This window comes from Galleria mellonella, unplaced genomic scaffold, assembly GCF_026898425.1.
Source record: "Galleria mellonella isolate WM207_F2 unplaced genomic scaffold, CSIRO_AGI_GalMel_v1 utg65, whole genome shotgun sequence".
NCBI lineage: Eukaryota > Metazoa > Arthropoda > Insecta > Lepidoptera > Pyralidae > Galleria > Galleria mellonella.
The window spans coordinates 2,311,911-2,571,025 of NW_026442138.1; the positions used below are offsets into that span (position 1 = coordinate 2,311,911).

The 259,115-nt window shown below is 34.5% G+C and overlaps 1 protein-coding gene across 4 annotated transcripts; it reads left to right on the plus strand.

Moving 5' to 3' along the window:
- Positions 1-48,846: 48,846 nt before the first annotated feature.
- LOC113513503 (sodium/calcium exchanger 3) lies at positions 48,847-210,196 on the plus strand. 4 transcript variants are annotated; one of them, XM_052900549.1, is made up of 9 exons: positions 48,847-50,699; positions 170,505-170,596; positions 173,432-173,491; positions 194,004-194,155; positions 195,593-195,692; positions 197,029-197,127; positions 198,122-198,280; positions 201,486-201,657; positions 202,328-210,196. In XM_052900549.1, the coding sequence occupies exons 1-9, from the start codon at positions 49,036-49,038 to the stop codon at positions 202,530-202,532; spliced, it is 2,703 nt and encodes a 900-aa protein (XP_052756509.1). In that variant the 5' UTR covers positions 48,847-49,035; the 3' UTR covers positions 202,533-210,196. The 4 variants fall into 4 exon arrangements, with proteins under 4 accessions (XP_052756509.1, XP_052756510.1, XP_052756511.1 ...); XM_052900550.1 differs by having other exon boundaries at positions 194,040-194,155; XM_052900551.1 differs by lacking the exon at positions 173,432-173,491.
- The last annotated feature ends 48,919 nt before the right edge of the window (positions 210,197-259,115 follow it).

The window sequence follows — 259,115 nt, forward strand, 5'->3', positions numbered from 1 at the left end:
GATGTTTCGTGTATATATTTGAATTTAAAACGTGAAATCGAGTATTTGATCAGCAAAAAACTGAATTTTGACTCAGCAAATAAAATTTGTGGCTTTAAGCGCCATAAAATTAAAATGGGACTAACATGTCACATAATATGTAACATAACTACAAAAAATATAGACGAATTAAACATCTCATCCATTTGGAAGTGGCATAGTAATATACGCGTCGTGGGACCCGGCATAAAATGGGCTACCCCTTCCTTTCCCGTGGGTATCGTAAGAGGCGCCTAAAGGTATAGAATGGTTGCGGAATAGGCAGCGATATCCCTTTTAAAACATTACCAAAGCCTAACTAGCGGCTGCCAATTCGCCCAACAAGCATGGAAGTTACTGACAAAACCCCACTTATGGGAGAGGGCCGTGTTCAGCAGTGGACAGAAAACGGTTGATATGATAATAATATATTGTTTATTTATATATTTTAAAAATAATATCCATTTTTTTATATTACAACGAAACCCTTAACATTAAATAATGGGCTTTAAAACTAGCGCTACAGTATTTACTATCGTTTTATGTAAGTTTTTCAATCGATTTTAAAAACGAGAAGGTTCTTAACTGTGTTTACTTTTTTTATATTGAAGTCCCTTTTTGAAGTCGGTTAAAACCGATTTAAAAAAGGAGGAGATTCTCAATTCGGTTGTAATTTTTTTCACTTCATAACTCCATCAGTTCTAAATCGATATGGAAAATTCATTTTTATCTGATTCAGAAGGGATATCCGTTTCCTTCTTAATCGCGTCTACGTGTTGTTTTTAAGAACCCTGACCAATCATCTTACGCGCAAACTCGACGACTTCCAGCTATCCGAACAAGCTGGCTCTCGAAAGGGCTTTAGCATCACAGACCACATACATACGCTACGGCAGATTATACAGAAGACCGAAAAGTATAATCTGCCACTGTGTCTGGTGTTTGTGGACTATAAGATAGTCTCTGATTCGGTCGGGACATTGACGGTACTACAGTCTTTCCAGCGGTGCTGATGATGATGATGACATTGGAAAAAATCATTCCTATTTTTTTGTTAGGGGATCAAAAGGGATACTCAAAATTTAAAAATTCTCCCTTTTATTATTGGTTGCTCGAACTATATGGCTGGCATTCCTGCTTGTACATACTCCGGCCAATATAAGTCACTTTACTTCTTTTGTGGATTTTCACGTTCCACATTCTATCTTGCAGTGACAATCCGAGTATATCTCGCTACATCTATCGCTGAACTCTTTACATATCTAGCTAAGCAATTTGGAGTATCTTCGATAACATATCTGTAGACATTATGTCGCATCCTTCTTTGTAAACTGTAATAAAGTCTCCCAATTTTAGTTATGCGTTCTCAGAACGTTAATTCAACTCCCCAGTTGTAATGGAAACATTTGTTTAAAGGATTCCAGTCACGTTAAAAGCGTTGGAAGAACTAGGTACAGGGAATCTCGTTTGTAACAAGACGTAATCAAAATGCACCCGCAGGATTCGACTCGATTAAGTTGTTCGTATTTTCGAGAGTTCGAGAATAAATAGATTGGGTGGAAGTGACACTCATAGACTTTCCTCTGGCGAAATAAGGCAATGCTGTAAATGCGCCTTTTTTTCTCTTTGGACCTTGTGTTGGTCTCCCCAGGGTTGTTACAAAATTATTCGCATTTAGCGAAGACGCGCGGAAACAGCCTAAGAACAAAACCGAAATCTTTGGTGACAGTTTTGTTAGATAACGCTTCTCTGCGGTCCGGGAATATCATAGACTTAGTATTATGTACTACTAAGAGATTACCAAGATTAAATCCTTGCCTGAATTTCTAAAGTTTCTAATTCAGGCTGAATTAAAAAAAAAAGATTGTCATGCGCTCTCTACTTTGGTGGGCACGTAAAGCCATCGCCCCGTAAGCTACGTCAGAGGCCTTAGTGCAGTGGTTTCTAAGATTTTTAATTGTTATCCCTATGACCTATTAAGTAAACTGTTTTCATAGAGGTAAATAAAAATATCTTTCATCATATTGTCATCATATCAGTCGTTAACTATCCACTACTGGATATAGGTTTTCCCCATAAGGGAAGATTTGTTAGTATTTGCCAAGCTTGGCAAGCGGATTAGCAATCGCAGTTAGGTTTTGGTGATGTTTGAAGAGAGACGCTGCTGTTTATTTCTCGACTATTGCGTTTCCTTTTCGTGGGTGTCGCAAGAGGCGACAGATAGCTTTGTTATTCACAAATTGGACGTTAGCCTTGCGATATTTTAGTGTTTTATTTTTAGCTAGACATTTAATTAGATTAGGTATTAATTATTAAGTTCTTTGTTACCCTCACAGAATAGCTGATTTATCCCCATAAGTGTAATCACCCCAGATTCTGAATCCAGGCCTTAGTGTATTACGAAGACAGTTTAAAAATTCTTGCCACCAGATGTCAATACCCTCACACGTGTAGGAGTACTGAGATATTTGTTACATGTAAGCTCTGATTGATTTAGTTTTCAAAAAATTGAGGGTCGTGCACGCCATTTTTTTTATGATACTTGATATGTCAAACAAGTTGACACCGAACTTGATACATAATGGTAACCATCACCTATAGACATGAACCACGGAAGTATCGCTTCCACCTAGATATTTATTGATATGGCTTTACACTTTGTTTGGTACATTATTGCTGAGTAATAGTCTCTGGAGTGTTTAGTAAACATAGTAGAGTAGTTATTTTCAACAGACAGTACAACGATTTTATATAGAGGATCTTCTTTTCTTAAATTGTCCCCTTCTGTCCCTATCCCAATTATGTGGGGGTAGCGTATTATATCTTTATCCAGGTTTTGGCTTTTGGTTTTATGATCGTACTCCTGCCTGATGTCTACACTCCTTAAAAATGCATTGTTGATATCTGTCTCCCTCCCTTCCCGTGTGATCCCGCCATATGTTCTATGGCCACCCCAATAAATAAATAAACAAACTCACTTTGACCTTGATATTATTAGTACGGATTTAGTTAATGGAACACCATCATCATTCCTGCCATTATCTTTCCACTGCCAGACATCGACTTCCCCCATAGACTGCCATAAGGAACGATCCTGAGCTGACTGAATTTGAGGTGGGGGGAAAGGGATTGTTAGTAATGGAGACTGAGAATCCCATTGCTAGCAATATACCCAACCAGGTTGATCTCCTCGCGGTTTTCCCTGGAAACTATCATGGTTAATTCCTTGTGAATTCATCATGATGGGCTAACTGGCCTGTTTCATTCTCATCGATCACTCTTCACTGGTGCTCCGCAAGCGTATTCCGTTAGCGCAGGCGGGGTTACTATACCATTTTCACCCATCAAAAAAAAATACATTTGAAATCATCATTCACACTCACACACTATTTAGTGGGGGTTATCGTACACTGCGTTTGCCCGTATGTGGTGGCTACTCAAGAATCTTTCTTCTTCATCGGTTATTGGTTCTCCGAGCTATGTGACCAGCCCATTGACACTTCAGCTTGCTTATCCTTCGGGCTATGTCGTTTACTTTGGTTCTTTAATGGAACATTTTTTTTTTTATACAACTTAGAATGGCAAACAAGCTGACGGCCCACCTGATGGAAAGTGGTAACCATCGCCTATAGACATGAGCAGTACCATGGACATAACAGAGTATACTGTTTCGCCCATGATATCCCCCATGCGTTGCTATTCCTGAGGACTCAGTTGTTATTCTTCCGTACCCAGTAGATTCACGCCATATCCCAGCCTTCAAACCGAAACACAGCCATGCAAACACAACTGCTTCACGGTTGAAACACGAATGGGACAGAGGTACCCAAGCAATCGACTCTTGTACAGTCTCCCTCTGTTTTGAATCAATCTATTAACATAAATATATATATTTTGTTCAATACTTAACTTTTATAAGTATTGTACAATAAAATATGTGATGTTCAGATATATAAGAAACGAAGTCAGAGTATAAATCTGTAGACTGGTATTTCCTTGTTATATCACGGCTCATTGACTATAGACTGTTGTCATCATTCACTATCAACTAATGTCCATTCCCAAATAATCACAGCAAAAGAGACTCTTGTGCTTTGTAATAAAGAATACCGTAAGTACAGTATATTACATACGAGGGCAGTTGCAGCCTTGCCATGTATGTGTAATCTAGATTTTGGACTCTCGCCAGTAGTTGCCGGATGAGAAATTCCCTTGTTTGTAAGTTCGCAAACTGTAATGCTATTTTGGTATAGAAATTGTGATGGATCGCTGAAACATAGCTTGTTAAAGTTTTGGTCCAAATTTAGTCTATTTTATATCATATAATAAAATCGTAACTGGTCGATGTCTGCAATCGGTTCGTAAAAAAAAAAAGTTTTATCAATCTAAAGAGTCGCATATGAAATGTTATTAAATAACCTATCGGTCGAATCGGCTGAAAATTCTATGCCGGGACCATATGGTGGAAATGAATATTGCAAGCGATTATAGGACCCCTGGTATTGCAGGCGTTCGTAGGCTGCGGTAACCGCTTACCATCAGGTGGGCCGTATGCTTGTTTGCCACTTTGGTGGTATTAAAAAATGTTGTATTCTAGTTTGAATAAACAATTATGATACTAAAAAAACTCACAGTTTTGAATCAATATCTTCACATTATCTATTTAAAAAGAATAACAAAGAATGAGTGGTGCTTCTAATGTGGCAAGCATATACCATCAGGCGGGCCGTATGCTATGTACTTAAGTACGTAACATGGTACGTCCAGTTAGTTGCCAATTTTATCGGTAGCTCAAAAATTTTCATCTACTCTTATATTATAAATGTAAAAGTAAATTTGTTTATTTGTTTGTTACATTTTAGCTTCTTAACTAAACTCTATACGTATTTAAGAAAACGAACAGAGTTTCGTGTCTCCAGTCAAACTGTTTATAATTACTCCTCTCCATCCGAAGGTCGTAGAGATCGCTCTTAGCGATAAGGTCGCCCATTGTTTTCTCATTGTGATTATTTCTTGTAAGTGTTTGTATTTATAATAAGTTTACTATTGTAACCTTATGGAGGAAAAAATAAAGACTGTCTATCTATCTATGAAATTTGGCATAAGTACATGCACTATGGGATGGGGATGAACATAAACCATTTTTTATATCCCAATCAGTAAAAATATGACGGTCACGTGGACAAAGTCGCGGGTATAAGATAGTGTTATATAAAAATAAATTGGTCCTATAAGTATTAATATATAAAATGGGAATAATTGTATTGAGCGCAACGGCTGACGTCATTTTCTTCATATTAAATATAGTATGTCTACCATAAAAACTTTAAACTTGTCATAGACAGTTCAATGCATATTTAGATGTCTCATTACACAAAAGCTTGTTTAACATTTGTTTAAGTCTAAATAAAAGAATTCTATGTTATTAAAAAATAAAGGTGTTTAAAGTGATAAATTAAATAAATAAAAAATAAATAAAGTAATAAATAAATAAATATATATTAAATAACTATATAATACTAATTACAATTATAATATGAATACCTAAGGGGGGAGGAGGGATTGTTAGTAATGGGGATTAGTTGCTATATATTATATCAGGTCGATCTCTTCGTGGTTTCCCCTGGAAAATATCGTGATTGATTTATTGTTAGATTCGTCACGGCGGACTAACCGACCTGCTTCATCCTCACTATCATCCCTCACTGGTGCCCCGCCAGCGTATACCGATAGCGCGGGCGGGGTTACCATTCCATTATCACCCATTAAAATGGTATAATGGGTATCATAGGCGGAAAAGTACACTCTCTTACGTTTATGGTACTGTTCACGTCTATAGGGGACGATTGTCACTTTCCATCAGGTGGACCGTCAGCTTGTTTGCCATTCTAAGTTGCATAAAAAAACGACGGAGGGAGGTAGGTCTAAGCCTTGAAAATAAAAGCATATTATATATACTCTCAGATATATCTTTGCTGGAGGGTAATGGGGTGGGCATCACACAATTTTGGGGTGGGCACGTCCCACCTGACCCCTCTAATTATGCCTGTAATAATTGTCAATTTGGCATATAAAATTACAAACAAACACTGACACAGCTATGAATATTAAAATATTGTTGTTCAAATATGATACTGACAAAACAATATTTAGTCACCTAAAAGTTTTGTTAAACACTGTTTAGATAAACAGTGTTTTATATTATTTTCATGGTAAAACTCTGGGTGTTTACATTCAACCATAATTCAGTATGGGTAAAAGCTATGAATATTAAAATATTGTTGTTCAAATAAAGCCACCGGTTAAACGATCCGACGCGTATCACGTGGCCGATCATGGAGCTAAGCTGAATTTGAAGGGCCTTGAAGGGTCACGACTCGAAATCGATTTATTTTCTTGCCAGGTGCCTTTACGGGATAAAGAACAAACAATGATGTATTACTTAAGGATTGTCTTTCACAAAAAAAAAGCGATAAAGCAATTGTGATAAATCCAGACCAGAGGGAGACTTTGTACAAAAGTCGATTGCTTGGGTACCTCTGTCCCATTCGTGTTTCTACCGTGAAGCAGATGTGTTTGCATGGCTGTGTTTCGGTTTGAAGGGTGGGATATGGCGTGAATTTACTGGGTACAGAGGAATAACACCTGAGTCCTCAGGAATGTCAACGCATGGGAGGCATCATGGGCGAAACAGTATACTCTGTTATGTCCATGGTACTGCTCATGTCTATAGGCGACGGTTACAACTTTCAATCACGTGGGCCGTTAGCTTCTTTGCCATTCTAAGTTGTATAAAAAAAAAAACCAGTTATTTTGATATAAGAACTATTGAATCATATATGAAAAAAATAATGTTTATATTATATATATCAAGAGTCCCAGTATTGCAAATGTGCGATAAAAAAGGAAATTGTCTAAGGCTAAATCTAGGTCACTTTCAGAACAACATGGTGCCATTTTTTACACATTACAGAGAATTAACATGGTTACATCAATTTATACAGTACAATAATGTTTTGTTCAAGCTAATCCTCCAAAAATGTGCGTACACAGCTTGATCAAAACATAAACACACGGCTAAACAAGTCTGTAAACACAATATAATTTATACAACAAAAAAATATTTAACTTATACATTAACAATTATAAAGGTAAATATATATATATATATATATATATATATATATATATATATATATATAATATATCATTATCATCTTCCTACCCTTATCCCAATCATTTGGGGTCGGCGTAATATGATTTTATGCATATTACAAAAAGATTTGGTTTTTAGTTTACGACCGGCCGCCAGCCTGACGTCAACCGTCTTTGGGAAATAATATATATATATATATATATATATATATATATATAATATTATGTATTTACGGTTGTTCATAATATTACGTTTTATGTCTTTGTATATTGAGCTGTCAGACGCGTTTCCATGTGTACATAACTACATGTTTTAATGGAGGTAAATTTTGGCGCGAATTTTATTGAACAACCATGTTTGGTTAACCTTTTAAATCAAACTTTTATATCGTTCGAGTTTAATATTTTGTTTCATTAGATATTTATATTTATTTCAAAAAGTTTCATGCTTATAAATAGCAGAGATTAGAGTTTAGAAGTTCAAGAGAGGATGGATAAAAGAAGAATTAAGTAAAAGATTTACCGAGCACGAATGAGCGGAGTAGCCGTGTGGTTCCGGCATCAAATAAATCACTTCTTCCTTTCCCGTAGGTGTTGTAAGAGGCAACTAAAGGAGGGCGAGGGATGGGCTGCACTATTCTTCTTAAAACATCTCTAAAGCCTAATTGCGGTTGTCAATCCGCCTGCCAAGCGTGGCAACTATTAACAAAACCTCCCAAGGGGAAAGTTTATGTTCAGCAGTGGACAGTTAAAGGCTGATATGATGATGATGAATGAGTGGAGACTTTTTTTTTATACAACTTATAATAGCAATCATGCTGACGGCCCACTTGATGGAAAGTGGTAACCGTCGCTTATAGACATGAGCAGTACCATGGACATAACAGAGAGTACTGTTTCGCCCATGATACCCCCCATGCGTTGCCATTCCTGAGGACTCAGGTGTTATTCCTCTGTATCCAATAAATTCACGCCATATTCCACCCTTCAAACCGAAACACAGCCATGTAAACACAACTGCTTCACGGTAGAAACACGAATGGGACAGAGGTACAAAAGCAATCGACTTTTGTACAAAGTCTCCCTCTAGATGGATGTAAGTCTACCAATTCGGCGTCATACTGAAGAAGGGTCAAATTATAATTAAAGATTCCGCAAAAAATTTACTTCAATTATGGCAAACGCTGTTATTTAGACCTCACGGCAGTTAACATAAAATTAAATATTGAACATTCGGGACATCTGTCAAGAATCCGCTGTCATGTAGAGCGATATGTGGGCAAATTGAATGGATACAATAACCAGAAAAAAAAACAGCCGCTGAATATTCCATCTGGAAAATGTTGCACATTTTCTATGAAGTATTTTTAATAAACACATTGAATGTTTTACTAAACATACACAAGACACCATTTCCAATGTAAGCTGACGTCACCATCGTCACTCATAGAATTCCCGCTGTCCGAGGAATTAGAGCATGAGTAAGGTTAATTCACTTATCTATCGTCTCTTATTGAGTAGGTATTGCTCCAGTAAATGTGCACTCCTTCATTGCGACACTTATTTATTTGATTACACTTTATTGCACTAAGTAAAAAGAGAAATAACAAATACAGTAAATATTAATGAGAAGTGATACAAAAGGCGGCCTTATCGCTAAGAAATCTCTTCCAGACAACCTTTGGGTAGAGGACATTGAGAAAAAGACAAAGGGTAGGTGGCGCACTATTATATAAATATTATTATGTACAAACATATATACATACATACATACACATATATAATAATTAAATATATACACATACTTAACAGCACACTTATATAAAATTTCTTTAGTAAAGATGTGGCTTAAAATATTTCTGTGAACTCAATTAGGTTTTGAGGCTATAAAAAATGATAAAGTTTAAAAGTTTACAGTTTTTTTTACAAGTAGGTAGGACTTAGAATGGTAATCGTATTTTATTTATTTACTTTTGTATTTATTTATTTTTTATTGATCACGTTACAAAAATAAATGTTTGGTGCAAAAAGTGGACTGCATTATATAGCATTCTCACTCGGTCAACCTTTCACAGTTTTTCCATAAGAGATTAGTAGACTTTTTTAATGTAAATTTGTTTGACACTTCTCATATTGTTTTCTAATTTATTTTTTAATGGGTGTAAATGGAATAATAAACCCATCTGTGCTATCGGTATCTATTGACTTTATTTTAATATATAGTATGTTATTAAAGGTTCCTTAGGGTTAAGGAAAAGAGACAAATTATAAGAACTGTTGAGGACAGAAAAGGAAAAATGTTGGGACACTTGATACGACACGACGAACTTATGAACATTATAATAGAAGGTAAGATAGAAGGAAGGAGGGGAAGAGGGAGACCGAGACATAGTTACATCAGGCAGATCAAGGAAGGAGTTGGTGTCGTGTCGTATCAAGAGGTGAAGAGACTCGCTGAAAATCGTAGTGAGTGGCAAGAGCTCTACCGACAAGAGTGAAGTGGTATATGACGATATTTAGAAGAAGTCCAGAAAAGGCTTTGGCGAAGACCTATGTTCAACAGTGGATAGATCTAGGCTGGAATGACGATGATGATGATATGTCCCAAATTACTTTAAAAATAAACTTAAAAAAGACTTATTGGAGAAACAAATTCAAAACAGTTGAGAAACTGACGCTTCACGTTCTTTTATTTAATTTTTTTTTATAATGCTGTCATTGTAAAGTGCGATAATTTGTTCAGAGTTTGTTCTTTTCAGTTTTAGTTGTAAGATTTTTTGTATTTGTTGTTAAGCGTGTTGAGTCTCCCATCCGAGAAATAGGTATTGGCGACCTGCACGCATGCTAAAGGTAAAAGAGTTAAGGGGCCGCCTGAAAATCAGCGCTATATAAGTACTTCTCGCTAGAGCTGTACATATCAACAGCTGAGGCGGCTCCTATTACCAGCAAAATTGTTTTCTTTTTCTTTTTATTGTTTTAATTTTTTATTTTCTTAATACTGGTAACAAAGGTAAAATCTATCTATCTATCTATATATAATAGTATTATCTCTGAATGCAGCAGTAATCAGTTTCTATCAGATGGTTTAACATTTTAACATTCTAAATTGCATTAAAAGAACATGCATTATCACAGTAAGTGGTTACCGTTGTGTACAAATATGAACAGTATCACGTATATGTTTGTTGTAGGATTGTTAGTAATGGGGTCTAATAGGCCCATTGCTAGCAATATACCCTAACAGGTTGACGTCCACGCGGTTCCCCCTTGAAACCATTGTAGTTAATTATTATTGAATTCGTCATGATGGGCCAACTGACCTATTATTTCTCATTGGTGTTTAGCCAGCGTATACTGACAGCGCATGCTTGGTAACCATTTCATCTGAATAAATGATTCATCTGAATAATGATTTCATTGAAAAAAAAAATTACGTATATCAGAAAATACAGGTAGCCTTCAGATGTTGCCATTTCCGAAAACTACAGTGAAAATCCTCCGACCATCTCTCGATTCCCTTTCATTGAGTTTGTTATGCGTACAAAACTTTTAGTTAATTCCGCGAACTGATTTCAAGTTATTCATGTTACAAGGTTTGGCTTCAATATAATAACAGACATGTGTAGTTAAAACGTTCTAGTAAATGATTACATAACGATTTCCGTGTAGTTGTGTACTAGCTACCCTTATTAATATTAGAAATGTCAAAGTTTATTTGTTTGTTATCACATATCTCCTTAACGTAATCACAGATAATATAATTGACGTAATCAATCACTATAAAACTGATGGCCCACCTCATGAGCAGTACCATGGACATAACAGAGTAATACTGCTGTTAATACTGTTTCGTCCATGATACCTTCCATGCGTTGCCATTCCTGAGGACTCAGATGTTATTCCTCTGTACCCTGTGATTTTACGCCATATCCCACCCTTCAAACCGAAACACAGCCATGCAAACAAAACTGCTTCACTATTGAAACACGAATAGGACAGAGGTACTCATGCAATCGACTTTTGTACAAAGTCTCTCCCTAGTATATACGTACTATATGGGATCATCATCATTATCATCATATCAGCCTTTAACTGTCCACTGCTGAACATAAGCCTCCCCCTTGGAGGATTTGCCAGTAGTAGATTGGTAACCGCAGTTAGGCTTTGGAGATGTTTTAGTAGGGACGCTGCTGTCCATCCCTTGCCCTCACTTAGTCGCCTCTTACGAAACCCACGGGAAAGGAAGGGGTTGCCTATTCTATGCCGGAACTACATGGGATGGAGAAGGTAATAGGCTATTTTTTATCCCGTTCCATAAATATATTCCAGTTATGCAGACGAAGTCGTGAGCAAAAGCCAGTACAAAATAATTAGAACAACGCAATGCAATAGAACATATCTAATGAATATTAGAATTAGTTCCGATCCATGCCTCTGGCATTACCTCTGTGCCATAGTACATGTGTCATAGATAATATAATACCATAATCTAAGCACTATACTGGCTTGTACTAAATTAATCTGTGTTACATCTATGGACTGGAGTGAATTGTGTAATCTATGATTTTAGATTATATACTTAGATATAGTATACATACAAATGCTTAGAGAAAAGCGGGTCAACTTTTTCATAGAATTTTGCGTGATAAATAGTTATGATTTTTTTTTTATATAACTTAGAATGGCAAACAAGCTGACGGCCCACCTGATGGAAAGTGGTAACTGTCGCCTATAGACATGAGCAGTAGCATGGACATAACAAAGTATACTGTTTCGCCCATGATACCTTCCATGCGTTGCCATTCCTGGGGACTCAGGTGTTATTCCTCTGTACCCTGTAATTTCACGCCATATCCCACCCTTCAAACCGAAACACAGTCATGCAAACACAACTGCTTCACGGTTGAAACACGAATGGGACAGAGGTACTCAAGCAAACGACTTTTGTACAAAGTCTCCCTCTGGTAAAATGAATGATTCCTTCATTATTTCTATATTTATTTTGTCTTATAATTTCTGCATCTTTTTAACAGGTAAATACTTGTTTTATTTATTGAATAATTAAATATATATACATCAAGATAGATTGTGTGCGTAAGTATTAAGAACATTAATAAAAAAAACGAGTCGGCTAATTGATAGAAAAGTTGACTCGTTTTTGAGGCTCGATGCTTTGTCTGGTATAATGTATATTTATTATATATATTACACGATGTACCTTCATAATTTCTAAATGGATCGTTATACAAGTTTCTCGTAAAACGCATTGTCCAATTAGACATGTTTTCCCAGTTTATAAAGAAATTTCGAGAATAATCGATATCAAATTACATAGTTCTTGAAAGACGCTTTGACCTTGAGGCGCGGACATAAGTTCCTACTATCTACATACATATATGTAGCTATAAATGAACGTTTATATGTATCTAAACTGAATGAATGAACTGTGAAAACTCTATAGCAAGGGTGGCCAACTTGGCTAGACCCAAAATCTACTGTTTACTTAAGAAACCCTGTGCGATCCACCAATTACATACTTTTTGAAATCTGAAATGGAACAACATAGTTCAATACACAATTATGTAGTATTGTAGTATTTTTTATTTTACAAAGAGGGAAAATACTGTACATTATTTTTAGTAACTACTTATTTATATTAGGTCATCTTCCGCTAGATTAGTAAAATATTATATTTTTTGCCTTGCCACGATCGACTAGACTAATAGCCGCGATCGACCGGTTAGCCACCCCTGCTCTATAGCGATTCGGCTTGTTACTTTGGGACCTCTGTGTCTAATCGTTGGTGCTTGGTAAATAAACGTATTTTCATTTTCACAACTCACCATTAGGGATTGATGGATGATAATGGAATCGTAACCCCGCCTGCGCTAACGGTATACGCTGGCGGGGCACCAGTGAGGGATGATAGAAGAGAATGAAAAGGCAGGTCAAATATCTCATCGTGATGAATATACCTGAAATTTAGTACGATGGTTCCCAGGAGGGACCACGTGGTGGTCGACCTGACTGAGTATTTGTTTTATGGGTGAAAATGGTATGGTAACGGTAACTCCGCCTGCGCTAATGGGATACGCTGGCGGAGCACCAGTGAAGGGTGATAGGTGAGAATGAAAACAGGCCAGTTAGCTTATCACGATAAATTCATCAGGAATTAACCATGATAGTTTCCAGGGGAACCGCGAGTAGGTCGACCTGGTTGGATATATTGTTAGCAATGGGATTCTCAGTCTCCATTACTAACAATCCCTTTTCCCTCGACCTGACAGGGTATAGTGCTAGCAATGGGACTAGTATTCCGCATTACTAACAATCCTTTCCTCCTATCATTAGAGGTGAGTAATATATAGCAATATTTATATATTTTAGTTACAATATCTATATATTCGTCCAATACCGAATATGTTAAAAGTCTGTTATCCAAAAAATAATATTGGATAACAGATATATTCGAAAATAAATATCCTACCGATATATATTAAAAATGGGTGATGATCATTTAGTTCTCTTAGTCGTCTCTTACGACACGCACGAGAAAGAAAGAGGTAGCACTTACAGATAAGTTCTATAGAAATTTTATCAAAATCCGTTCAGAAATTTAGTTTTTTATATATTTTTTTAGTTTATTTAGTTTTGATATCAAAATATCGCAACAATTGAGTCGGCTTATTTTGTGGAATACCATCTTAAATTATTGTCAATATCGACACACGAGTCCAAAAATTATATAAAAACATTTATAAATCTATACTGTCTACACATATATGAATCTAAACAGTTAAATTCACTCGGTTTCTAGTCTAAGATTCATAACATCATTATTCGACGGACGGGATGACAGAATGACTGCATTAGTGATTGTGTAATGTAAGAAAATGGGCGGACATTTTTATTACTCTGTGGAATGTTTGTCTCTTTCATAGATAGAGAATTAGAGTTAGTGTATCGCCTTTTTACGATAGAATTTATTTACGACGATTCAGAATAGCTATTTATGATTAAGAGCTTGGATTTAAAAAAAGAATGTAAGTACCTTGTGTTTGTTTGTACTGTTAATGCGTACAATAAATAAATAAATTAAAAATAATACATCGATAATGTAAAAAAGAAAAAAAAAACTTTGTAATATCAATGATCTTATAAATGTGAAAATTTGTGAAATTTTTTGGTATTTTGTTATTTATTCCCGTTTAAACTAATGAACGCGCTGAAAGTGAAATCTGTTAAATACTAGTCACCTTATTTATTATTATCTTTTCTGATTTAGATGATTAGCAGGTAGCGAATAATTTTCATTCTTATTGCATTGGGTTTGCTGGACACACGCACGTATGCACGCACGCACGCACACACACTCTCACTCATACACAAACACACACACACACACACACACACACACACACACACAGAGAGAGAGAGAGAGAGAGAGAGAGAGAGAGAGAGAGAGAGAGAGAGTCACACACACACACACACACACACACACACACACACACACACACACACACACATACACCCTCGCACTATATAATACTTACACTTCCTACAACATGCACAAATCTTTATGAATTAATTAGTGGGGTGAAATCTTAATTAAAATAACTGCTTTTATATATAAATTAGTCCTGCTACGAGTAGAAAGCCTATATTAGTTTCTGTAAGCATATATATGGTAATACGAATCCTGTTTACTACAGGACAGCCTCAGTTTAGTGTACAACATACTTTTTTTTATATATCACTGAGGTGGCAAACAAGCATACGGTCCACCTGATGGTAAGCGGTTACCGTAACCTATGAACGCCTGCAATATCAGGGGTATTACGCGCGCATTGCCGCTCCTGAAGAAACGTCTTTACCCCTCTTTTAAAGAACCCCATGCTGTAGTCTCTTGGGAAAACCTCGGCAGGGAGCTCATTCCATAACCTGAGTGTTCGTGGGAGGAAACATCTCTGAAACCGCGCAGTACGCGCCCATTTAGGCTGTAGGACATGAGGATGAACTCCCTGTCGATGGCGAGCCGTACGATGGTAGAAAGTGGCCGTGGGCATCATATTGAACGATTCCTCTGAGCACAATTCGTTGTACAATAAGTTATACTTTAATAATAAATACATTTTGCTTAAATACTTATAATAATAATAATAAAGCCTTTTATTTATTTCCATATTCCTAATATATTTACAGTGGGGGGAAAAGGATTGTTAGCAACGGAGTTTGACAGCCCCATTGCTAGCAATATACCTTATTAGGTCGACCTCCACGTGGTTCCCCCTGGAAACCATCGTGAACCATTCTTGTTGAATTCGTCACGATGGACTAACTGATCTGCTTCGTCCTCACCTATCATCCTTCACTGGTGCCCCGCCGGTGTACTGATAGCGTGGGTGGGGTTACCATTCCATTATCATCCATTTAAAAAAAATATATTTACAGTATTGTTAGTATTTAATCTATTTATAATTTTTATTAATAACTAATTGTTAGTGTAATTCTTTCTTTGATTACTTTACTTAATTAAAGATAATTCTATTTAATTAATCTGTAAATAATTAAACGTATATTAATTGGTTGACAATTTAATTGAACATATTGTCTACAATCACAATAATGTGTGTACTAATAATTAAGAAGATTCAGTTAAGAGATTTGGCTGTTCGCAGTACAAATACGATGTCCCCGGGCGCATTAACTAAATGTGCTGGCACATTACCGCGAAATGGGTGCGTTTTTATTGTCACAGAACTGTGACAGACATTCTGTATTTCTTTTAAGTAAGCAGTGATGTGACTAAGGCGCGTGACAGTTTTTTTTTATCGATTAAGTATCTTTATTTTTTTACAACTTAGAATGGCAAACAAGCTGACGGCCCACCTGATGGAAAGTGGTAACCGTCGCCTATAGACATGAGCAGTAACATGGACATAATAGAGTATACTGTTTCGCCCATGATACCCCCCATGCGTTGCCATTCCTGAGGACTCAGGTATTATTCCTCTGTACCCTGTAAATTCACTGTCGTATCCCACCCTTCAAACCGAAACACAGCCATGCAAACACAACTGATTCACGACTTTTGTACAAAGTTTCCCTCTGGTATTATATATCTGTTATTTATGGTTATTGAAAACGCTCCCCTAGTTTAAATGTTAAAACAATACATTTAATCGTTTTTACTTAAGAATATAAATATATAAGTATGAAGTAGGACAGAGCTTTGACAACTAACTTTCCGTAAATGGTAAATAGCGTTAGTATGAACTGAACAGTGTTGTTAGTATCATAGAATATACTGGGACGTTCAGGTACTTACTATTCGTGCAATGCTATTACTGAGAAGTTAGTTATGGAAGCTAGTAAATTCGCCTCCTTACGAGTATGTAGGATAAGCCTTCAAATTGATAAACAAACATGCATGAAGTAAGCATGCAGCTCAGACATAGAATATTGTATCGCTATTTTCATACAGAAGATACTGTAGAAGTTTCTCTCTGAAAACTCTGAATAAGAAAATACATTTTTTTTATGCAACTTACAATGATAAACAAGCTGACGGCCTACTTGATGAAAAGTGGTAACCGTCACCTATAGACATGAGCAGTAACATGGGCATAACAGAGTATAATGTTTCGCCCATGATACCCCCTATGCGTTGTCATTCCTGAGGACTGAGGTGTTATTCCTCTGTATCCGGTACATTCACTGCCATATCCCACTATTCAAATTGAAACACAGCCATGCAAACACAACTGCTTCACGGTAGAAACATGAACGGGACAGGGGTGTCCAAGCAAACGACTTTTGTACAAAGTCTCCCTCTGGTATCGATATGGTAGATATTATTTAGTGATTTTTTTATATTAGTAAGATGAAGATGATGATGGAGAATTGAAAAAAGTTGACTGGAAGAGAATGCTATATAGCATTATGTCCGCCTTTTGTACCAAAAATTGTTTGTAATGTAGTCAACAAAGAATAAATAAATTAATAAAAAAAATATAGGCTAAATTTTATACAGCTAAATAAGTAGCTAATCACACGAATGAGATTAGTTGCATAGCTAGTTATTACTGTTAAGGATTTCTATTCATAAGTTTACGACTTTGTATCAAATTTTTAATGAGTGTTAATTCCGTTAATCTGAAACCTTTTGTTTGTTCACACAGTTGAAAACAAAAGGGCTCGGAGCCTATTAACTAAATGTCTGGTATTACCGCGGAATGGGTGCGTTTTATTGTGCTAGAGTGGTGACAACACTATTCAGTATACGTTTTTATTGCATAGTGTTGTGATTTAAACACGCAATGCTCGGATGACGTTATTTTCGGATCGCTGTGAATGATTTATGGAAATTAAATGCGTTAATTTGATTGTAAAAACATTTACACGGCTTGATTTCTGTTTAGTTTTGGTGATCCTTTATTGGTTTCGAGTTTGCAGAAAAGTTATTGTCCTAAGAAAGTATTTTATAAAATGATTCCTTCTATATTTTGTGGACATCATATTTTTTGGTGACTCGAAGTTGACAACATAGTTGAATGGTCCACAGAAGTAGTGTCCTACTTTTGAAAATGGCAACACACGTGCTAAAAATCGCTAGATAAGAAAAAAAGGCATCCTTAGTAAGTAATTGATGAACTAAAATAATAGATATATTGGACTTAATTTATAATTTTTTTCTCGATCTAGCAGACAACGCCCAATCGTTATTTGAGAACATAATTTTAAACGGTGGCTAAATATAGAAAACAAAGTTTATATATAAACTATACTACAAAAACTTATATATTTATTTATTATTATAGACAAATAGGAGATAGAATATAAAATGCAGAGTAAACAAATTGAAATTAAAATTATTGATAATGCCTGTGGGATATTATAATCGCATTCCGCTGTAGCTATTATATTGTTTTCAAAGTCAGACGAATTTGTACATAAACTTATTTTGTAGTCTAACTATCATGTATCTCGCATCATTTACAACGCCATCTATTAAAAGTAAACCAAAATAGAGATTTTCATACAAAATTACCTATTTTTTTTTATTTGCAGCTGAACTGCAGGTTTATTCAGGCTTTTTTTTTCTTTTAAACCAAACCTATGTCTATCACTAGCAAAACAAAAAAGAAATAATCCAATCAGTGAAGTTATATTTAAGTCTTAGAGAGACTGACCAATAGCAATTGATTTATATATATATATATATATATATATATAGACCTGAAGTTAGTTAGTTTTTCGTTAACTATATTTATCGATGTTTCTTGTTACTATGTAGTCACATCACTATAGATATAATGTCGCGTTGATAGTAGCATAGACAAGAGTTTGTAGATCGAGGTACCTGCGGAATGGCCCGGCATATGACTTGAAAAATGGCGGTCAGGGGATTTGTCGTCTTATAATTTGTTTTGGGTCGCACTTACCATTTTTATGAACTCGTAAGCGGTGACGGCATTCGTTTTTCTCTACCGAACATTTAGTTATCTGACTATTTATGCGCTTGAGTTTTTTCACCACGCTTTATGACAGTGACAGTTTTTATACGAGAAGGAATATTGTATGTGGACGATATTGTCATTATGACCTTGCCCTTATACTATTGGGGTCAGCGCAATTTGTTTTTCTCGTATATTTTTGCATAATAAAACTTATTTTTAATACTTTTGGCGCTTTAGCAACCTCAAGAAACTTTTTGTAAACTATGTTTACTTGGTTTTTGGAGGTTTTTAATGGTATATTATACGCGTAAGAGGGGGGGGGGGGAAGGGTTTGTCAGTAATGTGGACTACCAGGCCCATTGTTAGCAATATACCGGGTCAGGTCGACCTCCTCGTGGTCCCCCCCTGGAAACCATCGTGATGAGTTCCTAGTTTATTTATTCATCACGATGAGCTAACTGATTTGTTAGTAATAAGGAGACCCCATTGCTAACAATAACTAGGTATATGCTATCAGGTCGATTTCCACGCGGATTTCTTTGATAATCATGGTGGTTCATTCTTGTAAAATTTGTTACAATGGACTAACGGAGCTGCTTTAACCTTCACCTATAATCTCTCACTGGTGGCCTTCCAGCGAATACGTATACCGTGCGAAACCGAACCGGATCACTAGGACTCGTAAATTTTTTTTAACAGAAGATAATGCAATGGTAACCCCGCCTGCGCTAACGGTATACGCTGGCGGGGCACTAGTGAGGGATGATAGGTGAGGATGAAAAACGCAGGTCAGTTGTCATGATGAATACACTTGGAAATAAGCATGATGGTTTGTAGGTGAGACCATGGGAAGGTCGATCTGATTGGGTGTATTACTAGCAATATAAGCATAATATAAATAAGGGCCTTTAGTTCCCATTACTAACAATCTCTTCCCCCCAGGAGGCTTATGTTTAGCGGTAGACAGTTAAATGATGATGACGGTGATGATTGACAGCCACATCACAGTTATAATCTTAGCACTGTGTAAGGAGTTTCTTTATACTGTGATTAACAGTATTGTCACATTTTAAAAATACCACAAAGAAGATTGCTTTTCTATGGACGTTTTTTTTAATTGGTGATAATGAAATAGTAACCCCACCCGTGCTATCGGTATACACCGGCGGGGCACCAGTAAAGGATGATAGATGAGGATGAAACAGGTCAGTTAGCCCATCGTGACGAATTCAACGAGAATTGTTCACGATGGTTTCCAGGGGGACCACGTGGAGGTCGACCTAATAGGGCGTATTGCTAGCAATGGGGCTGTCAAACTACATTGTTAACAATCCCTTTATCCCCCTCTCATTTGGAGGTTGGATAAAAAATATTAATATTTGGTTTCCAGGTTTTACATTTTGAGATTCAATAAGTATATTTGATAAAATTGCATATGCTATAAAAACGAATGTTCTGGTAGTTACCGGCAGGTGTCGCGGCCAGATAAATGCCAGCAATTAAAACTTTTAATAGGTATGGCTGCGAGAGTTTATTTAACTGAAATTAAAAATTTTACAATCCCTTTTTAGGATTACGTACCAAGAAATGTTTGTCCGTTAGTCACAGCACTGTAAGTTCGGGGGAAAAGGGATTGTTAGTAATGGAGTCTAATCGACCCATTGCTAGCAATACACTCTGTCAGGTAGACCTCCACGCGGTTCCGCCTGGAAACCATCGTGAACAATTCTCGTTGAATTCGTCACGATGGGTTGACTGACCTTCTTCATCCTCATCTATCATCCATCACTAGTGCCCCGCCGGTGTATACCGATAGCGCAGGCGGGGTTACCATTTCATTATCACCCAATACAAAAAATAGCACTGTAAGTTTTTTTTTTACAACACAGGGGGCAAACGAGCATACGGCTCACCTGATGGTAAGTGACTACCGCCGCCCATGATCACCCACAACACCAGCGGCATTGCAGGTGTGCTGCCGGCCTTTTAAAAAGGAATATACTCTTTTCTTGAAGGTTATGTTGTTCAGTAAATACTAATGCTAACGAAGGAATAATATAAAAAAATAATCTTATTTACTTTGTTAGTTTTGCAAAAAATTCAAAATTTCAAAATGGGCCTACATTTACTTTACATTAGTTTATTAGTTAGTTTAACCGCTTACCATCAGGTGGACCGTATGCTCGTTTTGCCACCTCAATGGTATAAAAAAATAAGGTATGGGATTTATGAAAGAGATCATGGGCGGCGGTAGTCACTTACCATCAGGTGAGTCGCATGCTCGTTTGCCCGCTGTGTTGTAAAAAAAAGCTTCATTTGTATATTCTAAAATCAGTTTTTTTATAGCTCGTAATTTTAGATTTATATCAGAAAAAATGAAAAATATACCTCTCTTCCTCTTTATTAGAGAAATTTGCGAAGCAAAAAATTCTGATCCGCTTTAGATAATTCTTTTTACAATATAGATTGCGTTTACTTTTTGTATTTGTTTCGTATTAATTTCTTTAAGGTGGAAGTCGCTGTTTCTTGAGCAGTAAAGTATTAAGCTGCCAATATTAAAATATTAGTAGAATTTAATATTGGATATCTATCCATGTAGATACATATCTATGTAGATACTCTTTATTGTTTTCTCCATAAGATTACAATAGTAAACTCATTATAAATAAATATTAATGACTTGATTGGAATACGTGATAATGTTAAGTGTAAAGGGCAGTGTAATAGGACAAAATAGAAGTTATTTATACATACATTTTAATAGATGCTATTTTAAATGATCACCTTTTTATGATTTTATTACCGAGTTTTTCCCAAAGAGGGTTGACGTCAGGCAAGTGGCCGGTCGTAAAACTAAAAACCAAATCTTTTTGTAATATGGATAAAATCATATTACGCCGACCCCAAATGATTGGGTAGGAAGATGATGATGATGATAACCGAGTTTTAAGAAGAAATTAATTAAATGAAATTTGTTTTTTTTTTATGCAACATAATAGCAAACAAGCTGACGGCCCACCTGATGGAAAGTGGTAACCGTCGCCTATAGACATGAGCAGGGACTAATAGGGACATAATAGAGTATACTGTTTCGCCCATGATACCTCCCATGCGTTGTCATTCCTGAAGATTTAGGTGTTATTCCTCAGTACCCTGTAAATTCACTGACATACCCTTCAAACCGAAATACAACCACAATTTTCTTCACGGTAGAAACACGAATGGGATAGCGGTGCCCAAGCAAACGACTTTTGTACAAAATCTCCCTCTGGTAAGTGATTGATACACAGATAACCATATTTTAAATAGGCCATATTTATCTATACATATGTATATCTTTTTTTGTTTATATCACAAAGGTTGCAAACAAGCATACAACTTGTCTGATGGTAAAGGATCACTACAGTCTATGGATGCCTGTAACACTAGGGTTGTCACGTGTGCGTTACCGACCCTGAAGAAATCTTATAATACCCTTTTTGAAGAACCAAATTCAAATTTAAGTGGGCAAAGATGTCAAACACAGGGCTGTATTTGTATAGACGAGAGAAACCCTACAATCCTATACATTTTATGACGTCGCTACGAACTACAATCTCAGGTAGCAACCGATGCAAACAAATCAACGGGTTTGCCGGAACCTAACAAAAAACCCGTCAGCCAAAACTTCCTGCAGCCCGTACTGACAAGCGGGCGTTTGCCAACGGGAATGTTTCCGGAACTACGCTCCATTTAACTCGCGACAAGCGATTTAGACGGTAAATGTAAATATTTCTCAAAGTTAAGCAAGAATACAAAAATTACAAAAATACAGTAGTTCGTAAATTTTATCTTTGACTGTTAAATTGGTTACACAGGTTACACTCTCAGTTTGTTGTACGCGTTCATGTCGCCTAACTTCAAGCTGCAGCTGAAAATTAGTGTTTTGCTTTTAAACAAAACTATCACTGAGCTGTAGCCTATTTGGGTCACTGCGACACACATGGCGAAAACATATTTTCATACTTTATCTTTTGGTTTATATTTAATAAAAAAGTGTAAATAATTTGATTGTATAAACTCATTTGTTAATTTACGTATGTCATAAATGGCTCAAATAAATTGTTTATCTATCTATCTATCTATTTTATTAGTGGCAAGCAAGATTTTGTTACGCCAAAAAACGACAACTTCAACTTCGGTTCGTAATGCAATCATAGAGAAAGTAATTACTACGTTGTAGATGCAGTCACTGCACGATAGCTAGACCCAAGTTTAAGGTACGATCAAAAGAAGTTTTTGATAGTACAGAAGCCATAATTAAGTAACTTCGAAAAAGCGTCCCTCTTAAAACATCTCTAAAGCCTAATTGCGGTTAACAATCTAGCTGCCTAAGCGTGGCAACCACTGGCAAAACCCTCCAAGGGAGAGGCTCATGTTCAGCAGTGGACAGTTAAAGGCTGATATGGTGATGATGATGATTTTGTTATTAATGAAGATTAAGCCATGTCATTGCCATGTAGTTTCGGATTTTTTTATATCACCTCAAAACACTGTGCTCAAATCTTTAAATTTTTAACTGGTAGCTTGTAACAAATGCAAACAACATCCAGTTCCGAGATAACAAAGTGCAAAAACCTTTAAAAATAACTCTCTAGATATATTTTCCATAAATTTTTATCCGTCTATTATTTTTAAGTGGCGTAGCAGCGTATTTTATGTAAAAACTTTGTACTTTTTAACCGTTTTCGAAAAAGGAGGAGATTTTCAAATCTCTTTAATTGTTATGTTTGTTACATCATAACTCCGTTAGTTATAAACTGATTTGGAAAATTATTTTTTAATTTTTTTTTACAACACAGGGGGCATACGAGCTTGCGGCTCCCCTGATTGTAAGTGACTACCGCCGCCCATGATCACCCGCAACACCAGAGGCATTGCAGGTGTGCTGCCGGCTTTTTACCTGATAGGATATACTTTAAGATTGTTTCTTTAGAAATTTTATCAAAATCCATTTAATAGTTTAAATCTAAATAATGAGTTTTGTAACAATTAAAATCGGTTTTTATTTTATGGAACACTATCTTAAATTGTTAATTTTATTGTCAAAAAATTACCTCTTGATTTATAAAAACATCAAATTTTCATAAACCTACTTTAGTTATTGAACTGATTTGTCTCTTTCCTTTTATTTTATTTTATACAAAAATGCACAGTTCTTAAAAACAACTTACATGCTAAGTCTCTTATGAATACAGCCAATAACGGATTTTATTTATACACACAAAAATTATAATTCCAAAGCGAGGTGGGCAGAGTAGGAGTAGAGAGTTAGAGTAGGTGTATGCAAGTAATATAAGTACATGTATAAAAGAAACCATGTATAATAATAAGTGACCATAAAGTTAGATTAATTGATATATAAAATAATTAAATTAACCTAATTTTATGGACACACATTATTGTATTTTATTTTGAGTTTGAATGAATCTGACAAAACAATGTAATACGAGTAGTTAAAACAGGTTTGTAGAAGATATTTATTTATTTATTTTTTACTAATCATATTACATAAAAATGTCTGGTACAAAAGGCGGACTTAATACTATATAGCATTCTCTCCCAGTCAACCTTTGGCAAAACAGAGACGTAATTATGCGGTGAAAAAATTGAAAATTGTTGCACAATACAATAACAATTATACGATATAAATTTTTTTGAATAAATAAATTAAATATGTAATCTAACTTACATTCAATTGATATTTATTTCGTAACAGAATAATTTACATCCGCAAATCTGTTATCCCATTTCCCCGTGCCAAGGTTTTTGGTGCGCGGTTCCGGTCACTATTTGCGTCTAATTTCCTTATCCGCTCCCAGGAAGTCTGCCTAACGAGCTTTTTGTGTAATTGGATTGTCTTAAGAGATGATATTTGCGAAGACAATGAAGCACAGTGAATAAGTATGTATGTAAGTACCTGGAAAAATACAATTTAGTTTTTGTACGTTAAATTTTTCGTCTGGTTTGGATCGAGTAATTTGGTTTTCAACCACACGGGAATACGTTTTCGGGATAAGAAATATTCTTTTATTTTTTTAATAACCTAATGATAAAAATATTTGTATAAAACGGGTGTCGTGCGTTTATCTAGACAGTAACAATTTATGTTTGCGGATATAGAATTTTTTAAACAAGTTTATTTCTTAATTTATTCGAGTGTATTAGCGAGAGAAAAATAAAAAAAAAATCCAGCCTGTACCTTCTGTCTACTGGCTGGAAAGATAATAAGATTCTTTTTTATATTCGTGAAAAGAATAATCGAATAAAAATATTACTTACAAACTATAATTTAATAAAACAAATGATTCTTAATCTACCTTCTTCGCATATCGTATATTTTTTTTTTAATTAATTGGATTTCGCCTAGGAGCTTGACACAGAACAAAAAATAGTGCATGAAATTCATGTAATCAGTTCAGACGGTTAGAGAGTTACATAGATTATTTTTTTAGTTTCGTTAATATAAATGCACTGTCGACTCTTAATTATTAAAGTAGTGATTAATTGCTCTGTAGCTGTGGGCTGTATGTACATACATAAATTATTTTGCAGTAGTCAAATAAGTAAATAAGGCATTCGAAATGTGGACATGGAGGAAAATGAAAAGGATAAGCTAGACAGAAAAATTAACGAACGAGGAAGTCCTAAAAAGAGTGAATGAGAAGAGAACATTGGTTGAAATAATAAAGAATAGAAGAGGCAAAATGCTGGGCCACCTTATACGACATGACGATTTTTTTAAGAGCATAGTAGAAGGAAAGATAGAGGGCAAAAGAGGAAGAGGAAGACCGAGGAATAACTACATGAGACAGATAAAGGAAACACTAGGCGTCATGTCTTATAGGGAGATAAAGGATATGGCCTGGGATAGAGCTGGCTGAAGGAAGATGCATGAATTAGTTGCACCGACAAGAGGAAACTATTAAATGAAAAGAGAGTCAAATAAGTAATTTTACAACTGAAAATCGAGAGATATAAAAGGAAAATCTGGAACTCTGTACCCTGTAAATTCATTGCCATATCCCACCCTTTAAACCGAAATACAGTCATGCAAACAACTGCTTCACGGTAGAAACACGAATAGGACAGAGGTGCCCAAACAACCGACTTTTGTACAGTCTCCCTCTAGTACTCCCTACCATTACCTATATTACAAATATTATACTTAAGTATAACAGTAACAATTTTAAAATATTTTTTTTCTTTTTAATTACGCGGAATTTGCGCAAAGTTCCTCTCTCGCTAGTTTTTTATATAAGTTTTTTTTGTATAAAGTCTCCCTCTGGTTCAGATCTTCAATGGAATATATCCAAAGAGAGGAACCGCTGATTATAATCCTTACGGACTCTTAGAAGAGAAGTATTACTCATGTAATTCGTATGTGAAAAAGGTATAAAACTAAATAGCTTATTATTTCTAAAATTTACCCTGGGACACCTTACGTTAACATTACTCAACAGAAAAGGTGATTCAATAAAATTATTCACAATTTTGTATAAAAATATTAGATCTCTCTCAGAACGTCGTTTACATAAAGACATACTTAGAAGTTTTCCTTTAATGGATCTATAATGTGGACATTTAAAACAGAGATATTTAATTAATTTAACCTGAATTTCCTCTATCATATTTATATATACTCGTATTTTATATTGAGGAAAGGCGAGCTTATCTCCAAAAGAGATTTCTTCCAGCTAACAATATGAGAAAAACTGACAGTTTATTAGTAGTTACAGCCATACATATGTACCAATCGACTTAAATGTTTAATTTAATGGTTTTAATGGCTTAACATAGATATAAATTTGATTATGTATTGACTGTAATTCAGCTGTACGTTTTCCAAAATAAATAAATAAAAGTGTTCTTACAAAACTATTAACTAATAAACTAAGCGTGAAACAATGTTTAAAATCTCTACCGATGCGGAGCACAGAACCCGACGTTCGATATGCTCTGCGTGATTATGTCATTAATATGATTTGCATATGTCGTCTTGGAATCAAGAACAACACCCAAGTCCTTGACTTCCATAACACGACCCAATTGTTTACAATTGGGGGGAAGGGATTATTAGTAATGGGGAGGTTGGTCCCTATTGCTATCATTGTACCCTATCAGCTCGCCCTCCCTTAGTCGCCTCCTATGACACCTATGGGAAAGGAAGGGGTGGCCTATTCTATACCAAGACCACGCGGCAAATATGTACATAGATATAGGTATATAATTTTACAATTATTGTATAAATAGTTATGTATTATATTTACTTATGTGTATAATATGGGGGGGGGGGGGGAGATTATTAATAATGCGGATTACCAGTCCCATTGCTAGCAATATACCCTGAAGTTTAACTTCATGTAGTTCCTACTGGAAACCATCGTACTGAATCCCAGGTGTATTCATCATGATGGACTAACTCACCTGCCTTTTCATTCTCACCTATCGTCCCTCACTGGTGCACCGCCAGCCTGTATCTCAGGTGGGGTTACCATTCCATTATCATCCAAAAAAAATAGATATATAAACATATATAAAAAGACAGAATACTTAAGAGAAATCCAATATATAGGTATCGGATTGATATCCATATTACCTATATCTACTTACAATGTTATTATACCACAGATAAGATTTTATATAGCCCGTCTGCTCAGGTACCGTCGCCTGACCTATATTTGGCGTGAAATTGCATTACGTGCATTGTATTGCTACCGACAAGCAATGCTTGTAATCCAGTAAAGGAATGCTAAATGGTATAACACCAATACGTAGTGGAATTAAGAGATAAGGCTGTTGTCATCAAGAAGAGCAATAATTGGGGAAAGATGTAACTGTATTGTAAATTTTTTTTATACAACTTAGAATGGCAAACAAGCTGACGGCTCATCTGATAGAAAGTGGTAACCGTCGCCTATAGACATGAGCAGTACCATGGACATAACAGAGTATACTGTTTCGCCCATGATACCCCCCATGCGTTGCCATTCCTGAGGACTCAGGTATTATTCCTCTGTACCCTGTAAATTCACGCCATATCCCACCCTTCCAACCGAAACACAGCCGTGCATAGTGTGACCTTTTTCAAGTGAAATCTTTTGTAAAACTATATGTAGGTTTCTCAGCATTTATCATAATCATATCAGCCATTAACTGTCCACTGCTGGACATAAGCTTTCCCCATAAGGGGGGTTTTGCCAGTAGTTGCCACGCTTGGCAGACGGGTAGACAATCGCAGTTAATTAGCCTTTGGTAATGTTTTAAGAGGGTCGCTGCAGCCCATTTCTCGACCATTAAGTTCTTATATTGTATTATTTTATATTCCTATATTGTATAATGCAAATAAAGTATACTCATTCATTCATTCATTCATTTTATAGTCGCCTCTTACGGTACCTACGGGAAAGGAGTGTCCCATTCTATGCTGGGGCTACACGGCCAATTTGTTTTTTCCCGCATAATCATACTCCTTATACAAGTTTATATGAATGTGCATAGACTTGTACAATCAATCAGAACTTTTATATTTCAAGTGTAGTTCTCAACCCCTTCTACTAACTCGGCGACTAGGTAGCAAGCAGTTAGCAAAAACAAGAGAATAACTCTATTGGGGACGGAGCCTCACTTCGAGCGGTTATGAGATGAGGGAACTGGTGAATATTAAAAGGTATATGGTAATAAAATAAAACTGCACCATATGAAACTATATAGATACGTCATTTGTACAGACACCTGAACCTTCTAGAACTAATATAAATAGATAAAATATAATACGGGTTATTTGATTAGAATTATTTTGTTTAATTCCGATACCATTAATAAGTGTGCTACTGCCAACATTCCAAGATTGACTATATATATATATATATATATATATATATATATATATATATATCTTTATTGCACTAAAATATACAGTAACAACAATAAGTTAATAACAATGTTAGCAAATGCGAACTTATCTCTAAAAGAGATTTCTTCCAGTCAACCTAACACATTATTATTACCAGAAGTTCTACAACCTTCCATGTATGTATCAGCCCTATTTCCCTAATAATAGGGAAGGCAAAAGGAAAAACCTTTAATTAATGATTTTAAATTTCTTTTTTCCGTTTTAATAGTTCATTTATTCGTTCATTTCAGAGGTTAACTGTCCACTGCTGAAAAGCCTTCTTTATAAGAAGAGTTTTGCCAGTAGTCGCCATGCTTGGCAGGCGAATTAGCAACCGTAGTTAGGCCTTGGAAATGTTTTAAGAGAGATGTTGCTGCTCATCCCTTGCCCTCTCTTAGTCGCCTCTTACGACACCCACGGGAAAGGAAGAGGTGGCCTATTCTATGCCAGGGCACACATGGCTACGGCACCATAATAATAGAAATTAAAGATTTCAGATAAGGTATAACATATTTATTATCTCTTTATGTCGACCTACATTGAACAATAAAGAGATTTGATGTTTTTTAAAACCTCCGCTATAGTTGAGGCTACACCTTTAGCAATAAAACCTGAACCATCCGTGGCTCGGCGGGCGTCTGGTGCCGACATAAAATTTATCTTCTCATAGCCGCCCCGCACGGGCTGTGTATTGACTGGCGTCCACAGACCTTGGTAACTTTGGCCACATCACTTTGTCTTTACCGACTTCCTATTATTTACTTATACCTCTTCATATCTATCTTTTAAGTAGACACTGACTGGCAGATGTCTTTTAACTACACAACCCTAAACTGGTAAGTCTAGAACGTATGAAAATTGTACAGAATTTGTAAAATCTAAATTGATTATGTTGTATTGTAAAATCTTTGTTGTACATATTTTACATAATTTATATTGGATACATTAAAAAATTTATTATAAAATGACGGACTTATCCCATAAAGGGATCCCTTACAGTCAACCTTTGAGAAGCTGAAAGGAAACTGTAAAATGTACAAGGGCAAAAATAAAGGGAAATTGAATATATAAATACAATAAAAAACAATATTATTTAACTGTATATTTGTTTATGTATTAATAGTTATAGCACTCCAGCTGCCCGCTAACGAAATGCTTTCTCACTGTACTGGGTTGACTGGAAGAGATCTCTGTCAGAGATAAGTCCACCCTTGCTCACAACATTTATAAATACATTATTTTATATGTAACCTTACAAGTGCAATAAAGAATATATAATATAAAAATACTACTAAATACACATGTAAATGTAAATAAAAAAAGTACATAAATAATAATATAACATATACGATATATATATATTTATTTATATATATTTATATAGAAAATATTTGAAAATAATTAAATTAAAAAAATAAATAAATTCAAAGCCAAATATTATCGGTCCAATGAAGAACAATGAATATTTGTCATGTAATCCTCTGTCAAAAGACATTTCGTTATGAATGTAGATATGGAAGCGATATCCTGTTGTTTGACGAACCACAGTCCGACACCGTACTGAAACAATGAACCCCTTTTGTCATTTTAAATTTGGTGCGGGCTATGAATATGTTAATTAATATGAATGGATGATAAATGACATTTTATTTCTCTCACAATTAACGCTGTATTGAAAAAATAATAAATATCTGTGTCTTTTAAAATAAAATATTGGAAATTATACGGTTGAAGTAATTGTTTCAAAATTCGAATACACAAATATATTGGAATGTGTAATTTTTGTTTTATACAACTTAGAATGGCAAACTAGCTGACGGCCCACCTGATGGAAAGTGGTAACCGTCGCCTATAGACATGAGCAGTACCGTGGACATAACAGAGTATATTGTTTCGCCCATGATACCCCCCATGCTTTAACATTTCTGAGGACTTAGATGTTATTCCTCTGTACCCTGTAAATTCACGCCATATCCCACCCTTCAAATCGAAACACAGCCATGCAAACACAACTGCTTTACGGTTGAAACACGAATGGGACAGAGGTACCCAAACAAACGACTTTTGTTCAAAGTAGACACAAAGAAGAATACAGTTCCACCCATGATACTCCCCACGCGACGGTTACCATTTTCGATCAGGTGGGCGGTCAGCTTTTTTGCCATTCTAAGTTGTATAAAAAAAATTTAAAAAAAGAATGGGTTATTGATGTATTTAATATTTATGTGTTTTTAGGTATTGTATGTTTCTCAATTAAATGAATATAATTAAAAAAATAAAATAAATACCACGCGAGCTGAGTCGGGGGCAGAGACTAGCTAGTTATCAGTAAGATTTAATAAGATACTCGCCTATTCACTTGGTCTTAATTACGTCAGGAGTTTATGTCGATTACGTATATTAAGCATTTGTCCCTACCTTTCAGGACTACCAATTTCGGTAAATTAACTGAGGGATCGTAAGATATAAGCTTGGGGATTAAGAATGTAAATGAAGTCCATTAATTATACTTTTCAATTATTGTAATATAAATGTATTTAACTGAAATTGTTTATTGTAACTGAAACCTTTATCAGCGGTGCTGTCATAGTATAAGGAGACTTTATTTATTTATAGGATCACTGACATAAGATACAGCGAAGCATTTCAATACAATACACTGGTGGATTAGATCTAACTGTTCTTATATTTAGAGGCAACTACAGCATGATTTGTGTTTGAGAAACATTAAAACGGAGCAAAATTATCAAACGTTATTAAATAAATAAATATATTAACATGTAAATGATGGAAATTGTGGTTAAATTATTTTAAATTATAAATAAATAAAATATTATATAATATAATGGCGAGGTACATCAACTTTTTAAATTAGCTATGAACATAGAATGACTATCGTTGTGAATATCAAGTTCAGGCTTGGTTTTTACAATATCGTTATGCGGACGATAGGTGATTCGCAGCCCAAGTTTGTCCAAGCAAGCTGCATTTTTAAACAGATTGCAAGGATGCCGTAATATAATGCCTGCCTAAAGCAATAAATATACGGCAAGTCTACATATTTCGTCATAATTAGGCAGAAAATGATTTAAAATTTGTGTAAGGCATTAAAACAATTAGTAATATTAACAATTTTTATATATATATATATTTTTATATATATATATATATATATATATATATATATATATATATATCAAATATACTTTTATGTCAAGTTGTTGTCTATAACCCCTGTTACATTGGACACATTAAGAAAATATACAACTGTGAATTTATCCTATAGAGGGAACCTTTGAGAAGCCGAAACAAAATTATAGAACGTTCGAGAATAAAAATTTAAATTTAAACTATTTTATGTATTCGAAAGTTATTCACATAGCAAACCTTACCGTCAAACTTCTGTTTGTGTCCGGTTGTTGACAACAGATAACAACAGGATAGGGTGGTAACCCTCTAACTTTCTTGATGCTAAATAATTTTGTCTATGGTTATAGATACTGGCCATAATTTATCAATTTGCATCTTACCTAATTTATTGTTTTAAGCCTGTCGCCCTTTCAAAGATAAGAGAGTGCAACTATAATGTATGGCACGTTATATAAAGATATATAGAGGAACAGATGTTGTGAAGTGTCAAACGAAAACTCATATATCTGATATATAATACGAATGGTTTTCATCACCATCATCGTCATACTAGTATTTAACCCTTCATTGCATGATTTTTTGTATTGGTGAAATAAATCAAGGTGATATAATTCATGTTTAAAATTAAAGGAAAAATGGTTATAAAAATAAATTTGACAGCTATGTTTTTTTTCTGTAATGAACATTAAAAAGGTATCCAGACACGATCAACTTAAAGTGAAATTGTTCTTTTATATAATTTGTGGGCATTCAATGTTATGATGGAAATTTCCACCATTACGTAAAGGAGGGTTAACCGTCCACCGTTGAACATAAGCCTCCTCTTTGGGGGGTTTTGCCAGTAGTTACCACGCTTGGTAACCGGATTGGCAACCGCAGTTAGGCTTTAGAGATGTTTTAAGAGGAACGCTGCCCATCCTTCGCCGTCCCTTAGTCGTCTTTTACGACATCTACGGGAAAGGAAGAGGTGGCATAGAATAGGCCGGGATCACACGGCCACGACTGGTATAATTGTCCAAAATTAGATCAGATGTTTGGATATAATTAGCATCTCCAGTATGAATCTTTTATACTTGACATTGGCTGAAATGGCCGTAAAAATAACGAGCGATTGCTATTGAAAAAAGACGAAAGTTATTTTATTAGATACTAGCTTTTACACGCGACATCATCTACCAGAGGGTGACTTTGTACAAAAGTCGTTTGCTTGAGCACCTCTATCTCATTCGTGTTTCTACCGTGAAGCAGTTGTATTTGCATGGCTGTGTTTCGGTTTGAAGGGTAGGATATGGTATGGTGGGAAGTGCTCTGAAGAATTGTTCGGAGTGATATCTGCTGCTCGCCACCGTACAACCCGCCATAAATTAAAGTTTCATCCCAACTATTTGGACGAGTGGCGGTCTTCCATCGTGCGTTTTTCAAGATACTTTCTTCCACGCATAACCACTCTTTACAATCAATTTCCAGCAGCAGTAATTTCGAACGGATACGACATCATAGCCTTCAAGAGCATATTCCTTTTTAAAAGGCCGGTAGCACACCCGCAATGCCTTTGGTATTGTAAGTGATCATGGGCGGCGGTAGTCACTTATCATCAAGTGAGCCGCATGCTCATTTGCCCCGTGTTGTAAAAAAAAAGTGAATTTACTGGGTACAGAGGAATAATTGAGCCCTCAGGAACGGCAACGCATGGGGGGTACCATGCGCGAAACAGTATACTCGGTTATATCCATGGTACTGCTCATGTTTATAGGTGATGGTTACCACTTTCCATCAGGTGGGCCGTCAGCTTGTTTGCCATTCTAAGTAGCATAAAAAAAAGTTCCTCTGCATGACCGGGATATGTTTATTGACCGGGATAAAAAGTACTAGTGATTACCTTAGCCCTTAAGGTGCTGTAAGGTAAAAAACAAACAAACTCACTACCACGTTTATGGGATTAGTAAGTACAAACAACACAAATTTTGTGCAATCAAAATATTTTTTATTTTGCCAAATACATTCCAAGCTCTCAATAAATAGGTACTTGGCAGACTTCCAAGCCCGTGCTCTAGCTACTATCGCGGAAACTACAATGTCCAAATTCTGGGATAAATTATTAGTTTTCTAAAAAATATTTTTACCATGTCGTATATCGAAAGATAAAAATATAGTGTATTGTCTATTTAGATATATAGATAGTTACTTTTTATTGTTTCCTCCAAAAGATTACAATAGTAAACTTATTATAGATATAAACAATTACAAAAAATAATCACAGTGAGAAAACAATGGGCGGCCTTATCGCTAAAAGCGATCTCTTCCTTTCGATATAGATATTCGATAGCATGATGATTTCCAGGGGAGACCACGTAGATGTCGACCTGACAGGGTATATTGCTAGCAATGGGACTGGTAGTCCGTAATACTAACAATCCCTTCTTTCCACGCGTTGTATTAGAAGCAGGTACACAACATAGTCATATTTATTGTTTGTTAAATGCATCTGTTTATTTTCGCATCGCGTACTATAATGTAGCATCGTACTAAGGGTTGTTGTAAAGGACCGCACCGGCTTACACAGCCCGTCAGGACACCGATAGTACGGGCGGCCGGAACAAGTCCCTGATAAGTGATCCCACCCAGTTGTCCGGTCCCACTTAACCCAATTCGGATAGTGCTTGCGTAAATATAAAATACTCAAGTTGGTTTCATTGTTAGTAGATACATATTTAGAGTTATCATTAACATTTCAGCCATTATCCGTCCACTGTGGGATATAGGTCTCTCCCATAGATTGCCATAAGGAACGGTTCTAAGCCACCTGCGACCACTGAGTCGTCGTCGTTACTCCATTTAGTGGTGGGTCGTCCTGCTCTACGTTTGTCGAACGGGATTGTCACGCAAGAACCTTCTTTGTGCGCGAACAAAATGGCAGTCGGAAGTTGTGGCTAATAAGAAAGATTGTGGAACTTCTGGTGATCATAGTAGATTTTTTTTAATAGATGATAATGTATTGTAATAAACGGTATACGCTGGCGGGGCTCCAGTGAACGATGATAGGTGGGGATGAAAAGATAGGTCAGTTAGCTCATAATGACGAATTCAACGATAAATTAGTCACGATGGTTTCCAGGAGGAATCGCGTGGAGGTCGACCTGATAGCAATGGGATATAACCTCCGCACTATTAACAATCCCGTCCCCCCAGTAATAGTGCCAGTAAATCTTCGAATATTGGCAATCACGCATATACTGATGGTAGCGGAATTAAACAAAATATTTCTTATCAAATAATCAATAGTTTTGTTTTCTGCTATTATTTAAAGTGGGGTCAATTATTTATTTCTTTATATTTTTGTTAAGTTACATTGAAACGCACTATACGATTAGTTTACAGTGATTTCCTTAACCTTCCTGACGTCTAGATAGAGATAATAAAGTACGTAAGCAGTTTTCATTTTGTACTTTTTGAAATTATGTTTAACTACTATTCTACCGTCACTTGTAAAACTTTATATTTTCTCGTATAAATAAATTGTGTTTCTATCAGAAAATAATATCTTAAACCATTAAAGTAAAAGATAAGATAGAGAACTGAGGGCCTACCATGAAATGTTTTTCGAAATTTCGGAGCTAAACGAAACAGAAATTTGATGTTAAAATTACATAATACATACCGTTTGGAAATATTAAAATATTGTTCCTTTGGACTTTTATGATAGGATGTATGACGAACGAAATGTTAAACTCCATTTATTGGTCCGATTTTGGTATAAACCAAAACATGAAATTGAGTCCGAAATTTCGGAATTTCATTTCATGGTAGATCCGCAGAATTCGAAGAGAACAGAAATTGCTTGAATTTGAATTTTACACCAGTCATAATGGTTTTTTATTGATTTTTCACTCGACTCGTGCCGTTTCGAGTGGCGTCGCTTACACGTCGTTATTAGTATAAATTTATCTTTTCAATAGGTATATTAAAATAGAAAATGATGTACAAGTATTTTTTAAAGTACCAATTAAGCTTCTTAACTTGAAACGACTTTCTCAGTCGACTCTTAGAAGGTTTAAGTATCAACAACAATGCTCTTATAATATTTTATTGTTTAGCAATTTAATTTGTATGCATAAATTCACATTTATTTTTATAATGTTATAAATATAATTTTATTTTTCTTCCTTCGTTATCTGCAATCGACTCTTCTATAACTACTATAATTAGATAGGATCTTGTGTGAAAATTAGTGTTTTGAGGCACAGTCTATTGACAGCTTGTAAATCTCTTCAAGCTCTAGCACCAAGGTTCAATACAAACCATCGTCTCAGTCTTGTAGATCAATAGAGATAGGGTTCTTATACTTTTACGATAACGGAAACGATACGGTACGCCTACTAAATACCATTTATTTTATAGAATCCCATATCAGATAATTACAAATCAAAACACTGTACATTTAAACAAAAACAAAAGCAACATATAAAAAAATATTTTAAAAGTAGAACACTTTATAGTTTTCATTAATTTTTAATGTGAAGAATGAAATTGTTTTACTGTACTTACTAATTTCGCAAACCCTGGTAATTTTTTAAGGAACCCCTAGGTTGCGGAACCCATTTTAGGAATCGCTATTGTAGATTGTTGTGCTGTGAGTGTTATCCAGCCAGCGGGTCTACCATGAAATGAAATTCCGAAATTTCGGACTCAATTTCGTGTTTTTGTTTATACCAAAATCGGACCAATAAATGGAGTTTAACATTTCGTTCGTCATGCATCCTATCATAAAAGTCCAAAGGAACAATATTTTAATATTTTTAATATTTCTAAACGGCATGTATTATGTAATTTTAGCATCAAATTTGTGTTTCGTTTGGCTCAGAAATTTCGAAAAACATTTCATGGTAGGCCCTCAGGTCATTTGTATGATTTATAATGTTCATATTTTTTTGCAGTTAAATCTTCTATTTTCTTTAATAGTATTTATTTCTTAGAATTATAAGTGTTTTATTATAAACACTTATATACTTATAATATTTTATAAAAATCGTTTCATTATTTGGAGAGAATGGATGTAAGAGGGATTACTTAAAAGGTTTATTGAGCACGAATGAATAGAGATGTCAATAGGGACTGCTTTAGTCGAACGTACGACGACCAAATAGGCGAAGAAGGGTCAAATTAAAAGTACCCGTAACCGGCGAGCGTGCATGAAAAGATTGATGAATCTAGAGGAGACGAAAGAGGTTTGTTTGAATCGAAGCGTTTGGCGTTCTATAATTTCTGCTTAACTTGATGGGATATTTATTACTTTATTCTTTATTGTATAGTAAAATTTGTATAAATAGCGAGCTTATTGGTTTATTATTTATATGTATGTAGTTTTTGAAAGGTAAATAGGTACACGTATATATATATATATATATATATATATATATATATATATATATATATATATATATATATATATATATATAGAGGTTTTTTTTTATCCCAGTTTATCAAAACATTTATTTTTTTTGTCTTTCGTAGGTTAAATTTAATTTAAAACAGTTACTACAATGTTATTTGCTCTGGTCCTGGCACAGAATTGACCATCCCTTTCTTTTCTAGGGGGGGGGGGGGAGGGAGCCTAAGAGACGACTAAGGGAAGTTAATGGTCGAGAAACGGTTAGCAGCGTCCTTATTAAAACACAACCAAAGCTTAATTGCGGTTACCAACCCGTCTGTCAAGCGTGGCAACTGTTGGTAAAACCTCCTTTTATGGGGAGGCCGTACTGATATGGAAAATATAAGAGAATTTCCAAAAGTAATTGAAAAAATTAAAATTTCTTATCGATTAAAAGTACTTTCAGAGTACTTTCTGTGGGAAATTTATCTACACTAATATTATGAAGAAGAGATATTTGATTGATTGTATGTTTGTTTGCAATGGATGACCTTAAAAACTATTCAACCTATTTTAAAACTTTCACCTATAGACAGCTACATTATCAGTAAACTAGGCTATATGTTATTTTAGATAATTCTATTTACTCGGACGAGATCGGGTTGGATCATTAGTATATAGTAATATTATAGATTTATTATTTGTATACGGATCTCTAAAAAAAAGAAATCAAGAGTAACCAAACGTTCTTCGCCGATTCGGACGTGTATTTTCATTCAAGTGTAACTGAATAGCGTGATATCGAATGGGCGCCTACTCTATTGGACATAATATGTACTTATATTAGAGGAGCGGTGACCTAAATAATGCCAATGATGTTGACTTCGGCTAGTGGTGACGGCAAATCGAAGAAAAAATATTATATTTTATATGAAAATAAGACTTGCACAATATATATTATTTTCACCAGAGTGAAAGACTTGGTATAAACGTCGTTTTTATTAACGTTATTATCTCAGCCGTTAACTGTCCACTGTTGGACATAAATCTTCTCCAAAACTTTTGCCAATAGTTGCCATGCTTGGCAGGGGGATTGGCAACCACAGTTAGACTTTTAGAGATGTTTTAATGCGACGCTGGTGCCCATCCCTCGCTTTCTTTTAGTCGCCTCTAACGACACCCACAAGAAAGGAAATGATGGCACATTCTATACTGGGGCATGCACCTCGTTTGCTTGTGATCATCTTACAGTCTGTAGAAATTATTTTATGTTCATACAATAGAACTAAAAATATGGTCTATTGATAAGCTTCGTGTATTTATTTGTGCTATTAATAGGTATATATGTATACCATAAGTAATTACTAACATAATTTTAAGTCTATTATTAACAAAATATATCATGTTGTCTGAAAATAAATAAATTTTAAAATTAGAATTGCATAACGTTTACCTGCTTTTTTTTTTTTTTATACAACTTAGAATGGCAAACAAGCTGACGGCCCACCTGATGGAAAGTAGTAACCGTCGCCTATAGACATGAGCAGTACCATGGACATAACAGAGTATACTGTTTCGCCCATGATACTCCCCATGCGTTGCCATTCCTAAAGACTCCTAAAGAACCTAAGGTGTTATTCCTCTGTACCAAGTAAATTCACGCCATATCCCACCCTTCCAAACGAAACAGCCATGCAAACACAACTGCTTCACGGTAGAATCACAAATAGGACAGAGGTACCCAATCGACTTTTGTACAAAGTCTCACTCTAGTACCACTTATACGACATGATGATTTTTTAAAGAGCATACTAGAAAGGAGAAAGAGGAAGGGGAAAACTGAGAAATAAGTATCTGGGACAGATAATGGAAACGCTAGGTATCATATCGTATAGGGAGGTCAAAGATATGACATGGAATAGAGCTGGCTGGAACAATGTACATGAATTAGTTGCACCGACAAGAGGAAACTCTTAAGGGAAAAGAGAAAACGTATACCAGTGTATAGGAACTTCATTTTATGTGGACAAAAGTCACTCATCTGCTGATTCAGGTGACCCTTTGCATGATAGGTATCCTATTTATCCATGGAGACTCGGCTTTAAACTAATAGTAATAAATATATTGTTACCATATGCACAAAAAAAAAAAAACTTATTTTTTATGTTCAAATAATGTTATGAACTAGCGGAGTGCAATATTAAACTATTATTCAATTATATTTCAAATCAACGTTCATAAAATTATAATCGGAATTCACTTACGTAAGTTCGTCTCACAAAATTTTAATTGGACTTTACTTAGCTAAGTTCGTCCAATTTTTCAATTTAGTGCTAAGCTTAGGGAATGGTAGCGTCGAATAGATACCATTGTCTTACAGCCGAAAACAATCTTTGTAACACAACTCTCCTTTTATGTCATTTCAAAATTAAAAAGTGTTTCGTTTGTATATTTGTATATCATTATTTTACATTTCTTTTTATTTTTTTTTGATGGGTGAAAATGGTATGGTAATCCCGCCTGCGCTAACGGAATACACTGGCGGAGCACCAGTGAAGGGTGATAGATGAGAATGGAAACAGGCCAGTTAGCCCATCATGATGAATTCATTAACCATGATAGTTTCCAGGGAGAACCGCGAGGAGGTCGACCTGGTTGGGTATATTGCTAGCAATGGGATTCTTAGTCTCCATTACTAACAATTCCTTCCCCCCCCAACATTATTTCACATTATTAGATTATTAGCAATACAGTTATATTGTGTGATATCTAATAAGCCTTTTTTAATATATATTATGTACAAAATGACTAGGTTATAGTCTTAAATAATATAGATAGAGCATCCAGTATCAAAAACGGGTCAATTTTTGTCAAGTTAGCTGACTCGTTTTTTTTTTCATCAGTGTTCTATATACTTACGCACACAATGTATCTTGACGTATCTGTATTTAATTATTTAATAAATAAAATGAGTTTTATGCATTAAAAAGATGCAAGAAATATAAAATGAAATAAATGTAGAAGTTATAAAGGAAACACTCATAACTATTTATCATGCAAAATTGTATAAAAAGTTGACCCGTTTTTCTCGAAGCATTTGTGTGGACACATAGTATTTTAATAAATTTTGCATACCAATACTGAACTGAATGTTTAATGAAAATAAAGAATCAGAATCTGAATTATTAAATGTCAAAAAATAGATTTGTAAAAACAAATCTATTTTACTATTACACTGTTGTTGTCACTTTTATTAAAACTGAGGATTTAGCACAAAAGAAAGAGACAAAATAGTTGGATAGTTATAAGAGATTTATGAGAGGTTTAACGTCCTTATCAATCTATATTTTCTAATATATATTTTGCAAAAATAATCAGAAAAATCGGTTAGGAATTGGCGACGATATTGCATAACAAATATACACACTTTTCCGAAGTAATTTAATTATAATGGATGCCATATCTTGTTAGTTACTAGTGATTTATTGTGACAAGCTGACGTACCGGGGTGCCAACACAATAGTTTGTGATCTATTGTCAAAGATTATTAGCGCCCTGGGGTCGAATACTGTTTATCTATATGTGTATTTTACTTCAAATCTCTAACGGGATAAGCAGAGAGAAGAAAGTACCTCTGGCCCAATCATACATCTTTTTGTTTAATCTAGTTTTATAATTTATTATTTTTTATGTCAGTCTTAGAAGTCTTGACCTCCCCCTAAAAAGTAAGGTTAGATTATAGTTGTTATAATTCTAAATTTAAAAATTTAATATTCTATTTTCTTTCTCTAAAAATAGGAAGATTAATCGTAAGTTAATTTAAGAATGTAATCAGCCAGTACCATTTCAAAATAGGTTTTCTTTTGGCAAAACAGTAAAACTTATTTGGTTTATTATTAAAACAAGATAGAAATTTAAATTTAATTGATTTGTATTATTTATAGATGTTCGATATTCGAGATATTATTAAGATTTACATGGTAACCAAACATAGATTAAGCATAGTACTTAAAAGTTCCATATGTTTGTATTTAAAATTTGTCTCTGTTAATTTTTTATTATTAAAAAAGCCTAAGATCTCGCTGCGGTACAGGTATAATACTTTTTAACGAAGCTTGATTTACTTAAATGAAAAACGAATTAAAATGTAATACAATGCATGCTGGTTGCCTGTTCTCAGTATGCCGCAACCTAGGGTTGTCAGGTGAAAATTATATTATTATTTATAATAATAATAAATGAGCAGATGTATATGTCTTTCCCTTTCTTATAAAAAATAATGAATTAATTTAATTGAAATTTGATACATAGGTTGAGTATATACTATTTTAGCACGTAGGATATTTTATGTACTGATACACATGGCTAAAGTTATGGGATAGAGTTAGTAGGTAATACTCGTAGTTTTGGTAAATTGAGCCGTAGAATATGGGAAGGGACATGACTAACTCTATTTAATTTTCTGTTGGGTTCTACATTGTTTGTGCTTCCATTAGCCACATTACGCTTAAAGTAAATCCTTAGTAATACCGTATATGTGTATGTTAGTTTGTTTGTTGCCTCTTGGCGTCTTCGGTTCAACCGATCGTCATTTGTTACACATATATAGTTGGATAGAAAAAGATATAGGTTACTTTATATCCCGGTGAATAAATTTATTTATTGGGTATACGGACGAAGTTGTGGATAAAACTAGTATTATTATCGCTTTCTCTCTCTCTCTTTTATGATGATAGTGGTTCGTCGATGAGGCCCTCTTTCACGACAGGTCCTCGTAATGCGTCTCCATCTACTTCTGCTCACAGCCGGGCGAAAATATTCCCCAATAGACTGCTGTGTGGCTGTTTTCATGATTATCGCTATATATATATATATATATATATATATATATATATATATATATATATATATATATATATATATATATATATATATATATATATATATATATATATATATATATATATATATATATATATATATAAGTTTAGAGAAATGGTGCTTTAGAATCGACCCTATTATCTACATAGGTACATTATAATCTAAGTATGCAATACACTCTTCTTAGAAGTCGGTTAAATACTGATGAAGCGATAGGCAACACACCTAATTAGCTTGTTGTTTCTACCACCATAATGGATGGCAAACAAAGCGTCTCGAGCCTTAAAACAGTCTCCGCTCCGTAAATAGATGTTTACGCTCTCAGTTGCTTTAGGAAAACATTTTTTATAACAGATCCCTTATCTTAATTAATTATGTTATCACAGAACGATCATTAGGGATTACTCTTTAGGGGAACGAGTGAATTAAGGTTATTTCAAGACGCTACAAGTCAACGATCAGTATGAAAATATATTTATAAGCGACATTAAGCAAAATAAATTTAATTATATATCAAAAAATTCTTTTTAAATTTTAAATTTATTCTAATGGTTGTTTTTTAAATAAAACTTATTTGCGTGATTATGTTTTTTATATAAATATATATAAGTAAGCTTGCCATGTACTCACAGCATATACTGAGCCATCCTTTCATTCCCCATAAATGTCGTAAAAGGTGATAAAGGGAACTTAGTGGTCGGGGGATGGGCAGCAGCGTCCCTCTTAAAATATCATCAAATGCCAAACTACGGTTGCCAATCCGTCATGTTTCAGGTAAAGAGAATTTAACAAATGTATTTACAAATAACGCTGTTATAACGCTGAGGTAATAAACATAAAAAATCCACCGATTTAAGAATCTCCTTCTTTTTGAAGTCGATTGAAAAAAGAAATCACAGCGCCATCTATGCACTTGAGCAGAGCTTGTACTACGTAAAAATTATTTCGGATTCAATCTCTCCCGAAACGGCAATAGAGCTTCCCTCGGGACTGTCCCCGTTTCACTGCTTATCACGTTTTGTTACTGCCTAAAATGCAGGAAAGCACTATATTGGGAATTACGCAGGATTTTTTCAATCGAATCACCCATTTACAAGTATTTATTGCCAATAATTTATCAACGATGTTTAGTCTGATAATTCTTGTATACATTTGTAACATATTTTTTTTTATGTTCACATTGTTAACAATGATTTTTTTATAAAATATATGTTCCAGATTTAAAAAATTAAAAAACAATAATCTTAACATAGATAGATAGATACTCTTTATTGTTTCCTCCAAAAGATTACAATAGTAAACTTATTATAAACATAAATAATTATAAGAAATAATCACAATGAGACAACAATGGGCGAACTTTTTGCTAAGAGTGATCTCTTCCAGGCAACCTCAACCAGGCAACGCAATACATAATACAGATGCTGGACATAGGCCTTCCCCCTATTGAGGAGTTTTGCCAGTAGTTGTTACGTTTAGCAAGCGGGTTGGTAACAGCAGTTAGGCTTTGGTGATGTTTTAAGAGGGACGCTGCTGCCCATCCCTCGACCGTTAAGTTCCCTTAGACGCCTCTTATGACACCCATGGGAAAGGAAGCGTACAACCCGCCATAAACTAAAATTTTATCTTAACCATTTGGACGAGTGGCGGTGCGTTTTTTAACGCACTTTCTCCCACGCACAACCAATCTTTGGAATCGACTTCCAGCAACAGTATTTCCGAACCAATACGACAACATAACCTTCAAGAAAAGAGCATATTCCTTTTTAAGAGGCCGGCAGCACACCTGCAATGCCGTAAGTGTTGTGGATGATCATGGACGGCGGTGTAGTCACTTACCACCAGGTGAGCCGCATGCTCGTTTGCCATCTGTGTTGTAAAACAAAAAAAAAAAAGAAGGGATAGCCCATTCTATGCCGGGACTACACACAATACCATGAAAATTTATTTTGTTCATAAACTTTACTTGAATAGTTAAAATAAATGCTACTATCTAGTTAAAATTAGTAATTAGTGTTCTTTATGTGTCTAGTCGTTGTTTTAATAGTCTTGATTACGTTACGTATCCATTTAACCTTTGAATGAAGTACAATACGAGTATTACAAACATTGCACTGTAATTTAGACTTATTAAATGAAGTGTTCTCGTCTGAGAATTTGCAATTTAATGTATGCAGTCTACAATGAATCCTCCTTAATTAATATTATTCATTTAGGGAACGTATATTTTCATTTATATTACTTAAGTAAGTTTTATTTTTTAACTTTTTTTTTATGTAACTTTGAATGGCAAACAAGCTGACGGGATGTGGAGTGATGGGAAGTGGAAACCCTCGCCTATAGACGTGAGCAGTACCATGGACATCACAGAGTATACTGTTTCGCCCATGATACCCCCCATGCGTTGCCATTCCTGAGGACTCAGGTGTTATTCCTCTGTACCCTGTAAATTCACTATATATATATATATATATATATATATATATATATATATATATATATATATATATATATATATATATATATATATGGCAGTGAATTTATGTAATATTTTATTATGTATCTTAATATATCTTAATATATATTTTTATTTAACTGTATATTTGTTTATGTACACTAAATATTAATAGTTGTAGCACTTCAGCTGCCCGCTAACAACATGTTTTCTAACTGCATTGGGTAGACTGGAAAAGATCTCTGTCAGAGATAAGTCCACCCTTGCTCGCAATATTTATAAATGCATTAACAATATAATTTACAAGTGCAATAAAGAATATATATATATATATATATATATATATATATATATATATATATATATATATATATATATATATATATATATAACTAATGATGTACATTTCACCGAGCGTTGTACGCTAATAATTTTGATATACATATACTGATGTTACTGTCACGTCATCCTTGTAATGAACCCTGAGATTGCTTGTCGGGCCGGGTGAGCTATTACAATGAGTTATTGTATTTGTGCGAATCAGTCAAGGGGAACTAATTATGGCGTATTTTGATGGGACTGTTTGATCAATATTTTATGGATTTATGCGAAAGGGGGGGGGGGAGTTTGCTAGCAGTTACCACGCTTGGCAGGCGAATTGGCAACCGCAATTAGGCTTTGGTGTTGTTTTAAGAGGGACGCTGCTGTCTATATGTCGCCCTCCCTTAATCGTCCCTTATAACACCCGCGGATAAGGAAGTGGCGATTCCACTTTAACACACTGAAAGTTACAATATCAAAGTGCATTTTATTTTTACACTTTATTGAATAGTTGAAACAAAATTACAGAGACACGCTCGCTTTATCAGGCGCGAGCAGAAAAGAGTAAATCATTGACAATTCTAGATACATATTTTACTAGATCATAGACTATAAGAGACCGAATTCCTGTTTGTAATTTTATTATCACATACCCTTTAAACTCAAATACAACCATTCAACACAGCTACGTGGAAGAAAGAGATTGTTAGTGATGAAGACTAAGAATCTCATTGCTAGCAATATACCCAACCAGGTCGACCTTCTCGCGGTTCCCCCTGGGCTAACTGACCTGTTTTCATTCTCATCTATCACCCTTCACTGGTGCTCCGCCAGCGTATCCCATTAGCGCAGGTGGGGCTACCATTTCATTTTCACCCATCAAAAAAAAAAAAACAAAACACAGCTACGTACTGTAGATATACGATTCTGTTTTTTACGAAACGAAATGTGTTCGTTTGCAATCGACTTCAAAAAAGTAGGACGTTTTCAATTCGCTTTTATTTGTTTTTGTTTGTTACCTCACAATTCTGTCATTTATAAACCAATTTGGAAAATTATTACGTAACTAAAAGAATAAACTTCCAGATTGGTCGTGTAGAAATATTATCAAAAATAAATTCTGTAGTTTAGTTTTTGACTAAAAACTGGTTTCGATTTAGTCAGTTTGTTTTTTGTAAAATTCAATCTTAAATAAATGTCCATTATACTGCTGTATATTAAAATGCACTCAATAATTTCTCGTTAAGAAATGTGTATACATTTCTCGATAATTGTTTCCCTGTCAATTACAGATACTAGAAAAATATTATTACCGATACGTTTTTGTGACACAGTGGCCGTAATTAGGGTTAGATTGATCGTATTTCTCTATATTACTTAATGTAATGAACCCGTGGCGTTCAATCTGAGACCGTAAATGTGTAATAGAAATATTATTGTAATAAAGACTTCGTATGCGATTGTGAGACGATCTTAACCGGTTCCACAAAGACTAAGGTTTTGTTTTTTTTTTACATCGCTGAGGGCAAACGAGCATGCGGCTCACCTGATGGTAAGTGACTACCGCCGCCCATGATCACCCACAACACCAGCGGCATTGCAGGTGTGCTGCCGGCCTTTTAAAAAGGAATATATTCTTTTCTTGAAGGTTATGTTGTCGTATCGGTTCGGAAATACTGCTGCTGGAAGTTGATTCCAAAGAATGGTTGTGCGTGGAAGAAAGTGCCTTGAAAAACGCACGGTGGAAGACCGCCACTCGTCCAGATGATTGGGATGAAACTTTAGTTTGTGGCGGGTTGTACAGTTTACTAGCGGCTATTGCCCAGCAAACAAGCTTGAAGAACTGGCAACCGATGGGGAAGAAAGGTTCTTGAGTGGCGACTGTGTACGGGTAAATGCAATGTCGGACGACTCTCCATTAGAGGGAGTGATGACCTCAAATACATTGTAGGGAGTCAGTGGATGCAAGTGGCTCAGGACCGTTCTTTATGATAGTCTAAGGCTTATGTCCAGCAGTGGACGCATGATGACTGAAATTATGATTGCCCAGCAATGGAATACGATTGATTGATTTCATAGGTAGGTTATACGGGTAAAGTCGAAATTAATGGCGTTCTTTTAAGGGAACATTCTATCAATGAAATTAACATTTTTCTTAAAGAAAAATGAGCCGGTAAAGACATAAAGTTTTGTGTCTTCCACATTCGATGAATGACAGACTAGACCGTTCGTTTTGACTGTTTGTGGAGAGATACGCATTTAGCAGTGAACATGAAATTTGTAAATATAGTAAATAATAAATAAGAATCCCCTATTATGATGTTAGTTTACGTTCTTCTTTTCATTTAAGAGTTTCCTCTTGTCGGTGCAACTAATTCATGCATCTTCCTCCAGCCAGCTCTATCCCAGGCCATATCCTTTATCTCCCTATACGACATAACGCCTAGTGTTTCCTTTATCTGTCCCATGTAGTTAATCCTCGGTCTTCCACTTCCTCTTTTGCCCTCTATTTTTCTATAAGGTGGCCCAGCATTTTGCCTCTTCTATTCTTTATTATTTCAATCAATGTTCTCTTCTCGTTCACTCTTTTTAGGACTTTACGTTACGTTAGGACCTTACGTTTTAGAAGTTTACGTTAATCTCTGAAAATTATCGAACAATTTTAATAAAATGTTGTATTCGTAAATGTGCAATATTTGTTTCAATTTAAGAGATATTATAGTTTTTATTGCGATAAGTGGCGCTGTTGTCGAGATCTTGCACTGGTGCGAAATTGGGGTGAGTCGCCACATACACAGTGGCATTCAAATCATAAAATTAATGAAGGTACAAAAAAGACTAGTATATAAAAAAAACATACCCATGAGCCAAGAACTCTGTCATTATTTGGGCTTAACACCTAAAAAATATCATACAAAACAAGATGTTATATTTATTTATTTATTTATTTAAAGGAACACTAACAGCATATTGCATTATAACACATATAACAAACATTAAATACAATACAATATTAATGCACATGCCTATAAAAGGTATTCACAGCATTTACTTTAACATATTTATACAGTATGAAATGAAGTAAACAATTCATATAGAATCAATCCCGAGAATTAGATTTATTGATAGTATCTGGCAGCGAGCCATTGAGACTAGGTTTAGTTTTGTGGCCTAAATACTAATATTACCTCCACAATTTGTCCCCTATCAGATTCTAAGCTCACTAAAAGAAATAGTTATACTACATACTTTTAGCGTAAAGTTATTGAACTTTAAGCTATATGAATAACTTGTATTTTTAATCGATGATTTAATCATATTTTCCCTGAGAGATGATAAAAATGTAAATGGCCAAGAATCGATAAGTGGTTACCTTGTTGTTCGGGTATTATGTAATATTGTTGTAAGTCGAGTGTATTTATTTATATATTAAAACTATGGACTTCTCAAGTATATGATACAAAAGGTGGATCTAATACTAAGAAAATAGCATTTTTTCCCAATCAACTTCAGGGGAAAACGGAAAATTTACTTAATTTTGAGTTACTTAATTGTTGAACATCGACTTTTCTTTTAAAGGAGTTACAGTAGTCGTATTGGGTTCTTCATTGATTAATACATTTAATACATTATGGACTTTATAGGTCTTATTATTGGTGAACGTAGCATTTGAAAAATGTCTAAGAAGAAATGGCCTTTAGCTTATTATGTAATGGATTAAGCAATCAAAGCAAAGCGAAATATTGTATGATATTAAGCTTCTTACAAGTTGCCTCTACACCGCGGCTTAGGATCTAAATACGTCTCTTTCTTTCCTAATGTTGCCATGCTAAATAATTAAGCTGACGCTTGCGTGTTTGAGTTCGCGTGTGCTCAAAATACAAAGTAATAATGACTCGAAGAGCTTTCTTAACTGTAGTTACTCGCTTCTAACATTCAGAGATCGTTAGTAAACAATTCACTGTAAAACCACAAATAGCAAGAAGACCCCTGCCAGGAAATCCCATATCCGTTCCCGAATTCAAAACTAAGTTTAATAAGTTTCTCGCGTCGAGCTAATAACCTTTTTTCCTCTAACACTTGCCAACTTTACGGCCCGCTACGGCAATAAAACTCCATCAGTGAGCAGGCGAGGTACGTGCGAGACGGTTCACTCGCGGCTTTAAAGCCTTCACGCTACGCGAAAATTGCGGGCGTCGCGGGGAGCGAAGCGTCGCGACGCTCCGTCCGTTAGTCGGGCGCCGGCCTCGTGCAGCGCCGGTCGCCGCCCATGGCCCGCGCCAGCTAACGCGGCATGCGGCACGCGCTCGCCGCGCTCGCGGCCTGCTGCGTGGTGGCGCGCGCCGAGCTCCCATCTGCGCGCCTCGCCCCGCGCAACTACACCCCCCAGCATGTGCTCCAGTGCAGCGACGGCCTCGTCCTGCCCGCGTGGCGCCCTCGCGAGGATGTCCCCACCATGGATATCGCCCTGCGGGGCATGGTTTACTTCTTTGCTCTCTTGTATCTATTTATTGGGGTCTCGATCGTTTCTGATCGATTTATGGCTGCTATCGAAGTCATTACCTCGAGGGAGAAAGAGGTGCGCGTGCGACGTAACGGCAGCGAGCAAATCGTTGTCGTTAGAGTATGGAATGAAACTGTCGCCAATTTGACCCTTATGGCTTTAGGATCTAGCGCACCCGAGATCCTACTTTCAGTTATAGAAATTGCCGGGAAGAACTTTGAAGCTGGTGAATTAGGACCAGGAACTATCGTTGGTTCTGCTGCTTACAATTTGTTTGTAATAATAGCTATATGTGTAATAGTTATACCTGACGGGGAAGTGCGAAAAATAAAACATCTAAGAGTATTTCTCGTAACAGCTACATGGTCAGTTTTTGCTTATGTATGGCTCTATCTTATCCTGGCTGTTATATCACCTAGTGAAGTTGAGGTTTGGGAGGGAGCTGTGACCTTTTTGTTCTTCCCGGCGACGGTAATAACAGCATATATCGCAGACCGACGCCTTCTAGTCTATAAATATTTGAAGAAAGGATATAGAGTCAACGAAAGAGGAGTTATAGTTGAAACAGAAGGTGATGGATCAGTTGAAATGGCTTTAAAACCAAGCGGCGATGAGTTTGCTATAGATGATGAAGAAGGAAGGGAATTAGAAAAGTCAAGGAAAGAATATGTGTCAGTTCTTCGAGATTTAAGAAGACAACACCCAGAAGAAGATTTAGAGACGGTAGAACGCATGGCTTTAGAGACTTTGATGTCCCGAGGCCCGAAATCACGCGCATTTTACAGAGTTGCCGCAACTAGAAAAATGACTGGTGGCGGAGATTTCTCCCGAAAGATATCGGAACGAGCTCAAAGTGATCTAAGCGAAGTAAAAGCTGAGCTACAGCGGCGAGAATCAAGTTCACCATCAATTGAGCCTAGAGGGCCGAATGTTCGTTTTGATCCTGACCACTATACGGTAATGGAGAACTGTGGCTCTTTTGAAGTCAGGGTGATACGAGCTGGGGATCTTAACGGAGAAATCACTGTGCAATATACTACAGAAGATGGAACTGCTGAAGCTGGTTCAGACTACGTTGCCACGAATGGTTCGTTAGTTTTTAGACATGGAGAAACGGAAAAGACTTTTTCCGTTCAAGTAATAGACGACGATGTCTTTGAAGAAGACGAGCATTTCTATGTGAGATTGAGTTCCCCAAAAGGAGCATCGTTGGCTTCCCCGTCAACTGCTACTGTGGTGATATTGGATGATGATCATTCCGGTGTATTCTCGTTTGCCCAAAGGGATTACGAGTTGACTGAGTCAGTTGGCACTTTTGATCTGCGCGTTGTGAGAACAGCTGGCGCAAGAGGAAAGGTGCGGGTGCCATATTGGACGGAAGATGGGACTGCTAAAAGTGGCTCACAGTACGAGATTGCGGATGGCCATATTATCTTCGAGAACAACGAAACTGAGTGAGTACTTTTTATTTTAATTTATATTGTGGTTTGACTATTCTACCTATTTCAATTAGGAAGTTTTATATTGTCTATTTTGTGATATAAAAATATATGTGACTCTAAGATTCTTTATTCTTATTTGACAAATAGTTACGAAACTTTACTAAAAGGGTCGGAGGGACAAATATTTTGAAAAATTAACTAAAAAGAAGAATTTTAGTGGGGATGAATTCTGAAATTATAAGCATTTTTAAAATAGGATTCTATCAGTAAAACACAAAATTCTCTTTTTTTTTTCAAAAATAATATTATCTATTAGACTTCCAATTGGACGAATCGTGTGTTGTTTTTGGGAAAACTATTCAGTTCGAACATACCTCTTATTTAGAAAACTTTTACTAAAATTGTGGATCCTGAATTAATTTTATACTTGTTCTTAAATATATCGTTATGATATCAAGTTCAAACACTAATTTTAGAAACTTTTATATATATATATATATATATATATATATATATGGAGTGGCGTCGAACCCAGCGTCTCTTGTCTCAGTGTCTCTTATCTCAATGTCTGTAGATATGTAGGTATTGTCTGTAAGTTGTTTTCCATGCATTAATTTTATTTCGGCCATGGATAAAATGAAATCTCTTTTAAACGGCAATCATCCGTGAAGTTTTTTCCAGTCATAAATTTATTATGCTCTGTATAATAAATTTACTTTCCTTACTAATATTGTATTTATTAACTAGCCACAAGACCCGGTTTCATACCCGGATTGATATAACTTTTTTATTTATGACCTGTTTGAAATTAAACAAACTAAATGTTAAGGGGAGTAAACTGCAACGCATTAATGAAAATCATAATAAAATCGATTATGCCGTTTCTGAGATTAGCATGCATAAACGTACAGACAAACAGATAAAAATTCCAAAAATCATTGTTTTGGATTCTATTGGTTTCATAAAGCCCCCCTATAACAGTTTTTCTTATATATCTTCCATGTAAAGACAGCGACCAGTTACGATTTTATTATATGATAAATAAAGTAGAAAAAAAGAGATATATTTATAAGATCACAACAGTAAATATTATATGAATGAATGAATGAATGGATGAATGAATGAATGAATGAATATTTATTTGCAATTAATTATAATAAAACTAAATTGTATCTAAACTATGACTGTCCATGGGAAATATTTGGCAAAAATTTATATTTATTGGTTTATTAAGAACAATAGAAACTAAAAGAATGTTTCTTTTAGAATTTTTGTTCTATATGTTAGGTCCCGGCTTCGCGCAAAACGCAATATGCTTCCATTGTGTTTTGAAATATATGCGAAATAATAATTTCTGAATGTTGTCGGTCTGTCTTTTTCTACAGAGAATTTATTAGTGTATTACTATAACAAGCATACTACATAACAACATAGTAATGCGCGAAAAATCGAAAGCTGTTTACACAGTTATATTCTTTAAGGTTTAAACTTGTTAAGCATATCACGAATAAATTTTTCTGTACCTGCTTAGTTTTGAGAAGAAAGATTGGCAGCCAACATGTTTTGTAATACATTTAATTTTAGTTTATTGTAATGTCTTTTTGGCCACAAAAATGCAAAATTCTCACTATTGTTAATAATAAAAAAAGTGACTTTTTTCATTACTTATTTTTTTTTTTTTATTTAATTTTACCTACCCTCTAAAAATAAGTATAATATTGTCTGGTATACAAATTGAGAATCTGTAATTGATTAATGTATGGTGTAAATATAATATTTAATGAATAAATAAATGAATAAAAAAAAATAATAATAATTATTCTAGATATAAGCTGTTGATTCCAGATGTAATATTAAAATAAAAAAATATCTCTTAGCCTCATGACGGTTTAACCAATAAGTATGCAATTTATTATACATAATTATATTATATGGAATGGGGAAGGACATAGGTTATTTTTTATACAAACGAAGTCAGGGGTAAAAGCTAGTGTCTAATAAAACCTTTTAGCTATAGAACTACATTGTTGTTTCCTTTGTGCTTTTTTATTTAATATATCTATTTATTTAAAATAAAACATTAATAGTTAAAATAAGTTTTATTTTAGTATATTTTTTGTTTTACGAGTCTAATAAAATTATCCCAGAAAAAGACGAGGCTCTTTAACCAGTGCGTGTTGCCAGTGATGACTTATGGAACCGAAACATGGTCCTACACGATTGCCCGTATGCAAAAGCTTCAAATTACTCAGCGAGATATGGAAAGGGCTATGCTCGGAGTCTCTTTGCGTGATACAATCCGAAACGAGGATATCCGCGAAAGAACTAACGTAAAAGATATCGACTCGAAGGATAAGCAAGCTGGTGGCAATGGGCTGGTCACATAGCTCGAAGGACCAATGGGGAAGAAAGGTTCTTGAGTTGCGACTCCGTAAGGGCAAACGCAGTGTAGGACGACTACCCTACTAGATGGAGTGACGACCTGAAATGCATTGCAGGGAGTCAGTGGATGCAGGTGGTGCAGGACGGTTCTTTATGGCAATCTATGGGGAAGGCTTATGTCCAGGGGTGGACGAATATTGGCTGAAATGATGAAAAGTATCCCAACTTGTTTTATTAAGTTTATACATGTGGACTTTTATATATGTATATACATATATATTTATTTATTTAAACTTTAATGCACAGTAAAATACTATGTGCATTTGGTGGACTTAACACCGGACGGTGTTAAGTCCACCAAATGTACGTGACGTGACGTGACGTGACAAAAGACGTGTTCTCTACCAGTCAACCATTGGGCAAACCGAGAAATACGTAGGCAGTGCGATTTTGAATGCAGAAAAAATAAAGCAATATTTGAAAAATTCATATAATATAAACATATACATAATATATTAAGTGAATAAATATACATATACATACTATAAATACATACATAAATAAATACATAAAATATTACGAGTACTACATATATAAAATATATAAATTACATACATTATGAAATGTAAAATAATGTTCTTATAGTAGGTACTTAATTTATTGACCATTTTAATATAAATAATGGCGATAAAGTAGCCACTCCGTCTAATACACAATGAAGGGAATTTCTGTTTTACCTAGTAACACATGATAAATTGTTTTCCTTGTACCTTGGTAACTACCAATGACTCTAAAATTGTAATTGTGAACTTTATAATTTACAAAATAAGTTCCTATTTTGTATAAATGCAGAATAATGGGCCACCCCTTCCTTTTCCGTAGGTGTCCTAAGAGGCGACTAAGGGAACTTAATAGTTGAGGGGTGGGTAACGTCACTAAAGAGGGGGGAGAAGGGATTGGTAATAATGGGGATTAGTATCACCATTGCTAGCAATACATTTTCAATTCCAAGTGAATTCATCATGATGGACTGACTTGCCTTTTCATTCTCACCTATCATCTCTGACTGGTGCCCCGCCAGCGTATATCGTTAGCGCAGGTGAGGTTACCGTTACATTATTATCCATTAAAAAAAATCACTAAAGCCTAACTGCGGGTGCCAACCCGCCTGTCAAGCGTAGCAACTACTGGCAAAACTCCTTAATAGAGAGAAGCCTATGTATATATATATATATATATATATATATATATATATATATATATATATATATATATGCCATTCCTGAGGACTCAGGTGTTATTCCTCTGTACCCTGTAAATTCAATTTATTATTATTTATTACCTATAAATATCGTATATAATGATAAAAAATTAAATATTTCGATCGTAGTCACAGTGTTTACATACATTTTCCTTTGCCAATAAAAGAAAAAAAAAACACGTATGCCTGGATAAAAAAAACATTAAAAAAAATTATAATCAATAGCATTTAGGATGATATAAGAATTTGAATTAAGAACAAGGAATTACAGAAAATCTTTGAATTGTAATTTTACCCCTAACAGATTTGTAATCTATTCGAGCATTTCGAAGTTATGGTGTAATAAAAAAAACTCATTCGTACATGAACACTGAAAAATATTACACTACTTTTCTGGACAATCAAGTAAATACAAAATTCATACCTACTTAATGGAGTATGTATAAAAATTGTATCTAAATATACCAATTATTTTTAGAGGCATTGAGTGTTCAATATGTCAAACTTTATCTATGTTCTATATATTGGCAACACTGTAGCATAGTAATACTTTATCTGTGGTTGAGCAAATTAGAATGCTGGCTAGATTGATTTAATATTTTATAAAAAAATGATTTGATCTTTTTATCACAGTTGTCGAGTTAACTGTTCCATATCTCATTATTATGCATATATTAATTGAACATTGACAGCCTTGTCACAGATAATACAATACTAACCTCTTTTTTTTCGACACGTTTCTAACATTTTATTTATTATTATTTTATAGTTGAGATTATAATATTATATGTAGATAGAGTGTCTCCATAGAAATGTTTCGAGAAAAACGGGTCAACTTTTTCATATAATTTTACGTGATAAACAGTTATCAGTGATTCCTTTATAACTTGTACATTTATTTGTCTTATAACTTTTACATCTCTTTAATGCGTAAATACTTATTTTATTTATTAAATAATACGACAAGATACATTTTATGTGTCTTGTTGTATTATTTAATATTATATAGATAATTGATAAAAAAACGAGTCAGCTAATTTGACAATTTGTCAGCTAAAGTTGACCCCATTTTTAAGACTATATAATCTATCGTAGATACGAAAAAGTCTCTATTACTTTTTACCTAGAAATTTCGCTACTGGCTTTTAGTTTATGGCTGTGTAATCAGTATTTTTCTTTTTTGAGGACAAACCAGTAAACTGAGCGCCGACCATTTTGTGTTACTGCGGCGCGCACATGATTTCTGTTTCGTTGCTCAACTTTGTTATTTCTTTTTTTTTATGGCTGTTTATTTTATTTTTATTGTTATGTGTGTACTACAGATACAAATAAATAATCTATTTGTCTATTCTATCCTATACGTTGTAATATATGTATATAATAAGTATATGTAGCAACTGCTTTATGTATAATGTAGTGTGTAGGTTATAAATGTGTAGGTTAGTGCTAAATTTTGTGTCTAATGTTGGCAACACTGTTAATGTGCCATTAGGTTGTTTTTTTTTTATACCTCGAAGGATTTTGTTTACTTTTGAGTCCCTGTAATGTAACGGTTTTTTTAATGGATGATAATGAAATCTCAACTTTGCCTGCACTACCAGTAGGTAGAGATGATAGGCGAGGATGAAAAAACAGGTCAGTTAGCCTAACTAGAACTAAACATGATAGGGGGAAATACAGGGAGGGGTATTGCTAGTAACAGGGATACTAATCTCTATTAATAATAATTCCTTCTCGTTCCGTAATATAACAGTTTCAGCCTCATTAAATTGTATTTTTATTTAAAAGGTGTTTTTTTATTATTTATATTTGAAACATGCAGACTTATTGAAGCATCTAGAGCACATTCAATTAGGTATGTGAAAACTTTTAAATACATGAAAATAAGATGGTAACTTCTCTTCGTCTGTTGGGTTATACTGGTGGGGTACTTGTAAAACTTTTGTTGAAGCTAATTTGAAGTTTAACATTTCAACGTCTCAATTCATTTTTAGTTTTGTTTAGGGGAACTAGAGATATGGAAAAATTTTCCCACGGGAACGGGATATAACGTGTTTATTTAAGACTATAAATCAGCTCTAGATTCGCACGGTTTTTTTTTTCAAATAGGTCACAGCTAATGTAAAAAATATCTGATAATGTTTAAGATTTCTATAGGTGAAAGAATTTTTAAAAACTATTTAAAAATATTTTCCAAGTTTTTACATAACAAATAAACGTACTGAGGAATTGTTTGAAATGATGCCTATAGCCATCTTTTATCATCGCACCGCTTACCGTCGACAGGGAACGACGATTACAGTATGAGATTCTTCAAAAAGGGTAAATTAAGGTGTCTTCAGGGTCGACAACGCGCACGTGACACCCCTAGTATTGCAAGTGTCCATAGACTACAGTAATCATTTACAATCAGACGGGCTGTATGCTTGCTTGCCAAATTCGTGGTATGAAAAAAAATAACGATTTTGGATATTCACACTGTAACTATAGGTACAGTTTATGAGTACTAAAGGTTTGTCGTAATTGTTGCTACTGCGTTATATTTCAATAACCCTGCAAACAACGGAAGTTGTTTCTAAGATTAACGGAAACATGTTCCGTTGTACGGTTTCGCGAAGCCGCAAAACGTTGCAATGAAGTACGAATTGGCCTACAGAATTACTTACGGGCCGGTGCCTGATCCCCGTAATGGCCACGACGGAGAGTAATTCCTTTGATAATCCTGGGGTTTTACCACCTTCAATGTTCTGCGATGCCAGTACTATTTGACCCAGTTTTAATACTGTTTTTTTTTTTTAATTAGTAAAATTGCAGGTATTTTTTTTATATGGTTGATAATGGTATAGTAAGTTCGTCTGCGCTGACGGTATACGCTGGCGGGGCATTGGTGAAGGTATAATAGGTGAGAATGAAAAGGCAAGTCAGTTAGCTCACCGCGATGAATACACCTGGAGGATTCAGCATGATGGTTTCCGGGGGAACCATGAGGAGCTCGATCTGACAGGATATATTGCTAGCAATAGGGCTGATCACAATGGTTAATAGCAATAATCCAGACTAACAAGTCTAGATTACTAATAATCTCCTCCCCCAGTGAGTAATGGTAGATGAAGATGAGAGTAGTAGTTCACCAGAGGGAGACTTTGTACAAAAGTCGATTGCTTGGGTATCTCTGTCCCATTCGTGTTTCAACCGTGAAGCAGCTGTGTTTCGGTTTGAAGGGTGGGATATGGCGTTAATTTACATGGTATAGAGGAATAACACCTGAGTCCTCAGGAATGGCAATGCATGGGGGGTATCATGGGCGAAACAGTATACTTTGTTATGTCCATGGTACTGCTCATGTCTATAGGCGACGGTTACCAATTTCCATCAGGTGGGCTGTCAGCTTGTTTGCCATTCTAAGTTGTATAAAAGAAAAAGTAGTTTAGTTGCCCCATTGTGGCGAATTCAGCAGGACAATAGTTTCCAGACGGAACACGTAATGATCAACCTGATAGGGTAAATTGCTTATTATAGGGCTATTAGACCATCTCATTATCCAAAATTCTTTTCCCCGCGTATTGGGAGAGAGATTGTCGGTAACGGAGACTAGTTATCACATTGTATGTGTGTTCGTACACCTGGGGAGGAGGGGAGGCGTTATTAATAATGGGTACAAGTTGATAAAACTACATCTTACACGAATTGTAATAAAATTTGCTCAGTATAATCCGACAAGTTAAAGAAATCTCTCGCGCTGTGGACGTAATATTAAGTGGACTAGTACATTTAAATCGGAAGATTATTAAGTGCATGTACATAGTATTTAATTTCTCATTTAATTTAATCAAATTTTATTTGATTTATGTACAAATTTTTAGAGAAATAAATATCTTAAACCGTATATTATATATTTATTTGATCAAGAGGGTGAGCTTTACTGTCTCCCAATACACTCATCCAAGAAAGCATCAGTACTATAACAATTATTATTTATATAACTACATATTTAACAATAATAGAAATAAAATTTTATATTTTAATTATGTAAAACACTCAATAGCCATCTGATAAAACGTCAGCATGTTAGTTAATACCAGAGACTTTGTACAAAAGTCGTTTGCTTGCGTACCTCTGTCTCATTCGTGTTTCTACCGTGAAGCAGTTGTGTTTGCATGGCTGTGTTTCGGTTTGAAGGGTGGGATATGGCGTGAATTTACAGGGTACAGAGGAATAACATCTGAGTCCTCAGGAATGGCAACGCATGGGGGAACGCGAAACAGTGTACTCTGTTATGTCCATGGTACTGCTCATGTTTCTAGGCGACGGTTACCACTTTCCATCAGGTGGGCCGTCAGCTTGTTTGCCATTCTAAGTTGTATAAAAAAAAGGCGATTAGGTTTAGTTGAGGATATTGGCTCGAAACCTCATTGCGTAGTCTCAACGCGTGAGAGAGGGAAGCTTGCTTGGCCAACTCATACAAAGCAATTCCTACTATGGTGGATTAATGTGAAATTTCACCACCAAGGTCAGTAATCTATTTTTGAATCTAGTCTCAATATCGATTTCAATCCAATATATTGCCAATGACAATATTGTACAGCTCACTTAAAAAGAAAAAATTACGAATTGGGCTAGAATTTTGATCGTTCTCCCATTGGCAAATTACATACACTAATACGTATGGATCTATCATGAGGTCAGTTAAAAATAGAGCCAAGAATACCGCATAAAATGAGTACAATATCATTTTACCACTTTATACATACAAACTAAAATGCTTTACAAACCCAATTCAATTGGGGGGAAAGGGATTGTTAGTAATGGAGTCTAATAGCCCTATTGCTAGCAATATACCCTTTCAGGTTGACCTCCAAACGGTTCCCCCTGGAAACCATCATGTTTAATTCTTGTCGAATTCATCATCATCATCTTTCACTAGTGCCTCGTCGGTGTATACCGATAGCGCGGGGGGCGTTACCATTCCATTTTTAGCCATTAAAAAAAACCAATTCAACTATATCAGTGTTTTGTCACTGTCTGTCAAATTGAGAAAATAGCACAAAAGTAAAGGAACGAAAAAAAAAACTGTCTTTATTGAATAGTTCAAGAAGAAAATTAATTTATCTCAAGCTGGTATTTAAGTGGATAATTTTAACTCGGAATCTTTTAAAAAATTAAAACTACGTATTACTTCATTCTTTCTCTGTGGAGAATTTTATCTTTTTATTTAGTATATAACACATAAAAAATATGGCAGAGATAAGCAAATGTACAAAGGCGAGCTTAACTTTAAAAGAGTTCTATTCCAGACTCCTCAGAGCTCGTTTTTTTTTTGTAATATCTTTTAATATTTATTTTACAATATTAATTTAAAAGAATTACATTTATATTTCAGATCGAAACAGTAATTTTGCCTGCCTATTCTAATAGCGAAAACAGCGTTACAATTTCTATTAAAAACTAGATAGTTAAGGTAAATTTCTCTATGGGAAGTTATTTATAACTACTATATCAAGGACAATCAAGGCTTGCCGACACCATAAATATGTTATTGAATAGATTAAATTTATAGTAAGCGACTCGTCGATTCGGTCACAGCGTTGTCAATGAAGTATTGATACTTTCATTCAATAATTATACATTTAAATGTTGTAATTATGGTGGGTAGCTACTTCTATTTATAGTGTAGTGTAATAAATACTATTGCTGGAATTATTTAGTCCATTTCCATTATTTATTTCATGTTTTTATTTAATTATTTATTCATTAGTACAAATATGTGTACATGGCGGACTTAATGCTAAAAGCATTCTCTCCCAGTCAACCATAGGCAAGTGTCAGAATACTCGAATGCGGTACTACTAATTATTGATATACATACATACTAAAATTACATATATAGACGAATAAATATATATGAATAATAAATATATTTACACATATATGATATATACTATATTATACACGAAATTGAGAATAATATAAAGCACTTACTGCTCGGATAAAGTAAAAAAGTAAGCGTGAACGCTTTTTTGAAAGTTTTGTTTTAGACGATTTAAATTTTTTCATTCTAATTGTAAATTTTTAATCAAGGACAGTTTTTATCGTATAATATATTTACTAGCTTTTACTCTCGACTTCGTTCGTACAACTAGAGTATATTCACTGATCTAAAAAAGTAGACTATCTCCTTCTCTATCTCTTGAATTATGTGTATTTCCCATTGCCAGCAATATACCCAACCAGGTCGACCTCCTCGCGGTTCCCCTTGGAAACTATCATGGTAAATTTCTGATGAATTCATTATGATGGGCTAACTGACCTGTTTTCATTCTCATCTATCACCCTTCACTGGTGCTCCGCCAGCGTATCCCATTAGCGCAGGCGGGGTTACTATACCATTTTCACCCATCAAAAAAAAAATTATGTGTATTTCACCAAATTTCACAGCGATTTATTAAGCCGTTACGATAGAAAAAAGCTATGTTTCAGGTTTATAATATTAGTGTTTCAGGTTTATAACCTTTGTAACATTACTTACATTGTGACATTAGTATGAATTAGTTGGCTATTAGAATACTTTTTAGCTAAATTAATTTAGAAATATTGAAAATTATTCATTACCTGCTCGCATTAGACCCGGTCATGATTAAAGGCCACGAATTGTTCACGAAACTAGTCGAGCAGTCTCGATCTAATTACACATAAGTTAAACCGGCAGTTATTACCAAAAAATATAACGATGTGTGCTTACGAAAATTTTAACAATAAAATGATTTATTTATTTTTGAAAATAAACATAAAATTCCAGCGTTATCACACTTGGTTAGGATCATAATAATTCGCGTGAAAGAATAAAAATACGTGCAGTGTGTCACTTTCTTTCATCTTCAGCACATAAAAGACTATTAGGGGAACAAAGAAGATTTAATATATTGTTGCAAAATAAATGAAACTCGAAATAATATCTATATATAGTATATAATCTATTTTGTATATATAAATACAATGAAAAGACACATTTGAATAAAATTATTTTGTTTTAATCCACTACTGTTACTGTTAGTATGTATGTGACTGCCAACACTCGAAAACTAACCACCACTACTACTACTACCAGAAGTTCCGCAATCTTAGCTATTAATCTCCGACTGCCATTTTGTTCACGCATGTTTTGCGATACGTGTTTCCTCTCTAAACGAGGTATCCTTAGACAAATTATTAATTTGCTGCACAGAACTTACTCATCATTATCATCAGCCCTTAACCGTCTACTGCCTTCCCCTTGGGGGGTTTTGCCAGCAGTTACCACGTTTGGCAACCGCAGTCAGGCTTTAGAAATGTTTTAAGAGGGACGCTGCTGCACATGCCTCGCCGTCCTTTAGTCCCCTTTTACGAAACCCACGGGAAAGGAAGGGGTGGCCTATTCTACACTGGGGCCATACGACCACTAGGTCGTTAACCATTAAAGACGGTTTAGTCGGTAGTCTCTTAATTGTATCAAGATGTGAAAAATTTAGGATAAAAGAATTTGTAACGAAACGAGTATGGTGAGAGGGAATAGATAGTTTTTTTATGGATGATAATGGAATGGTAATTCCGCCTGCGCGTTGGGGGGAAAGGGATTGTTAGTAATGGAGACTGAAAATCCCATTGCTAGCAATATATCCAACCAGGTCGACCTCGTCGCGGTTCTCCCTGGAAACTATCATGGTTAATTCCTGATGAATTCATCATGATGGGCTAACTGGCCTGTTTTCACCCATCAAAAAAAAAACCCGCCTGCGCTAATGGTATACGCCGGTGGGGCACCAGTGAGGGATGATAGGCGAGTATGAAAAAGCAAGTCAGTCAGCCCATCGTAACGAATTCAACGATAAACTAGTTACGATGGTTTCCAGGGAAAACCGTGTGGAGATCGACCTGATAGGGCATATTGTTAGCAATAGGCCAGCAAACTTCATTGCTAACAATCCTTTACCCCCCAACCCGATAGGATGTATTGATAGTTGGGGGGTGTAACCTCCCCATTACTAACAATCCCTACCCCCCTGAAGTTGGAGAATATCACTGGAACGTAGGTTATGATCGTGAGTTTCAAAAAGGTATTGTTTGCTGTTTAACACTCAGGTTATGGAATGAGCTCCCTGTCGAGGTTTTTCCAAGAGACAACAGCATGGGGTTCTTCAAAAGGGGGTTAAAGAGGTTTTTTTAGGGTCGGCAATGCGTGCGTAAAACCTCTAGTATTGCAGGCGTTCATAGGCTATGGTAACCGCTTGTTACCGGTTGGGTATGCTTGTTTTTCTTATACCACTCAGCAATTTTTTTTTATACCACTTTGGTGGTTTAAGTAATTAAGAGACTGGGTGTTTCGAAGAAGAGTAAAGAGGGTGCAAAGAGTATTAAGGTTTTATGTTTTTTTTTTATTATTACAAAAATGCAAAATTATAGAAAAAAATACTTCAGAAATTACTGAACTATTAATTGTATTATATAATTCGTTATGTTTACATTTTTAATAAGTTCTATTGACAAAGACTACATTAAGTTTGAACTGCGTGTTAATTGTACGATAATGTTGCCCTTTTATGGGCACTTACCCGTAACTCATGATATATTAATGTTATGATAGTTTAGACAATGATGGTTTCAGTTATTTATTATGTACCGAATTTGGGTTTGTATATTGTTATATGTATATATATGTATGTATTATATATTGTATGTTAATATTTATTGTATATATTTACCAGAGGGAGACTTTGTATAAAAGTCGATTGCTTGGGTACCTCTGTCCCATTCGTGTTTTAACCGTGAAACAGTTGTGTTTGCATGGCTGTGTTTCTGTTTGAAGGGTGGGATATGGCGTGAATTTACTGGGTACAAAAGTATAACACCTGAGTCCTCAGGAATGGCAACGCATGGGGGGTATCATGGGCGAAACAGTATACTCTGTTATGTCCATGGTACTGCTGATGTCTATAGGCGACGATTGTCACTTTCCATCAGGTGGGCCGTCAGCTTGTTTGCCATTCTAAGTTGTATAAATAAAAAAGTGCTATTAAGTATGTATATGTATGTTTCTACTGTGAACCAGTTGTGTTTACATGGCTGTGTTTCGGTTTGAAGAGAGGATATAGTAATGAAATTACAGGGTACAGAGGTATAACACCTTAGTCCTCAAGAATGGCAACGCGTAAAGGGTATCATGGACGACACACTGTTCTCTGTTATGTCTATGATACTATTCATATCTATAGAGGGTGTTACATAAAAAAAAAAAACATCGTTAAAAGAAGATACTACCTACCTCTATTGGTAGACGGTAGGTATACGGTGAGCTCAAATTCTTACTAGCTTCAAAACCTCTGTTTAATCCTATTACCTCTCACTTTAGTACTATTTTCCTGTGTTCTCTCTTCGTTTTATATCGTCATTTTTTTTTCTGTTGTATGTGTGCTGTTAAGTATGTGTATGTTATGCATATATTTAATTGTGTATATATTATATATGTATGTGTATGTATGTATGTGTATGTATGTATGTGTATGTATGTATGTATATATGTTTGTATATGGTAATATTTATATAATAGTGCGCCACCTACCCTTTGTCTTTTTCTCAATATCCTCTACCCAAAGGTTGTCAGGAAGAGATTGCTTAGCGATAAGGCCGCCTTTTATATCACTTCTCATTAATATTTACTATATTTGTTATTTCTCTTTTTACTTGGTGCAATAAAGTGTAAAATAAATAAATAAACATGTAAATTTTAAAAATAATATATTTTGAGTGAATATTACGAGAAATTAAATTATAAATTGGCAGCTCAGTCTGTTGGAAATAATGTTTTGAAAATTGTTATTACGCCATCGTAAGCTCCACGTCTTATTATAGCGTCGCTGTTTGAATCTGTGATTACTTCAATCTCCGCTACGAATAATAATTTCATTAGTTGAGTAAATTTTAGAACGTTAACATTCGGGATTTTGTTTGGGAATTGTATTTAAGGATGTCTCTTGTAAGTGTAATTTTAAAGAATTACTCGAATACAAATCCAGAAAACGGGGGAATATTTAAATGAATCTGCAGATTTGCTCGCACATTCTGTTACTAGTTTTTTGTAAGCCACTTTGTAAGCGCGGATTTCAGAAGAAGGAAAACAAAAGAAATAGACCATCGAATCGACCACGATTTTATTAGTTTTTTTTTATACCACTGTGGTGGCGAACAAGCATACGGCCTACCTGATGGTAAGCGGTTACTGTAGCCTATGAACGCCTGCAATACCAGAGGTATTACGCGCGCGTTGCCGACCCTGAAGAAACCTCTTTACCCCCCTTTTGAAGTTGTCATAACAAAATAAAATATACTTCATTTTTTGAGTTGGACATTACGGACACAACTGTAAAAACCTTATTCAAATTGGTAAAAAAATCATTGGTTTGATTTCTTTTGCTCTTATAATTTTTTTTTTTTTCATATCTTTCATGTATAGACATTGTCCAGTTACAATTTCATTATATTAATAAGATTTTAATTCATTTTTTTTTTATTTTACTACATTATTATATTATACTAGCTGACTCGGTAAACGTTGTTTTACCATATACATTATTTCTAGAACTATACATGAAAATATATCGTACTACAATTATTATATTCGATTGTCATCTTGCAACCCTATTGCGGCATATAAAAATTGCGATTAAACAACAGGGGTTGATCGTAAAAACGTGAAAATTTTAATTTGTATCTATTTTTCAATGTTAAATCATAATAAAATAAAAATAAAAAGATTGTCAAAAAAATTAAAAAAAATATTTTGGGGTGGGTCACCCTTATCACTTACGGCTATGAAAAATAGATGTTAGCCGATTCTCAGACCTACTCAATATGCACACAAAATTTTATAAATATTGGTAAAGCCGTTTCGGAGGAGTTTGGTAACAAACACCGTGACACGAGAATTTTATCTATAAGATATTAATTGCCCGTATGGTCCCGGCATAGAATAGACTAAGAGAAGGCGAGGGATGGGCAGCAGCGTCCCTCTTAAAACATCCGAGTCTAACTGCGGTTGCCAATCCGCCTGCCAAGCGTGGCAGCTACTGGCAAAACCGCTAAGGGGGCCTTATGTCCAACAGTGGACAATTAGGGGCTGATATGATGATGATATAATGATCATATTTTAAGGTTTTTGATCATATTTTATAGTTTTTTTTGTCTATTAGTGAGTCTATTCATATTTATTGTGGCTTATATACTTATGGAAAAATTTTTTGAAAATATAAGAAAGATTTTGATTTCAGTCAATTCGATTATTTTTAAATATGTGTGAGCGAGTTGCGCTATTTCGTTGCTTTTTGTTTATATTTTTTTTTATTAGTTTTTTTTTTTCATTTCATCAAAACAATTGGTTGTTACTCCGTATTTCCGTTCCATATTAAAATGTCAATGTTTTTAATCCGCTAAATTTTAATTTATTTTTACAATGGATTTATATTTTAGCTTAGATGTAAATATTTATAAACTTGTTTAAACGACTGGATGTTTGTTACTTAATTATACCTTAACGGCTAAATTAACGGAGACGATTTTTTTACACAGATGGATAACAATTGTTTGTCTTAATTTATGTGGGAAAAGCTGTATATACTTGTAATATTAATGCAATATTGTACGATACTTCGCAGTGTGGGTTTCGAAGTAAGGCTACCCTTTTCTTTCCCATGGGTGTCGAAAGAGGCGAGTAAGAGAACTTATGGTCGAGGGATGGGCAGCAACGTTCCTCTTAAAACATCACTAAAGGTCTAACTACGTTTGCCAACCCACCTGCAAGCGTGGCAACAACTGGCAAAATAACCCCCAATTATGGGGAGGCCTATATTCAGCAGTGGTCAATTAATAATTGATGATAATGGAATGGTAACCCCACCCGCGCTATCGGTATACACCGGCGGGGCACCAGTGAAGGATGATAGGTGAGGATGAAGTAGGTAAGTTAGCCCATCGTGACAAATTCAACAAGAATTGTTCACGATGGTTTCCAGGGGGAACCACGTGGAGGTCGACCTAATAAGGCATATTGCTAGCAATGAGGCTGTCAAACTCCATTACTAACAATCCCTTTCCCCCCTATGGAATGCATTGCAGGGAGTCAATGGATGCAGGTGGCTCAGGATCATTCTTTATGGTAGTTTATGCGGGTCGCTTACGTCCAGCAATGGACGGATAATGGCGGGAATAATGATAACGATGGGATGGTATGGTATGCGATACCTAGATATTATTCCAGGAACGATGACGAGCTGCGTTTATAACTTGTTCATTGGGTAATCATGTACTTTTTATTTGAATATAAATTTATGCAGAACCCGCTCCAGTTTATTGAGAAGCGCATTTCGGAGTGGTGAAATCCACAGAGTAAAGGAGTTACGTAAAGCGATAAAAGAAGAAAATGGAATGGAGAAAATCAGGGAACTATTAAATTGAACGTTCGTGGCATTTTGTGAATTGAATTTGTGAAAATTTGCAAATAATATGCCGATATTAGATGCCCCGGGGTCTTGTCAGTGTTGGTAGAACGGAGGAGCATTGCTGGCATACATTTTTTATGAGTTTACATGGGATATCGTATGGTTTTATCATAGGGATATATAGCTTGATAGAACTGACAGTTACATGCTTGTCTTTATAAATATGGTAGTGTTACCAATATGAATGAATGAATGAATAAATGAATGAATGAATGAATGAATAAATTAATGAATGAATGAATGAAACTCTTTGTTTGCTTTCATTCAAAGAATGATACAGATTATAAAGGTTAACAACAAAACAAACAAAATAAATACTTAGTTATATAAAGTTAATGACATAAAAGCAAGATAAAGAGGCAACAAAGGGCGGCCTTATCGCTAAATAGCGATCTCTTTGGAGAGGAATAATTAAAATAATTAAATATGTATCATTCCATTCTCCAAAGCGTTTCAGGTCATCACTCCCTCTAATGGGGGGTCGTCCGACACTGCGTTTGACCGTACGAGGTTGCCACTCTAGAACCTTTTTTCCTCATCGGTTGTCGGTTCCACGAGCTATGTGACCAGACTATTGCCACTTCAGCTTGCTTATGATGCTAATGGAATGGTAACCCCACCCGCGCTATCGGCTACCTACTGCCTACCTGCTTCATCCTCACCTATCATCCCTCACTGGTGCCCCATCAGCGTATACCGATAGCGCAGGCGGGGTTATCATTCCATTTTCATCCATTAAAAAAATATGGATAAGGTTTTATATCAGTGTTTTGCTCTTTTGAGGGCAAAACAATAAACTGAGTTGTGACCATTCTGTGTTACTATAGCACGCACATGAAGGAAAAGAAAGAAAGGAAATTGTTGTTTTATATATTTTGCTTTTTTTTTATTTTTCATTCTTTTATCTCCTTTACTGTGTATTATGTGTATGTTTTTATTGTAATTTGTGTGCTGTAAGTAATGTAAATAAATTGTCTATTTATCTGTCTATAAATATACCCTTCAAAATACCAATTTTTATAGGATTATTAATTAGGTTCTCAAAATTGATTAGAAGAAATCCCTTCAAAGGACGAGTCCTCCTGTATATATTTTCGTCATAACCTGATATCTAAATTAAAAATGATTGTATAAAAATATGTTAATAAATAAATTAGTATAATTTTAAATTAAAACCTACGTAAATTCGCTTACAGATTATTTTAAATTGCAACTTATCCCTCTTTTACGATCAAGGGACAAACACGATTAGCTTGTAAGTCCCAGCAGATGGAGCCACCAATATCATTGACAGGTCGCGAGCACTTCCATTGTATACCAAACCCTTGTCATTATATAACCTTTGGCCCTTCGGAATCCTAAAACCTTGGAATATCCAGAAATTCCGTCCCAATATGGTCGAACTGGGGAAAATGTAATGAAAATAATAAATCTTGCATTGCCGCGAGAAATAGCAATATAATATCGTTAGCGGCTTCATAGAGTAAATAAAAATATACAAGTTCATGACTATAACCTCAAATAGGGTAGTCAGAGGCATGTGTCAACTATTAGGTACTAAAAAAAACAAATTTGCGTTAGTATCTAAATAGGTAGGATAGGATTAAAAAAAATATTCTTCAAAAAGGATATATTGAGGTTTCTTCAGGGTCAGCCAACTGCACGTGTGTAACGAAAGTGGTAACCGTCGTTTATCGTTTATAGATACAGAGACGCCGGTTATATGAGCAGAACCATGGATATAACAGAGTATACTGTTTCGCCCACGATACCACCCATGCGTTACCATTCTTGAGGACTCAGGTGTTTTTAAACCCTGTAAATTCACTGCCAAATTCCACCCTTCAAACCGAAACACAGCTATGCAAACAACTGTTTCACGGTAGATATACGAATAGGACAGAGGTGCTCAAGCAAACGACTTTCGTACAAAGGTTCCCTCTGGTATGTCATATATGTGATATATTATTATATCTGATTGCATGATAATATATTCGTATGGGATATTTAGTGGGAGACTTTGTACAAAAGTCGATTGCTTGGGTACCTCTGTCCCATTCGTGTTTCAACCGTGAAGTAGTTGTGTTTGCATGGCTGTGTTTCGGTTTGAAGGGTGGGATATGGCGTGAATTTACTGGGTACAGAGGAATAACACCTGAGTCCTCAGGAATGTCAACGCATGGGGGGTATAATGGGCGAAACAGTATACTCAGTTATGTCCATGGTACTGCTCATGTCTATAGGCGACGGTTACCGCTTTACATCAGGTGGGCCATCAGCTTGTTTGCCATTCAAAATTGTATAAAAAAAAAATATGTTTTCATGGGCGGATTAATTGTTCCTCGTCTGTGCATGCCTTGACTCTGTAAGTCCATTATAAACTTGTTAATACAGCGGTCGGCTTTAAGTTTTAACTACAAATCATAGGGGAGTGGCCGGAGTTATTTGGAGTATGAGCTATCATCGATAACTAATAGATTTTTAGGCGACCCTTTCATGATAATCATGTTCGTGTACATAGGCGTGTTTAGATCGTGCCCATCCCAAAATTGTCTGGTGCCCAGCCCGGAATAAGGAGAGGAACTTTGAGCTATAGGCAAAAACATGTCTGAGGGTATATATGCGACTTTTTAAGGGGCCAGACCTTCTTGGAAAATGGATCTAAATACTCATATATGACATTTTTTTTCTCTTTTTTTTATACAACTTAGAATGGCAAACAAGCTTACGGCCCACTTGATGGAAAGTGATAACCATCGCCTATAGACATGAGCAGTACCATGGACATAACAGAGTATTCTGTTTCGCCCATGATACCCCCCATGCGTTGCTATTCCTGAGACTCAGGTGTTATTATTCTGTACCCAGTAAATTCACGCCATATCTCACCCTTCAAACCGAAACACAGTCATGCAAACACAACTGCTTCACGGTTGAAACACAAATGGGACAGAGGTACCCAAGCAATCGACTTTTGTACAAAGTCTCCCTCTGGTAATAAGACTTTTAAACTTTCTTCTATATTTAACTACATTGTTTACACCCTCGTACAACCTTTTCTCTGTCTTCATCGGTACATATTAATTATATTTACATTCTACATATCAAGTTTGCAAATTGTCACTTGCAACCCTTCCTTTTGTAATCTTTGTAGACAGATTAGAGTTATAACTTCAGTTTAAAACTTTGTAGCGATCACCTCAACTGGATTTAGTTAACAAAACCAATTTAAAGTGATTACCAAGTTATTTGTTCTGTGGTTATCCAATTATAGACTAAATGCACAAGCTTGGGGTACATACTTTAATTTTAATATTTTATTATTGTTATTATATTCTTTGCTGAATCGGTAAAAAAAAGATACAGCGATTAGTTTTACAACTTGTTAGTAATAGTGGGCTTATCTTTGAAAGAGACTTCTTCTAGCTAATCCAGAAAAAAATCCTTCAAGAAAAGGGCATACTCCTTAGGCCGGCAGGACAAACAATCAACAAACAATCAGGAAACAATCTGAAAGTATATTCTATCAGATAAAAGGCCGGCAGTACACCTGCAATGCCTTTGGTGTAGTGGGCGATCATGGGCGGCGGTAGTCACTTACAATCAGGGGAGCCGCAAGCTCGTTTGGCCCCTGTGTTGTAAAAAAAAGGGAGCAGTGAGAAAATGATTAGCGAGTAATCTAGTGCAGGAAAGGTTTTTTTTTTATACAACTTAGAATGGCAAACAAGCTGGCGGCCCACCTGATGGAGAGTGGTAACCGTCGCCTATAGACATGAGCAGTACCATGGACATAACAGAGTATACTGTTTCGCCCATGATACTCCCCATGCGTTGCCATTCCTGAGGACTCAGGTGTTATTCCTCTGTACTCTGTAAATTCACGCCATGTACCAGTCTTCAAACCGAAACACAGCCATGCAAACACAAGGTACAGGGAAAAAAGATGTATGGTTTTAAAACTGCTATTTAGGTATCTTAAAAAGAATTTATAACGCATTAATATTTTATAATGTACTGTATCGCGTAATGGAATTAAAAGATTATCAAATTATTTGTTATGTATTGAATTTATATATTCTAATATTTGTTTAGGTACAAATAAATATTATAATTTTTTTAGAGGGTTAAGAAGTTGGAAAGTTCTTATTGTGGCAATTTTAACAATGAGTAATAATAGAATAGAATAGAATAGAATAGAATAGAATAGAATAGAATAGAATAGAATAGAATAGAATAGAATAGAATAAATATTTACTGTGAGCTGTACAATTTTTCGTAAGATGTTATTAACGTCTTAAAGGAAAACAGCCTACCCATACATCGGGCATACGATACAATTAATTACATAAAATTAAATATTTTACAATCATACAATAAAATCGTCAATAAAGTTGAAAATAAAATAAAGCACGTCAATCAACAGTCACAAACTAACTCATGGTCACCATTAGAATATATTAATGATCACTTTATATATTAATTAAATTATTTATAATGTTAATATAAAAAAAAAATACTCAGTAAATAGTAAATGTTACTGGAAATATTACAAATTTCTTACTAGTTCGTTAGTTACTTAGTTTAACTAAGTCAACCTTAGAATATGGTTATTACTTAGATTATATAGAGGGAGTGTCTCCATACAAATGTTTCCAGAAAAGCGAGTCAAATTTTTCATACAATTTTGCGTGATAAATAAGTGATTCCTTTATAACTTCTATATTTATTTTGTCTTATAAATTTTGCACTTTTTAATGCACGTAAACTAATTTTATTTATAAAATAATTAAATATAGATACGTCAAGGTACATTGTGTGCGTAAGTATATAGAACACTAATAAATAGAGAAATTAGCTTATTTGACAATTAGCTAACAAAAAGTTGACCCGTTTTTCAGGCTCGATGCTCTATCTATATAATCTGTGACCATCGGATAGTAAGGTAGTATGTGTTTTTTTATACCACAAAAATGGCAAACAAGCATGATGGTAAACGGTGACAGTAGCCTGTAGACGCTGCAACACCAGGGGTGTCACGTACGCATTGTCGATCCTAAGGGACCCTTAATAGTCCTTTTTATTACTTTATTGACCGCTTAAGTACATGATATAAATGGCAAATTTTATGTTAAAAAAGACGCTAATATTTTTCAGTTAAGTTCGCACGTTTTTTTTTTATACAGCCTGCGATTTGTAACACGTTGAGTCGACGCTCCATGATGACTCCATTTTTTATGCATGAAGATGTCGCTGTCGACGGAGTAGGGAACGTGTTACATTCTCGTTAAGATTTCTTTGAAATATTGCTAAGGACACGTGATGTTTTTAGAGTTTTTTTTTTATTTATATTTTATTACGACCCAGTACCTTCAAATTCAAAACATTTATTCCACGAATATGGGTACATACATTAGATGAAAATATTGTTTAGGTACATGTCCATTGTTCCACATTCTACCATATCGGCATGTACAATATTAAATTGAAGTAAGTTATATACCTAAGATTATATATATATATATATATATAGATAGAGTGTCTCCATACAAATACTTCGAGGAAACCGAGTCAACTTTTTCATACAATTACGTGATAAATAGTTATGAATGATTCTTTTATAACTTCTATATTAATTTGTTTTATAATTTTTGTTTCTTTTTAATGTGTAAGAACTAATTTTATTTATAAAATAATTAAATATAGTTACGTCAAGATACGTTATGTGCGTAACTATATAGAAAACTGATAAAAAAAACGAGCCAGCTAATTTGACAATTAGCTGACAAAAAGTTGACCTGTTTTTGAGACTCGATGCTCTATCTATATAATCTAAGTCTTCTATCTTTATTGAGCGGTATGACGAATGAGCCAGCCATATTTTAGGGAATTCAATGATCCAGCCCATCACGTCGCCACCAGTCAGAACCTTACAGTGAACATGACTAGCTTCAAGTTACTTGATTACATCATGAGTACAAATTACGTCAATACACTATCTATGTTTCCAGTACATTTAATATAATTAGTACTTGATTTTTTTTGTGAAACTTAGTATAACAAATACCTACGTACTATTAGACTATATATATATATATATATATATATTTATATTTATATTTATATATATATTGGACAATAAATTGTACTATATATATATATATATTTTAGTAAAATGGTGAACAAAATACGATAACGTTTTTCACTTCGAAAACAAAAAAAAATACAAACAATGACTGTATAGACAAGGACTTTTTGTTTTTTTTTCAGTCAGAGAAAATTGTAGTTCTGAGAAATACCTTTTCTCGATAAATATTTGGAATAAAAAAGAAATTAAGTGATAAACAAGAAATTAGTTTTCCCCGGAAAAATAATTTCTTTATTTAAATACTTAGGCTGTATGGTTTAGTTTCTTTGCTTTTTTTTATTGTCTATCTATCCTATTTAAGAGCGGCGCTCTTGTCGGCGGAGCTCTTGCCACTCACTACGACTTTCTGCGAGTTTTTTAACCTCTAGAAACGACACGACATTAACTTTTTTCTTGATCTACCTTATGTAACTATGCCTTGGTCTCCCTCTTCCCCTCCTTCCTTCTATCTTCCCTTCTACATATTATAATGTTCATAAGTTCCCAAGCAAACGACTTTACGAAGTCTCCCTCCACAGAGCAAATAATTACTTGGCTCACTTGTTCATGTTCCATTCCGTCCAAAAGAAATCCGTAGTGATTTAAAAATCACGTACCCAGGTTACTACTATTCATGGGAAGGGAAAAGGGGAACATTCCGACCTCGCTATAGTTCCATTTCGTTCAGGATTCCAGAATATTTTAGAAAAACCGCAATTCCCTGCCATCGTTCCAGTTTTTGCATTAGGAATGCAAGACCTCTACAGTTGTACTTATTAAATTTCTTTGTTTATGTATCTTGTAATATGCATTTTTTATTGAGGTATTGTTTTAAGATATTTTTTCTTTTGTTTGAATCAAGCAATAACCGAGTTTCTTATCCGTTCTTGTCAACAAATTGCATTACGAATTGGACAGTACGAGTGAATTTATAAAAAAAGTATCAGAGGGAGACTTTGCACAAAAGTCGATTGCTTGGGTACCTCTGTCTTATTCGTGTTTCAACTGTAAAGCAGTTGTGTCTGCATGGCTGTGTTTCGGTTTGAACGGTCCCACCGTGAATACGGCCCGTATGGCGTGAATTTACTGGGTACGGAGGAATAACACCTGAGTCCTCAGGAATGGCAACGCATGGGGGGTATCATGGGTGAAACAGTATACTCTGTTATGTTCACGGTACTGCTCATGTCTATAGGTGACGGTTACCACTTTCCATCAGGTGGGCCGTCAGCTTGTTTGACATTCTAAGTTGAATAAAAAAAAATGTCTTTTCAAAAATATTTATAGTTAAGTTTATTTGAATAATTATAAACTATTATTTAAAGAATAGATTTAGGATTTGGTAAATAGGTTTTTTTTAATGGATAATAATGGAATGGTAACCCCACACGCGCTATCGGTATACACCGGCGGGGCACCAGTGAAGGATGATAGGTGAAGATGAAGTAGGTCAGTTAGCCCATCGTGACGAATTCAACAAGAATTGTTCACGATGGTTTCCAGGGAAACCACGTGGAGGTCGACCTAATAAGGCATATTGCTAGCAATGGGGCTGTCAAAATCCATTGCTAACAATCCCTTTCCCCCCGATGTGACAGTATTAAGGGGCTGACAAAATAACTTCCTTAAACATATAGAACAAACATAATTCACTATCTCCCCTAAACATGGGTCGAAACCACAAGAGGCTTTTGGTGTTATTGCATTAACACATTTGGTAAGCCCAGCCTGTATAAATTTCGTGGCTTTATCGCGCACTATGTCATCTGGGAGGTAAGTGAATTTTGTGGTATTATTCTGTATGTGTGAGAACAGAAGTAATGTATGCCGCGAGGGGGGAATATTTGTCGTTCGATGACTTTTTTTGTATGAAGTTGTTTGAAGATGTCCAAACACGAAGTTTGTATGTTTCTAATTTGATGATTGTGTTAAATCGCGTGGTGCTTTTCAACCGACTTCAAAAAAAGGAGATCCTAAATTTAGTTGTATTTTTTATGTTTGTTGCCTTTATAACTCCGTCAGTTCTAAACCGATTTGGAAAATTATTTTTTTATCTGAAAGGATATACTTACAGATTGGCCCCAAGCAAACGACTTTTGTACAGTCTCCCTCTGGTAGTTATTATGTCCATCTTTGTACTAGACATTGTTTTGCAATGTGGTCAATAGAGAATAAATAAATAAATAAATAAGTGATACCTATACGGTATAGGATGTTATAGGTAATTGGTCAATCTTTTAACATTTTTTACTTCTTTTTCTTTTTTTGGCCGTTGACCTAGTTTATAGACCCCATCTATCTACCTGTCCTATTTAAGAGCTGCGCTCTTCTCGGTGGAGCTCTTGCCATTCATTACGAGTTTCAGCGAGTTTCATCACCTCTTGATACGACACAACACCGACTTTTTCTTGCCTTGGTCTTGGTCCATAAACCCCAATCTAATATTAATGTTTTTTTTATCACCCTTAAAATAAAACTCTAACTGTGCTTGTTAACCCGCCTGCCAGGGGGGGAAAGGGATTGTTAGTAATGGAGTCTGAGGTCGACCTCCTCGCGGCTTTCCTTGGAAACTATCATGGTTAATTCCTGATGAATTCATGGCCTGTTTTCATTCACTGGTGCTCCGCCAGCGTATCCCGTTAGCGCAGGCGCGGTTACCATATTAATTTCACCCATCAAAATAAAAAAAAAACTGCCTGCCAATTGTAGCAACTACTGGCAAAACTTCTTTATGGGAAAGGCTTATGTCCAGCAGTGGACAGTTAACGACCGAAATAATAATAATACTAAAGTTATAGTTACCGAACCGACATTCTGGTGGGTCTAATAAAGTCTCAAATGTTATTTATAAATTCTTTGTACAAATTTTTTGCTTCAATTTTCATATATTTCCAGTAATAACGCAACCCTCCACATAATATTTGGTTTTGTATGAAAAAAATACAATAGAGTGGAATTGAAACCCTCGCCCGATGGAATAATATTATTTCCCTTACATATTTTGAAGAACTTTAACGTATAGAGGCAGAGGTGACCCAAAAATATGTAAAGAAAGCAAATCTATATAAATTGGATACATGCTAAGCTGAGTTCAAAGCTTTATTGGACGTTTTGTTAGGTACTGCTTAATAATTTGTATTCATACAAATTCATATTTTTATATAAATTAAATTTTCGAAAAAAAAAGCAACAGCTGAATTTTATATCTTTTTTTCGTAGCTGGAATTGCATTCTGAATTAGCCTTTTAACTCCTTACTGCTAAACATAAACATTGTCCTTGGGACGTTTTGTCAGTAGTTGCTAGGCTTGGCAGGTGGATTGGCAACCGCAGTTAGACTTTAGAGATGATTTAAGAGGGATGCTGTTGCCCATCCCTCGCCCTCCCTTAGTCGGATCTTACGACACCCATGGGATAGGAAGGCCCATTCTATGCCGGGATTATTTGGCTAACGCGAGGGTGAACCTCCAAGACTGATCCATTTCTACCCATTAATTCATGCCAGTGTATTGTAGAGCTGGTTTGACTCTTAACCGCCTGATGTTCTTCCCAAAACTAAATAAGAAATAAAAAATCGAAAATATAAAAAAAAAAATGTAAAAAGTATTGTTTATGCATATTGATGATTGAAAATGTAATATGCAGTTTTATGAAGACGTTTCAATTTTCAGTGACGATTTTGCTTTTCATTATTCTGTGAGAATGTCGTGACGTTAAAATTATCGTATCGTATTACGGAAAATTACAAAGGCCTATTGGTCCATTTCATAAAAATAAATCTTAAAGAATGTATATCATTCGTATAGGATCAATTCTGTTAATTTACTATTGTTAGGTGATACAGCGCTTCGCTGAATCGAGTTATCGGCTTTGCCTCGTTTCCTTCTGTGCTGGAATTAGTTGGCTGTACTGAATTACGTTACGAGTCACGTTCTACGTCTAGTTTCATACGTGAATTCTAATTTGCGTTAGGAAGTCGCCTATTTAGTAACTACATGATGCTCTTAATATACAAAAATCCCATATTGCGATGTTTATTTACTACTACTACTCTACTACTACCACCACCACCACTATTATTATTATTACTACTACTACCACCACCACCACTACTACTACTACCACTACTACTACCACCACCACCACCACCACTACTACCACCACTGCTACTACCACCACCACCACTATTACTACAACAACTACTACTACCACCACCACCACTACTACTACCACCACCACTATTACTACAACAACTACTACCACCACCACCACCACCACTACTACCACTACTACTACCACCACCACTATTACTACAACAACTACTACCACCACCACCACCACCACCACTACTACCACTACTACTACTACTACTACTACTACTACTACTACCACTACTACTACTACTACTACTACTACTACTACCACCACCACCACCACTATTACTACTATCACCACCACCAATTGGTAATTGTTAGTAATGCAGACTACCAGTCCTATAGCTAGCAGTATACTTTATCTGGTGGACTTCCCCTGGAAACATTCGTGCTGAATTTTAGGTGTGTTCATCACGATAGGTTAACTGATCTGCCTTTTCATTCTCTCCTATCATCCCTCAGTGGTGCCCCGCCTGCGTATACCGTTAGCGTACAAGGAATTACCATTCCATTATTATGCATTAGAAAAGTCTTCGAAACCGCTTATCTCCTTCTTTTCGTGAGGTTTGGATAAAAATAATTGAGTTTGCCATTGCATTGGTAACAATATCTACCAATGAGCTTTTTGCCGAAGTTTTCCCTAAAGACTACAGTATGGCTATTCTTCAAAAAGGCTATATTAAGGTTTCTTCAGGGTCGGCAACGCGCACGTGACACCCCTAGTGTTGCAGGTGTAAATAGGCTACAGTGATCGTTTACCATCAGACGGGCTGTATGTTTTTTTTGATAGGTGAAAATAGTATGGTAACCCCGTCTGCGCTAACGGGATACGCTGGCGGAGCACCAGTGAAGGGTGATAGTTGACAATGAAAACAGTCTAATTAGCCCATCATGATGAATTCATCAGGAATTAACCATGATAGTCTCCAGGGAGAACTGCGAGGAGGTCGACCTGGTTGGGTATATTGCTAGCAATGAGATTCTCAATCTCCATTATTAACAATCCCTTTCCCCCGACGGGCTGTATGTTCGATTGCCACCTTTGTGGTATAAAAAAATGTAACTGTAAAAGCGAAACCGCATCTATTTCTTATTCGAGGATATACAACACCGTAAGCTTATGATAAAAACACTCCTGTAATTGCCTCAGTAATAAAAAAAAGTAATTTAATTTTAAACCATCTTAGTTCGAAACTCTGCAATAAAAATGCTGAATGCATTGCAACAGCCAATAATATTTCAAAACCTAATCTAAGGCTCGAGATTACATAACCTCCAAAGCGACAGAAAACTATTTTAGAACAAATCTGATAAAAATCCTCTCTACAACTAAAATAACTGCTACAGTTTTACAAAATACAGCTTGAGCACTCGTATTTTAGCAATCTTTATTATGCCATAATACAATTTATCAGTTTGACTTCATAAAAAGTTTCTAGAAAATGTTTCTTAAAAGAAAATAGTTTTTCCTCTGGCAACTAATGCTGCAGAATTTACTTGTAAATACTAATGCATAATCAATGGCGTAGTATTAAATGCGAGCTGTTGCCAACAATGTTGATGTAATTGTTTCCATGCGATCCTACTATTGGTTTTCGAATGTAAAGTAACATCATTATATCATATTAGTTGGTAACTGTTTGTAGTGGTTGCTATGCTTGGTGGGCGGATTGGCAGCCGCAAATGGACTTTTGGCAATGTTGTTGGTGCATGGATAAGTAACTAACATTTATCCAATCAAACCTCCTCAAAACTTTCGCGTTTATCATCATATGGTTATGGGCAGTTACCCATAATATAAGTATTCTCCATAAAGGGAGTTTTGCCAGCAGTTGCCACACTTGGCAGATGGGTTGGTAAATGTAGTTGGGTTTTTAGAGATGTTTTAAGAGTGACGAAACTACCTATCTTGCAACTATTAAGCTTCCTTACTCGCTTCTTACGACAACCATGGGGAAGGAAGGGGGAAATGACACATAATATTTATGATAAATTCGAAATATATAGAGATAGATTTTGTACAAAAGTTGTCTGTGGGTACTTTTGTCCTTGTCTGTGTTTATAGGTATGAGTGAAATGGTAACTCCACCTACGCTATTGGTAAACGCTCGCGGGGTAACATTGAAAGACGAAAGGTGAGGATTAAATCAGGTCAGCTAGTCCATTCTTACGAATTCCACAAGAATTTCTACGATAATTTCCAGGGAAACTGCATGGAGGTTGACCAGATAGGGCATATTGCATGGGTCTGTTAGATTCCATTCATCATATCAGCCTTTAACTGTCCACTGCTGAACATAAGGACCTTAGGACATTCCGACAGTAGTTGTCACGCTTGTCAGGCGGGTTGGCAACCGCAGTCAGACTTAAGACATGTTTTAAGAGGGACGCTGCTGCCCATCTCTCGCCTTCCCTTAGTCGATTCTTATGATACCCACGGGAAAAGAAGGGGTAGCCTATTTTATACTGGCATCATACGGTAAGACTCCATTACTAACAATTAATGTTTAATCATATGTGTATATTATTAAATAGTTGCCTCTAAATGTAAGAACAGTTAGATCTAATCCACCCGTATATTGTATTGAAATGCTTCGCTGTATCTTATGTCAGTGATCCTATAAATAAATAAATAAATCCCTTCCTCCTTCCCTACCGTCCCTGTTTCTGCCGTAAAGCAACTTTACTTGCATGGCTTTGTTTTAGTTTGGATGCTGGAATACGATAGTAAAATTAAAGGGTACTTCAGTGCTCCGGAATGGCAATGCATAACAAAGGCGACACGGTATACTTTGTCATGCCCATTGCACTTTTTATGCCTGTAGGTGACGGTTACCACTTTCCATCAGGTGGGCTGTCAGCTTGTTTGCCATTATAAGTTGCAAAAAATAATATAAATTCAGCCGTCTCCACTGCTGAATATGCGTCTCCCCATAAGCAGGGTTTGCCAGCAATTGCCAATCTTGGCAGACAGGTTGGTAACCACGTTTGGCTTTGGTGATGTTTTAAGAGAGACGTTGCTACGTCTGATGGTGGCCTATTCTATGCCAGGACCACACGTCCATTTATCATTTCTATTGATATTCTAAATAAATTAAAATAAATTCTAAAAACCTATTGTTTTTTTCAATATCTGTGGAACATTGGTAGGGGTGTCGTTCGAGTTTGTCGCAGTCGCACGTATCTCCGCCATGCGCGAACCGTGCACACTTCCAGAATTCGTTTATTACGTACCACTGTTTCCCTTCTGTTGACTCTGTATTACTTTTGCGCTATATTATTTTTGCGACGCCATATAAAGTTTTGTTTTTAGTTATTTGATACATGCTTTTTTTTCTTACAAAATCGTTCGCGTGGATTTCAGAAGATAGATCGATAGATAGTTAGGTAAACACACGTAAATTAACAAATGAGTTTATACAATCAAATTAATTACACTTTTTTTTAAATATAAAACAAAAGATAAAGTACGAAAATACATTTTCACCATGTGTATCGTAGTGATCCAAATAGGCTACAGCTCAGTGATAGTTTTACTTAAAAGCAAAGCACTGATTTTCAGCTGCAGCCTGAAGTGAGACTACACGGACGCGTACAACGAACCCTGTGTGACCAAATTAACAGCCAAAGATAATGATGTATAAATAATATATTTCATTAATTAACTAAACATACTATATAAATAATTTACCACAATAATTATTATGTTGAAAACAGTCGCAGAAGTAGGGAAGTCAATTGAAACAGACTAGTTCTTTTTGACGGATCAAAATAAAACATACATCAACTTTTAAGTTAGTAAATTCGTTAAAAAGTTAGTTATTAGTTAGTTAATTACAGGATACGGAGAGCAACACCATAATCCTCAGGAATGGTAACGCATAATGAGTATCATAGGTACCGTGGGTATCACAGTATATACTGTGATTTCCGTGTTGCTGTTTATGTCTGGTGACGGTTACTATTATTTATCTTTTTTAATGGATGAAAATGAAATGGTATCCTCGCCTGCGCTATCGGTGTACCCTAGCGGGGCACCAGTGAACATCTCAACTATCACCACTCAGGTCAGTTAGTCCATCGTGACGGATTCAACAAGAGTTAATCACGATGATTTTCGGGTGGCACCGCATGAAGGACTGTAATGAAGTGTTATTTTTGTAGACTTGTAATGTAAACAATTTATGAGTAGGATTAATGGTGATTAATGTCCCCATTACTAACAATCCCTTTCTTCTCAATATATATATATATATATATATATATATATATATATATATATATATATATCATGAAAAACATTAACATATCTCGACTCTTCGACGTCATCGCCCGCAGGCACGCACTCTTGGATCCTGACGATCTAACCACGATAGCTAACGCGATCCCCCCCCCCCCCTTCGCCTCCCTATCGCGCAATCTTCACTGAGAACCCCCGCAGATACATCCGCAAACCGCACACTCCGTCCCCGCCGGCGGGGACGAAGATCCATCGCCACATACGGTCCGCGCGCGATCAGGTTTGCAGCCGAGCGCATCCCAACGACTCCAAGTCCCCACCCATCACTACTTAAACGTAGAATGGCAAACAAGCTAACGGCCCACCTGATGGAAAGTGGTAACCGTCGTCTTTAGGCATGAGCAGTATCGTGGACATAACAGAGTATACTGTTTCGCCCAAGATACGCCCCACGCGTTGCCTTTCCTGAGGACTCAGGTGTTATTCCTCTGTATCCAGTAAATTCACATCATATCCCACCCTTCAAATCGAAACACAGCCATGCAAACACAACTGCTTCACGGTAGAAACACGAATGGGACAGAGGTACGCAAGCAAACGACTTTTGTACGGGGGTCGAAATGCGGTGGCCTAAGTCGAGATCCGAGCTATTCTGGCGTATTTGGGCGCACGCCGTAGTTCATAAGTAAGAGTCGACACCTCTGTCGCTCCCCTCTCGCGGGCTTGGAGTGCCATCTGTACTCGTCCCTGCATACGCGTCCGGTGAAATTGTAAAGGCCACTCACGGCCAACAAGAAACACTCGATTACACAAGTGCGAAGTCTCGGGTAAAGACTAGTTTATATTGTAACGATTATATTTTTTCGACAAAGCAAATATTAGGTATATTTGTTCACTTAGCGACGTAATACTTAACACTTAGCTTTGTTTTCCTTGGCCGAGACAAACGACAGTGCTATATTGACTCGACGAAGTAATACAATGACGGAACGTTAATCTTATATAAGTAATACATAATCAATGTATGTTTAATTGGATATATCTCGCAGCTTTGTTTGCTTAAATTAGTACATAAAATATCCTGTGTGCTAAATTAGGATGTAACTCGCGTACCAAATTTCATTTAAATTAGCTCAGTAGATTTTGCGTAAAAGAGTAACAATTTTTTATCCTTAAAAAACTTTCGCGTGGGATAGAGAGGGGGAAAGGATTGTACTCGTATGTAATGATGTAACAGCCCCATTGCTAGCGTTGATCAGGTTGATCTTTGCGTGATCCCTGGAAACCATTTTATTTAGTTGTGAATTTGTTACGATAGGCCAACTGACCTGATATCATCCTCACTTATGATTCAGGAGGGAAGGTAATGGGGTCTAATGGTATGATTGATAGCAGTAATACTTTATTCGGGGGGGGGGGGAGGGATTGTTTGTATTGCGGACTATCTTATGGCAGGTTATGTGAGAGGCTTATGTTCAGCAGTAGATAGATGATGGCTGAGATGATGATGATAATATATATACTTATATAATAAAAAATGTGAAACACTTAAAAGGCTATATCTAGGTGTTATTGATCTATGTTCCTATGATATCAGAATACGCAGTTACGCTTAGTCGAACGAAGTCGTAATCAGTTATAGCACTTTCCCAAGTTCGGCGGTAACAATTTCAAGTTTTCCTACTGGAATTGTTTTGATATTATATTCTCTTTGTATTCCAATTGTTAGTAATGCGGTCTACCAATCATATTACTAGCAATATACCCTATCAGGTCGACCTCCACGCGGTTCCCCCTAGAAACCATCGTACTGAATTCCAGGTGTGTTCATCTCGATGGGCTAACTGTCGTACCAGTGAAGGGTGATAGATGAGAATGAAAATAAGCCAGTTAGCCCATCATGATGAATTCATCAGGAATTAACCATGATAGTTTCCAGGGAGAACCGCGAGGAGGTCGACCTGGTTGGGTATATTGCTAGCAATAGGATTCTCAGTCTCCATTACTAACAATCCCTTTCCCCCCAATATATACCTATATTACTTATGACTATTACCAACTCTAAATAACAGTAGAAGTACAGAAGTAGTTTGTACAGAAGTCTATTTGAATAAGGATTCTTTTTAATATTTTTTTTATATCTACTAGTGATCTAACCCGACTTTGTAAAGGTTATAGATTTTTAGAAAACAATATAGATATAACCTATATAATTTTGTAAAACCCTGATAATGTAGTGAAAGAATTTTATAAAGTGGTTTTTGGGATTATCCATTACAAATAAAGAAAGAAATTTTCAAACTTTCCTCTACATAATAATAGTTTCTTTTTTGCTATCTGTACTTGCTGTTGGCTGCAGATGGTATTTACAGCTTCACCGGACGTGTCCCGGGGCGAGCGCAGATGGCACTCCAAGTCCGCGAGAGGGGAGCGATTGAGTGTCGACTCTTACCGATGGGTTGCAGTAATATTAGCATATTTATACAGCATACTCGTATAAGGAGCTACTTTTATTTTTCGATGTTGATGCGTTATTTAACGTTATTATGAACAAAGGTTACCCCCTTTTTACCCCCTTTCACTCCCTTTTTTATAAAGCGAGGTAGTAATTAACGAAAATACCATACGCCACTTTTTTAATTTATTTTTCTCAAACATGCTTGGAAATGTGAGCATTATTTTGACAATCTTCGAGATAAATTAAAATTGCCGTACTGGTCAGATACATGCGGGCAGCGGCCGGCAAAAGTTGTATGAAAATCCATATCTGTCGTATTTTACGGCCAGATAAATTACTATGTAAACTCATATCTGTCCTGTAATTTAAAAATGGAATGATCTTTTACTTCGAAACATGGCTACCAAGGAGGTAACTAATAAAAGGTTTTATTTAAATTTCGAACTGGCTTGTAAATAGAAAGCTGTTTATTGAAAAAAAAACAAAGGAACATTATAGCGCGTAAAAAATAATTATTGTTCGTTATTTGTCATTGAATTTGAAAAGTAAAATTGTGTTTTTGATTTCCACGCATTGTTTGAGAAAAGTACTATATAAGCCTTGGCCACAACTAGGCATTTCTGGACTCACGTATGTATGCCTCGGCTGCGCCTCGGCCCACATTTGCACGTTCGTCCATCAATGCCTCAGTTGCTGGCCGCTGCAGTAATGTACTAATACCATCATCATAATTTCAGCCATTATCCGTCCACTGTTGAACATAGACCTCCCCGTAGATTGGCGTAAAGAACAGTCCTGAGCCACCTGCATTCACTGACTTCCTATCTAATTTTTTTTTATATAATATGTTAATTGATATTGTATCTTGTTCAGTTTAGAAAAATTAGAAAATTTTGTGAATATTCGAAGTATTAATAATTCTCCAAACAATTACAAATAAGCTGTCAAAATCACGGCCAATATTAAGTTGAAAATAAATTAAATTAATTAACGTATATATAATAAATTAATAACAGTTGATTATACCATAACCTCATTGTTAGAACTCGAATTTAATTACTCGAAACATTTGTTTCTACAGAATTTCAGTCGGTATTCCTTATGAATATTGAATCATTCGTAAATCAACTTGGAATTCATTATTGGTTTTAGTAAATAGTCTATTTTTGGATTAAAAGTATACAGGGCCGTAGCTAGACCCATGTTTAAGGTAGGGCAAAAGAACTTTTTATGTATGGGTATATATGTATTTTTCTAATGGATTTTAATGGAATAATAACCCCGCCTGAGCGGGGGAAGGGATTGTTAGTAATGGAGACTGAGAATCCCATTGCTAGCAATATGCCCAACCAGGTCGACCTCCTCGCGGTTCCCCTGGAAACTTTCATGTTTAATTCCTGATGAATTCATCATGATGGGCTAAATGGCCTGTTTTCATTCTTATCTATCACCCTTCGCTGTTAGCGCAGGCGGAGTTACCATTCCATTTTCACCCATTAAAAATAAAACCCCGCCTGATCTAACGGTATGTGCTGGCGGGGCATCAGTTAGGGATGATAGGTGAGAATGAGAAGGCAGGTCAGTTAGTCCATCGTGATGAACACGTCTGGTATTCAGCACGATGGTTTCCAAGTGGAGGTTGAACTGACAGGACAGGACAGGAGTTGACATTGCTAACAATGGGAGTGGTGACTACAACTCCCATTGTTAGCAACACTCGCATTACTAACAATCCCTTCCCCCTTATATATGTAATTTTAGTATGTATGTATATCAATAATTACTTACTAGTAATTATTGATATACATACAATCAAATTACCGCATTCGTGTATTTAGACACTTCCCTATGGTTAATTGGGAGAAAATGCTTTAAGTATTAAGTTCGCCATGTGCACAAATATGTACTAATGAATAAATAAATAAATTATAAAAAAAAACTTTTTAATAGGGCAGAAGGCATAGTTTTCTTAGGGCCTTTCATTTAAAGGTAGGGCATTAGGTCTTTTAAGGTAGGGCATTGCCCCTCAATGTCCCCTAGCTACACCTAGGTGCATGAAAGTACACCTAGATAGTAAATAGCGTGACTGAATAGAATTTTGACAAAGATTGAAACGGGAGTTTGTGTTTGTTTTATTATTGAACTTATTTGTTTTGTTTTGATACCAGAACAGCTATTTATATTGTGCTAAAAACATGGATGAAAGACGAAATGTTTCGTAGATATTTATAATGGATAGATATATTAGCTATTTGCTCTTGTATTATAGTTAATTGTTTTATACAGTAATATTTTATATATTTATTGCATCATAATCATCATATCAGCCTTTAACTGTCCACTGCTGAACATAAGCCTCCCCCTTGGGGGTGATTTCCAGTAGTTGCCACGCTCGGCAGGCAGATTGGCAACCGCAATTAGGCTTTGGTGATGTTTTAAGAGAAACGCTGCTGCCCATCCCCCCTCCCTTAACTCTCTATCTAATAATCTAATCTAATTAATAGTCTAATTTGATACTTTATTAATATTTTTATGTTCTTTATATATTGTATATATATACATATACATAACTTCGGAAAGAGGTTTCATGGTAAGCCCACTGCATTCAATTATTGTTGGCTCTTATAAAGTTGGCTTTTTAATTTGAATAAAGCCATTGCCTCGCATCGGAGCAAATTGTAATGTTCCAAGGGACGAGACCTAATGAGTATTGCAATTGTCACAAAACGTCCCACGTCACAGTTTGTTCTCTCATCAATTATCTAAAGTGCTTTTAAAGCATATTGAAGAGACAGATTGCTTTTAATATATAAAATTTTTTTTCTATTTTTTTTATACAACTTAGAATGGCAGACAAGCTGACGGCCCACCTAATGGAAAGTGGTAACCGTCGCCTATAGACATGAACAGTACCATGGACATAACAGAGTATACTGTTTCGCATATGATACCCCCCATGCGTTGCCATTCATGAGGACTCGGGTGTTATTCCTCCGTACCCTGTAAATTCACGCCGTATCCCACCCTTCAAATCAAAACACAGCCATGCAAACAACTGCTTTACGGTTGAAACATGAATGGGACCGAGATACCCAAGCAAACGACTTTTGTACAAAGTCTGTCTCAAATATAGGGAAATGTAGAATATTGATGATTAATTTGATACTTTTATATAAATAAGGAGATGTTTCAATATTGGATGAATCATTGGCCAGTCAATGTACACTATGTATAAAAAAGATCATTAGAAATAAATTTATTTATATATTTATTTATTTATATTTTTGCAGACATATAATGTTTACAGGATCGATTTAATGCCTAATAGCATTGTCTACCAGTCAACCGTTACGCTAAACAGAGACAGTAAATGGCGATGCATTGATCTAACAAAATGAATTTGTAAAAGAAATAAATATTTATTAGATTATTAACAATACATTAGTAAATTATAAAATAAATATACAAACATATACAATAATACACCTATAAAAATTATACACACATAAATCACAGACAATACAATACATATATAAATAACTACTTATACATAATATATATTAATATAATAATTATATAATACGTGGCTAATTACTTAATAATTAGATTGAAGTTCTTCAATAATTCTTCAATTTAATAACTTCTTTCTTCAAATTTTGCTTCGTTTTCTAAAACACAAAATAAAAAAAAAACATGCTGTCAAAGATGGTGGCACATAATCATATTTTGATCAATTAAATCAATTAAAATAGCTAATCTGAAGACCACAAATTAATAGCCCACACAGAATATAGGATTTTTTTTAATTTATTTTATTCATTATATTGTTATAATACAGTTATGCATATAATATATTTTATATAACAAAGACAACTAGACAACAGAGACTACTATTTTTTTTTATTTAAATAACTTTATTGAACAAAAGAAAATACGGTACCAAAGGCGGACTTAATAAGTGCAGTAACATTCTCTACCAACCTTTGGGATGAAAAGTTAATCACGAACGAAGTACTTCATTATTTAAATAAGTAAAGAAATTAACACTTATTAATTCATTATTAAATAACAAATAATATATACCTAAATATATAAAGGATATAAATTATTTCTGATTGCATTTGGGGTTTAGAAATTTGTTTTTATATCTTGTTCAATTTATTCAAATTAAATGTATGATTTTTAGAGTTTAAGCAGCATTTATTCACATGTTTGTAGGCTTACTATAAATATAAAAGTTATTTTATTGGATTGTTACCTTTTAGCTATCAATTAATCATCACGAAGTTTGTGCATGGCTACTTTACTGTCCGGGCCCATCAATATATCCACAGTCACGTGGATGAAAATGCAGTAAAGACTAGTGTATTCACATTTGTTCACGTAACATGTGTGTTTGCATTAATGTGCATGCATGTTGGTCCTACATGTTTTGAATTGCATAACTTTATTCCCTCTTTGTGAATTCTCAACTGATACATCGTACTGTCTGAGCTGCTATCATTTTAAATAAACTTGGTATCTTCATGAACTGTAAAATTGTAACTTGTGTACTAAGCTCATATAGGTATGCTTGTTTACTGCACTACAATATTGGGGTCGAATCTAATTTCTCTCAATTTACCTTTGAAGTTAATATTTTATTTATTTATACTTTATTTTGGATATAAAGAAAGAAAGAAAGAAGAAAGAAATAATTTAATCGAAGAAGCATGCGGCCCACACAGTAGCGCACAAAACAAGGACAAAAGAAACCAAAACAAAACAATAAAAAAAAAATTATACAAATAGAAAGTAATTAAATTATAATAATAATCAATAAACAAACAAACAAATATCATTATATTGGCCATTAACTGTCCACTGCTGAACATAGGGTTCCCTATAGGGGGGGTTTATCAGTAGTTGCCACGCTTGGCAGGCGGATTGGCAACTACAGCTAGGCTTTAGTGATGTTTAAAGAAGGATACTGCTGTCCATCCCTCGATCTTTAAGTTCCCTTATTCACCTCTTACGACACCCACGGGAAAGGAAGCGGTAGTCTATTCTATGCCGGGTTTACACAGTAAGGTAATACTTATACTGTATTTTATAATAACACATACTGTTTCGATCCGAAACATAGATTTAATTACATTATTATTGTAAAAAAAAAAAACTATTAAAATAAAAAAGTTATTATTAAAATGGCTCCGGAAGGAAGAAACAGGATTAATACGTGGTTTTATTTTTTAAAATTTCCCGAAACAATATTAACCACCTAATAACATGCAGAGACAAATTTACTTTCTTCTCGGACTATCCAAATACATTACATAAAAATATGACAAAAGTGAGCAAATGTACAAAGGCGAGTTTAACTACATGTATATAAGAGAACTGTGTGTGTGGGATCATGCTGTGTGCACATGTTGTGGCAAGTTTACCTGATCAATACATTAATGTACTTGCATATTATAATTTAAGTTTGTATTTGTAAACTTCTCTTATGTGCGCCTAATAAATAAAATATAATAAAATAAATAAAGAACTCTTCCTGCGAACCCAAAGTGGAAAAGAACATTAACTTCAGCACTTAGAGCGGTGTACAGTACAGTGACAATTTACAAACGAAAATAACTAATGAAACTTAAGTTTATACAAAACCTACTATTTCATAATTGTATATATTTTAATTTAATAGTACTGCGCTTGGCAGGCGGATTGGCAACCGCCTGTCATTTAGTTTCATAAATTTTTAATTCACCGGTATTCAGATTATTATAGCATTTTATTATTTTTCCTTTGCCTTTATGGTTCTTTGACAATTTTCGGGGTGCGGTTTACAATTTTTTTTTATACAACATTGCGTGACCAGTACAATAGTAAGTAATGCATTAGCCTCTATCAAACGGGCATCTCTCACGTGAACTCTGATAGTTAGACGTTTCCGCTCAAAACTGGATAAGGTACGATAATATTAGATAAAGAAAAAGATATTTTTTTTTTGCAAACATGTGTACTTTATAAGTGCAAAGACATACTTGTTGTTTATTGTAGGACTTGTACAGTTCTAACATGTTTTGCTAACATTAGCGTCCAAAATCTTCGTTTTTTTTATACAACTTAGAATGGCAAATAAGCTGACGGCCCACCTGATGGAAAGTGGTAACCGTCGCCTATAGACATGAGCAGTACCATGCACATAACAGAGTATACTGTTTCGTCTATGATACCCCCAATGCTTTGCCATTCCTGAGGACTCAGGTGTTATTCCTCTGTACCATGTAAATTCACGCCATATCCCACCCTTCAAACCGAAACACAGCCATGCAAACACAACTGCTTTATGGTTGTAACACGAATAGGACAGAGATACCCAAGCAATCGACTTTTGTACAAAGTCTCCCTCTGGTATACGTATATTCGTTTAAGGACAGTGGTAATTTCAAGTGCCTTATAAAATAAATTCATGTTTTTTTTTATCTGTGCCTTACAAAATATATTAGTGTTTTGTAAAAATCAGGTATAAACTAAATATTTTTAATATTATTGTTAGGAGACAACAATATTCACAAAATCATATTGACCTACTACTGTAAAAAAAAAGAGTGTACATTCATCTCTATAGACGTTAAGAACTCCCATAAGTTTGGCTTGACGATGTGCATGAGTAATAGATATCGATCTGATATCTATTACTCATGCACATCGTCATCTATATATTGATGGCGGAAAAAAGATCTTTACCCATTCCAATATCGCCCGTATCGATCGGATATCAACTTTCAAATATGTTAAAAGTCTGTTATCAAATATTATTTATTAGAGAACAGATTTTTTAACATATATTTAACTAGTATATACAAGATATTGTAACGTAGTATATACAAGATATTTTTAATTTGCAAAAGATGCTTTTTTAATTTTACAGCACTATCATACCTACTTGTACAACAATTAGTCCATTACCTTAAGGTTGTCTTGAAAAGATTGCTCTCAGCAATAAGACCACCCCTTACTGTACTTATACAATTGTATCGTTGTGTTTGTAAATTGCCTTGTTTATTTCCTATATTGTATAGTGCAAATAAAGTATACTCATTCATTCATTCATTCATAAAATATATAGATATTGTTATATAGCACCCACCCTTATAATGTACATTCATTTTTATAGATGTTTATAACTTTGGGTTAACGAAGGGTGGCAACGTCGCAATTATCCGTCAATTTACATAAACGATTTCATAAATTTCAATATTTCAGACATATTATTGAAACATTATCCTATTACTAACTAAAATATGAAACGTAAAGATACACTTATTAAGCTGATGCTAAAATTTGGGCTTTTATGGTATTATATGGGCTTTTTAAAAAAAATTAAAGTAAAATTCCAAAGCAAAATAAAAAAAGGTAAGTGCAAAATTTTTAGTGGTAAATTTATGTATAACGTATTCTATGATTGACGTGAATTTACAGGGTACAGAGAAATAATACCTGAGTTCTCAGGAATGGCAACGCATGGGGAGTATCATGGGCGAAACAGTACACTCTGTTAGTCCATGGTAGTGCTCATGTTTATAGGTGACGGTTACTACTTTCCATCAGGTGGGCCGTCAGCTTGTTTGGCATTCTAAGTTGTATAAAAAAGAGACTCACAGGAAATGGCTAGTGTAAAGTAAGTGTAAATCAAACATTATACATATAAATACATAAATAAAGAATGCTAATTTATCAAATGAAGAACTAATCAGATAGAGAGAAGATAATCTTTCAGAAATAAAAACATCGATGGATTTAGTACTTGTAATGACAACAGGCAATGAATTCCATAACTTAATTGTGATTTAATTAATGCAGTTAAAGTCGTGGGACAGATGCAGTTTGTTAGCGCCATTATTTCATTTCGTCTTGTACCCATACATACATACCATACACACAAAATTACAGATTATTGAAGTGGGAGTATACATCAAGTCGTAAGTAGGAACTGCTCTATTTGCGGGAATTTCTCAACAATGCGTGTGTGTATTTATATTTGCAAATGGCCTCTTTTCCATTGCGATAAAGTTCTTTATTGAGTAATTCCACGTTATTCACTTATTACAACGTCCCTAATTTGACAATGCCTCGAGTGACTGTTTAAATGTATCTAATTTTCGACCGACTTCAAACAGAAGTAGGTTCTCAATTCGTTTGTGCTTTTTTTTATGTTTGTTACTTCATAATTCCGTCAGTTGTAAACCGATTTGGAAAATTATTTCTTTTATTATTCCCCATAGAAGTTTTTTGAAAATCGGTTTAGTAGTTTAGTTTTTTAGTTTTAGTTAGCCGGTTTTTTTGGGGACACAATAGTTAAGATCAACTAGATTCAAGAGGTGAACTTGGGGGAAAATATTGTTAATAATGGGATTTTACAGGTCAATTCAACTTAGCTTCTCTTAAGGGCATATATTATTAGTGTTTTATAATTGCTTGTGTATTTATATTGTTAATTTTATTACTTTTTTCACTATTTCAATTTTATATTAATACCCACCCACTATGTACTATTTATTATAACACATTGTGATTTTTTTTTATGGGTGAAAATGGTATGGTAGCCCCGCCTGCGCTAACGAGATACGCTGGCGGAGCACCAGTGAAGGGTGATAGATGAGAATGAAAACAAGCCAGTTAGCCCATCATGATGAATTCATCAGGAATTAACCATGATAGTTTCCAGGGAGAACCGCGAGGAGGTCGACCTGGTTGGGTATATTGCTAGCAATAGGATTCTCAGTCTCCATTACTAACAATCCCTTTTCCCCAAAAACACATTGTGATTTGTTAATCTTTGTCGGGTGCCCACGATACAGGTTCGCCTAGTGTGCGGCCCCATTGTATCTTGTGTTTGTAACTTTGTGTTTTCTGTCAAATAATAAATAATAATAAATAAAATAAAAAATTACTGACAATATACCCTGTCAGGTCGACCTCCACGCGGTTTCCCCTGGAAGCCATTGTAGTTTATCATTGTAAAATTGGTCATGATGGGCTGACTATCCTACTTTTATACTCACCTATCATCACTCACTGGTGCCCCGCCAGCGTATATCGATAGCGCAGGCGGGGATATCATTCCATTGTCATTAAAAAAAAAGACGTGTACTTAATCATAATGATATAAAACAGTTCTAAAAATATCTGAAACCCACACATTTATTTACATTAAGAAAAGACTTCTAAAATCCGTTTTCATCGGTCACGCTTGGCCTCAATCGTGAAGTCAAGTCACGTGGACGTAAGGTTTCTCGTTCATGCCTCTTTTTCAAAAAACCATTACTCAGTTGTTGCCAAATAAATTCGAAAAGAAATGATGTGATACATAGAAATAATTTAATGGCTTTATTACGCTTTATCGTTTATTTACAGCGTAAATAAAATAAAATTGGTTCCCACAAAAACAGATCGACTTCAGTTCTGGTAAAATCACTTATTTTCATTTAAAAACTAAACTGCTTAACCTATTTTGATGAAATTTCTATGGGACCATATATAACCTTTCAGATAAAGAATAATTTTCCAAATCGGTTTATAATGGAAGGAGTTATGAGGTAACAGACAAAAAATACAACCTCCAGTTTGAAGTTGGTTGAAAAATAAAAAAATTAGATAGATAGATAGATAATTTATTTACATTACTTACAGCACACAAATTACAATTAAAAAAAAACATACACATAATACACAGTAAAGGAGATAAAAGAATGAACATAAAAAAGCACAAATAAAAAAAAAAACATAAAAACAAAATATATAAACTAACAATCTCCCTTCTTTCCCTTCCTTTATGCGTGTGCCATAGTAACGCAAAATGGTCACAGCTCAGTTTATTGCTTTGCCCTTAAAAGAGCAAAACACTGATATTCTGTTGTTGTGTATATCTTTGTTTGTTTTTGTTTTTTTGTCTTGACTAATTGAAATGACCCGATGTAATGATTAGCGTACGGATGGACATTGGACTATTTGCATCGCTACAGGAACGATTCCTCTACACGCAACGAATTGGTCCCATCCTGTCGATCAAGTTGGTATATTGGAGTATAATGAGTTTTCTAGTTAAATTAATAAATCTTGTCTCATTAATAAAATTATAATTATAATAAAATTATAACAGGTGGACCGTCAGCTTGTTTTGCCATTCTAAATCGTATAAAAATTTCGCTGTGATATCGAATTAAAATTTTCATGCAGCCTATGTTTAGGTAACGGTAAATATATACGATATCATATGGTATATATTTATTATATCTACTTTTTTTTTACAACGGGCATGCGGCTCACCTGATGGTAAGTGACTACCGCCGCCCATGATCACCCACAACACCAGCGGCATTGCAGGTGTGCTGCCGGCCTTTTAAAAAGGAATATACTCTTTTCTTGAAGGTTATGTTGTCGTATCGGTTCGGAAATACTGCTGCTGGAAGTTCCATTCCAAAGAATGGTTGTGCGTGGAAGAAAGTGCTTCGAAAAACGCACGGCGGAGGACATAATTTTTTTCGATTAAAAAAATCGCTTCTGATTTGGCAAATACTTGTATATCGCGTATAAAAATAGTATAGAAGTGTAAACCTTCTTTAATTGAAATGGGACGATGATGTTTCGTCGATAAAGTCCACACTTGGGACGGTCAAAGGTCAGATGGCGTTATTGTCCTTGATAAATAATTTATCAAGTTTAGATCTAAATTTAGTTGCTATTGCCATGGGTTAGGCAAGCGGTGGCCATCATCCTGAACCCATGAAGGCGAGTATAAATATCGTTATTAATTGAGTAACAAATAAAGGCCAGACACTAACGGATTTATTTTTCAAGCGCCTACTTTATTCATGTTGATACCAGCCGTTAACTGTCCACTATTGAACGTAGGCCTCACATTGGGGGGGGGGGGGTACTAGTAGTTGCCACGCTCTGCAGGCGGATTGGCAACCGCAATTAGGCTTTGGAGTTGTTTTAAGAGAGGACCTGCTGCTCATCTCTTATCCTCCCTTAGGAAGGATGAGCAGGCGACTAAGTTCGCCTCTTACGATACTCACGGGAAAGGAATGGGTGGCCTATTCTATGCCGGGATCACACGGTTATTTTTTTGATGGGTGAAAATGGTATAGTAATCCCGCCTGCGCTAACGGAATACGCTGGCGGAGCACCAGTGAAGGGTGATAGATGAGAATGAAAACAGGCCAGTTAGACCATCATGATGAATTCATCAGGAATTAACCATGACAGTTTTCAGGGAGAACCGCGAGGAGGTCGACCTGGTTGGGTATATTGCTAGCAATAGAATTCTCAGTCTCCATTACTAACAATCGGGACCACACGGTTATACCATTCCATTATCATCCATTAAATAACACTCCAGACAGGAAACTATGAATGACTGATCATAGATTCAATATTTATGTATACATAATAATATTATGAATATACATAATAAGTTTATTATATAATAATAAGTCTAGGTTTAATAATTAAATATATGTAAAATTCCATACTCGTTATTATAATATTAAATAGCCCCGTCACAGCTGTGGTTACCAAATTTTTATAGTGTTGACGTGATGCACGTCACATACTCGTAACGTCGAGAGAGTTGGAGTGGTCGTTAACGTGTTTTATAATTTTACCCTAATTACTTTAGCATAAGGGTTACTTTGTATATTTTTTTTACAAAGATCTTTTTAAAGGGACTTCATAAAAGGAAGTTCTTAAGGTATTTCTGAAGATTAACAATTACGCGTTCGAATTTCAAATGTTTGAAATCTAATTAGCAGCGTTTTTAAAAGAAGAATACTGAGATTACCAGCCAGTATTATTTTTAAATTTTGGACTTTCGCGTCGTTTATTTTACACATATTTTAAATAAAGAAGCAGGTATGTCGGTGCTATTTATTTGCAAAGGTTTTTTATCGTGTTAAGTCTCGATTGTGTATTTAAGGCATTAATGTTGTCACGATAGAAGTACAGAGATATTTTTTTAATTATTGTAGTATTACCTGTAGTTTATAGATAGTTAAACTCCAACACACTACAGGTAATTACAATTTTTATACATGATAGTCGACTTTTCTTAAACTCTACATTGACAAGTTCAAGTTATTTATTTTCGACCGATTTAAAAAAAAAAGGTTTTTAATTCGGTTTTATTTTGTTTGTTACCTTATAACTCCGTCAGTTGTAAACCGATTTGGATTTTTTTTTATATCTAAAATGACATAGATTACTTCCATAGAAATTTTATCAATAGAAATTTTATCAGTAGTAATCTAAGTTTAATGACTTAGATTTAAATTTAGAATAAAATAATTAGCTTTGTCACAATTGAAGTTGATTTTTTGTGGGACACAAAGGCCTTAAAGAAAAGATGGCCTACCGGTGACCAACTCACGATAGTATCCTGGCACCACGTGATCGACAGACCTGTCAGGATATATTGCTAGCAATTAGGTAGTTAATCTATTTATAACAAATCTATGTTCAACACAGTTTTTATTTCTGTCGTATCTATACAATATATATAAATAAATAATATATATAAATAATAACTCATTACTAATAAGTTATTATTTATATAATCTCAGTAATATAAAAAAAATATGATAACAGCTTCCAATTTAACTTATGAATTAGATGAATTCTCTTTACAATGTTTTCTGTTTGATTATGATCGTTCAAAATAAAGCCTTAATCCCTTTATAATAAAGCACAGATTGTTAACAATATTGGAGTCCGCCATTATTATTTTTCTCCCACCTCAGTTTAACGAAATAAAAGGTACTGACTGAATGGAGGCGTGTGCGCGGACGCTTGCTCCTGTAAAATAAATGTAATTTGTGTGTTTTAAACTGTATGTGCCTTGAAGAACCTGTAAGAATTTGTGTGTGCGTGCATATAGGAGTTGAAGAAGAACTGCCGATCACCTACAGCAGAAAACTTCACGAAGCCTATGCCAGGTTAGTCCTCCTCGACAGACAGAATCATTCCCTTATAAAACGCTTCCACTGCGGTGTTTTACTTTACAAAAAATGATGCTATATTCATATATGAGAATGAAAATGGAAGATATTTATTTAGTAGATAAAAAAATTGATAGAATACATAGATACCAGAGGGAGACTTTGTACAAAAGTCGATTGCTTGGGTACCTCTGTCCCATTCGTGTTTCAACCGTGAAGCAGCTTTGTTTGCATGGCTGTGTTTCGGTTTGAAGGGTGGGATATGGTGTGAATTTACAGGGTACAGAGGAATAACACCTGAGTCCTCGGGATTGGCAACGCATGGGGGGTATCATATGCGAAACAGTATACTCTGTTATGTCAATGGTACTGCTCATGTCTATAGGTGAGAGTTATCACATTCACACACACACACACAATAGCAAACAAGCTGACCGTCCACCTGATGGCAGGTGGATGGTCAGCTTGTTTGCTATTCTAAGTTGTATAAAAAAAATAGTTTTGACTTTTAAGTAAGTGATATCACGTGTGTTACAAGGTGATGCTTCTCCGTAACCAATGAAAATACAAACGAAGTACAATAAAACGAAGATATAAAATTATATAGTCCCGAAACCCTAGTCTTCTAACTTAAACAGCAAATTCCAGTACCATTTAGAAACTCACGATCGTAACCTTCTTTCCAGTAATACTCTCCAACTATCTATCCCCTCTCACCGTTCTGGTTTCGCTTCAAATTCTTTTCTCCTACATTCTTCATGGCTCTGGAACGCGCTTCCTGATACTATTAAGAGAGTGCCGACTAAACTGTCTTTAAAAAAAACCGTCCACGCTCACTTTTTATCTTTATCCGAGCAGTAAGTGTAAAGCACTTTATATTATTCCCAAATTCGTGTATAATATAGTATATATCATATATGTGTAAGTATATTTGTTATTCATATATATTTATTCGTTTATATATGTAATTTTAGTATGTACGTATATCAATAATTAGTAGTACCGCATTCGAGTATTCTGACACTTCCCTATGGTTGACTGGGAGAGAATGCTTTTAGCATTAAGTCCGCTATGTACACATAAATGTATGTACTAATAAATAAATAAATAAAAATAAATATATTATGAGTATTGTGCAAGGGAGTATATCAAAACGCGTGCGTGCGTGCGAGCTTGCGTGCTTGCGGACGTACGTGCGTGCGTGCGTGCGTGTGTAAAAGTGTGCGTGTGTGTATGTGTGCGCATATTTTGCGAAGCAAGAATGTGAAACGTTTAAACATATTCATTGATGTAAATATTGAATTAGACCTTAACGCGTATCGTTTAAATGCTATTTTCACGGTGATTTCGTATGTAAACATGAAAGAATTTCGTAACATGTAGCACGAAAGTAGTTCGGCTTTATCTCTCTGTGTGTTAATTTATAAGCGAAAGCGTTAAAGAAATTATTTTATACAAAACAAATATTATAAAGGTATCCTTTTCCGTGGGTGTCGTAAGAGGTGGCCTAGAGAAGGGTGTTCCTGCCGTGAAACAATTGTTTTGTACATAGCTGTATTTCGATTTGAAGGGCATAACTACCAGACGTAATAGAGTATACTATTTCGGCCATGATATCTCCAACGCGTTGCCATTCCTGTGGACTGAGGTGGTATTTCTTTGTACCTTGTAAAACATATCTCACCCATCAATCTGAAACACAGTCATGCAAATACAACTGCTTCACGGTAGAAACACGAATGGGACAGAGGTACTCAAGCAAATGACTTTTGTACAAAGTCTCCCTCTGATATATCGTGACATCAAATAGAAATTTTAATTTTAGAATCGAATCTATTGTAAAAAAGGATGATTTTATACATTTCAATTATGAGTCCTGACTCTAAGCTCTTCATATAGATACAGTTAGTAGAACAGGTTAACAAGTTCAAGTATCTTGGAAGTTAGATGACAAAAGTGGACACCATGCTTAAGAAATCAAAGTCCGCATTGTCCGCAGCGTAATATAATAGTCTAAGAATATTATATTACGCTGCTATGTCTTCTCTGTGCTGCTGTATGGCGTAGAGACATGGATTCTCACACAGAATATAATTAAGAAACTAAAAACCTTTAGGACGTGGACATAGCGTTGTATTTTGAAAATTTCATGGCGTGACCGCGTCACAAATACTGAAGTAAGACAGGCTTAGGAAGAAATTGGAGTTTATGAACACCATTAAGCGTCGGAATATGTTATACTTGGGTCTCGTCATAAGTAATGAAAGTAATAAGTACAGAATACTCTAACTAATTATTCAAGGCAAGATTGCTGGTGAAAGATATGCCGGGCGAAATCGGTACTCCTGGTTGAAGAACCTCCGGTGTTGGATTGGTTGTAGCATCGTCTCCCTCTTCAGAAATTAAGATCGTCTTTATGTTGTCTAACCTCCGATAGGAGTAGAACTCAAAAAGGAAGATATTTTTACACTTTGGAGTTTATTAAAACAGTTTTACCGCTATTCATTCATGACTTGTAGACAATAACATAAGGGGAATCTACGTAACTTGGCCTGGCACTCTCGTATCACGAAATCACTTGAGATTCGATTGGTTTCTAGTGCAAACATGTTGATACATAATAGACGCGAGAAATACTTTCGCTATTCGTTTAATGTGTCAGAGGCAATCTATAAAAGTAAAGCGAAAGTGATGGAAATTCTTTTAATAAATGTCAATTTAAGCAATATCATCATTGTTTTCCAACTGAACGTAGACCTCCCTATAGACTACCATAAGGAACGGTCCAAAGCCACCTGCATCCATTGGCTCGTTGTAATGCATTTGAAATCGTCGCTCTATCTAGTAGGGCGTCGTTCTACGCTAAGATTGCTTGTATAGAGTCGCCACTCAAGAACCCTTCTTCTCCATTGCTTGTCCGTTCTTTAAACTATGTGACCAGCCCATTGCCACTACAGCCTGCTTATAAAAGAAAATTACTTCTAAAATAAATATGTGAAATTGAAATTTGCATTATAATAATCACGTTGTATCATGTAATCCTAGATTAGTTTAAGCGCGTAGTAGTAATAAGGCGGCGTGAAATTGAGTTGGGTAGTTTAAAATTAGTATTGTGAACTTGTGAACATTGCAGTATATTGCGTAAGCTTAGAATAATGTAAGCACATAACACTGCAGTACGAGAGCGAAATTTCAACGTTACTCTTAGATAATTTAGGGATTTGTGTCGCATATAAAACCAAAACGAGTAAATTAAAAAAAAATTAAATACTATATTATATAATTTTATATTCTATGACGGCGACTTGTTGAAGAAGGATCAAATTAACCGGTGAGCGTGTATGAAAAGATTGATGAATGTAGAAGCAAAAGATGTATTTGAATCGAAGCACTTGGCGTTCCATTGTTTCTCCCTACACCAATGGGAGACAAGCGTGACAGATTAGATGTTATTATGGGATTTAATTATTTTAATGTAGAAAAATATAGAAAAAAATACAATTCAATATATAGTTGTGTTTCCATGGTTGTGTTTAGGTTTGAAGCGTGAATATGGCAGTAAATTACGACAACCATAGGTAAGAAAAGAGTGATCTATTCTATGCCGGGACCACACGACGCAATTTCACTTAAAAGGACGCAAATGCTTACGCGCTGTCACCCTTTCTGTAGAATTATTAAGCCTTTGTGTCATCAAAATATACGTATCTAATTATGTCCTTAGCATCTATTACGAAATGAAAGGGTCGCTTTCAATTTGAAACTCATTAGGTGCAAAGTTTTCAGACGTGGCACCCGAAATGGCGGGCAATTAATTTAATGATCACACTGGGAGGCGTGCGTCAGTGAATTCCCTCGAGCATATAAAGAAATTCACTTATTCAGTTTTATTTTGCAAACCGTGTTAAATTCTAGAACGAAAAATAATGTAATTTTTTTTTATTCAACTTAGAATGGCAAAAAAGCTGACGGCCCACCTAATGGAAAGTAGTAACCGTCGCCTATAGACATGAGCAGTACCATGGATATAACAGAGTATATTGTAGCCCGTGATATCCTCCATGCGTTGCCATTCTCGAGGACTAAGGTGTTATTCCTTTGTACCCTGTAAATTCACTGCTATATCTCACCCTTCAAACCGATACACAGCCATGCAAACACAACTGCTTCACGGTAGAAACACGAATAGGATAGAGGTGCACATGCAAATGACTTTTGTACAAAATCTCCCTCTGGATAAACAGTTTATGATTTTGATGAAACTCATTATAATCATATATTTCTCTGTAAAAGGGTTTATTTAGTTTGTTATTAAAGATACCAAATAAAAGTAAACAATTTTTTTCTTCAACTAAAGGTGTGTAACAAAATATTGTGTGTACAAATATGATTTACGGGAATCGAATAAAACATAATCGAATCATATTTCACGCCTCTACAGATTATATTTGGTTTCCATCAAAGAAATGTTGGCGCATCTAAAAATAGCGCAAATAAATTAAATTATGTTCTTTCATAGGCACTGTTCAGTTCAAGTATTTGTTTTGTTTATGTAAGATTTTTGGTAAGAAGTAAGTAAACCATTTAAAGATTTCGTAATACAATATTGTATACATTTTTGCCACCTTTATGGTTAAAAATTTTAAATTCAAAATTTTACACAATCGGCTGAATCTATTATAATTCGATAGTTTCGTGAAATTGCTTTTTTTATTTGCCGTGTGGTCCCAGCATAGAATAGGCGACTAAGGGAGGGTGAGGGATTGGCAGCAGCGTGCTTCTCAAAACATCTCTAAAGCCTAACTGCGGTTGCGAAGCCACCTACCAAGCGTGATAATTACTGACAAAACCTTACTTTATGCGGGAGGCCTATGTTCAGCAGTGAACAGTGAACGGCTGATATGATGATGGTGATGACTGTTTCATGGATTATCATAAACTACTTTTATAATAACTTTAATTTTAATACGACACGATATACAACGACCCGATACGACAACATAACCTTCAAGAAAAGAGCATATTCCTTTTTAAAAGGCCGGCAGCACACCTGCAATGCCGCTGGTGTTGTGGGTGATCATGGGCGGCGGTAGTCACTTACCATCAGGTGAGCAGCATGTTCATTTGCCCCCTGTTGTAAAAAAAAAAATAAAATTTAGTTTACAATATATTGTTCCTTAGAATAAAGATTTCGCTGCAATATCAATTTGGAATTTTAATACCAGAGGTAAGTTCTTTTTAATGGATAACAATGAAATGGTAATTCCGCTTGCGCTATCGGTATACACTAGCGGGGCACCAGTGAGCGATGATAGGTGAGCAATGAAAAGGTAGATCAGTTAGACCATAATGGCGAATTCAACGATAAATTAGTCATAATAGTTTCCAGGGAAACCAAGTGGAGGTCGACCTGATAGGGTGTATTGATAGCAATCGGGTTTAACCCCCAATTACTAACAATCCCTTCCCCCCTTAGAGATAGCTTCAAAGAAGTGACGTCTAATAATCGAGCGCTGTTACTTTCGCAGGTCACTACAATAAAATGCACAACTATTTTACAAACAAGACGGAAGGTAAATGGTCAAATAATCCCAAAGGAATTCACGGGTGAAATAGATGGATTACTCTCTACTGTACATTAACTTACAATTTGTATAAGCGTTTATTTATAAAGCCATTGTTTAGAAAATAACAGACGGCAAGACTATGATATATAACTATATGACTATAGCTGTGAAGTACAGGCCTCAAATGCAATATATTTATAGTACAGCGTATCCCGTTAGCGCAGGCGGGGTACCATACCATTTTCACCCATTAAAAAAAAAATATAGCTTTATATTATGTATTATTATTATTTCACCCATTACTGTCCACTGTTAAACATTAGCCTTCCCCATAAGAGGAGTTTTGCCATTAGTTGCCATGCTTGGCAGGCGGGTTGGCAACTGCAGTTAGGCTTTTACAGATGTTTTAAGAGGGACGCTGCTGCCTATCCCTCCACCATATGCTCCCTTAGTCGCCTTTTACGATACCCACTGGAAAGGAAGGGGTGGTTTATTCTAAGCTGGGACCTACACGACGACACATAGATTTACATTATTTATCAAATTCGAAATTGACACGCATCTCTATTGTTTCCTTTTGCATCCCTTCACGGCCCTAGTCTTCTAAATTTCTTTTGCCAATATACATATATTATATTTCTAATTTCAATTACTGGTTACCTTTGTTACCCACAATAGTTTTAGATAAATAATGTTGCATTAAACATTGTGCTTTTAAAAAAATCCAGACATGATTTTTAAATTTTTAAATATACATATTCCAAATTTACGACCTCCGTGGAACAGGGGTAGGCACATTGCTTCCATAATGTGGTTCCGGGTTCGATTCACGGTCGTGCCATAATAGGAAATGAATTCTACTAAGTTGACTGGGGCTTGTTGGTTTTTTTTATGCATCGTAGAATGGCAAAACAAGCTGATGGAAAGTGGTAACCGTTGCCTACAGACATGACAGAGTATACTGTTTCGCCCATGATACCTCCCGTGCGTTGCTATTCCTTATGAGTTCTCAGGAATGGCAACGCAGGGTGTTATTCTTCTGTACTCTGTAAATTCATTGCCGTATCTCCCTTCAAACCGAAACACAGCCATACAAACACAACTGCTTCACGGTAGAAACACAAACGTTCTAATTATACTACCAAATGTTCGTTTGATTGCCTAGTTTCTCATAACACCTCATGTTTATTTATTTATCTATTCTCTATTGCACAATAAAATATGTATAAATGGCGAGCTTAATGCAGTATGGCATTCTTTACATGTTAACTATTTAGTTACATTATTAGGATTAAATAAACTAATAAATATTTAATATATAAAAAATTATTACATTTATATTAATATTATATTTATTAGTAAAAACACACTAGACATAGTGTGAACGTAGTGTGACATTTGTCTGCGTGACAACATTATCACTCTCATTAATTTAAGGGTATATATATATATATATATATATATATTTCACGTCGTAAATTTACAATGTGCGTACACCCATATTTTTTTATACAACTTAGAATGGCAAACAAGCTGACGGCCCACCTGATGGAAAGTGGTAACCGTCGCCTATACCATGAGCAGTAACCATGGACGTAACAGAGTATACTGTTTCGCCCATGATAACTCCCCCCCATGCGTTGCCATTCCTAAGGACTCAGGTGTTATTCCTTCTTACCTAGTAAATTCACTGCCATATCCCACCCTTCAAACCGAAACACAGCCATGCAAACACAACTGCTTCACGGTTGAAACACGAATGGGACAGAGGTACCCAATCAATCTACTTTTGTACAAAGTCTCCCTCTGATTAATATCTGATTATGCACAGATGACATAACCAGTGTATGATCTGTTGTATTACCGAAAAATAGTAACAAAAATAGTGACAATATGAACAAATTAGTTTGTCATTTTTTTCCTTTGCAATTTAATTGGCAATCTCTTTCTTGAATAGCTTTAGACTGATCTAGCGTAAACCGCAAATCGTGTTACTGTGTTTCCGGCGTAGTGTTTTTTTGATCTCCCTCTTATATTTTATCATGGCTTATTATCAGGTAAGGTAAATACAAACTAATCCTGTAATAAAATTTATATACAGAGGAAAGATTACTTACCTTTTTACTCTTGATTTACAGTTCTAGGATATAACATTTTTTGTTGTAAGTATTTATGTTGGCTATATTATTCAAAAATATACATATTCATTATAAGCTCGCCTTGCCATAATTCAAGGAGTATTGACACCAACAACTCATGCATGGAAGCGAATCGTGGGTATGGCAGAAGAAGCATGAAAGTAAGATAAATGCTGTAGAGATGAGAGCTTTGAGAAGTATGTGTGGTATTGCATTAAAAGATAGAGTAAGGTTCAATGTGATAAGAGAGAAGTGTGGACTGAAAGACGATGTAGTGACAAAAATCGAAAAAGGAATGTTGTGTTGGTTTGGTAATTTGGAGAGAATGGATGAAAGAAGAATTACGAAAGAGATTTATCGAGCAAGAATGAATGGAGATGTCGGTAGGGACCGCCCTAGACGGACGTATGTTGACCAAATAGGCGATGTGCTGAAGAAGGGCCAAATTAAAAGTACCCGTAACCGGCGAGCGTGTATGAAAAGATTGAAGAATGTGGAAGAAGCGAAAGAGGTTTGTTTGAATCGAAACATTTGGCGTTCCATTGTTTCTGCCTACCCTAAAGGGAGACAGGCGTGACAGATATGTATGTATGTATACATATTCAAATATTAAGCATCCTTCGACCAATAAGTTCCTTTAGTCGCCTCTTACGACATCCACAGGGGAGGAAGTAGTGACCTATTTCATGAGAAAGTTTCTAATGCTGTCGATGAGCACATAGTGTGAAGTCATATTTTAATTATGCATATTGATGCGCAGATATACTCAATAGTGACGAAATTGTCAGCACGACAAATGTCACACACAAGTGTGAGAGTTTCAAAGAAAATCACAGCCAATTCGATACAATATATATATACCATCTACTTAACCTAATTCCATTAAATAAATACGCCCCATCTCTATTCAATATACATTTAATAAAATTCAGTTTTGTGGTTTCCGTACAATCTTATTAGCGGAGTGCTCGTGACTGAAGTAAATGTATGGATTTCTCAATTATATGGCGTATTTGAATGAGTAAAATGTATTTATCTCCTTACAGTGTTGTTTGCAAGATAATATGATTATTAAATATATATATAGAGAGATGACACAAGTTTTTTTATTGAATGAAAATAGGATGGACGAGGGATGGGCAGTAGCGTTCCTCTTAAAAGATTACTAAAAGCCTAACTGCGGTTGCCAACCTGTCTGCCAAGCATGGCAACTACTGGCAAAACCCCCCTTTATGGGGGAGATCTATGTTCAGCACTGATATGATATCACTATCAATGATGAATGGGATAGTAACTTCGCTTGTGCTATTGGTATACGCTGGTGAAGTACTAGTAAGGGGTGATAGGTGAGAACGAAAAGGTAGGTCATTTACCCCATCGTGATAAATACACCTGGAATTCAGCATGATGGTTTCCAGGGGAGGTTACAGGGCGGTCGATATGACAGGATATATTGTTGGCAGTAGGGCTAGTAGATCCATTACCAATCTTTTCTTCTGCAGTGTTCGTGATTAGAAATATATATATATATAAATAAATAAGATAAAGGCATAATTTGAGCAACATCGTTTTTACAACGTGACAGAATACCTAAATGTCAATATTAAATTATGGCATATTATTATTTATTTATGTTTAATTGTAAGAAGTGTGACAATTCCAATTTTATAAATTTCATTAAATTCATTCAAAATTATAATGTAAATATTAATTTGCCATTGTGTATTATATATATATATATATATATATACCTCATCAGGTATTTCTGCATAACCTAAAGGTTGACTGCCAGAGACTGTCCATAGCATTAAGTCCGCCTTTTGTACTATATTTTATTGTCCAATAAAGATATAATAAACGTATAAAGATACTATTTTTAACAATATCGTGAAATGACAAAAATGACGTAAGAAAAGTAAACACTTGCGTCATCATGCAAGCGGCCAGACACACTAGGCATACCTAGTGCTAATTTATTTATTAGAACCTAGCTATTCGATATTGACCGCCTATAATATAGGCCTTATATAATCGACTATCACCCATCTAATACGTCTTTATTGGGGGGAGGGATTGTTAGTAAAGGAGAGGTTAGTCCCCACTGCTATCAATATACCCCATCAGGTCGACCTCCACGCGGTTCCCCCTGGATATCATCGTGCCTAATTTATTGTTGAATTCGTCATGATGGGCTAACTGACCTGCCTTTTCATCCTCACCTATCATCCCTCACTGGTGCTCTGCCAGAGTATTTATGCCGTTAACGCAAGCGGGGTTATCATTCCATTATCATCTATTAAAAAAAGCATTCATTAAGCAACTATATTATTAGTTAAGTATAAATATAACACGTACTTAACAGCTTTTACCCGCGACTTTGTCTGTGTAACTGGGACTGACTAGCAGACGTGGGTAATGTGGATACCGATCCGGTATCTATATATTGGGTTCCTCTGGACATAGATGGCGGGAAAAAGGTCATCCATCACTCATTTGTACAAAAGTCAATTGCTTGGGTACCTCTGTCCCATTCGTGTTTCTACCGTGAAGCAGTTGTGTGTGTGTTTGCATGGCTGTGTTTCGGTTTGGAGGGTGGGATATGGCGTGAATTTACAGGGTACAGAGGAATAACACCTGAGTCCTTAGGAATGGCATCGCATGGGGGTATCATGGGCGAAACAGTATACTCTGTTATGTCCATGGTACTGCTCATGTCTATAGGCGACGGTTACCACTTTCCATCAGGTGGGCCGTCAGCTTGTTTGCCATTCTAAGTTGTATAAAAAAATCTTACTGACTAGGGTAAAAAGTAAAATATGTCCTTTTTCTTCTCATGTAATACATGTATACTAAATGTAATAATATCATAGGTATTGGTTAAGGTGTTATAAGCTAATAAACAAACAGACTCACTTTCACATTTATATTATTAGTTAATTATTAATATACACTTAATTTTTTATTTAAAATTAGCATAATTGACTAATAATATTTTTATACTACGAATTTGCTAGAATAGAAAGATTTTCTTTTACATAAAAAATATATATATATATAGAAGCTAACCTAAAACGTTAAGTGTACAGTATAAATAACAGAAATAAATTAACTACCAGACAAAGATAAGCTGTGTAAGCGGATATTCCTTTGCCTCTTCTCGACTGAGACATAAAAAAAATTAATCTGTCAACGCGATTGGCATAGAGCTCGTTTTCCACAAGTTTCATAGTTGCTCCAGCTTATAATTTGTTACTGGCGTATATTTTCAGATAAATTCCAATTAGATACCAGTAGTAAGTTTCCATGTAATATTATATTTGTATTATAATAAATATTTATGGAACGAGAGACTTAGTTTTCGTTTACTAATTTCGTTCGTGAATAGATAAATGAAAATTATAACAAAAAAATCATGGAACATTATCATCACATCGGCCGTTGTGGACAGATGATAATTGATGCGATGATGATGATGATGATGATGATGGGAATACAACTTTTAGATGGTTAAAGAAAAAAGTATCGGTTAAAGTTATGAATTAGTCAAGATATGGCTTAATACTAAAAAAAAAAAAAAAGAATACAGACAAATAAACTCATATATTTTTATTTTTTTTGTTAGTGTAGGCTTATACTTGTAACTAATGTGGAATAAAGTGTTGGGAACGCTTCCCTAATGGCAAACGACTTTAGGACCGCTAATATTTTATACGATATTTTTAGGCTAAGGTCCCATTATTTACGATTTTGGCTATTAAGCATTTTATTTTTGTAGGTTATAGTTAAATGTATAGATATAATTTATTTAAATTACTTATAGCACACAAATTATAATATATATAGCCAATGCCGAGTTGCTGAATCTAGAATTATTATTATTATTTACTGGGTACAGAGGAATAACACCTGAGTCCTCAAGAATGGCAACGCATGGGGGGTATCATGGGCGAAACAGTACACTCTGTTATGTCCATGGTACTGCTCATGTCTATAGGCGACGGTTACCACTTTCCATCAGGCGAGCCGTCAGCTTCTTTGCCATTCTAAGTTGTATAAAAAAAAATTGAAATTTTACAGATACAAGTAGATTCTTTAGACAACGTAGGTGAATAAATGTGGTCCCGGAATAGAATAGAACATATTCCTTTGTGGGTTTCGTAAAAGGCGACAAAAAGACATCTCTAAAAGCCTCACTGTGGTTGCCAACTCGCCTGTCACGTGTGACAATTACTGATAAAGCTCCCTTTAAGAGGAAGGCTCATGTTCAGCCGTGAGTATTTAATAGTTAAAATGAAAGGTAACAAACAAACTCGCTTTCACATATAGTAAGGTATAAACAAGACAAATGTTCACATTAATATGTATTTGGTTGCAGCAAATCTCGCAATAATCATTTCCAAATTGCCTGTCTATCACAATTCGCTAGCACCGGGACCCCTCAATCCAGGTTAATCGGCCACACGTATCCAACGTACGATCCCCGGGGATCGAGGGATAAATGTACTTAATAGGATTATACGTTGCGAGAATTTAAAGAGGGATGTTTTTCTATTACTTATCTTATACTTAAATATAACATTTGGCGTAGTTTGCGGATTGTAGGATTTGTACTCGTAAGCTTGCAATTCATCGAGACTTAATTTATATAGATAGAGCATCTCCATACAAATGCTTCGCCAAAAAGAGGTCGACTTTCTCATCTACATATCGTCATAGTCGTAGAATACTGACGGATCTTTATATGTAATATTTGTTAGATCCGTCAGTATTCTACGACTATGACGATATGTGTGCGTTAATCGAGTTGCCAGTATATATAATTAATACTTTGTATCTGGGAATAGTTAATTGGTTGTGTGAAAAAAGGGATTTTAGAAAACCTATAAGGGGTCCGTGTGGTCCCGATATAGATTCGGCTACTCTTTCCTTTCCTGTGGGTGTCGTAAGAGGCGACTAAGGGAACTTAATGGTAGAGGGATTGGCAGCAGCGTCCCTTTTACAACATCTCCAAGGCGTAACGGCGTTTGCTAACCTGCGAGCCAAGCGTGGAAACTACTGGCAAAACTCTCCAATAGAGGGAGCCCTATGGACAATTAACGGCTGATATGGTGTGGCATGGAAGTAATTAATAAGGTTAAATTAAAAATTGTAAACAAAAATACCCATGAATTTATTAAACAAAAAAAAATTAAATAAACAGAGTATAGTGTTTTATAATGGTGCTTATCCTCTTTGATTAGTTTTATTTTTATTTGAGAAAAGACTTAAGATATGAATTCGGTGTCAAAATTATTCAAAAGTACATTCATGTATTCACTTATGTATAATCTGTACAAATGTACATATTAAATTAAAAAGTTTACAGTTAAAATTGAATAAATTTGGGAAATACTTAATAATTTTCCTTTTTTTTTATACAACTTAGAATGGCAAACAAGCTGACAGCCCACCTGATGGAAAGTGGTAACCGTCGCCTATAGACATGAGCAGTACCATGGACATAACAGAGTATACTGTTTCGCCCATGATACCCCCCATGTGTTGCCATTCCTGAGGACTCAGGTGTTATTCATCTGTACCCTGTAAACTCGCTGCCATAATGCCCTTCAAACCGAAACACAGCCATGCAAACACAACTGCTTCACGGTTGAAACACGAATGGGACAGAGGTACCCAAGCAATCGACTTTTGTACAAAGTCTCCCTCTGGTAATCAAATTAATCAAATTACTTGCAACACTGAAAAAATGGCTCGCATTGTTTTGGTTAAGAAGAAAATATTTATCAAAATTAAATTTAACAGAATGACTAAATTTTGACCTATTTTTGATAATATAATCATGTCACATATTTTTGACCACATCTGCCCTTCATACGCTTTCTGTTTTTACTTAATTAAAACAAAATTCATTCAGCAAAAAATTCGATATCTTTCATTAGAGTACTATTAAGTTTAAGAGGTCGTTGTATGGTTTTGGGATGGAATAAGTTTGGATCGTAACTGTAATCAGTAATGTAATGTACATCTATAAAAACGTTATAACGTTTACTTCTAACTTACTGTTAAATGATGTTGTACAATGTAAGTTTGGCAAACTGCGTATTGATAAATTTTTGTATTGTTTTTTTTAATGGTTCATTTCTGCAAATTGTTATCGTAACTTATAAACAAGTAAATAAAAAATGGTTAGGTGGTAGAGAATGCCATATGGCATTAAGTTCGCCATTTGTACAAAGTTTTATTGTGCAATGAAGAATAAATTTATAAATAATCTTAGATCTGACGCTACAAATATATACAGTTGCCTGTACTTACTAAGTCTATGTCGACTACTACTAACCAGTTATAGTTAGTATAAAGTCGCCTACTAATTTGTTTAGTAATTTAATCAAGTGCCGAATTGACCTTTTTCGTTCTTTAAAGTCGTTTGCTTGGGCGCCTCTGTCCCATTCGTGTTTCTACCGTGAAACAATTGTGTTTACATGGCTGTGTTTCGGATTGAAGGGTGGAATATGGTAGCGAATTTACAATGTAGAGAGGAAGAAAACCCGAGTCCAGGAATGGCAACGCATGGGAGGTATCATGGGCGAAACAGTATACTCTGTTGACCATGGTACTGATCATGTCTATAGGCGACGGTTACCACTTTCCATCAGGTGGGCCGCCAGCTTATTTGTTATTCTAAGTTGCATAAAAAAACCTTTTTCGCTATTCGAATATTTTGATTCTCGTTAAAAAAAGAATCGAATCGTGACTCGAGCATGAGGACTCGAACAGGTATTCGAGTACTTGCACGTGTACGAGTGTTCGTGTACTTTATCAGAGTCGATTACCTTTTTAATTGATTTTTAATGTTTAAGAAGAAAAAACATCTTTCCTTTTTTATGATATTAGTTTTTTTTAATGGGTGAAAATGGAATAGTAAATTGTTATTAATGGGCTGTGCTATCGGTATACCCTGACGAAGCACTAATAATAGATAATCAGTGAGGATTAAAATAGGTCAATTAGCTCATCGTGACGAACTCCGCAAGAATTAACTATGATGGTTTCTATGGGAAACCGCGTGGAGGTCGACCTGACGGGGTATATTGCTAGTAATATTATTATTGCTATAAATGTTGGAAAATTACTAACAACCCCTGTACCCCTATAATATTAGTTTAGATAGGACATAACTTGTGAAGATGAAGCGTTACTTTTGTGTGTTATTTGCCCGGTCCTTTTTCTGACCTTGTCAGCCGTCGTTTTTGTGATCAATGTTATATGTAATATTTATAGAAATAATAAATATGTTTCAAGCCATGTAAGTGGCTGTATATTTTTAAGTGACTTAAAAATGGATAGATAGATACTCTTTATTGTTTCCTTCAAAAGGTTACAATAGTAAACATAAATATCATTATATATGTAGATACAAACAATTACAAGGAGTTTCTCAATTCGATTCAAATTTTCTTGTATGTGTATATATGTATATGGTAATTTAGAATTAATATTGTTAATTTTCTGGCATTCTATAGTTGTTTTGACTCTGGCTGGATATTATGGATTGTGCATTTAGATTTTTGTTGACTGTTTTTTAATAGCAAGCGTGCGGCCTGCGAGCGTGCGTGCGTGCGTGCATGCGTGAGTGCGTTCGTGCGTGCGTGCGTGAGAGCGTGCTTGTGTGTGTGACTGTGTGTGTATCTCTTTTTCAATGTATGTGTGTGCACATTTGAAATATTGCCATTCCATGGTTTTAGAGAAATAAATTAAAAATTTGTTATTAAATTTTTCTAATGTCCAAGTAAATTTCACGTTCATCTCGTTTTTAAATATTTTATATTTTTATTCCGTCCTTCACCGGGCGGTATTATAAGAAATTCCTATGAACTTTATGATGCAAAAGTTATGCAATTTTATACTTTACTTCTCTAGTCATAGGGAAAGAATTTATGTTTTGAAGAAATCTAATTACAATCCGCAATACATGCCGAACTGTATTTTAATATCACGCGAGCGTTAACGATTTTTCGTAAATTCACTGTACTTTAGGTTTTGTATTTTATTTATTTGAAACTTTATTTCTATGATTTAGGCTTCTTTTTTGCATGGCTTCTCGTAAGTAATTTCTGTTCAAAAAGCAGTCTAATTTTTTACATAGTATTTTTATTCTGTTATCAAAATTATAGAGTTTGGTGATTATTTTTATAAGACAAAATTTTGTGTTGATCTCATATTAATTTTATCACTACTTTTTTTATTGATGTTAATAGTATCTTTGTATGGGTACTGCTGTCCCATTTAGGTTACTACTATGAAGTAGTTCTACTTGAATGGTTGTTTGAAAGGAGAGATATAGCAGTGACAAGGTACTGTGGCATAACATCATGGAGCTAAGGAATGGCAACGCATGAGGGATTCCATGGGCATCATAGTGTATTCTGGTGTCTCTTGTGCTGTTTATGATTATAGGCCGATTATTCTATGATTTCAATAGTATTGTTTATGTAGTTGACGGTTACCTCTTACTATCAGATGGTTAATAAGCTTGTATGTCATTCTAAATATACAAATAAAATTGCAATATTATGTATTTATTTATGTATATATCTCATATTAATCTGTTTTAAATTGTTGGGTAAAGAAAAGGGTGAACGGCAAACCTGGTTTACGTGGGGGGGATCGGATTGTTAGTAATGGGGTCTTAAAAGCCCCACTGCTAACAATATACTCTGTCGGGTCGACTTCCACGCGGTTCCCCTTGGAAACCATCATGGTTAATTCTCATGGAATTCGTCAATATAGCCCATATTGACGAATTCCATTTCTCTGTCCCATTCGTGTTTCTACCGTGAAGCAGTTGTGTTTGCATGACTGTGTTTCGGTTTGAAGGGTGATTATATGGCAGTGAATTTACAGGGTATAGAGGAATAACACTTAAGTTCAGAAATGCGAACGCATGGAAGGTATCATAGGCGAAGAAGTATACTCTGTTATGTCCATGGTACTGCTCATGTCTATAGACGATAGTTACCACATTCCATCAGGTGGGCCGTCAGCTTGTTTGCCATTCTGAGCTGCATAAAAAAATTACAAACATTGTCTAGTTACAATCCTACTCGTATTAATAGAAATGCGGAAGTTTGTAACGATACATGGATGTTTATTACTCTTTCAAGCAAAACCTGCTGAACGTATTTGAATGAAATTTGGTACACGGATAGCTTATATTCTAACTTAACACATAGAATTGCCTATTTTACGCAGGATACGGTTAAGTTTATTATATTTTTTAAAATTTTTCTACGTCGTAAATAAGTTTAAATGCAATGCGTGGCCAACCCCATAACATTAAAGTTCCGATACTCGGAAGATCACCCAAATGGTCAAGTTTGTACGTTAAAACGGATCAGAAATAAGCGAAAGTATATCCCGTTAATGGAAAACTTATTTCGCGGCGGAGTCCGTCCTCAATAAATTAAGTAGAGCATTTTATATTTACGGCGGAATATCGCTTCGGGATCCGCTCGGATGCTTTTAGCTGATGATGAATTTTGTTAAAAGGCTTTTGTGAAATATTCATTGGTTGATGATCATGGCTGATTAAAATTTTAAATTAAAGTTGGTTATTTTTAATGTAGTATACATTAAAAATCATTTATTCATTTTATTTATATATTTATTTATTAGTATATGTATGTATATATGGCGGACTTAATGCTGACAACATTCTCTCCCAGCCAATCTTAGGGAAGTGTCAGAATACTCGAATGCGGTACTACTCATAATTGATATATGTACTTACATATTTAAATTTACATATACATGTATACAAATTAATATATAAAAATAAATACACACACAAATGTACACACACACACACACACACACACACACAGAGAGAGAGAGAGAGAGAGAGAGAGAGAGAGAGAGAGACACGCATACGCACACGCACACGCATACGCACACACAATTATTGTTTTTTTTTATTATTGATATAAGTCTGTATATGTATATGGAACTATATGGAAGTATAACTAAATTATAACTCGGGAAGGCATTGGCTTCTGACATACAGTTAACGCTTGTTTAGAAGTTAGGACTATATGTAATTTTATTGTATATCTTCTAATATATATAAAATTCTCGTGTCGCGGTGTTTGTTACCAAACTCCTCCGAAACGGCTTGACTGATTTTTATGAAATTTTGTGTGTGGGTAGGCCTGAGAATCGGCCAACATCTATTTTTCATACCCCTCAATGATAAGGATGACCAACCCCTAAGATTTTTTTTTTTATTTTTTTGATATGTTTTTTACTTTTATTTAAATATGATTTAGCATTGAAAAATACACACAAATTCAAATTTTCACGCTTTTACGATCAACTCCTGTTTTTTAATCGCGATTTTTATATGCCGCAATAGGGTTGCAAGATGACAATCGAATAATATTCGATTGTCATCTTGCAACCCTATTATATAGTATTAGTTCATTTAAAAGGCCCCTGTGCCAATGGGCTGATGTATAATTATTCTTATGTACATGTTGTGTGTGATTAGTAACAAACAAATAAACGATATATCTATCTATCTATCTATCTATAAATAACTTTGGTGTTCTTAACCATTAGAAACCACTTCTGTATTTCATGGTGCATCATCTTCATATCAGCCGTTAACTGTCCACTGTAACACCAGAGGGAGACTTTGTACAAAAGTCGATTGCTTGGGTACCTCTGTCCCATTCGTATTTCTACCGTGAAGCAGTTGTGTTTGCAGCTGTGTTTCGGTTTGAAGGGTGAGATATGGCGTGTATTTACAGGGTACAGAAGAATAACATCTGAGTCCTCAGGAATGGCAACGCATAGGGGGTATCATGGGCGAAACAGTATACTCTGTTATGTCCGTAGTACTGCTCATGTCTATAACCGACGGTTACCACTTTTCATCAGGTGGGCCGTCAACTTGTTTGCCATTCTAAGTTGTATAAAAAAAACATGTTACCAAAATGATACGTATATTTAATGTTTATTTACTTAACTCTTTATTGCACCAGAAACATAACAATATAAAATGACAATAATTAGCAAGATAGTTTCCAGGGGGAATCGCGTAAAGATCGACCTGACAAGATATACTAGCTAGAATAGCTAGCAATAGGACTCGTAGTTCGCTTTACTAACGATCCCTTCCCCCACTAACAGAGGTATGGGGTAACAAACATAAAAAAATACAACCGAATTGTGAGGGGGGGAAAGGGATTGTTAGTAATGGAGACTGAGAATCCCATTGCTAGCAATATACCCAACCAGGTCGACTTCCTCGCGGTTCCCCCTGGAAACTATCATGGTTAATTCCTGACGAATTCATCATGATGGGCTAACAGGCCTGTTTGCATTCTCATCTATCACCCTTCACTGGTGCTCCGCCAGCGTATCCCGTTAGCGCAGGCGGGGTTACCATACCATTTTTACCCATCAAAAAAAAACCGAATTGTGAACGTCCTTCATTGCAAAGTCAGTTTAAAGTGCAATAATTTCCTTTGTACTCCCATTACCTTATCGCTGTTATGGCGAGGTGGTGGTAGGTGTGTAAACTGACCTAGCCTCTATTATCGAGAATCTATTCACAATTGCATCGTGAGCGGTAGGCCATTAGCCGGATTAAACCGGTCGGTTTTGTAATGGCTTCGGAAACGAATTGGTGTGATAGCTAGCGGTTTTAATTTAACTGAGCTATTTTATTCCTATGTTATTATATACTAGCTACGGTAGCTAGAGGCGATTAAGAGAGGGCGAGGGATGGGCAGCAGTATCTGTCTTAAAACATTTCTAAAGTCTAACTGCGGTTGCCAATCCTATTGTCAAGCATGGCAACTACTAACTTATATTTATTTTTAGCAGGAAATAGGTAAATGCTGATATGATGACTAAATATAAAAAAAGATTTTGTACTAACAGGTGGACGTTGTGCCTTAGTATTATTTATTTATTTTATTCTTTATTGAACAATAAAACTTTGTACAAGTGGCGAACTTCATGCCATATGGCATTCTTTACCTACTAATCATTAGATAAAATTTAGGCCAGATAGTTTGGGAGTTAGTATAATATATACAACTGACAGCTTAACTGTAATTTTTTATAATATATAAGATATAAAACAAAATATAAAATTACAAAATTCATAAACAACAATTCTCATGAATTTTTATTTAGCAAAGGAAATAATGTATACAGCCGTAAATATAGCAATGTGTAATAGATTTATAATTCAACAAGTTCACGCTCGAAAATCATAAACTTACATTCTTATTCGGCCTGGGGTCAAATTTATCTTGTTATCTCGCCGTTAGCTTACAAGAGAAACAACTGTACACTAATTTATTAGGCATATAAAAGCGAAAAGAGAGTAATTTATAAACAAACTTTGCCCGTGCATGACCCTAATTAAATGTAATCCGGTTATAAAATTTGAAACTTTGAACTTTATTATGTCTCTTGTTTTTTAGTTGTAATACATTTATTTCTCCTAAAAATATTAATGTATATAAAAAAAGTAGTAGGTTAAAATTTTTTTTTTGCTTGTGGATAAAATTTAGGCAAAGTTATAGAGTTTATTTAACTCTTACTTTTAGTCTAGATAAAGCAATGCCCCCGGAATTGTTATATAAACGTTCGGGATTTATATTACTATGAAATTTGTTATACATTTACTCTATGAAATTTTTTTTATACAACTTAGAATGGCAAACAAGCTGACGGCCCACCTGATGGAAAGTGGCAACCGTCGCCTATAGACATGAGCAGTACCATGGACATAACAGAGTATACTCTTTCACTCATGATACCCCCCATGCGTTGCCATTTCTGAGGACTTAGATGTTATTTCTCTGTACCCAGTAAATTCACGCCATATCCCACCCTTCAAACCGAAACACAGCCATGCAAACACAACTGCTTCACGGTTGAAACAAATAAAAACATATATGGTACAACCGACGTGAAAATCTACTTCTTTTTAAAGTCGAGTGAAAAGTATACTTATGTGGAACAGGTCGGGGTCACCAATAATGTGGAACAGATGATCTTCAATTATCAGAGTATTTACAATTACACGTGGGTAGGTCTGACGTGCAATTTCTCGTACTCCGTGACGGGGCTCTCGCTTTAAGTTAGCTGTTTAACAGCGGTAGGTAATCGTACGTTGTTCACATCGGTCATTTAATGTGACCAGCTACACTTACAAACATAATTTGTGTATATATATATAACACTGAAAATAATATTCCTGCTTCCTTTGGTAGTTGGATAAAAAACGAAATTGTATTTGATAGCTATCGTATGTAAAATGTATAATTGCTCAATTTTTACCAACCGGGAAATGACGTAAACGGTTGTCGGTCACGTTCTAGTTAACAAACGTTCCCTGGGGCCAGTCAGCGGTTTTTGCAACTGATCCGTTGATTTTCACCTTCATTGTTTTTTAATCTCTACTAGATAGATTCTCCGGACGTTAAATAAATTAAAGCAAAATGGCTCGCGGATTTTTTTCTTTTTTATTTTGTATAAAGTACTGATAAAGTTTCTTTGATTATTACTGTAGATCTTAGCTAAAGATATATCGGGGCAACTAATTCTTGCATTCCTAATACATAAATAAACATTACCTAAATAAGGTAAGTAATTAAAAACATAAACTGCATATTCGTTAAAGTCAATCGCTGAATATATTCAAGAGCACCTTCTGTCCTCATAAATTTATTATGTCTATGTATGTATATGTACCTATTTTTTTGTTTGTAAAGAGATATTTTATGTATGTATATATGTATATGTATTATTGTATACAGATATGTATTTATTTTGATTTTAATTGTATGAGTTACTTATATAGTCAACATATTTCATATGTTTTAATAGAAACATCAATAATGTTTCCTTCTATTATTGTACGCATACTGCCCGCTAATAAATAATTAATGCTCCTTTCCACTTAGGGTTTGCTGGAAGAGAACTCTTACAGAGTTAAGCTCGCCTGTTGTACACCTTTATTTTATATATACTATATGTCATAATTTTTTGTGTACAATAAAGAATAAATAAATAAATAAAAAATAAAAATAAAATTAAATGTTTTCCGCTAATTTTTTTTTATAACGACAAGCTATTGTCAGATGTTTTTTGAGATATTTTTTTCGAAAATAATATATGATTTTCTTTCACAAGTAATAAATTCATTTATCATTCATATCAATTGTTAACTATCCACTGTTAAATATAGGCTTACCCCATAAGCGAGGTTTTGCCAGTAGTTGCCACGCTTGGCACACGATTTGGCAACCACAGTTATGGTTCTGGTGATGTTTTAAGAGCGACGCTGCTGCTCATCCCTCGACCATTAAGTACCTTTAATCGTCTCTTACGATACTCACGGGAAAGGAATGGGTGGCCCGTTCTATGTCGGGAGTTGCACGGTGGAATTTTATTAGATAGATAGATAGATAATTTATTTACATTACTTACAGCACACAAATTACAATACAAACATACACATAATACACAGTAAAAGAGATAAAAGGATGAAAATAAAAAAGGAACAAAAAAAAAGCAAAATATATAAACCAACAATTTCCTTTCTTTCTTTTCCTTCATGTGCGTGCTATAGTAACACAGAATGGTCACAACTCAGTTTATTGCTTTGCCCTCAAAAGAGCAAAACACTGATATTCTGTTGTGGCCAAGAATCTTACATATACGTTGTAAAGGATCACAGGATGCAGTAATAAAACATATATGTATTTGCGATATAAAATAATAAACAAGTAAATAAGTTTAGTGAAGAAACAAAAGACACATTTTATAAAATTTATCTGTGTCAGTACACATAATAAATTTAAAAATAATATATTGTTCTAAAAAACCTCAGTGTGAACAGCCTGTATTAAAACTTGAACACTATATGGGATGGAGAAGAATATATAGATAGATAGATAGATAGATAACCTTTATTACCAGTATTAAGAAAATAAAAAATTAAAACAACAAAAAGAAAAAAAAATACAATTAATGTTGCTGGTTGCTGGAGCCGCCTTAGCTGTTGCTATATATGTACAGCTCCAGCGAGATGTACCTATATAGCGCTGTAATAGTAACGTAATTAGGTTTTTTTTTTACAATACAGAGGGCAAACGAGCATGCGGCTCACCTGATGGTAAGTGACTACCGCCGCCCATGATCACCCATAACACCAGCGGCATTGCAGGTGTGTTGCCGGCCTTTTAAAAAGGAATATACTCTTTTCTTGAAGGTTATGTTGTCGTATCGGTTCGGAAATACTGCTGCTGGAAGTTGATTCCAAAGAATGGTTGTGCGTGGAAGAAAGTGCTTTGAAAAATGCACGATGGAAGACCGCCACTCGTCCAGATGATTGGGATGAAACTTTAGTTTGTGGCGGGTTGTACCGTGGTGAAAATCAGCAGCAGGTATCAATCCGAACAATTCCTCAGAACACTCCCCATGATAAATTCGGTAGAAGATGCACAGAGATACAACATCAAACAGGTAATTAGGTAGAAATTAAAGGCTGGCAGCACACCTGCAATGCCTCTGGTGTTGCAAATGATTGTGGGCGGCGGTAGTCACTTACTACTTACGTGAATTTACTGGGTACAGAGGAATAACACCTGAGTCCTCAGGAGTGGCAACGCATGGGGGGTATCATGGGCGAAACAGTACACTATTCTGTCCATGGTACTGCTCATGTCTATAGGCGACGGTTACCACTTTCCATCAGGTGGGCCGTCAGCTTGTTTGTCATTTTAAGTTGTATAAAAAAAAACCATCAAGTGAGCCACATGCTCGTTGATTTTCACACTTGATCACCACCGTGTCGTATGCCAATCCGATGAGATCTGATGACCTTTGCTGACCTTTAGTTCCTTGCTAACTAATATATTATTTTTCAGAAACATTAACGGAAAGGTCACTTAAATATAATAATAATATAATAATCGATTTAACATTAATTTTCTTAGGCAGGTTAATGTTACTAAAGATTGTTAAAGGGCTACTTATTTATAACTAGCTGTATTCCACGGCTTCTCCCGCCTGAATCAGTATATAAACCAGAGGAAGACTTTGTACAAAAATCGATTGCTTTGGTACCTCTGTCCCATTCGTGTTTCTACCGTGTTTGCATGGCTATGTTTCGGTTTGAAGGGTGGGATATGGCGTGAATTTACAGGGTACAGAGGAATAACACTTGAGTCCTCAGGAATGGCAACACATGGGGGGTATCATGGGCGCAACAGTATACTCTGTTATGTCCATGGTACTGCTTATGTCTATAGGCGGCAGTTACCACTTTCCATCAGGTGGGCCGTCAGCTTGTTTGGTATTCTAAGTTGTATAAAAAAAAATTGGTGTGGGTAATATATACCAATATGTATATATATTTACTTTTAATATCTATATATGTATATATATATATATATATATATATATAATTATTTTACAATATTACTATATTTATATAAAATTTTTTTGACCACATCTGCCATCCACGACCACATCTGGAATAATTAAAATTATTTATTGATAACTTAAACTAATTATTATTAATTGTTTGTATAATAACTATAATAAGTTTACTATTGTAATCTTTTGGAGTAAACAATAAAGTGTATCTATCTATCTAATTACTTGGAAAGTCGTAAATAGTAGTGATGCACTATGCAAGTAGGGTGCATTAAGGACAAACTACGCGTCACAGCGGTCAAGGTCAATAACATACGGTGCAGTCACGTGGTGATTTAATCTGCTTTTGTCTATGCTTTGTTTAATTAATAATAGTACATTACTGCAGCGGTCAGCAACTCCTTGGTAGCCATGTTTCGAAGTAAAAGGTCATTCCATTTTTAAATTACAGGACAGATATGAGTTTACATAGTAATTTATCTGGCCGCAAAACAGGACAGATATGGATTTTCATACAACTTTTGCCGGCCGCTGCCCGCATGTATCTTGGCCAGTACGGCGATTTTGATTTATCTCGAAGAAGATTGTCAAAATATTGCTCACATTTCCAAGCATTTTTGAGAAAATAATCTTAATAACGAAATAACAGTATTAAAAATAAACAAAAGAGTTAAAATTAAATAGTTATTTTGTTAATTGTTACGTTTAATTGTGTAACATTATTTTTTTGGCTATCTCATTTTTCTTTTACTAATTTTGGAAAAAGACGTATTAGCATTGTTTACAAAACATCCTAAATATATATAAATATCTATATTAATATATTTATTTATTTTACTTATTTAATTCTTTATTGTACACACTAGTTATTTATAAAAATATGACAGAGGTAATCAAATGTACAAAGGCGAGCTTAACTCTTCCAGCAAACCCAAAGTGGAAAGGAGCATCAATGTCAGCGGGAAGAGCGGTGTACAATATTGTGACAATTTTACATTATCTATATTATCTATTTACTTATTTATTTATTTATTTATTCACAATTTGTGTTTTTTTGTTGTATTTACATTATTTTTACCGGTACCTTTCCTGCACTAGATTACTAGCCAATTAATTATTTTCTCTCTAACTACACTGGGTTGGCTGGAAGAGATCTCTTTCAGAGATAAACCCTCCCTTGCTAACAAGTTGTTAAACTAATTGCTATATGTATTGTTCAAATGCAATAAAGAATATAATTATGTGTATTTTACACCATCTATATTACATATTGTCTAAATAAAACTTAATATGATGTTTGTTGGTAAACATATCAATTAATTTGTGTTCCATAAACACAAAACCAGTTTTCACAGTTAGGGCGCTAAACGGTTAACATTAAACTCCGAGTAGCGATCTAATAATTTGCCTAAAGATGCCTCGTTCAGCGACAAGTAGAATAACGTTTACAACATTATATATAACAGTTATTGGTTATTAAAAAAAACTGTTGAAATAACTAGTTATAGAATTTATAGTGCCAATAACAGTTACGAATAACTTGTTAGGCATGGCCTCGTAGAAAATTTCACGTCTTTATTGCAGTCTTGTGTATTTTGCCAATTTTATTTTGTTACTTTTTTATGTCATTCCAATTTGGGGATAGAATAAGATGGCGTACATGTCTACAACCATAAAACAAGACTACGATTCTTTGCACGGCATTTTTTTATGACATTCAGGATTGTTTTTCATAAGATTTTATTGGAGACACAATCAAAAAGAAAAACAATTAGTTTTTCTATAAAACTGTCTATATACATATGTCTTTCGACCTGAATATACTATTACAATACTACCATACCATAACATATCAGTCATTAGGTATCCACTGTTGATTATAGGCCTCCTCCATAAGGAGGGGTTTGACAGTAGCTATCACGCTTGGTAGGCCAGTAGACGACCGCAGTTAGGGTTTGGTGATGTTTTAGGAGTGATGCTGCTATCCATCCCTCGATCTATAAATTTCCTTACTCTTACTACACTCACAGGAAAAAAAAAGGTGGCCCATACTATGCCGGGACCATATGGCAATTACAATACTACGTGTATGTTAAATTTAATAACGATTGTTTTTTTTTAATGGACGATAATGGAATGGTAATTTCATCTGCGCCAACGGTATACGTTGGCGGAATACAAGTGAAGGATGCCACGATGAGAATGTAGTTAGATTTGTCAGCTCCTCGTAGTGAATCCACTATGAATTAACTACGATGGTTTCCAGTAGGGACCACGTGGAGGTTAACTTGACAGTGTATAATGCTAGCAATGGAGATTAATTAACTCATTACAAGCAATCCCTTCCTGCCCAACAATGGTTAGTTAAGTAATTAAAGTGACAGAGATTGTGGTAGCAAACAAACAATAATATTTTTACATTAATTTGGGTGTAATGGATCGTTAAAGAATACAATTGATTTAATTAAAAAAAAAAAGCAAAAACAAAAATACACTGAACAAAAGAAAATGACACATTAAAAAAAAAGAAAAATAAATAATTGATATAAAGAAATATATAAAATAGACCCATGTTTTGGACATATGCGTATATAGAAAATATTATGGTTGTTTGATTGACAACTATTTTGTTTAATTTCGCTACCATGTTGGCAGTGACACACGGTATATGTGTGGTCAATCTTCGAGTGTTGGCAGTCACACACATACAAATGGTAGCGGAATTAAACAAAAAAATTCAAATTAAATAACCAATGATATGACTACCGCAAGATAACACCTAGTTCAGTAAAATAGAAAATTTAATATCATTAAAATATTATCATTGAATATTTTTATGGTTTCATTATTACCATAAGTAAACTACATGGAAACAATATATTCCTACTAGATATTAGTAGTCTTATGATATAGACGGGGCAGCCTTAGTAATTGCAGTACGGACGGAAGCGAACCGATTACCAGGGGTTTCACCGACGACTTATTTATAGATATCGTGCAAGGTGAATGTTATGTACAATTTGTATGTATATATCTATGAATTATAGATAAAGATAAACGACGTAAGTAGTTAAGTACCTTCGTGCTTCGCCTATCTTTATCTCAACGTTACGGTAAGTGCCTATTAATTGAGTTTATATATGATTATTAGCTTTTACTCGCGACTTTGTCCACGTGACCAGGATATGTTTACTTATTTATTTATTTATTGGAAAACTAACAGCTTTCAATTTATAGCTTAAAATAATAACAACTTATCCATATAAAAAGTCAGTAACAGGTTTTCACTGACTTAGCGATATAAATTTGTCGTGGCTGGAGTAATTATAAAATTTAGAAGGAAATAAAAATAAAAAACTACACTATATTATATCATAACAATAGTTACTAGAGTGTGTGTGTGTGTGTATGTGTGTGTGTATGTGTGAGCGTCTTTAAATGGGTATATGTATATATATGTTTCAGGGTATAATAGAATAAAAAGTAGTCTATATCCTTCTTCATTTCATATAGTATATCAAATTTCATAGTTTATAAGTTATTATTTAGTAACATGACATGTAAGCCAAAATAATATCACGTGACTTGTAATAATTTTAAACTGTTTAATGCAAATAAACTCATTTCATTTCATTTCATACATATTTTCCAGTAATGACATGTAAACTGAAATACATTTTTTCCGTATTGAAGTTTACATGTTACTGAAGGATTCCACGTCATTGAAATTAATTAACGGTGAAAATCTATATAATTCATTTGCAAATGGCATAAAGAAGGAGCGTCATTAAAAACGGTTGGTGACGCGCGGATGTGATCAATAGCTGTTATTCGGTTTTGATAACGCGTAAAACGAACGGGGATGCACGGCTCTAGTTAATTAAATCGTCGATTTTAATCAGAGAATTAACGAGTAGATTTCACTGTGATAAATAAAAAAATGTTTTTTTTTCCACCCCTGTTAAATGTAATATTGAGAAATAATTAAGCTAATCTTATTTTAAAGTAATAAAATTTACCGACAAAAAAATTTACTTTTGTTAACAAATTATATTTAAAATATTTGAATTTTGAATAATTTATTATATATTTTCCACCTTTGCCATTAATTTTTTATGGCAAATTTATTGGTATACGTATGTTTATTGCGATACTTAATTTAACTGTAATTACCTGCAATATATTATTAGAGTAAGAAAATTTATTGTTTATATTGAATATATATCAAGCTTGACAATTTAATAATCATCATACCAGCCTTTAAGCCACGTTGGAATGTCAGCCTCCCCTTGGGGGGTTTTGCTAATAGTTGCTGTGCTTGGCAGGTGGATTAGCAACCGCAGTTAGGCTTTGGAGATGTTTTAAGAGGGACGCTGCTGCCCATGCCTAGCCTTCCTTTAGTCGCCTTTTACGACACTCACGGGAAAGGAAGAGGTGGCCTATTCTATGCCAGAACCGCACGGCCCATTTATTTGTTAATTTAATAAATTCAGTTAATCGTTATTATCCTATATGTTTGATTATGTAATGTAACTTATATTGTGTTTCGTTTAGATAAATATTGGTATGTATAAAACTTTCTAACATTTCCGAGTCTAAAATCTAAGATATTTTTTTTTAATACAACTTAGAATGGCAAACAAGCTGACGGCCCACCTAATGGAAAGTGGTAACCGTCGCCGATACACATGGACAGTACCGTGGACATAACAGAGTATACTGTTTCGCCCATGATACCCTCATGCGTTGCCATTCCTGAGGGACTCAGATATTATTCCTCTGTACCCTGTAAATTCACGCCATATCCCACCCTTCAAACCGAAACACAGCCATGCAAACACAACTGCTTCACGGTTGAAACACGAATGGGACAGAGGTACCCAAGCAATCGATTTTTGTACAAAGTCTCCCTCTGGTAACATGAAAGAATTTTTAATATGAACACACACACATATATACACACAAATACACACAAACAATTTACACACAACACATACATATCACGTAGAGGGTTTTTACTTTAAATAGAAAACGTGGACTATGCACATAAATTATGATTTAGGCGTCGAAATGTCTGACATACACTGGGACCAGATATTAGTGCTGTCTCTGTCGGAACACATGGAATAGAACACTAAAACCTAAAACAGAATGTGGCGCCATCTGCATTGAATATGCATTATATGCATACCATTCTGTTGTTGAAATTTTACAATTATTTTTTCTTTCGGTTATAAAACTCTAAATGTTCATAACTATTTTAATGTTCCGAATGATATATATATATACATAGATATATGAAACTCTTTACAAATAGTTAGATTCAGATTCTTTATTTGCACTAAATGAATGAATGACAACTTTATTTGTTCGAATACAGGATAGAAGAACATTAGAAGTTAAATAAAAGACTCTGTATTTAACAGTGTAGTGTGCAAATATTTAATTTGGAACTTGTTCTTAAAATTTTGCATTAAAATAGTCTTCAAGTGAATAAAAACATATCTTGATAAGCCAATTGTAAAGTTTTTAATTAATTTTTTTGTCTGTCAGATATCTGTATTCTGTTTTGTATATTCGTACTTCGAGCTACATGTTTCACCAAAATATTTGTATGCAAAATTTGTTAAAATACTATATTTTGTACGAAATGTAGGTATGTTAAAATTAAATAATTATGATCAGAGTAAATTAAATAACCATTATTAATATTGTTATTTAGGTAAATAAGCTGAAATACAAAATTAACATTCTTAACAAAAAAAAAAAACAAGCATATATTTCAATTGACAATGGTTTCTTTTACTATGACTTATGATTGTGACATTTCCGAAAGATAATGTCATAATTTAAGTTAGAAATAACATTCAACGTTTAACATAATACCTAATGTACCTATCTTTATTTTTACTTTATGGCTATATCGTTTTCTTAGACTATATAGATAGAGCATCGAGCCTCAAAAATGGGTCAACTTTTTGTCAGCTAATTGTCAAATTAATTGACTTGCTTTTTTATTAGTGTTCTATATATAATACTTACGCACTTAATCTATATTGATGTATCTATATTTAATTATTTATAAATAAAATTACGGCAAAAATGTGCACATTTATAATATAAATGTAGAAGTTGTATAGGAATCACTCATAACTATTAATCACGCAAATTTGTATGAAAAAGTTGATCCGCTATTCTCAAAGGATTTGTATGGAGGCATTGTATTTATATAATCTAAGATCGTTTGCCGTATGTTCCCGGCATAGACTAGACCACTCCTTTCTTATTCGTGGGTGTAGTAAGAGTCAACTAAGTGAGGGCGAATGATGGGCAGCAGCGTCCCTTTTAAAACATCTCTAAAAGCCTAACTGCGGTTGCCAACCCGCCTGTCAAGCGTGACGACTATTGGTACAACTCTCCTTATGGGATTGGCATATGTTTAGCAGTGGACAGGTAATGGCTGAAATACTAAGATTGTTTTATATCACAGAGCCAGACAAATAAACTTTCGCATAATAACATAAAAACTGTAACATAACTCTTCGTTATAACCTCATCACGTATATCATCATAGATAAAGAATAATTGTCTATAGTACGCCACGGATTAAGTAGACTTTTCCTTGTCACCGCTCGTAATCCGCGCCAAGGGTAATATTCCACTGGATAGGTAAACCAGGATTAGGGGATTAACCCCTTTTATTTAATGAAAAATAATGAATTCGGTCGCAACAATTAGCATTGGATTCGCATGTCTTGCTTTTTGCACTTTTAACCCCAATTATTTTTACCTTATTCTCTTACTGTATGCAATTTTATTTTTAAATAAAAAAATAGAGATATATATTTTGTGTTTATTATAATGAAAAAGGATTGAAATAATGTTTTTTTTTATACAATTTAGAATGGCAAACAAGCTGACGGCCCACCTGATGGGAAGTGGTAACCGTCGCCTATAGATATGAGCAGTACCATGGACATAACAGAGTATTCTGTTTCGCCCATGCGACCCCCATGCGTTGCCATTCCTGAGGACTCAGGTGTAATTCCTCTGTACCCAGTAAATTCACGCCATATCCCACCCTTCTAACCGAAACACAACTGTTTCACGGTGGAAACGGTTTAATGTGGTGGTACATGGAACTTAACATTTTGCTCGTCATATATTTCACCAAAATAGTCTAAAAGAACAATATTATATTATTTTTAATATTTTTAAACGATATGGTTATGTAATTTTAACATTAAATTTACATTTCATTCGGCTCCGATATTTCAGAAAATATTACATGGTAAGCCCTCATGGAAGTTTTAAGTAACCGAGGGGTAACAAATCCCCTCGTTTACTTAAAAACTATATATATATATATATATATATATCCGTATATACTATGTATATATTCGTGTTTGAGATAATCTTAACCAATATTATTTTTTCTCTACTCTCTAATCTACAAATATACATGATTTGATGGCTGTGACACAATGGTGGTCTCGTTTCGTGCCATGTTAGATTAGGAATACGGGCAAGTTAAGGCTGTTTTTATCGTTTCACTGTAATAAGTGAGGTCATTTTATTTCTATTTTATTGCGACTACCTTAAAAATATTAAATCTAGGAGAGCACTTTTTAAATAACCGATCAGAAATATAAAAAAAAAAATATTTTTGAAAATTGACAGATAATTCATTGATTGCATACTGAGATAAATCTGAAGCTAAGAATGCTCTTAAAAATATGCATTCAATTCATATATATATATGTGTTTGTATGTATGTATACATATATAGTCTGTTATGGGACCAATTAATAATTGTTCATCAGAACATACAAAGTTTTCCCGGCAGCGAGTTAATTATACAATTATTTTTAGAAAAGTATAATATTGATATTGTCTGTTTCACAGAACATTGGCTTAAAGAAAGCAATATGATGTTCAATTTAAATAATTATAACGTTGTCAGCTGCTTCAATAGAAAGTCAGTTAACAGAGGCGGGTCTATGATAATTGCAAGAAATAATATTAAAGTAAAGGAACGTGCTGACATTGTTAGACTTTCTATTGAGTGTTGTATAGAATTATCTTGTATAGAACTAGAAAATTATATCCTTATATGTGTGTACAGGCCTCCTAATAGTGATTACAATGTTTTTGAAGGGGTGATGGAGGATATTTTAAAAAAAGTATTTAATAGTATTAAAAAAATTATTGTATGTGGAGATTTTAACGTTGATATTCTTTGTAACACACCCACATGTACAAAAATTATTAGTTTATTTCAGTCATTTGATTTATGTCATGTCTTTCATGAACCCACTCGTGTAACTGCCACGTCTGCTACTTGTCTTGACAATGTTTTTTGTAACTGCGAGTATACAGAAAAATTCATAATAAATAAACTTCCTTCAGATCACTGTGGTCAAGTTGTTAAGTTTAGCAGTCAAATCAATAAAGTCAACAATAATAAAAAATCAAAAAGACAAATAAACGTTTACAATATTAATAAATACAAAAGCGCGATTAAAAATAAATTGGATTTGCTGTTACAATCTAGTAATAATCCTGATTATCTTTACACCAAGCTAATTAATATTTTATCCGGAGAATATGAACAATTTTTCAAGAAAAAAGAAGTTCATGTTAAATCTAAATTCACGGAATGGGCAACAGTAGGAATACTTAAAAGTAGAAATATTTTGTTTGATTTATACGATCAAAAAAAATATCGATTTGATGACAAATTCACCACTTATGTAAAAAATTATTCTAAAATTTTTAAAAAAGTTTGTATTATGGCTAAGTCTAATTATTTTAATAAACAAATTAAGCAGTCTTCTGACAAAATTAAAACCATCTGGAGCATTATAAATAAAGAAACTGGAAGATCTAAAATAGCCTGTAATCAATTTACATTAAATTATGATAATAAATTAATAACAACAACAAAAGATGTAGTTAATATTTTTGAAGATTTTTTTGCTAATATTCCGATTGATATTACATCTTCTCTGGACTCATCTCAATCTCGAGCAAAAAAATTACTAGAGACTAATATCGGTTGTTGTTCTTTAAGATTTAAATTTTCACATGTTAGCCCCTTTCATATCATAAAAATATTCAAACAGCTAAATTTAAAAAATACGGAAGACCTTTGGGGCATGTCTGTAAAAGTAGTTAGTTCTTTCATAGATATTGTTGCTCCATATCTAGCCACTATTTTTAATAAATGTATTGATAATGGCGTTTTTCCACATTTAATGAAATTTAGCAAATTAATCCCACTATTTAAATCAGGAGATAAATTTGAGCCAGGGAACTATAGACCTATATCTATTTTGCCAGTTCTAAGTAAGGTGTTTGAAAAGATAATGTTAAATCAAATGTTACATCACTTCAGGGTTAACGGACTGCTTCACAGTCAGCAATATGGTTTCACCGCCGGCAAGTCTACCACTGACGCAGGTGTTGCGCTAATGACACATATTTTCGAATCTTGGGAGAGGTCACAGGATGCACTCGGAGTTTTTTGTGACCTATCAAAGGCATTTGATTGTGTGGATCATAAAACGCTTTTGTACAAGCTCGAACATTATGGTATAAGAGATAATGATCTAAAATTAATGAGAACTTATTTAGAGGATAGGGTTCAAACTGTAGATATTGACGGTGTAAAATCTAAGGGAGCTAATATTAAGATGGGCGTTCCACAAGGGTCAATCTTAGGCCCCTTTCTCTTTTTAATCTACATAAATGACCTTCCCTTTATGGTAGAGAAAATTGCAGATATAGTGCTGTTTGCGGATGATACTTCGTTAGTGTTTAAAATTGGACGTCAAAGTAATCAATTAGACGATGTAAATTGTGCTATGTCTGCAATATTAAATTGGTTTACATGTAATAACCTATTATTAAATTCCAGCAAAACAAAGTGTATAAAATTTACACTTCCTAATGTAAGACTAATAAATACACAGTTATTGCTTAATGACGAAATAGTAAATTTTGTTAATGATACAGTTTTTTTAGGTATAACAGTGGACTCGAAATTACAATGGGGGCCCCATATTTCAAAATTGGCCAGTAGACTCAGTTCTGCTGCATATGCAATTAGAAGAATTAGGCAATTAACAGACGTGGCGACGGCTAAACTTGTATATTTTAGTTATTTCCATAGCATAATGTCTTATGGCATACTGCTGTGGGGTAAAGCAGCCGATATAAATACTATATTTGTTTTACAAAAGAGAGCCATACGTTCTATTTATGGTATGGGTTCGAGAGAGTCATTACGTCAGTGCTTTAAAGACTCAAATATCCTCACAGTTACTTCACAATACGAGGTCTGTCCGGAAAGTTCGTATAAAAGTGTTCTGGAATGCGAGAAAGAGGAGTGGGGAGGCCAGGTAAGCGCAGGACCCCTTCCTTATGTCCCTAACAATGCTTCAGTTCTGGTCTGACCGCCGTGCGGTGCGAACTGGCTTGTCACGCCATCTGTGAAGTTACCTCTTAACGAAACCCCGTCGGCATGGAGCCCGCTTCCGTTGAAGAGCAGCGCGTCGTAATCAAGTTTCTCTCGAAACTCGGCAAGAATGGCCGTGAAATTTTTGCCGATCTCAGAACAGTTTATGGGGATGATGCTGTGAAGGAACCAACCGTCCACAAGTGGCTAAAAAGATTCAGAGTGGGCCGAGAAAGCGTTCAAGATGACCCACGTTCAGGACGTCCTTCCACTTCACATTCCGACGAAAACGTGGAAAGAATTCGAACTTGTGTTAATGGGGACCGTCGTTTAACGGTCAGACAGGTGGCTGAAGAGCTTAATTTGGGCAAAACCGTGGTCCACGAAATTCTAAGAAACGAACTTCAAATGAAAAAAATTTGCGCCAAGATCGTTCCGTGAGTTTTTGAGTAAAAATTCCATTACGGTGACCGAACACCCCCCCTATTCGCCGGATTTGGCCCCGTGTGACTTCTTCTTGTTCCCAAAAACCAAATTGGTACTTCGGGGGCGGCATTTGGGGGACATAAATGAGATAAAAAAAGCTACGACGGGGCAGCTGAGAAACCTACAACCAGAGGACTTTCAAGGAGCCTTCTCACAGTGGAAACGGCGTTGGCACAAGTGCATTATGTCACAGGGGGAGTACTTTGAAGGGGATAAAATTGATTTACCTGAATAATTGTAAAATAAAATTTTTAAAAAACTTTTATACGTACTTTCCGGACAAACCTCGTACATTTATGAAAATATTATGTATACACGGAAGAACTTAGCGAGTTTTAAAAAACTCAAAGACTGTACAAGTAGAAACTTACGCAATATAAATAAGCTTATTTTACCTAAATGCCGTCTGCACAAAATCAGTAATTCATTCTATGGTAATTGCATAAGATTTTATAATAAACTGCCGGAATCTGCATTAAATCTGACAGAGAGGCAATTCAAATCTTATATTAAACAATTTTTATGTAAGAAAGCCTATTACAGGATAGACGAATTCATAGATGACAACATATCAAGTAAATAATTAGTTTATTAGCATACAACGTTATAATTTTATTTTCTCATTGCTTTCTTGATTTAATTGATTAATTTTAGAAATATGAAAGCGTAGCGGTTTTTTGTATTAATTGCCGCATGCATTCTTATGTAAAATGTGAATACTATAACTATCAGATGGCAATTGTGAGTAGCTTTGACGTGGTCTAGTGTTTTGAGTAGTCATGCTCACTAAAATGTCCAGACTTGTGGCGGCGTGGTGGGCCGGGTCATTGGGCTCCCTAAAATATGGTCGAGCGCAGTGATGGCTGGCTCATCCGTCATACTCGTGAACGGGTGCTGCTTGTAGGGACTGGTCTGCTCTAATCACTATGACTGATTTCCTCTTATTAATTGTTTAACCAGTTGGTTATGTATTCAATTTTTTTTTTCTTTTTGAGTATTTAATTGAATTAGTGCTAATTGGTGGTTTGTATTCACACAATTAAACTTAAAAATGTAAAATAATAATAAAATTATTTAAAAGAGCATCACGCAAGTTTCTTGCTCGTTCTTCTTGTGATGAGACAGCTTTCCGAACGAGCGGTAAATTAAAAAAAATGTAATGACTTTTCAAAAGTGCTTCAATGTAAGTTTATTTGAATAAATGATTTCTATTCTATTCTATTCTAAAATGTGGCTGGTGTAATTCATTCAAGACCGTTTAAGCCTGGGGCGAAAATTTGTCAGGTTTATACGAGTATCACGATTGGGTACCGATTGAAACCTCGCCGATTTACAGCTTAAATTAATGGACAGAACAAAAATCAATTACAAAATTCATAGACAGAACTGTACAAATCTTATCATTGGTATCAAAATAATTATATTATAGTTTTCTTTTACAAACGTTTTATCTGCTACGTGAACGAAGCCACATCCATACTAAATACTACAGCGCATTTTCATTAACAACGACAGGCATAAAAAATATAGTCGAATTGAGGATCTCCTCTTGTTTTGTGGTCAGTTGGGAATTAATCTATTGTCCACATTCATCCATCACAGTCTGTGTGCTACCGTTATTTCAATGCATATCGATTTAAATTTGCGAGGCTTCAGTTTGGCCCAGTTATGGTTCTGCTGTGTAAAATAAAAAGCAAAGAAATATATTGGAGAACATATTCCCAATTTCTGATAGATAGATACTCTTTGATGCATGAATTAGTTGCACCGACAAGAGGAAACTCTTACATGAAAAGAGAAGAGATACTCTTTATTGTTTCCTCCAAAATACTACGGTAGTAAACTTATAATAAATAAATACAAACAATTACAAGAAATGTTAACACTGAGAAAATAATAAGCGGCCTTATCGCTAAAAACGATATGCTTGCATTGCGAAATAAAAATATAAATGTGCTTTTCATATAAAACACTAGTTTAAATTTTTTATTCATTGCTAGTGTGCTGTGTAGTCCTGGTATAGAATGTGCCACCCTATCCTTTTCTGTAAGTATCGTTAAAGGCGACTTAATGCTCGAGGCATGGACAGCAGTGTCTTTCTTAAAAGCTTAATTGCGGTTGCCTTTTTTTTAATGGGGAAGAATGGAATGGTAGCTTGCGCTATCAGTATACACTGGCGGGGCACCAGTGAAGGATGATAGGTGACAATGAAAGCAGGCCAGTTAGCCCATCGTGATGAAATCCATTAAATTTAACCACGATGGTTTCCAGGGGCAACCGCGTGGAGTCGACCTGATAGGGTTTATTGCTAGCAATGGGGCTAATTAACTCCATTACTAACAATCCTTTTCCCCCCAACTGCGGTTGTCAACCCGCTTTCGAAGCGTGGCAATTATTAGCAAAACCTTTCTCATACGAGAGGCCTATGTTGAGCAGTGAACAGTAAACTAAAATAATGATGATGATGATGATGATGATATCCTAACATAATATATAATAGGACTTTATATACTGATATATCGGCGCGTATAGTTAGCTTCTTGAATAGTAGGATTTTAATGCACCACAATGGCAAACTCGAAAAATGCCCTCTGGTGCATTAAATTTGAAAAGTTTATGAAGTTTATTCCTCTTTTTACTTGGTGCAATAAAGTGTAAATAAATAAATAAATAAACCCCAAAAGATGGTATAAACATTCATTAGCGTAACAAAGTATATTCTTGTATATTACTTCTGAAGGTATTACTATATTATTTCTGATGGTTCTGTAAATAATATACCGTAAATAACTCAATTAGAGAGAGAGAAACGATTTGTGTCAGTTGCTTTTTCTTAAAAATTTTAACGCTGAGTACTAGAAATAATTTTATTAGGACTGTCTTGGACATTTGGATTTATATTTTTAAATTATCATACAAGGAAATTGTTTTATTTTTTTATTAAATGAAATAAGAACTGATTATAATAATTACTATTATGGAAAGAAAAAAAAAATACGTATTAAGGTTTCTTGCAGACTTATGTCCAGCAGTGGGCAGTTAAATGATGATACGATGATGATTGATGATAAAACAATAACTTCAAGTTCTATTTTTTTAACGCACCACCTATTTATTTATTTTTTAATTCCTTCTACCCAAAGGTTGTCTAGAAGAGATTGCTTAGCAATAAGATCGCTTTTTGTACTCTACTATACTTTTAATTTTTACTGTTGAAAATTCTTCATCAAGTCCTGTAATATTAGTGCAATAAAGTGTTAAATCACTATCACTACATAGCATAAAACAAAGTCGCTGTCGCTGTCTGTCCGTCCTTATGTATGCTTAAATCTTTAAAACTACGCAACGGATTTTGAAGCGGTTTTTCTTAATAGATAGAGTGATTCAAGAGGAAGGTTTATATGTATAATACATGTATAATATTGTAGAGACACACTGATAATTTGAGGTTTCTAATGGACCGGCAGCGCTATTTAATATCAGCATTGCACCCGTGCGAAGCCGGGGCTGATCGCTAGTAAATAAATAAATAGATAAATTTCACGAAACTATGAAATTAAAATAGAACATTATGAGACAAATTTAGAGAATTGGCTCCATTAGCAGCGGGTAGAGTAATGTAGTAGTGCGCGGTAAGCTTTGTTTGCCATTTATTTGTAGTCGGCGCAGTTTGTGTACATCTTTCACAAATCCCTGTCACTTCTCATTTCTGGGCTCACTTTATTCTACATTTCATCTTTCATACAGTCCATCTAACTTTCCTTTGATCGTTTACATCCATCCATTTTTGTACTTAACACTTTCAATTAAAACATGGCTATACCAGAGGGAGACTTTGTACAAAGGTCGTTTGCTTGAGTACCTCTGTCCCATTCGTGTTTCAACCGTGAAGCAGTTGTGTTTGCATGGCTGTGTTTCGATTTTAGGAGTGGCATATGGCATGAATTTACAGGGTACAGAAGAATAACACCTGAGTCCTCAGGAATGGCAACGCATGGGGGGTATCATGGACGAAACAGTATACTCTGTTATGTCCATGGTACTGCTCATGTCTATAGGCGACGATCACCACTTTCCATCAGGTGGGCCGTCAGCTAGTTTGTCTAAGTTGTATATAAAATATGGCTTCCTTTCTCCGCATGACATGACCATACTAAGACAGTCTGTTACTTTACAACTTCTTCGTAACTGGTGTGATTTTTAGATTTCCCCGTACATTCTCAATTTATTTAATGTCATTCTTTGTCACCCCACACATCCATCTTCACATTTGCATCACAGTCACATGTATTCGTCTTTCATCCATCATATTTATAGGCCAACATTCAGATTCATACAGGGCGATGTTTCTATTTGTTACGAGTATATATTATTTTTGTTATTTTCTGTGGAAACAGACTGTATATATACGGGAACGCTCAGGCTGTAGAATGAGCTCCCAGCCAAGGTTTTCCCTAGAGACTCCAGTACAGAGTACAGGGTTCTTTAAAAAGGACATATTAAGGTTTCTTCAGATACTGGACCTGAAGAAACCTTAACCCTTAGATACCTGAAGTTTCAAATTTGACACCGGGGTTATAAAGCGCATTGGGCGCCTACAATCGATTATATTTTAATATTTGGCTGTTTACATGTTACCAAATGTTTTTTCAAAATAAATATATTAAAATATCGTTTTGATTTTTTTTACTATTTTTCCCCATTAGTAAACACAGCAAAGGGCACACTTATATATTTTTAATTTGATTAAAAAAATCAGGCTTTTAAGGGTTAATATGCCCTTTTTGAAGAACCCTGTACACACGCATATGCACACGTGACAGTCAAACGGGCTGTATGCTTGCTTTCCATTTTTTGTGGTATAAAAAATTCTACCCATTTCTATTCATATTAGTCCACTGCTGACTACAGGCCTCCTTTTTGGAAGGGTTTTGCCAGTAGGTGTTTCGCTTGGCAGGTCGACAACCGCAGTTAGGCTAATGTTTTAAGAGGGACGCTGTTGGCCATATCGTAAATATTAAATTGCCTAAGTCACTTTTTACGACACCTACAGGAAAGGAAGGGATGGTCCATTCTATGCGAAGATCATACAGCTATCGAAAGTCCTATATAATGCAATAAAAATATACAGGATGATAAAAATCGTTAGCATCCTTCTAAAGGAGTTCTTTTTTATTGGATGAAAATGGTATGGTAACCCCGCCTGCGCTAACGGGATACGCTGACGAGGCACTAGTGATCGATGCGGATGAAAACGGGCCAGTTACCCCATCATGATGAATTCATTTGGAATTAATCATGATATTTTCCAGGGGGAACCGCGAGGAGGTCGACCTGGTTGGGTATATTGCTAGCAATGGGATTCTCAGTCTCCATTACTAACAATCCCTTTCCCCCCTCTAAAGGGTATTCTACCAGGAAGTAGTAATACATTTTTCCAAAGAAACATGTCTCGACAGCAACATGAAATTTCAAACGTTCCATACTGACACAGCGCTTTCAGCTGTCAAGTTAGAATCGTAGGTTCAAATATATTTTCCGAGTCAGATTACAATCGATATTCTATACGCCATTTCCAGTAAATAATTCATTAATCCATGTCCGCAATAGGCATGGGTAATATCAGTATCGTTCCGATATCTATATATTGGGTTACTGTTGATATTGATGACATGAAGTTATCTGCCGTTCCATTATTGCCCATATTGGTCGGATATATATCGATATATATAACCTAAACCTATTATAAACGTATATGATTTATCTTTCATTTTTGTGATAAAACTAAGAAATTAAGAATGTTAAAGTTAAATGAGTTAAGGGGTCGTCTGAAAATCAGCGTTATAAATAGGTACATCTCACTGGAGGTGTGCATATATAGCAACAGCTGAGGTGGCTCCTATTATCAGAAAAGTGGATTTTTTTTTTTATTGTTGTTTTTTTTACCTGATATTATTGTTGTTTGTAATAAAGCCTCTATCTATCTAATTTACCAATTATATAGAATATATTAGAACAGAATTGTTGTAAATATTTTTTTTTGATGAAAATATTTATTTATAAATTTACCACAAAGAATGCTGTTCCGAATTTATTTTATAATTTCGATTATAAATATCGAATAGGTGTATATAAAATATTTTTATTTACAACATCTTTTATATTTTTTATTTTAAAATATCCGTTATTGGGCCCAATATATAGATATTGCGACTATATATAATACTTATCTATGTTACCATCCCTAGTCCTTAATAAGCATGCCGAGGCTGGATTATGTCATAATTTTATGGTCCAATCTGCTTCGTCCCGTAATCTACCCGTCTCGTTCCCTCCCGTGATTATTAAGCATTATGTAAATAAATAAAAGGATAAATATTCAATGTAACAGCGTCTTTAGACCGCATATTAGGAAGATGAGAGAGGAATATTAAAATGACAACTTGGCTTGGTGGCTGGCTTGGTTTTTGTTTTTTTAAAGCTATTTAAAGGATAAACCTGGTAGTTACGGGTTATGATGGCGAAGCCACGGTCGTTTGCTGAATTAGAACATTATGGTTATTAGGTTTACTTTAGTGGTGCGTATGGATTATTAATCGGTACATTACCAGTGGGAGACTTTGTACAAAAGTCGTGTGCTATTTTGTTCGTAATGGGGTCATATAAAGCAATGGGGCAACCGTTGCGAGCAATATACCCTATCGGGTTAACTTCCACACGGTTCCCTCTGGAAACCATCGTGGTTAGTTCTAGTGAAATTTGTCACGATTGTCTAACTGAACTACTTCTATCGTCACCTATCATACATCATTGGTGCCCTGCCAGTGTATACTGTTAGTGCAGGCATGGTCACCATTTCATTATCACCATTTTTAGTTTATACCAGAGGAGGATTTTGTACAAAAGTCGTTTACTTGGACACCTTTGTCCCATTCGTGTTTCTGCTGTGAAATAGTTGTATTTACATGGCTGTGTTTTCGTTTGAAGGGTGGAATATATCAGTGAAATTACAAGGTACAGAGGCATAACATAACAACATAACATAACATAACTTTAGTCCTCAGGAACGACAAGATTTGAACGATATTTTTGGCAAAATAGTATACTTTGTTACGTCCATAGTACTGTTTGTAAGTATAGTCAATTGTTACAACTTTCCGTCAGGTGGGCTGTCAGTTCGTTTGCTATTCTAAGTTGCATAAATAAAAAAAATATCAAATCGATTAAATCGACTGTATCTTAGTAAATTTATAATTGATTATTCAGTACTGACAGGCCAATTGATATTTAGATAAAAACATAATCGAGTAATTGTTGATCGATTATTAGGCAAAATTAGTATACTTGATCTGATGATAATTACTCCATCACTATCGGTTCGATATTAGTGATATTTTGAAGGATTAATTTACGTGGAACGAGAAATAGAGGAGGCGGTTTTTTTGATGGGTGAAAATGAAATAGTAATTCCGCCTGCACGATAGGTACTACTGACGGAGTACTTGTAAAGGATGATCGGTTAGGATGAAAGCAGATAGTGATAAATTCAACAATAACTAACCACGATGGTTTCTAGGGAGAACCGCGTGGAAGTCGATCTGATACCCTATATTTATTTTTATTTTATTTATTTATTTATTTTTAGATAACTGGGATCCATTCTTGTTAGTAAGTGTACTTAAAAACTATGTTAATACTTAATTACTAATAATGATCTAGTCCTCTCGGAGAGCATTTTCACGAGAGAACTATCCAATTTATTAACAAACATGTTCAGGAACAAACATGTTACTGTTGCTACTCCCGCGTATTGCTAGCAATGGGATATTTAGTCCCCATTACTAATAATCCCTCTCTCCTAACGCAAGCAGAGTTGCCATGCTAATTTTGCAGATGAAAAATCTTCTCTTATTTTACTTGCTTATAAACATAAACACATACAATTTTAGGGAAGCGAATGAATAATTTACCAAAGGGAGACTTTGTACGAAAACTTATATGTTTAGGTGCCCAGTTTCACGTGTTTCTGCCGTGAAGCAGGTGTGTTTGCATGTTTGAATTTTGAAGGGTGGGATATGGTAATATAATTACAGGGAAAAGAGGCATAACATCCGAGTTCTTAGTAGTGAAAACGCATGAGGAACACCATGGATCTCAGAGTGTAAATGTACATAAATGTGAATGTATTTATTTATGTATTTAGGTTATAACAAAATGGTATACAGGCGGACTTATTCCTTACAGGGATTCCTTCTAGCCAACCTTGAGAACCCGAAAGGAAATAGTATGTATATGTCTAGTGTTTGTATATAAAACATATATATATATATATATATATATATATATATATATATATATATATATATATATATATATATATATATATATATATATATATATATATATATATATATATATATATATATATATATATATATATATATATATATATATTCTGTTACTAATTACATAGCTACTAATAATACAATTTATTATGTGACATATTATTTTTATATTTATTTACTATTGTAATCTTTTGGAGGAAACAATAAAGAGTATATATATATTATATATAAATATAACTCAACTGTCAATTGTATTGCAATTTATTTTGTTTGAGCTTTGAAGGCATCGACGGTCTGCGCCATTCTGATATAATTTGGGAAGGAATTCCAAAGTTTAGCAGCTTGTACTATAAAGGAATTGATGTAAGTGAGGGAGTCGTGGTTATGTAATTCCAATGTATGATGTTTTATACAGAGCACATGGGGAACGCGGATTCTGTAAGAAAATCTCTCTCGGAGGTAATCTGGGGCGGAAGGGTCAAACATTATCTTGTATAATAACCATGTATTATGCATATTCCGTCAGTAACTGCGTTTGTTTGTTGCTATAATTGCTCAAGCAAGTGTCACAGAATTTGGCATACACGTATCAAATTACCTGACGTATCGAAGTACCTGAATAACCAAGTTTTTCTATATTTTTATTGGTAGATCGTGTTTTCTGGAAATTATATATTTAGATACAAATTACATACAGATGAAATATGAATAATATTTTTCGATATTGTTTTCTTGGTCTAAACTCAAACTAAACACTCGTTGGCTTAGTATTGCTTAACAACGCCATCTATTGTCAACTAGCGTTAGTGTTGCTGTGTCAGTAAATCAGTACCAAACACTTATTGGCTTAATTTATTTAATATAATATACATTTAATGTTGCTTAACAACTCCATCTATATTGTAGCAGTTTTTCTTTGTCTGAAAACACGGATAAAACGACGTTTTCCAAAAATAAAATCTAGCTAGATTGATTAATCGCCCCGAAACCCTCTGCATACTAAATTTCAAGAAAATCGTTGGAGCCCGATTCAGATTATATATATATTGAACACAAGAACTGTTCGTTTAAGGCTATTAGATAGGGAATGTAATGACATAGGTATACTACTTTTTACTCCGTTTAATAAACATATCTCCGGTTACGCAGACAGAATCCCGGGTAGAGACTAGTATAAAATGAATGTGTGACAAACACGTCGTGACAATATTAACACTTTTATTAGATACCATTACTAGCGTTGTAAGTGCTTATAAAATATTTATTGCCCTCACAAACATTATGTAACGAGTTTGCTACGTATTTATTGGCTAAAGTTGGCTGGGACGACAACGGACGATGTTATTTACCGACTTCAAAAAGAGAAAGTTCTGGAGTCGACTGTATTTTTCTTATTGGGTCCCATATTAAGCCATATGTTCGCCAATTCCTGTAATAATTTTGATGATTATGTTTTAAATGTTTTACAAATAGAAGGATTTCTATTAACCTCTTTTGTGGATATTATGGAGTTATTCGAAATTTAAGTCTTATTATTTATTTAGATAGTTTTGGTTTTTACAATTGATAACGTAAAAACATAAGTGAATTTGGAATTTTTCCGCTAGCCTACTAGAATTGTTTACTTTGAAAATGGAAGTTTATAATTTTCAACGGTATTTTATTAATATTTCTTATGTTACGGTTTACGGTTTAAGACATTTATTTCTCTAAAGATTTACATAAATCATTTAAGTGAGAAATTTAAAACTATGAACAATGCACTTAATATCTACTGTTAGCGAGCGTAATTTATCAAACATCAACTAAAAATAAAACATCATATGTAACTACCTTCATTTTATAAAAATTATACAACACAATGCGACTCAATTTCTTATGTTAAGATAGACAAAGCGCGGTAAGTCTTTATATATCCGAGTATAAATATAAGTGTAGATAGATAGATAGATAGATGATCTTCATTTTTAACTTATCATAGATACAAACAATTACAAGAAATGATCACAGCGAGAACACAATGGGCGACCTTATCCTAAGTACATAAGATTATTTTCCGGAGTGTTGAAGGGGGCTGGTTTCTTAAAAAAAGTGTATATGTTCTCTTTGACACGTCTTTGCTAACCATCGTTCGCATCCAGGGATGGTCACAAGACAATTTCGGGGTGGGCATCAGATAATTTCAAGGAGGGCACTGTTCAAACGTCTCGTTGTTAAACACGTCTACTGATACAAAGGGAAATTTTGTTCGTACACAAAATACCCCTTGTTAGGTCCCTAAATACACTGACCCGATTCCTAGCCCAAATCAGATGAATAAAACCGCCTATCGCTCCAACACGATAAGAAAAACGGTTTGTGTTCAAAGACAATAACACTCAACTCGGTATCAAGAGGTAGGGTTGGTTCAAGTACCGTTGGGAAAATACCGCGGCTGTTGTACAATCTTAACGCGAAATAAAGGGGGGGAAATGTTATTAAGGGCATGTGTTTTGCTAATTTCGGTCGATATGGTGGTGAAATTACAATGTATGGAAGCATAACATCATAATTCCGGGAAACGTATGAGGAGTAGCGTGGGTATCACGTCTATAGGGCTGTTCATGTGTACAGGCGATAGTTTTTTTAATGGATGATAATGTAATGGTAAATCCGCCTGCGCTAACGGTTTTTTTTATTTTTTTTTTTATACAACTTAGAATGGCAAACAAGCTGACGGTCCACCCGATGGAAAGTGGTAACCGTCGCTTATAGACATGAGCAGTATCATGGACATAACAGAGTATACTGTTTCACCCATGATACCCTCCATGCGTTGCCATTCCTGAGGACTCAGGTGTTATTCCTCTGTACCCAGTCAATTTACGCCATATCCCATCCTTCAAACCGAAACACAGCCATGCAAACACAGCTGCTTCACGGTTGAAACACGAATGGGAAAGAGGTACCCAAGCAATCGACTTTCGTACAAAGTCTCCTTCTGGTATATACGGTGTACGCTAGCGGGGCACCAGTGAAGGTTGATAGGTGAGAATGAAGCAAGTCAGTTAGCCCATCGTGATGAATTAATACATCTGGAATTCAGCAGAATGGTTCCAAGGTTGGACTAAAGGGAAGTCAGCTTGTAAGCTTATCGCGGTCAGGCGGATGAAATCATGGGTAAACGTTGATTCGTTTATGTATGTATTATTTATTTAATGTATTCATGCATGTATATATACATATAATGATAATTTAATTATATTCATTATATAATTGTAAGTCAATATGGATACGTACGTGTAATTGTTTTTCTATCACAATTTTCAATTTTTCACCGCATAATTATATTTTTGTTTTGCCAAAGGTTGACTGGAAGATAATGCTATATAGTATTAAGTCCGCCTTTAGTACTAGACATTTTTTTTTTTTATAATGTGGTCAATAAGGAATAAATAAATAAATACATAAAAGCTGATACTAAATGAAACTGAACGCTGTAGAGACGTTATGGGACAAAAATGTTACCTTTACATTTATTTTGCATTTGTCAAAAATATCTGACGTTATTCATGACAGTATTTTATTTTAAGTAAAAGAAACATTTCATTGTAATATTTAAATTTAATTTATGTCATATAACTTTATATATTACATCGCCGTTCGAGTAACGTCGAGTGCTTCTTGATTCCGTATTATACACATTACGTCAGACAAATTCCTTTGCATTACCATACCATATGTAAAATATGTATATTAAATTAAATTAGTGTAATATTTGAACTTAATGTATTTCCCTTTGAACGTTTGTTTGTTTATTTCAAGTAAGTAGCTCGTTAGAGATGGCAATAAATAGAGTTTTATATATGTATAAACTAGTTAGATATATTATGAAATCGCCGTATGTGCTCCGGCATAGAATGGCTTATCCCTTTCTTTCCCGTGGTTGTCGTAAGTGACAAAGGGAGGGCGAGGGATGGGCAGCAATGTCCCTCTTAAAACATCCAGAAAAACCTAACTGCAGTTACCTAACCGTCTGCCAAGCGTGGCAACTACTGGCAAAACTTCCTTTAACAGGACAATGTTAGTTCAATTAAAATCTAGTAATAATACTCATTGGTCAATTGGTCATTTTAGCATTGAATTATTGTATAGCTACTTGTTCTGTGCGGTGGCGGAGGGGGTTAATATTAATATTTTCAGGCCATTTATTTGTATTATTGGCTGCCACATATTTATATATTTACAAATTTTGATATTAAGTTTTTATGATTTTTATCATACAGTCATAACAGGCCCTAATAAACAAATTATATGTACTTATTATAATTATGAATTCAATCGCTTTAATCTACTTAGTGCTATTATTGTAGTAGCTAATATTTTACCTCATTATATACGCCGACTGTATAAATGCACCGTGAAATGCTACATGCTCGTAATCATTATCTTACTAATATTTTATTCGCCAATTTCTTACAAAGTTATAATAACATGTTTTAAAATAATATATCAATGCTTCTGTTATACTTGTGAATTGTTTAATTTACTACCTCTTAGAGCTATTACAATAGACGAAATAAATATCTACATATGTGTGATGCAGCTATTTAAATACACTATATGTCGGCACATTATATTCTTTTTGATAATTATATTTACGACTATTTACTTTAATCTCATAAAAAGGAAATTTAAGAGAGGATATGGATATTTTTTTATTTTTTATTTACCGATTGATCTGTTATTATTTATTATTATTTGTTATCAGAATGTGTGTTATGCCAATTATGTCACAAACATGTATATATATCAAAAACCATCATGTTATTTGTTAATCTATTATTTGTTATATATTTGTGACAATACTATATATGTAAACCTGACAAAAATCTTACTTTTATCGTTTTTTACTCCTTACAAATATACCGCAATAATGTATACTGTAACTACAATGCAAAATTATAGGGAAGGAAACCATCACAGTACAATGTTGCTCCTGATGTATCGTGCGCTCTCGTTTGTATTACCTGATATTATATTCCACACTAACTTTTTTACCATGCTTAAATGTAACAGCAAACACACATGTATTACTGTCACTCGTCGAATGGCATCCCTAACAGTCACTTACCTACTATGTGAGTATTTATTTATTTACATATATTTACAGAAATACCCACATATCAGCAAATTAATCATTATATTATTTATACTCAAATACCCTTATTGTATTTATGTATTTATCTTTTTGTACCGTACTCGGCCTAATCCCTAAAAATAAATACCTCAAATTAGGTCTTTACAATGCCGGCTCGTTAAATACAGGTCATGATAATTTCCAAGTGGTTATGACACAGTATAATGCTGACATAGTCGCAATAAATGAAACTTGGCTGCGACCGGGCCAGGAGGGATGCGCACCCGCTGTACCTAATTACCGACTGCTTAGTACTCCTCGCCCTACGAGAATGCGTGGCGGCCGAGGAGGAGGTGTAGCATTTTACGCAAAGCGTGAACTCCGTGTACGTATTCTTAAGCATCCGGAAGCAGATATTGAACAAATGTGGCTATCTATGTGCGTTAATGGATATAAAATTCTTATAGGAACCGCTTACAGACCACAATGGGTCAATTTAGATATCTTTTTGGATTCCTTGACGGAGTCAATTTCGTGTTTCTCCAACCATGATTATGTCGTATTGCTAGGTGACTTTAATGTTAATATGTTGGAGACATTGTACTGTAATACTTCAAAAATAATTCAGTTTCTGCATTACACTGATCTTAAACAAGTAGTTAATGAACCTACCCATTTTTCAACAGAAACAGAAACTCTAATAGATTTAGTATGTACAAATGCCGTAGTCCGTGAAGTCTCTGTTAATACCATACAAGACTCACTTGGACATGCTATGATTAACGTGGTACTCTCCTTGAAAAAAACAAAATCCCCACCCAGAGTTATTACTTATAGACCCATAAAGAATATTGATTTTGACAATTTTAATCGCGATTTAAATTCTATTGATTGGGAAGGTATTGGCGAGCTTCCGTCTGTCGATGCTATGGTTGATAGATTTAATACAACGATTAAATCATTGTTTGATAAATATGCTCCAGTTAAAACACGAGTCATTAAGGATAATAAGTCTTTGCCATGGGTTACTGACAACTGTAGGCGGATGATAGATTTACGTAATGCTGCATACGAGAAATATAGACGGTCAGGTTCAGAGGTCCATAAAAGTTATTACCTAGTTTTGAAGAAGTTAGTAAAGAGTAGTATAGCCAATGAAAAGAAAGCATATTTTAATTATCATCTAAATTCTCAAATTGACAATAGTAAGAGTTTCTGGAAAGCTCTTAAAAATAAAATATTAGTTGATCCCGGCAAGAGTGATTCTCTCCCTTTGTCTTTTGATAATCCTGATGCAATTAACTCTCATTTTCTTAATATTCCTAATATACGCACTGTCCCTAATTCTGTTATAGACTTTTTTAAAAATCATCAGTTCTCAAATAATAATAAATCTTTTAGGTTGCAACCTGTACACGAAAGCGAAGTTGCTACTTATATAATATCTTTAAAGTCAAATTCGCTTGGGTCAGACGCCATTAATAGAGATATGATACTGCTTACTCTTCCTCGAACACTAAAAAATATTACAGCCATTATTAATAAGTCCATCCTCAATAATGCCGTCCCCCAACAATGGAAAGAAGCGTTGGTTACCCCATTGCCCAAAGTTACTGAACCAACTGAATTTAAAGATCTCAGGCCTATAAGTATCTTGCCTTTTTTATCGAAAATCTTGGAGAAGGTCGTACATAAACAGTTAGTGAAATATGTGGAATCGAACAACATTCTACCAGTATTTCAGTCAGGGTTTCGTAAGGGGCGGGGTACAGTAACAGCACTACTAGATGTTACTGACAATATATTATCTGCAGAGGATAATGGTTGTGGTACTATCTTGGCGCTATTGGATTTCTCGCGCGCATTTGATAGTATTAATTTATCGCTTTTACTCTCTAAGTTGTCTTATTACGGTGTAGATCCTCTTTCGATTGGATGGTTCGAAAGCTATTTAAAAGGTAGACGTCAATCAGTTAAACTTGTTAAAGCCAATGGACATTACTTAATTTCTGAATCTAAATTGGTTGATTGTGGTGTCCCTCAGGGCTCTATCCTGGGGCCGTTACTGTTTTCATTATATTGTACTGATCTTGTTAATGTGATAAAGTACTGTAGATATCACTGTTATGCTGATGACGTTCAGTTATATATATCTGAATCACCTGAAAATATTCCGTATGCCGTGTCAATGATAAATGAAGATATGGATAAAATCGCAGAGTGGTCAAGCAAAAACTCCTTAGTACTTAATCCAGATAAATCAAAATGGATGATTTTAGGAACCAAGAAACAAGTGGTTAATATCTTAAACAATAATCCATCTTTATGTATCTTGGGCAGGAATATAGAACGCGTGAAGGAAGCTAAAAATTTAGGTGTTATATTTGATGAACAATTAAGGTTCGAAAGCCATATTTCGAATGTGGTTAAGAATTGTTTCTATCGTCTAAAAATTTTATACAGAATTCGCCATTTGTTATCGGTTAAAGTTCGCATCACTTTATGCGAGTCCTTAGTTTTATCTAGATTCAATTATGGTGACCTAGTGTACGGCCCTCGTTTACTTCGTAAAACGCAGCGTCTGATACAAAAAGTTCAAAACGCCTGTTGTAGGTTTTCTTTCAACATTTCTCCTCGTAGTCACATTTCACCGTACTTGAATATGGCGTCTATGCTTAATATGGAATCCCGGCGACAATTACATTTAGCTACTTTGTTATTTGGTGTAATGAAATTTAAAAATCCGGAATATCTTCACAGTAAGTTGAAGTTCTCCACTTTTTATGATAGGTATCATTCTAGATCAGTGCGACCACCACTGTCACTTCAATGTCATAAAACTGTGGCATTTACCGGCAGCTTTCGCTATCAGGCCACGAAATGTTGGAATAATATCCCACCGCCCCTCAGAATAATGACATCTTTACATACGTTTAGGAAAAATATTAAAGAAATGCTATTAGAAAAACAAAAATCGGTGGCGGAAGCTGTCTCCCTTTGTACAGTACATTTTTATTCTTCTCCGTCGTAGTACTTAATACACCAATATATGCATACTCATATACACATATGTATTATTTATTTGCGTTTATCTTTTTAGTATATTATAAGTATTTAATTATTATTATGATTATATGTAAGTCTATTTTATTTATATTGTTTATACTGTGTTTAAATTGATTCTTACCCATTTTTTCTCTCATATTTTAGTCTTATTACTTTTCTGTCACACCTTTAACAGACACAATTTAATTCTCTCCATCCTTGGGTTGTCTGGGAGGGATCGTTGTTTGGCGATGGGCACGCCTGCTGTTGCCTCTTTAATATGCTTTTATGTAACTAGTTGTATTTGTATAATTTAGGTATTCATTATGTTTTGAGTGCTTGAAACTGATAGAAATTACTTTTGACTACCCTTCTTCTAAATAGCGAGTATAACGAACGCACACTGTGTGTTTGGTCTGTATTTCTTTCTTTTTTATTATTTTTTTTCAGTGGTGTTTCGCGGCTCGCTTTTGGCCACAACAGAATATCAGTGTTTTGCTCTTTTTAGGGCAAAGCAAAAAGCTGAGTTGTGGCCATTTTGCATTACTGTGGCACACGTATGAAGAAGAAAAATTTTATTATGCATTCTGATTTTGTTTTTGGTTTTTTTTTTTTTTTAATCTTTTGTACATGTATCTTTTTTATCTTTTTTCACATTGCTTTTGTGTATTTTGTTTGTGTGCTGTAAGTTGTGCAAATAAATTATCTATCTATCTATCTATCTATCTTTATAGAAGAAAGGGAAGGCTTATGTCCAGCAGTGGACAGTATACGGCTGAAATAATAATAATACTCGTATATATTATAAAACATCTGTTTATTATATCACGCCATGTCCTCCAACGAGGTAGACAGCGAGAGTCTATTACAAATAGCCTATCTTTAATATCGTTCACTCTCACGTAATATAGTCGTATTTTAATTTAGAAATTTGTAAGGGTTGCCAATCATACTACGGATATACAGCGTTTTAAATTAACAGCAATCAATATTTGTTTTTTTTTACTGAACTAGGTGTCATCTTGCGGAAGTCCCGTTATCACTGATTATCTGATTAGAACTTTTTTGTTTGATTCCGCTACCATTGTATATTATTTATTTGTTTTATTTATTCATTAGTACATATATGTGTACATGGCGGATTTAATGTTTAAAACATTCTCTCCCAGTCAACCGTAGAGAAGTGTCAGAATACTCAAATGCGGTACTAGTAATTATCGATATACATACATACTAAAATTACATATATAAATGAATAAATATACATAAATAACAATTATACTTACATATATATAAAATGTACTTATTATACGCGAAATTGAGAATAATATGAAGTATTTATTATTGTACAATATGTGTGTGATTATATTATAATTATATATTACATTTTTATTATTGTATTATTATTTGAGCGTTGGCAGTCACTCACATAATCAATATTTGTTTATTTTCATATTGTTAAACTCGTTAGATTTGGTATATGAATATTTATAAAGACAATGGGGTAGATGCTGAGGCACTATTTCTCTAAATCTATCTCTTAACCTAAGACTTTAATTTGATAGTTACGGAAATTACTGTTTTATGGTCATTATAAACTATTTTACTGAACTAGGTGTTATTTTGCAGAAGCCTATATCATTGGACATATGTATATATATCATATCATAGGTGGGGGCATAATGGCGGTCGGAGAGAGATGGCTAATATAATATAAATATATAATAGAAGGTTATAGAACTTCTGGTAATAAGCGGAATTAAACAAAATAATCCTAAATAACTAACTATTACAAACTAAATTTATGATTACTTCGATTTAAGTCTATCATTTTCGATTCAAACAGACCCCTTTCGCTTCTTTCACATTCATCAATCTTCTCATATATTTGGCCCTTCTTCAGCACGTCGCATACTTGGTCAACATACGAGTATGGTATGTCTTTCTAGGACGGCCTCTACCGAGATCTTCATGCACTTGTATTCGTTAAATCTTATTCATGATTCTCCATTCATCCATTCTGTCCAAATGGCCAAACCATCCCTCTTCGATTTTTCGTTCATTAAAAGAAAAATCAAACTGCTTATTTCAATTCCGCTTTTAAGTTGTGCCAACCCTAGCTTTGTTGTCCTCTCACGTAATATATATTTTTTATTTTGATTATACTTCCTTTTCTGCCAGTCTTCGCCTTAACAGCGCGTCTCAATCTGCCTTTACGGCCATTTGCTACTCGACGCGACACGATATCGCTTCATTATAGAGAGCTCTCAGGCTATACTTCTCTATATTTGCCTAACCTAATTTGTAGGGGGGAAAGGGATTGTAAGTAATGGAAACTTAGAATCCCATTGCTAGCAATATACCCAACCAGGTCGACCTCCTCGCAGTTCCCTCTGGAAACTATCATGGTTAATTCCAGATGAATTCATCATGATGGGCTAACTGGCCTGTTTTCATTCTCATCTATCACCCTTCACTGATGCTCCGCCAGCGTATCCCGTTAGCGCAGGCGGGGTTACCATTCCATTTTCACCCATCAAAAAAAAACCTAATTTGTAGAGAGAGAAAGGATTTTTAGTAATGATGAATGGCAATCTTATTGCTAACAGTATAGCCTAATACGTGGTTTCCCCGAGAAGTCATCATGGTTGATTTCCTTACGATGGACCGGAATCTGTTTCATCCACACCTAATCTCTCTCCCCCCAGTAAGGGTTTCACTGGGGGGGAGGAGATTGTTTGTAATGGGAATTAGCAACCAACAATATACCCTATCAGATCAACCTCCACGTGGAATCTCATCGTGATTTATTTATCATTAAATTCGTCACGATGGCCTAACTGACCTGCTTCTTTTTTTTTATATAACTTAGAATGGCAAACAAGCTGACGGTCCACCTGATGGAAAGTGGTAACTGTCGCCTATAGACAAGAGCAGTACCGTGGACATAACCGAGTATACTGTTTCGCCCATGATACCCCCCATGCGTTGCCATTCCTGAGGACTCAGGTGTTATTCCTCTGTACCCTGTAAATTCACGTCACGCCACACGCCAAACCGAAATACAGCCATGCAAACACAGCTACTTCACGGTTGAAACACGAATGGGACAGAGGTGCCCCAGCAATCGACTTTTGTACAAAGTCTTCCTCTGATAAAATCTGCTTCATTCTCATTTGTTATATTTCAATAATGCCTCGCCAGTGTATTCCGATAGTGCAGGCGGAGTTACTATTCCATTTTCACCCATTAAAAAAATAACCCTCACTGGTGCCCTGCCAGTGTATACCGGTAGCGTAAGTGGGGTCAATATTCTATTATCATCCATTGAAAATATCGAGTTTATAGGAGAGGTGTCATAGTATTGACAGTAGAAGAACACCAGACGATTACCACATTCCATCAGGTGGGCCGTCAGCTTCTTTGCCATACTAAGTTGTATAAAAAAAACATTAGATTATTAATAATTGATCCTCACTCACAGCACACATCAACTATTATCTAATAGTAGAAGAAATTAATAATTCGGGTATGAAAAACAATAATAAATAAAATAAGTCGCTAGTCGCCGGTCGATAGTTGAGCCCGTTCTTGAGTTATAAAATTACAACGAAAAGTGGCATTAATTTTTATATATATAGATATAGTAAGCTCATAAAATTCCCGCTACAAATATGCACAATATTTATTTCCAGACGTCACAAATAAAACAGTCTTATATACGTAGAATATTTTGTTTCCCTTTTATACGTTTAAGGTAATTTTTCAACGTAGTATTAAGCTTTTAACCTTTGCTGTCGGCCTCTTGAGGCGTCTTCTCTTCACGAGTGTATACTTGAGGGATCTTTTTCGCGAGATGTCGCTCTTTACGCTACGAATGAAAGCTACGAAATAAGACATGCAGTAACCATCAAAAGCCATCTGATTAAGAAATTTTGTTAAATTTTTATTTATATAGTTGGAAATCGAAATAATAATAATAATATTATACAAGAGTATAAGTACCTATTTATGTGTATCGCCGTGTAGGTACCGGCATAGAATAGGCCAACCCTTCTTTTCCAGTAAGTGTCGTAAGAGGCGACTAAGAGAGATTATAATGGAGGGTTAGCCAGCAGCGTCCCTCTTAAAATATCACAAAAGCCAAACTTCGGTTGTCAACTCTCCTGTCCGGGGGGAAAGGGATTGTTAGTAATGGAGACTAAAAATTCCATTGCTAGCAATATACCCAACTAGGTCGACCTCCTCGTGGTTCTCCCTGGAAACTATCATGGTTAATTCCTGATGAATTCATCATGATGGGCTAACTGGCCTGTTTTCATTCTCATCACACTCTTCACTGGTGCTCCGCCAGCGTATTCTGTTAGCGCAGGCGGGGTTACCAATCCATTTTCATCCACCAAAAAAAAAACCCTCCTGCCCAGCGTGGCAACTACTGGCCTTATAGGGGACTCCCCTTATGGGAGAGCTATGTTAAATGATCTGTATGATCTACACATGCATTTATGTAGAGTATATTATACATACATACACATTTATCGAGCCTACTGCCATTAAATTATGTAAAAACAATGAAACGCAAAATGCTTCGATTCAAACAAACCTCTTTCGCTTCGCTCGCCGGTTACGAGTACTTTTAATTTGGCCCTTCTTCAGCACGTCGCCTATTTGGTCGACATATGTCCATCTAGGGCTGCCCCTAGTGACATCTCCATTCATCTTTGTTCGATAAATCTCATAATATTTTTTTTTTTTTGTATTATTCGATTTGTATGTTTGTTACATGTGAAAATAAAATGTTATTCAATTCTATTCGTTATTACCTTTCTAGTAATTTCTTTCTGAAATTAGAAGGAGACGTCTAGATTTGGTGTATACAAATCCAGCCGATTAAGAATGCTAAATGAATATGATTTTAAATTATGTATCTTTGAATTTAAGGTACATTTTTAAGTGCGTTTAAACGTAAGCAAGCTAATGTGGCAATGGGTTGATCACATAGCTTGAAGAATAACCGATGACCATAAGGTTTTTCAGTGGCAACCTCATATGGGCAGACGTAGTGGAGAACGACCCTCCACTAGATGGAGCGACGACCTCAAATGCATTGCAGGGAGTCAGTGGATGTAGGTAGCTCGGGATTCTTCCTTATGGCAGTCAATGTGGAAGGTTCAGCAGTGGAAAAATAACGTCAAATATGATGACAATGATGATTTATGTATGCACGTTTGTTTGTTTGTAAACATTTTGCGTAATATAAAAATAAAAAAAAAATGCAATAAAAAATATTTTAAGATTGAATGGCACAAATCCATGTATCATTACGATGAAAGGCCTTCAGTCCTTCGTCATCATCAACATCATCTCTGACATTATTTATCCAATTCTGAGCATATGCATATTTAATCATTTTTCTTTTACACAGAATACACTTTCATGAGATCGTAAGGGTGTTTTTTTGTCCCTGATTACAACGAATATGCACACATACTTTTTTATTTATACCTCTTTCATCTGTGACAGCACTCTTAGAACTTTTTGCCCACGCGCTCTCGTCTCCACTTGATAAATGATAGCTGACTTGCGCTGCTGACTTGCACATCTTTTAAATAATCTTTCTCGTGAAGATTTACCGGGCAAAGTTTCCTCGGGTCGAAATCCTGCATATTATTTGAATATATTATCGCGTACTTTTATAATAATATGATTGTTAAGACTGCACCTTTAAATTAACATTTTAACATGCTGATAGTATTTTAATATTTATTTTGTAAATAAATATTTATTTATTTCAAAAAAATATATATATATATATATATATATATATATATATATATATATATATATATATATATATATATATATATATATATATATCTCAGCCTTAGTTGATAAAAAAGTTTCTCTATCAGAAACTTACCGTCCTCAACTGGAAATGAAACTACAAATTTCGCCGGTTAATATATATATATATATATATATATATATATATATATATATAATCTTTTTCTTGTGTTCAATGTAATATATGTACAATACATTCGTGTTTCTACCGTAAAGCAGTTTTGTTTGCATGGCTTTGTTTCAGTTTGAACGGTGGGATACGGCAGTGAATTTATAAGATACAAACGAATTACATTCGAGTCCTTAGAAATGGTAAAGCGTGGGGGGTATCATGGGCGAAACAGTATACTCTGTTATGTCCATAATACTGCTCATGTCTATAGGCGACGGTTACCACTTTTCATCAGGTGGGCCGTAAGCTTCTTTGCCATTGCTAAATTGTATAAAAAAAGCAATAGATTGTCAGTAGTTGTCATGCTTGGCAGGCGAATTGATAACCGCAGTCAGGCTTTGGAGACGTTTTAAGAGGGACGCTGCTGCCCATCCCTCGCCCTCTCGCCGTCCCTTAGTCGCCTCTTACGACACCAACGGGAAAGGAAAGGGGTCACCTTTTCCTTTATTCTATGTTTGGACCACACGGCCAATCATATCATATATGTATCACATAATAATATAGTGAAAATATAATAAAAAGTTATAAAAGGATATTGTTAATCCTAGTGTCGACGACAACACACATATATAAGCATTAATACCACCATAAAAACACCATAACCGTTAATATAGCGTAATATTACCAAACACTGTTTACAGCCTACAAGATGGTCGACATAACATTCTCAACAGTGATCTATTTATTGCTGGATTCTGGCCGAGTTATGTCTTAAACGCGCTAGATTCGACCTAAATTCCCTTAACGGTCAGCGCTTAATTATATATACAGAATGATATAGAAATCTCTATCTTTCTTTTAAGGGAATATTTTACGAATAAAACTCAATGATTCTTCTATAGTAAAGGTTGGGATTAGAAAAATACTGACCTACATAATTGTGTGATCTTGGCATAGAATAGGCCACCACTTTATTTCCTGTGGGTGTCGTAAGAAGCGAATAAGGGATTTGCTGCGGTTGCCAACCTGCCTGCCAAGCGTGGCAACTACTGACAAATTCCCCTCCAGGGAGAGGCTTATGTTCAGCAGCGGATAGTTAAAGGCTGTTTTTTTTTAATTCGTATTTGACAATGGTACTGATTGTACAAATATTCATGTATTTAAATTTACATTTTTAAGTAACAATCTGTATAATTGTTTATGGATCCAAATAGAGAGAAAAAAGCTACGGTAACCACTTACCATCAGGTGGGCCGTATATAAAAATAAATTATAAAAAGATATAAATTAAACGTATTTTATTTCATACATGTGAAGTGTTGATTTTGGTATCTGATATGTGCAATACTCTATTGGTTTACTTCGTGAAATCTTTGATTATTTTTTTTTATACAACTTTGAATGGCAAACAAGCTGAAGGCCCACCTGATGGAAAATGGTTACCGTCGCCTATAGACATGAGCAGTACCATGGACATAACAGAGTATACTGTTTCGCCCATGATACCCCCCCATGCATTGCCATTCCTGAGGACTCAGGTGTTATTCCTCTGTACCCTGTAAATTCACGCCATATCCCACCCTTCATGGACATAACATTACTATATTTTCAGTCTATTATATTATTAACAGTCTACTATATTTTCAGCTGATTTCAAATAACGATTATGTATTACAAGAAAAACCGAATTCGATTATAATAAAACTAGTTATTCTGATCTGAATCACTGAATCAATTTTGATAAAATTTCTGTGGGGCATAAAATTATTTATCTATCCTATTTAAGAGCTGCGCTCTTGTCGGTGGAGCTTTTGCCACTCACTACGATTTTCAGCGAGTCTCTTCACCTCTTGATACGACACGACACCAACTACTTCCTTGATCTGCCTGATGTAACTATGTCTCGGTCTCCCTCTTCCTTTCCTTCCTTCTATCTTACCTCCTATTCTAATGTTCATAAGTTCATCGTGTCGTATCAAGTGTCCCAACATTTTTTCCCTTCTGTCCTCAAGAAAAATACAAATAAAATACGAATAAAATTAGTCAAATAAAATATAAATATTTTAGATTAAATTCAAATAAAATGAAAAGATTATTTTTACTTTCAAATAAAAAAAATCTGTATTGATTTGGAAAATTTTCACTTTTATATTCGGTTTACTAGTTTAGTTTTTAAATAAAAATAACTGAATATGCCAACGACTGAAGGTCGGTTTTTTTGCAGAATCTGATGTTATTGGTAATAATTCTATTGAGACCAAGTTTATTTCTTTATCCTTACTAACTTGTAGGCACTGATATTTTAAATGAAAGTGTTTGTTCCTTTGAGCGCTTACAGTCGGCTTTCTTGTGAATCGAAATATGTTTTTTTTTCTGAACTTGGCTGTGATTTATTTAATTGGATTGTTCCTTTTTATCTTTTTTTTTTTACAATACAGGGAGCAAACGAGCATGCAGTTGACCTGATGGTAAGTGACTAACTACCGCCACCCATGATCACCCACAACACCAGCGGCATTGCAGGTGTGCTGCCGGCCTTTTAAAAAGAAATATACTCTTTTCTTGAAGGTTATGTTGTCGTATCGTATCTGATAGTTTTATCAATGCATTGCTGTAATAACTGAGTCATGAAATTTTCGTTTATTTTCAGAGTAGTTTATTGTAAAAATTAAAGATTTCACAAAAATTTAACTATAATTTGCATTATGGTGAGTCAGCATGGAAATCTCATGGCGGCGTGTGCATCGCTGATGGTCGTATCGATTTTCCAGCTACGAATCGTTCATGTGCTAAGTTTAGAATGCCATCAATTTGTCATTAGCTATGTTAGACATTTACATAATTAAGTCTTGTTCAAGTTCCTATTGCGAAATGAGGCTTTCTGGTGACAATTTTACCTCTTTATTTATAAAAAATAAAATCTCATACATACTTGTTTTAGCTATTAAAGTTTTGTTTCTTCTTTTAACATCTTACTCTCACTTGTTCACTTCTTTTTAAACTGAGAATTTAATCAAACTGGACTTGTAATTTTGCAAATTATGAATAAAAGATCTGTGTGTGTATTTGTACCGTGTGGTTTCGGCATAGAATGGGCTACCCTTTCCTTTCCTGTGAGTGTCGTTAGAGGCGATTAAGGGAACATAATGGTCGAAGGATGGGCAGCAACCCTCTTAAACCATAGCCTAACTAATATTGCCAACTTATCTGCAAAGCAAGGCAATAACTGGATTGTTTTTATTAATATAAAATATATATTTATAAACTTAACGACTTCCAAGATCCACGTGTACAAAGTCACGGGCAAAACGTAGTTTACTGACATAATTTTTTGATAGTACACAACATAATACTTTTGCTAAAATATCTAATTTAATTATAGTTTTAGAAATGAATATAACAGCGTTTCCAGATTCGAACCCACTATGTATTGTTTAAATTCATAACCAATTTTGGAATTGAACTAAGAACACTCGGCTACTAGCTCCTCTGAGCGACGGATCAGATTCCATTAAGAGCTCAATCTCTGTCAATTACGTGAGAAATTATTAGATTGGCTGTGAAGCGAAAAAGATTATTTGATAAATCATTCAAATTATTAAATATAAAATATTATTTGAGGGCCTCAGTAGTGTAGCGGTTTATATCGCCTCATCTCCGGATAGTCTCGGGTTCTATTCCTGCACAATACAAACACTAGTATTCAAATTTAAATTATCTTTATTCAAATAGACTTATTTACAAGCATTTTTGAATCGTCATTTTTTAAATCTACTGCAGGGTTCAGGTAGTTGTTATCTGTTAAGAAGAGCCCGCAAGGAACTCAACAGTTACTCTTTTAAATTTCTGTTAATATATATAAATTGGGGGGGAAAAAGGATTGTTAGCAGTGGAGTTCGACAGCCTCATCGCTAGCAATATACATTATTAGGTCGAACTCCACGTGGTTCCTCTTGGAAACCATCGTGAACGTGAATTCTTGTTGAATTCGTCACGATGGGCTAACTGACCTACTTCATCCTCACCTATCATTCTTCACTGGTGCCCTGCCGGTGTATACCGATAGCGCGGGTGGGGATACCATTCCATTATCATCCATTTAAATAATATATATATATAAATTACTTATAATTTATGATGTATTTATAAGTATATATTTGTACTGAGCTGGGAGATTTACATTTACAAATAGTTTTTTTTCGCAGTAAAAGTATAAAAATCTGCGATTTGATAACTTCAAATAAAAGATATAATGACTAGGAAATCGTAGAAAAAATCAATGTACAGGTAAATCAGATCAAAATTTTAAATCCTTAATTCAACACAAGATGTTTTATAGTACAAAAAAGGTCAGTTTTCTAATCTGTTCTTGACCTGCATAGAACGTTTTAGGTCAAATTAAAAGTACCTATAACCGGCGATGGTGTATGAAAAGATTTATGAATGTGGAGAAAGCGAATGAGGTTTGTTTGAATCGTATTTGGCGTTTTATTGTTTCTGTCAACCGCAATTGGAGACAGGCGTGATGGATATTTATGTATGTATGTTAAAAATTTTGCAGCAATCCCTCAGTTCTTTTGGTTAAGAAAAAGTAAATTGCATAATTTTAACCTAAACCTCGTCGGAGTAAAGGACACAAGGAATTTATTCAATCTAATGTAAAACTTTTGAAGTTGTTTAATTAGTAAGTATCTAATAAGTATTTCAATTAATTTGAATTAATATTCCCCCAAAGACATTGACGTTGTATTAGACGTCGACATACTTTTAGCTTTTACTTCTAAAATGTAATCTTCTCTCAATAACGGAAAGCGGAAATTGCAAATCTACGACAACATAACCTTCAAAAAAAGAGCATATTCCTTTTTAAAAGGCCGGCAGCACACCTGCAATGCCGTTAGTGTTGTGGGTGACCATGGGCGGCGGTAGTCACTTACCATCAGGTGAGCCGCATGCTCGTTTGCCCCGTGTGTTGTAAAAAAAAAATCTATTTAATCATTCTCAATAAATAATTACTTATCTAAGAAATGTAATGATCATCTTCACTGGAATTAATTTTTCGACATTATATATATATATATATATATAGATCTATTTACACGAAGGGATTGCCTGTAGTTGGCAAGTTGCCACGCTTGGCAGGCAAGCTAGCAATCGCAGTTAAACGTTGGTGATGTTTTAAGAAAGACATGGCTGCCCATCCCTCGACTATTAAGTTCCTTTAGTGGTCTCTTACGACATTTTTTTTTGTTATACAACTTAGAATGGCAAACAAGCTGACGGCCCACCTGATGGAATGTGGTAACCGTCGCCTATAGACATGAGCAGTACCATGGACATAACAGAGTATACTGTTTCGCCCATGATAACCCCCATGCGTTGCTATTCTTGAGGACTCAGGTGTTATTCCTCTGTACCCTGTAAATTTACTGTCATATCCCACTCGTCAAACAGAAACACAACCATGCAAATTCAACTGCTTTACGGTAAAAATACGAATGTGACAGAGCTGCCCAAGAAAACGACTTTTATACAAAGTCACCCTGTGGTGAAATCCACGGGAAAGGAAGGGGTGGCCATTTTATGCCTGGTTCATAGAGTAAATTTAGGAGTTTTTCTTTAAATAATATTTTTAATTATTAAAAAAAGATTCTCAGTATATATTTTTATGAATATTTATTTTTATACGTGTTAGATAGAGATTCTTTATCCCTGTTTCGTGTTGGTACCATACAAATTTGTTTTACATTGATGTAGTTTTCTTTTTTTATTATTCTTTTTTATACAATTTAATATTAATAAAAATATATTAAATTATATATTTCAAAAATATAAATTTATAGAATCGAGATCGTTAACTTTGAAAATTTAACAAATTTACACGGCCATCGAAAATGTAAATGGAAGACAAACGTATGACAAAATACAATAAAAAAGAGCATAAGGAAAACTCCAAAAAAACTCTACCAGTAATGGCTTACTTTTATAGGAGAGCGTGCCTTTTTTATATTAAAAAAAATGCGGTCACAATATAATATATTAAAGAAAGAAGACACGGGAAATTTTAAATCAAATCCTACATTAGGGAAGACAAACATTTGTTGATGTGTTACTTAAGAAAAATATAACAATACATACACAACAAGTACACAATTGTATTTTTTTGTTGTTTTTATTTTTGTTTTGAATTATATTATTATTCTTAGTTTTTTTTTTATTTATGCTACTGTGTAAGTTAGATGATTCTATGAATAAATTTTTTCTTTTCTTTTTTCAAATATTAGAGTTTGTTACCATTTGGCGCATCAACGGCTCTACCAAATGTCTTTAAATATGGCATGTATAATGCTTTATATTTAGGATGGAGAATCACAGGACACGCTACATTTTATCTTGGTTAATCACTGTCATTATTATCAACATTATTTCAGCCATTATCCGTCCACTGCTGGACATAAGCCTCCCCCATAGACTGCCATATAAAATGGTCCTAAGCCACCTGCATCCACTGACACCCTGCAATGCCTTTGAGGTCGTCACTCCATCTAGTGGGGGGTTGTCCTACTCTGCGTTTGCTCGTACGGGGTCGCCACTCAGGAACCTTTCTTCCCCATCGGTTGTCGGTTCTTCGAGCTATGTGACCAGCCCATTGCCACTTCGGCTTGCTTATCCTTCGGGCTATGTCGGTTACTTTAGTTCCTTTTCGGATATCCTCGTTCCGGATTTTATCACGCAAAGAGACTCGGAGCATAGCCCTCTCCATATCCCGCTGAGTAATTTGAAACTTTTGCATACGGGCAATAGTGTAGGACCACGTTTCGGTTCCATAAGTCGACACTGGCAACACGCACTTGTTAAAGACCTACGTCTTCAAACTCTGAAGTATTATGGATTAAAAGATGTGGCCTAGTTTCCCGAACGTTACCCAGCCGAGTTGGATTCGTCGGTTGACGTCTCGGCCGAAGTTGGACTTACCCATTCGGACAACTTGTCCCAAGTATACATACTCGTCGACAACTTCGAGCGTAATGTTCTCAATCGTAACCGGTATAGGTGTGACATGGACGTTAGACATGATTTTTGTCTTGTCCATGTTTATCTTAAGACTTACACGTTTTTTTATCAGTATTCTCTATGTTTACGCATAAAATGTATCTTGACGTATTATTTAATATATAAAATGAATGTTTACATATTAAAAAGATGCAGAAATTATAAGACAAAATAAATATAGAAGTTATAAAGGAATCACTCGTAACTATTTATCACCCAAAATTGTATGAAAAAGTTGATACGTTTTTCTTGAAGCATATTTGTATGGAAACACTCTATCTATATCTAAATAATCTCAGAGTATACTATACTTATAATTGTTAGTATGCACTTAAAACTATTCATGCATATAAGTTTTCTTTTTAAGTTTTTTTTGTTTTTTTTTTAAAGTTTGTAAAATAAACCTATAGCTCACTACACGTTTTGGGATACTGTAAGTGTGGTGAGTAATTTATAAATAAATAATAGAGAAAATCCGAAAATGCGACATATCGCCTTCATCCATTTATATTTTCAACTGGAACACGCGGTCTGCCTCACACGAGCTGGCGAAACATTGTCTGCTGTCCAAACAGATCCCATGATAGGTTACGGTCGCACATTCAGCGATTAATGAGTGATATTTTTTTGGTATTTTTTTTATATAGCTGAGGTGGCAAACAAGCATACGGCCCACCTGATGGTCAGCGGTTACCGTAGCCTATGAATGCCTGCAATACCAGGAGTATTACGCGCGTTGCCAACCCTGAAGAAACCTCTTTACCCTCGTTTTGAAGAACCCCAAGCATGTAGTCTCTTGGGAAAACCTCGGCAGGGAGGTCATTCATTATATATATATATATATATATATATATATATATATATATATATATATATATATATACAGCTCAATTAATTAGATGTAACAATTTTATAAAAATTGATATTAGACTGAAAAAATAGCATAATTTTAACTATGTATTATAAAGTTTTATCTTTAGCTGTACAGTTTTTACTCTCGAACATTCTATAGTTTTCTTTCAGCTTCTCAAAGATTGACTGTAAGAGATCCCTTATGAGATAAATCCACCATAATATGTAATAAAGCTTTTACAATACAATAAATTGCCTGAGTGCGCGTCTCGGTTTACATTTTGTCACGGCTGTTCATGACTAAGAGTCTAGGATGATTCCGAAACTAGTCGAGTGTTCTCGATTAAAATACGCGTAAGTTAATCCGGATGTTTTTATATTTAAACATAATGTGTACTTAAGAAATTTCACGCGCAACACGCGCGTAATACCTCTGGCGTCTTGCAGGCGTTCATAAGCTATGGTAACCGCTTACCATTATGTGGGCTATGATATATTGCTTGATTGCCACCTTTTTTATACCACTGAGGTGGCAAATCTCAGTGGTATAAAAAAAAACTTTATATCTGTATCCATATTCGCTCCAAGTCGTTACGCACCCTTAGGAATACTCAATTGTTGGTTATATCGCCCGTTTATCGAGATTCAAGCTCAGTTGAACTGCTGCACAGAGAATTTCTAAAGTTTGCTAAATCGCCTCTGTCTCTCTGTGGCATAACGTTACTCTGTATTCTTCTTTTGTATTCTCTTTTGGTTAGCAACTCGCAATAGTCGCATTGTTTTGTAATTTCCTTTCCTAACTGAGGCTATTAGTTTTAATTGAGTAAATATTATAATATGTTATATACATTTTACAATATTTCAGAAGAAACTTGATTAAAAATAATTAAGTTTATTCTCAAATTTATATATATATATATATATATATATAATAAACTAGCCGTTTCCCGTGGCGTTGCCCGCTTCTAATTATGTAGTTCCCGTATATCATTCCCATTTGAACCCTTCATGAATTCTTCGTTCCTCGCTGCTGCCCATTCCTCCATCACTAAGTTACCTTAGTCGCCTCTTATGATACTTACGGAAAAGGAAGTGTTAGTCTATTCTATGTTTTTTTTATACAACTAAGAATGGCAAACAAGCTAACGGCCCACCTTACGGAAAGTGGTTACCATCGCCTATAGACATGAGCAGTACCATAGACCTAACAGAGTATACTGTTTCGTCCATGATACCCCCCATGCGTTGCCATTCCTGAGGACTCAGATGTTATTCCTCTGTATCCTGTAAATTCACGCCATATCCTACCCTTCAAACCGAAACACAGCCATGCAAACACAACTGCTTCACGGTAGAAACACGAATGGGACAGAGGTACCCAAGCAATCGACTTTTGTACTATGCCAGGACCACAAGGCTTAGTGGTAATTTACAGTTCTTCAAATGTAAAAATTACATAATCATATATAGATTTATATACCTATTTGTTTTTTTTTTCAAACTGTAGATGGAGCGCGGGATATCCAAACTTTAGTAGTTGTTCATTTGAAAAGTATTTCAAATGTTTTTGAAAATTGTCAATTATAGCATGTTTAGTTATTTAATTTTCATTTTATCTCAGCCATTATCTGTCCACGGCTGAACATAGGCCTGCCCCATATACTGCCACAAGGAACGATCCTGAGCCACCTGCATCCACTGACTTACTTATGAACATAGTTATAAACGCTCTTAAAACTCTCCCAGTGAGGGGGGAAAGGGGTTGTTAGCAATGGAGTTTGACAGCCCCATTGCTAGCAATATCAGGTCAACCTCCACGTGGTTCCCCCCTGGAAACCATCGTGAACAATTCTTGTTGAATTCGTCACGATGGGCTAACTGACCTACTTCATCCTCACCTATCATCTTTCACTGGTGCCCCGCCGGTGTATACCGATAGCGCGGGTAGGGTTACCATTCCATTATCATCCATAAAAAAAACTCTCCCAGTGAAAACTGAAGTTGTATGAAAATCTAATATATAAAATTCTCGTGTCGCGGTGTTTGTTACCAAACTCCTCCGAAACGGCTTTACCGATTTTTATGAAATTTTGTGTGCATATTGGGTAGGTCTGAGAATCGGCCAACATCTATTTTTCATACCCCTCAATGATAGGGGTGACCCAACCCTAAACATTTTTTTTTTTATTTTTTGACTATTTTTTTTATTTTTATTTTCTTATGATTTAGCATTGAAAAATACATACAAATTCAAATTTTAACGCTTTTACGATCAACCCCTGTTGTTTAATCTCAATTTTTATATGCCGCAATAGGGTTGCAAGATGACAATCGAATATAATAATTGTAGTACGATATATTTTCATGTATAGTTCTAGAAATAATGTATATGGTAAAACAACGTTTACCGAGTCAGCTAGTAATATATAAAAAGGAATGAGATTGACTACGGTACTGTTTCGACGGATATAAGCTTTTTATAGTACCGGAAATGACGAATAACAGCCCATGTAATGGATGAAATATAACATCGTGAACTCTTACAATATTTGTAAATCTATGAGTAAAAGTGAGTTTGATCATTACGTTTAAGCGCATTAAGCTTCACCAATCACCAATGTGTATAATTGATGCTAATATTATATTTCGTATTTTGTCAATGTTTGTATTTGTATTGTTGACACACCTAAACAAATAAATAAATAAACTGTGTAACTACAAATTGATTTTGAAAAGTAAATGACTTTTGAATAATTTGTAAAAAAAAAAGAAAAAAAAATCACTATGAAATTATATTAATTGTCTCGTCGTGGACACAATGGAATTTATTTTAGAATAAACTCTGATAAAAGTTGATAAGTGCGTTTAATTCAATATAAATATTAACAGTAATGTTCTAGCTGGCGTTACAACTGTCCTAGAACTACTAAAGTCGATTGCTTGGGTACCTCTGTCCCATTCGTGTCTCTACCGTGAAGCAGTTGTGTTTGCATGGCTGTGTTTCGGTTTGAAGTGAGATATGACGTGAATTTACTGGGTACGGAGGAATAACATCTGAGTCCTAAGGAATGGCAACGCATAGGGGGTATCATGGGCGAAACAGTATACTCTGTCATGTCCGTGGTACTGCTCATGTCTATAGGCGACGGTTACCACTTTCCATCAGGTGGGCCGTCAGCTTGTTTGCCATTCTAAGTTGTATAAAAAAAAAACCTATGTCGGATGCTTGTATTATATGGGACGGCGAAGAGTATAAACTAGAGAGTGCATACTATATTACATAACGATTGGTAGAGCCGTCAGTATGTTTAAAGGTAACAAAAACATAATTTTAAATTTATAATATTACTAGTTTTTACTCGCGACTTCATCTGCGTGACTGGGATATTTACTGAAAAAAAAATTACGATTAAAAACAGCTTGTAAACAAGTGTATCTGAAACGCACTCGGGCAAAGCTGGGAAAAATAGTTATTTAAAAAACAAAAATAGATAAATAAATCAAATATTAGTCAACTGAACAAAACTACTGTTTTTTTTTAATGGACGATAATGGAATGGCAACCCCGCCTGCGCTAACGGTATACGCTGGCGGGGCACTAGTGAGGGATGATAGGTGAGGATGAAAAGACAGGTTAGTTAGTCCATCGTAATGAATACATCTGGAATTCAGCACCATTGTTTCCAGGGCGTACCATGTGGTAGTCTACCTGTTAAGGTATATTGCTAGCAATGGCAGTTCGCGCTACTAACAATCCATTCCCTCCCATACACCTACTGTTGAGTTGCCCAACTTTCTCAAATAACTGGATCCCATACATCACCATTATTATTATTGTGGAAAATTGGCAAAACGAAGCTTTCGGTATAGCTGGAATTTATTTCGTATGTAAATTGCGAAATTCGCTGAAACGCCAAGTTGCCAAATCAACTAATGGCAAACGCACTTACGAGTATGCGCATTAAACTCGAAACCCTACTTGAGCACTGTAGAACGAATAAATTGCTATGCTATAAAATAATAATTATTAAATTATATTTTCAAACTAAAATTAATTTAATATAATAAATGTATACTTACAATTATTATTATTATGTCAGTCTTTACCTGTCCACTAGTGGACATAAGACTTTTCCATAAGGGGAGGTTTTGCCAGTAGTTACCACAGTTGGCAGGCAGGTTGGCAACTGCAGTTAGGTTTTAGTGAAGTTTTAAGAGGGACTTGTAATGAGTATATTTATATGTATTATTGTGCTTTGCTCTTTTGAGGGCGAAGCAATAAACTGAGTTGTGACCATTTTGTATTGTTATGGCACACGCACAAACAGAAAAATTTTACTTGCTTTTATGTATTTTTTTTTTATCATTTCTCTTATCTCGCTTTTTATGTATATCTGTATTTGTTATAATTTGTGTGCTGTAAGTAATGCAAATAAATTATCTATTTATCTATTAAGGAGTTTTGTTTCTCAATCAATTAGACGCAGGTAAAGTGTAATCTGAATTTATTATTAGCTAGCTTTTACCCGCGACTTCGTTCGCGTGACCGGGATAGGTTCACTGGTCAGGATGAAAAGTAGCCTAAGCCTTTCTTCGTCTCATACAATACGTGTATCGCTATAATTTGTCATGTAACCGCAAAGTAAATGACGAAAGAAGGGTGCCGTCATATATGCTTGACTTCTTACTTCTCTCTCTGTTTTGCTACCTTTATTAATATATTTCATTGTATATCGCTTTTAAAATCGCTATACGATTTATAAATAGAAATACGAATTCTCAAAAAAAAAATACCCACATTTAAAAATTTTCGCTAATAGAATTTTTTTAGCTATGATTGTGGAAGAAATACCCTATCTGGCAACACTGCAGTTAAAATACGAGTGGGATAGCTTACGATTACGATTTTTATAGTGCCCCTCTGGTGGCGATACAGTAGTATAATTTTACTAAAAATCTATTGTAGCACGTTTAAAATTAAATTCAAAGATTTTTCCTGATCCTTGTAGTATTATAACTTTCCAGGAATGATACCGAGAAGTAACTTTTTAATAGACACCTCAAATTTACGTGAAATAGCAGTTTTTATGTCAATTTAGTTGATCGTATCGCTCGGTCGCTTATGTGGGACACTATAAATATTCGCTGAACTCAGCTATTTTTTTCTTCACAGGCGATAAACTTGTTTGTTGACTGCATCTTTAGGGTACTGTATGTTAAAACGAAAAACCCTTATAATATTGTATGCAAATTTATACAATTATATTACACTGACAGATCAGCTTCTCGACTTGATCTGTATCTAGAATAATATTATAAAGAGAAAGGGAGAGAGATTTTGTACAAAAGTCTTTTGCTTGGGCACCTCTACCCCATTTGTGTTTCTACAGTGAAGCAGTTGTGTTTGCTGTGTGTTTCAGTTTGAAGGGTGGGCAATGGCAGTGAATTTGCAGGGTACAGAGGAATAACACCTGAGTCCTTAAGAATGGCAACGCATGGGGGTATCATGGGTGAAACAGTATACTCTGTTATGTCCACAGTGGACATAACAGAGTATGCTGTTTGTAATATAAAATGGTAAAAACAAGTTGACGGGCAACGTCACAGTAACCGTAGCATATAGAGGGGAAAGGGATTGTTAGTAATGGAGACTAAGAATCCTATTGCTAGCAATATACCCAACCAGGTCGACCTCCTCGCTGTTCCCCCTGGAAACTATCATTATTAATTCCTGATGAGTTCATCATGAAGGACTAACTGGCCTGTTTTCATCCTCATCAATCACCCTTCACTGAAGCCCCGCCAGCGTATCCCGTTGGCGCAGGCGGGGATATCATTCCATTTTCATCCAATAAAAATAAAACCGTAGCATATAGACATGAACAGTACTACAGACATAACAGAGTATATTGTGACGCCTATGAGACCCTTCACGTGTTATTCCTGAGGACTAAGGTGTTTGCCTCTGTCCCCTCTAATTTTACTGCCATATCCCACTTTTAAAACCGAAACAGCTATGAAAATACAACAGGTTAACGGCAGACACGCATGGGACAGACGTAGCCAAGCACGCGACTTTTGTACAAAATCTCCCACTGGTAAAAGAAAATCAGATCAAATTCACGTTTTGTTCGACTTCGAGATTCGTTCGTTCGTTCGAGATTTCGAAAACTTTCATGGTAGCACTCGTGTGGAGGAAAACGTGACATTGAAAAAATTCCGGAGGTCGGTCCTTCTTTTGTCCATACGCTTTGTATCGTCACAAAAACCATTAGACAACACTCTTTTATAGATAAGACAACAATAGACACGTCCACGAGAATAAAATAGATTGCATTCTGCCTACACACCATTGTGCTCTTGATGTTATTTATAATTAAACATTAAAAGGTTAGCTATTTTTAAATAAAGAACAGTTACAGAGAGAATATTTCTTTTTTCAAAGAGACACATTTTCCTAAACTTTTTTTGTTCTAAGTGGAAAAAGTTATTAGTAATGGGGTCAAATTGCTCCACTGCTAGGATTTTTTTTATAGGTGATAATGAAATAGTAACCCACCCGCGCTATTGGTATACACCAGCGGGGCACCAGTGAAGGATGATAGATGAGGATGAAACAGGTCAGCTAGCCCATCGTAACGAATTCAACGAGAAGTGTTCGCGATGGTTTCCAGGGGGAACCACGCGGAGGTTGACCTGATATTGCTAGCAATGGGGCTGTCAAACTCCATTGCTAACAATCCCTTCCCCCCACTGCTAGGAATATACCCTATCAGGTCGACATGATCGATGAACCACAGGGGTTCCACATGAACACCATTGTAGCCCGTGGTTAATTATTGTTGAATTAGTCACAATGGACTAACTGACCTACATCATCCCATCATCAACCATATTTTTAGCAATATACCCTGTTAGGTCGACCTCCCTTGGAAACCATTATGTTTAATTCCAGAAGAATTTATCACACTTTTATCCTTACCTACTGTTCTTCACTGGTGCCCCGCCCGTGTATACCGTTAGCGCAGGCGAGGCTACCATTCCTTTATCATCTATTAAGGCTTGCATCATTCTTATCTATTATTCCTTACTGATACTCCACTGGTGTATACTGATAACGCAGGTGGGGTTACTATTTCATTTTCACTCGTTAATTAAAATAAAGCTTTCTTATGTTTTCCGTGAGACATTAGCGACTAGATGGCGCTGCGTGATATCTATGTCTATTGAGTATTTATCTATTTATACTTATCGTAATTAAAAATTTATTAAAAAATAAGAAAAATATGCTCACTACACAATTCCAGATAGGATAGTTAAAAGCGTTTGTCAATTTTTTCGTTGACTTTCTTTCCAAGCATTAAATTGCCTAGCGATAAGGCCGCCTTTTGTATCACTTCTCATTAAAATTAAGTATATATGTATATATATAATTATATAATATATATATATATATATATATATATATATATATATATATATATATATATATATATATATATATATATATATATATATATATATATATATATATATATATATATATATATATATATAAGGTAAAATAAATAAATTATATACGGAACCTTAGCACAAATTATTTAATAACATTACCGCGGTAGCTTATTAAATGTGTCGCTTCAACTGAATTAATAGGACAACAAGGACAGCTATAATTCAAGAGGTTTGGCGCGTCTGCGTGATTTATTGTACATAATCTTCGGAGGTGAATCTATTTCGTTATAAGAAAACACTTTTCGTATGATATATAGTGAACGAAAAGCGGCGATGATGTGTAAAGCAGATATTGTTGTCTGATATTGAATTTAAATTTATTACTTGTCGTGGAAACCCAAAATTTATTGAATAAACAGTTTTTTTTATAACATCTCATGGTAAGTGACTACCGCCGCCCATGATCACACGCAACACCAGTGGCATTGCAGGTGTGCTGCCTTTTTAAAAAGGAATATGCACTTTTCTTGAAGATTATGATGTCGTATCGGTTTGGAAATACTGCTGCTGAAAGTTAATTCCGAAGAGTGGTTTAAGAAAATTAAAAACAAAAAATTGTTTAGAGTTTTATTGCTCTTAATAAGAGCCCTTATATATTTTTTTCTTAAATATCTTCCATGTACAGATATTGTTTATTTATAATATTATTATGTTAGTGAAACAATATTTGTTAATATTTTATTTCTTTTCTTGCAGAAAGTTCATACCTCTTCACATCATAGAAGAGGATAGTTACGAGAAAGACGTACTGTTTTACGTGAACCTTGGTGAACCGGAGTTACTTGGGGGTAAGCAATAAATTTGTATTATTTAAGAATGTTAGCATTTTCTTGGTAACAATAATAAAGCCTGTAACTTCTTGCATCATTACAGTATTATTTCTAGTAGGTATGTTTATTAGTTAGTTTAAACTAATTGTTAGTTAATTAATTTTTATATATAAGTTTGTTTATTGTTTTTTTTTTTGGTGTCAAATTTTATTAAATTATAAAAATAAAAAGAAAACAATAATTTTAATATACTCGGAGTAGCACAAGAATAAATATTCAGGTTAAGAGTGGGTAATATAATGTATATTGTGGTTGCAATATCTTTATTTATAGTCCAATAACGGGTATATTAAATGCCGGTTATACGATATACATTTTAAGAATCTGGTCAAATGGATATAGATATTTAACTGGAATGGGCGATATCGAAATTAGTAACGACATTTTTCGCCATTAATGATTCTAGAAGTATCCAAAATATAGTTATCGGTATAGTACGGTACTGTAGGTCTACCATGAAATGATTTCCGAAATTTCGGGGACGAACGAAACAGAAATTTAATATTAAAATTACATGATACATGCCGTTTAAAATTATTAACAATGTTAAAATATCGTTCCTCTGGACTATTAGGATAGGATTTGTGATGAACGAAATGTTAAGCTCTATTTACTGACTCGATTTTAGTACGAACAAAAACACGAAAAAGAGCCCGAAATTTCGGAATTTCATTTCATGGGAGACCACCTGATGTTACCCATGACTAATTTGGGTAGAACGGACACTCCAATGAATTTAGTAATAGTTACGTTTGCGCGCTGACGGCTCGCGTCCAATTCGCGTTCTATTAAGTCAGGGCTGGAAAGGTCTGTTACATTGCAGTGGGAGCGTGCGTTCTCGCTCACTCGCGCATGTGTTGCATTTATTATTATTATCTGTGCCCGTAATATCGTAAAATTATTTGTTAAATGCAAATAAAATTTTGATCTTTGTGATCCCTACGTGGGATCTGAAGGGGAAAGTGGTACATTTTGGTGAGAACGTCTTATTCACTAAGCAGGGCCCCTTCTACCCAGTATATTTATTCTTATGGCGAGTACTTCGGCGTGTAATGTAAAACTTATTACTCTGTCGTAGTGGTATAAACAAAGTTGTATATATGCTTGAGCATGAAATAGTTATTTTACAGTAGATACACAATATGAGTAAATAGTTATATTAAAGGGTAGACGTTATGATGATTTGTTGACGTAAAAATTTGGCATGGAATACACATTTATTTACAGAATTTACAGGGTACAGAGGAATAACACCTGAGTCTTCAGGAATGGCAACGCATGGGGGGTATCATGAGCGAAACAGTATACTCTGTTATGTCCATGGTACTGCTCATGTCTATAGGCGACTGTTACCACTTTTCATTAGGTGGGCCGTCAGCTTGTTTGCCATTCTATGTTGTATAAAAAAAAGTCAAGGAAGGAGTTGGTGTCGTGTCGCGTCAAGAAGTGAAGAGACTCGCTAAAAATCGTAGTGAGTGGCAAGAGCACCACCGACAAGAGCGCAGCTCTTAAATAGGATAGATAGATAGATAAGGGAGTAAATTTATAAAGTTAATCTAAAGCGAGTACTTGTCTTGTTTAGAAATATTCCTTTGAGTTTACAGTTGATTGATCAGAGAGTTACCGATGGCTTATTAAGGTAGAGCCCTTAAGAATAGGGTTATGGGTTAAAAGTAATACATGGATAGATATTTATTTATTTATTTATAAAAGACACACCAACAATATGCTCACAATAATTATGCAGACAATATACAAAGTTATTAGTAAGTAAAAGAGAAAAACTACTATTACAAAATGCTTAAATCTAAGTAAGAACAAAAAATCTTACTCCTCACTACCAAGCTTAAGGCCATATGAACACATCAATTAAAGGTGTATACAGCTCTCACAGATAAGCGTCAATGTACACTAACTAACGAAGCTCCCTGTAGATTAAGAAGTTTCAGTTATAGATGGATAATAAAATTATATAAATTCAAAGCGTTATGTGTAAGAATCTACTTGGAATACCCAAAGGGAAACTATTATATGTTATACGGATACATACCACACATATAAATATTTTTATATAGTTTTTATATATAGACTGGGACAAAAAATATAATGATATTAGTTTTTCTTTTCATTTTTAATCATCCAATGCCGTTTTATCTTTTTAGATTTTTTTCTTTTTGTTACGGAAAATTTTTTTTTATACAACTTAGAATGGTAAATAAGCTGACGGCCCACCTGATGGAAAGTGGTAACCGTCGCCTATAGACATGAGCAATACCATGAACATAACAGTGTATATATTTTTGTAACTTTTTTTTGTAAATTTAATTTTTCCTATGAAAAAAAAAAATGAATAAAGTTTTCGAAAAATGAACAACATGTAATTTTCAATCCTTGTAATCTTATTCTCTTAAAAGTCTAATTCTTATAATTAAATCTTATTTTTCATTTTTTTTCAAAAAATATTATTTTCTAAGTTCTTGTAGATTATTTACCTATTTTTTTTTTTATATTTTAAGTGTTTAGTTAATTATATTCTATTTGTTGTGGCAATATTGTTGTTATTATTTTTTAGAACAATAATGGCATGGCATATTTTAATTGTTTTTCTATCATTCATACGTAGCGGACACTTCATTACGAAGACAAATTATTTAAAGTACATTTTAATTAATATTACGTATAGTAGACATATTTTTTTTTATATAATATTTTTAATCATTAGATCCCAAAGTTTTAGATTTAGCAGCTTCATTTTGGATTATGTTTGCATGTAAATAATTTTTGTTTCGGCAGAAATTTTTGAGACATTCCTGCCGGATGCATCCGCAATGGTTTCAGTACAATTTTCGCCTGGTAAGTTATTTATTTTTTTCGTAAATTAACTTTATAGTCACAACTCGTATGGGCATATATATATATATATATATATATATATATATATATATATATATAATGTATTATTTATTAATACGTTATAAATAATACATAATTAAACTAATATGTACTATGTATATGTAATATCGCTGCATGGTCCCAGTACAGAAAAGGCCACCCCTTTATTTTTCATAAGTGTTGTAAGAAGCAACTAAGGGAAATTAATGGTCGAAGAATGGGCAGCAGCGTCGTTCTTAAAATATATATAATATAAAAAATATATAAAAAAAAAGTCTATAAAGGACTAACAAAATTGATTCAAACTTTTTACAAAAACTATATCAAATATTACGCATAATGTTTGCACTATCATTTTTTTTATAATTGTGCAACTAATAAGGTTATGGCGTGTATGAAGTTAAAAAAACCACAGTACAGCATCTTTTATGCATGCCGTATCCCCATAAACTTGATGGACGGACGGGCAGCAAGATTGGTTTTATGTATGCTCAGCCGATATCGGAACGTGACGGACATTTCGAGTTTTTAAGAAATAGTGAAGAAGTAGGGGAAAATATTATTCTGTTCCATAATATGTATATAAAATTCAAAATATTTATATATTTAAATTTTATTTACTAATAAAATGTGGTACATAATACCAGACCAGAGGGAGACTTTGTACAAAAGTCGTTTGCTTAACTACCTCTGTCCCACTCGTGTTTCAACCGTGAAACAATTGTGTTTGCATGGCTGTGTTTCGGTTTGAAGGGTGGGATATGGCAGTGAATTTACATGGTACAGATGAATAACACCAGAGTCCTCAGGAATGGCAACGCATGGGCGGTATCATGGGCGAAGCAGTATACTCTGTTATGTTCATGGTTCTGCTCATGTCTATAGGCGTCGGTTACCACTTTCCATCAGGTGGGCCGTCAGCTTGTTTGCCATTCTAAGTTGTATAAAAAATAATAATAATAATAAACTGGGTTCCACAAAATTCAAATTCAATTTTCAAAAAACTAAATTATTGAACCGATTTTGATAAACTTTTCAATCGACTTGAAAAAGAAGCTCTCAATTCGGTTGTTATTGTTTTTTTTTATATTTATTACCTCATAATTTCGTCGGTTATAAATTAATCTGGAAAAATCTTTTCTTTTGTCCGAAAGATACTTATGGATCGACTGTATAGAAATTAGTTCAGCTTTGAAGTCTAAACAACTGGTTTTATCACAACTGATATAGTTTTTTTTTTATGTAACAGAACCTTATAAAAAATAATTTAAACGTCCCATGGTTATTCGTATTATTTCAAATGGGACATTCAAAAGGATTTTCAGTAAATTCAAAGAAGTTTATTTATAAATATATTCATATAGTATATGAGTAATTCGTATCTTTTTATTTTCTTTTTCATTATAAATACATTAAAAAAATAAAAGAAAAAAAAATATTAATTATATCTATTAATTTATATATATATATATATATATATATATATATATATATATATATATATATATATAATATCCATTCAAATTTTTCTTTGTCGTAAAGTTAAGTTATATTTGAAAAAATGCAACATCTGTGTTTCTTGCCCGTTCTTCTCAGCTGAAATTGCATTCCGAACTGAGCGGTAGGTTAAAAAAGAATGCCTATTCAAAAATATTTATTATAAAAGTTTACTTGAATAAAAAAATATTTATTAACCATTGCCATTGTGGTAAACATGACTAACAATATTAACAATATTATCACATTTTCCAAAACATGAATGAAATATTGTTATGCCTACACCACAGCAACTTGATCCTTAAGTTTACCCTCATCTCTCGATCCGGCACCGATATTTTCCTTGGGATTGTTAGCTGGGGAATTATACATTTTTTGTTGTTGTTTACTAACAATATATCTCGCTATAACGTATTTTTTTTTAAAAGGCTTCTATCTACTTCAGGTATATAAACACTATCGTAACCGTAAAACGTAAATTGATTTTGTATCTAAATTGTTTAATCGCTATATTATCTATCAGCCTTTCCCAAAGTGGACGATAACGACCCCTTGTGGACGTTGCAGGCCTAAAGGGGGTCGTTTAGAAACCCAGAAAAAATGGGGGCGTTGTGTAGAGGCTTGTTGGGTAATTTTTTTTTATACAACTTAGAATGGCAAACAAGCTGACGGCCCACCTGATGGAAAGTGGTAACCGTAGCATACAGACATGAGCAGTACAATGGACATAACAGAGTATACTGTTTCACCCATGTTACCCCCCATGCGTTGCCATTCCTGAGGACTCAGGTGTTATTCCTCTGTACCCAGTAAATTCACGCCATATCCCACCCTTCAAATCGAAACACAGCCATGCAAACACAACTGCTTCACGGTTGAAACACGAATGGGACAGAGGGATTTGTTGATCTTGAAGTAGTAGTGGTTTTTAAGTAGGTGAAAAAATGGGGGCGCTAAAAAATAATTTATTCTCAAAGTGGGCAGTAGACAAAATAAGTTTGGGAACCCATGACTATACCAATATAATAATGCATAATATAATATAATAATGTATGTGTTTGTTTGAACGCGCTAATCTCGGGGACTACTCACTGGATTTTAAGAATTATTTTTGCATGTGACAGCACACTTGTTTTATTTTATTTTTTTATACACTTGACTAAGACATTAAGGTAGTATACACTTTAATTTTGTTACAGGAATTTTGTATCATTAAATACATTTTCACAATACGCTTATATTAAAGAAAATATATTAAAAATATTTTATTATTGCAAAACTAGTAGGCGCTAGTTTTTAACGCATTAAATACAAAACAAATAATTCAAATCAAATTTCTTGAAAAAGATTATCGTGACAAGACCATGTACGAATACGCGAGGTACATCTAGTTTACTTATAAAAAAAAGTTGTGCATCTAAATTGTTTTATGAGAATATTAACACTTATTTATTTTAGCTTATAAAAGTTTTAGAAAGCTAGCAATTTATGGCCTTCACAGCTTTCTTGCTACGTCACGTCACGTCCATTCTCTGCCCTATTTATTTATTTATCAATGACTCGAAGTTAACTCCTTCCCACGACCAATAAGACTGTAAGAAGGGTTTGCGTGTTACCGTTTAAAATCACAGTCACTTCCTTAAGAGGGTTAAAGACGATCGGCGGCCAATTTGACGTAATGCTATTTTAGAACAAGAAAGTTTCGCTGAACGTAAACCTTTCGAATTGCGCTTACAAAAGGTTTCGACGGTACACTCAAATGGGCCAATGCGCTGCATGGAATTTGTTGATGTAGCTTTCCCTTGGACTGCTATTTTCTGTTGGTTATAGAAAATATTTATAATTTCAGTATCTTTTTATCTGCTGTTTTATAGGTATTAATTTTAGAAGTAAGAAAATCAATGAAATATGCCGCTTCTAGAATTTTTTTTTAAATACTAAGAAGGTATTTAATTTTTTTTTAATACTTGTTTTTTTAATTTCTCTCTCATTGCATTGGGTTGGCTAGGAGAGATCGCTTTCCACCCTTGCTAACAATTTATTCACTGTTTCTTTTTTCTCAATATATATATACACCTATCGCCCGATTTACACGGTAGATACGTTCCTGAGAAAAACGTGTAAATCGAAAATTTAAAATTTTCAAGTCAAAACCGTGTAAATCGAAAAGCTTGCAGAAAATGCATAATTTTGCTATTTAACAGTTGTGATTTTTTTCAATATTTTTAGGTGTACACAGAAATAAAAATAAAAATTTTCATTTGTTCTAATAGTTCTTATTGTAGCTTCGTTCATGTTATATGATTTTGCAACATCTACTACTCTATCTCCCTTTCGTAAGCGATCCAAAATTTCGATTTTAGTTTCTAAAGTAATAACTTTTCTTTTAACTTCTTTCGACATTATAAGCCTATATTTTTTTTTTATTTATGTTAATTTATAAAAATCATAATTATGCACTCACTTGTAATTTACGAATATGAAAAATTAAATCTTTCTGACACTGTGAAACTTTCACTCAAATACAATTTTCCGTAGATAAAACTTTAATTTTATGCGAAGAAATACAGACACAGTGTGCATGTGCAGCAAGTCAGCACATAAACTCGGGATTCCCCGTGAGATGTGTACACAGCGCACGTGTTCAAACACAATAGCATTTAGTAGAGTGCGATAAAAAAAAAACTTATTTGGAAAACCGTGTAAAAGCGAAAACGTGTAAAACAAGTACCTTGTAAATCAGGGGATAGGTGTATATATATTATATATATATATATATATATATATATATATATATATATATATATATATATATAATAGGAAAGCATACAAACAGAGAGACAGACAAAATTTCTAAAAATTATTATTTTGCCAACCGATTGGTTTTATTAAGATCTCTCATATAAATTTTCCTTAAATAACTCTTATGTACAGAAATCGTCTAATTAAAATTTCATTATATGAATATAATAAAGTTAAGCTGTATATAAATCATATCGCTTTTACGGTGAAAAATATTAAATTTCGGATCTTTTGAATCTGCTTCCAAGTTTCAATATACCATTTATTTTTATAAAACGGTTAATGAAATGAAATATAATATGTTTTTTAGTCGTAATTATAAATTACTTTTATCAACCGACTTCAAAGAGAAGGGTTCTCAATTCGATTATATATTTTTTTATGTTTGTTACCTCATAACTCTCTCAGTTGTAAACAGATTATGTCTTTTTTTATCTAAGAAGACTTATTTATTTATTTAACTCTTTATTGCACCATAAACAAAAATGTACAATGACAAGTAAATAATTCAAGTGAAATACAGATTAAAATATATAAATAAAGTTACAAAAGGCGGTCTTATCGCTAGGGCAATCTCTTACAGACAACCTTTGATTAAAGGAGAACAGATAGAAGTAGGTAGGTGGCGCAAGAGTGAATTAATAATTTTTCGTGCGTAAAATACAAAAACCCATGCACAAAAATATACTTACAGATTGGTCCTATAGAAATTTTATTAAAATCCGTTCAGAAGTTTAGTTTTTAAATCAAAAATTTTTTTTATTGAAGTCGTTTTTCTTTTGTAAAACACAATCTTAACTTTTTTTTTTAAATTACATTTCCTCTCATAGATTCTTATGAGCTTCACTGATAAGGCTCTTATTGAAAAATGAAAGTGATTGATAGAAGAAATTGTCTTCGATATACCATTAATAATAATCTTAAATCGATCCCATTATCCCTCGATGTTCGAGATTTATGGAATAAAAGCAAAAAAGTTAGATTGTCATTTTATGCCAAACAATCTCTCAGCCTCCACCCGTAACGGATTCAATTTGGTATTTTCCGCTTTGTGATCTCAAAGGCTGTATACATATAATAGTTTATATTTTTTGAAACTAGTGTATGTAACAAAGGCATAAAAATTCGGTTCAGAATTGACTACATAATCGCGTTATATATTTTATTTATTTAATAGTACATTACTGCAGCGGCCTAATTATTTTTCACGAGCCATAATGTTCCTTTGTTTTTTTGATTTCAATAAACAGCTTTCTATTTGCAAGCCAGTTCGAAATTTAAATAAAACCTTTTATTAGTTGCCTCCTTGGTAGCCATGTTTCGAAGTAAAAGGTCATTCCATTTTTAAATTACAGGACAGATATGAGTTTGCATAGTAATTTATCTGGCCGCAAAACACGACAGATATGGATTTTCATACAACTTTTGCCGCCCGCTGCCCGCATGTATCTGGCCAGTACGGCAATTTTGATTTATATCTAAGAAGATTGTTAAAATAATGCTCATATTTCCAAGCATGTTTGAGAAAATAAATTTATTGAACAAAATAAAATAAGATATAAAAAGCGGAGTTAATATTAGCAGCATTCAGCATTCCATATATTTATGTATACATTTTAATGTAACTTAGAATGGCAAACAAGCTGACGGCCCACCTGATGGAAAGTGGTAACCGTCGCCTATAGACATGAGCAGTACCATGGACATGACAGAGTATACTGTTTCATCCATGATAACTCCCATGCAATTCCTGAGGATTCAGGTATTATTTCTTTGTACCCCGTAAATTCACTGCTATATCCCACCCTTCAGACCGGAACACAGCCATGCAAACACAATTGTTTCACGGTAGAAACACGAATGGGACAGAGGTGCCCAAACAAACGACTTTTGTACAGTCTCCCTCTGGTAATACATTATTAGTTGTTATTTTCTTTACCTACCCCAATAATAAAGTACCGCGTTCGTGATTCACTGTTCATCCCACAAGTTGACTCGTAGAGAATGCTACTGATATTAAGTCCGTCTTTTGTACCATATTTTATTTTAGTCAATAAAGCTATTTAAATAAATAAATAATCTCGCGTAGATTTTTAGTACGCTATAAGGAGAAAGAGTACTGCATCATTGCTACACAGGGTTAGGACAAGCACCAACAGCATTCTAAAAGTAATAGGCGAGAAATATAACTCGCCTATAATTGGGCATTTCATTCAGATGGTGTTCTAGTCGGCTGGCTCACATCTGAGTGAACTGCTTTAATTTAATTAATTTGCTTTTCTTTTTTACTACCATAGTTTGTAAGAAAACTGTTACTAGCAAAATGGACCAAACTGTAGTGTGGGTAATAAAGTATATTATTATTATTATATTATTATTGAGTAAAAATAAATGGGTCATCATCAGCTTATATGAGATACTAAGTTATATAAAAACAAACTTAATCCAACGTGTGTTCTGTACCTAATACCGATCTTATAAAAGGAACGTACTGTTTGAACAGGACTGATACGACATCAAAGTGAACCAATACATGTGAGCGAGTATCGAAATCTCACTAACCATTCGTAGATTTATATATATATATATATATATATATATATATATATATATATATATATATATATATATATATATATATATATATATATATATATATATATTATTAAAAAAATTGCGTGACAATACATATATTTTAAAAAGTTAGTACATTTTTAGTAGGAAATTACGAAAGTAGAACAAACCGTATTATAAAATTGATATTTCAGTACCTGATCAGATCAGATCAGATCAGATCAGAGAAAGGACTTTGTTGTAATTAGTTACTAATTAATAAAATAATTCGAATACTGAGATTAGTATATTACTAATTTAGTAGTCGAATTATATATAAGTAATTACTAATTATTCGAATAACAAAATCATTCGAATTCGCGCGTCGCTAGTTTATATTCATGCTTAGAATATTAATATAAATAATTATTAAGGTCGTTTCTGAGTCCTTTATTCCTTAAATCTAGCTTTAAAGTTCAAATTTTAATTGTTAAGTTACGCGAAACTATTATATTAAATTACAAACCACCGACTATTATAGATTTAATTCATACTCCTTAGAATAATAATTTCGCTACATTATCCTACTAAAATTTTAATTTTCTAAACAGAGATTGAGAGTGAACTTTCAGAATGAACTAGGGGTGGATAATATATAGAAATATCTATATTTTTTACTTAAAATACCTATATAATGTCTCAATAACAAATATGTTAAAAGTCTGTTATCTAAAAAATAATTATGGATAAAAGACTTTATTCAAAAACAGATATCTGACCGACATCAGCGATATCGAAGTGGGTAATGACTTTTTTCCACCCTGAATGTCTAGAGAAACCCAATATATAGGTATTCGATCAGTATCCATGTTACACATGCCTAGAATGAATCGCACAATTTTTAACCGACTTCAAAAATAAGGAGGATCTCAATTTAGTTGTATTTTTTATTATGTTTCTTACCTCATAACTCCGTCAGTTATAAACCGATTTGGTGAATTCTTTTTTTTATCTGTAAGGCTATACTTATAGATTTGATAAAATTTCTATAGAACTATCCATAGAAATTTTCTTAAAATCTGTTTAATTGTTTAGTTTTGAGATCAAAATTCATCATTTTCATCGTTTCATTGAAATCTTTTTTTGTGGGACGCAACCTTTAATTATGAGGAAAACAAGTTGACGGTCTACCTGATGAAATGTGGTAAACATCGTTAATTTTAAACTTTCGCGTTGTTTACACATATAATAAATTCACGATCGGGACTTAATGCGACGTGATCACAGGTAAATAGTATCTACATACCTGGGGGTCTACCTTGAAATGAAATTCCGAATTTTTAGACTCAGCCATTATCCGTTCAGTGCTGGACATAAGCTTCCTCCATAGACTGCCATAATAAACGGCTCTGAACCACCTGCATCCACTGATTTCCTGCAATGCATTTCAGGTCGTCACTCCATCTAGTGGGGGGTTGTCCTACACTGCGTTTACCCGTAACCTTTCTTCCCCATCGGTTGTCGGTGCTTCGAGCTATGTGACCAGCCCATTGCCACTTCGGCTTGCTTATCCTTCGGGCTATGTCGGTTATTTTGGTTCTTTTGCGGATATCCTCGTTTCGGATTGTATCACGCAAAGAGACTCGGAGCATAGCCCTCTCCATATCCCGCTGAGTAATTTAAAGCTTTTACATACGGGCAATCGTGTAGGACCATGTTTCGGTTCCATAAGTCATCACTGGCAACACGCACTGGTTAAAAATCTTCCTCTTCAAATTCTGTGGTATTTGGGATGAAAAGATGTGGCCTAGTTTCTCGAACGCTTCCCAGTCGAGTTGGATTCGTCGGTTGACCTCTCGGTCGAAGTTGGACTTACCCATTCGGACAACTTGTCCCAAGTATACATACTCGTCGACAACTTCGAGCGTAATGTTCTCAATCGTAACCGGTATAGATGTGACATGGACGTTATGCATGATTTTAGGCTTGTTTCATTGTCTTGAATGATTTCTGACTCAAGTTCATAAAAGTCAACTTTCATTTTTTCGTCCATACTGAAATCGGCCCAGTAAATGAGTTTAGCAATTTATTCGTCATAAATTCTACAATAAAAGTCCAAATGAACAATATTTTAACCTTTTTTTAACGGTTCGTTCGTCTGTCGGTCCGTCTGTCAAGACTCTTTTTATTAGTAACGCGTAGAGGTATCAAGTTGAAATCAATATCATATACCCTGAGTGTATAATTTGTAACGACTACGAGGGGGCGAGGGATGGACAGCAACGTCCTTTTTAAAACATCTCCAAAGCCTAACTGCGGTTGCTTATCCGTCTGCCAAGCATGACAACCACCAGCAAAACCCCTCAAGGGTTAGGTTTACGTTCAGCAGTGGACAGTTAAAGGCTGATATGATGATGATGATGATATATATGAATAGCTACATCATCAACATAATTTTCTTTGATGACGTAAAACAAACCAACTCTGTAAATAATTCAACAGACGAGTTTTGAATAACAAATTTCCGTGTTAACATTTTATTTTCTTCACGGCTACACCAAAAGTTGCTGTAAATGTTGGTAATAATACATTTTGAGGGTTTAATGTCGCGCTGCGCGAAGTTTAACACAAAAGTTCAATTGTTTTAATTTAACCATTATATTATAACGGACTCGGTAAAGTTTAAAAGCACGATTGTTGCCTTAATTTTAAAATTTTAATTTTTTTTTTACACAACTGAGAATGACAAACAAGCTGACGGCCCACCTAATGGAAAGTGGTAACTGTCGCCTATAGACATGAGCAGTACCATGGGCATAACAGTGTATATTGTTTCGCCCATGATACCCCCATGCGTTGCCATTCCTGAGGACTCAGGTGTTATTTCTATGTATTCTATAAATTCACTGCCATATCCCACCCTTCAAACCGAAACACAGCCATGGAAACACAACTGCTTCACGGTAGAAACATGTGGAGGTACAGAGTTGCTCAAGTAAACGACTTTTGTACAAAATCTCCCTCTGGTAATTGTTATTGTTATATGGTATTTCTTTTTTTTTTTTGTATATATATATATATATATATATATATATATATATATATATATATATATATATATATATATATATATATATATATATATATATATATATATATATATATATATATATATATATATATATATATAACATGTTAAAATAATGTATAAAATGTTAGTTTGTCTACTTGTTTTTAAAACTCATATATATATATATATATATATACATTATATATATATTTATATATAACTTCTCTCAATTAATTCTTATAGTCCTACTTAAAGAAGAAACAAACCTAAAACTTAACTAAGTCTCAGCTGGAAGTGAATAATTAGATTATGCCAGTTGGGTCCTTTCTCGGTTGCTTTATTTCCCACGGAACTCATTTATATCTTCTTGTTTTAGGGTTCCACAAGCAACAGTCATTAATACGGACTTGTTTGGAACTCCCGAGTGGGGTTGCCGTTGTAAAATTAAAAAGTTCTGAGAAAATCCGGAAATTAAAAAAAAAAACGGATTTGGGAAATATTTATTTAAAACTGACTTTTACTCGTAACTTCGTTTGTGATATGTAAGACTGGGAACACTTGTCCGGGATATGTTCAATGACCCGGATTAAAAATTTGACTATATCCTTTTACATTTCATATAATACCTATACTAAAATATAGTATATATTTTAATTTAAAAAGTAAACTACTCTAAAATTTGTAATATCCTTTCAGATAAAAAAAAAACAATAAACCAAATCGCTCTACAACTGATGAAGGTATTAGATAACAAACAAAAAAATTAAATACAACCGAATTGAAACCTCTCTCTTTTGAAGTCTTTTATATACATGTATAAATTTCTTTTTTGGAATAGCAAACAAAGTCACGGTTTACGTCATGAACAGTAGTACTACGAGGGAAAGGGATTGTTAGCAATGGAGTTTGTCAGCCCCACTGCTAACAATATACCCTTTTAGGCCGACCTTCACGTAGTTCCCCCTGGAAACCATCGTGAACAATTCTTGTTGAATTCGTCACGATGGGTTAACTGACCCGCTTTATCCTCACCTATCATCTCTCACTGGTGCCCCCGATAGCAAAGGTTACCACTCCATTATCACCCATTAACAAAAATAACAGTAGTACTAATTTAAACATGGAAGTCCTTAAAAGTAAAAAAAATAGAACAAAGATTATAAACGCCCCGAAAGTATATTAATATCCGGATAAAACCGGATATGTCCGGTGTAGTAACCCTATCGCAGAGTTATTTACATGGAATTATTGCATAATTATTTTATTTATTCAAACACAAATGTTTTTGGGTGAAATGTTTCTTGTTTTAACTGTTTGGCGATTATTCTACTTAACAATTGTTATCAGCTTGTGTTTATTAAATAATACTAAAGTATGTTAATTAATTCTGTCCATTATTCGAGCTTGGTAGCTTAGAGTTTTGAATAAATATTATGTACAATATTTATTTATTTTATTTCATGCAACGTGGAACGGTAAACGTGTTGTTATATAGCGAAAAAGAAGGACAATTAAACATATAGGATATAAAACGTTATAAAATTAATAATAATTTTTATTTCGGAGTTTTTGGTCCATTAATATTTATTAGTAACAATGTTATTAAGGCTAATGCTAGTGAATTTATACACACGCACACGCACACTCACACGCACACGCACACGCACACGCACACGCACACGCACACGCACACGCACACGCACACGCACACGCACACGCACACGCACACGCACACACACACACACACACACACACACACACACACACACACACACACACACACACACACACACAGAGCGAGAGAAAGATACGCACGCGCACACATACACGCGCACACATACACATTTTCATAGTATATAAATAATCATCGCTGTACAAATGGGAATTGCGCAGCAGTGTTTAACGTACACAGTCCAGCCTGGTCGCCATCATACTCAAGATACTGTTGGCGATAGCTCGTATTCTGCGCACCAGAAATGCCAAACAAGTTATACCAAACTGTTCGGCGAGTGTAATTGTCGTAGCAGGGGCCTTGTCATCTAAATATATTTTTTTTATAATATGTAAAATGGATTTTTCTTATATATTTTTTTTTTATAATTTTTTTTCTAATACCTTTGTGGTAGTAAACAAGCATACGTCTTACATCATACTAAGTGATTACCGTAGTCTATGCACGCCTGTAATACATTGGTGAATTATGCTGTGTCGATCCTGAAGAAATCTCTTTATCCCTGTTTTGAAGAACATCATGCTGTAGTCTCTTGGAAAAACTTCTACAGGGAGGTCATTCCATAACCTAAGTGTTCGTGGGAGGAAACATCTCTAAAACCGCGCTGTACGCGAACATTTAGGCTCTAAGGTATGGGGGTAAATTCCCTATCAATAGTGAGCTGTTTGATGGTAGAAAATGACCGCGAGCTTCATGTTGAACAATTACTCTGAGCACAGTTCGTTGTATTAGTGGTAGAACACACAGAGTGAGGTAAAATCTCTCTTAAGACGTAAGGGAATGCAAATTCGAACGGTTAATTTGTTACCACGCTAATGTAGACTAAGAATTCCAATTCTAGCAATATACCCAACCAGGTCGACCTCCACGCGGTTCCCCCTGGAAACTATCACGGTTAATTCTTGATGAATTTATCATGATCGGCTAACTGACCTGTTTTCATTCTCATCTATCACCCTTCACTGGTACTCCGCCAGCGTATTCCGTTAGCACAGGTGGGGTTACCATTCCATTTTCACCCATCAATAATAATAATATGTTACCACGCTGATAAGACATTGTTCTATTAATACTCATACTAATAAATAAAAATGAGTTATGAGGTAATAAACATAAAAAAGAAATATACAGTCGAATTGAGCACCTCCTTCTTTTTGAAGTCGGTTGAAAAAAGAAAAAAATATATATATATATACGGAAATATTTGATTACGCAACTTTTTCGGCGATGTGAAACAGAATAACAACTTTGCTTACATTCGGAACTTTTAATGAACGAATTCCAAGTTCTGATAAGTTTTGTATGTTGTTCATATCAGATTTTACTATTTACGAATATACTACCTACCACTGTTTGGAAGTTTGTTTTATTATTATACACTTAAGTGAATCCATGTCAATCTTTAAGCGATTTCCTCAAAAAAGTATATGTTTTATGTTTTTAATTCATCAGTATTTTTTTACCCTTATTCATTAAAAAACAAACTCACTTTCACATTTATAATGTTAGTAAGGATTAATTTTACATTTAAATATTTTTAGTTGATTTAGGAACAGTATTTCGTTGTCTAAATCCAAACGTTTTTGAATTTTTACATAATTGGCATTCTAAATAGTATTCTACATTTAAATATTTTACATCTACGAAACATTTCGTCACTAATTAGTGTGCGTGATTCTGATTGAGGTAGCTATTTGTTTGGTCTTTCTCATTCTGTAAGTCGTTGTTATATAGTGCGGGTTCACTAATATCGTAAAAAAAATACAATGAATTTAAGAAAAACAAAAGATGTAATGGAAAATTAAATCATACCACAGTCTAGAGAACTCTTTTCTGTCAGACGTCCAACAGACAGCTCTGTATAGATCATGTGATCTGTCTTGAATTGTCATGTCATAGTTCGGGATATGCCAAAGGTGTAGGATAACCGTATGTTTCTTACACTATTATATAATCAATAATAATTTGTTATTAATCTTTGCTTACTTCATTTAGGGAATGAAGCAACACTTGATATGTCAAATGTCATTCAATTCATTTAATAATAGAACGACATGTGTCATATTGACTCAATCTTTGTTTTTAGAAGCCATAATTTATATCCTTAGTAAATATTGATCCTTTTAGTTTGTATTAAATTTATATTAGTATTTATAGTTATAATATATTACACTTATAGAATGATGTAACGAAAACGAGGCACTGTCTCGAGGTTTAGCTAAAGAATCATCGCTAGAGCCAAATTAGATAGGATTGGTGAGCGGCTTGCACGTCATCCATCTGGACGTCTTTCTTTCTGGTCGCTGACCAAAGCTACTGAAAGGAACTTTAGTCAGTCGTCCTTAAATCCTCTACAGAAGTCAAATGGTAATTTGGCTATCAGCGCAAAAGAGAAAGTTGATTTGCTTTGTTTGGCTTGCCCCGAATTCGACTTTAAATGCTAGAGAATCTGTACCATATATCATCCTGTGGGGCGAGGATTTCACGCCAGAAATTTCTATATCACAAGGGAGAGTCCGGGGGGAATTGTTATCTCTTGACGTCAATAAACCGAATGACCCAAACAGCATACCAGCTTTGGTATTAAAGCAACGTGCTCCTGAGTTGTGTCCTGTACTTACGCATATTTTTGCATTGTCATACTTCACAGGGCGATTTCTTTCCAATTGGAAGACCACTCTTGTGCGTCCTGTGCCTAAAAAGGTTGAAAGATAAGGACTCATTGAATTTTATGTTTATTGCCATCAATTCTTTTCTCTCCAAAAGGATGGAGAATGGAATTAGTTCGCAGCTCCTTGGATACATAGAAGATCACGATTTCACCTATGGACCAAAACATTTAGATATCAGCTTGGTTCTCTATATTCGGTTCAAGGATGGGCTATAAGAGTAATCGACGATACCAAAAGGTGATATTACCAATAACAAATCACAAAAATTGATTTTCGCTCTCAAAAGCTTAATGCTGTACTTACTATTATTTGTTATTGAAAGTGAATTATGATTTTTATGATAAAAGCCGATAAAAAGAGACTTTAAAGCAGTGTGATAAAATTTCTATTCGTTCGCTGTATAGGGCCCAGTTGGCTATATGCTGCGATTTCATTTCACTGCTAATGGAGCGCAACTGATGACTCACGAATAAACCCGAGTATCTGATTTCATTTTACAGTGACTTGTAGCACTTTTTGTGAAGCAAATCAAACGTTTTTCATGGCACTTTCTTCCACGCACAACCACTCTTTGGAATCAACTTCCTTCTGGACCGATATGACATCATAACCTTCAAGAAAAGAGCACATTCCTTTTTAAAAAACCGGCAACACACCTGCAGTGCCGTTGGTGTTGTGGGTGATCATGGGCGGCGGTAGTCACTTACCACCAAGTGAGCCGCATGGTCATTTTCCCCCTATGTTGTAAAAAAAGCAACGTAGCTTGAGTGACCTATGATTTGGCGTAGCACATGAAATTTTACTTTTGACATGTAAAATATTTCAAGACTAAATCCCAGCGTAAATCTTCGAGTTCTCAAATTCATGTTTGGATCATTCAGAAATGATTGTAACTTTCTTCGTACTTTCGAGTGCATGTAATCTTCTTGTCTGGTAATCCAGATTAAAAGCCTTTATGGATAAAGGAGGCAAAGAAATAGGTTTTTACATATAAAGACCGAATCCTCGTACGAGTATGTTTTAGGAATAGCAGAAACTAGATACCGAGCATTAAACGAATCATTAAATCATTAAAGAAAAAATCTTGACTAACTAAGAAGTGTCTTCCTAAAAAAAAAACAGTAACTTTAATCATGACTAAATTATATGGTATTGACATGAGAATCATTATCATCATTATATCAGCCATCTACTGTTCACTGCTGAACATAGGCCTCCCCCAAAAGAGGGGTTTTGCCAGTAGTTGCCACGCTTGGCAGGCGAATTGGCACCCCAGGTAGGCTTTGGTGATATTCTAAGAGGAACACTGCTGTCCCTTCCTCGACCTTTAAATTCTCTTTGTCATCTCTTACTACACCCACGGAAACGGAATAGGTGGCCTCTCTATGCTGAAATTACACGCCACACTAAACAGCGTCAAAATAAACAGTTTCAATTACAAAAAGAATCGTCAAATCGGTTCAAAATTTGCGAAGATATAGCGTAAAAAAACCATTTGAAAAGAGATAAGCGAATTGTGAGCATAGCATAATCATAAGAATACATAAAACGAATAGAATAGACACACATAACTTTTCTTTATGAATGCGACGATACCGCCAAGAGCCCGAATAATTTGGGAGGGTTGTCACAAACTCATTCGCATTTTACGACGCGATGTAACTCACGCGGTAGACTTACGAGCGAGCGAGATGCACGCTCTAACTACGGTGTCTATTGCAAGCCCTGACTGATTTAGCACTTAAAGAGAAGCGGGCCGTGAGCGCGCTAATGTAGTTATTATTATTGACTCCGCGGGAGTGTCAGTTCTACCTGAATATTTATTCTTGTAGCGTAAGGTCGCGCCCATTATGAATTATTTTGAACACGCACAAAACGAATTATTCTGCTGTTAACGTTTAATATATTATTTTGAAATCTTGTTGTTAAATTTGATGTAATTTACATTTAATGTATATATTACATTATAGATGTAATTATTATAGTATATATTAATTAAGCGTATAACCACAGAATATATTACGATTTAGTATAAAGTATCATTATCGTCAAACGCTTAACTTAACGCTTAAAGCGTTAATCGTCTACTGCTTAACATAAATTTCCTCCATAAAGGGACTTTTGTCAATAGTTGCCATGCTTGGTTGGGTTGGCAATCGCAGTTAGACTTTTAGACGTATTTTAAGAGGGATGCTGTTGCCTATCCTCTTATGACACCCACAGGAAAGGAAGCGGTGGCTTATCCTATGCCAGACTATACGGCCAGACGTCAGTATAAAATTGTTTAATTTGTTTGGTTTTTTGATAAGTGATTTAATAAAAGAAGGTATTTTATTTCAACTAAAGGGAGTGGTATTGCCACTTTCAGATTATTTAGATTTAATATTGAAGTTTTTTATTTATTTATTCATTAGTACATATATGTGTATATGGCGGACTTAATGCTAAAAGCATTCTCTCCCAGTCAACCACAGAGAAGTGTCAGAATACTTGATTGCGGTACTAGTAATTATTGATATACATACATACTAAAATTACATATATAAACGAATAAATATCTGTAAATAACAAATATACTTACACATGTATAAAATATACTATATTATACACGTAATTGAGAATAATATAAAGTACTTACTGCTCGGATAAAGTATACGATAAAAGTGAGCGTGAAGGTTTTTTTTGTAAAGACAGTTTAGTCGGTAGTCTCTTAATGGTATCAGGAAGCTCATATCGTCATAGTCGTAGAATACTGACGGATCTGACAAATATTACATATATAGATCCGTCAGTATTCTACGACTATGACGATATATTGAAGTTATATATTATCGGTAAATTAGTTACAAAAAAGGTAACAAAGCGCAAAAATGAATGAACGAATTGGATTTTTTATTTTATTTTAATATAAAATAATATAGATCAATTTATACACTGTTTAAATTTATTTTTGTTTAATTTGTTAAAATTTTTCTTTTTTTTTTACACATTATCTCTACATTTTTTTTTGGATGGACCTCATTTGCAAGTAAGGTTTGTTTGTGACAAAAATAGTATATATTTGATAGTAGTAATGCTGTGTTGGATGCTAGTAAGTAGAAATATTTGATATTTAGCCTTTATCCCGGATAAGTTCAATGACCGGGATAAAGTTTAGCTAATGTCCTTCATCATCTCATGATTTCATGAATTTTTAATGGATGCTAATGATTTATTTATTGCACTAAATAAAACATAATAAATAATGTAAGTATTAATGAGAAGTGATACAAAAGGCGGCCTTATCATTAAGCAATCACTTCCAGACAACCTTTGGGTAGAGGACATTGAGAAAAAAAGACAAAGGGTAGGTGGCGCACTATTATATAAATACTAATGTATACAAAAATATATATGTAATGCCTGCGCTATCGCAATACGCTGGAGGAGCACCAGTGAAAGATGAAAGGTGAGTTAGCCCATCGTGATCAATACAGCATTGATCAACCACGATGATCTCCAGTGAGAACCGCGTGGAGGTACACCTGATTCTCATCCCATTGCTAGTAATAAAGGATGTATTCTCATACATCCTTTATTACTAGCAATGGGACTGTTAGACACCATTATTAACTATCCCTTTCCCTCTAAATTTCATGATTGGTTAAGCTGTTAAGGCACTATGAGGTAACAAACAAACTCACTTTCACATTTATAATGTTAGCTGGGATTTATGCGGTGAAAGCCGCGATATGTAGCTAGTATATTACATAGATTTAAATGACCCTCAGAAGTTGTTAATTGGTGGTTAAAAACTTATAGGTGGTTGAATGCGGTAGTCCTTCAAATTTACGAGAACTCACGGGAACAGTTTGCAAAATAGTTAATTATAAAGTAAATAGCTTGACTGATTGATTGATGCTCGTTTCCACTTTGGGTTTGCTGGAAGAGAACTCTTGCTGAGTAAATCTCGCCTTTGTACATTTGCTTGCCACTTTACAGTCCTGTGTGTATTATTTATCCAAATTCTTACAATATATATTCAATAATAAATGTTAATTATGCTATATATTCCTATTTACGCAGCATTGATAAAAGAGTTTTTTTTTTTTTAATGGGTGATAATGGGATGGAAACCCTACCCGCGCTATTGGTATACACCGGCGGGGCACCAGTGAAGGATGATAGGTGAAGATGAAGCAGGTCAGTTAGCGCATCGTGACGAATTCAACAAGAATTGTTCACGATGGTTTCCAGGGGAACCACGTGGAGGTCGACCTGATAGGGCATATTGCTAGCAATGTCGAACTCCATTGCTAACAATCCCTTTCCCCCCTGATAAAAGAGTTGAACTGTTTTTATGAAGCATTTTTATGGTGACGCTCTATCTATTATATATAGTCTAAGATCTAATATATTAGTACATTTTACATTTTAAAATAAGAATAGTAAATTTTGTCATGAACTCTGACAACATTTTGTTGAGTAAAAAGTACTTGTTTGTTTCTATTTAAATCAAATATAATAAAGACTGGCATTCATTAAAATACAAAAAAAAAAAAACAAAAGTACAGACTGGTGTATTTTTTGAAAAAAGAACGATTATAACTGAAAACATTTATGAATGGTGCAGGCAATCTTGCAAGTTTCAATGCTCTCGGTTTGTGAACGTCGCTCTCATTTATCCCCAGATATGGGTAGGCGGGCTCGTTTATTCCCTAACGAGCGTAGCGGACTGAATGCCGGCAAATAGGCCAACGAAAGTAGCGACACCTAGTGGCCTATTAATATTAGTTTACAGTTTTCAATGTGACCCGATGGACGGTTTATAATTTAGCGCTGTATTTTACTATAACGTATTAGAAAAATGGTAAAATATTATGAAAATTTGTATGACGATATTTATAAATATTTCTGTACGTTCATGATGTCGCAGAGACAAATTGAAATGCTTTATTTTTTTTTTATTTAAAAATATTTAAGATTTTGTTTAGTTCTCTAAAATTAAACGCTTCAAGATTTTTTTTTATTTAAAGCGTCAATGATTTTATTTAATTTTAATTTTTAATCAAATACATTCATTTTTTTTTAATTAAAAACGTCAACGACTTTCATTTTAAGATATTCTTCTTTAATAAAAGTGTCAAGATTTGTTTATTTACTGTTATGTACCAAAAAGGAACCCTTTCGGTGCGACTTTATTAGAATATTATATGGAAAGATTTCATTTGTACATTTTAAAACTGATTTTAATTTATTTTTATGCTTGGATTGTAAATGTAAATGAATATGATTGAAAAAATCTGTCTCCCTTATCTCCAGATAAGGGACAGATTTTTGAAGTTTGAATGAAGAATGAAGAAGCAAAAATATGTAATAATTACTATTTAAAAAGATGTTAATATTACAGAAAATAAAACAATGATGCCACGCTTGATGGGCGAGTTGGCAACTGTAGTTAGGCTTTGGTGATGTTTTAAGAGGAATCTTGCTGCTCATATCTCGACTATTAAGCTACCATAGTCGCCTTTTATGACATCTACGTGAAAGGAATAGGTGGTCTATTTTATGCCGGGACCATATAGCAAAGATATGATACATAACATTAATTTATATATAATACTAGCGGCCCGGTACGTGCTTCGCTACGTATAAAGTAAAAAAAATAAAAAAATAAAAAATTAACATCAATAACACTGACAATTTGCTTTAATCGAAGCACGTCCAAAATGAAATGACCGCATGAATGACATAACAACATGCTTGTACTGTCAACACTGAAAAAAGTTTCAATTTGACAGCATAATCCTCATCTTAAAAAAAGTTTGTATTTGACACAAAAATCCCCATTAACTTAATTAGTTGAGTTATAAAATTACAACGAAAAGTGGCAGTAATTTATATATATATATATATATATATATATATATATATATATATATATATATATATATATATATATATATATATATTAACATTGTTATTATGTCTATTTATAAGTAAGTATTTATGAATGTGTATATTTATTGAGTGTATGTACGAAATAGTGTAAATATATTAACCTAAGTTACCCCTTTTCATCATTCCACCGAGCTAATAATTTCTCCTAACTCATTAAAAGTTATTTAATGCATAAAACATAGATTAATAGATATTTTTCATCACTAGATGATGACAATCCGGTGGTGCCTGGTGGCAATGAAGTGAACCATCTAGCGACACTACCTGAAGAGGAAGCTGTGGTAGCCATGATGGGGCTGCCTCGTGCTGGTGAAATTACTCGAGCCCAACTCAGGATAAAAGAAAGCAAAGAGTTTAAGGTAGTTTTTTTATAATCATTATCGTCATCTTAGCCGTTAACTGCCAACGGCTGAACATAGACTGTCCCCATAAGTTTTCCCCATAACTTTTATTTATAAACTTTTAGCCACAATTTTAACTGAGATAAGTAGTTTTTTTTTTTTGATGATTGGTGAAAATGGAATGGTAACCCTGCCTGCGCTAATGGGATACGCTGGCGGAGCACCAGTGAAGGGTGATCGATGAGAATTAAAACAAGCCAGTTAGCCCATCATGATGAATTCATCAGGAATTAGCCATTATAGTTTCCAGGGGGAACCACTAGGAGGTCGACCTGGTTGGGTATATTGCTTGCAATGGGATTTTTAGTCTCCATTACTAACAATCCTTTTCCCCCTGAGATAAGTAGTTTATATCCTTCTCCATCTCAAATAGTAAAAACCTCGTCTATTGGTAACCGGGTTCTGTAGCCTATGATGCCTGCAATACCAGGGATATCAGCTTAATACAGGACCATAATTAGAACTAAGTTTAAGGTAAAGCAGAAGAACTTTTTGGTAAGGCAGAAGCTATAATTGAGTGACTTCTAAAAAGCGAATCAATCTAATTTTCTTGGTGTCTTTTATTTTAAGATTGGACATTGGGTCTTTTACGGTAGGGCATTGCTAATCAATGCCCTTCCCCCTCTAGCTATGGCGAACTTTAACCTCTCCTTGAAAAACCCCATATCTCTAGGATCTCAATATAATAATAATATAATATAATAGTCTAGTGTCAGACCGAAACAGGTTTTACAGCTGAAATCCAAACCGAACTTTCGGCCTTGGTCTCAGTTTTGGCCGAAACCGAAACCGAAACTTACTGAAACATATAAAAAATTTCTCTTCTATACTGAAATCTATATATATTATTCTATATATTTTTTACACAATTATTTACAACACTCAGATAGTTAAAGGGTAATAATAAACACTAATTAAAGTATGTAACAAATATGTCACATATATTTAAATGTAAAAACATGTTAAAATTATGATTTACTCTTGGAAGTAAGCTTAAAAAAAAAACAACTTTTAGTTAGACACACACACACACACAACACAAACACACACACAAAGTTTCGGCGCGACCGAAAGTTTCGGATAAATTTTGCCCAAAATCGAAACTAAGTCCGAAAGTAGAATTTTTGGCCGAAACTAGCCGAAACCGAAACAGAAACCGAAAATTCGGTAGGACACTAAAACATAGTTTACATTGCAAGGATTTTGTAAAATACAATAAAAATTAGTCAATTATTTTAAGTAAAATGTCAAGTACCTAAACATAAAACTGTTAAGTTCTCACTCTAGAAATTAATTGGCAAAAATGTCTTGTTTAGCAACCATTGTCTATTTCTCACTTCAGCCAACCAATATATTATTGATTCTATTTTATTTATTGGATTTTCTACTCAACAGAATACGGTAGACAAACTGGTGCAAAGAGCAAACGCATCTATTATAATTGGCACGTCATCGTGGAAAGAACAGTTCACTGAAGCGTTAACAGCCAGCTCAGGTACAATTTACGTTACATCTAGTTCTAGCATTACAACACAGCCAAATATTCTACACTCTCATTTTGTTGGAAAAATGTGTTACGGATGATTTTATACGATACATTTGTTTGCTAAAAATCTAACTTTAATGGTGAAAAATATTGTAAGAGATGATAATGGGAGCAATTATCGATTGTAAAATAAATCAAATCGGTACAGTTTCACAACGATATCAGGTAGCATAAAGATACAGCAAAAAAGTATGGTGTATATTTGAATCAGTAGATCAATGTCTTTGTTAGTTTTTTTTTTACAATATCAGTCATTAAAATTGCTTTAGAGATTTCTATAATTAATTTTTAAATTTTATACTGTGTATTTTTTTTACTGTATGTAATATATATATATATATATATATATATATATATATATATATATATATATATATATATATATATATATATATATATATATATATATAAAGAATATACTTTTCTGGACTGTTTACTTGCATGACTTATAAGTACCATGTATGTGTTAGAAAACATAACAATATATATACTAGTTACTAGCTTATATGAATTTACGGGCTAGGTTCCGGGTTTTATTAATGTTTGAATTCTCAGAACAAATATTTGCTTTACCCTTACAAATATTGACGTTCACGCGTAAAATACATAGTGAGAATTTATACGAGGATATTACAGATTTCCCAGTGAAAAATCTGAGAATCACTAAATATTATTAGTATAAATATACACCAAGTTATATCAAAGCAAAAAAAGAAATGCCGGAGGAATAAATTTGTATCGATGATGTTTTAATTTTAATAAACCTTTCTTTTTTTCTTTTATTGCTATTGTACAATGATTTTCACCTCTAAACGGGAGAACAGAATCTATTTACATCTACTATCCTGGCCAGAGAGCTTGGTATAGATTTCCATCTTTTGCATTGACTAATAGCGCTTTGTTTCATTAACATAATTACCAATCTGGGTAGTTTTTGGGTTTTTCGGGTTGGCCAAAATTATTTAGGAGAAAAAAATTAAAGAAAAATAAACTGGACGTGGAAAAATTTGGTTGATAGGTTTGATATTATTGAAATTTATGATATCATAAGAATAAAAAGATTTGGCGATACATGATAATTTATACTAGCTGTATTCTGCGACTTCTCTCGTGTGAATTAATACTAAGTTAGGATATAATCTGTCCGTGTAGCAAAATTAAATTCAAACATATTTGTTAGTTTTTGCATTATATATAAATAAAAGATCTATCCATTCATTTATCTATGAGTAACATCCTTACCAACTTTCGCATTTATAATACTTTAATAGCATTAATATTTCAGGTTCAGATAATCCAGACGAACCGCCCTCATGTTTTGACTACGTGTTACATGTAGTTACACTATTTTGGAAAATCATATTTGCTTTCGTTCCTCCAACTGGTAAGTTATTACTTTGTTTTCGCAGTCAAAAGTATAATTTTAATAAAATAACTACCGGTTTAATTTACGTGTGATCGAAGAAGCTCGATTAGTTTTAGTGGGCCGAGGCACGCAATAGGCTCGTGCTCGCGTCACAGTCGCTCACGACTAAGGATCACGAACTGTTTCCAAAACCAGTCGAGCTTTTGTATAATGTATGCTTACAAAACTTTTAAGAATAAAAATATAATTGTTTATTTTGTTTTGCTATTATAAATTACTCGCCCCGGCTTCGCACGGGTTCTTTACAGAAAATATATAATAGCCTATGTTACTCCGAGGAGATGTTACTTTCAGTAAAATTGGTTGAGTAGTTTTTGAGTTAAATCGTAACAAACAGAAAATTAATCAATGTATTTCCTCGTTATACATAATATTAACTTACTTTGATACACTATTTATATTATACATGTATTATACATATAAATATTTCTCTTAATTCACTCTATCTATTAAAAAAACTATTCATTAAATCAAATCCGTTGCGTAGTTTTCAAGATCTAAGCATACATAGGGACAGACAGATGAGTAGTAGAGATGATAGTGATATTGTATATAGTGATTAATTTATATTTTAAATACACAATGTAAAAGTCTATACAAGTAAATCGTACCTACATACCTGCTTCTTCATTGCCGACGTTTAGTTCCCGACTGTGTATTTAAAATATGCGTAAACAACGTGAAAGTTTAAAATTAACTGTATGTACTTAGTTTAAAATAAACCCAGAGAGATTGAGTTATCGGTATACTAAATTAAATTTAAATATATTAAAATGTATAAGTAATAAGCTTTTCTGTATGAACTCACTTTTAAATCAAAAACGAGGTAAATAAATAAGCGTTTATGTAAATAAAGGTCCTTTCATGTTTTTACAATTCATTAAATTGTTATTAAATTTATCAAATCGTCGGTAAAAAAGTTTTGTATGCTAATGAGGTTTTTTTTTTACAGATATCGGAGGCGGTTATGTTTGTTTTGTTGTGTCAATCATCTGCATTGGATTGGTGACCGCAGTTATAGGTGATGTAGCCTCGCACTTTGGATGTACACTCGGAATCAGAGACTCTGTTACAGCCATCGTGTTTGTTGCATTAGGAACTAGTATACCAGGTAGAATTAACTTGTAAATATTGATAAAGTTATGATTCTTATTTTGAAAATTGAGAAAAAAATGATACTGCTTTATAGCAAGCAGTATCATTGTCTATGGTTACCTTTAATATTTTTTTAATGAATGATAATGGAATGGTAACCCCGGCCACGCTAACGGTATACGCTAGCGGGGCACCAGTGAGGGATGATAGGCAAGAATGAAAAAGCAGGTCAGTTTTTTTTTTGATGGGTGAAAATGGTATGGTAACTCCGACTGCGCTAACGGGATACGCTGGCGGAGCACCAGTGAAGGGTGATAGATGAGAATGAAAACAGGCCAGTTAGCTCATCATGATGAATTCATCAGGAATTAACCATGATGATTTTCAGGGGAACCGCAAGAAGGTCGACCTGGTTGGGTATATTGCTAGCAATGGGATTCTCAGTCTCCATTACTAACAATCCCTTTCCCCCCAAGGCAGGTCAGTTAGCACATCGTGATGAATACCTGGAATTCAGCACAATGGTTTCTAGGGGGGTCACGTGGTGGTCGACCTGACCTTTCCCATTTCCAGAGTCCATACTGTATTGCTGGCAATGGGACTGGTAGTCAGCATTACTAACAATTCTTTCCCCCATCTTTATAGGATCGGAAAGGATTCTAATATTAATTAGAAAAATTGGCGACCACTTCAATTTTTTTTTTTATACCACTGAGGTGGCAAACAAGCATACGGCCCACCTGATGGTAAGCGGTTACCGTAGCCTATGAACGCCTGCAATACCAAAGGTATTACGCGCGCGTTGCCGACCCTGAAGAAACCTCTTTACCCCCCTTTTGAAGAACCCCATGCTGTAGTCTCTCGGGAAAACCTCGGCAGGGAGCTCATTCCATAACCTGAGTGTTCGTGGGAGAAAGCATCTCTGAAACCGCGTTGTACGCGACCATTTAGGCTGTAAGGTATGAGGGTGAACTCCCTGTCGATGGCGAGCCGTACGATGATAGAAAGTGGCCGCAGGCATCATATTGAATAATTCCTCTGAGCACAATCCGTTGTGTAAGCGGTAGAACACGCAGAGTGAGGCAAAATCTCTCCTAAGACTTAAGGGTTCGATACCGCTTGCAAGCATGGGATCATCGACAATTCTCATAGCTCGTCGTTGCACTGAGTCGAAGGGTTCAAGCTGGTATCTAGGTGCTCCCGCCCATAAGTGACAGCAATACTCCATATGGGGCCGGATTTGCGATTTGTAAAGCATTAATCGCTGATCCGGCGTGAAGTAATGCTTCACTCTATTGAGCACACCGAGTTTTTTGGATGCCAGCTTCACCTTATCTTCGAGGTGGCCACGGAACTGTACGTCACTAGAGATGTCGACACCAAGGATCCCAATGCTTTTAGAGATGTTAAGAGACGTGCCTTGGAACTGTGGGGCCACAGCAAATGGTTTTTTTTAGCGGTGAACGCGCAAGCTTGTGTCTTAGAGGGGTTAAATTGGACCAAGTTTTGTCGTCCCCAATCAGAGACTCCAGTTAGTGTTCTCTCGATTTCAGACACAAGCTGTTCACGATTGTTCTCCACGATGGAACGGGAGACATTGGTACGACCCGTATAAAGGGCATCCCCGGTGCTGTCATCCGCATAACAATGAATGCTACCGAAGGTTAACATATCATTAATATGCAGCAGAAACAGCGTTGGGGACAGCACAGAGCCCTGCGGGACGCCAGCGTTAATATCCATGCTATCGGAGCAGCAACCATCTACAACGGTTTTTATACGTCTGCCGGATAAAAAATTGGCGACCCATTTACAAAGGCTGTCGGGAAGTCCATAGTAGGGCAATTTCGATAGAAGACCCCGATGCTAGACCCGGTCAAATGCCTTTGCAATATCAAGACCGACAGCGAGCGCCTCACCTTGACTCTCAATGGCTGATACCCATCGGTGCGTAAGATATACCAAGAGGTCACCAGTTGAGCGACTATGGCGAAAGCCATATTGGCGGTCACTCAATAAATCGTGATCCTCTAGGTATTTTAACAGCTGTGCGTTAACTATACGCTCCATCACCTTAGAGAGAAGGGAAGCGATCGCAATCGGTCTGTAATTTGAAGGGTCCGACTTATCGCCCTTTTTAGGTACAGGATGTACAAGGGTGGTCTTCCATGTCGAAGGAAATTGCCCTGTGGAGTACGAGATCGTGAAGAGACGCGTTGATACAGGACACAATTCCGGAGCACACTGCTTTAGGACCACTGCCGGTATACCGTCTGGCCCACTCGACTTATGAACATCTAAGGATAGTAACTCCCGCCGGACTTTACATTGTGTTATAGTAATTTCCGGCATGGAGCTTCCGCAATACAAGATGGTAGGTGGTACAGAATTACCTTCGTCCATAGTCGAGTTAGAGGCAAAGAGAATGCCAAATAAGTCGGCTTTCTCTTTAGCACTGTAGGCCAAGTTACCATTCGGTTTCCGAAGTGGTGGAAAAGACGACTGACAAAAGTTTCCTTGGGCAGCTTTAGCAAGCGACCAGAAAGCACGGTTACCAGAAGGAGGGCTTGATAGTCGCCTACCAATTCTGCCCACAAATTCAAATTTGGCTCTGGCAATTACTCTCTTACTGGACCTCGAAGCAGCATTTAATTTGCGCTTTGCATCAGTGATTCCAGGATCAGAGTTAGTGCGAGCCGTAATCCAAGCCTTGTATGCAGCTTGCTGAGCAAATCTGGCTTTCTTACAAGACCGGTTAAACCACGGACGCTTCTTCGATCCCATTGCCACTAGCGGGTTGGGGATATTATAGGGAGTCAGTGAATGCAGGTGGCTCAGGACTGTTCCTTATGGCAGTCTATGGGGGAGGCCTATGTTCAGCAGTGGACACATAACAGCTGATATACGCCTTGTAGGTCCGGAAAAAAATATGATGAGACCTTTTTTTAAAAAAAAAAAACCAGTTACCGAAGTCTCTTGTAGCCCATTTCTAGTATAAAATAGGCCATATTTTCAAAATCTATACATATATCTTACTTTTTATGTTAAGCTAGTTTGAAAATTATTATTGACTATCTTATACCCTCGACTTCGTCTGCGTGATCAAGATATGTTTACTGACCGGTGATAAAAATTAGAGTTGAATCAAGTAGTACAATAATCATATTCGAATTGTTATTCATTAACTTCTTGTCTGATATAATTTTATACTTTTATACCAGATACTTTCGCAAGTAAAGTGGCGGCGATTCAAGACAAATACGCGGATGCATCTGTGGGGAATGTTACTGGTTCAAATGCTGTGAACGTCTTTCTGGGTATAGGCGTAGCGTGGACAGTGGCTGCTATCGTCCATTGGAGCAGAAATGAAAAGTTTCTTGTGGATCCTGGCAAGTAAGTATTTAAAAAATAATATATTTGTATGTGTTTATTATTAATTGTGTGGTCCCGGCATAGAATAGGCTACCCCTTTCCCGTGGGTGTCGTAAGAGGCAACTAAGGGAGAGCGAGGGATGGACAGCAGCGCCCCTTTTAAAACATCTCCAAAATCTAACTGCAGTTGCAAATCCGCCTACCAAGAGTGGCAACTACTGGTAAATCCCAGTAGAGGAAGATAAGCCTCTGCCAAAAAGGGGAGACTTGTTCACCAGTGGACAGTTAAAGGCTGATATGATGATAATAGGTGTTTATAAAATGCCACTGTTTTATGATATTTAAAATGGCAAACAAGCTAACTTGTCACCTGTTAAAAAGTAGTACTTTAAATCAAGTTCTTAAATTGTATTGCATAATTTGTATAACAGCTAAGCTTTCTTACTAGAAAAAACAAATCCGTGAATGTATATGTAACAGGAGGAAGTGACAAAAGAAAAGAGAAATCGTGTGGAACGTGATAAGCTTAAAAGTAAATCCAGTTATAACAGCTGTTACCGATCAATGGAAAAGAAATAAATTGCCCTAAATCCAAATAAAGGGCCAAAGGCAAGGCAATGATGACTTGCAAAAACACCTCCACTGCCAGTCACCGTATACCGGTTTTCTAATTTAATTCATTTCCCAACAGCCTCGCGTTCAGCGTGACGATGTATTGTTCTGAAGCCGCCTTCGCAGTCTTGGTCCTAGTGTTGAGGCGACGTAAGTCCATCGGAGGCGAGCTTGGTGGTCCACGCTGTATTAAAATCATCACTTCCATGTTTTTCTTCTCTCTCTGGCTTCTATATCTCACGATGTCCAGCTTGGAAGCTTACGGTGTTATTGAAGGATTTTAAATTTTCATCTTTTGAGACTACCTTGAATGTTAGTAGACCAAGAAAAATGTAAAAGGTTCGGAACATTTTCTAAATATTGGACGAGAATGTTTTGGAACTAAAGATGTATTTACCTGAATCTTTTGACTAAAATGTATTTTAAAATTCCTGACTAGATATATTCTGAGTACATTGGAATTTCCATAACGGAAATTATGAAGGTGATTTAATTCTGTATTCGTCTAATAATTGTAAACAAAATGAATGTGCTCAAATGTACAGGTCTTAGGATTTTTTCAAGTCTCTTCTTCCTCTAGATTTTTATCTATTTCAAATCTTTTAAATTGATAATAATCGTAAATGTAGCCTTGAAGGCTGTGCTATATAAAGATCTAAATTAGATAAAAGATTATAAAGTATGTATTAGTATTTATGATGTTGTAAAGTAGGAAGATCCAAGTGTTGGTTACAAAAATTTGTTTCATGATCTTAAAAGATATTGGGTGCATTGCACTATATACAAAAATTGGTGTTTTGTCGGTCATATTATTATGGTTAGCTAGATAGAGAAATGACATCCGGTTAAGGCGATCTTTTAGATCTATAAACTTAAAGGAGGTAAATTTAAGTATTACAACTTGTAGACCACTCATACGAATTCACATAACATAATTTACACTTGGTCTTTACAGATAATGGGTTAAATTCACCGCAAATAATTTAAAGACCTACTTAAATCATGGACGACAATTATTTTGTTGGTTTTTTTTTTTAATATGGTAAATTAATATATCGTTACTGTCATTGGCTCTAGTAATAATTTGTAGATCATGTTGCACATAAAAAAATTAATTAAATACATGTTATTAGAGAAGGCTTCGCTCGTCGTAATTTTAGATTTTGTCGCGTCGTCGGTACATTGAATTTAATTTGAACGCGTATTTATTCGCGGTCAAACTTTGATGGCATAGATTGTATCTAGTTTAAGAGGTAGTTGTCGCGCCAAGTCATTAATTAGACATAATTAAGTGTGACGATTGATATGCCGCGTCTTATATAGTTATTTTTAAATTAGCTAATGTAAGCCACAGTAAAATTTAAGTAGTAGGCGAATTCCAAAGGTAAATATTTGAATTACATTGCACGCGAATCTATAACGGCCAATACTGAGATAGGGTTTCGTGTTTAAAACAAAACGAAATCAAAATTTGTGTCCTTTTAAGGGAGTATACTACAAATGAAACTGATTTACCAGTGAAAGTGAACATTTTACTCGAAGAAACGTGAGTTACAAAAAGAAAAAAAAATATTTTCCAATTTTTTTCTTAGCCCTTTTGTTTAGGAAAACGTTTACAAACAGTAAACTCTTTTAAAAGGATAAAAAAATTTTGGATTTGTTATTTTTTTTTAATAGAACATTAGAAATATGTAAATTTTGCAATAGGCAATTTATTTGTTTTGTCTTCGTATGTGCGTATAATAAGTATTTAAACTACTAGTAGTTTCTACGCTGTGACGACGGGATTATATAGAAAGTTGATTAATCTAGAAAATCTTAAATGTGAAGAGATATTTTTAGAGAATATGAATTTAACAGCGGTCGTATATACGGTGCGCATTATAAAACACTCAGTACTGTAGCCTTGCACACGAAGAAAGGCGATAAAAGTCGAAAAAATATAGGTAAGATCAAAAGATTAATGCTTCCAATATGTAATACCCTTTCACAGAGCCATATAAATAATAGATGTGAATCTATTTAATATTACACACTTTGGAATATGTAATAATGATTTTATTGATGTACATAAAGATCATTGGTGTTGTCAACATAGTTTTGTTGGAATTACGGTGTTCAATAATAACCTTATGTAGAATTATTGTGATTGTAACTGGGGTGTGGTCGGGTGAAATAATTATTATACATTTATTAATTATAATCAAAGTTATAATATATATCGATAATGACAAACGACTTGTCGACATTTTTTGTCAAATTTTATTATAATTATAAAAATGTCAATGAATAAAGAACTATATGATTTAATGTGCACGGTAGTGTAAAGGCCAAGTCAAGATTATCGGTCGCTTAGTTAATGTAGAGTTATAATCACAATAAAAATAAGAATAAAAAATATTATTAGCGCGTAGAGATCGTTTAGTATTTAGAGTACTGTACATACATACTAACGCATATTTATTAGTATTAGAGATACAAGCTTAGAACTAATGATATGTAAACTTATTATATTATTGTGAAATATCAGCGCAGTTGGTAACATTAATGGTACCTACATAAGTATATAATATTTACACAAACATATGAGCTATGTTGACATCGAATATATTAATGAAATCCACATTATTATAATAAATATTTACATGTAAGTTATGTGGGCACCATTAAGAAATATTCATGGAATTACTGCCATAAAAGTAAGCTTTATTTTCAGAGATGCTTTTGTTGGAATTTTAATATGCTATTAGATCGATTGGGTTAAAGGTAGCATAATTGGCGAAATATTTACAGAATTAGTGGTAATTTTTAATATCATCAAGCCAGATGACGAAATTTGTGTAAAAATTTTAGCTTCACAAATTTTCATATCTTCTGTCCCTTTATCCTTTTTGTAAGTAATTAAGAGATACCTTTGAAATTAAACTCTTTTCCACTCTTCTTAAAACTTTTACAACTAACCGTAGCTAGCTCTTTTCATTATGAAAATAAATTTTCTGCCTGAATTCGGACCAAATATATTGTTTTCGAATTTATTTTCTGTAGATGTTTTTCTACGCTATTGTCTGTTCTAATGGTAGATTTTCTAAATTTTTCATATTAGCGTCTCTAACACTTCTTGATCATTCGCTGTTGTAGATTCAAATTCGGCCATGGTGCTTCTGGGTAGCTCATGTCTCGGGTTAAAATCACAAATAATGATAGTTTTAACAAATTAATTATTACAATGAAATTTACCAATAACCTGCTCGAATTTTATTGGTGAATTAAATCAATTTGAGAAAAGTATTGACTGAAGTAAAGGCCTATATTATAGGTTTATGGCCAAAATGACTTTCCATTTTTTCCTGAACTTGTCTTCATCATCATAAAAAAGCGAGACATAGAAAATACAGCGTACTATTACCATGCTAACGAGGAGGCATGATATAGGGTTTTATTTTGAGTTTTTCTTTTTATGCACTGTACTTCTTTCCTGTAGTCGCTTGATAATGACAACCTTAGAGTGAAAAGTAATCATGACTCTTTGTATTTTTATTTGTCATTATATGGATTATTATTTAAAAATATCTATTTTTTTTTTAAGATATATAAAATTTGTTAATTAACAAATACAGATTTAACATCTAGATTTTATTAATAAATAAATTTTATAATAATGATTACTACCTATATCATTTACATAGTTGAAGATCTACACTACTTCTGTATATGTCTCATGTCCTTATATATGTATAAGATCAATCATATGCTTACTTATACTTATATATGTCAAGAAAGTATAAATTCTGATGATCTCTGTTCATTTAACCTTGCAATTACTATTCAATCTACATTGTAAGCTCCACACGTAATCTTAATAACCATAATACAGAATCTGATCGCTTTCAAAATAAATGAGGTGGCGATAGATGCCCGTATATTTAAGACAAAACTAGTCTTTATGGTTATATATATTACTCAATTGTAAAATTCTATATATTCTAATACTATTGATATTACTGTTTCCAATATCAGTAACATAATATGAAATCTATGCTATTTTATAATTTTTGAAAATCCCTTTTTTTATTTTTTTTTAACTTTTGCAAATTTTAATGCCTCAAGACCCAGATTTTATGAAAATGAAAAAAATGATGCCAATATATTGCTCTTAATCTACAAATTTAATAATTATTAAAGGAACTACAAATTTAATAATAAACTTCTTGGAGTTAGTAAATTCAACTTTTATTGTTCTATTTGACACGGTTATCTTACTTTTCATTACGCTAAGCTCGTGTCCTTTAGTTAGAATAATATTACTTTGTACCGTTTTTATTTAAACTCAACTTGGCAGTCCAACTAATTGGATTTTGCTTGCTTTCAAAGAGTGAATTGTAGTCCGCAATTGACAACTTCAGCTCTTTAATTCCAAGAACTGAGCACACTCGTTATCTGTCTTTTTTTAAAAAACTTTTAATTCTTTTATTATGAAACGAAACAGGAAGAACAATAATTTTTTAAACATTTAGGAACTAGTATTTACGGAGTAAAGGACGCTATGTTATTAAGAGTATAGACAAATTTAGTCTTATATAAACACTCCATACAGTTTTAATGATGCAGTCACCTAATAGTCTTAACATGGATATTTCTGTACGGCAGAAAATCTACTTTGAGCAAAACTGCATAGTTGATACTTTTGCAATATTTCATCATAGTTTCACCATTTATTTATATAGAAATGTGGAAATGGCAATATGAATAGTATATTCCTTCTCTCTAAATGTCGTGCGTGTTTAGTAATTCTTTTATTGTATTCGTGTATTATAGATTTTGTAGCTATAACGAACTGATAGTGTAAATAAATCTTATAATGCTTATTATTTGATACAGAAATATTTATTTGTATGAATAGATTATATATTGATAACGTCGACACTGGATAGGAAACGGTTGAGTTTGTTTCAGATTTTAGATTTTGAATAATCGATAACCTATCAACACATTAGTTTGGACAAATTCAAAATGGTATCTACAGTATTATAAGTATTTACATGGGCTTGATTCTTATGCAGTTAGAAACTAGTCGAGCAATCCTGAAGTTAATACACGAGTGAAGCTGATGTAAATAATTAAATATATGCAATTTTATTTTGATAATCTAATACAATTCTTCCCAATTTATTATTATTTCTATAATTCCAAAATCGAAATTCTGAAATACATTTAGTCGTTTTCGCCTAAGTCGACGTAGACATCCAAAAAGCCGATTTAGATGCACGGCGGTGATAAGTAAAGTTCAATTTATTACAGCTGTTTATTTAATCGGTAATCGCGTAGTAAATAAATGAGATCTGGAATAACGAACGAATCGATGCTTAATTTGACGATGTTTAATTTGCAAAGCCGTCCGCTTGAAAATATTGAGAGACATATTTTCTGTTACGCTGCATATTAAATATATTGTATATTTAATTAGAATAATTTGAGATAATTTATTTTAGTAAATGTATTTTGGTAATTTTTACTGAAAAATTTTAATACAGACAATAGTTTGATTTTTGTATAGTTACATTCAAAGAACAATTAGACGACATTGATAAAATATTTTAAGGCTTATTAAATTATTTTAGAATATAATTATATAGGATAAACTCAAACACACCCAGATGATGTATAAAATTATGTTTTCACATAAAAGATAATATTTATATTTAAAAATATAGTCTATTCTCAATTTTATTCTAATAGATGTGTATTTTATGTATTATTATTTAAATGGATTTCTGAATCCTCTTATAAATAATAAATTTATTTAAGTATATAGTTCCTATAAAAAAGGCCTAAGGTAGATTTTTGTTATGCCAAAATGTATTAACTAGGTCTTGCAATTGAATATTCGAGTTATTAGAATATTATTTTAGAATTAAAATTCTTTAAGTTTCAATATATCATTGATTTTCAGTCTTTGGAAAAATAATTGTAGGTATACTTTTAGTACAAGTTTTTACCTTTTGATTGAATCCCAGGAATCGTTACCAGGGTCAGTTTTTGGACTTAGTCTGTTTCCCAGTTTTCTCGTAATCAGATATCTGAATTTATCCGTTTTTACAATTTCCTTTACATAATTCAGAAAGAATTAAGATCGACAGGAATTGCGAGGCAATATTCAGTTGTCATTATAATCTTAGACCATTGTTCTCAAATAGGTATATCTTTCAAGATACCAAATTGCAGTTGATGCCGCTACGGTGGTTTTAACTAGGAAACGAAGTTATGACACTTGTTATATCTCTGATATGCCGGAGGTGCATATAAAATAATCTGACGATACACGCAAATATGTTTTCAATAAGTCTGAAAAAAAAAACGTACCTATGTATTTCATAACGAATTTGAGCAAATACTGAGTCTGTAAGTTTCCGAGTTTCTGGTGTTTTGTTTTTACAACGAAAAGGTCTCAGTTAAGTCTAAGAAGATGTCTCAGGAGAAAGATTATTTGAGTCTCTTCACTAAACAATAACTCTCCTACAGAGAATACTTAAAATGTTCTCGGTAGTTGCGTCTCTCTTATAGCGTGGGTTCTTAACATATGGACATTTTATTATGCTTAGTGTTATCATTCCATTTCTCTGATCTTTAAAATCATTTTCCATGATTCGGCCATATTTTTCTATGCATTTGACTGAGTTGACGAGATCATACTTACCAAACAAGAGCTCATATTCTGTAACTTATTTTATAACATGTCCATTGAATTCCCTCATATGAGAAAGTACTAAATAAATGTATTCGTATATATATATATATATATATATATATATATATATATATATATATATATATATATATATATATATATATATATATGTTACCGGCCAAACCCGATTATAGGACAAACTAGTTTTGCCTAGGCTAAACTAGTTCTTCCTATACACGATAGGATTAACTAGTATAGCCTAGTCCAATCTGATTTGTCCTAAGCCTGATAGGATAAACCAGTTTGGGCTAGTCCAAATTAATTTGTGCCAATATAAATACGCACACTCTAGGATAAACTGGTGTGGCCTAGTCTAAACATTATAGTATATTTAGAAAGTCAAATATATATATATATATATATATATATATATATATATATATATATATATATATATATATATATATATATATATATATATATATACATTTCTTATGTATTATTCGAATAACGTTTGAATACTGACCTTGAATAAAAACCTAATATTCGGATATCAAAATTGTTGTATAATTGCAAGACCTTGTTTCAACTTAAATAGAGAATAATAGAAAGTGGTACATATACAATGATAGTCGGAACTGATTGATAAAATTTGTGAGATTAAACAATTATTTTAAACGTCTCCTTGTCAAATTAGGAAATAATTTTGGTCCATCTTGACGAATTCTATAAGAATTAATCACGATAGTTTCCAGGGAACCGCATGAAGGTTGAACTCATGGGGTATAACGTTAGAAATGGGGCTATTAACCCCTCTACATAATCAGTTTGTAAGCTGTTAAGTCTCACGATGTTTCAGCATTCGAATATACAGTTCGTTCTGTTATAAGCTATATAAAAACTCACACCTGAATAATACGCGGAAGATCAATTCAATTTACTTTTAGTTTTAATATTAGTACATAATTATTTAACTGTTCTCTCTTAATAATTGTTGGCAATTTAGATATTTATTTATATTATAAAATGTTAAATTATAATATTATTTCAATAAGTAGAATATGTGTAAGAAAAAACGCAAAAGAACTTGGCCCAGTTTTTGCTGTTTATATTTTTCGATATTATTAAGCACTGCATGTTGACATGTAATTAAGTAGAGATGGAGCACGCAGACCGTTCGTTACATACAGACAGTCGATTATGTTGTTTTTATAATCATTGTTATATATAAATATATAATTAAAGTGTTTGTTAAGTACTTAATCATTTGTTTCATTTTCCAAATCGGTTTATAAACGATGGAATCAAATTAACAATATCCTTTTTTTATGTTGGTTGAAAATGCAGAATTTTTTTTACAACACAGGGGCCAAACGTGCATGCGGCTCACCTGATGGTAAGTGACTACCGCCGCCCATGATCACCCACAGCATCAGCGGCATTGCAGGTGTGCTGCTGGCCTTTTAAAAATAATATAAGCAATATTGAATTGTATTATAGTTGGGTGGTGTAAACACCGCTACAAACTAGGTATGGGTAATGAGATGGATGTTACAGCAATATCTATATATTGGTTATATATATTTCCACAATATACCTGTGCGGACCACCTCGTTGACACGCTTGTACGGCGTGGGTTCTTGGGCGATGGATCAGGCTGGAGAGAGAGAAACGATAGGTTTTACTTTGAAGCTCCTAGTTCCGCTCAGAAGAGTTCCTTCTCGTTCCGGTGAGTGGGAAAGAGACGCGCGACCCTTCGGAGCGGCACCTTTTGGCATCTATTTATTTACAATACAAACATTCTTATGACTATTATTTCAAAATTTTTCCTTATTTCTATTATGGGCAATAAGGACTCGACATAGTGTATGTTTTATTTCCCTTGCAAACTATAAGAAAACATACATTCTATAAACAACCTATAAAGTAACAATTTACACGATTAAAACACTAATAACTTATGCTAACAATCTGTAATTAGAAATAACTATAAAATATCGCTATAACTATATAAACTATAATGTCGCGAACAATACCCGCCCTCACACATTGCGACCGCCATGTAGATTACATAACCTTCAAGAAAAGAGCATATTCCTTTTTAAAAGTCCGGCAGCACAACTGCAATGCCGCTGGTGTTGTGGGTGACCATGGGCGGCGGTAGTCACTTACCATCAGGTGAGCCGCATGCTCGTTTGCCCCCTGTGTTGTAAAAAAAAAAAAAGATTAGCAAGACCATTCTCGAAGCTACAATTATTCCATTCAAACCCTTACGCAATGTCAATAAAAATTTACAATAAAATAGCAATGAACTTAAAAAGTGAGGATGATTCTAAAAAAGTTTAAAATAGCACTAAAAAATATTTAATTACAAAAAGTTATTATATATACACTATAGGAATTTTTCAATGAGAAAATTTAATTGTATTTGTACCTATTTGTTTTGTGACGTATATATATATTGTATATATAACAAACCTTTATAAATATCTAAACCTTTTGAATTTCTGTAGAAAAATAAATTATGAATAACAGCGCATGCGAGGTTGCGCGCGCAGTATAAATTGAAAATTGTCATTCTTTTTAAAAATATATATAGACGTTTGAACATTGAATTAAATATTTTACTTACTCATTTCCCATAGTTTCGATGTAATAATGTTTTATTTATTTTGTGTTGTATGTTTATGTGTATGGGGTTCTTCAAATAGAACGGTATAAGATTTCTCAAGGGTCGGCAACGCACGCGTGACTACGGTGTTACAGGCGTCTATAGACTACGGTAACCCCGTTTACTACAGACGGGCCATATGTTTACTTGATATTAGAGTGGTATCGACATTAGCCTTGTCTACTGGAAATACAATGGGCGATGGTTACCACTTTTGGTTTTGGTTTGGTTTGGTTGTCCCATTCGTGTTTCAACCGTGAAGCAGTTGTGTTTGCATAACTGTGTTTCGGTTTGAAGGGTGGGATATAGCGTGAATTTACTGGGTACAGAGAAATAACACCTGAGTCCTCAGGAATGGCAACGCATGGGGGGTATCATGGGCGAAACAGTATGTGTGTCCATGGTACTGCTCATGTCTATAGGCGACGGTTACCACTTTCCATCAGGTGGACCGTCAGCTTGTTTGCCATTCTAAGTTGTATAAAAAAAAAATTCCATCAAGTGGGCCGGCAGCTTGTTTGCCATTCTAAGTTGCATAAAAAAAATATTACGTCGGGATCGTATCTGCGACCATCGGAAGGTGAGGCAACATCTTAACCGCTGCACTATCAATGGTTTCATTACGTAATATCTCTAATGCATTGTACGCTTTACTCTTGAGACAAAAGAATATAGGATTGCTATCTTCTGCAGCAGATAAATGTTGGAAATGCATTTTTAACTTCCTCTGGCTGAACTTAGCGAAAGTTTAGTATTCTTTGAAACTGAGAATTCTCAGACGCATGATGTATGACTACAATTACATTGCAGTCTCAAACTTCACAACTTCAAACCTGCAGTTTGAGTTTGGAACTGAAATTAATAAAGTTGAATATTCCTAAGTATTGTCTTGTGGTCCCGGCATAGAATGGGCCACCCCTTCCTTTCCAGGGGGAAAGGGATTGTTAGTAATGGATCTAACTAACCAATTGCCAGCAATACCAGGTTGACCTCCACGCGGTTCCCCCTGGAAACCATCGTGGTTAATTCGTCACGATGGGCTAACTGACCTGCTTTTATCATCACCTGTCATCCCTCACTGGTGCTCCGCCAGCGTATACCGATAGCGCAGGCGGAGTTACCATTCCATTATCATCCATTAAAAAAAACCTTTTCCTTTTATAATTTCGATTAAGGGAACTTAACGGTCGAGGGATGGGCAACAGGATCCCTCTTAAAACATCACTAAAGTTTAACTGCGGTTGTCAACGCACCTGCAAAACGTGGCAGGTAAAACCTGCCTATATGGGGGAAGCTTGTGTTCAGCAATGAACTGTTAAAGACTGATATAATGATGACTGTCAGCAGACTATGTTATTGTTGGGTTTTTTTATACAACTTAGAATGGCAAACAAGCTGACGGCTCACCTGATGGAAAGTGGTAACCGTCGCCTATAGACATGAGCAGTATCATGGACATAACAGAGTATAGGGCCAGTTATTTGTTACGGATCATACGTAAAATTTAGGATTGCAATGTTTTTTTTATGGAACATGTTACTCCTCAGTCCATATACCACTTTAACCATTTGTACTGTTGTAGAAGAGATAGAAAATTATTTAGAAAAAAAAAACAATACTCAGCATTGAAGTTTATGTAAAATTAACGGAATTTAATGGAACTTAAAATAGTAAATAACATATAATAAATAATTTAAAATTTATAAGAATACTAGCTTTTACCCTCGACTAACCGAGACAAGAATTAGTCTATGTCCATTTCCGTACATACTATTTAGTATTCCAAAAAACATTTTAGTTTTTTGTGATGTTCATGTCTGTACGCGTTGGTTACTGGTTATCACTAACTATCAAAAATATTAATTGCAAAGAAAATAGTGTTCGTACCTGTTGAATAGGATGCATTCGGAAATTAATTTTATTTTACGATTCTATCCGTATAAATCTACGAGTTAGTTTCACTAGTAGAACAGAATGGACTGAAAAATCCGCTCTGTTAAATTAGATAGATAGATAAACACTTTATTTGAGCCATTTATGATACACGTAAATTAACAAATGAGTTTATACAATCAAATTATTTACATTTTTCTTAAATATAAAACAAAAGATGAAATATGGAAATATGTTTTCACCAAGTGTGTAGCAGTGACCCAAAATTAGTAAAACAAAACGAACTTAAAAATCTATTTCTATCAGTAAGAAAGAACGATGAGGGAAATTATATTACTTTGCATCCGGATTGTTCATCGATTTATCTATAAAGAGAAATTTAGAAATAAATACGGTACTAAGTTGATCGGATCAGTTAGATTAAAAATAAATTGCTCACTTCACTTACAGTTTCCCTAAATGTGTAGTGCGCCTTACATTCATGTTACGAACTTAAAAAATTTAAACAACATTAAAAAAGAAATCTATCTAATTTATCATTAAAATCCGTAATTTATAAGTAAAATCCGGCTGCTAAGCAATAAGAGAATTAAGGAGAGTCCAATAGCGCATTTCAAATATACGTGCTATATCTTTTTAAAGGACTCAATTAAAAACAACAATTTGTTTTGATTGAACACAAACACAAAGTCAAATGACAGTTACAGTTCCCAAGTTGATTTCTACACGAGACGTATGTACATTAGTTTGATGTTGTTTTACTTGCAGTGCGGGGGCGGCGGTGTGGCTATGGCTACAGTCTACTGTATCTACATGCAACTTGTTCACAACGATACAGTTATAAGCGACAGCGGGAGCGGAAACTTTTTAACATTATAAAATAGCTATTCTATTTAAAATATTAATTGCCAAAAGAATACAATTACAATAGAAAATATAAAAATATTATATATATAAGAAGTGTCTCATATTAGGCAAAAGGAACTGGCTCAACTGATGCTGCGAGTGTCCCAGTGCAATATGTACAGCTGCACAGCGCTGGTTTTCAGCCAGTACCTCTCTTAACAAAATGCAGTAAAAATGCAAATGGGTGCAACTGCAAATGCCTGTTATAAGCATTATTCAGAACAAAACAAATAAAAAAAAACGATATAAAAGAACTTATAAACAAGATTATAAGTATAAAGATTATTGGCATTCTTTTTTTATTTTATAGTCCTTTAAAATATTAATATTATAAAAACATTTTTCATATTTAAATTCAGAAAAAAAAAAAAACAAATAGGCAAATCGACGATAATAATCAGGACTTTATTTAAAATATATGATATTTTAAATAAAGTTTATCATGAACTTTAATATACAAGCTAGTATGGACCTAATTTTTTACAACATAATCACTGAAATGGCAATGCATGTTAGTATCCCATGGATGTAACAGTATACCTTGTGATGTCGACGATGCGGCCACGTCTACAGGCTATACAATTACCGCTTTTAATAAATGGGCTGTCAACTTTTAAAAACAAAAAAAAAACATAAAACCTCTTTTTTCCTTTATAAACCCCGAATCAAATTAAACTAACGCAGGCCGGGTTGCCATTACAAGCTATTAAAAAATAATAATAATTCAGATTGTATTTCACAAAAAAAACGACTTTAAATGTGACAAAACCAGTTAGTCATATTGATCTAAAAACTAAATCACTGAACCGATTTTGATATAATATTTATAGGACTTTTCTGTAAGTATATCTTTTCAAATAGAGGTAAAAACAATTTCCCAAATAGGTTATTTTTTTAATGGGTGATAATGAAATGGTAATCCTGCCTGCACTATCGGTATACACTGGCGTGGCACCAATGACAAATGATAGGTGACGTTGAAAGCTGACCAACTTTAGCCCATCGTGACGAATTCCACTAGAATTAACCATGATGGTTTCCAGGGGGAACCGCATGCAGGTCGACCTGATAGGATGTATTGCCAGCAATAGGTTAATTAGACCCTATTACTTACAATCCTTCCCCCCCCCCCCCCCTCCCAAATAGGTTTAGAACTGACGAAGTTATAAAGTAACAAAAAAAAAATACAGTCAAATTGGGAACCTTTTTCTTTTTTAAGTCGGTTAAAAAATATATTAAAAAAAAAACTAGAACTATTTGAACACTATTTTCCGCTCACATTAGACACTTGATTCTCAATCTAATGACATGTCTATAGGTATATATGTATGTAGTCGTTACCTTGTATATATCTTAGTATATACACTGTAGTTTATAAGCTAAGAGTTTCACCGCAAGTTCAAGACTGAATGCAACCTAGCTAAGCTTTAGTCGGGTAATAAGTTACAGTAAAGCAATAAAGTCAAAACTGTCTAAACTCTAATCAGAGTCCCATTTCGAGGAAACTGAGAAAAGAAAGAAATTAAATGTAATAAGTTTTAGTTATATGTTTACATATTTTATGAATGAAAGATTTATATTTATGAACAGCCGAACAACAAAAAACATACAATAAAGTTTTTTTTTAATGGATGATAATGGAATGGTAGTTCCGTCCGCGTTATCGGTATTCACCGGCTGGGCACCAGTGTGGGATGATAAGTGAAAATGAAAGAGCAGATCAGTTAGCCCATCGTGATAAATACACCTGGGTGAATTCCAGGTTAGATGAATTGTACGATGGTTTCCAGGGGGGGGGGGTCACGTGGAGGTCGACCTGACGGGGTATATGGGACTGGTAGTCCGCAGTACTAATGATGATGATTAATCAGTGATTCGGAGTCTAACATAATTGCTGCCTGTTACTTTTTTTTTATTCCACTAATGTGGTAAACCAATCAACGCATGGGGGGTATCATGGGCGAAACAGTATACTCTGTTATGTCCATGGTACTGCTCATGACTATAGGCGACGGTTACCACTTTACATCAGGTGGGCTGTCAGTTTATTTGCCATTCTAAGTTGTATAAAAAAAAACCTTACTTAGATCGGTTGTCGGCATACATAACAAGTTTTATTAGTATTGCGTATTGAAATTAATATGAGGAGACTTAATAAGATCGTTAGATGCCTAAACAATCATAATCATCATTCATCATCATTTCAGCCATTATCCGTTCACTGCTGAACATAGGTCTCCCCCTTTAACTGTCATAAGGAACAGTCCTGAGTCACCTGCATCCACTGACTCCCTACAATACATTTGAGGTCGTCACTCCATCTTGTAAGGGGTCGTTCTACACTGAGTTTGCCCATACAAGATCGCCACTCAAGAACCTGTCTTCCCCATCGGTTGTCCATTCTTCGAGATATGTGACTACCCTATTGTCTCTTCAGCTTGCTTATCCTTCGGCCTGTGTCGGTTACTTTGATTCTTTTGCGGATACCCTCATTTCGGATTCTATCACACTAAAACAATTTTTTTTAGAAAATTTGTCTGTCAGTCTGTCTGTATGTTTCTATCAACATGATGTAAGAACTAACTGCACCAGATTGGTTGCGATTTTTACAGTTGTATTCCTAAAGAACTACCCCAAAATGTGATGTATACATTATGATACACCACCTAGAAGAGATCAAATTTATATTTTCCTGAAATCCATACGTACGATATAGTAGGCAAAAAGCTAGTCATAAATGTTCATATTATTCGGGAATTGAACCCGCAACTATCGGAAGCTCCTAACTACTACACCATCGTAATGCTTTCATACCAGAAACTGGCTGCTTATACGTACCTACATTTTTATCATGACGCTGGCATGTCGAATGTCGAAAAATGATCCGGACACTGCTGAATATTCCGGAATCCATCGCAGGATGGCCGAGTTAGTACTAGATACTACTAACGGTTCTCGAATTTCTCGAGTTTCTCGACAGTCTATGTCATTTGCAAAATATTAATATATTAAAATACTAGCTACATAAATGTAAAAGTAAGTTTGTTTAGCTAAATACTCGAGAATTCACTGTAGGATGGCTGAACTAGTATTGCCCGCGTGAATTCTTATTATTTATATAAATATGAAATTTTGTTTGTTTGTTATCTCTTGGCTCCTTAATGGCTTGACCAATAACTATGAAGTTTGGTATACAAGTACTATATGGGATGGTTACTATACTTACATACATAGTCAACTTTTATCCCAGTCAGCGTTTATATCTTGGTCACATTTAGTTAAAAAAAAAACTGTAAAGTTTAGTATATTATATAAAGCATCTTATATAGTCAGTATGTCGTGCAAGTACCGGCATAGAATAGGCCTCTCCTTCCTTTCCCGTGGGTATTGTAAGAGGTGACTAAAGAAGTTTATGGTGGAGAGTTGGGCAGCAGCGTTCCTCTTAAAATATCACCAAAAGTCAAACCGCGGTTTACAATCCGCCTGTTAAACGTTGTAGCTACTGGCAAAAACTCCCTTATGGGGAGGACTATGTTTAGGAGTGAGGTTTTATGCCTCTGTACCCTGCAAATTCACTGCCTTATCTCACCCTTTAAACCGAAACACAGCCATGAAAACAACTGCTTCACTGTAAAAACACGAATGGGAATGAATGAATGAAATGAATATTTTAAATTATTTTTGTAGTAAGACCGAATATATGTTTATAATTTTCAAGTATAAGGATATACACGTATTTTACGTTTATGTGTGACATTAATTACTCTCTGTAATGTGATAAATAGGTATATTTCCTCACGCCACACACACACAGGAGATATATCATAAATCTAATAACGTTAACTCGAAATTCAATTAGAAATTGTGATGCTAGCAACAACATAATTAGGTTATTACAGAGATGGCGCGCGCGTAGCGACGCTCGCCGCACACCGCACTCAGTGCGTTGTGATTCGCTTAGAACATTATCATCAATTAGCGGGTATTGTGGTTGGGGAAATTTACAATTTCCAAGACAAAATTAACAGCTAGTCTTTACCCGTGACGCCGTACGCGTGACTGCACGTTGTATTCTATATATATTCGTATTTATTTCGCAACTCACTTCACTTTCACTCCACCTAAATGTACTTGCACACTTTACCTAATTTATAATTCTGTAAGTTGTGGAAATGACAAGTGAAGTGAGGGAGTGACAAGTGAGTTAAGGTATACGCTTTTGTTTTTAAAACTAACACTTATCTTAGTTCATTACACCGCCACCTTGACGAAATGGAGGTGTCATTAATTTTATTTGTTTATAGAATTTCAAATGTAAATTCTTGTCTTTACACAATAACACTACTGAGATACAATTTTTTTAAGGATTACTATTATAATGTCGTAATTATTTTAGGTTTCTAAAATAATTCACACACACATCATACACCAGTGGTAGGACCCATGTAGCTATGCGCCTTATCTTTTCAGTCCACTGCTCAAGGCGTCGAATTAAAGTATTGAAATTTATTTTTACCAATTTCAGTAGGGCCACCGAGGTCAGTGTATACTTTATACTAGACTAGTGACTTCGTTCTCGTCACTCTGGCATTTTAAATGGTCGATAAAAAGTACTATATATTCTTCTCTACCTCTTAGACCATAGTATATATATATATATATATATATATATATATATATATATATATATATATATATATATATATATATATATATATATATATATATATATTCTTAAATACAACATATAAATATTAAATAAAAAAGAACACACTGATGATAGTCAACAATAGAAAGTAAAGGGCTGATGTGATGACAGTTAAAACATGTGAAACTAGTTAAATAACAGCAAAAATATAACTAGATATATTTATCATCTAGATTATTCTAGATATATATTCCCTTTCAAAGCTATAAAATAACACTACCTAAAGTATGAGGCAATGGTATATGTTATGGAAAAAATAATATTATAAAAAGGTTAGCCCTCGGGAGCTATCTGTAACTAGGCTGTTGCATTCTGTCTGTATGCGGGAAAGTAATCGTGGACGAGTTACGGGGAGAAGGCGACCCCCTTTACCCCATAACTCGTCCTCGATTACTTTTTTACTGAGCTTTAAATTTAACCTACTTTATTCAACCTTGCAATGGTATTACTTGAAAAGTGTTTTATTGTTATTGTTTTTAGGTTATATATTGAACAACACGGCACATTATAGTCCTATTGTAGGTAACATCTTATTATGTAATTGTGTTTCTGGAAAATAAAAAAGAAATACTAAATTATAATTGTGATTATTTCTTGTAATTATTTATATTTATAATAAGTTTACTATTGTAATCTTTTGGAGGAAACTATAAAGAGTATCTATCTATCTATAAAAAAAAAATTAAGGTTGTTTGAACAATTGCTTGATGAAATAGTTGGATGGACTTAAATGGGATCAACAAAAAAGAAAATAGATAAGGTATAACATAATCATCGAAATCAAGTTGAAATTGGCTAAATAAATTAAGACTGTGTCCACAAAACAACTTACTTAGACTGTGACAAAACTGGTTAAATTTGAAAACTAAACTACTGTACCGGTTTTGATATGAATTCTATGGAATCAATCTGTTAGAGTATAATATCCTTTCAGATAAAAATAAGTTTCTAAATAGGTTAGCAACTGATAGAGTTATTAGGTAAAAAACACAAAAAAAAAACTAACGTATTGAGAATCTCTATCTTTTTGAAGTCGGTCCAAAAATTTGCGATATACGGTAATAAAAGAGTAATGTGAATGAACCCTTATGTCATTATAGATAGACAGATAGATGCTCCTTATTGTTTCTTCCAAAAGATTACAATAAACTTATCATAGATATAAATAAATACAAGAAATAATCACAACAAAAAAACAATGGGTGACCTTATCGCTAAAAGCGAACTCTTCCAGATAACCTTTGGATGGAGAGGAGTAATTATAAACAATTTGATCGGAGATTTATATGATTTCGTCTGTTCAGCTGTCTGTTTGTCACAAGGCTATATTTGAGCAATGGATGGACATAAAAAAAAAAAACATTTTTTTAGCTAGGTAGTCCAAAAGGAATAGTCAAAATTACAAAACATATCTACTAGTCTAAAATGTAATCTTCAATAGAAATATATACTAATTGCTAGCTTTGTACGAATTAGATGAATCATTTAAAGCATTTAATTTGTAAACAAAAAAGCTAATTAATGTAAAGAATCGGACATCTGAATGTCTATGTTAAAACATAGCCGTATCATGCCATTTTCAACTTTATCGTGTAAAAATTAGAGTCTGAAAGTTGTTTAAATGTTTTGATTACGAGTAAACAGGGGAAAAAACTTTTTCTAACCCTGAAAATAATGCATTGAGGCAACAAAAGTCGTCCAGTTTATGTAGAAATAAATCTTCTGTGACGATATTGTAATACAGCAAAGTTTTTTTATTTATTTTTTATCCCTATCTGGTATTATATTGTTCGTTAACATATTATTGGCATGCCCCCTCCAACTTATTATTTCAATGTGTGTGACCATATACAGATGTGGTGCTCTGTTTGTTTGTGCGGAGACGTCTTCAGTAGCGATCCGGTTAGAGGAGTATATTACTCCTTGGTTGAAACTTTGTAAATATTTTTACTCACACATTTTTAGTTCTTTGGATTTTGAAGATAATCTAATACATATGCGTTTTTGAATAGGCAGGCCTCATCATGCAAAATAGTGTGAATACACCAATAAGAGAGGCAATAGACACCTTTCAAGGACACGATCTTCAGTAATGAAGAGGACGAAGAGAGAGAGAGACACCAATGGTGTTTAGTGATTTTGCAAATATATAAGTGTTTATTGATATTGTAGGGGCGTGCCATGTTATCACCCATAAGTATATATGTAATTATTTCACGACAATTTTACATTTTTAATAACAGTTTAAAATCTTAAAGATAAGTTCTAAAATATATACAATAATAATCTATTACAGTATGTCCTTTACATACTTTGGTAGTAACGGGGTGGTCCCTAGTGGAAAACCATCGTGGTTAATTTCTAGTGAATTAGTCGTGGTGGGCCAACTGACCTAACTTTATTCTCATCTATCATCCCTCATTAGGAACTCCCCAGCGCATACCATTAGCATAGGGGAAGTTACAATTCTTACATATTTTCATTTGAACATAAGATGATACAATAGAATTTTTGATTTGTATCACATAAAAATATAAACTAGTCTTCACCTGTGACTTCGTCCAGTACATGGGATAAAAAGTAGCCTATGTACTCGTACTTCTCCATTGCAAACAGTACATACTTATAACCACTTTTTAGAATTGCATTGCTTCTTATCATCAGGGAATTTAGTCTCACCGGTGAAAGAGTAAAATTTATCCATTCATGCATCCATCCCATCCGTCCAACCAACCATCTGTCGATCTTAATATTTTCACAAAATAAAATAAATAGTACAATAGGTGTTGTCGATGCGTGATTTGATTAGTATCTGCTAAAACGTAACATTTGCATGCTAAATGGTCAAATATATTGGGGTTGATACTTGCTGCTCATTTTTATTACCCTACAACCCGCCATAAACTAATGGGGGAAAGGGATTGTTAGTAATGGAGACTGAGAATCCCATTAGTAGCAATATAGCCAACCAGGTCGACCTGCTCGCGGTTCCCCTTAGAAACTATTATGGTTAATTCCTGTTGAATTCATCATGATGGGCTAACTGGCCTGTTTTCATTCTCATCTATCACCCTTCACTGGTGCCCCGCCAGCGTATGCCCGTTAGCGCAGGAGGGGTTACCATACCATTTTCACCCATCAAAAAAAAAACCCGCCATTAACTAAAATTTCATCCCAACCATCTGGACGAGTGGTGGTCCTCCACCGTGCGTTTTCAAGGCACTTTCTTCCACGCACAACCGCTCTTTGGAATCAACTTCCAACAGCACTAGTTCCGAAGCGATATGACATTATAACCTTCAAGAATATAGCATATTCCTTTTTAAAGGCCGGCAGCACACCTCGGGTATTGCGAATGATCATGGGCGGCGTTGGTCACTTACCATCAATTGAGTCGCATGCTCGTTTACCCCCTGTGTTATAACAAAGAAAAAAAAAGGCTTAAGAAACTTAATTTAATATAAGACCACCGATACGTACCCTACTTACAGCAAATAAACTTATTATTATAAAATCAAATTTAAATTTATTCAAATAAACTTGTTTACGAGCACTTTTAAATCGTCACTTTTTTAAACACTTGGGTACATTGCTTGTGTACCTCTGTCCCATTCGTGTTTCTGCCGTGAAGCAGTTGTGTTTGCATGGCTGTGTTTCGGTTTGAAGGGTGGGATATGGCGTGAATTTACTGGGTACAGAGGAATAACACCTGAGTTCTCAGGAATGGCAACGCATGGGGGGTATCATGGGCGAAACAGTATACTCTGTTATGTCCATGGTACTGCTTATGTCTATAGGCGACGGTTACCACTTTCCATCAGGTGGACTGTCAGCTTGTTTGCCACTCTAAGTTGTATCAAAAAAAAAACACAGCTTTCGGAAATTTGCTCTCTGTTGAGAAGTGCCCGCAAGAAATTCAACAGTTACTCTTTTAAATTACTGTTAACATTATGTGTATTTACTTTAAATTTTTCTAATATTATTTTAAGGGCTTTTGCGTTCTTCAGGTATATCAGTCCTATTGTACCCTGAACTGATTTCTCAAACAAAACTTTATCTACTTTCCCTAGACGCGGAAAGAGAAGAATTAATGGGCATCAATAATTTACAGAGATGTTTAAAAATTTCTGGTACATACATTATGTGTATTTACTTAAATGTGCTATGTCTATAATTTCAAAGTTGTTTAGAATGGTTATTATTATACAGTAACGTATTAAGGATTGAGAATTACCATTTTGAATTTGGTTTAAAAGTAAAATTATGGGAAGCCATTAAAATTGTTACGACGTGATAGAAATCTATACGGCAGATAAAAGTGTGAACGTAAACGACAAAAGTGACCGTAAAACGGCGGTTTTGTAGCTTTCAGGTGAAAGCAATGAAATCACCATTGTTGGATTAGGAGCGAATTACATTTCCCAACGGTTAATACACTAACTGATAGTGTGATTTTTTTTATACAACTTAGAATGGCAAACAAACTGACGGCCCACCTGATGGAAAGTGGTAACCGTCGCCTATAGACATGAGCAGTACCGTGGACATAACAGAGTATACTGTTTCGCTCATGGTCCCCCCCATGCGTTGCCATTTCTGAAGACTCAGGTGTTATTCCTCTGTACCCTGTAAATTCAGACCATATCCCACTCTTCAACCTGAAACACAGCAATGCAAACACAACTGCTTTACGGTTGAAACACGAATGGGACAGTGGTACCCAAACAATCAACTTTTGTACAAAGTCTCCCTCTGGTGAAATGAATGTATTCAAATTACATATTTAAATTTATAGATAACAAACGTATAGCCGTATGGTCCCAGAATAGAATAAAATAATAATATATATATATATATATATATATATATATATATATATATATATATAAAATATATATATATATATATAATTTTTATTTATTTATTCTTTATTGTACACAGAAAAAATTACAACATATAATATATATATATATAAAATAAAGATGTACAACAGGCGAGCTTAAGTCTGTAAGAGTTCTCTTCCAGCAAACCCTGGAAAATTATTATGTCAAAATTTTCTATCTAAAGTCATTCTAAGTTGTATAAAAAAAATTCTAAAGAAAACGGTTTTTCTCATTTTCAAGTTTATATACGTTTTATATTTATATTGATATGTTTTAAAAATCTTGAATATGCAAGTCTTGGTTACACCACTAGTATAGTGTTATATTATCTGTGGTTACACTAACAGTTCAGTGCAGATTGGATAATGTAAACGTGGCTTTAAATATTTCTCCCTTTTACGTTTGAAATCATTGGCGGTATTAAAAATTATGAATATATACTGAATTAGCAATGAGGATGTCCTGCTTAAGGTTAAGGAAAAAAGACAAATTATTAGAACTATTGAGGACAGAAGGGGAAAAATGTTGGGACACTTGATACGACACGACGAACTTATGAACATTATAATAGAAGGTAAGATAGAAGGAAGGAGAGGAAGAGGGAGACCGAGACATAGTTACATCAGGCAGATCAAGGAAGGAGTTGGTGTCGTGTCGTATCAAGAGGTAAAGATACTCGCTGAAAATCGTAGTGAGTGGCAAGAGCACCACCGACAAGAGCGCAGCTCTTTAATAGGATAGATAGATAGATAGATACACTGAACAATTGAAATTGCAGAATAGAATGGAATATTGGAATGAAATGGAATTGGAGAGGGTAGTATAATATAAAATGAAATAGATATATTTTTTATTAAAATCGACTTATTTATAAGCTCCTATCAACCGACTTCAAAGAAGGAGTTGTTGCCACGCTTGGCAAGCGGATTGGTAACCACGATTAGGCTTTGGAGATGTTTTAAGAGGGACGCTGTAGCCTATATTTTTTTTATTAAAATCAACTTGTTTATAAGCTCTTATCAACCGACTTCAAAGAAGGAGTTGTTGCCACGCTTGACAAGCGGATTGGCAACCGCAGTTAGGCTTTGGGGATGTTTAAAGAGAGACGCTGTAGCCTATATTTTTTGATATTAAAATCAACTTGTTTATAAGCTCTTATCAACCAACTTCAAAGAAGGAGTTGTTGCCATGCTTGGCAAGCGCATTGGCAACCGCAGTTAGGCTTTGGAGATGTTTTAAGAGGGACGCTGTAGCCCATCTCTCGCCCTCCCACAGTCGCCCCTTACGACACCTACGGAAAAGGAAGGGATGGTCTGTTCTATACTGGGACCACACGGCAAATCTAATATATAAAATTCTCGTGTCGCGGTGTTTGTTACTAAACTCCTCCGAAACGGCTTTACCGATTTTTATGAAATTTTCTGTACATATTAGGTAGGTCTGCGAATCGGCCAACATCTATTTTTCATACACCTCAATGATAAGGGTAACCCACCCCTAAAATTTTTTTTTTATTTTTATGACAATTTTTTTTATTTTTGTTTTATTATAATTTAACATTGAAAAATACAACTTCAAATATGTAGTACGATAAATTTTCATGTACAGTTCTCGAAATTATGTATATGGTAAAACAACGTTTGCCGAGTCAGCTAGTATTTATTTATTTATTCATTAGTACAAATATGTGTACATAGCGGACTTAATGCTAAAAGCATTCTCTCCCAGTCAACCATAGGGAAGTGTCAGAATATTCGAAGTATTTATATACAATTAACTATTAAATAAATTCAATGTCGAATATATAGTCTGTGGTAAAAATTCACTGACAACGATAAAAGTAATAACAAGATCTCAATTTCAATAGACGAATTTTTTGGCCGTACAAACCGTTTCCTTATTATTTCTTACACAAAGACCTTCGGCCTCCGGTGAGATAATGTTCTTTAATCAAATTATATTTTTCCGCCACAAACTCATATTTCACCAGTTCATTTTTCAACGGGTAAAGAGGTTGAAAAAGTCTTTAATCCGACACGAAAGAGGCGAACCCTTGCCGGTTTGAACACTCAAGTATTAAACCTTCAAGATAGCACTTTTACATCTTTAGACTCGATTTTTTTTTTAGTAGAAATACATCTACACTCCTCGCAAAAATTAAGGGAACATAAAAATTTTTGAAATTTTTGGGTGATTTTCAACAGGCTGTATTTCAGTGAAAAATAATCGTACAGGAAATTTAAAAAAGGGTTTTGAAGCTTGAAAACTCTAGTTTTCAGATTTTTTGGTGAAAAAATTTTTTGAGCTCCGGTTTCCATGCAATTCTTAAACAAAGCTGAAAATAAATTTTTTCTAAATTTTCTAGGTTTCGTTTTTCACTCTATGGGCATGAAAAAATTTTTTCGAGCTACTCCATTGTATAGGTCTCTTAGCGTGTTTATTCAGCTTCAAAAATCGCTTTGGATGGCTCAATTACGACCATTTGTCTCCGAGATATCGAACTTTGAATGCAAAAGCATCCTTTTCCATTCAACTGCTAATATCTCTGGAACTACTGGTCGCACAGCAAGCGGGCGCCGAGTTTCTTTATCTGCATAAAATTTTCTTGATTTTTTTCGATTTTTTTTTGATAATGAATTTTTAAAAAACAAAAAATTGAGTAAAAAGTGAAAAACAAATGAAATTATTGATTTTTGAATGGATTAGGGTGAGTTTAAGGGACAAAAACCTTGTTCCCTTATTTTTTCCAAAATTTCAATCAATTGGTCCGGGAAAAACCGTTGAACCGATCGCTCCAGGGATTTAGGGTGTTCTTTAAGGAACAATAGACTGTAAAATTTTCCTCAAACCTTAGCTTTCCCGCCCATATTAGCGAAGATACAGCCAAGTAACCAAAAAAGGAGAAAAAGTCACTTTTTTCCACTTTTTTCAATTCAATGTTAGAGGTGGAAAAAAATTTTTTCTTCACTAACTCTTGACTGTCCTTAATTGGAAATTTTATGCAGATAAAGAAACTCGGCGCCCGCTTGCTGTGCGACCAGTAGTTCCAGAGATATTAGCAGTTGAATGGAAAAGGATGCTTTTGCATTCAAAGTTCGATATCTCGGAGACAAATGGTCGTAATTGAGCCATCCAAAGCGATTTTTGAAGCTGAATAAACACGCTAAGAGACCTATACAATGGAGTAGCTCGAAAAAATTTTTTCATGCCCATAGAGTGAAAAACGAAACCTAGAAAATTTAGAAAAAATTTATTTTCAGCTTTGTTTAAGAATTGCATGGAAACCGGAGCTCAAAAAATTTTTTCACCAAAAAATCTGAAAACTAGAGTTTTCAATCTTCAAAACCCTTTTTTTAAATTTCCTGTACGATTATTTTTCACTGAAATACAGCTTGTTGAAAATCACCCAAAAATTTCAAAAATTTTTATGTTCCCTTAATTTTTGCGAGGAGTGTATATAAATTTAATATCAATCTTTCTTTCAAGCAATTTGAATTTCATAGTATTCGTTTTTATTTTGTACCAGTTTTTAATTGCGAATTAGTGTATTTATTTATACAACTTAGAATGGCAAACAAGCTGACGGCCCACCTGATGGAAAGTGGTAACCGTTGCCTATAGACTTGAGACATAACAGAGTATACTGTTTCGTTCATGATACCTTTCATGCGTTGCCATTCCTGAGGACTCAGGTGTTATTTCTCTGTACCCAGTAAATTGAAGCCATATCCCACCCTTCAAACCGAAACACAGCCATGCAAACACAACTGTTTCACGGTTGAAACACGAATGGGACAGAGGTACCCAAGCAATCGACTTTAGTACAAAGTCACCCTCTGGTAAATCCAGCAATCGCTATCCATTAAACCCGCCTTTGTATTATTATTATTATTTCAGCCGTTAACTATTTAACGGCTGAAATAATAATAATAATACAAAGGCGGGTTTAAGGCGAGACTTTGCTTCGAGTTGCATCTTCTACGGGCTGTATAATAGATTATGTTGCGGTCGGGAATCCATCCACACACTAAGGTGTGAGGATAGATTCCCAGCCGCAACATCCTCACCACAGTGCGCTTTCAAAGAGGCTTCCTACCGCGACCACTTAGGTTGTGGAATGCTTTTCCTGCCAAGACTTTCCCTAGAGATAACAGCATGGGGTTCTTAAGATAATTATAACAGAAACACAAACAAACAAGGTATTTCATTTATAGTTAAAACAAACATCATATAAAATGAAAGTTTAAAATTAAATATCATATATTTATAATGTTTTATTTTACTTTAAAAGTGAAACATACAATAACTGAGATATATAATAGTATACATATGTTAGTAAAGATAAGTTGGTAAACTAAATAAGTAAGTATTCAAACTTTATTGACCAATAAAATGTTAAACAAAAGGCGGGCTCAATGCCATTGACATTCTCTATCATTTTTAATTTGGTTATAAAAGCTTCCTTAGCATTTACAATTTAAAAAAAGTCAGAGATTTTTAACGTTACAGTAAAAAAAAAACGTAATTAACACGACCCACGTCTTGTGAATTTAAAACAGGCGCCTAATATAATGTTAAAAACAAATGTTACAAAAAGATAGGCCCTTGTTAGGAAACAAGAGCCTCTGCGGAATATGTAATTTAAAATCATATATTTAACATTAAAAAAAAAAAGAAACCGCTACTTCAATCGTAAGAAAATAAATATTACGACTGATGATTCCAACGGGTCTACCATGAAATGAAATTCCGAAATTTTGGATTCAATTTTGTGTTTTTGTTTATACCAAAATCGGACCAATAAATGGAGTTTAACATTTCGTTCGTCATACATCCTATCATAAAAGTCCAAAGGAACAATGTTTTAACATTTTTGATATTTCCAAACGGTAAGTATTATGTAATTTTAACATCAAATTTGTGATTTGATTGGCTCCGAAATTTCGGAAAACATTTATTGGCCCTCAGTATAGAATGATTTTATCTATGCTAGTAATCTCGTTGTTTAAACTTCAACTTTATTTATATGGTTATTTTACTCAATACATATGAATCTATTATAGAAAATGTCAATTCACAACTTAATTCGTAATTATATTGCTTCAAATATAACGACTTGATTTCATGCTTTCATAGTAATGAAAAAAATAAATTCATATTACGTGACGCAATTATGTTGAACGTCCGTAATAAATGTAAATTTACATCCTAATGTAAAAGAGACCAATAACATCTAGATGGAGTGTCTCCCTTAAAACATTGCGACAATAGAGAAAATTATGCCGATGAACGACGAAATGTGTTGCATATATAAAAATTTTTGAATTTAGAACAGTAAATCGGTATTATTAGGTTTTATTTTTCATTGTAGTGAGAAACGGTAATTCTTTAATTGTCACAAAATTGGTATGAAACTTACACAGGAGTAAGTTATAGAAAATAATTGTAAAAATGGGTTTAGAAGTGGCAACGTGAATTCGAACTTCTCCGAGGTCTCCAAAAACTATCTTAAAATGGCGCACTTTTCAGAAGATATAAATAAAACATGTTCAATTTTTAGTGTATGTACAACGGAAATTTTATAAACTCACTTAAATTTGAAATTTTATATATATATATAATTGTATTTATCTTATATTTATGTATCAATGTACACTTTATATAAACTTTCGTATAGTATGAAAAAGCAACGCGTCTGTCAACAATTAGTCGGTCGTTTTTTGGCAGTTTTTTAACTCTCGATGCACCATCTAGATGCATGTCATCTATAAGCCACCTTAATGATATAACTGTTTAACAAACGTTAATGGTGGACTTCATTTATAATGTGTTTTTGTTTAAGGGAGTAAGTTTTTTTTATAAAATTTTAAGTGACTCCCAAAAGGAGGAAATACTTTTTTCGTATTGTTTCTTTTTAATTGTTATACGTAGTACGAACTATTGTACTGTATTAAATCATTTTTTAAATCAAGATCCATTTTATACGTAAGTATATAGAACATTGATAAATAAACGAGTTAACAAGTTTTTGAGGCTCGATGATCTATATATATATATAAGAATAAAAGCTCTTTAAGTCTACTCTTAAAAATCTTTAGGGATTGACTCTCACGAATAGACATGGGAAGAGAGTTCCATGATCTATCAGTATGGATGATAAAGACAGTATTTGTGGTAATTCATTATTAGATTTTCGTTTGCAATATTTTATGTCTATTTCTTCATTGTACACGTCACACTTCATCAATTCTTTTAGTGCCTACGTCCGTGCGTTCAATCAAAGAAAGCAATTTTTTTCCTTGCCAATTCCGAGGTCGCAATATCGAGTAAGTTTAATATAAGAAATAACAAATATCTACTTTTATAACTTTGAGGGATTGTGTATAATATGTAGGTAACACTGCACATATATATATATATATATATATATATATATATATATATATATATATATATATATATATATATATATATATATATATATCTTTTATATATAATATATAAAAGATATAAAAACAATTATTTGAATTTTTGTCTGCCTGTCTAGCAATCGTTGTTAGTGTTTGGAGCTACCCATCCTGAGACCAATTAAGTTCCCATAGCCACCTTTTACGATACCCACCGGAAAGGGGTGGCTTGTTCTATGTAAGGACCACACTGCATTTTATTATTATTATTATAATAAAAAAAATTAACTAAATTTCCTAACTCGTAATTTTCTTAATTGTAATTTTAGAAATTATTTTCCGCTCAGTTTATTATATAACACAAAAATGTGATATCAATCAGTAACTATCAAATGGGGGTCAAAGTTCGCAAAGAGCGGTGACCCAAAAACCGTCATTCGACCGTGTGGCTGCTTGTGTAGTTCACGGAAGTGGCATTACGGGTCTGATACCTCCACTTGACCCATTCAGCCGTGTTCGATATACATAAGTACTTGCATACTTTGCTGTTTAGTAAATAAAAGGACAAAAAAATGATGGTGTAATTATGGGAGTGGAGGGGGAAAGGGATTGTTAGTAATGGAGACTGAGAATCCCATTGCTAGCAATATACCCAACCAGGTCGACCTCCTCGCGGTTCTCCCTGGAAACTATCAGGGTTAATTCCTGATGAATTCATCATGATGGGCTAACTGGCCTGTTTTCATTCTCATCTATCACCCTTCACTGGTGCTCCGCCAGCGTATCCCGTTAGCGCAGGCGGGGTTACCATTTTCATACCATTTTCACCCATCAAAAAAAAAATTAACGGAGTGGATTGTTTTTAATGCGGACTACCCGTACCATTGCTAGCAATATACCGTACCAGTTCGTACTCCACGTGGTCCCCCCTGGAAACCGTTTTTCTAAATTCCAGGTATATTCATCACGATGGGCTGACTGATCTGCCTTTTCATTTTCACGTGTCATCCTTCACTAGTGCCTGCCATGGTAGTTGCCATTCTTGGCAGGCTAATTGGCAACCGCAGTTAGGCTTTAGAGATGTTTTAAGAGCGTCCTTCCTTAGTCGCCTCTTACGACACCCACGGGAGAGGAAGGGGTGTCCTATTCTATGCCGGGATCACACGACCATTTCTACAAATCTATTTTATTACTATTACACTGCTTTTTTTTTACTTTCTTTTAAAATTTTGTGAAAAAGCATGAGACAAAACAGTTCAATAGCTAAAATAGGCTTATTAGAGGTTTGACATTTTGTTTATAAATAAAGGAGGCAGTATATAGCTTTTTTTAAATTAAAAAAAATTAATGAGATGCTTGAATAAAATGTTAAAGATTTAAATTCAATTTAAATTCAATACTATACTTTTGTTCCTCGTCTTAAGTTAACGATCGAATAGCAAACTTCTCGCATTAAGCGCATAATTTAATTGAATGGAAAGTCGGTCTTTTGTTTTAGCTCTAAAGTCCATAAATTTGACGGCTATTGAAAGATAGATGGGTCTAACACAAAGAAGTTTGAGTTGTATGCACATAGGGTTTAGTGTCGTGCGGGACACCGCGGCGGTTTTAATAATGATTGTGAATTGAGCGTCACTTTTAAGTCACTTATAAAGTCTGTTTGGGCTCTATTTGAAGTCGCCAGTGGCTGTTAGAGGGACGTTTTGTTGTAATAAAAAAAAATAAAAATATTTGAATTTCGAACAGGTGCGTAATATTGAATGTTATTACATTCTCTTTGATTTATAACGAACATCGAAAAAGGAGTAGGTTCTAAATTCGATTTTTTTTTATTTATTACCTTATAACCTCGTCATTTATGAACCGATTTGAAAAAAATATTTTTTACTCGAAAAGGTGTTTCAGACTGGTCCAATTTCTATGGGTATTATCAAAATCGTTTTAGTATCTCAGTTTTTAAATTACATTTCCCCACCGTTTGAAATTTGCGTTTTTTTTTTTGTGAAAAATATCAAATTATATGTAGTTATTGTGTTAACCGCATCTAAATTCTAAATAATTTTTAAAATAATTGTCTGAAACTAAAAGATTTTTGTTTTTTTTTTTCATTTTTTATGGTGTTTACTTAGATTATATAGATATAGTATCAAGTCTCAAAAACTGTTCAACTTTTTGTCAGCTAATTGTCAAATTAGCTGACTCTTTTTTTTATCAGTGTTCTATATACTTATGCAAACAATGTTTTTTTTTTGTATGTTTTTTAATGTATCTTGACGTATCTATATTTAATTATTTAATAAATAAAATGGTGTTTTCACGCTATAAAAAGATGCAAAAATTATAAGATAAAATAAATATAGAAGTTACAAAGGAATCATTCATAACTATTTATCACCCAAAATTCTATGAAAAAAATAACACGCTTTTCTCGAAGCATTTGTATGGAGACATTATCTATATAATCTAAGACTGATTTTCACCATAGTACAACCCGATATAAACTAAAATTTCATCCCACTTCCACCACTTCCAGCAGCAGTATAACCGATACGACAACATAACCTTCAAGAAAAGGGCATATTTCTTTTTAAAAAGCCGGCAGCACACCTGCAACGTCTCTGGTGTTGTAGGTGAATATGGGCGGCGGTAGTCACTTACCATCAGGCGAGCCGCATGCTCGTTTGCTGCTGTGTTGTAAAAAAAAACTTAGTACTCTTTAGGTCTCATATTTCATTGTGCACATTTTAGTGTATAATAAATTTTTAAAACTACGTTTAATTGTAAATTGTAGTGCGTTTATATGTACATTTATAGACCGTGTATTTACAAAGGAACAATCCTCAATCCTCTTAGAGGGTGATGCCAGTAATGTCCCCGCCTGAAGATTTAACCGTGTCACCTACTTTTGGTGTTGACTGTGTTTGCTCTGATTTAAAACAGGACAAATAATACAGGGTGTAATTTATCTATTTATTAGAGAGACATCAACATTTATGTTATCTCGCTTTTTTATATATCTATGTTGTAATTTGTGTGCTGTAAGTAAGTAATGCAAATAAATTATCTATCTATCTATCTAGGATTACAGTTTTTATCTCATGCAAACAGTTCAAGTACATGGTGTTGGTTTAATCACTGGTTACCACGGCGTGGATTAATTTTTCAGAAGAAAAGGAATAATTGATAATTTATTTATTTTAAACAAAATAACATGAAAAAGAATTACGTGCTTAAATATATAAGTATGTTTTAATATATACTTATTTACTTTTATTAAATGGAATATTTACTTATATTATTAGTAATGGAAATCGTTAGTATTCTTTTACAATGTTAATTTATTTTCAGCCGATCTCAATAATTTAAGATTGTGTTTCACAAGAAAAAACCAACTATTATCGTGGCAAAATGAGAAACTTTGTTTAAAAAAAAAACTATTGAACCAATTGTGATAAAATTTCTATGGGACAAATTTAAATCTTGTCAGATAAAAAAAATCCAATATATATATATATATATATATATATATATATATATATATATATATATATATATATATATATATATATATATATATATATATATATATATATATATATATATATATATATATATATATTTATATTTATAGTAGTGAAAACCTACCTACAGTCAAACTGTTTATAATTACTCCTCTCCATCCAAAGAATGCCTGGAAGAGATCACTCTTAGCGATAAGGCCCCCCATTGTTCTCTCAGTGTAATATTTTCATGTAATTGTTTATATCTATAATAAGTTTACTATTGTAATCTTATGGAGGAAAAAATAAATTAATAAACGGGCGGTTGTATGATAGTATCCAAATATTTCATATCAATACAAATGCAAGCTGCTCCTTAAATAAGGTCATACAGAATACGTAGTGAGGGGAGAGGCGCCCTCTATCTGCAGAGGACCGTATATCTTAACAGCGCCGTTCATAGCAGAACGACAAATGGTATGTAGCTGTCACTTGATGGTGAAGTGTAAAATATTTGCTCGCATTCTTACCGAAGTTATAAATATGAAAATTAGATTGTTTGTTACTTTAAAGTGGCTTAACCAATCACTAACAAATTTGGCATATTTTATAGGATGGAGAAAGATATAGGCTTCTTTCATCTCGAACAATGACGAAGCATCGACGTAAAATCTAATATCCTATAAATTATTATTATTATTTCAGCCATTAAGGGGAGTTTTGTCAGTAGTTGCCATGCTTGGCAGGCGAGTTGGCAACCACACTTAAGCTTTTAGAGATGTAATATCTTATAAATACTATAACATAATTAAGCATTGTTTTGTTAATATGAATAATGGGTTTATAAAAGAAAGAAACTTTATTCTACAGATTATTATTAATTAATCTTATAATTAATTTTTATGTTTATCCTCCATTCCAGATACAAACAAACAAACAAACATCCTTTTATATATTTAATATTAATAATATTAATATTTGAAATAAATACGTTATTTACGTATCCTATCTTATCCTAGTTTAGTTCAACTTTTACTGGCGACTTCGTCCGAGGAACCGAGGATATGTTTAGTGATCAGGATAAAAGTATCCTATAGCTTTCTATTTTTCTATCCCGTACAGTACGTGTATGCCAAATTTCATAGTAATTGATTAAGGCGGTAAAAAGCTATAAGGTAACAAACAAATAAATTCACCTCCACATTTATATTACTAAGAATACTTTAAAATTTGAAGTCCAAAATATGTTATGACTAGGGAAAATGTACATGTTTCATAATATTTAAGCCTCAAAATATTTAGTATTTTTGTTATTTTAATTTTAAGCCTTAAAATATTCAGTGTTTTGCTTATATTATGTTCTTTAATTTTTATTCATGTTTATTTATTTACTTTAATCAACAAAAACCACAAGTCAATTCCAGCGCCATCTAGTGTTTCTTTTCTTTTGTTTAGTGACCAATCACCTTAATAATTGGTACCAAGTAACAATACAAACCTATAAATGTTTATTGAACATTAAATACTTTTACCTGTAATTAATTATTGACAATTAAAAGCAACATCTATCAACAAAACAATATCTATTTATTGTATTTATTTCTAGGCAATTATTTACCGTATGGCTGCCAATGCCCATCGATGGCCGGAAATGACGGCTCTCGCCCCCACTGCCATCTGCTGTGCACATTATCAGGACAGTATGTATTGATTCATTGAATATGTTAGTATATTGGATACATATATATACTAGCTATATACACGGTTTTGTTCGCATCGAAAGGGATAAAATGTATCTTATTTTTAATTTAGTTTACTGAACCAAATTTTATTCAAATACGATCAGCCATACAGGCGTATTTAAAATTGTTTTGAAAATATTGGCTAGATGATCTAGCTGGCCTTCTTTTATCTTCACCGATAGCGCAAGCGGGAGTACCATTACATTTCCACACTTAAAAAAAAAAACAAACAAAAATCATTACCCTACTTTCTTTCGCGGTCGGATAAAATATTCCTCAGTTTTGTTAAATAAAACCTTTAACGAAATCAAATAGCTGATCATTGAATACATTACCTAGTTTCATTCAAGAATTCACTTTGTATCTAATCTTTTTATATCCATCACTTTGATAGAATCAATCACGTGAATTGGCCATTTTAATCCTAAGTCGGCGACTTCATTAATTATAAATAAATTCCCTTGTACCTACCTACCCTTCATTTGATACGATCTGTCAACCACCTAGAAGCATTTACGTAAAGTATATTCTATTCTTTTAATTTTAAAGTGGAAATTTGCTTGTAGTTTAAGAGTTGAATTAATGTTAACTAAATAAAATATACTAGAAAACTAATGAATTGAGGTGGACAATATTTTCAATAATAAAGATAAACCACTACTTAGACGTTGCTAGAATAATTGATTTTTTACATTGTTACACTTAATTTTAGGGTATTTCTCTGATTTGATGAAAATTACATATCCGTCAAATTCTTAAACAAACTACGTAACCTAAGACTTTCAAATATATATATATATATATATATTTTATTTCATATATTGTAGTCACATATGGATATGTTCCATGTAGAATAACCAGTTATGGAGTTAAATTTATAAATGAAAACAATAATTTAAATTTAAACAGGGTACAGACGAATAACACCTGAGTCCTCAGGAATGGTAACGCATTGAGGGTATCATAGGCGAAACAGTACACTCTGTTGTCCATGGTACTGCTCATGTTTATAGGCGACGGTTACCACTTTCTATTAGATTGCTTGCCATTCTAAGTTGCATAAAAAAAGTACGAGAAGAACGTGAAAAACATCTTAAAAGATAAACATGTTGTAAAGAAAAACATGATAAATAAGATGTCCTCTTTTGAATCGGTCTGAGGCAAAAATGTATGCAAGTAGGTTATCAGGCATGCACATAAAATTTTATTATGGCTGTTACTATTTTTACATTGTTGTCTCCATAAACGAAAATGTCCTCGGAAATAAGGATACATCCTCGTTGGACAATGTCATCCCGGCCATCCGTTATTTTGATATCAAAGTCTGAATCATTTCTAAACCGTGAATATGTCTTTGGCATATATATTATGCCAGAGACAACCTTTCCATAGTGACGCTTCTAGGTAGGGTAATTTTTCTTATGTTTATTTTTTATACTTCTATGGTAACAAACAAGATTACAATAGCCTATGGATGCTTGTAGCACCAGGAATAGGTGGTGAACCCTCCAGTGGAGCGTTGCTGACCCTTATGAAACCTTATTAAGATCTTTTTGTAGAATTTTATGCTGTAGCCACTAAGGAAAACCTCGACAGGAAGGTCATTCCACAACCTGCTCGTTCGTGAGAGGAAGCACCTCTGAAACCTCGTTGTACGTAACCATTTTGGTTCTAAAGTATGAGGATGGATTACCTATTTCTTATTTTATTAATTTGGCCGCAACAGAATATCTGTGCTTTGCTCTCATGAGGGCGAAGCAATAAACTGAGTTGTGACCATTTTGTATTGTTATGGCAGACGCACAAACTAAAAATTGTATTTAGCTTTACGTATTTTTTTTATCATTTATGTTAGCTTTTTTTATATCTATGTTATAATTTGTATACTATAAGTAAGTAAAGCAAATAAATTATCTATCTATCTATCTATTACAAGCAATACACATTCTTAGTGCAAGACTGCTTTGCAGTTTGTCTGCAGTTATGTTCTCTTGTGCATATAGCTATATGCATACTCTTACATAGCTATGAACTTACATGCTAATAACAGAATATTTACCATCCACTTGCTTGTATTTTAGATACTGTAAGGTATTTTTTTATACGACTTAGAATGGCAAACAAGCTGACGGCCCACCTGATGGAAAGTGGTAACCGTCGCCTATAGACATGAGCAGTACCATGGACATAACAGAGTATACTGTTTCGCCCTTGATACCCCCCATGCGTTGCCATTCCTGAGGACTCAGATGTTATTCCTCTGTATCCTGTAAATTCACTGCCATATCCCACCCTTCAAACCGAAACACAGCCTTGCAAACACAACTGCTTCACGGTAGAAACACGAATGGGACAGAGGTACCCAAGCAATCGACTTTTGTACAGTCTCCCAAAGTTCTGTCCATAATTACCACTGTACATCATAGAAAACATCCACCAACAAAACCAGATCTAATACTGATCCATAAAGAATTTTATGATTTTACTTTTAAAAAAGATTTTTTTATTACATTACTTAATATATATTCCTAGGTAGGTACTACGTTATATGTAGTAATTACTTGGTCAGTAAGTAATCTTTCGTTTCATTTAAGAGTTTCCTCTTGTCGGTAAGTAGGTAATACACTATAATATTTTGGAGCTAAATATTTTTCTTGTTGTTTTAATATAATATTTAAAAACTTTAGGTACTGTATTAATAACTATTTTTTTTTATATTTTACTAGTCCGGTACGTGCTTAACTACGTATAAAGTGAAATAATAATAAAAAATAATTTTAACATCAATATCGCTGACAATTTGCTTTAATTCGATTCGAAGCACATCCAAAATGAAATGACCGCATGAATGACATAACAACATGCTTGAACTGTCAACACTGAAAAAAGTTTCAATTTGACAGCGCAATCCCCATCTTAGAAGAAGTTTGATTTTGACACAAATATCCCCATTAACAAAATAATCCGCCATTTATTGAATTCATTTGTTACAAAAAAATGTGATAAATTAAGAACCGCTCGACCAATTTTGTGCAAACTTCACATAAACCATCTACTAAATAGTCCGAACAAAGCCTAAATATTTGGTTTGGATAGGTGAGCCCGTTCTTGAGTTATAAAATTACAACGAAAAGTGGCATTAATTTTTATATATATATATATATATATATATATATATATATATAGATTTATTTATATTGTACAGAAAAATTACATTGTTATAGTTTATATTAAATGAATATGTACAACAGGCGAGCTTAACTCTGTAAGACTTCTCTTTTAACAAACCTTGGGTGGAAAGGAGCATTAATTACCAGCTTTACCTTATTTATAGTGTTCTATTAAATATAATAGTTTATTCTTATCTTTTACACATAATTGCGCTCCTATTAAAAAAACGGTATTATTACTTCATTGCCTCTTTTTCTCACTTTCAAAAAAACACTGTTAGAGTTATAGATTGTTTTATTTGCTCTTCTAATACAGTTAATTATTTGATACAATAATGTTTGTATATTATGTATATATTTATTTATTTAACATATTACGTGTATGTTTATATTAATCTAATTATATATTATAAACATATATGAAAATATATTAAGTATTATTTTATATTTCCTCTATTCAATATTGCACTGCCCACTTATTTCTCGGTATGCCCAATGGTTGACTGGTAGAGAACACCGTCCGGTGTTAAATCCGCCCAATTGTTGATACAAAACGATATAGACCATAGGGAAATATTGGTTTAATTCAACTAAAAATAACGATGCATTGGTACCGACACATAGCCTTATTTGTGAAGTTAAATCCAATCTTATTTCCACGTCTATCTGACAAAAATTATCGAAATAGACGTAATAAAAATCTATTATGTATACATCCAGCCAAAACCACTTTATTGCAAAAAAGCATTATATGTATGGCCCTAAAAATTTATAATAAAATTCCAGATGTATATAAAAATTTAAACACAAACTTATTCCGGAAAAAACTGAAAATGCTACTGATTGACAAATGTTATTATAATATTGACAAATTTTTAAATGACAACCTTTAATATGTTTCTCTTTCAACATTTGCTATTGACATTGTAATTCCATTTGACTTTTTATTTAGTTTATATCTAATCTTCACAAAATATTAATATGTTTTGTAAGGCATGGATGGATAGAAGGCATGGATTTGCTTTGTAAGGCACTTGAAATTGCCACTGTCATTGAAATAATATTTTGCACGCTAATGTTAGCAAAACATGTTAGGACTATACAAGTCCTACAATGAACAACAAGTATGTCTTTGCACTTACTATGTACACATGTTTGCAAATAAATTTATCTTTATCTTTATTATTACAGACAATAGTAGTTAGAAAGGGAATGTCACAATCTTAAGTCAATAATAGAAAAACAAACCAGTATATGTAAAGAGTTTCGTATACTACAATTGTAAATAAAATTTCACTGTAAATTAAAGTTTAAATAAATAAATAACTCCGTATATATCTACTTCTGAAAACAGGCGTACAAAGTAGCGGATAATAAGTTACTAGAAAATATTTATAATCTATTCTTAGTGCAATAACACAAACGTACAATGGAAATGTCCGCTATTTATATTAAATCCGTAGCTTACATTCTAGCGGGGAATATTGCTCGTAGTTTTATCTCTAAGCCGGCTGTGATAAAAAAATGGCGAGGAAAAAAAAATGAAATTTCTATCCGGAGATGAAATCCAATTTATAATTTGTACCAATTAGAATGTTTTATGTCAGATTCTCGAGTAGACGGCCCTAGAACGTAAATGTAATTGTTTGAAATAATAAATTAAAAATTAAAAAAAAAAAATACCCGACGTATAAAAAATATTTCGTTAGGTTCTAAGTACTAGTACACTATCATTCCATTTTCTTCATCAATTTAGCGAGGGAGGGCATTATCATTTCATTATATATATATATATATATATATATATATATATATATATATATATATATATATATATATATATATATATATATATATACTCCTCTCCATCCAAAGGTTGCCTGGAAGAGTAATTATTTATATTTATAATAAGTTTACTATTGTAATCTTTTTGAGGAAACATAAAAGAGTATCTATCTATCTATTTTTTATGTGTAAATAAAATAAATAAAAAAAAATAGTATTTATCACGATGGGCTGACTGACCTGCTTTTTTCTCATTATACACTAATAATCCCTCACTGGTGCCCCGCCAGTGTATACTGTTAGCGCAGGCGGGGTGGGGTTACCATTCTATTATCAACAATTAAAAAAATAAAAAGTATGGACCTGTATCTATGGAATGACGTGAGAATCAAAATTATACTATTTTTTATAACGCGCTCAGTTACATTCTATCACTGCCAGAGGGCGAAAACTTAATTTGCCCTAGAGATAAATGTTCGTCGCAGTGGGATGTCCGCGGCTGATGGATCGGGATACTTTTGTCTGTGCGTTAGACGTACCTATTGTATATATATAAATATATATTGCTACATGGATACACTCTGTATATATCTATCAATCTCATCAAGTGTCAGCCGCTTTGTTCCACTTTGAAATAGGTTTTGTCGAGTGTCCGCCGACATTTGTATTAAGTCATTGAACACTTATATCGTTATGATAGTCATTAACATAATTTAAGGGGGGAAAGGGATTGTTAATAATGGGATCTAACTGCCCCATTACTAGCAATATACCCTTTCAGGTCGACCTCCACGCAGTTCCTCCTGGACACCATACTGGTTACTTTTGTGAAATTCACCACATTGGGCTAACTAACCTGTTTTCATGGGGGGAAGGGATTGTTAGTAATGTGGACTAGCAATCCTATTACTAGCAATACACCCTATCAGGTCGACCTCCACGCGATATCCCTTGGAAACCATCGTGGTTAATTCTAGTGGAATTCATTCTGATGGACTAACTGACCTGCCTTTTCATCCTCACCTATCATCCCTCACTGGTGCCCCGCCAGCGTATACCATTAGCGCAGACAGGGTTACTATTCCATTATTATCCATTAAAAAAAGCTAATTATTTATCTATTTATTTTATTTTATTCTTTATTGCACAATAAAACTTTGTACAAATGGCGAGCTTAATGCCGTATGGCATTCTCTACCAGCTAACCATTAGGTAAAAACAGAAAGCGTATGAAGGGCAGATATGGTGAAAAATATGTGTCAATTATGATGTTAATAATAATTCTTATCGTTTCAGGTGCATCCTGCCATCGAAGCTACGGTTAACTATGCCATCTGCAAGGGACTGCATTTCTTATCGAAGTTTCGTCGTGAAACTTTTATAAGCACTATGAAGTTTACAAAGACACTTCGACATAAACTGGAAAGTTTTTATTTTACAAACACTGAGAAAGATCATCGTTGGTTTTAATAAGTTTTTTAGCATTGCTCATTTAGTAAGTTAGTCAACGCACCAGGAGTCTATCAAACGCCGTAAATATTCATCCCTTGGAAATGGATATATATTTGCGGCGTTTGGAGTTGAAACTCTGGGTCCGTGGGGCCCCGAGGCCATGAATCTTTTCAAAGTGATTTCACGCCGGCTGGTGGGAACCTCTGGTGAGCAGAAGGCTGGCCTATACTTTGGTCAACGCATTTCCATTGCTATTCAGCGTGGAAATGCAGCAAGTATCCTAGGCACCCTACCAGCTGGCAGTGATCTCAAAGAAATTTTTTATCTTTAAATTTTTTTTTATTACTTATCTCTACTTATATATCTAAGTTATTTATACATAAATGTAATTAACATGTATCATTTACACTTTATGTAAGTTAGTAGTTACTAAGTAAATTAGCAGTTAGTTTTAATTTTAATTATAAGGTCTTAAAACTGATATCTCCTATTATAAAGTTGGTAATGATGGATGTTTGTTACTCTTTTACGCAAAATCTATTGAACAGCCTATGTTATTAATTTTAAGACCGTTTAATGTACATAAACTAATTTTATTTAATGAATGAAATTTAGTACGCGGGTAGGTTATACTCGTATTCTAACTTAGCACATACAATATTTTATATATGACTCAGGCGAGTGAAGCCGCAGGATACAGCTAGTCATAAATGTATTTACCAATAAAAGCCTACCAGCTGCATGGATACCACTTATGTTTTTACCATCAGGCAGATGCAGCCTTAGTTTCAGCACGTACCATATTGAATGGAAAAGGTCATAGGCTACCATTTATCCTAGTCAGTGAATATGAACATGAAGACAAGAGTTTTTTTTTAATGGATGATGAATGGAGTGATAACACCGCCTGCGCTAACGGTATACGCTGGCGGGGCACCAGTGAGGGATGATAGGTGAATAATGAAAAAAGGCAGGTCAGTCAGCCCATCGTGATGAATACACTTGGAACTCAGCACGATGGTTTCCAGGGGGAACCGCGTGGAGATCGACCTAACAGGGTATATTTGGGGGAAAGGGATTGTTAGTAATGGAGACTGAGAATCCCATTGCTAGCAATATACCTAACCAGGTCGACCTCCTCGCGGTTCCCCCTGGAAACTATCATGGTTAATTTCTGATGAATTCGTCATGATGGGCTAACTGGCCTGTTTTCATTCTCATCGATCACCCTTCACTGGTGCTCCGCCAACGTATCCCGTTAGCGCAGGCGGGGCTACCATACCATTTTCACCCATAAAAAAAAACAGGGTATATTGCTAGCATTGGGACTGGTAGCCCACATTACTAACGATCCCTGCCTCCCTGAAGACAAGAGTAAAATCGACTTTTACATTTTTTTTTATAGATAGATACTTTTGATTGTTTCCTCCGAAAGATTACAATAGTAAACTTATTATAAATATAAGTTGTAATAGACAAGAAATAATTAAATTGAGAAAACAATGGCCGACTTTATCGCTAAAAGCGATCTCTTCCAGACAACCTTTGGATGGAGAGGAGTAATTATAAACAATTTGATTTGATTTTAGACTAATTCTTTTAGTAATACAGTGTTTGTGAGTTTTATAAACGTAGCATAAAATGCACTTAGTGAGGGAGCATAATGCAGCCAACCGTTGAGAGCAAATCTTTTCAATTGATCGTATACAATGGTCCATACCATATCGTCTCTGTCTTCGCTCAGGACGGTGTGGCCACATATCGCGTTTAATAAAAGAAAAAATCGATCCGTCCATTTTGGTCTCGAACTAGCATACGATTTGTCAACCCTAAAATCATCGTATAGTATTTCAATCCCGTCAAAATCATTAGCCGCCTCTCTCTGTTTACACTCGGATATTTTTCCGTTCAATAATACATTAAATCACTAGCAGTACAGTTTGCAATATCGCCGGCAAACAGAGCTAATTGTGTTTGTTCGTTGTTGGAAAGAAAACAAAAAGTTGTGAACGAGCGAGCTCTGTAGGCATTCGTTGGGAATTTTTTTTTTTAAGGGGGAAAATGGTATGGTAACCTGGCCTGCGTTAACGGGATACGCTGGCAGAGCACCAGTGAAGGGTGATAGATGAGAATGAAAACAGGCCAGTTAGCCCATCATGATGAATTCATCAGGAATTAACCATGATAGTTTCCAGGAAGAACCGCGCGGAGGTCGACCTGGTTAGGTATATTGCTAGCAATGGGATTCTCAGTCTCCATTACTAACAATTCCTTTTTCCATTCGTTGGGAAATTATTCAACTATGTGCCTGTAAGGAATTTTCAAACTCAATAAAAACTCTGAACGGACTTGTACATTGTAAAGAGGAACAAGCCAAAGGATTACATGACAATTCGGGACGCATTGCTTTGTCAAAACATCTCTATTGGGTGACTCATCATCATCGTTATATCAGCCGATGACTACCCACTGCTAAATACATAAATATAGATTTCTTCCATAAAAGGGGAGTTTTCACGCTTGGCAGGCGGAAGTTTTTATGGGTGATAATGGAATGGTAACCCCACCCGCGCTATCGATATACACCGGCGGGACACCAGTGAAGGATGATAGGGGAGGATGAAGCAGGTCAGTTAGCCCATGGTAACGAATTCAACAAGAATTGTTCACGATGGTTTCCAGAGAGAACCACGGAGGAGGTCGATCTAATAGGGTATTTTGCTAGCAATGGGGCTGTCAAACTCCATTGCTAACAATACTTTTCCCTCCTGGCAGGCGGGTTGGAAACTGCAGTTAAGGTTTTGGTGATATTTTAAGAGAGACGCTGCTGCCCTCTCTCAACATTTAAATTCCCTTAGTTACCATTTACGACACTAATGGGAAAGGAAGAAAGAAACCATTGGATAACTAGTAGGAATTAATACTTTTGACTATCATATAATAATGCCTTGTGGTCCTGGCATAGAATGGACCAACTCCTCCTTTCACGTGGGTGTAATTGAGAGAGCCTAATGGTTAAGGGATAGGCAATGATATCCTTTTTTAAACATCATCAAGGCTAACTTTTATGGGGGCGCCTATGTTTAGCAGTGGACAGTTAATGGCTGATATGATGACGATGATATGGTGTACAAACCTACTTATTTTAAAAAATTACAGAGTAAATATACAATGACCTTTTTTATTCAACTTAGAATGGCAAACAAGCTGACGGCCCACCTAATGGAAAGTGGTAACTGGCGCCTATAGATATGAGCAGTCCCATGGACATAACAGAGTATACTGTTTCGCCCATGATACCTCCCATACGTTGCCATTAGTGAGGACGCAGGTGTTATTCCTCTGTACCCTGTAAATTCACTGCCATATCCCACCCTTCAAACTGAAACACAGCCATGCAAACAACTACTTCACGGTTGAAACACGAATGGGAGAGAGGTGCCCTAGCAAACGACTTTTGTACAAAGTCTTTCTTTGGTAAAACTGACTGACTTCTGATATTATTATTCCTTCTGAAACCCACGCAGACAAATAGCTGGTACATGATATAAATATAGGTAGGATAGTAAAGTATTGATATTTTATCTCAATCCAATCAGTGGCTTTCAGTTCACTGTAATAGATTTCTTGCTTAACCACATTTTTTTATCTAACCTTTGAACCGGGTCAGCGGTTTCACATAAAAAAGGTTAAAGCTCACCTGCCTATAAGCACTTTACGTAAACCCTTACTTTAAGCACATTATAAGTAATAGTGCTATTTTAGATATAAGCATTCCACTATTACGGGACGACTTCATCCCTTTCTCAAATATGACAAGCAAATTTTATTCGGCAACATCATAATTACATTTCCGTTTTGCCTGAGGTTGACTTGGAGGGAATGCTAATATAATATTATTTTTTTTATACAACTTAGAATGGCAAACAAGCTGACGGCCCACCTAATGGAAAGTCGTAACTGTCGCATATAGACATGAGCAGTCCCATGGACATAACAGAGTATACAGTTTCGCCCATGATACCCTCCATGCGTTGCCATTCCTGAGGACTCAGATGCTATTCCTCTGTACCCTGTAAATTCACGCCATATCCCACCCTTCAAACTTTGGATTCGCTGGAAGAGAATTCTCTTAGAGTTAAGCTCGTCTTTGGACATTTGCTTACTTCTGTCATATGTTTTATGTATTATTAGTGTGTATAATAAAAAATAAAATAAATAAATAAAATAAAAAAAAAATGTACGGGAATAAACTGTACTCGTATATTATGTGAAAATTAGTTCACAATTGACGATGATTGTTGATTGTTGATTGTAAATTATAAATATATGTATATTTAAATATTACAGGAAAAATAAAACAATTTTTCCAACTAGCACTGTTTTGGAGCAATTGTCAAAAAATTTCCAAAAATAAATTTAACCACAATTATAGTCTAAATAAAGAAATCACGAATTAAAATATCAATAACAATAACTATTAGGTGTCCATTTCAAATAAGAAAAACAGTATAGTTAATTTTATTTCTTATCTTTAGTACAGAACCTTCTACGTGTGAGTTCAGTTCGCACCTGACCGGTTTTTTTTATAAGTATTTTAATAAATGACAGGCGATAGCTCAATTGGACAATGCTTGACTACGGCCTGAAAGTTCTCAGTCTCAAGGTCAAATATCCACCTCCGATTTTTCTCATTTCATGTTTGGATCATTTATCATTTGCTTCGTAACTCGTAAAACTGTCGGTCGATAAGTCGCTGCAGAATACTCCGTGTATAATGAAGATGGCCCACTCCCAACGTCAGAGGGCGCCACCGCGTGGCGCTACCGCAATTTTAAAATCACATATCTTTTCTCAATTTCTTGGCACATTACCTTTTTGCTTATCATCCAAAAGGGATTTTACCAGAGGGAGACTTTGTATAAAAGTCGATTGCTTGGGTACCTCTGTCCCATTCGTGTTTCTACCGTGAAGCAGTTGTGTTTGCAAGGCTGTGTTTCGGTTTGAAGGGTGAGATATGGCGTGAATTTACTGGGTACAGAGGAATAACACCTGAGTCCTCAGGGATGGCAACGCATGGGGGGTATCATGGGCGAAACAGTATACTCTGTTATGTCCATGGTATTCCTCATGTCTATAGGCGACGGTTACCACTTTACATCACGCGGGCCGTCAGCTTGTCTGCCATTCTAAGTTGTATAAAAAAAGAAAAAAAGATAGATACGTAATACATTGTTTAAGAGTATCTTTGTATTGGTATACTTTGTTTAATATCTGGCTTTCTTACCTTAATACCGCCTAATCAATAATGCGAAACGTCATTTTGGGTAAACCGCGGCATCATAAATCATAATTGTAATGGAAGTGTAAAAAACGTGAGACGAATGGATATGGGATATAGTTTTACAGCAGGGATTCCCAAACTTATTTTGTCCGACTTAAATGAAAATCCGTCCGAATAAAATTAATTAAACTCTGAGAATAAATTATTTTTTGTGTCCACTTTGAGAATAAATTATTTTTTAGCGCCCCCATTTTTTCAGCTACTTAAAAACAAATATTACTTCGAGATCAAATTTTAAGATTCTAATATAATAAAATACAAGTAGGAACCACAGAGGGTAGGGTCGCAAATTATTTATACACACTAAGGGTGTCGCGCCATAAAAAAGATTGAAAACCACTGGATTAGACTACTGCTATAAAGTGTGAACGTTAAAAAAACTATTCAACTATGCTCATATTCTGTGGACAAAATACCATATCCACGATTAAACAACTGCACGCACCAGGACGCAATATCTAGGGCAGCTCAGGTGTGAGTTTTGGAGATTATCAGAGTAAAAATCAGGAGCAAGCGAGCGGAATTATTATTACATTCCCTTGATTTATCGTGTGACACTGCCGATATTGTTTTCACGGCATTGTTTTTTCTCAATGTGCCATCGGAATTCCATTATGCGAGAATGCGATAAAAATGGAATTCGAATATGGAACGGTCCGGTTTTTATGCTGCAGATATGAAATATAAATTTATATAGTATAAAATAGAGTCGCTTTCTGTCTGCATCGCTTAGATATTTTAAATTACGCAATGCAATTTTATAAATTATATTATATAACTAATTATAATTATTTTATATTTTTAATTATCAGCCTTTAACTGTCCAGTTGGCTGGCGGGTTGGCAACTGTAGTTAGACTTGATGTTTGAAGAGGGACGCTGCTGCTCATTCCTCGACCATTAAGTACCTGAGGGAGACTTTGTACAAAAGTCGATTGCTTGGGTACCTCTGTCCCATTCGTGTTTTAACCGTGAAGCAGTTGTGTTTGCATGGCTGTGTTTCGGTTTGAAGGGTGGAATATGGCGTGAATTTACTGGGTACAGAGGAATAACACCTGAGTCCTCAGAAATGGCAACACATGGGGGGTATCATGAGCGAAACAGTATACTCTGTTATGTACATGGTACTGCTCATGTCTATAGGCGATGGTTATCACTTTCCATTAGGTGGGCCGTCAGCTTGCTTGCCATTCTAAGTTGTATAAAAAAAAATCCTTAGTCGCCTCTTACGACACCCACGGCAATGGAAGGGGTAGCCTATTCTATGCTGGGACCATACGACCAATATCTAACATCTATTAATATTTACCTAGTAATATTTGATTATTATTATTATTAGATTGTATTGAAATGCATTGCAGGGAGTCAGTGGATGCAGGTGGCTCAGGACCGTTCTTTATGGCAGTCTATGGGGGAGGCCTATGTCCAGCAGTGGACGGGTAATGGCTGAAATGATGTTGATGATGATTAGATTGTATTATTAATTATTATTATTGATTGTATATTTAATATATTAAACTAGATGTGGACAGTTCTTTGTACCAGTAAGAAGCCGAGCTTCAGCTTCATTCGTACACTTTTTATGTATGAATTTTCATACATTTTCTATCATATTTCATACAGGCTTTATAATGACAGTTATAAAAAAAAAAACATAAGCTAAATATATGAAGCTGTTCTGAAATTATGCGCTTACATGTTATCGACAATTGATTTTATTGGAGGAAGGGGATTGTTAGTATTTTAATGGATGATAATGGAATAGTAATCCCACCCGCGCTATCGGTATACACCGGCGGGGCACCAGTTAAGGATGATAGGTGACGATGAAGCAGGTCAGTTAGTCCAACGTGACGAATTCAACAAGAACTGTTCACGATAGTTTCCACGGGGAACCACGTGGAGGTCGACCTAATAGGGCATATTGCTAGCAATGGGGCTGTCAAACTCCATTGCTAACAATCCCTTTTCCCCCAAATTAGTAGTATTGGGGTCTAACAATCCTATTGCTAGCATATACCTTATCATGTTCCCCGTAGGAATCATCGTACTTAATTTTTATAATATTTGTCAAGATGAGTTCACTGACCTGCTTTCATCTTTATCTATCATCCCTCACTGGTGCCCTGTCAGCGTATACCAATGACACAGACGGGGTAGCCATTCCATTATCACCCTCTAAAATCCATCTATCCATTAAAAAATAGTTTACATAAATGCATGTTCATATAAAAATCAAGGACATTATTGCCACAATTTTATATATATTATTTATTGTACTTAAACAAAAGATACAGCGATTAGTTCAACAACTTGTTAGCAAGGGTGGGCTTATCTAAAAGAGATCTCTTCCAACCAACCCAGTGCAGTTAGAAAGTAAAGAATTAATTGGCGTGTAATCTAGTACAAGAAAGGTACAGGTAAAAATAACGCAAATTAAACGAACATACACAAGCTGTAAATAAATATGTGTATTTTATATGTATTTTTAATAACATAATTGTCCCAATTTTTCATTGTCGAAATATTTTCGTACTTTCTTATTACGAAAGTTTACAATAAAAAACATAAACGTTAGAGAAAAGCATAAATTAACCCAAAAATACCGGTGGCTAACGCAAAAGGCAGTAATTTTAAGAATACATGGCAAAAAATAGTTCTGCCCCTTCCATTATAGGCTTTTAGCTCGGCTTGTGTACCTAGTAATTTCACACGACAAGACTGATGGTATAGCGTTGCTATTTTGTACTAGCAATATACCGCGGATTCTTTCGTGTGTACTGTTATAATGAATCATTACAAATAAAAACTTAGCAGTCACATAATATTATTTGAAATACTTGTAAAAATATTTGTATCACTTCTCGTTAATATTTCTTGTATTTTTTATTTTTTGACTTGGTGTAATAAAGTGTAAAATAAACAAATAAATATATTTTTCTCAAACATGCTTGGAAATGTGAGCATTATTTTAACAATCTTCTTCGAGATAAATCAAAATTGCCGTACTGGCCAGATACATGCAGGCAGCGGCCGGCAAAATTTGTATGAAAATCCATATCTGTCGTGTTTTCGGCCAGATAAATTACTATGTAAACTCATATTTGTCCTGTAATTTAAAAATGGAATGACCTTTTATTTCGAAACATGGCTACCAAGGAGGTAACTAATAAAAGGTTTTATTTAAATTTCGAACTGGCTTGTAAATAGGAAGCTGTTTATTGAAAAAAAAAACAAAGTAACATTATGGCCCGTGAAAAATTATTATTATTCGTTATTCGTCATTGAACATAAAAAGTAAAATTGCGTTTTTGATTTCCGCGCATTGTTTGAGAAAAGTACTATACAAGCCTTGGCCACAACTAGGCATTGATAGACTCACGTATGTGTGCCTTGGCTAAGCCTCGGCCCACATTTGCAAATTCATCATCAGTTGCTGGCCGCTGCAGTAATGTACTATTTTTGTTTGGCAGTTTGCACTAATACTAGTGGTAATACTACCAGTATTTAGTATCGATAAGGATACAGACTAAAATAAAAGAGTACTTAATAATAAAAAATCATACGTTTACAGAGTCATAGATTCAGAGGTGTACTAGAAAATTTGGAAAACTTTCCAGTATAAATAAAATCACATCAAGAGATCCAACAGAATTTTAATTGTCCATCTGTAGAACCACAGTGTATCAACATAATTGTGATATACTGACTACATAATAAAAAAAAAATACAATCAATAAGAGAACTGTCATTAAGTAATTTTAAAGTACAGTTAAAGAAATTGTTATTGAAATGTAATTTTTATTCAATAAATGCCTTTTAAAATAATACAATGTGTGTAAATGTTTAATATAATGTAATAAATATTTCAGCTATTCCGTTTAGTATTTTAATTTGGACTTTCTTTTTTTACAACACAGGGGACAAACGAGCATGCGGCTCACCTGATGGTAAGTGACTACCGCCGCCCATGATCACACGCAACACCAACGGCACTGCAGGTGTGCTGCCGGCCTTTTAAAAAAGGAATATGCTCTTTCCTTGAAGGTATGTTTTCGACTTTTCTAACACATTGACACGAGTATTTATATAAAAATTAATTTAAAGTAATTTAATATTAGAATGTATAACATGTTAATTATATTAAGATTATGAAGTAACAGTTTCATTAATGTTTAAAATAAACTATAAATTTTTATGTCTAATAAATACTACCTACAAAGATTTGCAGGTTATTGAATATATTATATTAAACATACTCTAAATTAAAAAAAAAAAAAACAAGTTGTCTTCTTATTATGTCATCATTGTAACAGCCTTTAACTGTCCACTGCTGGACCTAAGCCTCCCCCTAGGGGTTTTGCCAATAGTTCCCATGCTTGGCAGGTGGATTGGCAACCGCAGTCAGGCTTTGGAGATGTTTTAATAGGGACGCTGCTGCCCATCCTTAGCCCTCCCTTACTCGTCTCTTACTACACCCACGGGAAAGGAAGTGGTGGCCTATACTATGCCGGTACCACACGGGAATATATGTGTGTTTCTGGCAAATAAATTATTATTATTAGTATAATAGAGTAATTTACACTTAAATAGTTTGAACTATGTCGAGTGCAAGCAATAATGTTGCTAATAAATAATATTAGGTTAAGTGAAATTAATTAATTAATTAAACGCGACTTACGCACCGGAGGCAGGATAATTCACCTAAAACTGTTTAATGACTGAACACTTCATAGAATGGGCCAATTTACTCGCACCCTTATTTTATGGTGGTCATTAAAATAAGAGCAAAGCACAATTACCTGAGATTCTGATGGTATTTTAGTCCGTCCACTCAAACTGAATGGCGTGAAAAGAAAATTAGACATTTGATTTGATATTTAATTAAATGTATTGTATATTTTACGGCTTTGCTTGTGTGTATGTAAAATATTTTATATGTTTAGATATAACATGACTGTGTATCAAAGTAAATTCAAATTCGTTCAGAAATTTTTGAAGAATGTGTCTCACAAAAAAAGAAACTAATTCCAACGTGACAAATCAGTTATTTTGATTTAAAAATTAAACTATGGAACCGATTTCGATAAACTTTTTGTAGTACGAGCCTGTAAATAAATCTTTTTGCCACTTCTTAAACAAAGTATGGGGATATCATGTTAGAAACAGTATACTCTGTTATGTCCATGGAACTGCTCATGTCTATAGGCGACGGTTACCACTTTCCATCAGTTGGGCCGTCAGCTTGTTTGCCATTCTAAATTGTATAAAAAAAAAGAAAAAAGTTATTTGTATTTACATTTTGTACTTAATATTAAATAATATTCAATTAGTTCATGATTAGTTGATTAAATATTTCCATTTTTTATACTACTATGATGGCAAACAAGCATACGGCCCGTCTGATAGTGAACTGGGGTCATCGTAGCCTATAGACGCTTGTAACATCAGGGATATCACGCGCGCGTTGCCGACCCTTAAGAAACTTTAATACGATCTTTTTGGAGAACTCCATGCTGTAGTCATCTATACTTATAATCTGTAGAGAGGTCAATTCTGTACATGAAATATATTTCCAAAATAACTATCAGGGGGTAATTAGTGATCGATACTGATGCCAAAAATGCAATCAGTAAAATTTTTGTCTGTCTGCCTATAACGAATAGAAACAAAAACTACTCGACGGATTTAAACGAAACTTGGTACAATTATTCTTGATACTCCTAGGCAGTTTATAGTATACTTTTCATCACGCTATGATGGATAGGAGCAGAGTAGTGAAGGGAAATGTTGGGGAAATGGGAGAAGTTACTCCATGTTTAAGCTTCTGTCGCGTGTGCAGCCTTAATGGGCACTTTTTAAAATGTAAAAATGTCCACCCGTGCGACGCCGGGACGTGCCGCTAGTTCTAAATATAAAAGATTTTTAGACAAACTGAGTGTTGGCGGGAGGAAGCTCCTCTAAAACCGCATTGTGCGTGACCACTCTGGTTCTAAGGTGTAAAGATGAATTTTCCCTGTTCCCCTTCTTGCAAGCGGTGCGATAGTGAAAAGTGGTTGTAGACATCATATCGAAGTGTTCTTAAGAACACAATCCGTTAGAATCGATTTGTTATAGTAGTATCGATTAAAAATCGATTAATAATAAATCGATTTTTAATTTTTAATACTAGTTAAAAGGCCATCAACAGACTGATTTATGGTCGGGTCAATTTGATTATTAGTTTGTTTATATTCTCATTAAGTTTTGTCGGAATAGATTATATACACCTTCGTGACTTTGTACAAAAGTCGATGGCTTGGGTACCTCTGTTCCATTCGTGTTTCTACCGTGAAGCAGTTGTGTTTGCATAGCTGTGTTTCGGTTTGAAGGGTGGGATATGGCAGTGAATTTACAGGATGCAGAGGAATAACATCTGAGTCCTCAGGAATAGCAACGCATCGGGGGTATCATGGGCGAAACAGTCTACTCTGTTATGTCCATGGTACTGCTCATGTCTATAGGCGACGGTTACCACTTTCCATCAGGTGGGCCGTCAGCTTGTTTGCCATTCTAAGTTGTATAACAAAAATCCATTTCTCCGATATATAGGACGAGACCAACATTTATCTCCTGTAGAGAGGACATTACCCCAGTGTTTTTGTTTACCAAATATAAATATTGATAAGGAAATGTCCACTGCATTTTGGAACTGGCAGTAAACTGTCATTAATGTGAATATATGATATTACTAGTCGTGCCCACGACATCGTATGCGTGACCGGGATAAAAAATCGTCCTTTTCCATTTTAAACAGGGCCGGACTTATTGTGGTTGACGTTTCTGGGCGGTTGAAGTTTCTGACGACGCTCACGTCACGATAAAAAATAGGTTACCAGCTTTTACTGATGTGGACAGAATGAGGTCAAATAGGCCCTTTCCTAGCAATATAGCCTATTAGGTCGTCCTTGACGCCGTTCCCTCTGGAAACTATTGTAATTTTTTTTATATGTTCTTTATTGCACTTGAACAATAGATACAGCGATTAGTTTAACAACTTGTTAGCAAGGGAAGGCTTATCTATAAAAGAGATCTCTTCCAGCCAACCCAGTGTAGTTAGAGAGAAAATAATTAATTGACGGGTAATCTAGTGCAGGAAAGGTAAAAATAATGTAATCTTATGGAATTCGTCACGATGGGCCAAGTGACCTGCCTTCATGCTCACTTATCATCTCTCCCTGTGTATACCAAAAGCACGGGCGGGGTTACCATCCCGTTTTCACCCATTAAAAAAAAACTTTTACTGACATGACCATGAGCAGCGTTGACGTTATCCGGCGTCTCTCTTGACTGATGACTATAAAAAACGGCATCACTTTTTATTGCGATACATTAGATCCTTTATTAAGGCGCTACCTCCTATAAAAGCTTATTTTTAAAACGTTATTTCCAGATTAGGTTGATGGTAAAAAAATCTGAAATAGATATGTATTAAAATTTAATCCTTAAATTACAATCTATGCGTTTAAAATTAATTTATTTGAACTATAAGTTACATAAATTTAATAAATAGAAAATGTCTATCATTTTTTAAACATCGATATTAAGCCAGAATCGATATACAGACTTTCAAAATTTAATCATTTAAATTCAGGTTAAATAATTAATTTCTAAGCACGTTCATTCGACGATATAACTCTGCATATTGATTACTCTTTTTTTAATTACTTTTTGTTAACACGATCATTTTTAGCGGGTAGCGAGACTAAAAATTTAAAAATACGCCCATACGGCCCAAGGTCCAAGACAAATGAAGCGCCTTAATTTTATCACGCTTTTCTTACATCTCGGCGCCCCTCTTGGATTTGGCCCTAGGGTGCCGCCCGACTACGCTCCCCTAAAGCCGGCACTGACACCAAATGCGTACGCCAAATGATATGGGCGAAGTTGGCGTCGTTTTCTGATTGCTTTTTACTTGAGTGGCCACTTTGATTTGAGTGGTTACTTATAGAAATGCTATGTTTTGGGAGATCGGTTTAAAAAGCAAATAAATTGTGAAAATATTTCTGCTTCGATTTATTTACAGCAAGACATATTAATTATATACATTAGCAGGAATGTAATATATAATGAAAAATAATGAATCTACGTGTGGTCCCGGCATAGAATCACGGTCACCTCTTCTTTTTGTGTGTATCATAAGAATACGACTAAGGGAGGGCGGTGGATGAGCAGCAGCGTCCCTCTTAAATCAACTCCAAAACCTAAAAGGAAAACAAGTTAGACTGTTTTATCAATTGTATCGAGATACTCCATCTAAATACTTTTGATCCATATTTTTTTTATACAACTTAGAATGGCAAACAAGCTGACGGCTCACTTGATGGAAAGTTGTAACCGTCGCCTAAAGGCATGAGCAATACCTGACTGAGCACATAATCAAATAAGTATATTAAATAAATTATTAAAAAAATAGCATTCTCTTTACAAGGCTTTTTTTACAACACAGGGGGCAAACGAGCATGCGGCTCACCTGATGGTAAGTGACTACCGCCGCCCATGATTACCTACAACACCAACGGCATTGCAGGTGTGCTGCCGGCCTTTAAAAAAGGAATATGCTCTTTTCTTGAAGGTTATGATGTCGTATCGGTTCGGAAATACTGCTGCTGGAAGTTGATTCCAAAGAGTTCAATTATTAATTATTTTAATTTAAAACCAAACCGCTAAACCGATTTAGATAAAATTTCTACTGAACTAATTTGTAAGCATAACCTTTCAAATAGAAAAATAATTTTCCAAATCGTTTTACAACTGACGGAGTTATGAGGTAATAAACATAAAAAAAAAAATACAATCGAATTGAGAGACTTATTTTTTTAAAATGGTTTAAAGGAGCAATCATTTAGCGCCGGTTTTCTGTGAGGGTGTGGTACTAGCACGATCGAACCGACCCATTCGTGGTATAAGATCATAAGGAATTACAATATGGCTGTACAACTAACAAATGACATAAACTTAGTTTTACATTTATGATTAAAAAAAAAATTAAATCCGACTTTCGTGGCCTTTTTTAATACTTATTATACCAGCCATTAACTCTCCACTGCTGAATATAGGCTTTCCCCATAAGCGAACTTTTTTCAGTAGTTGCCACGCTTGGCAGGCGGGTTGACAACCGCAGTTAGACTTTGGTGATGATATAAGCGGGGCACTGTTGCCCATCCCTTGACTGTTAATCTCCCTTAATTGCCACTTACGACACCCACGGGAAAGGATGTGGTGGCCTATTCTATGCGGGCACCACACGGCAAATTTCGTACCATACTCTCATTTAACCCGTAAAGTTATTTGAATAAATAGATATTTATAACAATCATATTATCAATAATACATTATAGTAGAAATTCTAAATTATCATGTAGAGTTAAGTCGTTGGTGAATATTTACCCCAGCGCCCCCCCACTTATCATTTCATTGTCAGCGCCTCAATTGTTCTACTCGGTTTTTGTCATTAAATTATACGCCGTTCCATTTTCAAATCTTCTTCGTTAAAGAATGTCTTGCGGAAATGAAAATTAGCGGAAACAAAATAAAATATCTACTTATGAAAAAAATAATAGAATTCTTGTTTTAAATTTTTATGTATTTAATTATTTTTTTCTTTTTATATTATTTAATAAATGTTTTTTTTTTCTAACTTCATATTTATTTAGGGACGTTTGTCCTTTTAGGCACGTATGTCTCATGGCACCTTAAACAATTTTAGGTCGTTATTAGACTTATTCTATAATACAGGATATTCAGTGATAAACGCAGTACTTGAAGAAATTTCAGCTGGATAGATTTTTTATAAATCCTTGTATTTAATCGGTTACCCTTTTATCATAGTACCTCTCGTCACAGAGCTGGAGTACACCCATAGTTTTTTGAGTGCACATAGCACACTACCACTAACCGTGCATCCCGGTTTCATCTACCTCATACATCTGGGTCGTGGAACGAGCTCCCTTCTTCAGTTTTCCTCTTACTATGAAACTTTTCAAAAAACGTGCCCACAAACATTTAAAGGGCCAGAAATGGTGTGAAAAAGGCAAGTGTTGAGCGACGGTAGTCGCTTTCTATTAAGTGGATGTTTTGCTCGTATGCCTCCCTAACAATAAGAAAAAGTAAATTAAGGATTTCAGGGAAAAAACACCTATTTCAACAGACCGCATGTTGAGCCATCTGTTAGTAATAAACATAAAATTAATAACAATAACATTAGAAAGAAAGAAACACACTTAGCTGACAAAAAGTTGACCCGTTTTTGATACTCGATGCTCTATCTATATAATCTAAGACTATTGGACGTTAGTAAACTGTATGTCTGCCAGGTTTCCGATGTCCAATAGCAGTGCAAATAAAAAATCTTTTCATTGATTTAATATTTCAATTTGTTATTAATTTATTTTGAAGAGTTAATTTTTTTTTTTTTGATGAGTGAAAATGGTATGGTAACCCCGCCTGCGCTAACGGGGTACGCTGGCGGAGCACCAGTAAAGGGTAATAGATGAGAATGAAAACAAGCCAGTTAGCCCATCATGATGAATTAATCAGGAATTAACCATGATAGTTTTCAGGAGGAACCACGAGGAGGTCGAGCTGGTTGGTTATATTGCTAGCAATGGGATTCTCAGTCTCCATTACTAACAATCCCTTTCCCCTCAGAGTTAATTATTATTAATAAAACCTTTCAATAAGTTTTACTAGAATAGAATATAATAAAATCGACGGCACAAACGGAATTGGCGCCAAGTGACAATTAACGGATGCCATCTATCGTGGAACCAATAAAACTGTCAGCGCCACTCACCAGTTACCACCCTCAGTTGAACATCCCTTTGAGTACGTACACACAATACCTACTGTAAGGCCGTTTAATTTCGACGGAGATCAATCATGCCATTCTTGAATGTAGTTGGGATGTTAGGCGAAAATTGTTTTGTACATTCACTTAAGCATGTTCAATATTTTAATATTAATATATATATATATATATATATATATATATATATATATATATATATATATATATAATGTACCAGAGGGAGACTTTGTCCCATTCGTGTTTCGGTTTGAAGGGTGGGATATGGCAGTGAATTTGTAGGATACAGAGGAACAACCCCTGAGTCCTCAGGAACAGCAACGCATGGGGGTATCATGGGCGAAACTTTATACTCTGTTATGTCCATGGCACTGCTCATGTCTATAGGCGACGTTTACCACTTTCCATCGGGTGGGCCATCAGCTAGTTTGCTATTATAAGTTGCATAAAAAAAATTAACAGACTTTTACTGCGTTTAATAACTGCATAAAGGATTCAAAATTAGGTTCCTAATGGACGCACTGCAGTCTAGTTCAATATCAAAGATGTACGTTAAGAGGGACAAGGGCTGATCTTTAGCTGTGACGTAGTAAGCTTGCTATATGGTACAATAAGAAGTTACATATACAAGTAGGTACATAACATGCAGCACCCCGCAAAGGTATGCAAATGTTAAACTGTATTTAGTCTACATTACATTGCAATTATTGTACGTGTATATAGTCCAAACATGTCCCTGGGTTCGATCCCCGGCCAGGTCATGATGGATAACGATCTTTTCCTGATTGTCCTGGGTCTTGGATGTTTATCTATATATGTATCTATTATAAATATAGTATCGTTGAGTTAGTATCCCATAACACAAGTCTCGAACTT

Excerpts from the sequence above, each read along its gene's own strand:
- LOC113513503 (XM_052900549.1), top strand. The coding sequence starts at position 49,036 with ATGCGGCACGCGCTCGCCGCGCTCGCGGCCTGCTGCGTGGTGGCGCGC. Across the intron at positions 194,156-195,592 it reads AAGAAAGCAAAGAGTTTAAG|AATACGGTAGACAAACTGGT; the intron begins GTAGTTTTTTTA and ends TCTACTCAACAG. Across the intron at positions 201,658-202,327 it reads TTTCTTGTGGATCCTGGCAA|CCTCGCGTTCAGCGTGACGA; the intron begins GTAAGTATTTAA and ends ATTTCCCAACAG.